Below are 216,564 nucleotides of genomic sequence, written 5' to 3'. Positions count from 1 at the left end.
TAAATGGCCACCACGTATCAAACAACTAAAACATTCACAAATATAAATACATAAACGCAAGAGAAACAGGGTAGATCTCTAAGAGATCTTTGATTTTACTTTAGAAGATGTTGAAACAAGAGAATACATCGTTCCTATGTACGGCATATTAAAGTTATGTTGTTTTATCTTCTTTAGTCTCGGGGCTACCGGGGTAAGTTAAAAGTTTATTCTCTCAAAATTTGCCTATTTTCTAGAGATGCGGTTGCATTAAGGATTAGCTTGTTAGATTCCGTACCGAGTGGCCCGGCCGGTTCAATTCCTGGCTGGAGTTTTTGGGCAAGATACTTTACTTTCACAGTACTTCTCTGTAAACTCAGACGTATTAATATAATTGGTGAATAGTTAAAGGCAATCTGGCGAAACTGCTAGGAATGGGGTCGTGGGGGGTCCGGCGATGCACTAGCATCCCATCCGGGGACATTAACAATACCCCATCGTTGCTTCATGTTATGGAAACCACGCCAGCCTGATAATTCAGACAACTGAATTTGAATAAAGACTTTAATGACAATTTTTATTAGGTCTCTACTTTCGACCGTTTGGGATCTTATAATATGTGCTCCCCTGATCAGAACTAAACTTTTAAGTTTAAAAAAGCATTAAAAAATAAAAATAAACATATATAATTATAACCTGACTGCGCGCAAACCATTTTCTACTTAACAGCTGTTTCAGAAGGCCAGTGCTCGTATGCTTATGACGTTCAGGTTTATTGTGCATTTTCCTTAAAAAATAAAGGTCAATTATTAGTGAATTCGAACATATCGAACATAATAGAAAAAACAAAAGAGAAAGAAAGAAAGAGTGTTAGAAATGTCCCCTTAATTAATCCCAAAAAAGTTGAAGCGGAAATTAGGCAGTCAATTCAAAAATATTCATTTCGCCTAAACTATCGCAAAGTTGGCGAGGATTTTTCAACAAAGCTTCTCATTATGAACAGGACTGATCTAAACTGTTCACCAGACATCACAAACAAATACTACACTTCGCCGCATTTAAGGCGCTTCTTTTTTCCTCTAGCAGTCCTCAATTGTATCATCGATGGTTGTTCGCCTATAACATCGGTTGGAGGAAGCGCTTTACTTCTCGTGGCCGTCATCAAATTTCCCCAACTTCGTGAGGTACCAAGCAACCTTCTCCTTGCATCGCAAGCAGTGTCCGACTTTCTAATCGGACTGTTAATACAGCCCTTGATAACCGCCAGACATATCAGTTTTGTCCTTGGAGACTGCTTATTAGCACAGAGCAACTTTTTGAAAGCCTTCGCAAGCTATTGGACTCATGCTTTACTGTTTTCTTCCTGTCTGAACATCTGTTTGATAACTGTGGATAGGTACATTTGTATCGCACATTCTCTGCGATATCAAACGCTCGTCACTGAAGAAAGAGTCATTCGAGCCATTATCGCTTCCTGGTCGTTTTCACTGGTATTCGCATCAGTCCAAGTGGTTCCATTTCTTCCAGGATCCACCGTTCTCAGATCCACCGTCAGGCCATTTTCCGTCATTCCTCCCACGCTGTTAGTGCTCATCACCTTCGTCTGTTATTTCAAGATGACGAAGATCGCTAGGCGTCATGAAAGGCAGATACGAGCTCAGATCAATCAGTTCCTGGCTCCAACTGAACAAGATTTCCAAAGCACCAAAACAACTCTACTTATGGTTGGCGTTACTCTCCTGTTTTGTTTGCCAATGGTTTGCGTGGTGATTGTTTTGTACGCCAGCAATAATTTCGAGTTGCTCGAAGCTGTAATACCGTTCGTAGCAACCTTCGCATGTTTGAATCCAAGTATAAATCCGTTAGTGTACTACGCGCGAAGCAGAAAAATTCGCCGCTACGTCTGGAAAGTTCTGAAATGCGAACTGAACTAGTTCAGCTGGGCTCATAAACTGAACGCTTCAGTAAGTCGTATATAGTCTTACTTAGTAGGTCGTATGTAGTCGTACTGAACGCTTCGTATGTTAATTTTATCGCTATGCATTGTATCAAAAGAAAAAAAGGACAGCCACGTTAAACTTTCACTGGCCCGGCTATTAAGTAATTGTAAGTAGAGAAATATGTATGTTCCCCTAATTAGGATGTAGATATATAAGAAAATCAGTCAGTGACCCAGCTACTGGGCAAGCTGCATGCCCCGAGTTCACTCAGATGAAATGATGGCATAGCTATATGAGTAAATGTGGGTCCGCAATGCGGACACGTGTAGACTTTTATTTGAATAAAAGTTGATAATGAATCAATGAATCAACGAGTTAATGTAGAAACTGGGTTAACGGTCACTCGAAACTCAAACAAATCGAATCGATCTTACCTAGTTCCGAGGACTCTATTTTCGTCGTGGTCAACCCCTTTCGGGTCAATTGATACGGACGAAAAGAAAGCGAAAAAGTCTCCGGCTGTTTGCCCCGGATATATCACCGAATCGAAAAAAGTGACGTCATGGGATACCGTGAAGGCCTGGGAAAAGGCCGCACAGACTCGCCGCACAGGAACTAATTAGGCAAGATTCGATCCTCAATCTTCGAAACACGAAAACTTCGCGTATTTAATCTCAAGTCGAGAGCTTTGAGTTTTAAGTCGAGTGATTCGAGTTTCGAGACACCAAAAGAAAAAAAAAACGTATCACTCGATGAACAAAAATAAAAATACCCTCACTCAGCCTCGTCGCCACTCCCCAGTCTCACCCGGCGAGTTTAGCTGAGACGTCAACGCAACCGCCAAGATTGTCGGGCTCGGTTCCAGGCCTTCTTCGCTTACTCGCATAGCGCGGATTGGCCTGGGGACGAGGCTGCCCTCCCTTTCAAGTTTATTGTAAAGATCACCGGACACGCTGTGATATAGTCAAACTGTAAATATAATCGCTTCACAGAAGCTGAAAAGCCGCGTCACGACATAAAAGATTTTTTCATGGTTCACACAATATTGGCCTTTACTGCAATTTTGTTGTTCTTATATATTTTTTTTGTTGCAACCATCCTTATTTCTGTTTGGTCCATCATGACTTCTTTGTTTTTCTATCAAAGAAAAAATTATTCTTAAGGTTCCTTTAATTTGAGAGTAACACTGCACACAGGCGGCCCAAGCTCACGATGCGAGGAGTTCAAATAATACTCTTTTGAAATACTCTTTTGAAATACGCTTTTGAAATATAACGGCCTGAGAACCGAGATAACAACAGATATAACAACAAGACATCGAGGGAAGTTGATTTTATTGTCAAAATATCATTATATTTCAGCTATGAATTCAAAAGCGTTTTCTCCCATACAATCCTTTATAAATACGAATCGTTGTCACACAACCCCTCCATATGCCACCAGGCGAGAGTCACGTTTCGCGTATTTCAAAAGAGTATTATTTCACTCCTCGCATCGTGAGCTTGGACCGCCTGTGCACTGCACATAAAAAATATATCAGCGTGACACCGCTGCTTTTCATTCTCGTCCCCATAGCCCTTTTCGCTTTTAGCTAAGAGAAGCGAAAGGGCCATGGGGACGAGAATGGGCTGCTTTTCAGTTAACTTTCTCCCCTCAGACATTCTCCAACAGAGCTACTGTTTTAAAATTGCTGAGCAAATAGAAACAACTCGCCTAGTGTACAAAAACAAACAATTATCGACAGACCTGAAATGCACTTAATGTTGAATGACGGAGATCACACAGCAGTGATTCTAAGAAACAAATTAAATTGAGCATTAAGATGTTTTCCTTTCCCCTTCAGAATCTAATTTGCGTGAAGTTTTCATCAGGTTACGTTATGAACAGAACTGATCCCAACTGTCCACTAGAGATCACAAACAAATTCTACACTTCACCGCATTTAAGGCGCTTCTTTTTTCCGCTGGCAGTCCTTAATTGTGTCATCGATGGTTGTTTGCCTGTAACATCGGTTGGAGGAAGCGCTTTACTTCTCGTGGCTGTCATCAAATTTCCCCAACTTCGTGAAGTACCAAGCAACCTGCTCCTTGCATCGCAAGCAGTGTCTGATTTGTTAACCGGGCTTTTAGTGCAGCCGTTCTTAGCAGTCAGACAAGTTAGTTTTCTCGTTGGAGACTGCTTACTTATAACACAGAGCAATAACTGGAAAGACTTCTTAAGCTATTGGATTCATGCTTTGCTGTTTTCTTCCTGTCTGAACATTTGTTTGATAACTCTGGATAGGTACATTTGTATCACACATTCTCTGCGATATCAAACCCTCGTCACCGAGAAAAGAGTCTTGAGAGCCATTTGTGCCTCCTGGTTGTTTTCACTGGCATTCGCCGTTCCCGTGTACCTTCCTGAAACCGCCATCCTCAAAACAACTACCAGAGTATTCTGGGCCATTCCTCCTGCGTTGCTAGTGTTTGTCACTGTGCTCTGTTATTTCAAGATGGCGAAGATCGCAGGGCGTCATCAGAAGCAAATCAAATCTATGATGAATGCGCTCCAGGCTCCGACTGAACAAGATTTCCAAAGCACCAAGACAACTCTGCTAATGGTGGGTGTTATTCTCCTGTGCTATGTGCCTGCGGTCATTGTAGCGCTTGTGCTGTACGCCAACAAGAATCGAGATGCCGCGTTCTTGGAAGCCATCATTCCATTTGTGTCTACCCTCGCCTTCTTGACTTCGAGTATAAATCCCTTGGTGTACTATGCGCGAAGCAGAAAAATTCGCCGCTATGTCTGGAAAGTTCTCAAATGCGAGTTTAATTAATGCACTGGTGCTCAACAATTAACTGACGGTTCGTTTTTTTTTTTTTTAATTAACCGTAAACGTTGTCTTGGTACACTGTTAGTTCAAAAAAGTGTTTTTCAACCCTGAGTGTAAGTTACATGTAAACTTCAACCCTTGAACTCTATGTCTGGAATTAAAATTTGGATGAGGAATTGAAGCAGAGTATACTTAGAATTAAACACAACGTGAAAAACCCATCTCATTAATTCCTTGTTGGTCCTTGTTGACTAGGCATAAATAGATTGCGCTCGGCAACTTTTGAGCAACTTTAAGCGTTTTGAGCAACATTTTGTAGTACCAGCAACCTAGGACAACTTTTGCCTTCCTTGGCAACTTTTGAGCAACAAATTGAAATAAAACTGATCCAAACCATAAAAGGTCGTTTCATTTCGAAGGATTTTTACTCTTTTTATCGTTTTTTTATTTTTTTATTTTTATTTTATTTTTTATCTATTATTGAAGTTATGTTGAGTTTAAACAGTATATTGATTACAACAAAGTATTTACAAACGAACAAACACGTTTTGAGTATTTATCTAAAACAAAACGACTCTAGAGAGCAAGCAACTTTCCTAAATTTTGGTGGCAACTTTTTGATATTTGAGCAACTTTAGAGCAACTTTTGGATACATTGTGAAGCAACTCCGTTTTCCTGAATTTACTAGCACAATCTATTCATGCCTATTGTTGACTGTTACCTGCTGCGTAAATGGTCAACTCGGCTCTCTGGCGTGTTAAACACTTTAATTAAATAAAAGGTTCTGCCATTGTATAACTGAGAAATGCATGATATTCCATGTTTAAAGAATTGATATGCAGACTGTGCACAGCTATTTATAGTAAACAGCTGTTTTGTTAAAACTTTTAGTTTGATCAGAAAAAATATAAAACATAAAGTCCTGTCTCTTCAACCTGATAGTTTCGTGTGCTTTCTTATAGTAATCAGTGTCGATTTTTTGTACATACAACTACAAATTCTTGTAGAAGAAAAACACATAATCATAAACAAAAACTGAAGCTATTCAAGTGGCATGGAAGGAAAAGGCAAAAACTAAAGTATTGACTGTTCAATGTAAAAGTTTCGCGTGCTTTCTTAGTTGTCAGTGTCGATTCTTTATGGTCTTATGTGCCTACTATAGCACAAACAGAAATGATGATGAAATGATGAGCCGTGTCAATTCTTTGTACATACAACTAGAAATTCTTGTAGAAAAAAAAAACACATATACATTAAGAAACACTGGAGCTTTTCTGGCATGGATGGAGGTAACCTGCGATCAGGTGTTCTTTTTTCGAAAGGGAAGTGATACGTAGGGAGGGAGGGCATGATCTCAGGTCAGGATGGAGGAGGCAGAGTTTCAGATCCGCAGCTCGGTTCAAAAGTTTCCAAAAAGCAAAGGACGCTTGCTTTCAGAAAAAACTTCCATTGCAAAGGCCTAGTGATATAGAGAACTTTTACCGAGCATTTATCGTTGTCTCTGCTGACCGAGCCAAAACCTGGCTCCAGGTTTCCCTGACGCCATTATTCGTGACTTCATCATATATCCAGAAATGTCTATATCCCGGACTGATAAAGAGAACAAAAGTAGATCGTATTATTTTTGCTTCACAACAACCACTTCTTCTTTCTTTTTCTCTACCCGTCTTATATTATATGGGAGGCGCGGTGGCCTAATGGTTAGAGCGCCGGACTCTGGATAGAGCGGTCCGGGTTCGAGGCCTGGCCGGCGTCACTTGTGTTGTGTTCTTGGGCAAGACACTTTACTCTCATAGTGCCTCTCTCCACCCAGGTGTATAAATGGGTACCGGAGACATAATGCTGGGGGGGGGGGGGAACCCTGCAATGGACTAGCATCCCATTCAGGGGGGAGTAGAAAAATTCCTAGCCGCTTAATGCTACGGAAACCGGGATAAGCTCCGGCAGTGTGGGCCGCTTGGCTCGTGGCTTCTCCTTTACCCGTCTTATATAAATGAACTCCAGGCTCGGGAGACTGTCGTTTTTGACAATAATGAATTAGTTATTCCATTTAATTAACATCTCTGGGTATTTTTTGAAGCATTTACTCTGCTTGCCGGTTATTTTATCCCTTAGTTGCTTGTTTTGCGGGCGATTGTGTTTCACTCCTCCCTCTCCTCTGCGCGAGAGGCTAGCTGTAAGTTAATATTAATCTAAATATTTCCGTCATTCTTATCCTCGGTTAAAGCTCTATCGTGTCCTCCAAAGTTTATGTTAAGCAAGCAATAACACGAACCTTACCGTGAGCCACCAACTTAATTAATCATTTGGGACAATTGGGGAAGAGAAGCGTGGAAAATAAATCAGACAGGCTTCAACTTACCTGCGTCCTTTTTTGTCCTTTTTCTTTTTTTTTCTCCCGCCGCGAAAAAAACTTCCGCGGCGCGATACCAGTAGCTATCAGCCAGACATAGGGAGCCAGGTCGCAGTTGTACAGTAGCCCGCGTCGCAGACGAACTAAATCTCGCGGGATTTAGTTCGTCTGCGACGCAGGCTACTGTACAGTAGCACATTACTTTGCACTATCGGTTGCCATGGCGATCCTTGTTTGTTTGATTCAGTGCCACTGGTAAACAAAAGTAGAGTGTAACAAAACAGCCTTCTATTCCAGAAAACAGCAGTGACCCTGTCGCTTAGTTAAGTTTCTTTTGGTCTTACAAACTGTCATTTAAGTTGACTTTTCCACTGTCGTCTTTTTATACAAATAAACAAAGCGATGTTGAAATGTAACTGCAGATTACTAATTTATTTATGACCATTCAGACCATACACACGCCCATTGAACTCGTTCCATTCATGGTTAATTAGGGAGTACGGAATTAGATAATCCTAAACTCAAAATGTCCTTTTTTGTTCCGGAAAATTATTAAAACTGCTTTACTTTAAGCACAAAAAGAACAATTATGGGAAAGCGTTTTCTTTTGTTCGCGCCATTTTGCCTTCTAATTGACTCCAACAATAGCGCCTCCTTATTTGGAGAAATAACAATAATAGGTTGTGACAATTCAACCAATCAATGCGCCAGCACGCGCGCGTCGTTTTCCCAAGCGTTCGGTTGTTGTGTTACAGTTTTGGATTGGCTTTTTGGAGTGATATTTGACATGAAAAGCACAAGGAATAGGAACAAGTAATCGTAAAGATCATTCGGGCTAGCTCACAGCTGGGTGTCGCTTGACTTGATCACCAGAAAGCAGCGATCGAAAATCACATCTGATGAGTACTAAAAAGAAAGATCTGGGAGAGAGTTTTCTACAAAGTGGAGAACTACTCGGCGACGAAGATAGCGACAGCGACAGTTTGCTAGCGGACGAATTGAGAGGGATGTACCGGAACAGATTAAAAGACATGGAAGAAGTAGAAGAGAAAAGGGAAGAAGCTCACCGGGTAGGAATTATACAAATTTATTCCCACCGACCACGCAAGATGTAAACATAAACGTATTAAATATTCGATCGTTTGCTGTTAAATTTAAAATGTTCGAACACGAAAATGTTACTCGCCAGCAGCTGATAGACAATGTTCGATCGAAAGTTAGTAAAATGTCAAGATTTTGGAATTGATAGCTAATTATCTATATTATTGTTAAACAGAGCTCTTTCATCCGATTTTTTGAAAATTTTAGTCTTGTTTATGCCGTTAGCCATTTTTCAGAGGCCACATGAACAAGGGGCCAGCGGTTCGAAATATAAGCCCGGTTGACTGCACAGGCGAGCAACGTGCCGCCAAAATTCGTTCAGTTGATACGGGATTTATTTCTTAGCTCGCCGGACAGTCTCTGCCACTGTAAAAGTGCTAAAAACCTTCGAGAAACAGAATAAGTTTTGTTGCTAGCTGCACTGTAGCCATAAGAGTTGAAAGCTCCGGCTTTGTTTACATTGGACGGCGTTTTGGTCACCGAGGCATGTAATGGCCATGCATTGAAATAATTATTTCAGACACGCTTGAAAATTTATGGCTTCAAATGTAGGTAGCATTTTGATATTGTTCTTTATGCTAAGCGTATACTCAGCGTTTCTTTGGTGTAATTGTTTTGATTATTTCTTTTATGTATTCGAAAATGGAAATTGTTTGCTCAAGCTAAATTCTTAACTGCAAATCTGCAAATGCTACGTTTGTTTGCAGAGAAGCATTGTCTGTATTTAAGCTTGCAAATGCTTGTAAAGATTAAGCTGTACAATGAATTTGTTACCGTGTATAGATTTATCACTTTGAAATTTCAAAACATTATAAATGATTGCAGAACTAGATAATTCAGCTGCTCCTAAACTATTTGCAATAGAGCAAATTTGCAATTGATTTCAATCGATTTGAATAAGGTAGCCTGTTCAAATTTTAAGCAAGATTATAAAGTCAGATCTCCTTTCTTAAAAAGCCATCTGGTTTTCACGGTTTCAATTTCACTGTAAGTCAAAAGATGTGTAACAAAAATAAAACAAAGTAAAAGAAAAGAAAACCCCACAGATTAATGTAATGGCAAACAAAACAAGTTAAAATTATTTTGTGTTTTTTAGCACCAGCTCCAGTCCCTTCAGTCTTATGTGAATGAGCTAAGTGATCAAAATGAGATCCTGGTACAGACTGTCGAGGAGCTCGAGCGAGAAGCTAATGACAGAGTGGCCCTGGTGGAGAGTAAACTACAAAAAACTACCATGTCTCTCAAGGTAAATCACAAAACTAAAGCATGAAATGTGCAGTAATTCATCCCTGTGAGAGGGGTGTGTGAGATTTGACCAGTAAATTTCCACACCAGTTGATGACAGCTCAGCTTTTCCTATGGTCAGCACTCTCGCCAAGTCCAATGTTTTGAGCATGTACAGAGTGCTCAGTATTGATTGTCGGCCAATCAGCTTTGATAGGAATAAACGATCAGTCCGCGCACAATGACCCGGCCAATTAAAGAGGCTCTATGGATCTCTGTAGGGCTAATTGTCATTAGGTTATTGAATTTTGGAGTTAAATCTCAGACATTTCTCATGCAGAGGATGACCACTGAACATGTGTGTTTATGTAAAGATGATGATCGTTGAGAAAAATACAAACGAACACCCTATAAACTTGAGGTGATTTTTATGGAGCCCTACCTCTCTTTACAAGAAAATTCTGTGCTATAGCCTAGTGGCCCCATCAGGATGGTGCTTAATGTATGTAGCATATGATAAAAAAGCTAGGAGTATTTCTACTCCCTTCTGGATGGAATGTTCGTCCACTGCAGGCTTCTCCCCCCAGTTAAAAATAGCTGATACCTATTTATACACCTGGGTGGGTGGAGAGATCGAAGCACTGTGCAACTTACATATTTTTCCCCAAAACACTACACATTGATTCTGGCCAGGGTTCAAACCATGACCGCTCAATCCAAAGTCCAGTGCACTAAGTGACTAACTATTAGCAGAAACCCATAAGGGTTGAAACGTGTTACTCCCTATGATTCACATTGTACAAAGCGTTTTCACATTCGTTTACACTAAGTACCATATTTGGAAAATCACGAGAAACATTTAACCAATCAAAATTACTATATTTGGATTAAATTCACAGCGCGCGCAACTCGCGCTCGATGGCGTAATCTTGTTTTTGAACAAGCTTGGTTGAATAAAGTTAAATTTGGTTAAATTCTCCTGTTTCATCTTCTTGAAGTAGTCTGGAGAACTTCGCTTCGATACCCTTAATGTATTTCTTTAGTTTCTGTAAGAAATTTACGGCGTTTAGGTCGAAATTCAAGCAACTTACCGCAAAACCAAAAATTATGTTGGGTGTGCCATTACGTGTATAAAGCATTCGCGTACAAATTCTTCGTGTTTCCAAATATGATACTTAGCAAAATGAATATTCAAACGCTGTGCGCGCGCGTAACACGTTTCAACCCTTATGGGTTTCTGCTATTAGGGTATTCCACCTCCCAAAACTCTTTACAAAGGCTAGGAGTTTTGTCCAAACTGCGCACCAATCCATATAGTGGACAGGTCTTTTTTGCTGGGATGCGCAACTGTATCTTTTGCCAGTTTTATTTAGTACTTTTTTTTATCAATTTTTTTCAGGACTACTCAGCAAGGGCTGCTGATTTGGATATTCAAGTTGAAAAGCTGACCACAGAAAGGAAAGATTATGTGGAAGAGATTAAGGTGAGCTACATGTAGTTTTGTACTTCATATAATTCAGGAAGGGGTGTCGTACACCTTTACACTGTAGTGTAAGATATATAAAATAGTGTTGTAAATTCCTAAAAATAATATTTGTAATACACAAGCTAGAGAAGATGCAGACTACAGGTTACAGACTACTTCAGTAGGTTCCCAGATAAGTTTTCAAGGCAGGGTGTCATAAAGGAATTCTGACTGGTCAAATTCCCACTGCTCCTACTAAATCATTAGAAATTATCTATCATTTTTGCAGGCCAGATAAAATTATTATATTTGAAGGACTCGGTGCAAAAAGGGCCGAAGTGATTTGGGCTTGAAATGAACATTGCCAAAACAATGCCAAAATTCGCGTGTGGGTTTGTTGACATAAGTGAAACATTGTCAGTAATGAATTTATTTTCGCCAGCTTTTGCTCTGTTTCCGAGAAATTACTTATATGCAAAAAACTAAGTTTTTCCAGTCGGCATCTTTTAATTAGTAGTTTCCTTGTTAAAATGGAACAAAGAAACTTAAAAAAACTGCAAACTTGGAAACAGAGTTTTCTGCATACATTATTCCTTTAAAACGAAGAAAAATCAAGGGAAAATAAATACAATGCAATGTTTCACATACGTAAACAAACCCACATGCGAAATTTGGAGTTGTTTTATCACTGCTCTTTTTAGTCGAAAATCACGTCTGCCTTTTTTGCATCGAACCCTTCAATTGCAGCTGGCCTTGTTGGGTTTTTGACCTGAGATCCCCTCTCTTACCTGGTACACTGCAGCAGTATCAGATTTTTATCTGGCCCATCCCATCAGGCCAGACAGAGCTTATACCAGTTTAGGTAGCATGAAGCGACTTGCGTTATTACTACTCATCCCTGGATGGGGTGCTAGTCCATCGCGAGGTTACCTCCACCATTTAATTTGACAGTACTTATTTATTCACCTGTGTGGAGAGATGCACTGTGAGAGTAAAGTCTCTTGCCCAAGAACACAACTCAATGACCACGGCCAGGGCTCAAACCTGGACTGCTTGATCCGAAGTCCAGCGTAGTCTAACCATTTGGCCACTGCGCCTCCCAGATTTTCTACTACCTTATTATCACTTATTTTCGCGGGAACTTAATTTCGCGATTTGGCCAAAAATACCTAATTAGCATAAAAAATACAATAGAAAACGTTTGAAATTAATTTTCGCGGGTCTTTAATTTTGTGATTTTTTGAAAATCGCAAAAAATTAAGTCCCGCGAAAATAAGTAACAATAAGGCAATTGTGATCATTAGCTGATCACTTGCTGTTCACTCTAAATATCACATGTAAATAACAAATCCACCCTAAATAATTTTCTTCTGTGTTAACAGGCCTTGAAAGAAGAGCTTAACATAACAACCCAACAGCTGGCACACCTTGAGACTCGCCAGGAAGACTTGGACTATGACATTGACAACCTGGTCAACCTGATTGGTACTGCTAGAGCCACTGGAAAATGGGAGGTGAGAAATGGGTGTTTTTTCCAGGGGCTCCAAGATTTGTACATGTAGGCAGCTCCTTTAAAATGTTTATTTTTATTAGGTGCAATAGATTATATTGTTTTCTAAGCTTAGCTAACAGTTGATTCCCAGTAACACTTACGATAGTAGAACCTCTCCTTATGGACACCTCTGTGATACGAACAACTTCATAGCGGAGCTCCCAGCGACCCGAAGGGCCGCAGAGCAGAGCCCCATACCAATAGAAAATTAACAGACCCATGCTTTTGGTTTTTCATGGTCATCATGGCTAGCAGCATGGTTCGCGGGCGCGTACGACGTACGTACGTCGCCCCAACATGGCGGCCATAATCCAGAAATAGGTTAAGGTCAGGTTAACGTCAGCTTACATCTTTGATATTGGACATCATGTTATGGTCAATGACAGCTGTCAAAACAAGGTATCTGCTGACCAGTAACACATGATCATATCGCGGGCTCAGATTTAGAACTCATAGAGGTCGAATGTTTTTTCGTATTGGTTTGCATTGGATCGCGGGCTCAAGTCCAATAATTTTATGTCAACGGTCAGTAAATTCGGATTTACAAAAAGGGCAAAGTAGATAACTGGGGAGCTCCGCTTTTAGGCTTGGCTAAATCTATTTAATATTATGGACTGTTCATTTGGTCCCAAAGAGACCAGAATTCATAAACTCTACCTCTGTTATACAGACAGTGACCTCCATAATACGGCCACGCTTTCCTGTCCCTTTGGTTTCCGTATTACAGAGGTTCAACATGTATTGCTCAGAACTGATCAGTCAGTGGCCATGACACTGACGATGTTGAGGATCCTGTAAGGTTTTCCTTACCAATATTTTTGATGGTCACCTTTTTTGGTCTGCACAAAAAGTACCCAAAAACGTACATATGACAGTATTACACTGCCATATTTCAGCGATTGCATCAACAAAATTTTCACTGCGATAAACAAAGTTTATATACAATTTAATTTACTCATTGTACATGTACATGTATTTTAAAAGTTGACATCTTGTTTCAATTCAGTTGGCTGGGTTAGGCCTGAGGACTGTTTCACTTGATGCCATTTTGGGAGCACATGCTGCAGCGTCAAAGGAGTTGTAAGTACATGTATTTTGTTTTTATAAAAGGAAACATTTAAAAATCGCAAAGTTGGAAGTACTTATCCTCAAAAATAATTTTATTTTAACTTTTTTCTACATTTTGCATGATTTGCCAGAATTTGGCTCCAAGTTAGCTGAGGGCTTTTTACTTGAGGATAATTAAATTTTTTTTGTACTTTTAACCATGTTCGTATGCCAATCTCTTGGGAGGTTAAAAGGTGGACACAGTTCCTTGTTGTGGATAAGATAAAGGATTGTTTAAATTACATTTATTTGACAGCAGTTTGTTGAACAGGGAATCTTTTAACAGTCTTTTTTTTTTCTTTCTTACAGGAGAGAGGGAGAGAAAAGACTGACAGACCACATTGCTGAGCTCAAGAAGCAATTAGCTGCCAGAGATCAAATGATCCAAAGATTGCAAAAAGATCTGAAAGGAAAGGATCAGGTACATTCTCTCTTCTACCCATAGGGAGATAAAGATTTGTAGCTATTGGGATGTAGCTAAGAGCCGGCTAACGGCTTTCACCAACTGAGAAAAAGGTTATCACCGGCTAAAATTTCACTAGAAAACAAAGACTTGGCAGGTATAAAGAGGCAAAAGACAAAGAGGATTTCTAGTACTCTTCTCGACAGGATGGTTGTTCCATCACAGGGTTTTTTCACCAGCATCAAATTTGCTGATACCCAGGAGCACTGCACTGAAAAATCGTATATGTCAAGGTTGAGAAGAGTGTAAGATACCACATTAGAGGGATTAGAAGATGCATGAGGCGGAGGGAAGGGATTTACTGGCAAGAGAATACTAACAGTAATACTAAGGAAGGAAAAATGCAGTTGTAAAGACTAGGAAAAAGCTGTGAGCATGTAGGTCATGTTAAATGCGTGCGATGCCATTGGAAATTTGATGATTCTTAAAACCAGCATGTTAGCCCTCTTTTGTTTTAATAAGAACACCAATTTTCCGTGGGGCAGCTATCAGCCGACAGTTCCTCGACAGAAACACTCTCAGCTGTTGTTTAAATAGTGACGCGCGCGAGTCCATACCAGTCGTATTTATAATGAATTGGTTACATGCTTATCGGAGTCCTCTGATCTAACTGAATATACTGACAAACATTAATCTTTTCTTATATTCCTTGCTTTAGAGCAATCATCAACTTGTGGACACAAATGCTCATGGCAACGAGAAGATCGGTTCTTTCGCCGGCGATTCCAAATCATTTGATACTCACACAGAAGAGTGTTCAGGTAGTATGACCCATAAGGATGTTCTTATTAGGAAGCTAAAAAACGACCTGGAGCATTTAAGAAAACAGCATCAGGACACGGCGAGGGAATTGCGAGAGAGCGAGCTTTCTGTAGTGCGTCTTCAGGGGCAGATTGGTAAACTACAGGACGAGCGGTCACTGAAACGGTCAGACGTGGCTTCTAAAGATCGTACAATGAAGGTCATGGAACAGCAGCACATGGACAGCAAAGTTAAGGTTAGTTTTCTGGAAAAAGGCAGGGCAACTTGTTGAAGTTAACTACATACATACATACATTAACTTTATTTTATCTCAGATTTACAGAGTAGCTGGTTAGCTAATATCTCCGAGAAAAAAAAATGTAAAAAATAACAACCTAGAAAATTATAAAAACAAAAAAATACTAAGCGAAAAAATAAAGCATTACAATTAAATTAAAGTTACCTTATATAATACTAATATATAATAAATAAGATCAGTTTATATACAAATTACATAAAATTATAGTTACGGACGAGGCGCTTGAAATCGTTGAAAGAATTGATTGTTCTGTAAGTATCAGGTAGAGAGTTCCATAGTTTGCAGGCAAGATAACTGAAAGAATTTAAACCAAAGGAAGAAGAAGACGGCTTAGGGAGGGTTAGAATGTTGCTACCTCTTAAGGAATACGAAACAGAGCGAAAGGAAAAAATTTGTTTCAGATATGCAGGAAAGTTATCAAGATACAGACATTAACTATTCTTTCTTTAACTGCTACTCGTTAATTTTGTGAAGAAGACTGAAATTAACCGCAGATACTTAGAAGCAATAATGGCAAATTTGTCGTAAAGAAATCCCAAATTACTTTTTAAGTAATCTCAATTTAGACTACGAGCAGTCCGCTTTTTTTCTTCGTCCATCAGGAATGGTGCGAAAAAAAAAACGCAAGTGGAATTTTTTTTTTTACATTTTTCAGTAGGATTAAAACACAAAAGCCATGTTTCATTGTTTCGCGCGACATTTGAAAGTTTCTTGTGTGGATTCACCTGCTTTTGTTACTCAAATCAGAAGCAATAACAACCGAAATAAATGGCTGGTGGTTCTAATGCTATGAAACAGAAAGTCTTATCTAGCATCATGCTCGTTGAAAAATATCAATCCTCCCTTGATAGCTTGCAAGACTCCAAGAAGAAAATCGCGAGCTGAAGACCACAGTCCAGGCGTTGAAAGACTCGAATGGAGGCGTACCACTGGATCTGTCACGAGAGTACGAACAGAGAGTGAAGCGATTGGAAGCTGAGCTGGAAGTAGCCGAGGATCAACGAAGGAAGGCCGCTCAAGAAGTGGTGAAACTACAGAGTCAACTGAGTGAGAGTCAACATGCTGCCAGAGGGCACAAAGAAGTACTCGTCAGCGAGGTAAGTTGAGCGCCTTCATTTTGTGCCACGGGTAAAGAGCTGCTATAAGTTCATGTCCATGTTTGTAGCTGGTAGAGTCTTCAGAATTTCACGTGCGCCACTTTCGTAGCAGTTGAGTAAGACGAAGTTAAATTTACTGCCTAAATTTGATCTTTGTTCCGCCATCTTGAATAATTCGGAGCCGGCCATGGATAATTTGTGAAGTCTGGGACCAAGCACTCTTCGGAAAAAGTTTGTTATTCATTCGGACGCGTCACAAAATTTATACTTTAGCGACGCTTTCCGAAACCTGTTGATACCAGATTTGTTTCCGTGTTAGTAAATTCAAAATCACTGACAAGAAGGAACCCTTGCAAAACCTTCTTACGCTCTTTCGACTTCTAATTATTTATTTTGACATATGGTACCCTGTATTAAGTTTGTGAAGATTTGCCAAGAAAAGTGTTTGCTCTTTCGTTTCCAAAGCGCCCTATTAAAGACTTTTATTTACCTTTTTTTCTTTGTTTCAGCTGACTTCCAGAGATTCTGAGCTTGATAATGTAAAGGACCGATATAATGCTGCTCTCAAAGAGGTCTGTTCTACTTATAGAAATTTTTACCAAAAAAAAAAAAAATCAGTATTGTGATGTGATTGGATGCGATTTCCTTGTTTCTTATGTCCGTGTTATTGTTGTTTTTTATTCAAACGATTTTGGTTTTTCCACTTCTACTTTGTAAGTTTCTAAATCGGTGATCCGATCGTTAAACATTTTCGTTAACAAAATGATGCTCTCTTTTCAGATTCATCAATATGAAAAGGAGATCCGTGAGCTTAAATCGGATCACAATGACTGCACCTATGAGGTAACGTTTGTTGTTGACCTCAGTTGACTGAACCTCTTTTGCGCCAAACTGTACAATCACTGAATAACCCTTCAGATTTAGAGCGCATAACATTCTGCGAGCTGAATATCGTTAATAGTTTTCTACTGCTGTTTTCTAATTTTGAAACTGGCGCAAAACTGAAAGCAAAGTTTTTACAGAGCCTATCAGTGAGCACACGAGTTGAACCAATCACAACCTTGTTATCGGTGCTATAAGCGCGGGAAAACTTGAAGTCGGTGCCAAGCGTATACCAAGCGCGGGAAAAGTGTGATGGATGCCAAGCGCGGGAAAACATGGAACCATGCGCGCGAAAAGTCGCGAATTCCAAATCACGACTCATTTTGGGTTTTAACTCTTCATAAGTGACCGAGAATACTGCACCCTCATTCAGAGATCGATTCGAGTACATAACTGCGTTTTATGAGCCAGGGCAGTTTAACAGCTCAGCAAGTAAACGCATTCGAGAACATTGGAAAGCACTCGAGATTGGAAGACTGCTTGACTTGTCGACATGCCATCGCCTTTGTGTGTGTGTAATTTGTTAAAAAAAATAAATAAGAAAAACAATGAAAAGAATCTCAGAGGGCAATTCTGCAACACCCATAACGACGGGACCTCTTGAATAAGCCATACGTGTAGAACTAGTGGCGGGAAATAGACCTAACGGCCAAATGATTGACTTGTTCATTTTCTTTTTCTGAAGCTGGAGAAAAATAAATTTCACATCCAGCAACTCGAAGGAGATGTTGTGAAGTGTCGTGAGCAGGTCGCTCACTCAGAAGAGGAATGTAGAGCGGCGCAGAGAGAGTTGAAACGACTACAGATGGCCTCTAACGATCAGAGAGATGCATTAGCTAACGAGGTATGTTTGTGTAAAAATACATAATAAACTTGACTACCAAAAGTGACTGGAGCTTCCGTTTTGAGTTAGCGTTTGTGCCCGCCGTTTGTCACGCTTTGTCGAAGGAATTTTCATTGGTTTGCTACGGAGAAATTGCCAATTAGACGGAACGATTCTCCCGATGAAACTAAAAAAAGTGTGGGCTAAAGTTTCTTTTGAAGTTGTATGGATTTACTGTGATTTCTTTGTTGGGGTTCTCCTTAAAGGCCCGGTAATACGAGCGACATTTTTGTTCAACTTGTCTCGCAACATTGTTGCATTGCAAGTTGAACGAGATGTTGCCCGTATTACTACCGCGCGCTCGACTTGTCTCGCAACAAATTTCGGTGTTGCAAGTTGAAAAAAATTGTTGCACAAAGTAGAACAGTTCTACTTTGTGCAACATCTTGCTGCAACTTGCAACATCGAAATTTGTTGCGAGACAAGTTGAGCGCGCGGTAGTAATACGGGCAACATCTCGTTCAACTTGCAATGCAACAATGTTGCGAGACAAGTTGAACAAAAATGTTGCTCGTATTACCGGGTCTTAAGAATGTTTTATAAGGTCTAGGTGGTGGCAAACGAGAACACAATGTTGCGGACAAAAATGTTCGACATTTGTCGCGGACTCAAAAATGTTTCTGATTTATCATTCAGAAATGTCAGTTTTTTAAACATCACTTAAACCCCATGCAATCGGGTACACTTTGCTACAACAGTTATAAAAAAATATTTTGATTATTCTTTTTGTGTGTTAAATTCCTTCATGTTACGTACAACTTCCAGCTTTGTAGATTATGGCGGCTGCTTCTGGAAATCATGTAAAGACCTAAAATAACGATGATTTAAGACTCATTCGATGTTATACTTTTTTTAGGTTGCAGAGCGTCATGATGTTATTTTAACGTTGAAGACGGAAATGTCTGCATTGGATGATAAACACAGGGAAGCTGTCGCTCAAGTAAGTAAACAAAAAAAATTGTGATTTGATTTTTTTGGGGAAGAAGAAAATAACAAAATTTTCTCTCAACTTAAGCCTCCTTTGTTGAATTAATTCCCGTGTTATTGTCTCATTTAATAAATCATTGGCGTTTCCCATTAAACGTGAAGTGAACTGTTGATTTCCCTTCAATACGACAAAAATTAAATAGCCAACGACAACGGAAGGTCCTTTTGGTGCAGAATAAATTTTTTTTGTTCTTGTACGCAAAGTAACCTCAACACGTTTTTCAAAGCCTTCATGGGCGTGTGATTTTAAACAATAACGCTATTGTTGAGCTAGCGTTTCATTGTAAGAGTTCATTGAAAATTGACATGCTTGAGAGCCATCTGTAAAGTCTGCATAATTCTATTGCGGTTATGCGCAAAGTTAGCGTCCCTTGCTACGGATCATAGTCGGACGAAGGCTTGCGGGATCTCGGCTCTTTCAAATCTCCACGACTTAGCTAGGCCTAATTTGAAAGTATCGTTTAGATTGCTCTGAATTGAGGGCCCAATACAGAGTAAGCGAGGTAATGCAGTTTTAAACTTAACGTATGTTTACTTGAATTGACAAAAACTTTCTCTTGACCGCGCGACTCCATGAAGTCCAAATGTAACTGTAAACAAACTTATCTTTGAAGAGATTTCTCGATCAAGAATACTTAATTTTATTTCTATAATTGTCCTTGATTAGTTTGGTTTTTAATCTTGGGCTTAATGTGTTTACTTTGCGTTAATTAAGCCGTCTTTGACGACGTTCTTCAATTCTTGATCCGCGGCGTACGAGTTGCAGGAAGCCATTGTAAAACAGATGGTTTTTGAGAGTATATCTTTGTATTTAGTATTGTGGTTTTACTATTTTCGATGCTGTTTTCTTATCCAGATTTTAATAAAAGAAGCTACAAGTAATGCACATCTCTTAACTACGGTTTTATTTTTATTTCTGTAGCTTTCTCATCGGAATAATGTGATTACGAAACTTCGAAATCAGAACAAAGATATGACAGACACGGTAGGTTTTCATGGCGTTATTTTTCTGTATGACGCTCTCTGTGCTTTGCGTGTCAATATCGCGCTTGATTTGGATTTTCTTATATACCAGCTTTACAAATATTGAAATCAGTTCGTTCTCAGTTAGTTGTTTTATTGTCGTTTATAACTTGTTAAAACAATTATATTTGCAAACATGAATTCATTCTAGCCCGATTGTGTCAATTGTATTAATTCTGTGTTTTGTGTCATTTTCGATATTGCCATGTCACTTCAAGAATCACACTCAATACATAGCAATTGTAAAATCAATGTAGTAGTAACAATATAAAGTTGGCTATTGGCGCGGTGCCACGTAGAAATTTTAAATCCTCGCTCATTTTGTAGACTCTGTCCTTTACATGGATGTATTTTTGCAGATCGAAGAATACAGCCGCAAACAAGCGGAGCTCGAAAGCAAATTGAACGTTGCTAACAAGAGGGTAAGTGTTTTGAAACGTAACGTGTTGAATGTTGTTGAGATACAGCTGTCTTGACTGTGAAAACTCTTTGTCTTGAGTGTGGCAGCCATATTGAATTACAGAAGCGGAAGAGGACTAGGGAGAAGGAAGCAGATTTCGGGCAAAGTAGGTTGGGGAGGGGTGGGTCCTTACTGAAATAGTCGGGAGTTGTGTTCTTTAACAGTGTTCCAAGCTGAGCTCGAAAACACCACTAAGTTCTGTTATTGTAGTTAAACAGTGTAAGTAATCAGTTCGTTAAAGAAAAAAAAAGGAATGCGCGTTGAGAGAATATTTTAGTGCCAGAAGTAATTTGTGCAAAAAGTAACATTTTTTTCAGATGTAAGTCGCTAAGTTGAATGAGTTGTGCTGAATGATGTCTTTCGTCCTCTATTCTTGTAGCTCTCTGACTTGGAAAGTCGCTGGGAGAGGAATCAAGTAAGCAGCCTGGGAAAATCAGACCATCTCGGCAAAATGGTAAATGGATATTTTAAGCAGTGAAATCTTTCCGGCGCATTGTTGTGGTGTTGTCGCTACAATATAACATGATTACTTTTTCTTTATCACAGGTTGAAGATAAAGATACAGAATTGCGGGAACTAAGGTTGTCGCTCTCAAACCTGAAAGATCAACATGAACAAGCTCAATCTAAGGTACGAACTACAATTTCATCCATCTTTGATTGATAGGCCGCGCGCCATGTTGAATCTCGCGGTGAGCGAAGTCTGGGGAGAGAACTGATCCTGTCCTCTTCCCAGTTTTCGCTCCTCTCAAAATTCAAGATGGCTGTAAGGACATCTACGATAATATTGACTGACGCCGTGGTTGCAAGGTAACACTTGATGACGGCAAGCTTACTTGACAACTTACGTGTTTGCACTATCCCTGATTGGACAAGATAAGAAGAATAATCATTGACGACTGCGTTTTTCTGGCTAATTTAGGTTACCTTGGTACACTTAAGCATTGCACGCTTCTCTATAGAGCGGAAAATATGAAGCCTTTTTTTTATTGTAATTTAAAGGTGTCCCATCGGGAAGAAGCTTTACAGAGACTTCAAGTTCAACAGAAAGATTTTGTGGAAGAGGTAAGTTATGCGACAGAAGCCCAACGACATGTGCTCTGCGTCTCAGTAGTTTTATAAATTGAGGTAAGAGGGGGTAGGGAGGGGATCAGGAGAGAAACTTCGGTAGGGAGGCGAGGGGAAGATGAAGAAGTTGGTATGCCGTGAGCAGTAATTCTTACTCAAGTTAGTTTATTTGTTCCTCCATATACTTTACCTCCCCCCTCTCTCTCATGCAGTTCTAGTTTAGCGCAATCCGCATACACAGAATATGCAATTTTATTTTGCCTTTATTTCACCCCAGGTGTCTCGACGCGAGAAAGCCATTCAAAAGCTTGAACTGGAGCTTCTCACCGCTCAAGAAAACCATCGAAGAGCACTTGATGACGTAAGAACCCTCAATATGATTTTGATGAAGCTCCACAGAGATCGTGTAGTGTCTCTAATTGGTTGTACTCGCGAAAATTCAAACACGAGCAACGACCAATCAGAGACACTACATGGAAATCTGTAGAGCTACGCCATCTACGTGTTTTTCTCTGTAAAATGATTAAGCACACGAAGAGAGACGAAAGTCTTTGTCAAATGTGTTGCGTGGTTCGCGACGCGTTGTTAATTCTCCTTGGTTTGTTCAGATCACGAGACGTGACGAGACTATTCAGCAGTTGGAGGGAGACCTGGACACTAGCAGAAAACAGCTCAAGGATGCGAATGAAGAGGTGAATAGAATTTCTCTGAAGCCATCTTGTTATGATCGGTGAGGAAACCTGCTCTTTGTTTAATAGAAGCATAATAATCTTTATCGTATTTTCTCTCGCAGAAAGGAAGACTCGAGGCTAAAATTCAAGCATACAAGATCTCCACTCAGAGCGAACAAGACGTCCTATCAGAAGAGGTTCTGTTATTTTTGAGCACGCTGTTTTTGTTTAATCGAGAAATTCTTTGTTCCTGTGACAATTTTATTCCAGTCTTGGCTCGTTTATTGACAAACGGTTATTTCCATTTTCAGGTCGGCAAACGAGAAGAAGCTATTCACAAACTGAAGATCGAAAAGTTAGCTCTTCAGGAACAACAGCAGAAGGCTGAGGACAATGTACGTGCATTAATTTCCTGATACATTCGTAATGTATCGCTAACTTCTCAGAACTGTTTTTCTTTTTTGAGTATTTGTTACCTTGGAGTGAAAAGCTAGCTTTTATTTTCTTTTGGAAAACATTGAAATGGCATACGCATCACTCAAGTAGTTCTGTAACTAACTAGTGTAACTTTGAAAAGTTGTGACTGGATTACGTCTTTTTTATTGATAAAAAGACACGAATGCTTCGTTGCTTCTCTTTGTCCTCTTCATTATCAACAAGCGGCCTCATGAGGAGCTTATCGCTTTCCTCGAGAAAGCAATATATTGTGACGGTAAACTTAAATATCATAAGAACATTTCATGCCAAAAGGGTTGACATAAGTGTTTTGAACATCTGTTTCAGGTCCGAGAACATGAACGAGCTGTAGAGAGACTTCGGCAGCAGTATGAAGACTGTCTTCAAGATGTAAGAATGAAATGTTTATTACTTAAAACACGAGACTGTTTTGTTTTTTGCTTATAGTGAAGCAGATTTAGGGCGTTCTCTCATTCTCTCAAACATTTACATTTTGTCCGTAGATGCAGCAAAGGAATTCTGCTGTGGTCGATATGGAGACAAAACTGAGCGACATGAAATCAAAGTCTGACGAATGCACCGATAAGGTTTTGTTTTGCTCTTGTTTTTTCTTGTTGGTATGTTTTGATTATTTTGCAATGCCTTTTAAGTTTTCCACTCAAAAAATTGAAAAAAAAAAAAAAAAAAAAAAAAAAAAAATGCGTTTTAAACTGAAAGGTCTATAGACAGAAACAAATCAAACGAACAAACAAAAACCCAAGGAGGGGCAGACCAGAAAAAAAAACGTGGTCGAGGATTTGAACTCGCAAGCAACATTCCTTCAAAAAAAGCCAAATCTCCCAGCAAACTGTTTGTTTCTCTGTTTGGCCGCGCCTGTTGTTTTGTTAGTTCGTTCTTGAAAAAAAAAATTAGTTTAAATTTAGTAAAGATACAAACAAATGATTTGGACTCTTCTGTTTTGTAGCTCGAGCATTATGAGGACACCATCCGGGAACTTAACTTGAAAATGACGTCACTTCAAGGTGATCGGGATCAAAAGGAACACGAGGTGAGTCTCTTTCCCAGGCTTTTCTAAAGGAAACTAAAAACATAATTACAAAAACGAAAAGAACATATGAAGTTATACTAGGTTTTTTAGTTTCAACATTAACAAAAAAATTGGCTTGTTATATAACATGTCAATCAGCCATAACTTAACAGTCTTTAACACTAAAACGCACAAGTTCCTGAACGTAAAGCAGAATTGCGAGCAGTTATTTGTGACTGCGGTTGAACGTATGTTTTGACTGATTACTTTTCATGTAGGCTAACATGAAGGAAGATACAATTCAGCACCTGGCATCGGAGATGGACGAGTTACAAGAACAGCACAGAGATGTGTTGTCCAAGGTGCGTCTTTTTCCAGAGATTCGTGAGCTCTCTATCTTTTCATATCGAGCTCTAGGCAATTTCGGCACTAACCAACTGGTCCTAAAATTAACTGGATGGGCAAAATTCGAGAAGATTAAAATGGATTGCCTTCGGGTAAAATTGAAAAACGTCGGTCCGAGTTTTTTTCAAGTTTATCTCAATTTGTATGAAAGTGTCATTTACAATGCTCGAAAATCATCATTGTTTGTTACGTGGCCGTGATTTTGCCAATAAACGACTTTTGCTCTGCCAATTTGAAGTTTAGAGCTCTTTATTAACGAAAATAAATAGAATGACCTAAAATACCGTGACCTAGCCCCTTTAATGAGGTGTAATCACCAAACTAATCCCTTTGTTTTCTTCTTTTCAATCAGATGTCCAAGAGAGATGAAATGATCGATCGCCTGAAAACAGAAACATCTTATTTGAAAGATCAGCAAAGGGATAAAGAACGAGAGGTATTACTAGATAACGTTTTTTGGCGTAGAATGCAGTTGTCAGAAGTATCCATTACTTTGTCAATCCATTAACCAATCACTATGCCAGTCAGTGGTTGAGTCACTCGGTTGATCGGTTTGTGTTTGGTCTGTCTGTCTGTCTGTCTGTTTGTCTGTCTTGTCTGTCTGTCTGTCTGTCTGTCTGTCTGTCTGTCTGTCTATTTATCTGTCTGTCAGTTACATATCCGTGGGATCAGTTATGTCAGTCGGTCAGTTGCCCTATCGGTCGGTGGGTCGGCCTAACAGTTGGCCGGTAAGTTGGACAATCTGTGCATTGGTCTGTCATTCAGTCTGTCGGACTGGGGTCAATTATGTCACTTCGGTAGTTGGCCTGTCAATCGGTTGGTCTGTCGACTTAACGGTCGATCGGTTGGACGTTGCATTGGTCTGTCTGTCAGTTAAACATCCGTGGAATCACCATATCAGTCGGTCAGTCAGCCTATTGATCGGTCTGTCAGTCGGCCTATCATTTGGCTAGTCGGTCGGTCAGTCGGTTGGTTAGTCGCTCAACTTGCTATTCAACTTCCTCTTCAAACCAATCAGTAAGTCATTCAGTCAGACAGACTGTCAATCCAGCAGCCAATTAAACAATGTAATTTGCCCTTTCTCTCTCTCAGATCTCCCAACAGCTGGATGTGATAAGCCGACTAGAGCGAGACCTTAACGAAAGTAGCCGAGGCCTGGAGAGCTTGAGACGAAAGGCAGCCGAGGATGTGAGTGCTGAAGGGGAGGCTTTTCTAAACAACAACGACAACAATAACAACACAAACGACAACAGTGACACTTAATTTATTTCAGGGCTAGAACGTTTTTTTCCTGCATACGCAAAATAAACTCACACGCAAACGTCCTTGAGTGACTCAAGGTGTAAGGACAAATTTACTTTGAATTCCTATCTAGGTTTACATTTCTTAATTCGTTTTGAATCTTTCAACATGCAATTCGCGTGAACAGTGTTTAGTTGTTCACACGTAAAGGTTGTTTATTCTTTTTACGGAAAACAACGTTTCTACCAATGTTTGGTATTTGGTATTTTTGTACTTTTTCAACGCTTTGACGCTCCAAACTTTGATAAAGGCTCCATTTTTATGCATTTCTATTTCAATATTATTGCTTAAGTGATTTCAAACAGAACATTAACCATATGTATTTTGCATGAGCTTTCCTTATTTTTGATCGAAATTTTGGCGCATTTTTAGCAGAAAAAGTTGCCGTTTTGCACATTCAAGACCATCTTTCACCATAAGCTTTAAACTTAGATCATAAGTCTCCTTGATTTAAGAACTTTCAACACAATTACTAAAAATCCATTAAAAGTTTTGATTTCGTCATTACCCAATATTTTTTTTATTATTTATTGTTTTCATTACCCAATAATGGATCTTGATCATATTTGACATAGTTATCAAAAACCCAAATTATAAGTCCGATCAGCGGTGATATATAGAAAAAAATATAATAATTATAATTAATATATGGTGATTTATATATTGTCAATTTGACAGTTTGAAAAAAAAAATCAATGTAAGATATTTTCTATCGGTTTTTTAATAAATATATATTTTTTGGCAGAAGGTCTCCAGATTAATTGTTGTCTTTAGAATGACAACATTTTTAGACCATTTTTTTCTGCTTTAGTCGAAACTGATTCTCGGAAAGTCTACTTTCGCTTTTGCTGAAAGATATGGTCTTGAATGTTGCCATGGTAATTAACTGCTTCTATTTTCTATCATTGTTTGCGCGGGAAAAATCACTTTGCTCTAAAAAAAAAAGACCGAAGCCGAAAAACTTGTAAAATCGAAAAGTTCTCGATTGTTCATTTTGTGCTTTTTCTTGCAATTGGTGCACAGTGCATTTGAACCAAAAAGAGGGAAATTGCAAAGTCTGACACTGTCCGGAATAATGGAAAACCCACGTAGCCCGAATTACGGCCCTCTCTTCTGTCTGATTAGCGAGCTGGCCCCGGCCCGGTTGTTTAAAGATTGGATAACGCTATCCACCAAATAAATGGGCCCTTTGCACGACCCGTTCACTTGGTACAAAGACAGCCATGCTGGAACTGCAAATTACGCGGTGGGACCTTCAGAACAAGCGACTCGCATAAGTCAAGCTCCACCTTCCTTTGTTTTGGATGTCCCACTGCATAACTTGTGGCCCAGCATGGCTGATTTTGTGTCATGTGACCGGGTCGGCCAAAGGGCCCTTTTACTATCCAGTCGATAGTGTTAACAAAACCAACTACGCTATCCACTGGATAGTGAATTATGCGATGGGTAGTGTTATCCGGCCCAGAGGAGAGGGCTAAAATTCAGTCTAAAGGTGGATTTCCACTGACGCGTAATTTTATACGTGCGTTTACGTGCGTAAAAATATTTGGAGACAATGAATGAACCACTTGCGTATACGTGTACGCAAGTCGTTTCATACATTGTCTCTAAATTTTTTCACGCACGTAAAAAATTACGCGTCAGTGGAAATCCGCCTTAAGATTCCCATTGTTGCGTTACTAAGTATCAACTCCTTCTCACGTCGCGGGTAGGGGCGAGTTGAATAAGCATATCGCATTAGCTGATCTTTTAAATATTGGATATCGGTGCAACGGCTTTGTATAATACTTTTCGTCCATGACATGAAAGTCCTTGATGACATTGCGAGTTTGCAAAACGTCAGCCATTCAATTTCATGCCATGTGATCAAAGTCGACCCTTTCGTTTACTGTGTATAAAAATTCTGCATGTGTGGAAGCTGAATGGGTCTGCTCTACAATTCAGAATAAAAAAGTTTTTGCGTTTTATTTACTATGAAGAAATTAGCTTCTTTCCTCCGGTTGGTACGAAGATGCTACCAAACAAACTATCTTCACTTGAAAACTCCTATGTTTCTTGTCAAGAAAATAAGGGATATTTATACGAGAGAAACAAGACGCGGCTAAAATAAGACGCAAATTACAGCCATTTATACACCGACCTTGTTTTTGTACCATTTATACGACAAGTTTGCATCCTCGTTAAGACGCGAACAAGTTCATGATCCGTTCGTACAAGCAATTTTAGTTCAAGTATAAAGTAAGACGCTTCGTAAAGACCAGCTCTAGAACCTGGTCCAGATTAAGCCGCATCCAGTTTTAGACGCGCCTTGTTTTAGTCGCGACGCAGGATTCTTTAGCATTTATACGCCCAGTTCGCGTCTTATTTTAGCCGTGTCTTATTTTTCTCGTATAAATAGCCTAAAGTTGTGGGGTTTGTTGATCCTGTTTATGTCAAGGGAGGTAATAAAACTCACTCCCTCCATGCCCACCATTACTGTTTCTGTAGGTGGCGATTAGAGATAAAAGAATTGAACAACTGGAAGAGGAGTTCACTGAAACACAACAGCAGTACACGGAATGTTACGATGAGGTATTGCCTTTCAGGCGGTCATTTATAGCCAGATTAAACATTTTACTACTAAACTTACTTCTGCAACTTAATATATGTTTCTTCAAACTGTATTGCTCGTTTTTATATTTATTTTTCAGATTTATTTTTTATTTTCAAATAAAATCGAGTTTGAAATGTGGAGTAAAAAAAAAAAAAACGTTAAGGAGCCGTTGGCTTGATTGAAAACTGTTTCGATGTATGGAGTAAAACCTGAAAGTGGTGGGTGGGGTGGGGGAAATTTTGAATCCCTGCCTTGTTGTGACAAAAAAATTCATTCCACGGGAAATTTAAAGTTACAGAAAAGCAGTCGAATCGTCAAGGTTCTTAAAGCATTTAGATGCGGAATTACTGAATACACTTATTGAGAGGACCTCGTGAAAATTGCTAAGAATCAGGGAGGGAGAAGCCTTTGCCCACCCTGTTAAGAATGCGATATTTTCTCGTCAGGGTTGACCTGCGCTCGCGAACCACGCGCGCGCAGTCCCTCGTGCGCGCAAAATTTGCATTTGACGTATAATAGCTTTGTGACGTCACGATGAGTTTGGAATCAAATGCAAGATTAAGTTTATTAGCGGTAAAGCAACGAAAAGAAAGCAATCTACACATGGCGGCAGGAAACAATCTTGCGAGGCATCACCTTACTTTGGTATAGTTACAAATTCATCTCTTTTCTAGATTACTTAATTTATCCAACCGCTTAAAAAAGTAAAATTATGCAAAATAGCAAATTTTCCTCTCACTGATACCTTAACTCCTTCCCGTCGATTAGTTTTTTGACGGGTTTTTAACTTTATGCAAAACGGCGTTGAATTTTTTCCAGAAAGTAAGTTTTGGTAGTTAACTGGATTTTATCGTTTTCATCTGTAGAAAGAAATGTTTTTTTTCGTTACCGATGGAGAATTATTTCTTCTTTCGTTCTGTTATCGTACTCAGTAAACTGATCGCGTACAGGGAAAATTCATATTCGGATGAAACAATAACGAAACATTGTCTGCCACATGTTGCCATTCAGCTTTCAACTGTCCGATTTCGTCTTAGCAAAAAAAAAAATATATTTTTTTCTTCATCGGTTTGTTTCAGTAAAAATTAAACTCGTTTTCAAGGAGAAATTATTACTGTAAGCAAAACCGATAACGGATTTTTTTAATTTTTTGTTATGATCTGTTAAATGCAAATTACCGCGCCGCAACTTTAGTGGGAAAATCGATTGGTTTCGAAGATAAACATCTTAAAGAACAGTTATCGATCACAATTCATATATATAATGTATTCTTTTGGTAACTGATTTAAATAGTATAAGCAGAGGACACTCTGTTTCGTCAAGAGAACGAAAATTTAATCGAAATGTTAATTTTTTTTTTGAAAATTTAAAGAAACATAGGGAATAATAAGTAGTTTCATTTTGACAACGTTAAATTTATCCTTTTTATTCTTTGTCATTGGTTTCCCACTTGTAATGAATATTAACATGATTTAATATGCATCAAAACATATCGACGAGCGCTTTGAGCTTGGTGTGAGATTTTTTCCTCATTTATATTTATTTTACAATGAGTTCTGATATAGCGAATATTTGGAGTTCGGCCGCTATGGCGTGTGTTACAACCAGTTGGCGAAAACGCTGTCTTCCACTTTTTAAAACGGTATGATAAAAGCATTGATCTAGTTGATGCTTTACAGCGAGATTTATTCCAAAACTTCGCCGAAGTAGTATTTAAGGAAGTTGCAGGGGTTAAGAATTTCAAATTGTTGGTGCATAGAAGCTTACAACAGATCTATTTATAAATAGTGAGAATTTCAACACTCGTTGACGCCGTAGTTTGTATCATCACTCCGTGTTTAAAACAATTTTTCTTAAAAGTTTTAAAATTTTGACCTACTCTTTTGTAGCTTTCGCATGCGAATTCTTGTTTCATATCGGCTCTGAAAGAAAAACAAGAAAACCTGCAAAGAAATTAATGATTTTCAAGAGATAATATTAATAAAAGTAAAAAGCGACTTAAATTCAGTAAATTATTTTCATTTTCGGTCGATGAAGTGTGCACACAAACAATCATCTTTCGACCGCCAATGTCTGTTTGGGCATCTTGAAACATAACATTATGATTGCTTATGATCAAAAAGCCCAAATAGTTTTTTAGCCAAACTGGCGGTATATTGGTTATTCGATAAGGAAAATTTTCTCTAATAAAGTCAATCATTCTTTTTATAAAAAAAATTATATTACCCAAATTAACGACTTTATTTTTGTTATTTTTTCTTAGCTTGTTCGCCAAGAGGAGCTCATGGCAAAGTTACGCGACGAAATAACTTCATTACAAGATGACGTGTCCAAGTCAACTGACCAGGTATTGCAGCAAAAGGCGATTTTCTTTCTTGTTGTCATAGTAATATGCAATTAGGTAACATCTGACCTCGTCCCCAGGGTCTTCTCGGCGACGAGTTTTCTGCGTCTAACCGCCATCTTGAAAGCGGGGTAGACCCTGGGACGAGATTGAGTTACATACTCTTTCCCATTCTCGTCCCCATAGCCCTTTCGTTTCTCTTAGCCGGATGGGCCTTGGCACGAGGAAACAAAGGGCTCTGGGGACACAGAATTTCCAGTCCTAGATTCTAGGACTTCCGGTCTTCATGTATGCAGTCACGACGTTTCAAAAGAATGTATGAGAGAGTCGTTAAGTTTTCGACTTCCGTTTAGGAATTCTTTGTTCCAAACAGCCAATCAAAAAAATTCGAATTAATTCAAAAATCCTATGTCCCCAGAGCCCTCCGTTTTCTCGTGCCAAGCCGGCTAAGAGAAACGAAAGGGCTATGGGGACGAGAATGACTCTTTCCCTGTGTGTGAGTCGCAAGGTGGCCTGATGCTTAGCGCCTTGGACTTTAGATCGATCCGGGAAAGAGTCTAGCAGTGTTCTTCTAGTAAGACCTGACTGAAACGGTTTTAATGCACTATGTTTTTATTCTTTCGGTAGGTGGCTGACTCCGAAGAAGCTATTCGTAGCCTGGAAATGGAGCTGGCCATGTCACAGGAGAAACATCGCACATGTACACACGAGGTACAACATGCTAAGTGGTGTTTTATTTCATCCACTTCAGTCTTGCATAAGCAAGTTAGGAGCAAATTTAGCCCGAGTATCAGGCTTTTCTAAAGGGGAAGGGAGAAAGGCCCTCCCCTTAGGAGGCCTGATACTCAGGTTAGAGCAAATTCTGCCATTTTGAACATTCGTGGGAGATTTGTAAGAAGGCGTGCAGTTGCGTCGGACACCGATCTTACATTAAAATATCTCTTCACCGGGAAATTTTCAACACACTTTTTTAGTGATTTACAAAGCGCAAGGAAAGATTTCCGCATTAAATTTTTTTACAATTTCATTTGGGCGATTTTTTAGCTGAGCGGAGCCTGCGGATCAGTTATCGGGGCTTGTTCATCATGATTCATGATGCATCGCAGTTTTGTAAATTGCGCATCGCTGAAATTCCTTCCCGAGCGGTATAGGAGTTTTTGCATTAGCTTTAGAATCCAGCACATTCTTGAATTCATTTTGTATCCTGCCGTTTTCAATGTTACGATTTCGTAACTTATAAGATTCATTTTTGACGTCATCGTCTCTAGGTTGCCAAACGGGACGAGACGATTCTGAGCCTGCAATCTGAACTGGACGCCACTCAGCAGGAGTACGAGACGTGTAGCAGTGAGCTGTCAGAGAGAGAACAAGAAGTGTCAGAAATGAAAGGAAAACTCAGTAAACTGGAAGTGGAACTAAAAGGACTGAAAGCACAGCGGGAAAGTGACGAAAATAAGGTACGCGTGCCTTAAAAAGCTTATGAACAGGAAACTCAACAATAAACTTGAAAGCGCGGTCTCTTACGGAACTTTGTTTTTACAACTGTAATAACCTTGGAATTGTTCTTTTAAAGATCGCGAATGATGATAATGAAATACAACAGCTCAAGACAGACAAAGCTCGACTTATGCATGAGGTTGGTTTTGTTTACTTGTTGTTTTCAGTTTTTTATACTGCGTTATTTCCGTTGCTATTTTTAAGGTCGCGGGGGACACGTTAGGCTCATCATTATGTATTTATTTAAAGCGTATGCACGAAGTACAACGACTGACATCGACAACTTTACGAGATATTTATGACTGGATAAACATATGGGCGCGTGCGCGTGATTTGTAAAAAATTCCTGTTTCTTTGATATTTTAACCAATTTAAACAACACTTAGCGATATACGTTCATATAGATTGTAGGAAGTCTTTGAGCTTGATTTCATTTAAATTTGAATATTTCTGTAACTCAGAGTAATCACAAAAATATTCGGCATAAACAATCGTGTCCTATTTAAAAACGCATTATTCTCGCCATAAAAGCGTGGAATATAATTACCATAATTACACCTCTCCTTGGCAAAATGATCGTATTTAGGTCGGGACACCTTCGGAAATCTCAAAGTTTTGACTTTTCCGACAATTTTGTGGCAGAGAATACAGCACGGATACAGAACTTCATGACTTGCCACTGCAGATAGGTAAACTATGAATACTGTAGTGTGTCCTAACAGAAGCGGAATTTTAAAAGAGCGCTTTTAGAAAGAGGTAGAAGACATTAAATTCAAATTTGCGCACTTAAACCGTCGTAGTTTGCTGGCAAACTTTAAATTAAAAAATCCGCTTCTGTTATGACACTCTAGAGGTATTGACTGATTAGTTTTTGACAAGATCCCAGTGTGCTGTCTCCTACTCGTTCCGCAAACTCTGCCACAAAATCATGTTTTTCCCAATTTGGCACTCACGAGGCTATAACATCGCCGTTAAATGCAATCTACCAAATAAAATACGACATTCACAATCTTTCATCATTTCTTTATGTCTCTGTAAAATTTGAGCTTAATCGCACCCATAACAGCTGAGAAATAAGCGTTTTAAAAGATGCAGGTCAAGCAAAATTTCCCTTCATGAATTTATTCATGCTGTAGGTATCCCCCGCGACCTTAAGGCACCACAACTTATGGTAACAGTTATACTCTTACTCTAAGCAGAATACTTCTCTTTTTTCTTCTAGTCAGTGGCCCTGCTGTCAGTGTTTTATTTGACTTGTTTTCATCAGGATGAGAAGAGTATTTAACTTGACAACCTTTTTGGCAATGATATGTATTCAACTGATCGTCCATTTCAGGTCCAGCGGCTGATGCAGACTGTTGAACATTTAGAAGGCACCATGACGGACTCTGAGCAGGGCCATTCATCAGAGGTAAATCTCTCTAATCTTCACTTTGCATTAGATTAAACAACACTCGTGTCCCAGGCTGATTCTTGTGTATCCAACACAGTGTAGGGATGTCAATATTGTGATTCCAACAATACTTTATTTAACCACGCGACACCTAGGAGCGCAAGCGCTCGTTAAAACGTGTGCGTGAACGCAAAATTGTATAAAAGAAAAAAAATTATCCTACACCAATAAAGTGAATGAAAAAGTAACAGAGATGACAATATAGCGGTTATAGGCGACTCTTTTAGCGACAGAACTTTAACTGGTATGCTCGCGATAAGCTTTTCACCCGTTTGCACGGAAACGCTTGCCGTCTGCCCTGTTTTACAGTGTAATACCGTCTCATACTTTTTGCGTTCTTTTGCCGTAATATGGTAAAATGGCGCGATAGTGGAATACACTAACAGTGGCTTTGAAATTGTTTCGCTTCCTCGATTTTGTTGACGTTAATGTTCACTTGCAGCTTAAACGGCTAAATGCAGAAATCGAGACCCTGGGCGCCAACCTTACTGAAGTGATGCAGAAGGAGAATGACACCGCTAACCAAGTAAGTCTCAGGTTCTCAGTTGTTCAACAGCTGTGTAATAATTGGTCAGAAATATACTCAAAGTAAAAATTAGATCAAAACACTGAAAAGCGCAGGAAGAGTCACGTGTTGTATACAAAGCGTAACTATTGGCCTACTACTGTGTCTCGCTTTCGCGACTTAGCCCCTCGTAGCTACTCTCAGATAAAAATCATTTGAAAGTTCAACAAACAATATTCCGAAGCAAACAAAATTACTTTCAAAGGACGTACTAACTGAGTAATGTAAGCACTAAATTGACCATAAAACGAATTTCTGTAGGTGTTTTTATGCTATCACACGCTCACTGGAAAAGTTGAAAATTTACATGCACATGTAAATTACAATTTACAAAATGTAAATCTTATTTACATTCTTTGTAAATTAAAATTTACATGTTGGAGTTTTGTAAAACAAAATTTACATGAAATTTACAGTCTTCAACGGATCATGTAAATGTATTGTAAAAAGTGATTTACATGGTCCTTTATTACAACGCTAATTGTAAGAACATGTAAAAAACATGTCAAATGTATTAACCACTTTTACAGTTTCTTTCTTTGTAAAAAACATGTAAATTTCTTTACTAAATCATGTAAAGAACATGGAAAATTGACAAAGGGGCGCCGTTCGGAAACATGTAAAAACCATGGAAATTGACAAAGGGGGCCTGTTTGGAAACATGTAAAAACCATGGAAATTGACAAAGGGGGCCTGGTTGGAAACATGTAAAAACCATGGAAATTGACAAAGGGTGCCTGTTTGGAAACATGTAAAAACCATGGAAATTAACAAAGGGGGCCTGTTTGGAAACATGTAAAAACCATGGAAATTGACAAAGGGGGCCTTTTTGGAAACATGTAAATACCCTGGAAATCGACAAAGGGGGCCTGTTTGGAAACATGTAAAAAACATGGAAATTGACAAAGGGGGCCTGTTTGGAAACATGTAAATACCCTGGAAATCGACAAAGGGGGCCTGTTTGGAAACATGTAAATACCCTGGAAATTGACAAAGGGGGCTGTTTGAAAACATGTAAACATGAGCTTTTAATTCATGTTGTAACCCACCAAATAACTTTCGCGTGCATTCATTAGTTAGACAGAACGCATCGCGTGGTACGAAATCAAACGACGAAGAAGAAATCGGAGGGATTTAAGAAAGTATAAAATAAATATTTCCCCTTCCGGCTTGCTGGAGGATAATACTCCTTGCCTGAAAGATTATCCTCAAACTTTCACAGTTGCCTTTGAAGCTTAGTCAACTGTTCATTTTTTCAGCCAAGGGCATTATCCTCCAATATGCAACCGCCTGAATGGGTTTTTATTATTTACTAATTATCTAGATGAACGCAAGACGAAAGTAAGCGACTGATATCAGTTTTAACATAACTCATTACAAAAGCTCTTAGTTACAAATCTTTTACTAATGTCAAAAAGTAAACAGATTATAAATAAAAACCTTTTGATGCAGAAAACGAAGGCGACTATGACTTCGTCTAACAATATTTTAAACAATCTGGAGCAGTGGGGGGAAAACGCTAGCGTCCAACAGTTTGGCTTATATATTTTTCGAGACATGCGTTTTGCTTTTCTTTATATTATAGACACGGAAATTTTGCACGCGAACGGCGGTAAAATTGGTCGTTTGCCGTGTTTGACCTGGTCGAGAGGTAAGGCCGAGAAGCACTGGCGCGAACGAAAATTAATCCCGGCGTCCTCTCTGGTACTTTTTGGCGCTCGGTTCAACGGTTCGAAGATCGATCATTTGAGAGGCCTTTTATCTCGCTAAAAAGGGCAATTTTCCTCTCTTTAAGACCTTATAACTTCCAAATTAGCTGCATGGAGCCTTCTTTCACCGGATCTCCAATCAATACGCCTGTTTTAGCCAAGTTTCTTTTTAAGGTAAGCTTATATATGACCGTTCAAATCATGTTTTGGTTGATTTCCTCTATGTATATGTAGCTTCTAGGTGAGATTGGTTTTAATATTTTAATAGAAGTTCAAAATGTAGAATTTCGTGTTTGTTCTTGCACTTCATACGTATAATTCAGCACTTCTTAAACATGGAGTTATTGTTAGAATAAATTGAATAATTGCGTGTACATATTAGAGATGTCAACACAGGACTGTTCAACATGTTTTATTTAAAATATAAGCTTATATAATTTAAGAGTGCAAGGCTTATTTATTCATGTTATTGTATGTATAGTAATTATTATTTTGCCGATTTGCAACAGTTTAAACTCAGTGAGGTTAATCAACTGGCAAATTATAAAGCAAACTAAAACAGCTTTAAAATTATCACCAAAAGTATTTAGCAGTATTTATCAATCTTATCTATATAGTACTCCTGGCATATCAAACTCATTCGATTGGTTTTGTTAGTCGAAAAAAATCGAACGTCTATTTTGCTGTGAGTTCGATTATTCCCAGGGTATCCAATCGAAGGTTCGGTAATCGAACTCAATCGAACACCAATTGTTCGATTGGGTTCGGTAATCGTACATAATCAAACTCACAATAAAATTTGGTTAATCAAACTCAATCGAAAGTTCGATTACCGAACTCCTGTTTGTTTATACAGCATATATATTGATTTATACTGTGTACATATCAATTGATTTCAAGAGCCACAGTTGGGGCAGTCGAACAACGTTCTCGTCCGAAACTGAAGTCAATTTTGCATGCAAGTTTTTTGCTTATTACGATGATTTTGATCTTAAGAAAAAAATTATTTTACTTGTTCACTTATTATTTTTGTCATCCATGTTGATAGTAAGCACTTCCTCCAATGTAATTGTTATGCTGGAAATTGCTCTTCTCCTGTCAACGTCGCTTTTGGCCGCCCTCGAGGGCTAAGACAGACTGATGGCGGCAGCGTTTTGGCTCCCTATAATGATTCTTCACATAATTATTGAACACACTGATTGCCTGTGTTGCAGTGAATGAAATGGTGCAACTTCTGTTTGAGTGTAACGGCAAAAACTGCAGGGCAGAAACCATATCCTTCCTTCTAATATAGAAATGTAAACAATAGTGCGTTTCAGTTATTTTACTGTCCTTCCAGGGCTCAAAATAATTTTTGGATACTGACCGGTCATGTTGACCGGCCAAATCAATTTTTGCTCGGTCATGTCTCGTTTTGACCGGTCAAAATATTGAGTATTTACTTTGAAGCAATAGCCTATTCTGCCAAAAATTTCGCCTCATAAGCTAAAACACTTGTTAAATTTTATTATGTTCGCTTTTTGAATTTCCATTTCTTCTGTGTTCTCTACATAAAACAAAATGATCAGTAGCCATAATGTTACGTTACTCTGCATAGTTTTACATTATTTAATGATCACTCATCTTCCCGATTCAATCCTAGCGATAATCTTTAGTTATCTCCCAAATGCTAAACGAATCTGCACCCTAGCCATAGTATGTGAAAAGTGGTATGAAATCATCCATTGTACCACCGTTTGGAAAAAGGTCGACTTTGACTTCCAAAGGAAAGTTACGCCAGATGTCCTGCGAAAATATGGTTATCCGGGGACACGAGAAATACTCCTAAGTGAATGCTGTTATCTGAAATGGGGAAACCTTTGCTCCATCTTAAGCCAATGCAAGAGAATTTTTTTTTTTTTTGCACCATGGATCGGTCATAAAAAAGAAGTCGTTCCAGACTTCACTCAAACTTTGAAGATTGGGTGCTTGCCGAGTGCGCTATTTGGATTTGAGTCACTGCAAAGTTACGGACTCGTTGTTTATCGAGCTTCCTATAAGATGCCCTCTTTTAAAAGTTCTCTTTCTTCAAGACTGCCAAGAGATTAGGGAGAAAGCCTACGCATTTCAAAAATCATGGATCTCTCCAAGTTTTCAACGTCGCCTACAACACAGAAGCCCGTCCACTAACGAGCGATGCGATGTTCATTGTTGTCTGTTTAGCGTATTATTTTACAGACGTGACTGTTTCCTGTTTACAAATCTGCAGAGCATGACCGTCTCATCTGTATTCTACAAATTTGTGACTGCAAGCTGCTATGATATTTTTAATAATTTTACTGTAAAATTTCATGAAATACTGCGAATAAATTTTTTTGTGTGTGTTATTTATTTGAAAGCCGTGTACGTGACCGGTCAAAATGACCGTCGAACCAAAATTTTGTCCGTACAAATCGTCATTTTGGCCGGACATTGTCCTTTGACCGGCCGTTATTTTGAGCCCTGCCTTCTGTTCTCTTCTACCAAATATATTTTACTAAACATTGACATTCAGTTCGATATTTGGACGTTTTTATATTTATTCCATTCAATAAAAGTTGATTTTGATTAGTCCTGCGTGTACTTATCAAAAGAAAGATTCAGAACTAGATCAAACCCGATTGAGTTTGACTGTGTTTGATTATGTTTGATTGGTTCGAAAATCGGACTCACAGCAAAATAGATGTTTGATTTTGTTCGATTACCAAACCCAATCGAACGATTGGTGTTCGATTGGGTTCGATTGATTTTTGGTTCGATTTTGTTCGATTGGATACCCCGGGGAACCAATCATACACAACCCAACACAACCAAACTCAATGTGATTCGACTTTGTTCGGAATCCATCTCTTGATAAGTAAAACATGCAGGACTAATTAAACTGAGTGTCAATGTTTGTTTATACATATTTTGTATAAGAGAGCGAAACAACAGTTAAATACTGATACCGTATTTACTCGAATAAGCGCCGCGGCGCTTATTAAATTTTTCGCGTCTCAAGTGCGGCGCTTATTCGAGGGCGGCGCTTATTTGAGGGCGGCGCTTATTTAAAATTTGGACGCCACAAAGAATCTTATCTTTTACAGTTATTGAAAAGAGCGTCTTTTGATTGTCAGTATTTGTCTCTTGCTGAGACAGAAGTGGTGCTAGCTGTCGTGGCAAAGTTTTCGGCCTTCGCAATATTTACAGAACTACGTAGAGTTACTTTGTAGTGCCGTTTTAAGTTAAACGAAATTCTTCAAATAAGCGCCGCATTGGGACTGCGGCGCTTATTCGGGGGCGGCGCTTATTAAATTTTTTGTCCTAAATGCGGCGCTTATTCGAGTAAATACGGTATACGCACTTTTGTTTACTTTTTTATAGTGGTGGGAAGGAAATGGTTTCTGCCTTGTAGTCACCATAAGACTCAAACAGAACATTTTTTTCTACTTAAACAGAACTTGCACCATTTCATTCACCGCAACATAGGCAGTAGTAAAAACAAAATAATAAAATAAAAAAACAACAACAACAAAACATAGGCAGTAGTGCACCATACAAAATGTCTGCATAATATACAAACAAGCAAGAGTTCATAATCAAACATTCCATTTTGTTGGATGGACCAAATTTTAATTTTAGTACGGTTATGTGCAATTACCGTACCCAATCAACCATTGGTGTTCAATGGGGTTTGAATATGGAATGTTCAATTGGTTACGGCGGGAGTACTGAAGTGACTTTCTAATTGAGTCAGCAAATGACATTGAATTGTTTGGATGTGTTATTATTTTCAGATGAAAGGGTTGATAGCAAGAGTGGCATGTAAGTACAAGCCTCAATTTATGTCTCAATGACTAGCAGCTAATCAAAGTTTTAAATCCAATGTAGACTTAATGACCTGCAGTCAAAGGTTTTTTTCTGTAAGTCGAATAGCACTGCAGTAAGCCCAAAAGACTGAGGTTAGCCGAAATAACAACCTGGTTAACCTCAATACAGTGGAACCCCGATATAACGATCTTCAATATTCCCGATATAACGATGAATATGTTATGTCCCGGCAAAAATAAAATGTATAGGACAGCACCCTGATATAACGATTCCTTGATATAACGATATAATTTCACTGCCCCCTTGGCATATCGTTATATCGGGGTTACACTGTACATGTAGCACTATTGTTAGCCTTAATAGCATTGCACTTACAATGTAGCCTAAATAGCACTCCAGTTGGCCTTAACAGCACTTTGTATGGCCCTAAATTTTAAAACTCTGGTTAAAGCATGTTTATGGTTAGCCTTAAAATGATTTATAGTGGTAATGGTAACATAAAGTGTACTTTAAACATTCTGACAGTTGGCAGCTGGCCACTGTGGTCCAGTGGTCATGAGTACATGTATACCTTACCATGCAATCAACTTTGTAGGAAATTTGCTACATGTACTGTACATTTACAGCTGGTCTAGTACAAATTCCTACATGTCCAAATGTACATTGTAGAGTGCTTAAAAAATACATGTTCAATTGTACATGTGCATATTTTTATGAATTTTGTGATACCATAAGGTCTTTTATTCTTGTGTAAAGTTTATATTTGAGTGCAACCAGTGGACTGCAAAACTCTACTTCTCGCGTCCTTGATAACAACTGGATGGCAATGTACATGGAGCAATGTCTGCATGTAAAAAATTACTTCCAGTCAGCTGTTCTCAAGGTCAGCCCTCCCAGTTATCTTGAAGTCCCTAATGTGCAGGTTCAGAAGTAGTGATGTTGTGGTTTCAACTCTTTGTTGGCTTTAATTTTTCAAACCGGTTTTGATTTTTATTTTCTTTTGTTTCAGATAATATTAAGAAATGAGACAGTGAAAAGTAAAAATTGGTTTAAAATTTTTTTTAACCACAACATTGATCTAACCAGAATGTCATTCCTAATGATTCTTTATAATTTGTTGTTAGGTTAAAGAAGGCTCTACCACTTTCACTGATGAAGTCTTGTACATACAAATACTAAAAAGGTGGCAATAACCAGAGGTGGTTAAGGTGTAAAATCGTTTCACCTCGGGGTCAGTATCAAGTCTGTACCATCACAATGAAGCATCTTGCTGAATGTTCAGTTGGTGTACATACATGTACATGTCGTGTGGTTTTCTGGTGGAAATTTATTCCATCAGTTTTGTTCTACTTTTGTACAAATTTTTTGAATTCATGGCAGTTTTTAAATAGGACCATGTTAACAAAGCCTGACAATTACAGTCTGTGATAAATGTGTTAAGTGAACCTAGGCTATGGTTATTTGATGCCATAGCTTTTTTTATCAATTGTAGTGCTATGATAGTAGTTGAAGGGTTGGAACCCAAACCATTTGCCAAATAACCACTGTTAAAGGTGAAGAATTATTCTACATCAGTGTCAGTCTTAGGTCTGTTCTTTCAGAATTAAGTGTTTATTCGATTAAGCGCCCAACCTCGAATAAGCGCCCACCTCGAATAAGTGCCCACTCTGTAGGTAGCAAAAGTTAAAAATAAGGTCTTGTAAATGTACAATGAGAGCGACCAAGCAAAGATGAAAATCAGCTTTTGTACAATTTAAATTCAAGGCATTTTTTTGGGACAATTTTAACATAGCTTAGCAATGAATGGTGTTTGAACTTACCCTGCGGGAAGGCTCACCTTGGGGCACAAAATATACTTTGGGGCACTCACGACTGGCGGACACAGCAATAATGGTGGGGAGGAGACTGGTGAAGAGGCACCAGTAAATTTCATATCTCAATGAATGTCATATCTTATCAACATTCCTGTCAAACTTCTACTTTCTTTGAAATTAAATTGGCTTGTCAGTATTCCTGCGGTTTTCGGGGTGGGAGTGAAAAATTAGCAGAGGTTGATGCAGGTTCACTCGCGGCTTTGCCACGTAAATGTCGTTCTCTTGCGTGCTCTAAGGTTAGCCTACTCGCAGGCTAGTGTGAATTTGGCTGTTCAGTGTTCAAAATCATTGTGCAAAAGGTTCTGCAATGTTTATTATTCGTTTGATTTCATAGTTTTATGATATGGAAGGGTTGTGGTAGTAACTGAAGGGCTGAAAGCAAAATCATGTGCCAAACATTACATGAATTGAAGCAGAAGAAAAACATTCAACAAAAATTTAATCCTGAAATACCATGGTTTCATTTTCAACCCTTCAGTTACTGTAAAGTATATTTTATGCGGTTATTCAAAAAGACCATTTACGCCTATTAATAAAAGTGATCAATATCTTACCCATAGTATAACTTTTAAAGGCTCATTTTCATCCTACAAATGTCTTTCATGATATGGTACATTTTCATACATATGCTAAGCTATTGCATAATTCACCTCATATTGAGTGCATGAAGACACTTCAGTAGAGGAACATAGGATAAATCGGGGCACATGCCAAGCAAAAGAGATTGGCTTTTTAAGAGAAAAGCAAACACCAGTGCAACATGCAGGATCAAAGTGGGCCTTTGCAATAGAGGAGTAGTATTATTACTATTTGGAAATGAAGTCACTGATATGTTACATGTATTAGACAGTTCTATCAATTAATCATGCATAAATTTATCTTAATCTTTATTGTTTTCCATAATGATTATGTGAAGTCGAAATAATTGGTATCAGCAATTTTTGACCTAGTAAAACTGCTTTATTTGAACTGAAAAAAACTATACAAAACTATACGATCTAAATCATTTTATTCTGAATGAAATGCTAATTTTTATTATAATAAAGAATATTCCAAGCTATATATACATGCTTTATTGTAAGATACATGCAGACGAACTTTATTACTTATGGGGTATAAAATCATTTGTATGTATTATTATTAACTGGAAAAATATATGCACTGACGTACTGAAAATGAATGTAGTTAGGATATTATCAAGAAAAGGTTCTAGACGAATAAAAGAAAACAGTGCCAGGCATTCTGTTCTTCATTTTAATTACAGGGGCTAGGCAGGTCCCCTTTGTCAATTTCCATGTTTTTTACATTTTTCAAACAGGCCCCCTTTGTCAATTTCTATGCTTTTTACATGTTTCCAAACAGGCATCCTTTGTCAATTTTCATGTTTTTTTATATGTTTCAAACAGGCCTCCTTTGTCAATTTCCATGTTTTTTACATGTTTCAAACAGGCCCCCTTTGTCGATTTCCAGGGTATTTACATGTTTCAATCAGGCCCCCTTTGTCGATTTCCATGGTATTTACATGTTTCAATCAGGCCCCCTTTGTCAATTTACATGTTTCCAAACAGGCCCCCTTTGTCAATTTACATGGTTTTTACATGTTTCCAAACAGGCCCCCTTTGTCGATTTCCAGGGTATTTACATGTTTCCAAACAGGCCCCCTTTGTCGATTTCCAGGGTATTTACATGTTTCAATCAGGCCCCCTTTGTCAATTTACATGGTTTTTACATGTTTCCAAACAGGCCCCCTTTGTCAATTTCCATGGTTTTTACATGTTTCCAAACAGGCCCCCTTTGTCAATTTCCATGGTTTTTACATGTTCAGTCTATTTATAAGCATCAGGTATAAATGTTTTTACATGCTTTTTACAGTGTTGATCGGATAAATTGACATGTTATTTACATGGTCCGTGGTCTTTCGTTCGGGAAATTTACATGATGTTCTGTGTTTTTACATGTTTTACTTCAAATATTTACATGTTTTTGACATGTTTTGAGAAGAACATGTAAAAGGGTAAAAACTATGTAAATCATCCTTTACAGTGTCTTTACATGTTATTTACATGTTATTTACATACTATGTAAATTTTCAACTTTTCCAGTGGCTAACGTAAGACTTTTTATTTTAGCTCCAAGATGAACGCGAGAAAAATAACAAATTGACGCGTGAATTACAACACAATCAAAAACTGAACGAAGAATCGCTTCAAGAGGTAAGACGTGTAAAAAATTATGCTTTCGTTTCTGATTTTGGGTATTAACTGGCACTCGTGAAGTTTGTCCGATTAGGGTTGTGTTTTTAATTTCTGTGAGAGGTGTGTTTGTGTAATAGTTAATGTATTGGAGAAGGAGGGGATTCCCCTAGATTCGCCACTCGGTACAATACAATACGACTCGACACGATACGATACGAGACGAGACGAGTCTTGGGCAACATTCTTTGTTCTCGCAGTTCTCTCATCCCTGGAATATAAACGCAGACATAAGTACCACCAGTGAACTGGTAGGGCAACCCCTAAAAATGTTGGGTGCGATCCTACGTTGGACTAGCATCGCGCATCCAGGGGGAAGTGGCAATACTTCCAGCCCGTTAGATAATGCAACCGAAGCCGTAGTAATCAGGGATTTCTCTTAACCACAATTCTTTTCTTTGCAATTTCCGTTTCCCTTCTGTTTGTTTGTTTTTCTAACTTTTTATGTTGTTTATAAAAGTACATACTGATGAAATCAACTTACCTGATCGTTTCTCATAAATTAAACATGGTTTTATTTCACAGCTCGAGCGTTGCGAGCAAACTATCCGAAAGCAAGAACAAGATTTGGCAGAAATAAGAAATCAGGTTAGTCGACGAAACATAAACGTACAACTTACAATAGCAATATTGAAATAGATAGTTTGATTTTCAGCCGTAAATATATTTGTTTCTTACTGTCATCACTCATGTTAATATTCTAGGCGTCAGGTTTAAAAGACAAGCTTAAAGAATTGGAGTCACACGGTCACCAACTACAGAAAAACATCAACTATTATAAAAGCCAGTTTAATCAAAGTGTCACGCAGGTAAGACACGCTATGGACTGTTTCTACATGATCGCGAGATGTTGGCCCTTTCACTTAGAGCGCGCTTCAAATCTTGTTCTCGTGAAAGCGTACAATTCTCAATCTGGGATTGGTTTTAAATGTCATTGTGTTTCCTCGCGATTCGCGTTTGTTAGCCATAATCTTCGTCATATACCCGTCGACTAAAGTACTCCTTTCTTTATTAACGTGATTGCATAATTTGCTTTAGGTCAATCGATGCGAAGCTACGATCAAGAATCTTGAGAAAACTTTGAAAGAAGCACAGGAACAGGTGAAATAAATAATACTTAATTTTTTCCTGTGGCTCAAAATATGAATTCTCCTTACTAAATTTTCATACATTTCTTTAAATGTAAGTTCTGAGAATTTGGTGGTAGATCAGGACAATCTTGCTGACGATTTCCTTATTCTCATCACCTGTTTGCTTTACAATGTATTGATGTTATAAAGAGAAATTAGATTTTGATCACTCTTGTCAAGGACAGAGCCACTTTCCTGTCCCACTTCTAGTCCAGTGGCGGATCCAGACCTTTAAGTAAGTGGGGGGTACCCGATCATCCAGACTCCAAGAATAAGAGGGGGGTCTCCCGCTCTCGAAAATAATTTTTCTCAACCCTCCAGGCCTTGGTTTGGCCTGAAAATAAGGTGGGGGCCCGGGACCCCCGAGCCCCTCTTCTAGATCCGCCACTGTAGTCCCACGACATTTCTCCTTCCTCAATCGATCACTGTTTCGCAAGTTAACGAGTTAGTGAAAGTTATTAAAAAACTTTCCTTATTTTTTTTATTTTTCCAGCGTCTAAAACTGTTCTTTTTATTCGTAGGCTGTAAAACGAGAAGAAGAAATTAACCAACAGTCTCAAGAATTAGCTAACTTGAGGCAAAACTATGCCAGTGAAAGTGAAAAGGTGAGCATAGATATGATTTCAAACATTTTTTAATTGACAATTTTGGGCGTGCAATGTCACTTTTGGGTGCGGAGGCTTTTGGAAAAGTAATAAAAGAAGAGGTTAACCAACAGTCTCAAGAAAAAATGAAAAAAATGGGTTACATTTTTTGTCTCTCTCCCTTTTATCAACTCCGGGGGTCCCGGAGAATGGTCTTCACAGTTTTAGAACAACCTATATAGATAATGAATATTTGTTTTTCTCGCCTAGACTGAGTGCTATTCAAATTTTCATTTTGTAGTTTACCAAATTCCTCGTTAACCCGGAAGTTCGGCTTTGAAAAAGGAACAAAATATGTTATGTAGTAACTACAAGCCACGTGCCGTACAGTATTTTTTAAAAACCTGTTAATTAATGCCTCTAGTCATGGAGAAATTAATGTTATAACGCATAATGGCCTAAAAGCAACGTTTTTGTTTAGATTTGAGCTTTCCTTTGTCAATAAAAGGGTTCAAGCTATTGTCTTGTCTAATTAATTACGTAGCGATGCAATTAACATGTTTTAGTTTGATTTGATAATGTCCATATTTATCACCTGTTGCTAGCCGGTGGGTTTAATTAACATGCACACATTCAGCAAAGACGGTTGTACAAATTGATTATACGCGAGCAAAATCCAAATAATAGACCGCATATATTCATCAACTTGCTCTTCTTGAGGCTAAATCTCGAGTTTCCGCAATATTTGCTCTATTCCGCGAGGCGAAAACGGTAACCTATTCAGGATTTGAAAAGTCACAGGTAAATATTCGATGTATACAAACGCCAGTGCCAATGGTTTACGCTTTATATTATTTTATTTATTCTAAGGCATTTTATATCTCGCGGGTTTTGTTGGAAACCCACTTAAATTTTTCACGCAACATTTTAGGCGATATTTTATAGCCGTTAAAATTATGGATATAGCCGATTTTTTATGTGTTTCTTTTTTCAGTGGTTTTCTGCTTTTTTGTAGACTCAAAAACAAAGCAACGCGATGGAGGAGCTTGACAGAGAACTACATCTGGCACAAGATGCCTGCCAAAGATTAAAAAGCCAGGTATCTAATCATTTTTTTTTCTTTCCCAAAAATAAGTAATTTAAAAGAACTGTACTCTAACCGTGGTCGTTTTAGGTGTATTGTAGCGATCATAACTGCACCGAGAGATCTATCCATGTTTGCTATTGTTAAAATTGCAAAGCGTTCTTATTCATGTTTTACTGTATTCTTTCCTTTGATTTTCTTTGTCCCGGCTCGCTTCCTTCCAAGATCAAAACACTTTTAATGGACTTATAATTAAACTTCTTGCTTTTGCTGTCCACATAAATTCGCGACATTGGTTGAAATTTTCAGTGGTCGAGAAGGTGTATGAATTTTTTTTTCACGCATTTAATGCAAAAATAAAAAGATTAGAAGTTATTCAAGCGAAGAAGTATTGAGTACAGCGGCTTGCTTTTGCGTGTAAAATATTTCGACAGAGCCGTAATGATCAGCTGTTGAACTTAGTACAGAAAGAAAAACGTCTATTTTTTTGTTGGAGGCTTTTGTTTGAAAATAATACTTGATGTTTTGAATTGCAGGTTTCCCATTGCGAAGACAGCATTCACAGCTTAAAGCAAAAACTCTCGGACAAGCAGAAAGAGGTGAGAGAGATTTCGCAATAGTGTAAGTGCGCTAAGCAAATCAAATGGAGCAAGTTATTAAATAAAATTGCAAAGGCCAAAGTCCTGAAATGTCAGTTTGCAAACCAAGATCTCACTTGCTACCTCTTGTTTCTCATGAATAGTTTAATTTTTGGAACAAATAAGAGGGTGAGATGAAAAGGACATACTTTCTACACCTAAATTGCGTACCTTTGTGCTTTACACAAATACGATAATTTGCGTGACTGGTGGTCTTGGACGCGTGCTGACAGTTTGCAACGAAAACATGCGCGCCGCGACATCTTTTTTCTCCCTTATTACTCCTTGTTAGACGTAATGTGCAAAAAAAAAAATTCTGTCTAAGCCACTGGAAACGTTATTGAAGGAAGGAATAGTGCTGAAATCAAAAAATATCAGATTTTAATTAAATACGGCAATGAACGTTAATTTGTTTTTTCAGGGATCTGTTCAAGAAGAGAGAGCTCGGCATCTGCAGGAAGATTTAAACGCTTCGCGAGAGAAGTACGAGAAATCTCAGGAAGAGGTACAGTGACTCATAAACATAGTTGTCTGGACTCGATTAAGATCAAAACTGCCGTCTACCATAATTGTTACTAAATTTTCATAATTTATAGATTGCAGAGAAGGAAGAAAAGATCCGAAGTCTACAAAACGCGATTTTGGCCGAGAAGGAACAACATGCTCAAAGAGTGCAACAGGTGTGAATTCTTCAGTTGTATGGATATTATTATCTCCTTAACACTTGAGGCCCAGTTAAGTAATTTTTCGTCCATCCACACTTCAACGAAAAACGCTTCGAAAAATTCTTTAATCAAACTTTACTCAGGAAGGCGAAATTCTCCTATGTTGATCAAGCGTTTATGAAATCGCCCTGCAAAGCTAAAATAATTTCGTTCAAACCCTCCTTTTTAATGCCTTTTCAAAGACCTCTTGAAATCTTTTAGTCACGCATTTTCTTTTTTTTCAGTCTAGACTGAAAGGCGAAAACCGCATCACCACCTAAAAAACTCGATTCAAATGGAAAGGTCTTACGTATATTTGCTTTTCTTTGTTATAAACGCTTTCCTATTTGAATCTGTTTGACATTTCAAGGTTACATATTATGAGGAACGAATGCTTGAAGTGGAAGATGAGTTGAGTAGAGTGAAAGAGGACAGACGGCAAGCGTCCATACAGGTAGATAATTATTTTATTACAACAACACCCCTTAAGGCCTAGCTCACAAAGTTGAATTACTTTTTATCTTACCTTTATGTCTGCCCCCGCAGCCTGCGTTATTACAAAATGTAGACTCCTCTTATTCAAATTGCGTCCTTGAGGGCTTTTCCCCGATCAGTCCTTGAAGAACGTGTTTACTTCATGTATGGCTTTGTTAACTGTTTGGAAACTGAATCATAGACTCGTGCAAGATAATATGGCCAATCAAAGCGGAGGTGTTTTCTTTCCAAAAGCAATCGTTAATTTTTCCGCGCTTGGCATTGGTAACATGCTCAGTTACGCCACTTGCAAGCGTCGTGAGTGTTTCGGATGATTACTTTTACAGCAATCTTCCAGATACTCATGACGCTTACAAATTGAACTAAATAAGACAAAAACTATAAGGCCGTTTCTCTAAACCCCAGGTTACACGAAGTGAACAACTTAGCCAACAACTGCAGAAAGAACTGACCAACGTGAAACAGAAGAACAAGAATGAGGTATGACCAACAGATGCCGCCATTTTTAACAATTTTTTTCTGCATATTTCAGTCGTACGACTATTCACTTGAAGAATTCTTTGTAGAAGTACTTGTAGAGTTTCAATCACAAAATGATACGTTACAATGACGTCAACAGGATACGCCATGTTGCCTAGCAACCTGCGACAAAAACTGCGGGCACAGTTATAGGCTCAATTTTGTAGGGCTGGACTTTTCCATGCATTTGAAACTAAAATGATCTACCTCAGAGGGGATCACATACCGTTTTTTTTTTCTCAGAACTTGGAAACAGTCTTTATTAATTTAGTATAGTAATTTAGATTTGCCAGTTGTTTGATATTTATTGTTACTTTTTGTTTTTTAGATGGCGAAAAAAGAAGAAATTGTGCGGCGATTGGAGGGTGATTTATCAAATTTACAAGAAACAGTCAAAAGTTACGCTGAAGAGGTTAGCCAGAAATTCTTGTACATGTATAAGTATACGTTAATTCCCGCATTTGGTTTTCATTTGGTTACTCACCCTATCCCACTTATGTTGGCGCTTGTTCAGCCCCCCCCCCCCCCCCCCCCCCCCACTGCGGTTTTATTTTGTTCGCACCCTCGATTATTGTAAGAGAAAATAGACGGTCTTATGCCAAGGAACTGAAATTATAATTTCTGTTTCCAGGTCGCCCAGTTGAATGGCAAGCTCACGGCGACACAAACGACGCTTACACAACGTGATCAGGAACTGCGAGAAAAAGATAACGAGGTAGGATATTTAAATTTTTTTAATGTTCTTGTTGGCAGGTTTCTACGAAAACTTATCTCTGCACTTTAGCTAGACTTTGGATTTTTCTCCTCCCTCTGTTTGCTTTTCCTTTCTTTCTTGAATGTTGTAAAAGTTGCCAGAATTGTTTTTCAGATCTACAGTTATGAACAGACAACAGCTGAAATGAACGACCAACTTACAACCATCAATACAAACTATAATCACTTGGAGGAAGAGGTACAGAGCAAACGAAACACTTGTGCAAATTGAAAACTCCCTTTTGAATGACTGGTCTTGAATTATAATTATTGTTGTTTTATTTCATTCCAGGGCTCTAAGCTGCGTGCCAGAGTTGTTCAACTAGAGGAAGATTTGTCAAATACACGACAACAACACAGAGACGCTGCACAAGAGGTAAATATGACTTTTATTTCCCTTGTTTTCCCATCTCTGAGAATTCCAATACGTCGCTAAGTAAAGTAACCTGTCCCCACAGAATGCAATGCAACGCTACATCTCACTTAATTCATTGTTATGTTTTTTTTGTTTCTTTAGCTCGCCCGCTGTGAGGAGAGACTGGGTCTAGTGGAGCAGAGCTTGTCTTCTACTCAAGACCAACTGAGTGCCAGAGTGTCAGAGGTAAGAAAAAATTGGATTGGCTCTTTGACAAGAAGTCCATTGACAGGCTTACCTATGTAAGCCTTCTGGAAACCAAATTGGCGGGAAATTTGTGTCGCACTGCTAATTGGTATTTTTGTAATAGAAAAAAGAGGTGATCAAAATTATTCAGAATTTAATATCCGAAAGGAATTTTAACTCTTGTTTTTGGTGGCGACTAAAAAAATAATTTTGATTATCGACTTTTTTTTAGGTTGTGAGACTGGAGAAGGCAAATCGCAGATTACAACTTGAAATGAAGAGCACAAATGAGCAACAAGAAGTACAAAATCGCCAGGTAAATACATTGTTTTGTCACACTGTTTTAGTTATGGACTGTTCGTGTAGGCGATACCAGCCTCCTTGACCAGACCTCCGCCGCTTATCAGCTAGTCAGAAAGAAAACGTTTGTCTCAAGTGTAATTCGGACCAATCACTGTTCCGCCCACTCGCAAAGTTTCCTCATTAGCGGTGGGCACAATCATCTGATATGAGACAACAGCTATACCATCTGGTAGAATCGACTTTTTGTAGGCCTGTGGAATCTTAAATTATACATCTTTATAATTGTGCTAACAGTGTCACCAGTTGCCAAACAAGACGTTTGAAATTTTGTTTACTGCATGTTTATTTTCACAGCAAAATGTACAAAGTTCGCCAAGTGTTTTACGATTTCAGGTGTTTTTGCCCAGTTGCCTTGCCAACGTAGCAAAACGTAGCAATTATGTTACTACTAAAGACCCGGCAAAACGAAACATGTTTCCGTAATTGTTTCCTCGTTTTGCGATGTTTCCATGCCGCGCGGAAACACGGAATGTTTCTGCGGTGTAGCAGAAGCAGATTATGCTTTCAGGAGACAAAAATTGACGCTGGAAAAAATGCTTCCCGTGTGGCAAAACTGGGAAACATTGGGAAAACATGCGCACTAGGAGTATTATTGGAAACATGTTCCCTCGTTTTGCCAGGCCTTAATTCCCTGCCGTGCTCACTTTAAGGCTCGGCTGTGTGTTGAGTTCTTCCCACTTCAGCCAAACCAATTTCTGGAGTGGTGTTACTATTGGTTTTACGATTATTAAAACCAATGAAGAAAATAAACGCGCACATCATTGATTCCAAAGCTCTTAGTGAAGATTGCACCGCGAACCAAGACCAGCTTTTGACGTAACCAATATCAGCAAAAACGCCATATTCCCCGATAGCGGTGTACAACGATAAAGAAAACTTGATCACACCAAACCAAGATGCTGCACACATTAGAACAAATAGTCTCTTGAGGCGTCTGTAGTCCCGGTCTAACTCTCGGTTGAAGAACGTTTCACCTAACGAGGATTTCAGATTTCGCCACATTCTAATTCCAGCCACTGAATACCCTATTGAAACCGCTAATCCCCAAATCGTGAATGTAACATGACAAATAAAGATCATTACCTTCGTTTGAGGATGGAACCACACCACTAAATCAGACGTTACTAAGTAGAAGATATTTGCTAGTGTTATGGCCCCCAAACATGGCAAGTTTTTAAGGCGGGCAGGGCCCAGTGAGGTCTTGGTAGTTTCCAGGAATATCAGAAGCATAATACTGAAGCTTGATGTGATGCAAGCTGTGGCTATTCCCCAAGAAATAATGCAAAGAAGAAACTGCAAGTCTGTGGTGTCGCCATTGGACGCATAAGGATCCCAAAACAGGATCAAGGCTCGAAAAAATGCCGCAGTAAACAAAGCGATGTTCATTACAGCCAAATGAACTCTATGCCTTGTGAAGGTGGTTTTGCGTGAAACGACGAGATAAAACATTGCAAAGAATGCAATTAGGACAAAGATTGTTCCAAATCCATAAACGTGAACTACCCACAACCATTTCCATTCTTTGATGGCTTCAAGCCAGTTCGGTGAAGGCTCGGCCCAGCTACGAAGTGATGAATCGCCGGTGTCGTTAGGAAAAATTGTTTCTTTCTTGATACTTGTATTCATCTTATAAAGCTTTTTTTCTAGTTCAGATGCAAAAATCCCACTATCTTTAGATGCTTTTAATACAAAATTTCCAATGTTTTTTCAGCTGTGTAACAAGTAAACACGGTTTTTCGGTTTAACTTTGAAAGATGAATTAATGTCAATTTATACGCGTGAGCTTAATTACAGTGTTTTCTTAACTTCCAAAGTTATTAAAATTTTATAAATTCTGCTTGGGTCGACGCAATGCTATTGGCTAAAACCAATTACAATTTCTATTCTACAGAAAATTTGTACAGGCGACTTATCGCAATTAAGGAGATCTATCCAAAGAGTAATTTTTACACCTTTTACAGTTTTCTTTAAGTTTGCTTTACTGTCCAATTATTATTAATATTCAAGATTAGTCCTTTTCCTTCGCCTGTTGTTGCGTTAATCCGTTCACAGGTAAAAAAATCGCTTCTCTAGCTAATACAATACTTGGCTTCAGTAAAAACACTCAATTATGGATTCGTCTTTTCTAAAAAAATTCTAATTGTAAATAATTATCTTTCGTAAAGTGTAGCAGCCATTTTGCAGAAAAATTGCCAAATACCACTCACGGTTTTGGATGAAAAATGCGAGATAAATTGTTTGAGTCAAGAAAATGTCAACAAAATAATACAGGACTGACATTAGAACGGGAGTTTCCGTTCCGTTTTCAAAAGCAAATAGATAGAAAACTCTTCATTACAATACATTGAAAAGCATACAAAAACATTGTCTGGCTAAAAAGTGTCAACTTCCCGGCGAGTTTCCGATAAACAGACTGCAAGAGATTTCATTTATCTTCGAAGAATGCATGGAGCAAGGCAATCGAAAGCTTTTTTAAATTTAAGGTGGCTGAACACAGTTTCCGCGCACTCTTTAGATTCAATGCTGACGCGAGTCCCAGCGCGCACTTAAGGCTTTGAGAGAGTGCGCAGTTGATCAAAAAGTTGCGATCGGCCGTTTTATTGAATTTTTCCGAGTTTGTTGTACACAAACGATGAAAAAATCTAATGCCTGAATTTTCTGAAATCGAGCGATTTTGCCATGGAAACGCAGCATGGTCTGAAGCGACACGCAAAAGTAGATTTAAGAAGGCATTGATTTTGCACGTATAAAACGTGCAAAGTACACAACTGTAATTAGTATGGAGGGGGATTTGGGACAAAATTCGGAACTGGATCGTACCAGGACAACAATGAATCGTGTCCGCTGTCAATTTGATCATACCTCAAGGAAAATAGGTCGTACCATAAGGGAAATGGATCGTACTTCAAGGGAAACGGGTCGTACTTTTAGGGAAATGGGTCTTACCTTAAGGGCAATTGATCGCTTCTACAGAGAAACGATCGTACTTAAGGGAAATGGGACGTACTACCAGGGAACTTTGGGTCGTACATGGAAATGTGTCGTACCTCCAGATAAATGAATCGTACTTCGGGGAACTGCAATGGGTCGTACAGAGAAATAGATCGTAACTCCGGGGAAGAATGGATCGTAACGAAGAGTTATTGGGTCAGCAATCTCAATCGCAGGCTCGTTTTCCCTTACAACACGTGATTTCTCACCTGAGAAGAATGCTCGGTCGATGGCGCCATGGTTTCCTGAGTTTCTGGAAGTTCGTTCTCCGATCTTACAGAAAAGTGTTCTGGACAATGTCTAAAGAGAATGATCTTGTGAGAAAAACTTCTGAGGTTTTAAGAAGGGCTCTAAGTGAGCTAGAAACAAGCGCCGAACAGAGTTGTGGAAGCGAGCAAAATGAATGCCAAAACCGCGGGCAAAGTAATCAGAGCAGTGCTACAGATGAATTTAGGTAAGTGCCCATTTATATTTCACTATTTAGACAAGCCGGCTATTTTAAGTTTGCGTAAATAAATTAAGGTAGCTCATAGCAAATCTTGCCATTCAGTAAATCTAGAGAGATGCTTATAGAGCACTATGATGTAAGCTTACAGGCAACTACAATATTCATGAATATTACAGCTTCATACTGCATTTGCAGGAGGGCTTTTCCAGGACTTTGTTCTCGAAATGTTTCACGGCCAAGCACGTCAAGACAAAGGTCCTTGACACCACCTGTTGGAAACCCAAAGAAGAAAAAGGTTACAGGCTACAATGCACTGCACTTCCAGCCAGCGGAGACTTGGACTCATGACATATGTATTCTGGGAAGAAGAGATGAGTCTACAACACCTGACAGAGCAAGAAGTGAGACTTTGTGCAGAGCTGGATTGGGCAGGTTACGTGTAGTTTTCCCCAATAAGAACGCTTCTCATGATGAACTCCAAAGGTTTCTTGAAGAGAAATTCCCAAAGCTCAAGGCTGGTGGAGGTTTTGAAGTTCTTAGGGCTGTAGGTGGAGGTGGAGGGCAGAGAAGTCTCATTCCAGTACTGCCGACACGAGAGGGTTACACAGTGCCTCGCCTAAAAGAAACCTTAAGCTCGGCTGTAGGATACTTTCGACCCCTGCAAGCAGATCTGGATGAATCCCCAATGGAAGTAACTGAAGTAAGAAGTAATTAATTTCTGGATTGTTAATCTTTTGGAAAATATTTTAGAATGGCAGTTAATATTTTTCTGAGCTACTAACCATGCATGAATTTTAACCCACGTGAATAATATTATGTTTGAAGCCCACCCCCTCATTCCCTGGAATTTTGAAGTCCATGGGCATGCAGTTACAGTACATGTGCAGTACTCTGTAGTTAATAAAATTTAAATTGTTAATTTTAAACTTGTGCAAAAACTCTTTAAATTTCTCATGTGCAAATGTATAATAATGATAACTGTACACATCACAGATCACAGCACCAAATCAGCTCTCATGCTTTTATACACAGTGAATTAAATACACAATGGACAAGCAAGACTAGTGTCTTGTAAATAAAAGGTAACTCATTGTTGATTAAATGTATTCTTTAACATAGGATAAGTGTGGTGGTCCTGCTGTCAAATGCATCCACTGTGGTGAGGATTTTCATTGGATGGAAGTAAAGGACCATGTTGATGTTTGTAGCTCTAAGCCAAACAGGTATAGTGTGAAGTGTTCATTGTTTTTGCTTTAGGAAACGTTTTTTTCTTTTGGTTCTGATTTGGAGAATCTTGTGTTAACAAGAAAGAACAGATTGAAATAATTCTCAAACTCAGAGTCTTGATGAATTGTGCAAAAATGTGGTTAGAGATTTTATTTGAATTGCATAAACAGGCACAAGCAGTTTACTTCCTGGCAAAGAAACAATTAAAAAATATATTTAAATACACTAGAAACATATTTTTGGTACTTTTTTTGCCATCCTCCAGGAGGAGGAGTAAACAAATATATTGAATTATAATTACTCTTCTTTTCAGCCAAAACAAAGGAGGCATGGCTGTGGAAATCAAAGGGGAAAAGATTGTAGAGGTAAGGTTTGCATTTTAGTTTATTTGTTCCAAAAATGTCCCCAAATCTTCAATGCTTAGGGACCGGTCATTATTTATGTAGGGGGGGGGGGAGGGGGAAGGTCAAGGCTGTTTTAGATTGGCTAGAGAGGGGCTCTTTTTTTCATAAAGAATTAATAGGGGTCACAATTTTTTAGGTTTTGCAAGGAACATGAAGGAATCGTTTGACAGGAATCTGACGGCCTACAAACTGAATTATTTGTTTCAATATGTTCATGTCTTATTTAGATCATGTCAGGGAACTCATATGCCGTGTACATAAGTTTATCTAAATGGATTTTTGATAGCTACAATGCTGTGTTGATAATCCATGAGTTGAACTGCTGCTATATCTTACCCAAAGTATAAGCAGGATATATCAAGTCATTGGAGCCACAAGCACTGAATCTCAAACACTGGTACAACTTCTATTCTGGTTTATATTATAATACATACAAAATACAACAAACAGCATCAGTTTCACCTCACCAAGTTTTATTGGGCTGTTTATATTCTGATTACAAAAATACTGTTCACCTGAAATTTTTTTCGTGGCTTCTTCAATCTCCTGGCATCATAATCATTCACATTATTTTTCTTGTCGACACAAAAGTGACACTCACATGGAAGGAAAACTTCCTTTTTTCTTACTGAATACTACAAATCTTAGTGATTTCTATGATTTTCAGTGGTCAGATAAAATATGACTTTCGTTGTCCTTTAAGATGTAACCTATTTCTCATTTTTTTATAGTCAGATGATTCATTCTTAGTTGAATGTTTAAAGTGTTGTAAACTCATTCCTTGCAATGAGTTCAGAGCTCACCAGAACAGCTGTGCACCTTGTACAGTAACAGGTCATCCCACCTCATCATCAACAACAACTCGTACAGGTGAGTGCAAAAAGCAGATTGAAATACACCAATCACAGCCCACTAGCATGACCTTCTGAACTTGGGGGCTTATTTGTGACAAACACTGGTATGCATCGTTTTTGATTGGCTCGTGCCAAACAGTACATCGCAAGGCGATGCTGAAAGATGGACATATAGTAGTAGGATAGCAGCTTTGCATGTGACACTGAAAGCAAGTGTGAATGACCTTCTTTCTGGTAAGAAGTACTTGACACTCATCAACTGAATTGGAAAAATGGCAATAATGTTGGATTAATAATATGAAATGTTTTACTTAGTCAGTGTAGCTCTTCAACTTTTATTTAAAATTAAAAAGCTTATGTACAAAAAAATAATACTTTTGTAAAATTATATCACATAGATTCTCAAGACACTGCAGTGGCAGAACAGATAAGACGTGACAGAGACCTTGCAGAACAACTGCAGAATGAGGAAGTCGAAGATGATCAAGTACCTTTTCACTGTGCAGAAAAATATACACCGGATACTCCTCCCACAACACTTCTGGAGGCTCTGCAAAACATCAAGAAGTCAGTGACTTCAAGTAATCCTGGTGACATTAACTTCTATGTCCAGCGGTCAAGAGTGTGGAAAAATGTGGTGGAAGAGTTGAAAACTAGTGAGCTTTCAACCTGCAAGATTTCTGTTGAGTTCATTGGAGAGTGTGCTGTGGATACAGGAGGGCCAACAAGAGAGTTGTTTTCTTTAGTGTACCAGCAGGTGATGGGTGGTAAGCTGACTAGAGGATCGCCACCAAATATAACATTGTCACACAACCAAGAAGCTCTAGATGCTGGTGAATATAAAGCTCTGGGACAGCTGATGGCCCTAGCATTACTAAATGAAGCCAGTGGCCCACATTTTTTCAGTCCTACCTTCGCACACTACATTCTGGGTACAAAGTGCAACACTGACCCTTCCAACCTGGTAAATGAAATACCTGACGATCAGTGGCAGTTAAAGGAGAAGTTGAAGGTCCTTTTAAACTGTGAAGATGCTGCCAATTGGGATGATGCCATTCTACAATTTGAGGAACGGTTTGACATGGGGATCACCAAAGCAAAGATAAATATGGAGGAGAGGAATGATGTCATTAAGGCCACCAATAAGCACATCATGATAAGCAGTGTTGCAGAGGAAATCTTCAGTTTCCAAGAGGGACTGGGAATGTTTGGAGTTTTGGATGCCTTGAGGCAATACCCAGACGAGAGTGTGAAGCTCTTTACTTACTCACCGGTGACCATCCAAGATATCAGGAAAACATTCATTCCAGAGTTTTCCATTGTTGGATCATCCAAACGGCAGTGTGAAGAGTCAATAGTCTTTAACTTCCACCAGTTCCTTAAGCAGTGTGACAAAGGAAGTGTCGAACGAAGTTTCATTGATGTTACCTCCTTGGAATCCCTAGTCACTGAGGAGGATATCAAGGAAATTCAACTGACCTTACCAGATGTCCTACAGTTTCTGACTGGTGCCAGAAACATACCTCTAGGAGGACTAGAGGGAAGCATAGTTTTTAAGCATGATGCTTTTAAAGGTGCCAGAGTTAGAGCCAACAATTGTGCACTACAACTGATCATTCCTGTAAATGAAAGATATTATTGTGAGGAGCCTGCAAAATTTGTTTCAAATTTTGCTGATGACATTTGCGATGGCCAAGGCTATGGCCAAGTTTAACACTGAACATGTACAACATGAAGTTTATCAGCAGCGTCAGTTGTGTTAAGTATTTTCTTTTGTGAGCAATCAGACAGCAGTTTCATGTAGACTGTAGCAACAGTTTGTTGTTCAGGTTTCAGTAACAGAGGATCGATGTACCTGTTTTGAGTTTTGCTATCAAGTATTTATGTTGAAGGTTAAATCAATTCTTAGGCTGAATCTGTTTTCAACGTAGGTTTATCTGTTTCGACATGAAGATAACAGTCTTTTTATCAGTTAAAAAATTTAAGTTTAACTATTGTGATTTCTTTTAATGAATTGTTTTAAGTGATTAAAAGAGTGTTATTGACATTTTCAGAATGAAACAGATAAACCTAGGCTGAGAACATTATTTCACCTGAAAACACCTGACCCACAACATGTATTTCTATTGATGTTTAATCTATTGTTGTTAAAAGAATTGATCAATTTAAAGGCTGTCAAGTTGTTGTTGCCAAGATAAAATACTTTTGATAGTTTTAGTGAAAATTGTTCCACAACATATATCTTTTATGATGTTTTTAATGTATTGTTGTTATAAGAATTGATAAGTTGTTGTTGTCAAGACAAAATACTTTTGATGAGCAAAAGAAAGCAGTTGTTAGTTCTATCACTTTTAGTATTGCCTAGAAATCACCAGTAGTACTTTAAAAAGTGCATTTAAAGATAATGAGTACTTGGATCTGGAATCTGTCTTCAGTTGGCTCTTATGGAATTGTTCATGTTTGCCATGGATAAAGTTATTCTGTTGTGCTCCCACCACCTACCCCACCTTGCATGCTTTTCTTTGGTTGGTATTCTTCAGGACTTGCCAGAAATATAAAAAGCCTTACTGTTACAGCATTCTGGTGTACACAAACACTGAACCCCTCAAACAGCCATGTGTAATTTTCCCCAGGTATAAAAAATATATTATTTGCAAACACAGCAGTTGAGAAGCTACTCTTCATCTATTATTTGCTACAAAGCAGCAAGCATCAATGTATAGTTCAATCCCAAATCCATCAGCCTCCTGAAGTGGGTCAATGTTTTCTTTGAGATCATCCAATTTCTCATCTGTGAGTGGGCATGAAACATCATCTATCCAAACATTACTTTCTGGCTGTGGCTCAGTGATTTCTTCAGACCAATCTATCCCATATTGACTCCAGTCCTGGTGAAAGACAATACCAGGGTTGATGTCATGCACTTGTTTTTGACTCCCATGGTGACTCCCATGCAACTTTTTGCAAAGTTTAAAAAAAATTCCTGGAGCTGTTTCAGAGCCACCTTAAATTTTCGAAAATTTTAGGCAGCTCCAAAACACCTCCACGGAATATTTTAAACTTTGCAAAAAGTTGTACCTTAACATGCTGATGATTATTCAATAATAAAACATGGGGGTCACTGTACTCATTTTTGAGTTATGCACACTTAAAGCTAAGATTAAGGGTGTTTTTAGCAGGTTATACTGTTGCTATGTTTACCAGTGACCCAAGAAAATAACTACTGTTTATCAATGATTGGGCACTGACCCATCAACGTATGAGAGCTGAAAAGTGCTGAAAACATTGTGATCCTCCTTATGTTAATACAACCAATTGAAAGAGGTTGTCATACCTGTGGTGGTTGTTGTTGAATTTCCCTTGCTGAAGAGTCGAGACTTTGTGAAATGTCATACAGACCTCTTAACCATAGTTGGTTTGGAGATTTGTTCCTCTCTGATCTTATGGGATGATTATCCCAGCCACTTACAAAGTGTTCGAGGTGTCTGTTGATCCGGGGCAAAAACACATACTGTAGGCAGAACATGTGGATATCATTTCCCAAATCCAAATAGCCGGCTTCTTCCAAATAGCAAAATAGAGAATAATAGATATACAGGCAGCCTACAAAGAGATCACGCCAAAGTCTTTCAATGCGTTGATTGTGTACACTAGGCCCAGTGATAAAACTCCCACGGTTTGGTCCTCGCAAAGGATGTGTCAACATGTACCAAGCACTGTCAACATTTTCTACTCCTTGATCAGCCCTGACCCTAGAAGGCAATCCATGAATTGAAACAGCTCTCTCAAACACCTTTAAGACTGTCCCTGATTTGTTGTTACAGTTGCAAGAAAGATACATTATTTTTCTTGAATAGCCATCAATGGCACCTTGTATAACAAATCCCCATCTGAAAAAGATGGAGAGAGAGATATTGAATAACCTGATTAAAAAAACACAATGTCTACACTTGGGTATCAAAATTCCTGGACTTAAGAGGATGATGCTTTTCCTTTTTAAAAAATAGAATTTTACAAGAAAAGCCATTGCTAACAAATTCTTTATACACCAGGGAGTTCATTAAGTTTTGAAGTAGGAAGGCACCAAAAAGAGAATAGGTGCGCAGAAAAGAGCACAAGGTAGCAAATTTCTTTATGTTCTATTTGAATTATGAAAGTAGGCGGGTGCTGACTCTTGTATATCCTATGCTGTTACCCAGGTCCCGCCTTCTAATGAGAACCCTAAATACACTACAGTAGAATCCTGTTTTCTCAGACCCTTAGTTTTGCGAAACACTGGACTTCTCAAGCCAATTTTCGCTTCTCTTGGATAGTACTTCTCTGTAACTTTACCCCGATTTCTCAAACCTTTCGATCTCTCCAACCAATTTCTACTGTATTAATACTACAAAAAAAAAATATGAGTTGGGGATTATACATCAACCCAAACTGAAATTTTAATTATCAATAAATTAGTATTATAATGTAGTTGTTCCAACCTAATAAGCTTATGGTTCCCATCCATATGCCACAATGCCAAGGGTCCTCTAACATTATAGACTCTTCTATGAGTGACTTTCAGTTGAAGGGCTCGAATTACAATACCATCTGGATCCACTCTCCTCATTGATTCTCTAACTCTGTATTCCTGTATTTTAATACCTTTGGAAAGCAGATGACCACGCATCATTTTGTAGCCACAGTTTGGAAATTGCTGACAAATGTCTCTTACAGTAATGTCAAGAGAAGTGTCACTTATATCAGAGTAGGTGCTCCTTACTGAAATACCAAACTCTTGGAGACGTCTGTGGATAGTTTTTTCACTGACACACAACATCTTTGCTATATCACTCGCTTTGAAACCATAGTCCAAAAATAACTCCAGCTGGTCTTGTGGTATGTAAAACCTTGGCCTCCCTCTTTGACATGATCTATCTAGGCCGGGTAATCTTAAATTGTTGGGCTCAACATTATTCTCAAATTGCATGAGAAGATGCCTAGCATCTTGCAGAAGTTCAAGTAACCTTTCTTCTCTGCTGAAGCTGCTTGCAAAACGTACTATCAAAGAAATTAACCACTCTATTTTGTAAGTTGCATAGTCAATGATGTTTCCACAGGTCTCATTATTCTCTATGTGTCGCAGAACATCTTGAATTACTTGTCTTGAGTTATTTGAAAGTAACTCCTGTGGGCTATTATTTTGACCTTCACCCTGAAAACTTGTGGAAGACATCACTCCTGTAGTATAGAGATTAAAAGTTTAGAAGTAATTTGTGGTTAAACTTTTTAAATCCTCAATTAACTGTTTCATCAATCAATCAATCAATCAATCATCAAAAAACCATTAACTCAAAACCTTTTCAAATTAACACAATGGATGATGGACTGTGTATAAATAGAGTGACTAAGGTAAAGAAATGCTAAACTAATCCCTAGATATTCTAAAAATACTAGTAGATATAATCTGTTCTTGGTAAAAAAAATCTTAAACCAATGTGTTAATTATTTCCTTTGTCCCAGATTGTAATGATCACATACAGATAAAATTGAAACTTCCAACATCCATCCCCAGGCAACCCTTGGGCATTTGAACTTTTGGTTGATCAAATTCCCATCCCTAGGGTAAAAAATTGTGTTCAAATGCCCAAGCTAATGGGCAAATTTGTCGATCAAATTCCCCTGCCCCGGCTTGGGACATACAGTATATGGGAAAAATAAGCAATAGGACAGAAGTGTATTTCTTTTCAGAGTTTGACTTACATGTACTTGCAAAATATTCATAACTAAACAATATATTTGACTTTAAATGCAGAACACACAGGCCATGATGTCACAAGAGAAAAATCCTCTACCTTCTCATTTCCACCATGATTTAATTTAGGAGCTGCCTCTAATGTAACAGTAAAAACCGCAAGAAATTATAGACACAAAGTCGAGGCAATTTGCTGAAATCCCCACCACCCCTTCACATATAATTTAAAATTCCCCACCCCAATAACAACTATTGAGGTCAAATTCCGACCCCCTGGGCACAATGATGAGTCAGTTACCCACAGTATGCCCTCCGGTAGGGGGATGTTGATTGAGAGAGGGTGGCATGTAACAGAAAATTTCTGATGAGCTTGTGGCCCTCTATAAAACAATTACAATGTGATTTGATCAGTACATGAAAGTATAAAGCAGTTAGAAAACAGAAATGCAGCAAAGAAATAAATTGTGCTATTCCAGAAAATATCCATACCCTACGGCCTATACTACCAAAGGTTTTTTGGTTTCAGTCTCCCACCCCTCTGGAAATTCCAGTTAAGCCCCAATGCTGGTTTGTGGCTGAGGTCACAGCAGCCATTGTGGTGAACTAGAACAAAGCACTTTCCTCCGCTGGGAACTTAACTCTTTTATCATGCAAATTCTGCAAAACAAATTGATCTTCCATGGGATGGGGATGGATATTTTCTGCATTTCCCTTCACGCACTGTAATTGACCCTTTTTGGGAAAACTGTGTCGATGTAAAAGCCTATATATCACGGGTTAACAAATCACACAGAATACAGAGTACAAGTATAATACAGTAAATACGCCAAAAAGTGGGCATATAATGTTTTACACAGCATATTAAAGTGAAATTATCAACGAGTTATTATTTTTATTACACGACTAAGGCGGTCCGAGGGCCAATAACTAAATCAGCCAATCAGATTACTTTATTTCCGCTCCCACGAGGGCCGATATTTTCCAAGTATCGGACCGGGCATCGAAAGCGGGCATCGAAAGCGACGACGACTATAAACAACATTTATTTTTTATTTTTTTATTTTTTTAATCCTGCTCAAACTTTCCAGTGCCAGCCACCGCGTGTTTTGAGTGACGCGTTTATGACAAATAATTTTTTTCAGCTCTGAAGTTTGACTAATTTTCCTTTAAGTTTCAAGTCTCGAAGTGATTTCGATTACAATACATTCAATGTTCAGTTTGTTAGATGTCATTTTTTCTTAGTTTACTGAGCACTTTTCATAGAACAGAGCTAAGTTTTTGACTTTGTGAAAATTGAAATTAGTTGAACTGGTTGAATGAAATGACAAGCTGGCCGCTTTTTGACAGTTGACAGTTTCTGCCACCGTTGACAGCGAAATTTATAAGAGCAAATCTTATTGGTTAAATAAAAGCAACTTAAATTGATTTCAGCATTGTGACGGCTTACTCGTGAAAACTACACGTCACCGTGAAATCGCTACATCGGAGTTTTTATTGCTTTGAAAATGAAATGACCTTAAACACAGACATAATTATAACTCCTTTAGCGCGCGTAAACGTTTTGCCACACATTGTTTCCCACGACATCTACCGGGAAGCAATTCAGTCTCACTACACAAAGTTTTCAGTCGTGTAATAAATCTCTTATTAACCAAGCTTGCTCGGGACCGTACTGGGCGAATATTGGCCCTCGGTCTTTTTTGTACGGACCTCGCTGCGCTCGATCCGTACTGTCAAGACCTCGGGCCAATATTCGCCCAGTACGGCCCTCGCGCTTGGTTAATAAGATATATGTATTCCTGAAACTTTCACCTCTCATCTTTGGAAAAATTAAAATTTTGAACTGTTTCAGGGATTTCCCGAGGTTAAAATTTTTCAAAACTCGACGTTTCGACCAGTTTTACTAGTCTTCCTCAGGTTGTTGTAAAATGTTTTCAATATGGCAGATCGTTTCAAATAATTGAAAACAGTTATTAAGCTTATTTGTTTACTGATATTGAAACATTGAATAATCCGCAATTTTCTACTTTTGTTTGTTTTTCAAATTAAAGACATGAAGAGTAAGCAAACACATATAAATGTTAATCTCAAACGGACTTACCTAGATTGTGCTTTCTTGAAGAGAACTTCGACTCGAAACGCACTCAAAACGACTCGAAACAATATGGCGACGAGAGGCAGAGAGCCTGCGGTTCTGACTGCTGATCCAATTCCTCTCCGGACGCTCCAACCTCGTCCCCAGGGCCTTCTCGGTAAATGGCAGTCGTTACGAGATGACCCTGGCCAAGGCTGATATAACGGCATCGCAGAGTGGTCTATTCTAACCTCAATCCTGATTGGTTCATGTAATCCAAAACAAATATGGCGTAATAGGGGTCGATTTTTCTTGGAATTTAAGCCATTTACAGCTGGAAAGGTAAGTCTTTTCCAATATATTTATAATTCTCAAGATTCAAATAATTCGGTAGAAGTAGAAGCGTTAAATTCACTTCATTGCGAACTTTTCGCTTTGCTGTTTTGACTGTTTTATAACTTAATATTCCTGCCGAAAGTAGAACCTAGTACTGTCGGAAAGTAACATTCAAGATGAAAGAGTCATTTCGACACCGGGCTGCAGCTATGTACCCCTATGTACGAGATGCAAATCTAAAACGTAAAGGAATTTCTGCCCGTCGTAGACATAGTTGGACCTAAAGTGCTCGTGTTCTTTTTCGGAGGAAATTCGATTTCAATTTGTCGCGTTCGAACACATATCATCACCCATTCACTGTCTGCATTCTTCCGAATATGATATTGGTGCTTTCTAAGGGTCTGTTCTCATTATGAATTTATTTATACCACTCCTTTTTTGTAGGTCCTTATACAAGTGGTGGACGTGTTTTAAATCATGCTCAAGTAGTGCTGGAGAAAATAGGTGACCAAAGGAGATAAATTAAGCGTGTTAATAAGAGATCTATTAAAATATTAATTAATTAATGTGAAGGATAAAAAAACTTTGGTCAATTTAATTTCTTTAAAAAATTAAAGTTGTATCGTGTACTGTTCTCAGAATATGTTGTCTCAGACTTGCTTGCTTTCCCTTTTACAGTTACCTCATGATCAGTAAAGGCTGATTGCAAACATGACAGACAGAGTATATTGAAATTTAAAAACAATTTGTAACAAAATATTTCTGATGAAACTTGAGGTATTTGAAAATGTGATCAAACACTTAAATGAGACTAAAAAAGAGAACAATCAGGAAAATAAAACTACAAAATATGTTCTTTGTGAGGTCATTTACCTATCTCACTGTCATAGTTTTGATTTGTCTTAAGGTTCCCTAAATGGATATTTTATAAGGAAAACCTTATCAGTGTACTGTTTTAACGTGGCTCATTGCACATCAAAACCTGAAAGCATTGTACTGTGGAAATGTTTGGGAAGTCATGTGTCACTTGGATGATGAAGCCCAGCCCTGTTTGCCCCAGCAGGGGTACTTAGGGTTTCAAGTGACGGGGATGATAGAAGGATTTTTTTGGGTTTGACAGTTTCGGTTCCGGGATTTTTTTGGGTAGGAAAATTTGTAAGTATTTTTTTTTAATAAAAATAAGGGAATTTTTGGGTATTAAATACGAACTAAAGATGTGTGGTAGTGCTTTGGCTGCATAGTTCTGCAAATAAAGTACAAACTAAAGTACTTTTCTGTTGATTTTTGGGGGTTAATTTTTGGTCCAGGGATTTTTTTGGGCTTCTGTGGGAAGCCCTAGGGATTTTTTTGGGTCTTGATTTTTGCGCTCATTCGATCATCCCCGTCACTTGAAATCCTGAGTACCCCCTGGGCTGTTTGCAGCCTTTAAAGCCTATGCTAGATAAGATGCAAAACATTTCTTCCTTTCACAAGATTTGCTATTTTCCAAAAACTTTGCTGTGGCAGTGCATTGCTTTAACAGTTCATGCTTTTTTTAATTTCAAGTATTATTTTCTAATCTTTTTCATGCCAGCAATAGCTACTTAAGGCCAAAATGGCTCTGATTTCTTTACCCTATCCCAGACAAAATTGGTTAAAACCCCTCCTCCACATACAGCAATACGCGCCTATGTAGAGCTTCAAATTAGATATTATGTACCACCTTCACTCTCTTGTGATAAAACAGGCAGCATTTTTTTGAAACTAACAGAACATGATCATCATAAAATTAATATTTACAAGGCTGAAAAGTGATTAAAGTCCACAGATGCCATCTACGCAAAAATCCATTTCACTCTCTTGAGTGATTAATTATTTGCACAGCACAATCTTTTTACAAGTATGGGATCACTGGAGGCCAAATGATCCAACAATGGCATTCAGAACTAACAAGTCTATTCTTATGTTTTAGAGCTCTTTTCATGGGGATAAACAGTGTCTGTGTGGACAGTCTCACAAATTTTAAAGATGACTGTTTTGAGTCAAAACAATTTTTTTGCTCCTGTTTAAAGAGTGTAGCTGGGGGTTGAGGCATGGGGCGCCCTTGACATCCCTCTGTGAGACAATTTAAGAAGCGAGCGTAAATTGTTTTTAGGTATTTTAAAACAGGAATTTTCTACACAATGCCATTTTGGAATTTATGACATCAATGTATTGCCCATTTGTTTCACGCAAAGAATGCATGCTTCCTAACAATACAGTGGAAACACACTGATGTCAAAAAGTCCAAAATGGCAACATGTGGGAAATGTAAAAGTGATCATCTTTTAGCATTTTGTATTCTGATAAAATGTTAAATCATCCTTCTCCTGTAAAATTTGTGATTTAGACATCATTTCAAGCAACACAACATTAACTAGCCTGCCATATGTGGTCACAGGTGTAATCCCAAGTTCTACACCCTGTTTAAGTCTATTATGTGCATAACTATGTGCATAACATCTTTGAAATGAAAGTGTCAATATTTTAAACTGCTGTGGTAAAAAAGTTAAAACTAATTCCAGAAGATTACAGTTATGTGGGTTCACCTGTTTTGATGTACAAAATAGCCACTCAAGTGGATGTAAATATCTCAAAATTTCAGTTAGAACTTCACCTCATGTAAAAGTTTGTAAAACAAAGTGAAATTGGCCTCAACTAAGGTAAGCTTCAAACATGTATAAATTTGAGTTTAAGCTTTCAGGGGGAGCGATTGCAGAATACCCGGTCACTTCATTTACATGTGTCCGAATGCTTTAAAGAATGAGGCATAACACAACAGGCACTTTGTTATTCAATGAGATGCAAAAGAGTGGCCGGGTATATGGCCATAATATGGATATGGATATTTCATAATTTCAGTTACAACTTCACCTTATGTAAAAGTTTGTAGAACAGAGTGAACTTGGTCATATAAAAGCGAAAATGTATGAGTTTAGTTAAAGCTTTTAGGGTCAAGGTTATGTGTATCACTGTAATAAGTTAGAATGAATTATAAAGCAGAAAAATTTGCCACCGAAATCGATTGATATGTTGATCATACATTTGTAGGGTATTAAGCACACATTTTGCCTCTTTACCTATAAGCAGCTAAGTTTTAGTTTCTCTTGCACTCAATCAAAATACAGAAAGTAAATATATTAAGACTTAAATAACAGTACATAGACTACATAAGCTTACAGACTGTGTAACATTTAATTTTTTTACTTTCCGTACCTTCCCGATTCTCATACCTCACGGTCTACATTCGAACACCTGGCGAAAATAACAGGGTTTTCAAAACAAGCGGGCAGCCGCCGGAGTTCCACCAGCTACTTGATTTTTGTCACCAGTTTAATGGTCGTAGCAATCAGCTTGTAAGAAACAAGCTTGGCTTGTCACAGTCGCCTACTCTTCCAGTTGCTGACGCCTACTTCAACATTTTGAAATCCCTGAAATAATATCTATGCTTTACGAAGTAATCACTGCCTCCTGCATGAAGTTTACGCCCTCAAACGCCGTCGAAGAGTCAATTCGAATTCAAACTGGACCGCCATTTTGTTTTGGCTTCTCTGAAAAGTCACGTGACAAAAATCTCCAAGATTTTTGGAGATTTTGTACCACGTGACCCAGCCTTTGCCAGGGTCTTCTCTCGACGAGCCGCCATTTTGAAAACTCGTCGCCGAGAAGGCCCTGGGGACGAGGTTGCGGACGCTCCATTCCCCTTGAGGTACGACCCATTTCTCTTCTAGGTCCGCTGTATTATGATCCATTTCCCTGGCGTTACGATCTATTAACCCGTACAACCCAGTTCCCCTGAAGTACGATACATTCTATTCGGCGGTACGACACATTTCCATGTACGTACCATTTCCTTATTTGATGATCGACCCATTTCCCTAAAAGTACGACCCGTTTCCCTTGAAGTACGATCCATTTCCCTTATGGTACGACCTATTTTCCTTGAGGTATGATCAAATTGACAGCGGACACGATTCATTGTTGTCCTGGTACGATCCAGTTCCGAATTTTGTCCCAAATCCCCCTCCATAATATGGTTTATTCCTTGTCTCTTGGTTTGTATTAGATTGAAGAACTGGAAGGATACCTGGAGCAGCTTAAGGCAGACCTACGAGTGGCTCAGCAGAGACACCAGGCAGCTGTAGAGGAGGTAAGCAAATCAGCAATTATTAAAAATCCACGAATTCGACGGACTATCTTGTGGAACTTGCTCCGATTCGTTATAAATGGAGGAAATGTTACCTTAGCCGTTTAAAAACTGAAAACCTTTGCTGCAAAATTTGACTGAGAGGGATCCGTGCAAAAGGGGGAGCATCGCGTTTTTAAGTTTGTGATCCATTTTCATCCTGTTATCGTTTAACAGTCATCCTCCCTTCCTATAGGTTTCTGTCATTTGTAGAGAACTTTTCTACAAAATCAAACCATTATTGTTGCCTCGCGTTTCAAGTTTGGCCATATTGTAAACCATTTTCATCCTCGCCATTGTTAGTCATTCTAACTTCCTAGTGGGTTCCTGTCATTTCTCGAGTGCTGTTCTACAAACCTAAACCCATTATTGTTGGGTTTCGTATGATCTGCGTCTATTTGTGGGTTTCTAGAAGGGCAGTTCTTTTACGCTGCCTGTCATTTGCCCTCAGCGGTGTTTTTTTTTTTCTATTACAAGTGTAGCATCAGTAGATATAATTGACACGATGTCACATTTTCAATCACCAGCGTTACTGTAGCGTTTTCTACCGTTTCTCTTCTTTCCAACCACTCGCCTTCAGCTAAGGCTTTGTAACTGTTTGATTATGTTTGGCTTTTTTCTAGGCGGCCGCGTACGAGGACAAAGCGAGAAGACTGGAAATAGATCTGGAGACTTCGCAGAAAGAAAACCAAGTTATTAGTGAACAGGTAAGTGAAACTTAACTCTTTAAAAGCTGAGATTGTAAAAGTAAAACTCAAGAGCATTTCTTTCTGTAGCTTAATTGGTACTAGTTTGACCTTAAGATTGGTTTGTTCGTTGTTTCAGTTCAACGAACAGCTTGAAAGTGCGCGGGAACTGGACACTCAACAAGCGCAGCTCAGAGGACAAATACAGGAAGCACAGAAACATGTGAGTGGCATGTGATCTGCACGTGCGCTACACACTCCTGTCTTTTTTCCCTTCGTCACTGTATCAATACAACAACAGATGTTTGTTAAACTAAATTGTTGATTGTCTAGATTCGTCATTGTCAAAACGTGATGGAGGAGCAAGAACACAAGATCTCTTCGTACATTGAACAACAAGAGGAATTTAAATCCACGGTCAGTAGTTTTATGTGTTGCTAATTTACACCTAACCTCCAGCCTGTTCCAGGCGTTCGGTTAGTTGGAAAGCAGCGCAAAAACAGCGAGCGAAAAATAGACCAGGTTTTTTCGAGAGACATGGCGAAAGAACGCCCTCGCCTCATACCCCTCGCCATTTTGTTCACTCGCCGTTCTTCGCGCTCATCTATCTTTCTCTTTTTTTGCGCGCTGCTTCCCAGCTTACCGAACGCCTGGAACAGACTACCTAGCTTCAAGCCATTAAGTTAAGTTAGTTAGCTACTCATTTAGTTGTAGAAACAGTGGCTTCGAGCAGTACTTTGAGATGGCTGTAGTAAAAGGGGTTTACATTCATATGTGGTCTTGTTTTAGATTCGGGACAAAGAAAAGTCAAATGGTCAGCTGCGAGAGGAGCTTGGCGGAGTACTGGAGAAGAACAAGAACATCATGGAAGAGGTAGACAATAATACACATATGCGTTATACTGTGTGTGTTTTTTTTTCAATGCTTTTATTCGGTCCTGTAGCTTTGCTTCATTTAAAAAAATGGCCGAGTACAGAATTTAAAGAAGAAAACGAGTACTTTTTGAAAAAACAATAATATATATTTATTTGTGTGTATTTTCAATCTTTATTTTATAAATATTTATTTGATACAGACCTATGACAATACGGATTCCTGGTGGTCTTCTTGTCAAAATTTACCGTTTTTACTTTTAGTATTTTTAAATTGACCATGTTTCTCTCATCTAGCTCATTCAAATCCGCCTTCATGTTGAGTTTGTGTATCTTAAATTACGCTTGTGTTTTATTTTTCAGATCGCAGCACGAGATGCCGACATTCGGGTCCTTAGGACTGACCTGAGCTCGGCACAGAAGAAAATAAAGAATCATTCCAACGAGGTAACTCGTTTTGTCGGTGCTGGATAATAAGTAACGTGTTCAATGCGAACACTTTCCTACTAGAACTGAGTGAGCCTGTGGGTTTCAAAAGGGGTGTGGTTGCTAAGAAACAAACTGACGTGATGCTTGTTCTCTCCACGGTGCATGTTAACAGAGCCAGCGAACTGACAACATTTTGTTCGAAACCGCTGCCTTTGCGATGTCGGTTCAAATGCTCCATCACTAAACCATGAATCCACTTCGAGCTTTTGTTTTTAAATAGTTGAATAGAGCGCTTTTCACTTGAGTGTCGAAAGTAAATTGCGTTTGCTTTGGTTTTGCATTACTACGCTTAGTGATTGGCTTAAAAATCTCGCGCCACTTTCTCAGCCAATCAGAAGTAAAACCAAAACCAATCGTGACTAGCTCGAGTACGTTTTCCCGCGCTTCATGCCAGCTACGTTGATTTGCTTTAAGTTTTGATTGGTTCACTGGATTGTCTGTGTCCGTTGTGATTGGCCAAAGTAACTGCCCAGCTCTATCATCGAGCCAATTTTCAGCTCAATCGGAGCACTTTGAAATTTTGGCAAAAATGGGCGTGGCACCAATTACTTTGGTTTTGGTTTTACGACACTCAATTGAAAACTGCTCTAGCTCTACGTTAGTGTTTGTCTTAAAGGAAATGTCGTTTTTCCATCATAACATCGACGCCCGATCTTCATACACTTCTGTATACGGACAACTGTTTTTAATGTTGTTTTTTTTTATGTTATCATTCAGGTGAAGCGCTACGAGGAAACACTGCATCAGTTTCAGAAAGACTTGGAACGAGCGCAAGATAATCACAGAAATTCGACACTGCAGGTAAATAACGTTTCAGCCAAAGATTTTTGTATGTCTTGATAAAGACTGTTTACAGCCTCTCTAGTTTTCAAGTAAAAACAGCGAGTGAAGCAGGCGCGAGCGCGAAGCACAACCGTGTGGATGCGGGAGCGAGAGCGCTGGCGTCCAGTTTTCTCGCGATTCGTTTCCTGCGTTCAACGATCAAAGAAAAATACGAGTAAATGCCCGATTCCCTCTATGGCGCGCGCCTGGAGGGAATCATGGTAAGTAATAGTAATTGGACTGAGTGGAGTACAATTCAGGGAATAATCGGGCGAGTCATTTCGATTTGAAATTACGAGCACGATTAATCTCTGAATTGTACGACACGAGGTTCAATTACTAATTAATCGTGTCAATAACAAAATTCGAGGTTAGGAAGTCTTTAGGAACCTTTTCTGTAAGAAAAAGTCGAAGGTAAATTCCATTCGTTGCACACAAAGTTAGTAAACAGCAAGAAAAAAACCCATTCAAATGTGCGCGATTGACGCGCGGATGGCGTAGGTGTCCAATTACAGGGTTCCAATTTGAAGTTGCTCAAATTGGATACCTGTAGTTGGACACCCACGTGATCGCGCGCCGATTACGCGACAAATAGGCGCGCGCAGAACCAATCAAAATCGAGAATTTTGTTATAGATACGATTATTGTATTTATCAAACCATGCGCGAGGTTGGGCGAGACTTAAATACAACTACCATGATTCCCTGCAGGCGCGCGCCTTAGAGGAAATCGGGCATTGAGGGCTAGGCTGTGAGCAGGCCAGTCTTAAAATAACTTGCATCAAGTCCTGGACGCTGCTTACGTCCCAGGGGCGATGGAGAGCAGGAAAAAATTGAAGTGACTGAGCTTATAACAAAGATGTTTTCTTTCCTTCACTAGCCAGACTTATCATTCACGTGTTTTACTTTACTTTTGCAGATTGGAAACCTCGAGAAAAATGTGCAGAACTTAAAAGTACAATTAGCCGGTGCCCATGGCAACCACAAGGAAGCAATGGATCAGGTAAATTGCTCAGTTGCCCTGGCGCCTGGTACAAATTTTGCTGTCTAACCCGACAACCTCGGTTACACGGGCTACTATCTCGTTCGACTAAATTTTATCTGTCTTTTTGTGTACTAATCATAGTTTGCTTTTTTTCCAGCTGGCTCAACGTTCAAAAAGCTTAGCAAATGCCAAGATGGAGTTAGCGACAACAAAACAACAAAACCAGGCCATGGAGGAGCAGGTATGTTTGCTTCAGAACTTTTGTTTGATAAAACGTAATAAAAAAGGAAGGAACGTGTTTTTCAGTGAATTATAAAACGATAAACCTAAATTATTCCATATGTTACTCAGTAAAGAACAAATAATAACGCGAATTAAGTAGAAATTGCACTTTAAGCTAGCGCCTCGTCAAACGTGGCACAGATGACTTGGAAAAGTTTCCAACGATATTGAACACTAAACTACCTCATAAGGATCATATGTGTTTAGCTACTAACTGTCATATTTCTTTTCACTACTTACATCATTTGTTCTTTGTTCTATTATCTAAGATCTTAGGACTGGAGGAGAAAGTCAGAAAGTTAAAGACAGACTTAAAAAGAGCACAGGACAAAAATAAATATTCTGATGGAGAAGTAAGTCTTACATAGCTAGGCCCGTTTAGTTGAATATGACTGACCGTACTGCCTACCTGTCTGCTTGTTTTCCTTGATTGATTGATTGATTGATTGATTGATTGATTGATTGATTGATTGACGACAATTTAATTTTTTTACTTGCAGATCCAACAATATTCCAGAAACTTAGAAGAACTAAAAAGTCAACTCGGCGTGTCTCAAGACAAACTTCACAAGCAAACTCAAGAAGCGGCAAGGAGAGACGAACAGCTAGTCGTTCTTAAAGTGGAACTGGCGACATTGCAGGAAAAACATCGGCTTATACAAGATGAGGTATAACAACGGTTTCCTGGCAAAATCAGTCAGAAATGTGTAGCCGTTGAAAAGCGCGGGAAAAGTCACGTGACCAACATAAGAATTTTTTTTGGTTTTGCACTTGATTGGCTGTTTGGACAATATCCTAGTTCTGATTGGTCATTTCTAAACGCATTGTTATGGAGCATACGCATAACCAAAGTAAATGCTTTATCTAAAACTGGTTATTTAAGAAGGAAAGCCTCAAAACTTAAGAACTCATGTTTTAAACCTCGGCAATCGTAAGCGTAGAATTGGTGTTTTTTTGTGTGTGTGTTTACAGTATCTTTTGCTTCGTGTAGTAATCTTTAACAACCAGGGCAAACTAAGTACACCAAAGCAAAGTTCCCCTTCTACATACATAATTATTAAATTCTGCTTTCGAAGGCCATGTATTTTTCCTTTCGCAGATCATGAAATCAGTCCACGGTAAAATGACCTGTCTTTTGCTTTCTAGAATGAGAAAATCAAGCAAGAATTTATCATTTCACGGCAACAACATCAAAGTTGCCTGGAAGAGGTACGTTTTAGGTTTAAAAGAATATAAACTTTCGAGCAGTGAAGTACATCATTATTAACATGTGAGTATCCATGGAGTCTGAAATTTATTGCCTAGCACCCCATTCCCACTAGCTAAATATGTTTTGTTTAACCAAGATAAAAAAAAGTAATGAAACTGTGGGAACTTCTACCTGTTGCTCATTATGTCTGTAAAACCGATAAAGTTTCTCTGAGTTTTTCAGTACAGCTGGTACGACTTATTGGTTGCGATTATGAAATTAATCCTAAGTTGTGCTTCACTCAGTCCTTTCATTACATCTCATTTTGTCTCATTACCGATGATAATTTTCAGGTCCAGACCCTTCGCGTATCACTTGAAGACGCGCGGGCAAATGGCGATCGATTACATCGAGAAAGTGAACTTGTGGTTGAAAATGTTAACAGCTGGGTGAAAGAACAGAAGTGAGTTTTAACAGATTAATTTTGTCGATTTGAATCATGATCAAGTTTTAGTCTTCTTGGTTATTTATGTTCTTTTTTTTCTCAGACAAGGAAACGAAAGGCTTGCCGGAAGACTACGGTAAGTTAATTTTAAAAAAGGTTGTAAGCATTTCAAGTTAAAGCGATGCATCAGCCCACAGACTGCCAAATAAGTAGCTACACCACCAACTAACAGACCGATTAATTGATCGATTGATTTACTAAGAGGCTGTTTTATAATCACAATAACCACCAAGCTTACTAGAGATAACCTTAAATATCGAACGATGTGTTTGTGTTGTTGGACTACTGACTGACTGACTGACCGACCGACTGACTGACTGAATGTCTGACTGTTTGACTGACTGTCTGACCGACCGACCGACCGACCGACCGACCGACCGACCGACCGACCGACCGACCGACCGACCGACAGACAGACAGACAGACTGAATGACTGATTGACTCAATGAATGACCGCAGAGCTGACTGACTGACAAATGGACAGACGGACTGACTGATGGACGGACGGAAGGAGGGACTGATCGATCGATCGATTGATTGATTGATGGATTGACTGTTGTGTTTTGATTTTTTCTGCAGAGAGCAAGATGGGCGTATTTCAGCTCTTCAGTCGGAAAAAGAGTATGTTTTTTTCCACTTTACCTACAAACGACATTATTCCAATGTCACGTTAACATTTGCAAGTTGAAGACAAATTTTATTTTCTCTTTAGACGCCTTGCTGAGTCAACAGAAACACTAAAGAAGGAGAATGCTATTATTAAAACTGAATTGGGTGAGTGAAAATTTTTTTTTAATGATAATGGACATATAATTCCCCTTTGAGAGAAGAATGGCCTAATGGTTAGTGCGCTTGACTCCGGATTGAGGGGTCCGGCCTCATGCACTGGCCGGGATGATGTGACTGTGTTGTGTTCTTTTGCAAGACACACTTTTGTCAGGACTATCTGGCAAAACGCTGGGGGGGGGGGGGGGGGAACCTGCCGTGGCTCTTTTCCCATCAACGGAGGGGAATACAAATACTAGATCAGAGTTGAGGAGTATGTCTGTATATATTTTTTTGGCGTCGTATAAATTTCTCTTCAAAGTTCAAGGCAAAGGGACCTCAAAATATTAGTTAACAATGGCAGACCAACACATACGGGGTGTTATTCTGATCAAGACAGGAGGCGCCGTTGCGAAACAGTTGAGCGTAAACACTGTCATAAACTAAATATTTTACTATAAATTTGATGGAGTTTTATTTTATTTTGTCTTATCTTTCAGAGGAAAGAAGAATGGATAGTGAACGACTTAAGGTCAGTTTTTCATCCCCTTTATAAAACACGTATCTTTCATTCATGGTTTGTCTGCGAATACTGTTTTTTGCTCGTTGTTTCACACCGCGTCAAGAAAATAACAGCCGTAAAAACCGGCGGCTTCCTCATTCGCTCATTCGCTCTTTAGTGCATTTCTGTAACTTATCTGTTGATGGATCGCAAGTAAGGTTTATCATTTCCTCTCAAACCTTCGTCGTAAAATATTGATAAGGATAGCGTATTATTGTAATTTGTGGTTCAAAGTTTTCGTAACTAATGTATGTAGTATGCCACAATTGATTTCGTTGAAAATTCTGCCAGTTTGTCTCGATTTTTATTTTCGAATTAAACGTTAAATTATTGGAGATCTAAGCGATCCCTACTTTTACAAAAAGCCCCACTTATATGTGTTTTTCTCCTGTAATTATCACCAAATTAAAGCTGATTTTCTCCATGTAACGGTGACAGTGAATTTTCGTCAATACAAAAGATGACACAATGCGAAATTCCACCTGCGTTTCTCAGAAAAACGCGCATTGATCAACGTCGGTCGTTAATCAAACAATGATACCCTTAAATAATAAATCAATTGGGCATAACTGAAATATCAATTCTTTTTGTATATGTACCTCTGTTTTTGTTAACTCATAACAAAGAAACCGTTTTAATGATCCTCATTAATAAAGAAACACACGGAAATCTAGAAACATAACGAAGATAGACTCTTATACAACAAAGATGCAAAAATACAGCTCTCTAAAATCCACATCAGAGACGGCCTAAAAGCAATTTCGTGAAAAGGCGAAGAAAAAGCACTTTATTTACATAGCTTTTTGCGTTTAACTGTTCCTGGAAAGTCGTCGTTAGCACAGGGAATGTTCTACAATTGCTCTGCCAAGAAAACTGCAAATTAATGAGCTCGAAAAATAGAAGACGTTCTTCAGCAAGTTCGAATCACAAGATGGCGGCTTGTGATGGCGACTCGGTTCATAGTGGAGACAGTTCGGTTCTTCTGTGTATTGGTGAACCATTTCTCGGTTCTTTAACAAACCTGGACGGCTTTGGGAAGATCCGAGGCGGATGCACAAATCCAAGTCACAATTGTTCGTGCTACGTTCGCTTTGAGCATCAACTTAGCTTTGCTTGTCTGAATTGTCAGGGGCTATGCCCTGCATTTTCTCACGTGAGTTAAATAAGTACTAGTAATTTTCCTTTCTTTTTGAAGACAAAAGTTCATACTTTCGAATCATTTTAAAAAATATGTATAGAAAATTTATTTTGCAACAGGGAAACAACCCTAATGGTTGGTTTGGTTTGTGTTTTACCGGTTTCTGGCAAACTTTAACTGTACATTTGTTTTTTTGTTTGCTTGCTTTCGCTATGTGTCGTGTAGAAGCACTTTTAGTCCTGTTTTTTAAATGAGAAATGAGGCTTGTGTACACAATAGAAAGTATCCTCGCAAATTTAAGGTTGTTTTATTGACAGTAATTTTAAACATTTACAGAATCTTTGTTTTCACCCAACAGGCCTTGCAGTCACACTCGGCTCAGCAACAGGTGCTTCTTCATCAACTTCGCAACCGTCTTCAAGATTACGAGTAAGTATTTACCACCAAGCAGTCAATACCGTATGATATCTACTGGCCCGTTTTTTATAACATACCATAAACATTCGATTAAGCGGCTTCTTCCAGGAAGCGTCGTGCCCTAAAATAACAACCGAACGCCCCCTTTTAATAACGAAGTCGTAAGAATTACTAATTGAGGAAAGCACGCCAAAGAATTAAGTGTAGTTAATCTTACATTTATTGGTTATTCATTGCCAAAGATGAAATGGTTTTTAGGGTCTCGGCCCGCTGATGTGTTCATGTGTTGCTGCATGCAGGCTTACCGCTTATATTTTATAAACAGAAACTCCGTTTTCGACCTTCATGATTACATTTTTCGATTAAGTTAACGAGGAGAAAAAGTGCTATTAACACATGCCAAGCGAGTTTATTAGCTGCTCCAAGATGTTTTTATTAAAATATAATTAGCGTGCGGTCCCCAAAAAGGAAACGTTCACAAAATGAAATTAACGCCTCGGGTGCTAAAGCGAATCATTACAGTCAACGAGGTGGGAAATTCGATTATTCTGTATCGTTTCAGAAGAGTCAGTATATATCTATTACTTTCCTCCGTCAAACAAACCACACGTTGAGTCCTTCATAAAGTTTTCCCGCATTTGGCGCCTATGTTTTACACCCAGTTCAGTCTCTTCAGTCTGCGCGCCGACTTCTCCTGTTTCCTTCGTCTACATGCGCGCAGGCGGATCACCTCGGCTTCCATCTGTCGAGATTCATTAATTATTTATAACCTTGACATCTTTGCCGTAAATTTAATTTATGTACTGTGATTAATGTTCTCATAGCTATGATAAAGGCTTCATAATAGGTCTTTTAATTTCATTGATTTATTTTGTAGTTTCCCTCTTTTACAGAGTCCGAGTTTGTAATTTTTATTATATGACTTACGTAAGGAATAGTACAGTATACTGTTTATGTGATTGTCAATGTGCGCCATGTTCTTCTCTTTGAAGGAACGACCAAAATACTGAGGCCATGAGTAAAGCTCATGCTATAGAAGATCTTCACGGCCGATTGAAGTCTAATGTAGAAAGTATTCAACAACTCAACCAGCAGGTTAGTGTTATAATGCATGTAGTAGACAAAATAGATCTTGCACAACAACAAAAAAAGATTTATTCATGTTCGGAGTGTTCCTAAATTGAGAGTTTTTCACTTCCGGGTCACACTTTCTTTTTCTTAGCTTGCCTGCTAAGCTGGTGTTTTCACTTCTCCAGTGGCGCACAAAATACTTTCAATTTTTTCTCCGCGCACTATGACCGTTTATATGTTTTTTTCTTTCCCGCGCTTGTCGCTGGTTGCAGGTTTTCCCTCGCGTTTCAATCCCATGTTGTTTTTCTCAATGTTTGCTTCTGTCTTAACAGCTCAACTCGTTAAACAAGGAAAATCTACGACAAAGACATATTATTGATACAGAAGCGGCAGCTAGAAAGGTAATTGTATTGACTACTATGTTCTCCGAAAAGACGATCTGTTTTATATTGTATTATTTTAATCGAAAAACAAACTACTGGTTTCCGTCCTTACGTCGCGAATGTCTGGGTGGAAGCCGTTTTAGGCCACGATCATATATTTAAATATTTTGAATCAATGGTTCTGGTGGGTTCTTTTGTAGTTTTCATTTAAGTAACTGAATTGCCTCTAATAAAACAATTCAATTTCTCTCCTTCCAGAGTCTACAACTCCAACTCGAATCCCGTGATCAGACCATCATGGCACTGAAGGCTCAAGTCGAGTCTTATAAATTCGCCGAGGTACCACACAGAGATACCGACAACATAGTAAGTTGCTAGTCACATGACTTTATTCGCACGTGCTACATACACGTGATCAAGAGCCATAGGTAGACACAGTTATTGCATTTTACGTCACCTGTGGTGGACTTACACTTAGAATGTAACACATATACATTTTAATTTCATTAAATTGAAAATTTTTTAGATGGATGCTTATGGCTTGAATGGATTGAACGATTCTGCTTACTCGTCGCTGGACAAAGGACTGTAAGTATACTTAAATATCTTTTTCAACCACACTACCTTTGATACTGTCTCGAGGATGCTTTGCCATCATACATACCTTTTTAATGAACTTACGTTTACATTTTTCTTCTTCTTTAGGCAAAAGTCTGCTCAAAAAGATAAGGTAAATATTATGAATTTACTGGGATTCATTTAATTAATTTTTGCACCCAAAAAGGGACTTCAGCTGCAAAGAGTTAAACTAAATCGGCCAGTTATTGACGAGATCTAAGGTGTTTACCATTTGTATGGAACCAAATGAATCGGTTTTTCTCGCAGAAGAAACTCATCGAAAAAGTATTACCTTTTTCCCGCTTCACCTGAATAGCCGATACATCTCTAATCTTTAAGTCACGTTAGAATGCACTCAGTCATCTTGTTAGAATGTTTCGTTAACAGGAACGTTCTTTTCTGTTGTTGCAGATGAGGACCATTATGAGAAAGGAAATGGATAAAGCAGGCGTGAAGGACCCTCAAACTCTGGACAAGTCTTACTGGATACAGAGAGTTGGTGAGGTAATAATGATAAATTATTCTTTATACAGGGTGACCATTTCATTTATAATAAGAACTGCTATCAACATGAATCCTGTTTAGGTCTGGGAGTAAGGGAATACTATCGTCTATTTTCATCCTTGCTTCCCACTTTTCATTTCTCGTTTTCCACTTCTCATTTCCCAAATTTAAAGGGGCTACTTCACGGAATACGTTTCTTGAAAAAATTGGCAAGCTTTTCCAAGTTTGTCATTCTTAGTCCGTCTTAATCATTGTCAGTAGAAACCATCCTTGTTTATTTTCGGGTTTTTATTACTCCTCTGTTGTTTTTCTATGTTAGAAAATTATTATTTTGAGGTTTCCTTCATTTTGAAAAAAATCTAAAGATCGCCACACTGTTCCTTCAATTTCCACTTCCCACTTTTCGTTTCCAATCTCTCACTCCCCGCTTCTCGCTTTCCACTTCCCACGTCTCACTTGCTACTTCTTAATTTGACTTCGCATTTACCTTATTTGCAGATACCTATAGCTGGAGCCCAGCGTTATGAATTGAGAAATCTTTTCAGTGAAATAATGGCGTGCGATTTTAACATGTCTCTTTTTTCTTCTCGTAGCTCTCAATTCAGCTACAACAAAGCAGCGAGTACTGGGCGCAAAAAGTGCGAGATTTAACAGCACAGATGGATGATCAAGAAACATGACTTTGATTCTACGCAAAGAAAACAACTTCAAAAGCCCTGAGAAAATATTATATAGTCTAGATTCTTTCTACGTAATGAAATTATGAGCATTAGCATTTTTTGGCAATTCTTCTGACAGAGTGCATTATGACATTTGCTTTGTGGACATAACACACCAAATAAGGGGCAAAAAAATTATACCTTTTAGTTAAAAAATTGATGATAATTTTTTAGGAATAAAATTGATTTTAGTCTTTTCTTCACTTAAACGCCCGCCCAGTCGGTAATTTAAGCATGATTTTTCCAGGCAAGTTTCTCATTATATTACACTACGTCTTATGTTCAGTATAAGAAACATAACTAATCCATTGTTTTATTTTTTTTTTTTTCGAAACGTTGACCCACTCAATAAGATTTTATTTTTGTCAAGAATATTTCTCAGTTCGTCTTTCCATGGCCATATTTTTATCATATATAAAATAATATATTTCATTGTTAACTTCTTGGTGAATATAAAGATCTCTCTTGTGAAGAGAACTTAAATCTGTATATGCTGTGAGATACATGAGCGTGACAAATATTATATATTATTATTTTTACTCTAATTTTAAGAAATTATGTTTTATTTATTGACAGAAACGTTTTATTTCATTCGTACAAAGAAGTGTAAAGTTTGTCAATAAATTAAGGTTTTACGTGCTTTACATCATCTCTTGCCTTGTTTTGATCACTTTCTTTCTTTTTTCTTCGTTTTAATTGCGTTTGTTAATCAGTGTGCCAGTTGATGTTTGAATTACGTGGAATATATCGAGGAAACATTGTTGGGGAAATATTGTTTTCTTAATGTTTACCTATCTGCGAGTACACGCAACATTTATTGCGGAAGCAGATTTTTGTTTCCGAGAAATAAAAAAAAATCTATTTTTTTAACATTTTACTTCCGCAGTAAGTGCTTCCTCATTTGCGCATCAAGGAAAGAATTTTGAGAAAAAGAAAAGATGTTATATGCATGGAGACTTTGAGCACCATTTGGATATTTTAGTTCATTTCGAAACAGTTACAGGGCGCCGTAGCAGTTGGCGTGACAACTTCCCAGCAATTATCTTTCAAAGGGGGAGCAGGGGTTCGCCCCCTACCCTCCCCAGAAATTTTAAAAATCTAAATTCTATGAGAGTTATTTCCTTTATTCTGTGAGCATTTGTGATAAAACAGTTAAGGCTCTGAATGAATGATATAAAATTTCTACTTCCTCTTTATCCATACTCCTTGAATCACGACACAGATTAGTAAACACTTAGGGCCTGATTACATGAGCCGGGCTGGCCCGGCTAGCCGGGCTGGCTCGGTTTGCCGAGATCTCGGCACGTCTGTTAAACGCAACAAAAATCAACTTCGCGATTACATGACAACCGGGCCAGCCCGGTTAGCCGAGATCTCGGTATCGCGATGCCGGGATCTCGGCTAGCCGGGCTGAAAATTTTCCATGTAATCGCGTTAACCGGGCCAGCATTAAATTTCTCTTCCGAGCACAATATCCGACGAATAAATAAATGCTACTCCTTCTAAATAGGATGTAAAGGTAACGTAATCCATCTAGCTGCATAAGTGCAAAAAATTAACCACCAAATTGCCGTAAAACGGTGATTAAGATCATTCGTGCTCTGATCATTCATACTGAAACCGGGCTGAAAGTCATCTCGGCAAACCGGGCCAGCCCGGCTAACCGGGCTCATGTAATACCGGGCTGAAAGTCATCTCGGCAAACCGAGCCAGCCCGGCTCATGTAATCAGGCCCTTAAAGGAGCTACGTTATGGACAACACAACTTGATAAAATTGGCAATTTTTTTCAAGTTTGTCATTCCGGCGTAATCCGTCTTAGGGCCTCTTCATATGATCCCGGTTGACCGGGCTGGCCCAGTTACCGAGATATCGGCTCACTCCTATTTTCTTTGTAAAATTTTTGATGTGTTCATATGAGAAGGCGGGCCAGCCCGGTTACCGATATCTCGGTTTCTGCAAACGAGATATCGGCAACCGGGAAGAAAATTTTCCCATATGAACACTCCAGCCCGGCCGCCGGGATGCAACTTTTTTTGAAAAAATAGCTTCCCTTTCGTAACTGGGCGGTCAAAATGGCATAATTTTGCCTTGTATCTATTTCCACTTTAGAAATATGCGAATTAGCTTTATAAGTAAAGTTACAAGGGTCGATAAAGCTACGATAGTCGCAAAAGATGCAACTTCATGTGTCGCAATTTTGGTTTCGTTTCTTGAATTTTATCCCCGTCAACCGGGCTAAAATTTTCCATATGAACAGACGTCAAAATCTGTCCTGGTAACCGAGACAGCCCGTTAACCGGGCTCATGTGAAGAGGCCCTTAATCTTTGTCACTTGAAACCATCCTTGTTTATTTTCGGGTGTCTTTCTATGTTAGAAAACTGTTATTTTGAGGCTTCCTTCAAGTTAAAACTAATCAGAAAAATGACTTAAAATACCATGACATAGTTAGCCACAAGTAAGGGAATATTCCCTTGCCGCAAGGGAATCAGTGAGGTGTGTTTCCGGCTTCGACCTTCTATTCAAAGTTCCCCTCGGTTCCGCTTCGATCGGGGAAAAATGAGAACCTCCTTAAAACAGAACTCGCTGTTTCCTGTGGGGTAAGCCATAATTTATGCTTACTATCAAAGCGGATGTTAAAAAGTCGGGGAATAAGTGTCACTTTTAGCATGAGTCATTAAAGCACTCAAAGACCTTTACTGTAAGACTTCCAGTTTTTTTGTTAATCAAAAGGTTGTTATCTGAATGACGCAATGCGGATACCCTGATACAGAGAGCAACATAAGGGGAAGAAGACTATTTTCGGAAAATTGTTTAGTTCCAATATTCAAATCTGTGCCAAAATGCTTTTTTTATCTTTGTGTCCGAAAATAGACAGTTGTTTTTAGAATTATTATTTTTTGGAATGGTAACTCTCTATTCTGTATTGTCAAATAACCCTTGTTCCAGCGTCGATCAGCGTTTAAATGATTGAAATGCTGCAATGCCTGTGAAAAAAACCATCATTACACACTGCAGTCAAAGAAAGTTAGGAAGAATGATTTAAAGTTGTTTTCCCTCTTAGAAATCCGTGTATGCGAGTAAGGCCAGCACACGATCAACTTGTGATCTCGATCGAGAAAAATCGTAATCCTGTAAAACTTGTGCAATATGAAGTAGAGTATACGTAGACAGTAAACACTGAGTTTTTGTGATATTCTCAAGTACTTTAATTTCATATTCAGTCTATTATTTTGCTTGACATCCTTTTTCGGGTGAGCTTATATACGGGGAGTAGGTGGGGGTTATTTTTCATTGGAAATGTGCGCTAAAAAATCTTTGGATTTTTTTTGGATAGGATCATGTGTGGCTGTCTGAAACTTTTTTGGTGTACACAAGAATAGGAAACAAACATTACAGGACTCTGTGCATTCTCTAACAACTTAATATACCAGACATACAAAACTTACTCTACCATAGAGGCTTATAAGCGTAAAAGGTATACGTATTTCTAACTTCAAGGGCTATTTTAACTTTAGTTGAAATTACTGCATTACAGTAAGCAGTAAGCCCGTGGGCTTTTATTCAGTGTATGTTCGGAAGGTTTTTTTTGCGTTATTTGGGCCGGCGGTCTTACTTACGTCGGTTATTTTTTGGAAAATAACTGGTTGATTAGGTAGTACCTTCATTCAATTCAATCAGCTATCTATTCATAAATTAGTTTATTTGTTTTCATCTATTACCTGTTACCTGTTACTTATAGAGATGACCTTCCTTGGCTTACCCAGAGCACGTTTTTCTTATGGTCAGAACGTGCACACCGAGCCGTACCTCGACCTTCTGGATCTGCCTCGAGTTTACCCTTATTATAGGAATATAACGAAGCATTTTAACAACGTGAACACAATATACGCGTAATAAAATTAACGCGAATTTAAGAAAAGTTCTGGTTAAATGCTTATAGTAAACGTGTTTATATTAATTTACATCAATAAAATTAACGCGAATTTTTGAAATTCGCGTTAATTACATGTATCGTTAATTTCCTATAATAAGGTATACCTTCGAGCGGACCCTGAAGCCTTCCAACCTTCGCACCTGCTTCGCTCTAAACGCGCAAGCTTGATGCTGATTTCCCGAACGCTGGTCGAGGGAGACGAAGGCACTGTTTACGAGAATGGTCGGTCAGAGTCCTCGTACCAATCCGGATTATCCCAAAACAATCATGACGTCACCGAGCTAGCTATTGTTATCGATCAAGATGGCGGCCATTCGTCGAACAAAAGAAATCTTTTGTTTCCAGTCTCAAGAGGGTGTTCATCCGGGACTTTTGTGGCGCAACAGAGAAACGAAGATTCAGCGCGGCGGCCATTTTTTGTTCGTTCGTTCGTTTCGTTTGTCCTCGTGTACTTGATCGAGCTGACCTTGACTAACAGACACGTGACAGGGAAAACGGGGACTCCCCCTATCCCATGAGGCAGTTGTGCTTCAGCTTTCTGGAAACAGCTCATGACGCCATGAATTTGCGGGTTAGAAACTATGCAAGTTTTCACTTTCGTTTTCCAGCTACCGCTTAGAAAACTGTATCCCAAGTTTTCTCTCAATGTCTTCGAAGTCAGATGGCTCAATCACTTATAAATTTGCCTACTGCTGAAACGGTGTTTGTGGACTGCCGGGCGTTTGTGTTTGTTTTCGATAATACTTTAAATCGGTGGTCAGAAGTTGGTGAACAAAATGTCTACTCGAGAATTACTCTGCTTTGCAGGCGACCACCAGGAAGTACTGGGTTATACAGAATATTGGGAAGGCTTGAAACGACAGGAATGGTAAGATCTTCAGCGAAGAGATTCATTATTTTCGGTGGTTTAATTAGTTTTAGCTATTCTACATTAGACGCGTGGAATATAATTATAAGACAAAGAATTTTAAAACATCAAATACGAGCTACATGTAATACGAGCTGAAATGCAATTTTCAAGCGTACACCCCTTTAACAGTTGTAATGTTGCCTTTCTTTCTGTCGTTGCTTCTATGATGTGAAGGGAGGTGTTTCAACTTGCTTACTCCTAAACGGTTAAATTGTTATGTACACGTTCTAAAAGGCGTCAGTACTCTTAAATGTTGTTGACAACAACGACCGCTTGTGAGTGCTAGAAAAAGCTGCTAGTTAACCGCATGGCCGGCGTCCATCTTGCGACGAATTTATGCTTAGTAAGCCCTTTTATTCCCTAAATGTTTAAAAAGAATAGTTTAAAATATTGAGTTGGACTGGTTGCTCTCTGGGCCTGGTTGTACATGTAGTCCATGTAGCTACCAGATGAATCACCTTATACTCGGCGTATCCAATCGACGAACGTTCGGTGATCGAACCCAATCGAACACCAATCGTTTGATTGGGTTCGGTAATCGAACATAATCGAACTCACAATAAAACTTGGTCAATCGAACAAAATCGAATGTTCGATTACCGAACAGTCGACAATCGTACTCAATTGAGCTTTCGATTACCAAACTCCTGTTTATTAATATTGCGGACATTTTGTACCGTGCACCATCCCCCTGATTAGTCCTGCATGTTTTACTTATCAAGAGACGGATTCTGAACAAAATCGAATCGGATTGAGTTTGATTGTGGTCGATTGTGTTCAATTGGTTCTATTGGTTCGAAAATCGAACTCACAGCAAAATAGATGTTCGATTTTGTTTGATTACCGAACCCAATCGAATGATTGGTGTTTGATTGGGTTCGATTGATTTTTGGTTCGATTTTGTTCGATTGGATATGCCGGGCCTTATAACAATAAGCAGAATAATAAGCATGAGCGGTGCTTATGCTTTAGTGGGGACCGACATCATAAGCATAAGCATAAGAAGAATGCAAGGTCTGATATTCTCATCCTTATCCTTATGCCCATGCTTGCGTCGCTAGTTATCGTTCACTACCAAGTTATTGTGCATGCGATAGATTTGGAGAGCATGAAAGAAGTGTTAAATTTTCTGGTGAAGCAATTTGCTCACCCTATCATTGTGCGTTAATGGAGTATGGTGCACACTTATGTATACTGAATTTGATTGCGCAGCTCTGCTAGCTATGTTGTAATAGGTATTAAAAAACCCAGCCACCCTAATTGCACTGGATATTGATTTATCCGGTGGATATTAAATTTCTGTTACTGTTAACACAAAATGCATCACTATATAGAAATACACTACTAGTTGCAGAGGGACACTGTGAGAGTAAGTGTCTTGCTGAAGTCTGTACCTGTTATTACACTGAATTCAGCACAAGTGTAGCTTATTGTGTAGCGTGACTGTGTTTCTTGTGCAACACAAGTCTGATGGAATTCATCAGACACTGAGCTACAGTCGTGTCAACTGAGTTCAACATGATGATACCACTATAATAGTGCACTATTTCAACAGAACCTCATTTTATTTGATAAAATTGTGTTGTGTGAAATCAACCTTTTACAAGTGAAGCAGTTATTGCACTTTTTGTCAGCTGAGATCTGCCATATAGAGTGGTTTTACTTAGCCCGTTGAATAGGTACATGTAGTGGGATAATACACACTACTATTTCGTACTAGCTCTTATTATTTCCGCATTTGTTAGTTATTCTTTTGTTTTTTTATTCTTTGTTTTTGTGTACTTATTATTAAGCACAGCACTATGACAAACTACTAACAATTTTTTGTTTCACGAGTTAAGTAAAACCACTAGGGAGTTTTCAGATGTATACAACAGGCAAGGATGACATTTATCATGTGAAAGTTCTGAATTTACATATTTACTGACAAAGCCCCTGAAGCGTTACACTTTCTAATGACAAGCTGCATGTTTCTACCTTCCATGATAAGACCACTTTTTACAGAAAATTATATATTATAATAGTGTTGAGTAAAAATGTTAAAGCAAGTTGACAAAAATGTTGATCATTCAATATGCTTAACTTTGATTTATCTAGAGAAGTGTCAATGCTTTGGTCTAGGTTTAATAATTAAGTGAATCATTGACCCGTAACATCCAGCCATAACAGCCAGTTCATGGAAAACAAAATTATGCAAACTGGGAAGTCACAATCAATGCACAATATTATTGTTTTGTAAAATGTTGTTTTTCTGTTTCTTTACCATGTCAGAAGCTTTTCTTTGCAAATTAAGATAGTATGAGAAAACATGAAGTAAAAGTAACTTAAATGAATGATGTTTTTAAGAGTAATTTAAACAAACAGGTGACTGAATTTTTTAAAGAAAAATATTTTGATATTGAACATTATTTTTAGCCCTTAATCAGTTTAACTTTTGACATTTTAAACAAAGAGCTCCATATTGATTTCAAAAAATTCTTAAGAGAGAAATGTCAGCAAGGTAACATGTAGCGGAAACTTGTGTGTATTGTAACGTCATTAGTGATATTGTTTTACTTACAGATAACGATAAACATTCAGTTAAGTGCTGCTGAAACGTACGTGGTGGCTGCCCAAGACTGGCACCAAATCCGTGTTCAAAATGGCTGGATCTATGGCCTGCGTCTAAGCCCTGAATCTGATGGCCAGAAATTTGCTCTTATCGTTCAGAATGCCGTACGATCTCTACAAGGTAATCACTGTAAATCTAAGTATTATATTGTGAGGATCATGTCAGTGATGTTGTAAAAACTTCAATGCAACTTTCATGCACAAGTTACCAAACAGTAAACATATGATAGCTTTGGAATGTTGTGGAGCTTTATAGCACCTTTGGATAACATGCAAACTCTGAAATTCAAACCCTAGCTAACGATTGCAATTTTTCGCTTCCATCAATCAGAATTATGGCGACAGCCAACAAACCTTGAAAAGCAAAAACAAACAAAATGGATTGAAATAACCAATCACAAACATCAAACATTTTGACTTGGTTGAAGTGATGTTTGTTTCCTGAGAGGTGTGCTTAGATTATTGAGGGCAGCAAAAAGAAACCTATATCATTGGTTGAGCAGAGCTGCCTGTTATTCAAGGGGCAATAATGGTGTAAACAACATGCTTGTTTTCACCACTTTTCATAGACGAGTGGCTAACCCTTTCAGTCATTTTTCAGGTACGAGGGTCCTACCACTAAACCATATGGGAAATTGGGGTATGCCCCCTGAAGCTCCACCAACAGGCCAAACTATACCATTTGCAGCCCCTGTTGGAATGCCGAGAGCATCAGATCCTCCATCTCAAGATGGACCAAGTGTGCAGAGAAGACGAGAGTATGACTCGCAGATTGGTAAGTGCATGCATAAAGAGAATAAGTGATGTGACCCACTTTAAAGTGCCCATACTCGACATACTGCAGGTTTTCTGGCTTCCTTTAAAGGGTGTATAGTATTGCTGGTTTGCCATTTTCTTCAGCTTATGAGAGGATAATAGTTTTTGTTATTATTTAATGCAACTTTGTCTTTCTTTTCATTGGCCAAGAGCCCACAACATGATCTGCAAATAACTGCCTTCAACTAAATTATAATTGTCTGCTCATGTGCATTACCTGACATTATAAAATGTCCGAGTAATTGCGCACGCTGTGATTGGTCAGTTCGACTTCATTATAGCTCCATAAAGCACGCTGCATACGTCACGCGCGTGCTTTATTGAGTTATAATGCATGCTGCTTACATCACAAGTTTTAGCGTGCGCTATTTCTTTAACATTTCATAAAAGAAATAAAAAACTTTCTCCTCGTGCATTGTTGAGTTATATAAGCACTTGGCAATTTTTAAGAACACTCGAGAAGTGCGAGAAGCACTCGGCTGTGCCCCATGCTTCTCTATGCACTTCTCTCATGTTCTTAAAAATTCCCGCGTGCTTATATAACTCAACAATGCACTCGGGTGCGTTTTTTATTCCTTTAGTAATATTTCTGTGGATACAATACTATTCTGTTTGTGCATACAATGTAGTTGTGTCCACTTGTAACAAATGGCTGTCTGTTTTGTAGAGTTGTCAGTAATGGGTCTGAAAGCAATTTAAAATTTCTGCTACATCAAAACCAAACTCAGTGATCGAACAATAAAACTATTATTCAACTCAATTATCACAAAATATCATGATTTGTCGGTATCTCACGGGTCAATTATTTTCCTCAGCCTTCAGCTTTGGCAAATAATTGACCCGCTTTCCAATGACAAATCATGATATTTTGCTCAACCTTGTGTGACTTTTAAATGAAAGTTATTGAGCAGCAGCTTTCCTGTAGGAGTTGTTGAAAATTTATCAACTTAATTTTATACTTTGAAACTTGTAAGAAATAAAAGCCTAAATTGAAGAGGCTAAATCAATGTTCCAACAAATGTCTTGCAATGCTGACAGCATTTCAACAGAATTGACAAATACTTGTACAAACCTTTCTTATAGATGCACTTTGCTTAACCCTGAGTGAGGCAATTTTGACTGGTAAGCAAGACAGGGCTACAGAGCTTGTGAAACAAATGACGGTTCAGAAACTCCCTCTCAGTATAAAACTCAAGAATCCCGTTTTTGTGACAATGGACACTGGAGCAGATACAATAAAGTAAGAAAATGTCTCAAAGTTTTCATAACAAATGCAGCATTTCAATCTTCATGGTTAAGGGTGGATAAAGCTATTCACCTAATAAATCACTATCCAGCGTAGTTGGTGTGGTTATACGTATCTATTGGATAGTAATTTATCCGTTTGATAGTGTTATCGTCTTTTCAACATGTCACGCAATCGTTCTTTTGAGGAAAGATTGCGTGACGATCCCAAAGGACGCTTTCACCAAGCTCGTTAGTTTCAACTTACCTGCACTATAGAACGGCAATTACGTGTCGTTTCAGCATCAAGTAATCATTGCTAAAGACTTCAGAGATTCACAAGATCAAGCATTCGATCTTGCAGTTTATATTTGCCTCTCGCGTGACGACGAGCCCGCCTCGAGCGAGAGACAAAAGTCGCGTCTCTCAAGAGAGAGAGACGAGAAACGCGTCTTGCAAGGTGTCGCCTTACTTATGACCAGTCCTGTACGGACATTGGCACTTGACAAAGTTTTTGGTTATGGGTTCTGTTTGAGTTGGCGTACCACATGTAAATAAAAGCATTAAAGACGGAAACTGTATCTGTATTTCGTAGCATACGAGTGGTAGTTGAAGATAAAGAGTCTACTGGAGGAGCATTCAGCATGAAGGTCTCACCGACAGCAACAGTAGAGAGACTTCAACAAGAGGTAACGACTCAGTAAATCTCTTTATTTTTGCAGTTTGCTCAAGGACAACATAAGAAATGATAAGTACTGGTGTTGGTCGAGTGTGATCGTCCGGTTGAGCGTATTTCTTAAAAGAGCTGTTCTTGGTGACTGACGTTTCAATATCCTGACTGGAAGTCATCTACAGAGTCAAGTGAATAGCGAAGCGTGCGAGGTGTAAAAATAGAATGCAAATGAATATAACCCCCACGAGGCTCAGAAAACATCGGCGTCTTCTTAGAGAAATAGAAAAAATCTTGGCGAAGTTTTTGTTTAATGAAAGTGTTTTAGGAAAATCGTCCGCCATTTCGGTTTGTTTGTCTGAGTCGTGACGTCACTCAAGAGCTTCGCTATTAAATTGTTTGTTGATCCGTTGTGTTATACGTCTGGCAAGAGTTTTTTTATTATTTGCTGAAAGAATTGTGCGAAGTTCGACAAACAGTGATTGGTCAGTTTTGATCCTTCTATTGTTAGTCAAACTAAGTCGTTCTGTTTGAGATGTGTACGTCGGTTTTGTTTATGTCGTGAATGAGTAGGCTCTTACCGAAAGTGCTCCTAAAAAAAGCATTAAATGCTAAAAGAAGTGCTCGTTTTTTGCCAAAAAAGTGCTAAAATAATGCTAATTTTTTTAAAAAGTGCTCGTGGGTAACATAAAAATGCTCACTTTTTTCCGATTTTTTTAAACATAGAATATTACATTTTTCAGATTTTCAGTTACATTTTTCAACAATAAAATGTAACGATTAATGTTTGGTGTCAGAGTACGCTCTCGAGCTATCTCTGCCTTGGCTGGCTGACTTCCATTGTTCCTCGATGACAACGTGGATGACGTCATCTTGAAACGAGTGTGATGGACTGGGTTTCTAGAAGGCAACCACTGACGTATCAAACCTATTCCCCAGGCCTCCACGGCTCCTTTGACTAAAATGAGGGCTAATGCATCTTTGGACGCCATAAATAAAGTCAGATTGTGCTTTTTAACACAAAATTAGACAAATAGTCAGTCGAAAATCCAAAATAATGCTAGCAGTGCTTTTTGGGATAAAATGTAACAAAAAATGCTCGCAAAGCCAAAAAATGCCAAAAAAAGTGCTAGCACTTTCGGTAAGAGCCTATGAATGAGGCGTCTGTTCTAAGTTAGTGTACGAGTTTTTTTTAAGAGTCAGTTGTTGACAATAGTTTGTTCTGTAGGTTATTGCGCTTTTCAATAACATGGGAACTCTGCTCAATCAACTGGTAAACCGGTTTACGATGTCGTCAATCATCTATGCGGACCTCTCAAGAAACAGCTCAGGCAGACCACCCTATGTGTTCGCAGTTAAATCTCTGTTGACATACGAGATCGACGAACTATAGAAATTTAAAGAAATCTATGGCGGTTATGAGTAAAGCACTGAACAATACATATTAAGGCTCATCTCGATCCGAATACTTAAGTTAAATGAAATTTTAGTCGACTCGTGTGGCGTTTTATCCGCCTTTTGCGCCTTTTAAAGCGTTATTTCACTTAATTGCTTTCTACCGTTGGCTTTAAAGCCACTGTCTCTATGCGTGATCATTAAAATAGTTTGCAAAAGTTTTAAAAAAATTGGTTTCTCTTATGAGTCCGTTTTCATAGAGGTCTTAATAAAAAGAAGACAGTGCGATTTTCTTGTTGATCCAGGTAGCAAGTTCTTAAGGCAAGGAGCAGTAAAAAGCGAGAACCTAGCGGTAATCAAGGGGTTTTCTTGATCGTACAAGTTGGTTTCCAACAGTTGAAATTGACATATCAATAAGTTCCAAAACAAACTAATTTCATGTCTTGTTTAGGTATTTGACAGGTATGGTTTCCCTGTGCAAGTTCAGAAGTGGATTGTAGGCAAAAAAATACCCAAGCCACAGGACACCCTACAAGACTTAAATGTGAGACAGTCTGGGCATACTGTGTTCTTGTATCTTTTATCCGGTAAAACAGTTGGATTGCGAAAATCTGATGCAGAACGGTTTGGACGCGGGAATGCAGGACCAACGAGTTCATCAGCGAGCGCTGCTAGTAGCAGTAGTGTTGGAGTAAGTACCACATCTGTAACAACACCCACGGTTCAAACGCACATGAGGCGCGCCGTGAGCGAGTCATGCCTATCAGGCCAAAGCGAGCGTCAAGCGCCGTCTGCGGCTAGCAGGACCGAGCCATTACCAACAGTGAACCACAGTCCACCAGCGTCACTTCCAAATCAGGAAAACCTCAGTGGTCCTGCTACATTGCCGGCCACGTTTCGACCGGGAATGACTATAGACGAGTTACGCAATCTGTTAACCCAACAATATGGCAGCCAGGGGGATGTGACCAATCCTCCCGAACCTCCCCCTCAAGAGGCGTTTGTGAACAATTTAGTAGCGGCGGAACAGCCTGCGGAGGAGGATGGGTACCCTGTGGGATGGACCTGTTCTGCATGTACTTACATTAATCAGCCAACAAGACCCGGATGTGAAATGTGTAGTGCGGACAGGCCGGCTAATTATGTTGTACCTGATGGCTCAAGTTTAGACGAGAGAGAAAGGAATAGAATTGCCGCCGAGGAAAGAGAAGAGGCACTCTTTCAGCAGGTATGTGTTGCATAAATGCGAATTTCTCTTTGCCGTCGAGCGTGAACACACGTTTGTGGATGTAATGATTCGTAAGGTATTTAATTTTATTTAACTTAAAAAAAAATATCTGTCCTTTCTTCGCAAGCTTTAAACTACCTTATTGTTACTTATTTTCGCAGGAACTCAATATCGCGAAAATGGAACGGGCATATTTCGCGGCACTTATTTTTTGCGATTTGGTAAAAAATACGCAATTAACATAAAAAAAGTACAATAAAAAACGTTTAAAATAAATTTTCGCGGGTCTTTAATGTCCCGATTTTTTGAATATCGCGAAAATTAAGTCCCGCGAAAATAAGTAACAATAAGGTATAGACTATTGGAAACACGAATCAAAACTTAGGTTTATTTTGTTACTAAGTGACAATAAGTTTTAAGTATTTAACGATAAACTCGACTTAAACGCGGGTTTTTATAAAGTTGTTCAAATAATGAACTAACTTGGTAGCTATTCTCCTGTCTTGCCCCAATCCTTCCCTCGTGCCTCTTTCGCTCCATGAGATTATTTCGGCTACAAGCAGTCTACTAGTTTTCTGTTTGATTTTACCAAAGATAAGTGACGATCCTTTCAGTGTGGTGTTTACATACGCTACACAATCATGCAAGATAACGAGTATTACGTTTCATCGAACTAGTGAGCGGTGTGAGTGTGCAAGATTTAATTTGATATTTTTGTAAGTTAGTGAAGACGGACTGTTGATGGGGAGGTAAAATGTGTGAAATAAGTTAGTGTGTTACGTTTAGTTTTATGTTCTTGTGAGATAGTAAAATAGGAATTGGTTCCGGTTGGTGAGGTAGGGAGGTCGATGTAAATTATTACCCTCTTCTGTGGTTTAAAAAACGAACAGCCTCCGTAATGAGAGATTCACCTGCGTCAGAAAGATCTTTCTTGTGTGACTCCATCCTTCGGCCTTTTTTTTTCAAAACACTAGGATACGGTGAAAGTGCCGCGGAATGCTTATAAAGATCTGAAATAAGCTCTGAAAATTCGATGGTTAGAAGGCAAGAACTGGATATATTTTGTTGTTAGAAGCATGGAAAAGCGTCCTTCGAACTGAGAAAAACGAACCGTTTGCCTCAAAATCGCATGACTTAATGCACGTAGTTTGAAAGATAAATTACGCGATCTTAGCGCTTCTCTTCACCCAAATCTTCTCCAATCCAAATCTATACCTTGAAAAATGTAGAAAACAACCTTTTGAGAGGTAAATGATCAGTATGATATGAGATTTTAAAACAAAACTGCGGCGAAATTTAAAGGAATTGAACTTTTCACGGACCATCGTGCGTGGTAATTTTTAGTTCTGTGAAATGTTCATTGCGTCTCTTTCAGCTAATTGCTAAATGCCAGTCCCTTTACACATAATGTTTGCCCAATTTTTTGTTTAAGTTTTTTTTTATTTTGGCCTCAGATAGTTTTGTTTGGGAATGTTTCTAATCTTGTTTTCCGCCTTTTCCTTAGGGTGAGGAAAGGCAACTTCAACGAATTCTGACGGAAAGTGGTGATGTGTGATGACGATTCAACAAGTTACCAACAATTTAACAACAATACGGTCCAGTTCTTGCCTTGACGAGACCACTCAGTGGTTTAAAAAGGACTTTGCCTTAGTCGCTTATTTTAATCAAGCTGGGAAGATATTTAGGTTTCGTTTGGTTTAACTTGACCGCCATCTTGTACATTGTAGCGTGGTCAGTTATTAAGGATGAGATTTAGAACCTAGCCGCGGGTTTAGAGAGTAGCCGCGAGTTGTTTTGTCGCTTTAGCGAGGCATTGGATTAAGTAAATAACTGTTTTCGTCTTAATGGTGAAACCGAAACTCATAGTACAGTTTTTTAGCTGACGCTATTAAAGCATTGATGCATTCTCCAAGAGTCTTTGAAAGGTGCTTTATGTAAGCCATTACTGATTGGTCCGTTTTAGCCTGCAGTTTAGCGTACCCGACAGTAGGTGCGGTCCTTAAAAAAATAAAAATAAAACTACTTATCTTAAAAATAATTTGAAATTTTTACCTCTTTATGGAGAAAGTTTGACAACTTTAAAGATCTGTTAATAAAGCATGTAGACTTTGTAGAATAATCGTTTAGTTTTGCACCTTTATACCACAGTGTTATTTCTAGAAATAATTTGTAATTGTTTTCGACTGAGTACATCATAGTGATGTAACTTCATAACTTCCTTCAGAAATTTTTTTCCTACAAATAAACACTTAAGTTACCACGTTACAAATGTAAATACATTATATAATTTACAGGGTTTTTTAGAAAAATAAATATTGAAAAGATTATTTCAGTCGTTTCTTATGATGGATTTGAAATGTCTTGACATAAGACAACTTTAGTTAATCTACGAAGTGGCATCTTAGCAAGAGATGACGACCGAGAGAGACTGGTGAACATGTGCAACGACTGTGTGGAAGGTCTGTTAGAGCCCCATCAAACCAACTCTGTAACAAGAGTATGTTCCAGTTGAGAAAAGGCCTTTGCATAAGTCGCTTATAAATTATGTAAATTAAGCTGGAAAGGTTCAAAACCTATGGGGCAATGTTAAAGGTGCTTTCCGAGAGCAGAAACAATCGGAGTTACGTTGGCCGGAGAGAATTCAGAAATAATTCTGACTGCAAATACTTAGGTCGTTACAACTGTAGATTTGCTATTTCCTTTTTAATGCCGCTTCTATTAGCAGCAGCAGCAAGACAATGCCGGAGAAGGATCGGGCACATCTATAAGAGGAGTACTGTATCAGTAGTTGGTTATTTTAGTTATAAATGTTATCTGGAATGAATAGAGATGTCTGAGAAGTTATTTCACTAAGTGTGAAACCGTGCAATGTCCAGAGACTTTTATTTAAAGAAAAGCTAATAATTGTCGCGATCGTTTGTGCAGTGATTTATCGACACTGTCTGAGAAATTTTACGAGCTGTTTAATACAATAATGCCGTGAAACATGAATGTATTTGGAATCTAAAATTACGCACGCTCTCACCAGTACCTCCGCCTATTGCCTACATCATAAACACAAGGCACTAGTCCCGCACTTTCTAACCTGTGGTTACCACTAGTTGTACATCATGAGTACTTAATCTAGTGCCGATACATGCAAGTTTCCATGGAAAGCAACTTGAACTCCGTGCTTGTAATGGGATGTAAATCATCACATTTAAACCAAATACCGAAAACACTGGAGCAACAAAATGCTTCCGTTCAATGTATATTATAGCAGGGTAATGGTTCACATGTAAAAGATCTACTGCTACCTGATGTAAGATAATACCGAAAAGATCTTGGCGAAAGTAACGACCTCAAGTATAAGATGCCCTAATATTAACAGCTTCTATTCAAGTGGAAAATTAACTTTGGCTGAATCTTATAGAGACACATGAGTAAAACAAATACTCTATTTTGGGGGACCTAATTTTATAATTTTCTACCCTTAAAGTTCGTTGTTCTTTTCTGATTATTTTCAATATATAATTTTTCTTTTAGTATTTTTGCAAGCAAACTTATTCAATGTTTTAAAGATGAATTCCAGTCCGTACTGCGCAATCTCGGCTGCAATGTTTATGTGAGCCCACACGAAGGGAATGTTTACAAGCAAAACTAAAAATTCCGCGACAAACTTACCTTTTTCTTCATTATTAACGCCAGATATCCTTGCAGAACAAATAATAACGAGTAGAAGAACCTTGACGCTATTTCAAACCGACGTTTTAGCTCATCGGAACTTCTTGAACGAAACGAACTGTAATGGCGGACTAAAAAACGTCATGTATGCTGTCACCGAAGTGTAACGTTTCAACGAATTCAAAACAAAAACGTAAACAAACCCCGAGTCTGCGCAGTACGGACTGGAAATCATCTTTAAAAGAGACAAAGACTAATTCCCAATTTTTATTGAGCAAAATAAAAACACGTAATGTGCCATATAGGTACACGTTTAGCTTTCAGAAATGAGCGACCTTCCCGAACTGTATCTATACGAAAAGATGCCGAATTATTATTACAGTAATTCTGCACAGTTGAACGCTATCACTGTAATCAGATTTTAAACGGTTTTCTTTGATTATCTCCGCAGGCCGAGCGGATGCGGCAACAAGAAGAACAGGTTGCCAGGGAACGAAACTTCGTCACTCTTCTCCAGACCGCTCAACAAAGCATCATTCCCAATCAGGAGGAATTTGACTGCGGCATCTGTTTTACGCCCGTGGAGCCTGGGGAGGGAGTGGTACTCAGGGAGTGTCTGCACAGATTCTGCAGGTAAGCGGTGAACACGTTAGGTCACGTGATGTTTCACGTGATTTTGTAGTGTACTGAGATATTTCTGTATTGTAAAAAGACTGCCAGTAGTAGCTGTTTGGAGAACACGCTTTTCTGCCAGAACGCGGAATTTAAGTCTCGCGAAATTTGACTCATCCATTTTAGCGAAATTAATAATAAGTTCCCGCGAAACAGAGTGAAAGTAAGGTAATTTAGGGGTGTCGAATGGTAAATTCGAGACTTGACGAGTCGGCTAGACTGACATCTTTTCTGCAAGTCCGAGACTTACTTAGCGTCGCAAAAGAAATCGAGGATCCGAGAAGGCGTCCCAGAAAAATTCTTGAAGACGAGCCCCATAAAATTTGGCTGAAATTCTACGAGACGCGTGCATTTTTGGAAGGACCACCCTTATTTTATCCACTTTTAAGCCTAGTTAAGAAACTTACTTAGGTTTACTTAGTGTTGTTGTTAAAGCAAAGAAAGTTTGCGTATTTTCGTTTGTTTCTCTCCTGTAGGGATTGTCTCACTGAACACATTCGTCTGGCAACAGATCCTGAGGTACAGTGTCCTCATCAAGACGATGACTACGCATGTCACGCGACCATCACCGGGCAAGAAATCCAAGCAGTAAGTATTAAATGGTCTTGACATATCGTCGAAAGGCGGAAAATGATAGCGAACGTTTATCGTAGTCACTGTTCTGATGCTGGAAAAAAGAAATTTATGGTAAAGGTGGATAACTCTAAAGCAAAAACATTACATGTAGTTAGAGAGGGCGGATATACACAGAGAGTGCTCGAAGGTTCTACAGCCAGACCTTACCTGTGCATCGTGTTGTGAAAACGAACGAAAGAACGACGAAAGAGCGAACAAAAAAGCGAACGAAAGAACGACGAAAGATCGAACGAAAGAGCGAACGAACGAACGAACGAACGAACGAACGAACGAACGAACGACGAAAGAGCGAACGAACGAACGAACGAACGACAAAAGAGCAAACGAACGAACGACGAAAGAGCGAACGACAAAAGAGCGAACGAAAAAGCGAACGAACGAACGACGAAAAAGCGAACGAACGAACGACAAAAGAGCGAACGAAAGAATGGACGAACGAACGACGAAAGAGCGAACGAAAGAATGAACGAACGAACGAATTAACGAACGAACACACGAACGAACGAACGAACGAACGAACGAACGAACGAACGAAAGAGCGATCGAACGAACGAACGGACGGACGGACAAGCACTTGAAGATTTCAATATAACAAACCCGTCATTGTATAAATTACAAGCATTTTCTGCGGCTATAATGAATTTATTGTTTTTGAATTCTTGTATGGCAGAGAAAGATACTCCTTCAAAGAGTTTCAAGTCTCTTTCTTTTTCTAGCTACTGTCACCACAAGATTTCAATAAGTTCTTGAATCGCAGCCTCGCCACAGCAGAGAGTCAAGCTCCCAACAGCTTCCATTGCAAGACGCCAAACTGTCCGGGGTGGTGTGTGTACGAGGACAATGTAAACACCTTCTATTGTCCGGTGTGTAAACAACCGAACTGTCTTACGTGCAAAGCTATCCATGCCGACATGAACTGTAGAGAATATCAAGATGATCTCAAAAGAAGAGCACAGAACGATGAAGCGGCGAAGCAAACACAACAGTTTCTTGAGGTAAACTGTAAGGGGCTGTAGCGGAGCGGGATATATGCTTCTTTGAGGCCGGATATTTCTTCAACAAGTTGTTTGTATAACTGTGCATTTTTATGTTGAAAGTTTATTGAACTTTCCCTGTATCTGTTTAAAAAATGTTCAAAAATGTGCTATAAATGTTACAAAAAAATTACATGTACTTAAATAGTTATAAGCAACACTGGATGCTTAGCTTTCAGGCCCCAGTTGTTCAAAGAGTGGATAACACTATCATCCGGATAAATCACTATCCAGCGGATAAGCGTTGACAAAACGTATCCACTCTTCGAACAACCGGGACCAGGACAATATCATGACATGGAGGAATACGCGTATCAGAAGTCGAATCTTGAAACAGAATGGCCTTGTTTATTTTTGGTTTGTTATTTCAGTACCTCCTGTTGTTTTTTCTATCTTAGTTAACAACTATTTTGACGCTTTCGTCAAGTAAAAGGAGTTTTTCATTGGCTCCCGTGGCGGCCAAAACCGGCCGTGACAAACGTTGCTCTTTGTTCCACTTGTGACGTCATCATCTTTGATAAAAAATGGCACCACTTACACTCCATCTCTGCAGGAGGAAAAGGTCTTTCCAATGATGCCCAATTAGGGTGATTGGGTCATTACCCACAAAAATGCTTAGAGATTTAAGTGAAAAACCCGTAGGAGAATTTGTCTCAACCATCCCTGGCTTCTCAATGGCGAGTATTTCCGGTTAAAATGGCGCTTTCTCGGAAATTTTCTGAACTGCAAGCAAGCCCAGTGGAAGGCCAAAAACGGCAGCAAAAGAAAGAAAAGAAGAAAACGGAAAAGCGAGAACAAACGAAAAGCCTAAAGTGGTAGGGCACTTTCTTACCTCAAAACTCTAAACTTTGCCTTTTGCGCATGCCCGAGCCAAAATGTCATAAAATGTGATGCTAGTGGAAAGAAAGGCATGCCTTCATCTTGCAAGTGGTGTTTTGAATAGGTTGGCGCTTAATTAGCTCATAACTGATCCCAAAATGTTAAACATGTCCAAAAAATACGCTTTTTTCAAAAAATCTTCAGGAATCACTGGGTTAAGAAAATTGGATTCAAAATGACACGAAAGCCAAATGATTGCGTGATACTGTTACGTGACGGTTCATCAGGGAGGGAGTGTAAGAATTACGCAATTCGCGCACGTCTTTTACTTTGCGACTAGAAACAAAAGCAGATTCAAGTCTCAGACTATGTAAACTGACCAGTGGCAGCGATTGTTACCATTGATATATTTCTCACACATTGTGTTTTGCAGGGCATGGTTGCAGGTGGAGAGGCAATGCATTGTCCTATGTGTGATATTATTTTAATGAAAAAAGAAGGCTGTGACTGGATGAGATGCAGTATGTGCAGAACGGAGATATGTTGGGCCACTAGAGGCCCAAGATGGGGGCCTGCGGTAAGTTGACTAGAACACTGTGATATCCCTCTTTGCCCCGATAACCAGTAAATTCTGCATGCATGGTATCCTAAGTTTTGTACCCAATCAGAGCTCACGACGCAATGCTCTCAGCCAACTGTTAATTTCAACCTCGTTAAGTGCCCGTAGGTCGAGGATGTTGACTTTTCACCCACCAGTACTGCCTTAAAATAGTGACCTATTGGAACGTGGAAGAACCTCATCTTTGCCAAGTAGTCCAACCCCATTTCATTAACCCTTTATGGAGATCAAACGCCTCGTTAACTTCTTAACTTATTGAAATCTCTCTCTTGATGTAGCGTCACCGCTTTAAAACACTTTCATCGTCTATTTTTTACACCCGCTTTCAGTCTTACGTGCATAGCTCTCTCTCTACATCCATCTTTCGACGTGCTGTTAGAAATGAGCCAATCAAAACCGATGCATACCGCTGTTGGTTTCATGCAAATGAGCCCACAAGTTCGGAAGGTCGTGCTAGTGGGCTGTGATTGGTGGATTTCGATCCGTGTTGTTTGTTAAGCACGTCGAAAGATGGATGTCGATAGAAAGCCACAATGCACGTAAAACTGCAAGAGGGGGGGGGCGCTTTTTTTTATACGGGCCCAATCATATTCTCAAAAAAAATTAACGAAAACAAACCAACTAATCTCAAAACTAAATTTCGTAATCTCTTTTGCTGTTTACAGGGTACTGGAGACATCTCAGGAGGCTGCAAGTGTCGTGTAGGAGGCAAAAAATGTCATCCAAAATGTAAAAACTGCCACTAGAGATAGGCACTTGAGAAATACAGGATCATGGAAGTCACTCATGCCAAACGTAGGCAATGTAATTGGGGACGAAGTCGCTTATTTTGCTATCGCGCGCCCGCCAACGAAACAACTAGCTACCAGAGCTATGGCAAAGAAAGAAACTGAGTTACAGAGGCTGGGACGGGCTATAACAAGAGTATACGGACTATAATTGGACTATAACAAGAGTATACGGACTATAATTGGACTATAACAAGAGAATACGGACTATAATTGGACTATAACAAGAGTATACGCGATTACGGACTATAATTGAGGCTAGTTTAGTCAAGTAAAATCAATCTTATCTAAATGTTTGATGCATTAAAGGTGTTACGGCTTTCAGTGAGATGTATATGGTTTATACCATTTTTCCCAGAAATCTATTTTTTGGCTCAATTGTATTGATTTTAAAACGCCGTTCCGACGGTGTTCATTCGTTAGTTGAAGTTCTTTATTGGTAGATTAGCTAGTTGCAGTGCTTAGTTTTTAGCTTATAACAGCACTTAGTTGGATTTATTGAGGAATGTAGTCTTATACCAAAGTTTGTTATTGTTAAGCGACTAATACTGTAGACAAAAAAGAAAAAAAAATCCAATCCTCATTCTGCTATCAAAGAAAATAAATTTATGCCACCTTTATCATCACTGGACTTCGCCAATTATATGATTATGTAGTGTATTGTTGGTTGCTGCTGTAGGCCTAACGGGCTCCAACTTTTTTACAATAGACAACTATTCTAACCGTAACAGGTAGTTATACAGGGGGGGGGGGGGGGGGGGGATAGATACGAGGTCTGGGACCGAGTAGCGATGCTCTCACAACTTGCAACGCGATCAATTCACGACGTAGTCAGCGGTTTTTGGACGTTGATGCAACAGTCACTTTTTTTTCCCGCGAAATGGACGCTATGGCAATCACGACTACCAAGCCGTGGAATCACTTATTATAAAGGGATTCAATTCTCTTAGCTAAAAATCTTATTAAAGCAGTGTGTCCGAAAATTTCGTCATCTTCATGTAGTTATAAGAACGCCGCATAATTTTGTGATGCCGTGCTACTTTTTAGTGCTGAAATGCAAATGATTGTACCACGATTTTAAACTGGCCCAAATGGGGATTGTAAATGTAGTAAAACAAAGAACGACCAAGTCAACAAACAACATTGAAACAATTGAGCAAGAACAATAGCTCCGACCGGCGCGGGAATGTTCGATCGCTACGTTTTCATTACCATTTCCGTGATGGTTTTATTTCATAACAAACACCACATATTGACAAAAAGAACCTTTCCGGAGAATTTTCGCTGCTTTAAAGACAAAACTTAGAAAGACTTTTTATACTACTACAAAAATAAATAATAATTGAACTCTCCCACTGGTCCCATGTTGTTATTGCTTTGGCACGTACGTTAACAAAGAAAGGAGCTGCTCATGCGCCTTACAGACATCCGCTGACTACCGCCCTTTAAATATCGTGAGAGCATCGCTCAGATTTAATATAAGAGAATGTATGGAAGTTTAAATTGCCCCCCCCCCCCCTCCCCCCTGCAGTAATATGTAACGAAAAATTGAAACAGAAAAAATAAAAATTATATAAATTATAAAATAAAAGAAGAACTTTTAAAAGGCATTTATTTGTGTTGAGAGTATGGTTTAATACATCTATTTACATCTGGGAATTTACACATAATCAACTGAACAGATTTTTTTACGAAATAAAGTTTTTGAGTGTCAATAAATATTTTTTGTCACAAAATTGTACCTTACTGCGACAAAGTAAATCTGACTTAATCCTGATTCGGTTCATAACTTGATCACTCGGGCGTATGTACACATTCAGTAAAATACCAACCGTTCAAACTAAAACCTTCATAAAGGATATTTGTGTTAAAAGATATCTTTGTTCTGCTCATCGCGGCACTCGAATTGTGCATCCTGCATTTTCTTTATTTAATTATCACTATTGCGAGAACTCATTTGACTGCTTGATGGTTCTTTATCGAGGTCAAAATAAAAAGATTGCAGAATGACAATGTTACAAAAAAAATAAATCCTATTTAAAATCAACCAATCAGCGTCGGCCTATTTTGGTTTAGTGCCCAGTCTTCTAACGCTTCCACTCTGCAGTCTCTTGATTAAAAGCGTTGTTTCTATCTTGGTCCCAGTCTCCAGCTGGTCAACTGCGGTGTTAAACGCTCGCCCCAGGTACTTATCAACCACCTCGGCCGGAGCTTCTGGATCAACTGACTGAATAGCTTGGCGAACATCATCAACAGACACTTCACTGTAAATACGTAAGAACACAATACGTTAGCGTTACGTTAAAACCTGCAATCATTTTGACATCAACCGTAGATGACCGCGTGTGGCGCGGACATGAGTTCAGTTTTAAAGCGGTTTTCATTTAAGTGTCGTAAAACGAAAGCCAAAGTAATCACTCTGGCCAATCGCAAATGATACAGACAATCCAGTGAGCCAATCAAAACTCGAAGCAAATACATGTAGCCGGTACGAAGCGCGGGAAAACGTGTTAGCGAGTCACGATTGGTTTTGGTTTTACTTTTGATTGGTCGAGAAAGTGGAGCGAGTTTTTTAAGGCCAATCACTAAGCGTTGTAATTAAAAACCAAAGCAAATGCGAACTACTTTCGGCACTCAAGTGAAAACCGCTCTAATGTGGCAATTGTGCCTACGCGAGCTCAAAGATGAAAATAGGGGAAGATGACCTTGAACAAGAATTTAAATCTTGTCGTACTGAGCGCCGTGGAAGAAAAGGCATGTGCTTCCCTTGTAATAGCTTGTAATAGTTTATTCAACGAGCAAGTTTCCCGAAAGAGTCGCATTTTGTTTGCCAACTTTGGTTACTTCTTACCTGCTGCCGCCCAGAGCACTCTCGATATCTTTTATGTACATTGTCTTTTCTAACTTTTCTTGTTCTCGAATCTTGTCCACAAATGGACCAGACCGTCCTTCTTCGTCCTTGAACAGCAAATAAATGAATAAAAGAATTAGATACATGTACATCTTTATAGTGAGAAAGTTAACTGGTGAAAGCAAGAAAACCGCGATACACAGATCAACAGTCTGGGGTGAGTTTAAACTTTGCCCATTTGAAATGGACAAAGTTAGAGCTCATATCTATCAATCAATCAATCAATAGTATAGGACGGAAAAGGATGGTGTGTGGTGTATATACTAGTTATGCAACGCTTTCGAGTGGTATACTATGGAATATCCCACGAGTCACTTGTATTTTCTCGGTATACACACGAGCCTTTAGGCGAGTGTGTATACGAAGAAAATACAAGTGACAAGTGGGATATTCCATAGTATACCACGAGAAAGTGTTGTGTAACTTTTTTATACCATGCCATAGAAAATACGCTTACTAAATTTCATCGAGAATAAGATCGCAGCGCACAATGGGAAGGTTGGGTTGAATACCGTCGAATATACAACGGCTTTCCTGTATTCTGATTGGCTGTATTTTCTATGGCATGGTATAAGGTATGGTATGGTATGGTATGGTATGGTATGGTATGGTATGGTATGGTATGGTATGGTATGGTATGGTATGGTATAGTTTTTGTCAAGAAAATACACTCAAGTTCGAAGAATTTTCTGATAAAAATCAGTGTTTGACGAAGAAAATGAGATACTACAGTGTATGAAGCAAAAGCTGTAATTCTGTGCCAGGTGATTCTTTGTGATGGTGATAACATCTCACCAGGCAGCGAGGACGAGTAGAATCAAAAAAGGCGAGGGTACGTCGGGAAATTCTTCTTTTAGCAAGTCAGAACCTTTCAAACGTCGCGTAGCAAAACAGTGAGGGCTTGTGCTTATTTGTCATTAAATAAAAAAGATCCCATAATCTTAAACGTCACCTGGAATTTACTCTCTCATATTTTGTCAAACTGACAAGCAGTGGCTCAAATCAACCCAAATCAACACTTAATTAACAAGGGGTACGAAGCAACCTACCCAATTTAAAAGAAACCTTTTCCATATTTTTCTCACCTCCGTAAATAAGTTCTTGTACTGAACACTTTCCCCTGGCGCTTCTTGTTCGCAGGCTTTCATTAAAGCTTCAATCGACTCGTCGTCTTTCAATGGGAAGAAGGTTCGTAAGGATTGTTCCAAGTCTGCTCGGGACAGCGTACCCTGAAAGTTAAGTAAGCAGATGGTGAGAATAAATGTAACGCCATATACGCCCTATCAGAACTTTACAATATATGCAAGACGTAACGAGCATCTTGATCAACCCCGTTCCCCGCAGGGAAGAGAGAGTCCCTGGGAACGAGGTTGCATCTTGATGTTGGGCAAAGTTGAAATACATGAATGTCTGCCTTCACGGACTGGCCCGATTCTAACTCCCATCGACTACAGATCTCAAACAATGAGCGTGCGAGATAATTGTTTTCAAATTTGATGAAGGAACGGGCTGACAAAGTGTTTTCCACGGCCATCAGATGAAAAGTTAGTGTCAATGGAATTTCCCCAAATAGGAGTGTACTGGACATCCCCCTGGACAAAATTTTGAGAAGAGAAGATTTATACGATTCATAAATACCCTGAGATGGAGAAAATGGTGTTGCCAACGGGGAATCGCTTATTCTCCACAGGATATGAGGAAACTTTGCTAATGTTCTCATCTTAGCTAAGGGATTCTCAGACTTATTAATAATTCATCAAGTTTAAACAAAGAAAAATCATAACCGTGAAGGAGGTTTGGATACCCGGCCTTAATTAGCATAAATATTTCCGATTTTATTTCTTCGTTTTTGTTTCGATTGAGAAGATATACCAAACATTCGAGACAGTGTTTCATCGGCTATTAAAACACCTCAAATTTCGTCAATAAAACTCCGCTACGTGTCGTATTTTCAACTCTCTTCTCGGTGTTTGGATATCCCGAAGAAACATTGTCGTTCGTGTTTGATATAGAGCAGTTTTCAATTGAGTGTCGTAAAACCAAAACCAAAGTAATTACTCTGGCCAATCACAAAGGACACAGACAATCCAGTGAACCAATCAAAACTCGAAGCAAATACATGTAGCCGGCACGAAGCGCGGGAAAACGTGCGCGGGCGAGTCACGATTGGTTTTGGTTTTAGTTCTGATTGGCTGAGAAAGTGGCGCGAGATTTTTAAGCCAATCACTAAGCGTAGAAATGCAAAACCAAAGCAAACGCAATTAACTTTCGACACTCAAGTGACCGCTCACACCGCTCTATTACTGAAAGAGGTGGTGGTAAATAGAAATGTACAGCAATAATTACCTGATTTCCCGCTGCCAGATCAACTTTAATAAAAGCGTTATACAGTTTCTCCAACATTACTAACTGATCATGATGAACGGCTTCGTCAATCTGCAAAATGAAGAGACTCCAATCAGCTATTTATTGTTCTTCTCAAAATCATCTATCACCTATCCTTGCGTCTCGTGGCTTATAGGGCCTTTTCTGGTTTCCGTAATAACTCTTTTTTTACGAGAGAGGGTTATCAACCCTCTGCCCAACCCCCTTCCTGGAGGCCCAGTAGGATCACTCTTCGTCTGGCCCATACCCTTCGACCTGTTTGGCATGGGTGTCCCTACCAGGAGTACAAGACTCCAGCCAACTTAGCTCTAGGGGTCACTGGAGCACGCAAGCTACCCCACCACGAACAAGGTCGTGATCCCAATCAAGGTGGTCTTCTCGAAGTCAGTTTTCAAAAATTTAGACGTCGGAACATACCTCTTTCTGTAATATGCCAAAGAAGAGTCCTATCCTGGGATCATGTGAGTATCGGCCGCACGCATCGTACAGATTGTATCCCCACTCTATGATCATGTTATCAACGCCAAAGCGCCGCTGAAGATATTGGTATAGAAACTCGCCCAAATCATCGCGCTCTCCGTCTGGTTTCTGGGAATGAAGAAAACGTCAAGTGTTTAATACAAAACAATCACAGAGTATTAAGCCACTGGTTCGCAATCATGTTTTTTACGACACTCTACTAACATCTTAGTTAGTGTCTAATCCAGTTCTGGGTTCGAATTCCACCAGGGTCAAAGAATTTTTCAGTTGCCTCGTGTGGACGTCCCCGACTTCCTTTCTAGGGCTTAAGCTCAGAAGAAAATTTCTGGGCTATTTTTGAAATATTTCGACGGTTTGCAAAAACACGAAAAATTCAACTTGGTTCTTTTTCCATATTTGCAGTTTATCCATTGAAGATAACATTCAGATTGTCGAAAACTCGTAGTTTTGAATATTTAACCTGAAAACGTTTTACTATAGCTTCACTACATTGGTTATGTGACTGAAATTTAATCATTGAACAAATCTTTCATTAACACTTGAGTATGGGGTTTGTAAATGAAGAAGATTAAGCCGAGTTAATCTGTTTATCCTTTTCTTGTGAATTTTCTTTAACTGGTTCTAAAAAATCGCCCCCTATTGCTTAGATACATCATCCCAAAAATTAATCACTATGCATACATGTACGTACCTCGGCGTCATGAGCAGCTTTCTCTTGCCATATATCCTTGATAAGCAGCGAAGTATCTCTTTTCCCGAGCCGTCTGTTACGAACTTGTCCTTCGTAGCGTAAGAACTTGGGCACTTCTGGGCCTGTTCCCTGTTGGAAAAAATAACATTTGCAAAGACTATGATTGAAACAACGAATACCGCTTACAGCACCTTCAAAGCGATTGAAAACGATATCAGAACAAAACAAAATTGGCTATTGTGCCCAGTAGGTTTTAATTTACGTTATTTTCGTAGGCGATAAGTGAGAAGAATTTCGAAAAAAAATGATGGTATAAAATACTAACAATACCCTTAGAAATGTCTACTTTTTATTTTTAAGTCTGATTGAAATCTGTCTGTACCCTGCGACAGGCACAAGCTTAAGTGGCCTTCACGCGACAAACAAATGGCCAACTCGTGTTGGCAAACTAAAGTTGGTGCGTGAACGACGCAAAAACGGTCAAATAAGTTGGCCAACTGTTTGCGACAAAATAGAACTTGTCTCTATTCTCGCCAACAGTTTGCCAACTTGTTTGCCAACTGTTGTTATGTCTTTCACACACACCAACTTGAGTTTGCCAACACGAGTACGCTAACTTTATTAAAGAGAACGCAAAAGAGAACGCGCGTTTTCGGACAACACAATACTGTAATCGTATTGGTTAAAATAACAAAATAGTGCGAAAGTTTTTAAAACACTGCTTGCACTGACTCGTGCAAAAGTAATAGTATCTTCCCCACATGTAATTCATTTATTAAATAATGCTCTTTGCCATTATATTGAAAGTTTATTCAATTTACCTGTCCCGTGAAGTACTCAGCGCCAGTATTCACTCCAGCTTGTATGATAGCTATGTCTTGACCCGTCATCTCCGCTAATAAAATATCAACAAGCTCATCGCTGCTTCTGTCTTGTGACAACTCGTTCCATCGATCTGTTCCACCTTCAACATATTGACCGCACTTCTCCCAATGAGGTCTGAAAACACCAACAAAGACAGAATAATTAACGCTGGAAAACAATTGCTGGGCTTTGTTCCTACCGAACGAAACTGACATCTAATTATAGACTGACTGAATATGAAATAGAAAGACTGAAACAGCAGGTCCAGTTCTGGGTCCGTTCCGGACCGATTCCAGAACCGTCCAAAACCGCCCTATCTGGTCCGATTTTCGGACCGGATCCGTTTGAAACGGTCTCGTGTAAACATAGGCTAAGTGGACCCTTTGTAAAATACAGAAAGCCTTGTATTCTAAATAATCTCGAAATGTGCCTGTGCATATACAATTTGCAATAGGATAAATGGTCTACAGTGGGAATAGAAGGCTTCTGAGGAAAGGGTGCATAATTTTCAAGCTTTTAATGACACTACGAAGAAAAAACATTTGAAAACTGAATGTGCACACAGGGTAAAGAAAGCAAGTACGAAATTGTCTGACCTAGGCGTGGCGCTTCTCCTCATCTGTTCACAGTCCTGAGCGTACTGGTCTCTTTGATCTACAACTTTCTTGTGTACTTCCAGAATGGCGCTGTGAAGATGAAAATATAAATCAACTAGGGAAAATGGGCATTCCTATACGACGTGTAAAGGGTTTATTCCGCTTAGAAGCGTGGGATTATTCCTAAACAACAAACACAATTTTATGCTAGCCTCTATATTAGTACTTACTTGTGTTCCTGCATGAGTTTTTGATTATCCACCGTGAAAGTCTCCATATCTTTTTGCAATTTCTGTAAAAAGAAAATTAATGTTTGAATTACTATTTTGAATAAATAGGTAGATAATTAAATACAATAATGTATTAACTCAGACAGTTACTCTCCTTGTCACAACTAAACGAAATGCATGCAAGCAAGTTTTTCTTGAACTGAAAAAAAAATCGTATGGTACCTTATTACATGAAATTTTCGCGACACGTTAATTTCGCGAATTTCGCGATTCCAAAAAAATCGCGAAATTAAAGTGACGCGAACAATAAGTGTCGCGAACATAACATGACGTGAAAATTAAGTGACTCACATTATGTCAATAATCAAGAAAGAATAAGTTTAGTACCACTGAAGGAAGGAATCTTCAATGTAAAATGGATGTTGTCCTCAATTGACTCAAGAACAATATTTCATGCACGTACAAGCATGACCTACTTGTAGACATAGTGTTGTTGCTAATGCCGAGATTTAGACCCGACCTTACGTTTTTGTTAATTTTGACGTTATTGTTCCTTTGATAAAGCCGTTTTAATTTAATTCAAGGGCATGTTTAATAATACTGCCACGGAAATGTATATTGTGTCTTACTCAAAAACGCGAAATTAAAGTGATTCAAAATACAAAATTTCCGCAAAATCGCGAAATTTAAGTGTCGCGAAATATGCGCTCCTCAAAATCGCGAAATTAACGTGTCGCGAAAATTTCATGTAATAAGGTATGGTAAAACTTAACAACATTTTCCCCTTACAAGCCTCTTGGTGAAAAGCTGGCATGCCAGATTTTGAACAAGGACTTTTCAATACGCGGAAAATGCGCGTGTGCATGGCTTTTCAAGAAGTCACTGCCTCCACCGGAAAGGAGTAGAGAGTTGCTTACATTAAACTGAGCTTCGAGTCTTTCAAAGTCTCTTCTTGGTACAACGTCACCATAATCAGCCTCCATTTCTGCGAGCTTTTGATTCTTGGCATCCAGGTCTTCACGCGCTTTCCTGACACAAGAAAACACATCGTAATGTCAATCACTTTGTCCGATACAACAAGAAAACTAGCCTGCAATGCATTAGCGTCGTAGGTACAGTGTATTAACCCTGGACTGGACTGGAGTCACTAGCGCATCGGATCGTCATTCGCACGCGCTTTTTCACTTCCCGATTATTATGCCCGTCAAATAGGGCCTTTACACTGGTTGCTATATGTTTTGTTACTCACTTTAGTGCCAGTTTTAGGAACGTGACATCTTCTTTCCCTTCTCCTTCTTCTTCTGCATTTGGTTTTTTCGCGTCCTCTTGTTGATATTTCAGTTCATTTATGTCCGCTATTAACATTTTTCTACAAGGAGTAAAAACATACTTTTAATTTGGATACGTAAACTGAATAAGCCGAAAATGAAAATGAATAATCCGTCTGACGTAATGCAAAGAGTAAGAACACAAACGTTTATCCATTATTATATCACACAATAACGCTTTTAGCAATGTTCCAAGTGAAAAAAAAATAACGTTATATACACAGTATACTATATAAATTATATGTTTAGAAAACAAGCGTTAAAAGATCTTATTACACGACTAAGGCGGTTCGAGGGCCAATAACTAAATCAGCCAATCAGATAACTTTATTTCCGGTCCCGCTAGGGCCGATATTTTCCAAGTATCGGACTGGGTTTGTGTCCCGGATGATCCCGGGCGATTTAGCGCGAGATTTTTGCAAGATTTCTTTTGCAATATTTTTTCGGAGTTTTTATTGCTTTGAAAATGAAATGACCTTAAACACAGAAATAATTATAACTCCTTTAGCGCGCACATTGTTTTCCACGACATCGACCGGGTAGCAATTTTCACTACACAAAGTTTCCAGTCGTGTAATAAATCTCTTATTAACCAAGCTTGCTCGGGACCGTACTGGGCGAATATTTGCCCTCGGTCTTTTTTGTACGGACCTCGCTGCGCTCGATCCGTACTGTCAAGACCTCGGGCCAATATTCGCCCAGTACGGCCCTCGCGCGTGGTTAATAAGATATATACATGTATATTAGCAATAAAAAGCACTTTTAGAGAAAAGAAATTAAATCGGCCTTCGAACATACCGTCCAAGAATTGTATTTACTTACCTCGCGTCGCACTCGTTCCTATATCTCAAGTATTCGGCAGCTAGTTCTTCTTGGAGCTGCAATGTAAACATTAAAATAGAGGAGTGTGAGTTATATGTTACAGGTGTGCTTCTCTGATATACATGTAAGTAATTTAAAAATAGCCTGAGTTTTAGACGTCTTTCTCTGGTCGCACGTCATTACTCGGGAGCGCACGACCAGAGGAAGACGTCTAAAGGCTTACGCGGGCTTAGGCCGGTAATACGTTCGCAGGCTAGGATCTCTCGCACGCTCTCTCGGATTTGAACCAACTCAAATTTTTCTTTCAGAATCGTTGACAACTTTATCTTGTTTGGCCCACGCTAGCTGCCAAAAAAACTGAAAGCAATAGGTATTCTACTGTAATTAACAGTCTCCAAGTAAAAAAAAAACAACAAAAACACATTCTAGATTACCTTTTCTACTTGGACTTGAAGGGAAACTTGTTCCTCTCTAAAAATACCAATCATTCAGAATTAATTTACTTTATTTTGAGGCTGTTGACAAATCTACTGCTACATTACAAGCAACAAGTCGAGTGTATCAATTTTTTCAATTTTGTTGCAATTAACTTTAAAAAGTCAAAAAGTAAAAAAAGTCAAAACTTTAAAAGGTCAAAGATTGCAGACTGGCAGTCGAAAGCTCATTTATCTTTTAATTTTTAACCAGAATACGTTTTAAAAAATCTTATTATGACTTACATGTACTCTGGTTACTCATCCATTTTTTAACTTTAAAAGGATTGCATGGGTTCAGGAAAGTTAGATTGAAAAGAGGTACATGTAGTCCATCTGTTCTTTGTCCCTCGTTATCACCTGTAGGTAAGTGTATATATAAGTGGTAGATTACCTTAGTTTTGATATTATGTTTTGTAGTCTTTGATTCTCTTTCCTCATCTCTAGCATGTCTGAAAGTTAAAAGACAAACTGTTCATCAGTTCCTCAGTGGGAGGAAAATACGACACAGCAAAAACAAGCAGCTCACCAATTGCAAAATAATAATGAAATCATTCTGTGTATTGTGAAAAATTGCATAACTGTTTCAGTAGTAAACCTGCTCACAGATAAATCTGTTTACCTTATTCTCACTTAATTTCGCGAGTACTAAATTTCGCGATTTTCGCGATTTAGAAAGAATCGCGAAATTTAATACTCGCGAAATAAAGGACACGCGAAGTTTATAATCGCGAAATTTAATATCGTACGGATAATATAAAAAAAAATAATGAAACTCGATGTGTTTTATCATAGTTATTCTAACATGTCTGAGCTTCATGTTTAGGAGTTTTTTGTTTAATTTTGTCCAATATTTTCTGCTGCCAAGTTCTTCAAAATCTCGCTCTTGCAGTCGTAGATGACTGTTGAATACCTTGTTTTTTTATGTGTATATTGTTTTGTTTGCTGTTTTTATGATGACTTTCATATTAATTATGTTGTTACAGTTTCCAGGTCAAAGCTTCATATTGAAGAATAGATAAAAATCGCGAAATTTAATACACTCCAATTGTACCTTCCTCTCCAAATCGCGAAATTAAGTACTCGCGAAATATGGCTCTTGATTTTTCGTGAAATTAAGTACTCGCGAAATTTAGTGAGAATAAGGTACATACCTGATTTTTCTTCCTGTTTAACAGCTAAGAGTTTCTTCTCACACTGTTCAGATACTGTGACTAACATGCTCTGAAAAGAAGAACACCCATCAATATACATTGTAAGAACCCATTTCTTTGTTTACTGCAAACATTTTCTACTGACCTTACTCTTGTGATGTGTGGATGAACATCTAAATGCATGGTTTGTGTACACCACAAAATCAATTTATGACCATTTATGTCTTTTTACATGAAAAAGGGCACTTCCCTCTGAGTGGATGAATTTTTTGACTTCTGTGTAGCTTTACAATAATCAGCTCATGCACAAAATGTGACCGTTTTGTTCTAGTAGCCAGCTATATATACATGCATAGTTCTTTTAATTTTTTGCCGCGGTGTACCTATTTTTTATATTTCTTATATACATTACCTTCAAAGGCTCCAATTCTCGGATCTTTTCTCTTTGATGAACCAGCATCATCTCATATTCATGCTTTATTGCTGACAGCAGAGGCTTGTAAGTTTTGAAGTCCTCTATCAGATACTCAAATACTTCCCTAAAAGCCTGAGAAGAAAGCAAAGATAAATATTTTTTTGTGCCAGGCTATATCCACTCTTGGATTAACCTACCGGTAGTTCATAAATCTGGTCTGGCGTTGGAAGATGTAGGGAAGTTTATCTATCTAGTAGCCACAGTATGTAAACAAGGGGGCGGAGAAGAAGACATCAAGGCTAGGCTAGGGAAAGCGAGGGGAGCATTTGTGAAGCTAAATCGAGTATGGAATTCCAGCAGTGTGTCGAGGAAGACGAACATCAGGCTATACAAAACATTGGTCAAACCAGTTCTCATGTATGGTTGCGAAACATGGAAAATGAACGAAGGTGATGCTAAGAAAATCGATGTGTTTCAGAACCGATGCCTGAGGAGGATAATGAAGATTAAATGGCAAGATAAGATTAGTAATAGAGAGCTACTGGAAAGGGCTAACGTGGAGAGGTTGAGTGAAGAGGTAAGAAGAAGGAGATGGCGATTCATTGGACACATCCTCAGACAACAACCTGACAATGACTGTGTTACAGCCCTGACATGGACCCCAGAGGGAAAGAGAAAGAGAGGCAGGCCAAAAACAACCTGGCGGCGCACAGTAGAAAAGGAGAGGTCCAATGCAGGGTGGCAGTCCTGGAGAGAGGTGCGCACTGCAGCACAAGACAGGAATCGATGGAGAGCACATGTGGAGGCCCTATGCGCCAACTTGGCGCCAGGGGACAAGTGAAGTGAAGTTCATAAATCTGTCTGCTGTCCAGACAACAAATTCTGCACATTACCTTCTATCAAAGTTGACTCATTATATGAAACGGAGGCAGGGGAGAAACAGAGAGTTAGAATCTCCTGCTTCATGTACCTTATTCTCCCAATTCCTGCCCCATTCCTTAGTGGTTTCCACCTCTTTACAAGTGCTATTCCTATTGTAAATATTAATATTACGAAATGTTGCAAACTTTTCTCTATTTCTCCGGATTCCCAACATCTTGAGAATCCCGCTCCACGCCCTCTCTTGCCCCACCTCCTGTACCCCGTCCGCCCCCTAATCTCCCAGGCTGCCACCCTATGACCCCCTTCACTAAGAAGTTAATTTACTATAATTATAATAACCACTGGCTTTAAAAATGAGTTCACTGCAAAACTAACCTGCAATCTCTTTTCACTTGGAACCATCTCAGCACAATCTAAGGAGCGCAGCTCTTTTTGTAAGAAAGCTTCCAGTTGCTCCAGAAACTTTGGCTTATGGACTCCCTTTGGCATGAACTCATTTGTTTGTTTGGCTGCTCCTGGGTTGAGATCTGGGGCACTGGGACCAAGGGCATGTGCTGGCCATGTGTCCAAGGTGCCTGCTCTTGTGTCTATATAAGGCTACAAGACAAGGAAAAAAAATAATAAAAATCCAGATAGCTCTTTTGCCTTTCAAATGGATATTTCAAAACCAGCGCTGGAGGTGGGGTGTACTCCCTATAGTGGACTATACAGGGAGGCTCTACCTGGAAGGGAGGGGGGATGGGATGTACTCCTTATAGTGGACTATACAGGGAGGCTCTACCTGGAAGGGAGGGGGATGGGATGTCTCCTTTGTGGACTATCAGGGAGGCTCTACCTGGAAGGGAGGGGGGATGGGGTGTACTCCTTTGTGGACTATCAGGGAGGCTCTACCTGGAAGGGAGGGGGATGGGATGTACTCCTTTGTGGACTATCAGGGAGGCTCTCCTGGAGGGGGGGGATGGGGTGTACTCCTTATAGTGGACTATCGGGGGCTCTACCTGGAGGGGGGGGTGGGATGTACTCCTTTAGTGGACTATCAGGGAGGCTCTCCTGGAGGGAGGGGGATGGGATGTACTCCTGTGGACTATACGGGAGGCTCTACCTGGAGGGAGGGGGATGGGGTGTACTCCTTGTGGACTATCAGGGAGGCTCTACCTGGAGGGAGGGGGATGGGATGTACTCCTTATAGTGGACTATACAGGGAGGCTCTACCTGGAAGGGAGGGGGGATGGGATGTACTCCTTATAGTGGACTATACAGGGAGGCTCTACCTGTAAGGGGTACCTTTTTCAGGCTGCTGGTAAGTGAATAAGAGGGTAGAGTTTTCATAGGCCATAGTAGACAAAAGGGAAGAAAAAAACTGTCATTTAGATATTTAATTTAAGAAACTTTCAAAATATCAAACGTAAGATTCATTTATTAAAGTGAAAAATTCAGAAAAGAGATGCAGTTTCCCTAAGTACTGTAGGTTAAATATGCAAGGGGTACCATTTTCCTATCGAAGGTATATGAAAGGGTTACATTAATTTTAAATTCTGTCAAAAGAGTTATATGGAAGGGGAAGGGTTTAGACCTCGAGGCAGAGCGTGGCATATAAAAACATTCCAAGTACCCCCTCCCCAGGGGGAAGGGAGGGGCACTTGGGAGTAGCTTCAAAAGCCAGAGAAAGAGAAATCTGAGTACCTGCAGTACAGCAGCTGATGGAAGCGCATACTTTTGTGTTCCTGATGGACCACTGAGGCTGTAACTTGGGCCACTTAGTCCAGTGTATTGTTTTACAGCTTTGGTGTTAGTTTGAGGATATGTTGTTAGGGAACTACAAGAAAATAAAGGAACAATTACCGGTAATTAATAAGCTACAGGTGGCAAATTACAAAACTGATCTAATTATGTAAATAAACTAGTCTAAAACTTTTTTTAAAATATTTAATAAACAAATATTATGTCTCAATATGATTTTTGCAAATGATGTGTATAAAACCTTCCAATCAGAGCAAATCTCAAACTAATAGGTACTGATAGTTGATAAAAGGACAAATTTGAATATCTAGGCTCAACTTTTCAACATCTTACTGTAGCTCCTTTTATAAAATGGACGATCAATACAATGCATAAGTATCAGTTACGATTCAAACAGAATTCTTGGAAGTTTCATTGCTGTTGTTGTTTGTGAACTCACAAGTTTGAAGACCAAAGGGCTTTCCTTACTTTTAAGGGACTTGCGCTATATAGAAAAAACAACCGTCTAAATGCACGCGCAAAATGGCGTAAACAAAAGTAGTACTACGCTAGTGATACAGTTATCAATTTAAAAAAAGTGCCGCCCTTACTAACAAATGAAAGCTAACCGCAAGCAAACTGGAGTGGTACTAACCGCGAGCAAACCGGAGTGGAACTAACCGCAAGCAAACTGAAGAACATGGTGCGTTTTTTCAATAAATTTGTCATTTGCGCGTACATCGCTTAACAGTTAATTTGCCATTTTGCGCGTGAATTTAGACAGTTGTTTTCCCTATATAGCACGAGTCCCTTAAAAGTAAGGAAAGCCGACCAAAGAACCTGGGAAAAAGCTAAGAACACGCAAAGAACAACTAGATTCTGTTTAAGAAAGGTGCAATACAATGCAATGAATTTATAGGTCCATCCTAATTGTAAATTTTACAAAATTATTACAATATTTTGATATAAAAAACAACTACATGTAGGGTCGGAATTCTACGACACAATACAGGTAATAGTGTCTTTAAGTTAAGCCGTAGAAACCTTTAAGGGACTACATTTGTAATAAAACTACAAGCAATAACAAGATAGATTGTCAACTATGCCATCGCATATTGTACATGTAATTTCGTTATTTGTAGTCTTGTTCAAGACAGGCAATTTAGTAGGTAAAAGTAAAAGGCTAACTCGAATGTGTACATGTATCTAGTTTCTTCAGGGGTTTCAAAGTATTTTTTACGATAACTGTAGACCTGATCAAGGACCCAAATATCAGCAAGCAATCATGCCTAATCGCTGTTGCTTTTCTTTTCGGGCGGACTCTCGCCTGTCGGACCGTACCAATGCAATCACGATTTTAAACCTTTTAGCATCTTGCGAAACGAAAGCTAGGGCTTAATCGCAGGATACAGCTAGAGCAGATATCAGTTAAATATACTTACGGTGGAAGTGGGGGAAGCTTTGTGTGAGACATGGGTCTGTTTGGTATAAAATTCGATTCACTATTTTGTCTGGGTCAACTTGCAATCTCTTCGGCCATTTTGTTTTGTTGACTTGGTAACCGTTGCGACAATGAAAACTAGTACCCAGACTTTGCGCGTCATCACTTGTGATTCGTTTCCAGTCTCTCTGCAAGCGGACTGCGCGAAAGCCCTAACCAGTGGGGTATCGTGGGGTATTTGACCGTATAAACTCCGAACAAAGGGGAGAATTTCACCAAAAATTCTCAAAAAAGTCAAATGATTTGGGGGGCGAAGGGGGGGGGGGGGGGGGAATTTGGATTTGACTGATATATTTCAATGTATTAAAACAAAGGTACCTCTGGAATAATGCAATTAAGGACCACTTGTACAAACAGCAGTGAAGTGAAGCCGGATCTTGGCGTAGATCAGGATCAGCAATATTAAATAAAACCAAATGCAAGGCTGATCGGACAGCTAAAAACGCTAAATCAATTTCAAAAAATAAAATAACATTTATTTAGCCTTTTTAGCTGTCTAATCAACCTTGCATTTGGTTTAACATTTAATTAAAACAAAACACATCTAAAAATAAACTAGAATGTTTTCGTTCCTTTAAAAAAATAGACATGAATTTATATTCCATTCTTATGTAATTTTATCCATGTTTGCTTTAAATATGCCAGGTGAATGGAATTATTCAATTACTGGCAATAAGAATGACTCAACAAATATGTACCTGAAAATTTAGAAAGTAGATTGTTTTTCAGTATAACCGCGAAATGGTATTTATTTTTTGAATTAACAAGACTTCCAAATAGAATCCATCTCCTAAAAAGTGCTTAAAAGTAAATATTTGGTAGTATGCGGAATGAATGAAACTTCAAAATTGACCAAACCGACAGTTCGCGCCGTTTAAATTATTCAAATGGCGCGAGTAATGGTGCATGGATATGACGTGTATTTAAAATGCGTTCTTAACAACTTCCGTTTTCGGTCGCCGCTTACCATCTGCACGGAAATAGAACTATACGATGTGAAATTCTCAGTTTGAAATACCTCCCCGACTAGCTGGCTGTTACAATGTCGGGGAAAACGGACTCCAAAACACCACTGCAACTTTATATTGTGCGAGTTTCGCCGTGTTGTCGCATTGTTTGGTTATACGCACTACAGGTAAGGGATCCCATATTCAATATTGCTCGACTTTATGTAGCTTTCGCTTTGTAAATCATAGGGCAATTGTTAAGATATTATTTACGACGAAAAGAAAACAAGCTAAATTTTACCATCAATGATTATTACCCGCGCGCACTGATGAGATTTTATCAAAATTTCGTTTTGGTTTGTGTAACTAGGAAACATGCGAGGTGTTTTGGAAGAATCTAAGAAATCCATAACAATACTCACGGGCTTTGCCTTATTTTTTCTGTTTTTCAACTGCTAGACACAGAACCGAACTCTGTCCCTAGTTAATAACATTAACTTGAAAGAAACTTGCAAATGGAGCCAGTTTCAGTATAATCTTTTGCATCTTTATAAACTTATCGATACCGGCTTTCGCCGCTAATGCGCTTTATTCATTTCATGTTTTCAAGCTGCTAAAACAATTACACAGTACATGTAGTGGCTCTCAATTTTTCCAAAGAACGGTCTTACAGCCGCGAACGGAATTTGAACAGCATGGGATCAGTGGAAACACTGCATGGCTTTTCGTGTGCCACTATAGTTACTTTCAAGGTTTTCTGAATGAATTATTTCAGTTTTCAAGTAGTATTCAATATGAATTTCACAGTACTCAGTTCACGGTTCATTTACGAGTGGCCTGGAGGGAATTACAAAAAGAGCCAAATTCTTTTTGCCAAGTAACAATAATTACCACAAAATCTTCACCTAGATAAAGCGTTAACCACGCTATCGAAAGTGATTACCAGCAAAATTTTAATACAGTTCACACTTTTTTCTGACACATCTCTTTACAGAACCTCGTCATTTTCAATTCTTTGTTTTCATTGTCTGTGTGCTGCAAACAGCGCACATATTAATCCTATTTGTATTCATGTTTATTCAGCACAATATACCTTGCGAATTAACGGACGTCAAAGTTTTCAACGGGGAGCACCGTGAGCCGAAGTTCGTGGCGATGAATCCGCACGAAGAGGTTCCGATACTGGCCGACGGGAGCACGACAGTTTTTGGAGGGTTTGTTTCCGATCATTCTTATTTTTTTTCGAGCTACGCCTTCAAGCAACTAATTTACATACTTGTTTTTTCCAGTAATTAATTTCTCAGTTGTTTTACCAAAATATGTCCCTTTGATTAGTCGGCTGTAACAGACAAAGCGGAAAATGATAATTGAGGCTAAAAATAGGTTTGTTTAACCCAAATGGAATCACTTTAAAAATGTTTCTTGCTGAGAGGTTATTCACTTTTTTACAATAACTGCGCTACTCTTTATTTTACAATTCTATAGCAACATTTTTTTTATTGTACAAGTAAAAGGGAAATAAAACTTTAAACTGATAGCAGATATTATCAATGAAATTTCCTGATGCAATAAGAGACCTATTGACGATTTTCTATATTCTAATTACGCGTCAATTTGCCTCTGATCAAGTAGTAATCTCTTTTTTTATAAAAATAGTTTTCATGCATAAGGTTAAGTAACTTTGTACTTATTTTTCTCGTTAGGTTAGCGATATTACGTTACATATCTCAGAAGTACACGAACTTTGCCGGCTGGGGAAAGGCGCCCGAGGATCGGTACAGAGTTCATTCTGTTTTAGACTGGGCGAGTTCCAAGTTATTGAAGTAAGAATCATACCCTCTCAAAAGTAAAAACGGTAGATTTGCAATCAGCGTATTTGCGCAAAGGGTTGGCCAGCGAGAAGTTTGTAAAAGAACGCTCTTCGCTGGAGAGAATAGCTGGCCATTGAAGGTTACAGTAGGGGCGTTATTCCACACGAAGCCCTTATTTGTCCTGCTTGTAGTTGTGGAGAACGGACGAAAATGCGCGAAAACAGGGCGGAGGAGACTGGGAATAGTAGAGGTTTGAAAATATGCTCGCTTTGGACAGGTGACGTCAAAAGCTATCAAAGCGCTCAGTGAGCACAATATTCTAAGTGAGTGGAGTAACCATGAATCTTACACAGTGTAAATATGATTAACTGTTGTTGGCTCTCTGGTGCCTTGAGATAGCGAATGCACTGAGTCAGTCCTCATACTTTGACCACTTATTTGAGAGAGCTGAGTTGTTCTGAATTTACCCATTTTCGTTTTCTCAGGCCCTGGCAGAATAACTTTTTGTAATGCATAGTACATATATAGACCCAGTCTCAAATGGTGTGCAGTTGGAAAATGTTTTTATCTTTTAAGACTGATTGGCTTACCATACATGCAAAAAAGTGGCAATTAACGTGCAGAGGGAAGTCAGTTTTAGACAAAATTAACTTTGGATTTGGTCTATAAATTTCTGACTGTTTCCCAGTTGGGTGAAAAGAAATGATGATGATGATGACGATGATGTGACCAATAGTTGTTCTGCATACTGACCATACTTTGTCTTAATTTACAGTGTGCTGGGCTACAAATTCGTGTATCCTCAGTTGCTGGAAAGATACCACCTTTCGTGCGAGGTCGGCACGGAAGAACTAGTAGAGAAAGGACTCGCACAGGCGAGTGAACTTTTAGAGACCATAGAGAACTTCTATCTTGGAGAGAAACCTTTCTTGTGTGGATCTGAACTAACAGTAGCTGACAGTTATGTGGCGACCATCTTGTGCCAAGCTGAGTGTGTCGAATTTGACTTTACACTATGGCCCAGGCTCTCGGAGTGGCTCGTCAGGGTCAAAGGTCAAGAACATTGGAGCGAGGTCCATTCGATGCTTACCGACTTTGCTCAGAAGATTAAAAAAGTTTCGTCCATCGATAACGAATGAATCGTCGTGACAAACATGAAAGACAGGAGATAATTCAATAAATACAGTGAGCGGAATCCCCTTTCCTCGAGCCTCCCAGCATAGTTAATAGAGTGTTTTCATGGCAACCATGTTGGAGGAGTGAAACATTAAAAGATATTTGCATAAAAATGATTTTTTTTCCAAAGGAAAATCATTCCATTGTTTAACTCCTCCAATATGGCCGCCATGGACACACTCTATAGAGGGAAATGGTTAGGAGGAAGCCCGGTAAAGGTCTTTGCTGTATATGCTTTTGTTCTCTATTTTGGGGGTAGACCCTACACAAAACCTGACAAAATACAATAGCTGGTTACGTGGTTCATGCAACCAGCCAATAAAAACACTGCGATAACGTAATTCATGCATAGTGTATGAGCGCAAATCAAAAGATGTGCAGGGTCGTGGACCTTCCAACATAAATCGTGGCCTCTTTGTTTGTTCCTTCGATGTTTGCCGGGTTTCCTAAACAATTTACCTTACAATAGCCCTTATGCATGTTTACGTCAGACTGGCTAGTTTCACCACCAAGCCTCGCTTTCGAAGCGCAAACTTGTAAATTTTATCATGAACGAATTCCCAAAGCAGCAAAGTTGAAAAGAATACCCACGTGAAAACTGCATGAAGGTGGCAGAGGGTTGAGAATAATACGCGTAAACGAGGCTTGGTGGTGAATTTTGAGCATATGACGTTATCATGCATAAGGCCTATTGTTTCACAAAGTCAAACACTGTTATTTTACCCCACCCCCCCCCCCCCCCGATTTCTCAAACCAATTTTCGTTTCCCTTGGAGATTCGAGATATCGGGATCCCACTGTATCACGTGTACATCGGAAACATGTTAGGTAATTGCAGAAAGAAAGGTCACAAAATAAAAGTATGTATGCATCAAACAGGTGAAAAAGTTTATTTCATGGATATATGGTGGTAAATGAATACGTTACAATTTCTAGTCATACTTTTTAAAATTGCTCTTACAGGTTGTGTTATTTACTTATAATACAACAACAGATAAAAGCTAAATATGTTATTTCTATCTACAAGTCTTATACTACATTTATACTATGTGCATTAGTCTGGAGAGAACAATTAACAATATACGTTTGTACATCATTCTAAACGGTTAAGTCGTTTTAAAAGTTTTAGATAGAAGCAAATTAAACTGTTCTCAGTTATAGATCTGTCTAATAAGGAGTTACAGACATGAGCAAACTGTCCTTACAGAATTTTCTAATAAAACCACCCTACGATCGACCGTTGCCTAGTTGTTTAAAAAATCAGCGCGGGGAACTGAACACGTAACCAATGCCAAGCGCAGGAAAACATGTAACCGGTGTCAAGCGCGTGAAACTCCATGTAAGCCACTGCTAAGCGCGGGAAAAAATGCAACCATTGCCCAGCACGGAAACCGGGCGGCAGCAAGCACCGAAAAAAAATTGCACTTGACTGGCCAAATAGAAAGCTTTGCTCTGATAAGGCAGGAGTTTCTTGAAGAGCGGCTTCCTAAAAAACGTTATTCGAAAGTCATTCGTAAAAACGAAAAACTTTCAGCTAATAAAACTGGATTTAAAATTAAAATCTTATCCTACTACAAACAACTGTGATCAGCGAGACATTACTAAATGTTCTCTTATAGTCGTTCAATATTACATTCTACGACTCTATGACCAAGCACAGCTTTAAGCTTGATTTCAATACATAATGTGAAATTCTTGAAATGGGGTTTCACTTTCGTGATTTTCGGTCCAAGACCTTGCTTAATTTAATACAACCTTTAGAAAGATTTATCGTCACACTTAAATGGGTGACAAACTACACTAAGGATAAAAAGTAAAGTCATTTCTTTTCCAAAAGTAGTTGTTTCAGTCTTTGACAACTGCTTTCTGTAGAAATGATTTGGCCCGTGCCACGGATAATGTGCAAAGCTGTACATAAAATACTGAGTAATATGGATCGGCGTACTAGAAAAGTACTACAAATTATGCATGTTCAGTCAAACGCTCGAACGCCAGAACTGCCTCTGAGATTTTCGAGAATAAACCAACTATCTTGTCATTCGATAAAAGGTCACATATACACATTAAAGTCAATACAATGGTGCTTAAAGCACAGCCTTCTAAAAGGAGCCTTGTTTCTATTTAGTAAACTGTTATGAATTCACTGATATGAATTCACTGAATTCATGGAATACTGCATTAAGAAATTCCAAAATTCACAAATTCCATGTTGCAGCAATATTTTCTTCAAAGTCTGGAACTCGCGTCAAATCTGAGGCAGTCAAACTTGTCATACTTTTCCATTCTCGCCGCTAATGCAAATGACGAGTGAAAATGTACAGCGACACTTCACAATAAATGTCTAATAAAACATTTCCTCCAAATTTAGAATTTGAGTCATGCTTTGTGCTGTACGCAGTCTAAACCTAGATACTTGTACACTACTAGGCGGTGTTGGACATAAGTACAAAAACAAAAGATTCGTTTTCTTGTTTGGTCTGTTGGCTTTGAAACCTCTCACTTCAATGCAACCAACAACATCAGCGACAGTAGCGCCATTCCCCCGCTGCCAATCGCAGCCATCAATCCTGGTGCCGAGCTCTTTTTTGGTTGCCCTGTGGGCTCGTCCCTTACTTCGCAGTTGACGCAATCGGGGCAGACACGACAAACGCCTTGATCTGCAAGTGAGTCCACGGCATACAGGGCAGCGGCACGGTTTCCTACAGCAAAGGAACGAACGATCAGTTAAACGAGACGGGTGGTGCACTTTTTAAAATTTAGTTTGTCATTCATAATCTCTGTCTTCCCAAATTTTAATCATGCCTGCTCCTTTTTGGTTTATAATTAGCTCTTTGTTGCTTTTCTACCTTTAAGGTTAAGGTAAAGTCTGCGTTTGAGCCTAGTCGCCGATCAGGCCGGTTTCCGCAGCATGAAGCGACTAGGAATATTTCTACTTCTACATGGATTGGATACTAGTCTATCGTGCCCCCCAGCAGTAAATTTGCCAGTACCCATTTATACACCTGGGTGGAGAGAAGCACTATGAGAGTAAAGTGTCTTGCCCAAAAACACGACACAGTGAACCCTGCCAGGGCCCGAACCAGGACCGTTCGATCCGGAGTCCTGCGCACAAACTATTAGGCTACCGCGTCTCTTGCGCTCTGTCGTATTGCACTACTATGTTAAGGTTTCTTATGACTTTTACGACTGGCTTGGATTAAGCAGTGACTTTATTGCACAAATCCTCGTTGAAATAACCGAAGGTTCGGTTCTTTTAAAATGCGCAATCAGAAAAGCAGAGCCCTCTGAAAATTACTAGTGACTTTAGCAAAATCCTCGTTAGTTTGTTTCGAGACGGGCAGTTTTTCTGAGTCACTTCAGTTTTCCACTCGATTTTACCGTCTCCAGAACTTTCTTGGGCAAGCAAATAAATCACGCATTTTCCAGATCTTCCCAATCCTAGAGAATACTGGAGTGCCGGAATGCAAGACTTACCAGCGTTTCCAGGGCCGATACAAACCCTGTCTCAAACAAACTCTTAATCGTAAGAAAATGAAGTGTCAGCTTATTTTACCTGGTTCGTAGTAACTGTACACGGATGCCGAGGAAGGTTGAGGTTTGCCTACGTCATAAGCACGTTGAAACGTCACTGTGACGCATACCATCCGACTTGATGGGATCTGAAAACCACATTTAACATTTGTTAATGACACCCCCCCCCCCCCCCGCGACAAATTTAGACATAATAAGAAACTAACTCATTTTCAAATGTATAGTTCTTGGCTCCAAGGCCTGTTTTTTTTTTTTTGCCTGTCTCGTCCCCAAGCTGCCTCACAGTTTTCTCGTAAGAAACGACGGCACGTCTGGCCTGGCCTTTACAAACGGGGTGTTTAGAATAGTTTGAGTGCAACCCTCTGGATTTATTCAGCCCGCTCCCTAGATATTTCATTTTACCCCCCTGAATAGGAAGAGAGTCTAACGCAGGATTCAAGCCAGCCCTCCTACCTCCATCCCACACGTCTCCACGGGGAATTTTGCGGCGTTTCCCGACAGCAGTTAGCTGGTACCCAGTCGTTGAAATGATGTATAACGCTATCCAGCGGACACCGTTGTTGATTTCGCCAACTATTAATCCATTGGATAGTGATTTATTAGGTGGATAGTGTTATCCAACCATTACAACAAGCAGGGCCTGAGTAAGGATTACTGGATTCTTGACTGAAATTAAAACACGGATGCAAATGATTACCTCGTCAAAGTAGAAAAGCACTTTGCGATCTGGAGACTCCACGCGCTTGAGTTTCAGAGATGGATCTGACATGATCTGGATGAGATAAAGAAAAACAACAACTATACGCAATTGATTAACTCGACTTTCACATGAGGAGATTCTTTTGTCATCTCGCAATCTATTGGACAGAAATTGCGTTACTTGTCACACACAAAAGAACTTCTGCGACATATTTTCTCTTAGCAATAAAAGAAGCCACAGAGCTATTAATTTTGTGTCCATCGTTACCTTTTCGACACTGTTCCAGTCCAGTTCGAATCCCGAGGGTATCCCGACATCCATGACGGCCATACCCGAATCCTGGTCGTTCTCACTCCACATCGAGCACGCTTTGACCTCGATTTCATACTTAGTTTCCCGGATGACTTCCAACAAGAAATCGAAAGAACTCTCGTCAGGAGCTTTGTCCACATTGTAAGTGACACCGACCTGAAGTGAAATAACGACAGCCATTTATCATGCGACTAAGTCAACAGTGGAGAGTGCTCCCATAACTATGCGCGCGAGGACAGCGTGCCAAGGAGAGCGCGACGAGTGTTCGCGAGGAAAGCTATGGCGAGGTTCAAGCAAATCGCTGGATTATGTGGCCTTGGATGGGTCTTGGAGGTACAACTCACACTGAAAATTCACTTATTTACTGTTCAGAAAAGTTTTGAAAACGAGAAATTCCCGTGCCCTTGTGTTTGCACCAGGCAAACCTGAGAGATTTCGTATCTCTTCGATTGCACGAGGTGGTGGTATATAGTACCCCTTTTTTTTCCCCTAATTTTTTAAAACCGCTTCCAAGGCTGGTTTTCTAAGAGGTATAAAAAGAATATCGACTGTATACACGTGTTTTAAGCTTTTTATATCTTACCTGTAGCATTCCTATTCCGCGCCCATTTGCCGACACAGAAAGGGAACCAGCCACATTTGGAATCTGTTAAAGAAAAACAATAAACTGTTGCTACTCGCTGATTACTCAAACCGTCTTTATTGAAACTGTTACATTACACTTTCATTTCGTGTTTTCTTGTAATCGTAAAAATCACGAACAACTCCACGCGCAAAAGTTCAAAAATTCGCATGGTAATTTATCCACAGATTTTTTTATTGAATCCATTACGCTTGGATGTTCACACCTAAGGGTTTTCATCCACAAATTAAATAGTTTCAAGCACCTCGTACGGCATTATATATAGTGGCACATTAATTTATTACTCACTAGCTTTCATTTGAATGGTTAATTAATAAGATTTCGTTCACAGACTTTTACAAATTTACAAGTTTTCAGAACACTAGTTAATTCGAGGCTGTAGGACTACAATAAATGGATTACAGTCAACTCTCTCTAAGACGGACACCGTCGGGACCGGCCCCAACTGTCCGTCTTATAGAGGTGTCCGCCTTATAGAGAGTCGAGGTAACGTGACACCAGAAATTTTGAGACGATAAAGCTAAACGGCTATGCACAACGAATACACGTCTGTTTTAGTCGCTTACGTTAAATAATATCAGAGATTCGACTTGTTTGTTAATAACAAACTGTGATACTGTAAGTAGAAAACTAAATCTACAAGTTTAAGCAGAGAAGTAATGCGTTTTAGCGGATTGTTTTTTGGTAAATTTGGTATTCTAAAGGCGCTGACCTGCTTTGCTATATGTCGATAACAAGTTTTGAAGTATTATTCACGAAAAAATAACTTTTAATGCCTGTCCGTTGGCGGTTTCAAAGTGTCCGTTGTCCGTCTTAGAGAGGTGTCCGTCTTACAGAGAGTTTTCTTACGGTAAAATGACTGAAAAACGGCAGGGACCATAACCAGGTGTCCGTCTTATGGAGGTGTCCGTCTTATAGAGGTGTCCGTTAAGAGAGAGTTGACTGTATAATAATAACTCATGAAATTAAGTAAGAATAATGTATTACCTCCACTAACTGCAGTACCATGGAGTTCTGTTGATTGACAGTCATTATTTTCCTGAAGTTAGAATCTGCACTCGAAGACAGCTGAACAGTAAAGTCAATATCCGGGGTATAAATCAGCTCGGCGAACTCCGAGAGGGCCTGGAGGCCAACCACGGTATCCTACGAAATTGAAAAATGCATTCATTGATTACTTTTCTTATGACTGTCGCAAAACTGCAACCAGTTTTTACAAAGCAAATAACCACGACCCCAAGCAACAAACAAAATGGAAGGCCGGGAAGATTTATCTCGGAGGGGGGGGCTGTAATCGGTGGCAAACCCTCCCACCCATTATCACAAGGCTAGAACGGGAAAACATGCCACCAGTGACAAAAAAAAAAAAAACTAACAGGGGAAACCATGTAATCGACTGTATGTAACCTGTGAAAAGGGCAGGAAACTTGTAACAATTAGCAAGAGCGGGAAAACACGTAAACGGCGAGAAGCACGGGAAAATATGTAACCACTGGCAAGTGCGGGGAAACATGTCAGCAAAGGAAAGCGCGGGAAGCTTGCATCCGCTAAGAAGCGCGGGAAAACGCGTCACGGGTGGCAAGCGCGGAAAACACTAAACAAGCGACAACCAAAGGAAATATGTAACTGGTAGCAAATGGTGAAATAACAGCACAACTTGGAAAAGATATTTTACAAAAGCTGTAAATGAGATATAGTATACCTGAGTTGAAGAGTAACCTCCCATTGAGTTCCTCTGCTGGGATAACCAGCGTGATATTGGCAGGCCGACACTGATGTCCTTGTTTACCGAGTAAGCCAACAGAGCGTAGGCAGTGATTTCGATATCAGCCGAGCGAGGCCGGTAATATGGTCGAAACCACGGATTGTCGCTCGGTTTGCTAACATCTTGCTTTTCTTCCCAGTAAATCAGACCATCTGAAACGTTGAGCAGAATAATATGTAATGCGACTCGCATAAAGGCACGCAGGCATAACATGTACAGGATATAGAAACAAAAAATTTCAAAGGTCTTTAAGGGTAAGGTAAAGTCTACATACGAGCCTAGTGGGCCGCCCACCAGGAGTGAGCTAATGCCGGTTACTGTAGCATAAAGCGACTGGGAGTATTTCTACTTCCTCTGGATGAGATGCTAGTCCATCGCAGAGCTACCCGCCAGCATTAAAATCGCAAGTACACATTTATACACCTAAGTGAAGGGAGGCACTATAAGAGTAAAGTGTCTTGCCCAAGAACACATCACAGTGACCGGCTAAGGCTTGAACCCAGACCGCTCAATCCGGGATCAAGTGCACTAACTAAACACTTTAGGTCACCACGCTTCCCTGACTCAGAGGTCTATACAACGCCTTTAACACTCCCCTCTTCAGAAACGAGAAATCTGGGGTGCATCTCCCCTTGTTTGTGGGTCCGATACTGATGTAGCCAAATTGTCCCCAGCAACGGTCCCACAAGCCACTACGAGATAAGACTCGCCCCAGCTTTCTTCTCGTTGCAAAGGTGCGAATACTTGATGAGCACAAGCACAATTCTAGCTAAAGCAAGAATACAGAGCCATACCAATATCTGTTGCTTAAACGAGAATTTTCCCGCGAATGCTTTAAAGCAAAGCAAGGTTACAACAACGAAAACGTCATCATTAACCATTGCTATTCTGTAGTAACATCCCCTCATATTTTAGCCTAACCTTTTTCAATAGCCATTTTACGCAGTTCTGTAAGGGCTTTTGTCTTCTTAGCACTTCCAACCAAAGACAATACGTACGCAGTGATAGCTAAGGTGTAGGAGTCTTTTATATCACTCGACATCGCGTTAACCTTGTTTTCCAGGAAAGTTATTGCGTTATTCTTGGCATTAATGACAGCCTGCAATGCAAACAAATGTAACCGTGTAAAAAATAACGAATCGATAGCTTTCTTGTATATGGCTTGCACAGCAAAGCTTCTGATATACATTTTGTGCCCCAACAAGCTTCTGACATAAGATATACAGAGTTTTAGATAACCTTTAGATTGTCACTAGCTTTTATACACACAGCCATTTCTACATGACCCTACTCAAACATTTCCAAGGTTTCTTTTCAGATTTATAGCACTTAACAGCCACGTCTGTCGCACTTTAATTTTAAATGCAGACTTAGTAATTCGGTTGAAAATAAAAAGGAACATCTGTTTTGTGCCTTATACAACGAACTTCTTGAATAAGTGGATATTTATGCATTATTCTATAACAAGATATCATAACTTTGTTGATTGCTGGTGACACGTTCGCGTATTCTTCTTCCTCTTTTTGTTTCTGCCCCTACACCCACCAATTCCACCACATCTTACCCGAGACTTGGAGTTCGCTTCAGCCAAAGCAATGAGCACATATGCGGTAAGAGAAATAACACCCGTCTGACCGCCCTAAAACACAAAGAAACAGACGTTTACTACACTGGCAAGATGTCTTGAAATTTGAAATTGAAATACTTTATTAAAGTGTCTGAAAACTGTGGACACTATTTACATTATTATATATCTAAGCTATTTAAAGTTAAAATATTTACACTTAAATTCTAAGAAGAAGAAAAAAGAACCGTACTACATACTTTATAGCCTGCTTGGAATAAGTATTACTATTTTAATTATACTGTTTTAAATTATTTTAGATTAACTTGAATAAATTAATTTTAGACGCACAGCTCTGCTGCATTGTAAATAAGTGCAACCTTTATGAATTCTGTATAAAGTGTCTGTCTGTCTGTCTGTCTCCCCGCGCCCGCCCCCTCTTCTTCTTCTTCTGTCTGTCTGTCTGTCGTCTGTCTGTCTGTCTGTAAGATGTTAAAGTCTTGCAACAGGAATGGAAGACAACTTCCGTATATCGACCAACCTGGATAATGTATTCTTTAAATCGAAGAAAACAAATTAGCGGTAGTAAGTAGCGTACCTTCAGCACACTGCTGTGAACCTGGCCAACTTTTTTGATGGATCCATCTCTGTTAGTTTGACGAGCCATCCATGCAAGGCTTTCCTCTAGCAACTTGTCGTCTATGTATTCGGGAATGAATGCTCGTGCTTGTGCGAACGATTTCGCAACAAACGCAGTCAGCCTACGAAGAGACAAGAAACCGCTCCAAGTAAATGGAAAGTTCCAAACTAGCCACTGAACGCAAACAAATTTCCATAAAAGTTATTCTGTTGTAGGTGTTAAAGCGTCTGACTGCAGTCTGCAGTTCCTTATCCCTTCAAGTCTTAAAAGTGACCAACATCACATTTCTCCTCACAATAACAGTTCTTAATCAAGACCGAGAAAGGCTTAAGAGAATTTATAAAATGATCACCAAAGGGAAATTGCTTGGCTCTCGCTTTCCAACATTGTGCACATTTTCCCGCACTTCGTGCCAGCTACATGTATTTCCTATGAGTTTTGATTGGTTTACTGGACTGTCTATGTTGTTTGTGATTGACTAGAGTGATTACTTTGGTTTTGGTTTTACGACATTAACAAAAATCTCCCAACTAATACTACAAGAAAATGTATGGCGATCAGTCAGGAAAATTTTTGTGTGGATATTGGGGCGCAGGGTTAACACTACGGTCCAGTTCTTACCACATGCTTCCAGTCCCATCACGTTCACCAAAAGCGCTGTAAGAACCTTCCTTGTGGCGATAGGTCTGTTCACGTTGATAACCTGTAAAGGAATTGAGATATTATCAAAGGAAAAACTTAACCTAAGGTTACTCAAACACAACCCCGAACTGCACAGAATTCTGACGCATACAGAATGCATCATGTAACCAAGAATTGAATACACTTGAATCCCGATAACTCGAACCCTCAGTAACTCAAACCTCCCGCTAACTCGAACCTATTTCGATTCCCCTTCAGGTCATAACCCCACCACTTCACCCCAACAGTACGGGATCGACTTATTTCCCCTCCATCTCACACTACTAAAATTAGTTTTTTTAATCCACTGTTCTTTACTTAAACTTCACATGCTAGATTTAATTAGGCTCGGTACCAAGCCATGCAAGAGAAAATAAGTTCGTGGAGGGAAACAAAACAAGAACAGGGAACATTCTACAATCCCAGTCAAAAATAGTTGGGATGGTTCTCAAAACATGCCCTATTAAAGACAGTTTCGAATTCAATGTAGCCACCCCCCATTACTGTACTTCTCTAATATCGCCCCGTTCCCTCTTATCAATGTTGGTTTCTTACTTTACAATCATGTGTGTGCTTTTCGCTCAACATTGAATGGAGGAGGGTAGGGGAGGAACAGAAGTGCAAAAGTTCCCAACACTTTTGTCAGGGGTTGTAGATTTGTGTTGACTCAAATATCCCTGGGGAGGGGGGAGGGCACACGGATGAAAAAGTGAATAGTTCAAGAACAGTTCAACCTGGTCTGAAAACCGTAAGGCCCTGTTCACAATATCACGGCCGGATCAATACAGGTCTAATAGGCACTGACAAACTCAATATCACTGACCTGCGATCATGAAGTTTTTGGCTTTGTTTTGGATACTCTGAGTCAGCTGGTTAACAGTCTTCAAGTATTTCATGACGTAGATGTTCGGAGCGAAGTTCACCATGTTCTGCTCTCCACAGCCATAGGGCATGCGCACTAACTGATCCAGGTTGTTTATGGAAGAACCAAGAATGTCACCTAACAATCAAGACAAATGGGTCATACAAATCACAGAGGCAGCTCGCGTTGAAAGCGTTACGCGTTGAGCGATGGCTTTATTTGTTAATGAGATTGTATCAAACACAGAGCTGGTACCAGGGGCGATTGAAAACGTACGAGTCAAAAATGTTATAAAATCTACAACAGTTCAACTCGTATAGGCATCCCTCAATCGAGGATAACTACGCCTCCGCATAAAGAGAAAGAGTTATTAATTCAGTTAGAGAAATGAGACGCTATCGATATCCAGGGTGGTCTTACATGTAATGACTCAATGACGAAACAGAATACGTTTTTTGGTGTCCAGTTCCCAGCCGTCGCGTGCTTTAACAACCAAGCTACTCCACCTACTCCCAAGCAAGTTGAGATCACGAAAAATCACCCGTAGAGAATAATTAACCAAAAAAATCGTTTGCCAGTAATATAAGAGCAAGTCATCAAACTGTATAGCCTACGTGTAGCCGTACCACGCCCCCCCCACCTGTCCGTTTTACCTCGGGGTGGGGGGGGGGGTGGGTACAGCTACACATAAGCTACAATTTGTACTGAACATTGAGAAAGAGCTGGCATTTTCAAACTGCTAAATTGAAAACTGTTTGCTAGCAATGATTGTGAACAAAATAATTACTCATGTTGAACACTTCGTCTTCTGAAATGAAACATACCCATCACTGACACTGTCGCTCGCGCAGATCCCTTGACAGTGTTTGGTGGCACACTAAGAGCCACTGTGTGTGACAGGCTTGAGGCTGCAACAAGGTCACACAACGGTTAGTCACGGTGAGATTGAAGACTAACCAAGGTTGTGAGAACAAAGGCAAACATTCTGATAGAAATTTACCAGTTAAATTGTTGGAATTTTTTTTTCATCTCTCACTAATTATTTTCTAGGTTTTACTCTTGCACACTAAGCGCCTAATCTTAATAGAAAAATTTTTTTTTTTATAAAAAATTGCTTTTAATACACGATAAAAAGAAATAAAAATTCAAAAAAGTATTTGAATAACACGGTCAAAATAAAATTCTCTGTAAAGCATGTTAAGTGAACAATTTCGTGAAAAATTTGAACTTATACCGGCTGAGTTCTGGATCTATGCAGCAGAAGTGATAAAGACCATTTCTAGTCTGATGTCTCTGAGAAATGACTGAGCTCGCGATTTTTGTTAGAAAGTTAGAGGTTGCTAAGCAATAATTTACTAAAATCGACACTAGAACTAAAATGGTAACAGTTTTTGCTTACTTGAATTAAGATCCAACAACATACTGATGGAGTATTCCTGTGGAACTCCTTCGGGCTAAGAAAAAAATACAATAAATATATTTAAGTCAAAGCTGTGTGAGTAAAGTGTCTCTACATAAAGAACGTTCTCTCACCACTTTCCTCTTGAAAGTGATAAGACAAGAACCAACGTTGTTACCTTTCAGTGTAACAGCAAGAGTGTAATAAACCAATCAGATAATGAAGCAAAAGAAATATATCTGGTGGGAAGGGTAACAGTCTCTTAAAAACCAGCGCCCCCTCCCATCTCTTTTTTTTTCTGTGTCACCAATTTTTTCACACGCTTTCTCCCGCATTGGCTTTGTGTTTACGCCAAATCCTTCCAACAGTCAACTTTAAAGTGGTGAGTTTCACGGTGTTTACTACATTTATAGCCTATCACACAGATGTTTTTTTTCGGCTCGTCACGCAATCCTTTCTTCCCTCATCGCTGGATTGCGTGACAAGCCAAAAGAACTTCAGTGTAGGAGGCTACTACACTTATGACAAAAATGTTCATTCTAATTAATCAATATTTACCTCCACCAGCAAGTTTCTCTTGACAGCATCAGCGCTCCTCGAGGACTGAGCTCGCACTTCAATTGGCACGAGGCCTAAAGTTCTAGGGACCACAGGGAAAGACACGGCTTTTCCTTGACCAGCTCCCACAGTTATCTCGACTTTAAGGTCCATTTCTTTGTCCACATAATCTTTGTTTACGGAATTCTCGCCTCTTAGCCCAAGTTTGTTGACCTCATCAATGATGGCCCAGTCTTTGGATCCTTTCAGTGTAATGGTTACCTTGACAACAAGCAACAATAGTTTGCTCATTGACAGAATGCTCATGCAGGGAACCTGTGTTTCAGAGAAATTCAACCGCCTACCCATAGTTGGCTTTTTAAATGCCATTTTCCCTGGTTACCTATTAAGCAACCAAACATTCGATCTGTTTACAGAGTTTTGAAATACGTCCGAACTTAAAGATGAATTCCAGTCCGTACTGCGCAATCTCGGCTGCAATGTTTATGTGAGCCCACTCGAAGGGAATGTTTACAAGCAAAACTAAAAATTCCGCGACAAACTTACCTTTTTCTTCATTATTAACGCCAGATATCCTTGCAGAACAAATAATAAAGAGTAGAAGAACCTTGACGCTATTTCAAACCGACGTTTCAGCTCATCGGAAACTCTTGAACGAAACGAACCGTAATGGCGGACTAAAAAACGTCATGTATGCTGTCACCGAAGTGTAACGTTTCAACGAATTCAAAACAAAAACGAAAACAAACCCCGAGTCTGCGCAGTACGGACTGGAAATCAGCTTTAAAGTTTTGCAATACGCACGGACTGAGAAATTCAACCGCCTACTAATAGCTGGCTTTTAAATGCCGATTTTCCTGGTTACCTAAGCAACCAAATATTACAGAATGGCGTCACAAGGGTAACACCTCCAATCAGTTTTTAGAAAATTGACGTCGCAAGTATGATTGACTGTAGCCAAAAAAAAGCCCACTGTAGGCCGTTTGGTGGACGTTTCAGCTGCACTGCAATGACTTCTTGCTATATCCTAAAAGTTGAAATAATGAGTGAGCACTCCAACCTCAAATTAAGGGTTGAGCAGTCCTTTTTTGTACTGCCTATCAAGAAATTAGCGATTTTGATAGCTTTATCATCGGGTAATATTCACATTCAAAACACCAGAAAGAACGGGCAAGAACGAAAGTATCTGGGAAAACACACCTTGGCTTGAATAAGCCTACACATTACTAAAGAAATCAAACCCTCTTTTTATAGGGATTCAATAGGCCGGGAGTATTGCAAGTAACTTCCTAGTATTTCGTCAGGTTGCGCCAACAGATCGCGCTACTAAGTTCACGGAGACGTTTGTTGGGTACCGGTATATATTTGGCTGTCAACAACGCATACTCACTAGCTGCGCCTCAGACTCGTAATTGAAGACCGTGACTTGCAGAGCGACCTCTTCACCACGAACAACAGAGTATGGAAGGTTGAGTGACACAAAGAAGGACTGGAACACTTGAACCTGAAGGCCACAAAATTAAAGACTTAATTGTAATTAACAAATGGTCCTCGTAGTTGTCCTTGCAAGCAATGAAGCCTGAAAACAATTTCGAGGCTGTAATGGGATTTGAAGCCAGGACCTTTGTGGGATACTCTATCAACTGAGCCATAAAGCTCCTCGTCGCTGTGTTAGTTGTACGCGAAAATATTTGGGTCAGGTCATGGCGTACGAGACAGCCAAATAATTATGATCCCGTCCGCCTTGAGCTAACCCAGTCAAGAAGTATATTTTCAAACCACCTCTTTGACTTTTTTTGTGAACGTTTCTTGCTTTCCTGTATACTGTGCTATGCATACGAGACCTACCTGAGGTTTAAGTTCTCCAACACCCAGCCCTGTAGAGTTTGACACAGCAAAAGCACTGGCTACCCAAGTAGTCAGTGTGTCAGGGACAGCCCTCTGGAATTCAACCTCCCCTGCAGAACTGACAACATCAGAAACACTGACTGTTTGCTGGAATTTTAAGCAAGTTTTAAATTTTCAACCTGTTTATCCCTAGCAGTGACTACTCACTTCTGTATTTTTTTAAATAAAAGTATTGAGAGCACGTCTTTGTGAAGATTGAGTGTAGGAAAATCATTTTTCCTGTGCAGCCCAGAGTTGAGCCCAGGATAGGATTGCCCAACTTTTTCCAGGAGGTTAAGCCCTTGACTGCCAGGCCGGCGCATAATTTAAGACTTAGAATCATAAAGTGACCAGGAGTATTGTTTCTCCCCTGGATGGGATGCTAGCCCATCGCAGCACCCCCACCATTTTTTAGGCTTCCTCTAACACACCAGTAATCATTTAATCAACTGGGTGGTGAGAGGCACTGAGAGAGGAATGTGTCTTGTCCAAAAGCACATTACAATGATCCCGGCCGGGGCTTGAACTCGGACTGCTTGATCCAAAGGGTGATGCACGTATCACTGGGTCAGCATACCTGACACACCTTCAGTACCAAGTAACAAATTCTTACTGCAGAGTGTAGAATTTTTCTTCTGGTGCAACCCATGATTGAACCTCCAATGGGATTGTCCGAGAGGGGTAAGTTTGTGTCCCTACCCCGTTTCTTCCATTTGGACCCTCTTTACTGAATGTACCCTACCTGGCATCATATTCCAACCAGATCCATGTTTCGGGGAATAAACTTCTGACACGCTTTACTTCAGCCAGTTTAGGCTTTGCACCACCACCATCAGCACTGGCTATTCTTACATCTGAATCAGCAGCTCCTGCTATCATACAATAACGACAAAATAACCCATCAATGTCACGCTGGTCAGCCCAGGTAAGGAAGCCAAGTAAGAATGGTAAAATGAACATGCTCCCAATTGCATCCATATCCTTTTGTTTGATTTTTTGTTTCAGCGACTTTTCATGTTCACCTACTAATTGAAGGACCTTTTTTGCATTGCATATCATTTTGTCAGAAAGTTAGACATTGATGGTTTATTTTGTTGTTATTGTATGATAGCGCAGCTGTACCCTCTTCAGCAGGCAACTCCCTTTGTTACGGAAGAAAGACTGGGACCACCTGCCCTTGCCACTAGCTGGATTTGTTTCTCGGTTGTCCCGAGCTCAAATCCTCGATCACGCTTTGTACATAGCCAACTGGTCTGCCTCCTGCCAGTTGGGATTTTTAACCTTGTTATTTTCATTTAAAATATTTGTTTCCTCTGTTTCAGTGGCATGCCTGTAAACTAGCTATCTCGTTGAGATATGAAGCTAAGTGCATGACCACTATAAACAACATTTACATTTACATTTTTACATTTTACATCCCCAGTCTTCCTCTCTACAAGTCCCAGTTTTCTCTCTTCCCCTCTGCTACACAGGATACCCAATATTAAGGCTTAAATGGAGTAGCCTGCAGAGGAGAAAGAGCAGCTGATTCAGAGATCCAGTTGAGTAATGCCGGCGCTGAGTGGAAAGCCACAACTGGCCAAGGTAAAGCGCGTCAAAAGTTTATTCCCTGAAACGTGGATCTGGTTGGAAAAAGATGATTATTCCTTTGAAGCAACCCATGTTTTTTTCCGACAGGGGTACGTTAGTGTCCCTAATGCGTTAACGTACGTTCCCTACCTGGCATCATACTCCAACCAGATCCATGTTTCAGGGAATAAACTTCTGACACGCTTTACTTCAGCCAGTTTTGGCTTTCCACCGCCGGCCCTATTTCGGAGGCCTGGAACAGCTGCTGCTTGCCATGCAATAGCAACAAAATAAATCATCTTTGTCGTGCCGGTTAGGTAACGCAAGAGACACAAAAGAGGTCCAGTAAGTATGGAAAACTGAACATGCTCCCAATCGCATCCACATCCTTTCTTTTTGTTTTAGCGACTTTTCATGTTCATCTGACGATTGTAGAACTTTTTTGCATAGCATATCATTATATCAGAAAGTTTGACATTGATGGATTATTTTGTTGTTATTGTATGATAGCGTAGCTGATTCAGAAATCCAGTGAGCAATGCCAGCGGTGGAAAGCCAGAAGTGGCTGAGGTAAAGCGTGTCAGAAGTTTATTCCCTGAAACGTTGATCTGGTTGGAATATGATGATTATTTCTTTGGAGCAACCCATGTTTTTTGTCCGAGAGGGGTAAGTTTCTATTCCTTATCCGCTAAAGTAAGTTTCCTACCTGGCATCGTATTCCAACCAAATCCATGTTTCAGGGAATAAACTTCTGACACGCTTTACCTCAGCCAGTTTTGGTTTTCCACCGCCGGCACTCTTAAATTGGATCTCTGAATCAGCTCTTTCTGCTATCATACAAAAACGACAATGTCATGGTGGTCATGTAACGCAAGAGACACAAAGGAAGCCCCAGTAAGTATGGAAAACTGAACATGCTCCCAATCGCATCCACATCCTTTCTTTTTGTTTCAGCGACTTTTCATGTTCATCTGACGATTGTAGAACTTTTTTGCATAGCATATCATTATATCAGAAAGTTTGACATTGATGGATTATATTGTTGTTATTGTATGATAGCAGGAGCTCAGCCAGATTCAGAAGTTCATTCCCTGAAACGTGGATCTGGTTGAAATGTGATGATTATTCGTTTGGTGCAGCCCATGATTAAACCTGCAATTGGGTTGTCCCAGAGGGGAATGTTTCACCTACCACATTTCCCCCATTTCCCTCTTTCAGTACTCTACCTGGCATCATATTCCAACCAGATCCATGTTTCAGGGAACAAACTTCTGACACGCTTTACTTCAGCCAGTTCAGGCTTTCCACCGCCGCTAGATTTTTCTCTCATATCTACACCACCACCTGCTCCTGCTATCATGCAATAACAACAAAATAAATCATTGTCACGCTGGTCAGGTCAGCCAATAACACAAAGGAGGCTCACATAAGTATGGAAAACTGAAAACGCTTCCCATCACATCCATATCCTTTCTTTTTGTTTCAGCGCATTTTCATGTTAATCTTATGATTGCAAAACTTTTTTTGTGTTGCGTATCACTATGTCAGAAAGTATGGCATATAATAATGGTTTATTTCGTTATTGTATGATAGCGCAGCTGATTCATTGATCCAGTTAAAAAAATGCCGGCGCCGGGTGGAAAGCCACATCGGGCTGAGGTAAAGCGTGTCAGAAGTTTATTCCCTGAAACGTAAAACTGGTTGGAATATGATGATTATTCCTTTGGAGCAACCCACTTTTTTGTCCGAGAGGGGTACGTTTGTGTCCCTAACCCGTTACAGAGTTGCCACTCATTAGAACCAAAAAAATCCCCTGACTTTTCCCCCCTGACCTTAAAATAAGCAAAGCCAAAGCCACTTTTACATTTGCTTCAGCTTCTTCTCCAGACCATCGATAGTCTTCTCTTCATTTTCGATCTCTTTACGTTTTTTACAAGGTTTTGAACGCATCAGTGGCATTTGAATTCCCTGACTTTTCACTGACTTCGACAAGAGCTTAGATTTTCCCTAACTTTTTGCAAAATTCCCTAACGTTAAAAATTTTTTGTTATTCCCTGACCGTGGCAACCCTGAAGTATAAAGTTCCCTACCTTGCATCATATTCCAACCAAATCCATGTTTCAGGGAATAAACTTCTGACACGCTTTACTTCAGCCAGTTCTGGCTTTCCACCGCCAACACTGCCTCCCAACGTGTCTGAATCATCTGCTTCTGCTATCATACAGTAGCAACAAAATAAATCATCATTGGACATCACACTGCTCAGGTTAAGCCCTGGCCAAACGGTAACGCAAGTGAACGCAAGTAATCACAAGGTGAACTTGCATACAGACTTGCATTGGCTGGCCAAACAAACAGGCAAGTTTAGTCGCAAGTGCAAGCAAGTTTGCAAAAAGCCATTTAAAATGCTGCGAGGTGCAATTTAGTATTTGAAGTAAACTGGAAAAAATGCCTTGACTTGCATTGGGTGGCCAAACGGTGAAAAACTTAAGTGCAAATTTGATCTCGACTAAAGTGAACGCAATTCAGTTTAAGTGCACGCAAGTCCTGGCCAAACGGAGACGCAAGTAGACGCAAGTTTTCATCTTGCGTCTACTTGCGTTGCTCCTTGGTCAGGGCTTAAGGCAAGAGACACAAAGGAGGTTTAGTAAGTATGTAAACTGAAAACGCTCCCATCACATTTATATACTTTCTTTTTGTTTCAGAGACTTTTCACGTTCATCTGAAGATTGTAGAACTTTCATAAATCGCAGCATTCCTTACGTCCTCCGGCCCTATCCCCCACCCTGGGGCAAGGAACTAAGCAATCCTTACGTCCATCAACAATGTCTGTCCTAATATGATTTTTATTTTTTATAATCTTTCTTATAATAAACAACTTTTTTACTTATATGATTGGCTGTGATCCTGAGATGAACTTTATAAACTGTTCTATCATTTTTTTCTTTACTGCATTTTAACCTCTATAAATGTAGACCTTGCTTTCTTGTTTTGTCGCCACAGCCCATGGTAATAGCCCGTTTCTGAGTTGCCTTTTGCCTCTGAGGCAGAACGAGTCTTCCTGTGAAACAGTTTGAAACAGAGGCCAAAGGCAACTTGGAAACTACCCAAATGGAAATGAATTTGACGCTGCGGATTTAAACAATCTGTCAATTTATGTGCCTACATTTCTTTTTAAAAATACATTATTTACAAAAGATGTCTTAGTAATGAAGCATTTTATTCAACTGCACCAACCTTCCATGACTGGACGTCTACCATACATGATCATATAGTCATCATAGCCTCCTGGCAAGTTGTAGTTAGTTATCACAATAACACCAGAGTTCTATGAAGTAAAAATATGAAATGGGTCAAAATTAAAGTGGTAAATCAAAGTGGCTATAAGCCACTAAACTTGGAAAATGTGTATGAAACAAGAATCAAAAACAACAAACTGGCAATAAAGATTTGCCAAAACAAATTATGTTAAACTTGCCACACTTCAGATAATACTTCACTTAGTTTGATTGCCGTCTAGCTGCTAATTGAGAGCTGGCCGAAAGGCCAAGAGATAGAAGCCTATGTCTTGGATTTCTTTTTATAGGCACGCAATGCATATTAAGGGCACAGATGGTCCAGCAATGAACAGCATGCAATTCAGATGGTCATATATACCTTATTATAGGAATATAACGAGGCATTTTAACAACGCGAACAAAATTGACGCATGATAGAATTACCACGAATTTAAGAAAAGTTCTGGTTAAATGCTTATGGTAAACGTGTTTATATTAATTAACATCAATAAAATTAACGCGAATTTTTGAAATTTGCGTTAATAACATGTATCATTAATTTCCTATAATAAGGTATGCCAGATTATTATTCTATCAGAAAATTGAGGACCATTAACATGGAATTTTAAGGTTCATCTCCAGTTTCCAAGACAGATCAATATTAATGAGGAACATTTGCTTTCTCCTTCCATTTGATATCAAGAAATCAAACTTAGTTTAAATATGTTTTTAGAGCAATGAATTAACTTCTAATTAGATGCACATACCTCAAAGATTCTAGCTGCACTGCGTCCCGAAGTTGGAAAAGGCATAATCATTCGACGGCTCCGCCTGATGCCCCACTCCCAAAATGGATACCATGTTTGGGCAGAATCATAACTTTGAAGATCTTCAAGAACCTAAACAAAAACATTGCAAACTTAAATTTGAAAAAGAAAGTTAACAACAATTTGCCAGGTTCATCTTGGCAAAATGGAAGGACTGGATCCTTTAACTGAAGAAATTAGAGCATGAAAAAAGTGAATTCCGAACCACCAAACAAATCCTTTTCCATCTAATGACAGTGAGAAGGATTTGAACACAGCCCAGTGTATAGGATCTAATCAGCTAGAACTGCTAATGATCAAAGATGAAAAAAACTAAAAGGAGAGGTTCACTCCGGTCCAGAAGGGCCATTTATTTTCTTTACGCCAATAAAACGTTTAAACAAAGACATGTTATTCACCAAAATTTTAGCCTCCAACATGCGCTATAACCCTACAAAATCTTTCTCAAAACTCGATAACTGAACACCACCATCTTGGAGCTGGTAATGTATGCATGACCTCAAAGAGCTCAGCCTGAAGTTTGGCGGGAAAATTTAAATACTCGAAACTCCTTTATTTCTTCGTAGTGGCTTTTGTTTGTCAAAATGCCTGTTTGTGCATCTCTATTTTGCTCAAACAGAGCTCCAAGAAATACAAAAAAACAAGGAGTTTCGAGTACTTCTCCTTTAATGCAAGTCTGAAAATAAATGCTTAACGGTGTGAGAAAAAATTATTCTTCTAAACCATTTGACAAGCCTTGACGGTGCTATTTTCAAACTTAAATTTCGCTGCTCAGTATTATAGAAAACACATCTACAGCCTCTTGCAGTTATTGGCTCCATATAAATTAAATTAATTACCTTTCTAACAGAGAGATCAGTATCTTCTTTCATAAGAAGCACACTCTTGTCCACTGCTCGGAAGGCCATAAAAGATCCTGGTGTCGCTTTGCCTTTGATGGTCACTGTATCACCGGGAGAGACACTATCTTTGTTATTTGTGTCAATGGTCACTGAAACCTGAAGTAGAATTTACAAAGTCAAGGCTGTGTATAATGTACAGCCCCACTGAAAATCCTATACAAGACAGAACTGCAAGCAACACAGTATGTATAGTGCCAAATGGAGTTCATTGGTCTGTACTATTAATTATAATTATTATTAAACAACGATGTTGGTCTGGTCATAATACCGTAGGTTCAACATGTAAATTGTATTTCTCCATTTACATCTACTCCTTAGTTTGAATTGAGGCAATAATTAATATTAAACACACACGAGAGTGTGTCATAATGCACTTTCTCAAACTCATTAACAATTCATCAAGTTAAAACAAAGGAAATCGTAACCATGAAGGAGGTTTGGATACCTGGTCTTAATTAGCATAGATTTTTTTGAGAATAAAAACCAACAGACATTGATTTCCAAATACCCCGAATTTCGTCAAAAATACTCTGCTGCATGTGGTATTTTCAACTTTCTTCTTGGTGTTTGGATATCCCAATGAAAGACTGTCTCTCATGTTTGATATATTACTTCAAACACCTAGTAGTATATCAAAACTAATCCACAGTGCATCATAAACTTTCAACTCTCTTCTTGGTGTTTCAAAATGGGATGAAATTATGTCAAATAAATACAAAAGACATATACACTTAGATCCTTACTTGATTTTGAAAAGGGTCTTCTATTTTAACATTCAGAGAGTCCACCACAATCTCACCACCTTGCAACATGCTGTAGACCAACAAGCGAGCAGTGGGAGCCATGCCTGGCTTTGACGGGATAGTGAATGAAGTTTTGGTGGAGCCAGGAGATACAACATGTGTGCCTGTTTCTGCTGACATTCCACGTGCCACCACCTAATCACAAAACAAAAACAAAAATAGAATAAATTTATTAACTTGCCACTTTTCATTAATTTTTGCCAAATTTCAGATAGCTTTAATAGTTTTGCCATAGCTTTGCATTATAAATTGATTCACTCATTAAATTACTTCTAATCAACTACTGTTAATAGAACAGTGAGCATACCATGTATTTTAACTCTGAGAGTGTGAAGGTGGCTTCCACATCCAAAGCAATATTATCACCAGCCTGAACAGAAAGATACAACACGTTCTAAAACAATGTGCTAAGTACAAAAATATATTTACTTAACAATCAACTGCATTGTAAAAATAAATGACACGCAATGCATGCAGAAGCGATGACGTTTCACAAGTGATTTTGAGAAAATTTGTCATTAACGTAAATAAAAGTAGCTGACACCTTGTGTGTGAAAAGACTGTTATCCAACTGCAGCTTACATTTTTTAAACATAAGAAAATGTTAGTGATTGTATAAATAGCATAGTTAGAATCTGATTATTAGTTATGAATTCACAGACCAAGGATACAAATAATACATTTTCTTTGTAGATTCGCTCAATTGAATAGCAGTAATATTTTAGTTAACATTTACGAGATGCTATTTATAAAGAAACTGCGACCAAATTTGAATATGCAGGCGGACTCCATACGTGCTAAACTCTTTGTTTGACATTGAACATTTTTACTTCACAACTTTTATTAATTTTAATCTCCATTGTCTATTTTTAGTATTTATACATTTTATCACATATTCTCTTTGCTTGATAATGACGTTAAGTCAACGTCGAAATGTCGCGTCTTTTTTAAAAAAAAATTAAACAGAGTTTATAATGTTTTTAGCGAATGTCTTATCGTAAATTTTTATTGTAAATTTTACCTTGGTTGAAAAAAATAACCTAGGCTAAAAAAATTTAACCTGCATTTAAATTTGACCTGTAACATAAACATATAATTTTACAAATCAACTTCGCCAATCTTACAAGGTTGACTTGCCTGACTTTGTACATTATTGTACATTATACATACCGGTAAATGTATTACTCAGTACAATGAAGTCAAGGATTTATTAATCAATGATAAATTATTACCTTAACTGAAGATGTGGTAGTGGATAGCTGCAAGAACGAATTGCTTGGCGATTCTGATTTAGAAGCAGAAAAATAGGCCATTACTTGTCTCAGACCCTCTGAATACTCTGCCTGCAAACAACAACAACAAAATTACAACAATTTAAAAATGCTAATTAAAAATATGCAGCATTGAAATCTACAGTTCTTGGGTTTTTCACCTTGTTACATTTCTTAGAAAGACCAAATTGGGAAAATCAGGCACAGCGCTAGCATACTTAGTCATTTACCGTATTTATTCGTTTAAGCGCCCTGGGCGCTTATTAAATTTTTGGACCTTGAGAGTGGGCGCTTATTCGAGGTGGGCGCTAATTCGAGGCTGGGCGCTTATTAAATTTTCACCATTTTTAGCAAGTAGTCGCTTATTTTGCAGGAAAAAAGTAAATAATAACAGAACGTGAAGATGTCCAAAAGCCGAATTTTTTACTGATCCTTGAAAGGTTCTGTAAATTCTTGAGAAAGCTTGCTCTTCTGGGTAGTCTCTTGGTAGTTCTAAGTCAATTTCACTCCTCTCATTTTACTCCTCTTGTTCATGTCAATTTTCTAAGGGGTGGGGGTGGGCGCTTATTCGAGGCTGGGCGCTTATTAACTTTTCCTACCTACAGGATGGGCGCTTATTCGAGGTGGGCGCTTATTCGAGGTTGGGCGCTTAATCGAATAAATATGGTATTTAAGATGATGGAAAAGGAAAAAAAAGCCATCATAGAAAGGAAACAGGATGTCAATCCTACATGTATATACGTTTACCCATGAAAAGCATTTAAATAAAACCACAACACTTTTGAGGAGGGTTGACAAATTCAACTGTTGGTTATGTGTCCACACTGCCTTAAAAAATTAGTTATATTTAATCAAATGGACATCACAAACTTGTACGCACATAATATTATATATTACTAGTGTGCATTTGTAGATCCTTGTTATAAGTTAATAAATACAAAGTTTACCAAACGAACCTGTAGACTTAAGTATTGCGCAGATGAAGGGATGTCCTTGGTGATAATGAAGCTTCCGTCATCAGAATGAGGTAAAAATTCATCAGTGCCGTCACCCTTCCAGTCGTACTTTGTTGTAATTTTGACATTACCCTGCAGTTTTTTCAGTCTATCTGGACTGACTGGTTCACCATTTGGTTGGACAACTTGAAGCTAGAAGAAAGAAGTACAGTAACTATGCCTTTCAATAACAACACTCAATTTAGTGTCCATGCAGCATAAAAATGTGCCCTCCTTGCAATTTGACTTCCCAGGCTAAAAATTAAATAAGTGTCTCCCCCCCCCCCCTTCTAAAACCTGTATTAAGTGCTCCCACCTGTCCTGTCTCTCAACAAAGAATGAATTACATGCACTGAATACACAGTACAATGAACATTTGGTACAAATACTTCTTTGTGAAATAAAGATTGAGGGCATGTGCTTCTACTGAAAAATGTGTTTTGCTATCTTATGTTAAAGCAGTATGAGATATTTGAAACATAGACTGTTATATTGAGGTTGAAATATGAAAAAAATGAAATAAGTGCCCCCATTCAAATACATGTGCACCCACCTTCAAAATAGCCAACCCCTCTACTCCCCCCTCTTTCTTTCTTGACTCAGAAAATTAAATATTAAGAGCCCTATGTGCCAAACATCTGAGCATGAATAAAATGCTCTACTGCATTCTTAACATCCAATGACAGTTTTAATCACTCGCCTGTGAATGGCTAAAATAGCAATATAACCAAACTCACTCACCAAAACCTTGAAAGGTAATCCTGGTTTGAAGTTTTTAGGATTAAATTCTGCAAATTGCAACTTGACATCCATCTGGTAAAATGAAACACTTCCTTGGCCACTAGCTACTTTGCCTGTAAGGTCCTCGTGAAACGTGGCATTAACCTCCAGTTTAATGTGAGCATAGCTATAAAGGACTGTTGCATCTTTTTCATACTGAAAAGAGTCTTGAAATAACTGAAGAATGACTTTCTTGTCAAACGAAAATGTACCACGGCCATCATTAACCTGATAATGTAAAGGTAAAATGTTAACAGTGATCTCTTTCACACCACCTAGCTAACTGAACAGATTTATGCTAGCTATCCCCGAGTGAGAATTGTACCTAGCTAATTTTGTGGCAAATTGACAAAAAAAATATTTGTTATGTAGTGTCATTAATGAAATATTCCAATATAATAGAATCTGCTGGTTTTCTTAAAAAAAAAATACAATAATGATGAGTGCGGAACCACCAGTGTTTTTATGCTGCACTTAATAACTATTTTTTTTCATTGGACACCTGAAGGAAAAAGACAGCGTGGACGACCAAAAACAACTTGGAGACGGATGGTAGAAAGCGAACTTAAAACCCTAAACTACACCTGGGGAGACATCGAGAAGAAAGCTCGTGACAGGCATGTGTGGAGAAACTTTGTCGCTGCCCTTAGTGCCAATGGCGTATAGGGCAGTAAGTTAAGTTAATAACTATTTACATTGGGTTTACAAAATGTAGCTGGATATGAAGCTTGAGAAATTCTGGCCAGATTTGACTTAAAAAATAAATCATTGTAGTAAGATCATGATAACCGTGTCTAAAAAAAATTCTTGTACACTTAAGTTCAGATGATTGCATCCTTGTATGCTGTATAATTTTATCAAGTACGGTGTCCTCTTAAGGTGTGTTTAGGGAAAATTAAATTTAATTCTATCATTAGAACTTACAGGAATGTCTTTAGCTAGTGAGATTTTCTTTGGTCCATATGAGTTAAAATAAATTTGAACATTTGCCCTTCCTTTAGCTCCCTTGCCATATGTGTACCTTTAAGAAAAATAAGAAAAAAAAGTCCATAACAGAATTTATTAATTTGGTAAAATGGTCAAAGGCAAAAAAAATAAAAGTTCTGAAAAAATTGATTTCAACTTAAAACATGAACATCAAGGTTGATGGCCATCTGTAATTTAAAATGATGGATCTACCTAAGATCACCTTTTATAGCATTTTATTTTTTTTACGAAGAATTACAGTAAGTGTTATAAGTTATGATTTATTTAACAGGCAAACTAAAAGGGGGAGGGGGTCTGCAACTGATAACCAATAACTGCCCTTGTTACTTTCAGGTATAGCCGACTTGTTATTGTATCTTTTGGAGGGTCACAACTTTCGGGTAGCTTTTAAAAACAAGTAACTTTTCTACATGTAACTTAAAAACACTTTGGCCAATTTAAGAACAAGGACACAACTTCTACTTAAATACAATTGAGTATTTCATATTAGGTGTTTTGGTAGGGTGGGGGGTTTAATAAAAATTGGTCAGAAGTAATCAGTTTTTTAATGTTCTTGTTAGTGGTATAAGAGGCAGCTGTGTTCTCTTACAGCTGCGTTTGGATGGTACTGTGAGCTTACAACAACAACAACAACAACAACGCTTTATTTGCACCCTAAATTAAACTAAATTTACAATACAAAGAAGAATAAAAATTATAAAAGGAAGTGCATGACAGCCCAAAATAATCACCATTGGCTAATGAGATTGGGCAGCCATCCTTAGTGTTTAATACAATAATTTCTAAAATGGGTCAGGTACTTAGGATAATATATACAGTGCTCGCACAAACATACAGACAAAAACTACATGTAATTAAGTTTACTTAATAAATAATTTAGTGAAAATAAGCTGGAAAATAAAGTATAGTATGTGGACAGATTAACTAACAGAAGAAAGGAATTAAAAAATGAGTGAGATTATTTAAGGTTCTTCTTCAGATATCACAAAAACAGAAAGTTCTTACTTTCAGAAAGACACCGACTACCGGTACTTGAGGGATTTACTAACAACCATAAAATTTATCGCTATTTATCAAGGGGCGTTTCTTTTAGGGGGTTGTGACTTCCAGAACTCTTATGGTATTAAGACACTAAGTTACAAGATTTAAATTAAAAAAAAAAAATGAAAACAACTTACTTGACATCAACAGCACCAGTGAGTTTACTCTCTTTCTCAATTACATATGCTGGAAGGTTTACTTTCACTTCAAACTTAGGAAGCACTGTGAACATACAGAAATGAACACAATTTCACTTACGAGTCGAAATAATTGTTAAATATAATATAGGCCACTTTTTCAAATCAGGATGTGGTTACATGTACAATACCAAAAAGTGCATTTTGTACATGTGCATAAGCAGCTAGGCAAAACGTTTTTTGAATTGAAACAACTATGGTATCACTTCTTAAACGAAAAAAAAATTAAAAATGGGCATCTTTTGGCGGGGGGGCTCATCATGGCCGGACGCAAATAATTGAGCTCCGCAGTATCACCTGCCCAAGAAGTGGTTTCAAGCAATATTTCGACTAAAATTCGTGCCGTTCGCTCTTTCTATCGTGTAAACTTCTTATGGCAAGTAAGAATGAAACGGAGTGCCGTCTCCGGATCAGGAGTATCGCCTGATTCCAAACAAGCACGTGGCGACATTTTAAATATGGCGGCTTCTTCTCCGCTTAACGAGGAAGCTATTCAGGAGGAAATAGAAGAGCCAGACATGGAACCAAATCTCAAAGACATCCACAATCTTCTAAAAAACATCCAAGGCGCTATTACTGCGATTCAAGGCAATATTGCAAAGTTAGCCAAGGACAACAACAAACTGTCAAGTGAAGTGGCTGAACTTCGAAAGGACATCGCGAAGAATAACGGCGAAGTCGAAAAGCTAAAGAAAGAATTGATAAGCCAAAACAAATATGTCGCTTCTTTGGAACTGGAACTTGAACGTGTAAAAAAAGCTTCAAAGAAACAAAAGAGTGACATTGATGACCTGCAAGCGAACCTTGACGAGTTGGAGCAGTACTCCCGTAAAAACTCTCTCGAATTCCATGGCATTCCCGAGGATGTAGGTGTTACAACCGATGAAGTAGTTTGCAAGGTGGCTCAGGCGGTAGGCGTGGAGATGGAACCGGAAAAAATCGAGATTTCCCATCGCTTAAACAGAAAAAAAGGAATCAAGCCAATAATCGCCAAATTTGCTAATCACAAGGACAAGGCAAAGTGTTACAAGGCGAGAATTCGTCTAAAAGATGTAACTCTCTCCACCATCTTCCCGAGCTACTCGGGAACAAGCCTGGCCGATCAGCGTATTTTCATTAACGAAAATCTAACGGGGTACCGAAGCGAGATGATGAAACTGGCTATTGAGAAAAGAAGAGACGGGAAGATTCTAAGCACTTGGTCGCTCGACGGGAAGCTATTCGTCAAAACTTCTCCCACTGGAAGACCAAGACAAATGTTTTCGATCGACGACGTCAAGGAACTTTGACAATTCAACCATCCTGTCATTATTGGCCTCACTTTTACCGTAGGGGGAAATGTAAGTTACTAATCAGTATAGATTAATTTTGTCTTCGTTGGGTAGGTGATACAGAGTTGAGTAGTTCAGATTATCGCCCCCTGAGTTGTAAATTAATTGTTCCCCGTTACGTTACGGTTCTAATGTTATTGTGTTTTCTACTTGGAACTTTGTTTAATGTATATAGTTATTGTACACAATTTCACTCCTCTGTGATCTGTCTTAGGCAGATTCGGTGGGATTTGTTTCGGTTTAATTCCAGCGATCGATTTGATTCTGACCGCATGAAACAAAAAAGAAAATTATCGGAAACCGGTAGTTCTTGTAATGTGTCGCGCGTTCTATTTTATTGTTTTGCTATGTTTTGTTTTGTGCTACCAAAGATGCATCGAGTTGCAAATGAGCAATATTTTTTTTGTAATACATTCTATATTCCTTTCCTTAAACGATTATGGTAGCTCCAAAATGTAATTTTATAACTTTAAATGTTAGAGGTATAAGAAACCGTGTCAAAAGAAGATCCATCTTTAGTTATTTGAAAGATCAAAATTGCCATTTTTATCTCTTGCAAGAAACTTTCTCAGAACCAAAAGATGAACTTGCATGGAAAAATGAATGGGGAGGTGACGTTTTCTTCTCGCACGGATCAAATCACAGCAAAGGTGTTTGTATTCTTGTGAACCCTTCTGTTGTCGTAAACGTAGAAAACAGTTACAAAGACATTGACGGTCGAATTATTGCAATAGATGTAATTTGCAGGGGTGTAAATCTATCTATCTGTAATGTGTATGCTCCTACCAACCGTCAGTCGCAAGGAAAATTCTTGCAGATTCTTAACGAATTTATGACTTCAAATTTAAACATCACACAGTTAATTGTAGGTGGAGACTGGAATGCTACGTTAGATAGCATTGACAAGAAAGGTGGCATAAGTTGGAAACCAACGGCTTATCGGAATGGTATTATCTCAATGATGGAAGAACTGGATCTAATTGACATTTTTCGAAAGCAAAAACCCCATACAAAAAGTTTTTCATATGAGTCTAAATTTTTGAAAGTCAAATCGCGAATCGATTATTTTCTTATAGCAAAACACCTCACTCAATACGCCCACAACGTTGAAACAAAGACTGCAATCACTCCAGATCACAAAGCAATCAAACTCAGTTTAAAGTTATCCCAGGTGTCAAGGGGCCCAGGATTATGGAAATTTAACAACTCACTTTTAAAAGACAACAATTACTTGACTCTAATTACAGACAGCTATCCAATCATCAGTGAGAAATATGCCAACATAGTTGACAAAAGACTAAGATGGGAACTGATTAAAATGGAAATTAGAAGCATCACTATTTCTTTCGCCGCTCGCAAAGCAAAAGAATTTCGCAAACAAGAATCCGACCTTCAAAAGCGCTTAGACGAAATCGACAAAAGTATAAGCAACAGTAGTGATAATCAAAATACCGAAGACAAACTGAAAGAATATGACAGGTTAAAAAATGAATTAAATCGCCTCTATGAAATCAAGGGCAAAGGCGCAATTTTTCGCTCCAAAGTGAGATGGGTTGAACTAGGTGAAAAGCCAACCAAATACTTTTTCAACATGGAGAAAAAAAATTACAATAAAAAAGTTATATCGGAACTCAAAAGGTCTGACGGAAAAATTATTGTCCATGATCAGGATATAATGTCTGATATCCAAACCTTTTATGAGAATTTGTACAGCTCGAATATTGACCACAGTAGTAATGTTTTTACTGACTTTGGTAGCGATTTACAATTCGCGAAATTATCTGATGAGGAGAAGACAAATCTTGATGGCGAAATAACGTTAGAAGAGTGTGAGAAAATCTTAAACACCTTTCAAAATGGGAAATCGCCAGGGGACGATGGTTTTACAGCCGAGTTCTATAAGCAATATTTCAGCCTCCTAGGTCAGGATTTGGTAAATAGTCTAAATGCAGCTTTTGATTTCGGCGAAATGTCTGTGTCCCAGCGAAGAGGAGTTATCACGCTTCTACCCAAAGAAGATGCAAATTTGTTGTTTTTGTCAAATTGGCGTCCAATAACGCTATTAAACGTAGACTATAAGATAGCGTCAAAAGTTATCGCTAAGAGGATAGAACGCGTTTTACCATCTCTTATCCATCCAGATCAGACCGGTTTTATGAAAGGGAGATACATAGGACAAAACATTAGGCTTATAAATGACATAATCCAGCAAACTGAGCTACAAAAGATCCCTGGGATACTGCTACTTCTAGACTTTCAAAAAGCATACTGCTCTCCCTGGGATCTGCTCTTCAGACTTTCAAAAAGCATTCGATACCCTAGAATGGTCTTTTATTCAAAATACCCTCAACCTGTTCAACTTTGGTAACGGCATTAAAAAATGGATCTCTACGTTCTATACGAACTCTGAGAGCAGCGTCTTGAACAATGGTTTTTGTACAAACTATTTTAAATTGTCGAGAGGGGTGAGGCAGGGTTGCCCCTTATCACCGTATCTCTTCATCTTAGCTGCAGAAGTTCTTGCCACAAAGATCCGACAAGACAAAACTGTCAGAGGTATCACAATCTTTGGAACAGAGTCGAAAATAAGTCAATTCGCGGATGACACATCAGCCTTTTGTGATAATTTATTATCTGTCCAAAACTTGATTGCAATAGTTAACGATTTCGGGACATATTCAGGTCTGAAACTAAACACTTCAAAAACCAAAGCGATATGGTTAGGCCCATGGCGCAATAGGGAAGATCAGCCCTTCAATCTAAAATGGACAAAAGAACCTGTTAGAACTCTTGGGATCTTTGTTTCCTACGATGAAAATGGGAATGAGAAAAGAAACTTTACGCTTAAGGTTCGAAAGCTTAATACTAATCTTGATATTTGGAGATCAAGGAATCTCAGTTTATTTGGAAGGTGTTTGATAACAAAAAGTCTCGGCATTCCACATTTAGTATACTCCACTTCAATGTTAGTCATCCCCTCGGAAACTGTCTCTTCAGTTACAACCTCTCTATTTGACTTTATCTGGTGTAAAAAACCGGACAAAGTTAAAAGGCAAGTCATGTATCAAGACTATGTTGACGGAGGATTACGTGTGCCAAATATGGAGGTAATAGCTAAATCATTAAAACTTGCTTGGATTTCTAGATTTTTGATAACCGACGCGCTGTCAAGGAAGGAGAACTGGAAGGCAATTCCCTATCATTTTTTCAGAGAATACGGTGGTTTAAACTTTCTATTACGTTGTAATTACGATAAAAAATTTCTCAACCAGACTGATATACCTCCTTTTTACAAACAGGTATTGTGGTACTTTTTAGAACTTAAAACCCTGTATGAAAGTGACAATGGACAAGAAATGATACTGTTCAATAACAAAGAAATTCTCATTGGGAATAGGCCGATTTTTCTGAAAAGCTGGTTTGAAGAAGGAATTGTCTCTATCCAAGATATTCTCAGCGAGAACGGAAAGTTTTTATCATTTCAAGAATTCAAACAAACATACACAATTAAGTGCAACTTCTTAAATTATTACCAAATCATATCTGCAATTCCGAAACATCTAGTAGAAAGAGCAAAACATGCTCAATTAAATAAGTCACTCTTTCTTGATAGTGTGAATTTTCAATTGTCACCTACAATATCGATCGATCTTACGAAAACAAAAAACAAAGACTATTACTGGCTTTTTATAAAGAAAAGTATTCCCAAAATAACTGCACTTAGTAAATGGGAACGAGATCTATCATCAAATGATATTCATTGGAAAAACTACTTTAAGCAAATTAAATTTATGTGCAAAGAGAACAAACTTAAAGAATTTTACTTCAAACTTGCTCATAGGATACTTGTCTCCAAAAAGGAACTTCACCTCTTTGGAGTATCGAACAACTCGGACTGCACCTACTGCGGCCATCCAGATTCGATAAGTCATACTTTCATCGACTGCCACCTTTCTAAACAATTCTTTCATAAAGTTTTACAACACTTCAATGAAGAAAACGGCACCTCCTTTACGCAAAGTGATGAAGAACTACTCTTTGGTAAATCACTAAATTCTGCTCAACTGCAACGACACTCTCTAAAAAAGAAATTAAATTACTGCATGTTATTAGCTAAGTATTACCTTTACAATCAGAAACTTAATCAAATAGAGCCTGGGGTAATTGAATTCGTTAGGAAACTTAATTTTAAATACCGTGTAGAGAAATTTATATAAAAATTTAGACTAGTTAAAAGTATTTGTTAGTAAGTTAGGCTTTATCGGTTAAATTGTGTAACTTGATGTATTTTTATCTTCTTTTTTTTTTTTTTGTAACTGTGTTTTTTTTTTTCACTTTCTCAGTGTAACGTGTGATATTAAATAAATGCATTAAAAAAAAAAATCTTTTGGCAGGGGAAGGAGGGAGGAAAGTTGTTGTAAGAGGCATTTGAGGGATCTAAATCAGTTTGAAATTAATATCTTTTGTGAAGTTTGACATATGGGGTATCTCAAATTGAGAAAATTGAGACAATTTGGGATGGCTTTTTTGGCACTCCTGTCTGTTAATTTTGAGACACTACTTTTTTAGCAATTTCTTATGAAGCCTCCTACTAATTTATAATATTATTAGTTAATTGTAATTCAAGTCAAGTTCATGATCTAAATGAAAGCTTCAATACAAATCGGAATAATTCCAAGGTTCTAGCATTTTACTGCTAGGAAATAGGAGTTGTGTTACAATGCCCTAGTATTTTCATGCAGCATAGCCAATAAAAAGATGATGCGCAACAACTGTTGGTCAAAAGTTACACTACAATTGAGATACGAACCATAGGGCTTCACTTCAATGACTTGTTCTGCTTTCTGATCCTAAAAAAAAAAAAAAAATGAATGCCACAGGATCAGTTCAGGTTCAAGCGATCAATTAACAGCTGACCATGGTGTAAATTCTCATTAATTACCTCTGCTGCTGTGACAGAGATTTTCCATTCTCCCTCAACTGGCTGTGTGGAAAGGAGAAATTCCCTCTTGATCACACCTTGAAATTCAAAAGAATTGTATGTAACACATTAAACATAATGCAACAAAACAATTTTCACCGACATAGACATTTAGACAGCGAATCGCATCCACTACAATCACGTACATTGTAACGTAATTTATGTGTGTACTGATCGGGAAATAAGAAGACCATGTCACCTTCTACGTGTATGACAAACAAGTACATGTACAAACCTGATTGGCTGTTAAGATTGACCCAGTGTGCCATTTTGTTACCATTGGGATCCTGAAATCATAATACAGCAAAAAAAATGCAACTTAGAAAGAGTATTGAGAAAAACAATCAGTGACTGAAGAATTACTATAAAAACAACCTCAGTGATGAAAAATCTTAAATATTTGTATTCTTCAAGAATTCACAGAAACTAAATATTATGAATTAATTATTCACAAAGTCAACCATCAATCTTCATCACTTACCAAGATGTCCACTGTCAACTGATTGAGAAAAGCAAACGTCAAATTAAAAAATAATAATTAATAATGATACATTGGCCATCTATATAATACGTAGCCTACAATACGTGTACATATCTCTAATCACAGTTTATTTTACGCTACATGTATGTGAAATGTAACACTGTTACAATTATTGTAATAAGTAACTATTATTTATTGTCTTTACTCATAATGATGTATTAAAATAATCTTGCATGCATTGGTCGACAAAACGTCAACATTTTTCCATGGTCTACACTCTAAACTACTTATAGACCATAGAAATGATGCCATGAAATATCCAACACTTTACAGTGAAACCACTTGCCTGACAGCTCATGGTTCCTCTTGAGTTTTGAACATTTTATGATGTTATTTCTATGGTCTAAAAGACTGTACAACATGAAAAATGCGCTCAATTTGTTAAATAGCTTGCATCAACTGACCTAAAGTCAGGTCTACTATCGTTTTGACATATAATTTTAATAAGCAAACATTTAAGGCACATCGAAATACAATGATACAAATTAAATTATTCTGACTTATTATAACATACAACACTCACATTGCCAGTGTAAACTTTCAGGTTTGGATGCACTCCAAAGATTCGCATCAGAACTAATAAAAAGAAAAAGAATAGATTCAAATGCCATACAGTGTATGACACAATGTAAACCTGGTCCAGGTATTTAAAAAACCTCACAGCTTACACGAGGCTATGTCATGGTAAATTCCGACAAGCGACACGGCTCAGAAAAGTAGCGACAGCAAATAAAATAAAAACCCGACAAACAACAACCCTTTTGGGAAAACTTAAATTCCAGCAAGGACGAGCAATTTTCCTTTGATTCAACTACCAACAGCGTCGGGAAGTGCGATAAAACAGCGATAAGGGAAATTTTTAAATTTAGACAAGCGACACGGGATCCCCCTGGCAGGGCCTCTTACACTGTACAAGTGATGATCAAGCCACTGAAAAATCTTGTGCCATCCCAAATTTGTTCATAAGCTTATGTTGAATGTTACTGTTACAAAATAATTTTAATTTTTAGTTTATCAGATACAGTCCAGCACAATTTTTATTATACAACAATTTTTATCTTTTTACCATTTTGCCCTGGTTTGTATATGGCTTTGTCAGTCTGTATGTAGATAGTGAAGCCCTTTTCCATGAAACGGATATATCTCAGTTCAGAGAATTTGACTCCTCCTGTCCCATTTACAGACAACTGATACTGAACAGATGTAAAAGCCACACCATGGGGGATCTGAATAAAAGAAAAACAAAAGTCATTTTGATGACAAACGTGTACCCTAAATCAATAAATATGGATGTCCATGTATGATACACCATTTGAAATGTTTCGATCACAATTAGTCATAAAACATGTCAACAAATAATAAAAAAGTAATGGCCTTGAAAGATATTGCTTTAAAACGTAAAAAGAAAAAGGTTTAAAAATGTGTGAATCTCCGTATATAGTAGGTATACCCCTAAACTATAGCTTTTTGTGCAGCTCTCAGTGTTGTGGTTAATTTCAGTTATGTTGCATCTCACATACGTATCAGGGAAAAAAGTTTCAAAAATTATAGGGGTGGTCAATTAAGTCACAAACAGGGGGGAAGAGCATGTTTTCAAAATCTCTCCAAGGGAATCTTGGTGGCAAAAATTCAAATTGGTCAGAAAAATATTGACCAAGTTATGACCTCATGTGCCAAATGGCACTATCGTGGCTTAAAGGGTTAATTTTTATTGTAAAATTCATTAATTATTCATGAGTGTGCAAACCAATCCCAGCACAGTATTCAGATCCCATGTACACAACTGTAAACCCCAATACAAATCAAACAGTAGATAATTTTAACTTTTGATACAAACTCCTGCTCAGCTAATTAGTATTCATTAACTTTCGATACAGATCTGTACTGATTCGCATAACAATACTTTGCATTCAATTTATTGTTTTCATTTCATTTCCTTCTGCATGGGCGTTTACAATGGCACCACTGTAAACGCTCCCGCTCATATTTTTACTTAAAAATAAAATTTTATAATACTGATGAAACACTGAACATTTCGTCATCTGAGTTTCTTTTTAATTCCACCTTCTATGAACACAACATTTTGGGTGCTGAGACTGTTGTATCAGCATGGAATTTTATTTTGGAAGTTGTCTTTTTGACTTAAATTTTCTATTGCTTTGAGGCTGGAGTGGTTAACCTTGGCATGGCTCCCTCCCCTGCCGCATGTGCTCAAGGGGGGTACTCGTCATTTCAAGTGACGGGGATGATCGAATGTCGGCAAAAGTCAAGACCCAAAAAAAAACCTAGGGCTTCTAACATAACCCAAAAAAATCCCTTGATCAAAAATTGCCCTCTCAAAAATCAACAACAAAACACCTTTGTTTGTACTTTATTCGCAGAACTACAAAGCCAAGGCACTACCACGAATCTTCAGATTGTTTTTAATACCCAAAAACATCCCTAATTAAATAAAAAAAATACTTGTCAAATTTTCCTACCCAAAAAATCACGGAATCGAAAATTTCGAACCCAGAAAATCCTTTGATCATCCCCATCACCTGAAATCCCGAGTACCCCCCTGGGCGCATGTGAGAGTTAAATATACATCATGTTTTTGCATAAAACACTGTAGCTACATTGCTACCTACATCCCTATACCTGTAATGTCATTTCTTTTGAGGGACCTGCAAAAAGACCAAAAGCAGTTTATTATGAACAAACATGTAAAAATACACCGGTATATTGCAGCATAACAATTAGACTACAAGTCCAAGTTTCTACAAGTGAACAGTTGAACAAGGTGCAGCTAAGTTGACTATTGTTCATAGAAAACGAGGGTGGGTAGTCTAATTATTGTTCAGTAGAGTTGCTGTCACACTGTGTCACTGTCGCATTTCAGTGTCATAATGATGTCGCTTGTCGCTGTTAAAATGTTCACTGTGTTGCCCTTGGAAGGCCTAGCAGTAGAAACTCTTAAGGATTGCAGTCAGATAACACCTATTTAATATGTACTTTTAAGCCAAAAATCAAGAACAATATTGTTCCTTTAAAGATGAGAGCAACAAGCACATTTATCATGCCCTATCAGTGAAAAGAAGCCAATTGGAGGACCAGTTAGATTAGGGATATCCAAAAGAACATGACTGAGTTCCTACTTATCACGTTTTTAAAATAACAGCTACAGTGCAGATGTTACATCACCATACTACACTGTCTTGTAACAGTTTTGATGGAAATTTATAGGTTTAAATTACATTGTATACATAATTTATTCTAGAGCTTACCTTTGCCAAATGTGTCACTCTGACTAACAATCAATCTTTTCTGCTTCTGATCCATAATGCCAGCTGTTATATCCACTGGAAGAGTGACAGCATTACTCAGTGCCACTCGAAGTCTGAAAGGCTGCCCTGGTCTGAAGACGCTGGGGGCCGTAATGAAGTAGGTGCTGCAAATGAAACATTAAATACAGTTAAAGCTCTCTAAACAGACACTCATGTAAGCGAACAGCTCTACTTACGGCCACTGGCACCTTGTTTGAAACCCCATTTGAACTCCCATACAAACTATGTATTTTTACATTCTCGTAAGCAGACATTCCCCGGGGGGGGCACCCGGTATATTTTTGGGTGGGTGTGTGCCGCTGGGAATTTGAAGCCCTTACCCTATACCAGACCATGTTCAGCTGATTTTTGCAACCCTATACTAGACTAGACACTGAAAATCCCTACCCTATCACATTCCCTTAATTAAGCAGCAGACATTTTCAGAGATTACATTTATTTGTACGACTAAGACTTTTTTTGTTTTTAAGCTCCCATAAGTGGACACCCCAAAGAAAATCCCATTAACAACCTTTGTATCTTGCTTTTATCAATCAACTTCACATCGCCGTTCGTCACAATGATTTTGCATGATGTCAAGATTGTGGCAGGCAAAAAGCAAGGAACATGAACCAAAATACAAACATGTACACAGTACAAATACAGTGCAGGGAAAAATTACAGTGCTTGACTGATCGTGAGTAAAGCAAATCCAATAGAAATGCGTTTGGTCTGAGTGGTTTGAGAAATCAGGATTACTCAGTAAAAAAACATTTATATGCCTAGTCACATTTTATCATATTTTTTTAGAATTGCGAAATTCGCGAAATTAAAGTGTCACGAAAATTTCATGTAATAAGGTAGCTATGCATGTAACACTGAAAGTGGTTGTATTGGTTGTGTGGTTGACAAGACTGATGAAGTTTGAGTGCTTTGAAAGCCTCCCCTAAAGACCTCATCATCTCTCATATGCTCTCGCCAACTTTTTACGTGCTCGAATCAATTTTTCATAAGAGTTGAAGAGAGTGTGACGAAATCTCATTCATATTTGGCCCAAGTTGATGATACCGTATTTACTTGAATATGCGCCGCGGCGCTTATTAAATTTTTCGCGCCTCAAGTGCGGCGCTTATTTAAAATTTGGACGCCACAACGAATCCAATCTTTTTACAGTAATTGAAAATAGCGTCTTTTGATTGTCAGTATTCTTCATTGCTAAAGAGAGCTGTGGCACTAGCTGTCCTGGCAAAGTTTGCGGTCTTCATAACATTTAGAGCACTACGTATTGTAAGAATGTTGAATAGAAAACTAATGGACGACAACCACTTTTAACTGCAAAACCTCGTTTTTGATAGAAAGAGTGTCCAAGTTTGTTTTAGAGTTGCTTTGTAGTGCTGTTTTTAGTTAAATGAAATTCCTCGAATAAGCGCCGCATCGCGACTGCGGCGCTTATTCGGGGGCGGCACTTATTAAGTTTTTGGTCTTAAATGTGGCGCTTATTCGAGGGCGGTGCTTATTTGGGGGCGGCGCTTATTCAAGTAAATACGGTAGTCAATGAGAGTTGACGATAACATCCTTGTTTGGCCTGGGCTTTTAAGCATCAGATCATTTGCCTGGTCTAAGCTTCTTTAAGCTTCTTTTAGCAGTTGCAAAATTATAAAGACAATACATACACAATACAGTATTGGTATTGGTAGCATTATCAGTGATGCTATTATCAGTCCATCAAGCTCTACATAATTAAGTTTACAGTTATACATTAATTAATTTCACGCCTCAGAAAGGAAAATACATGTATTAAACTATCAGCTTCAACTGAGGTTAGACAAGTACAGGGCTACAAATATCCAAACTTGTGTAATATAAGCCGTGTACGGCAGATAACAGATAAGAGGCCCTGTTAGGGTAGGTATATATACATGTCTCATGATGATGTCAGAAACAGAGCAGAAGTTTCTCAAAATTTTAATTTCCAAACCAATTAAAAAGACGTGAGTAAGCTCCGTACACAGAGCAGGTATTTCTCTGGTATTTTCAAAAGCAGTTAATTTTTTTAATGTCGCGACCAATTAAAAACGAGCAGGAGTTTTAAATTTTTCGACCTATTCTGATTATAAAACGACGTGACACAGAACTAGTACACGGAGCAGGAGTTTCTTGTGCATTTTGAAAAAGCGTTTAGATTAATTTAATTATTTGACAGATTAAAACAAGACGTGCCTAACTGAATTGCGGAGACGTGAGTAACCTACATGTAGGTACACAGAGCAGAACTTTCTGACTCTGAACTAAGAACACAAAGCAGTTTTTCATGCATTTTAAGAGAGCCGTTAAAATTAATTTAATTTAGTTCCCTGAGGAACTTAGTGCATGCCCTGAATGCTGTTGACGCAAGGAATTTGTAACTACATCAGTTCGCCGTCGAACATTTTTAAAACCGATAAATTCGCCTAATGGTCGTTCCTCGCCATATTATTAGTTTTACTTCTTCCATTTAAACGCAGTGTCGCTTGTCGAAATTTATCCTAACAGGGCCTCAGATAAAGGAAGCACGAAAAGCAGAATTCCAACTCCGATCTCAATATAAGATTTAGTTCTAAAACAAGCCTTAAGTGCTAACTACTCACGGTAATTAGCACTTAAGGAGTCACGGTCAGTTTTGACAAACTATATCGGAGATAAGCTTATTCGTGCAAAAATTTCGAACCTTCCTGAAAAAACGTGCTCTTTTTACTTCCCATCCAAATGACCCAAATAAAAATCCTATTAATGTTATGTTATAGTTAATGTTTAAAATGTATAGTAAGCTTTTTTAAAAATACACTTTCGTTCAAGAATGCATTTTGATTATTAAATCTTACTTGTTTACTTCGCCCGCGGCCAGAGATAATGCAGTGCAAATCGCGACGAGGAAAAACATTGTTGCAGCTTCGTATCTCGGCGACGATTTAGACCTATGTGGAAAGAAAAAAACGTTTAAAATGAGAATTATAATAGTCTACCACTTGCAAATTAATATTTCACACCGAAATGAGCTGTCTCGTATAAGAGAGTTCGATTTTAATCCTGCATGCATGCATGACACAAAAATCAGCAGCTGCGCTGCGAAGAAATGGTCAAGAATCGATCGAACAGAGAAAAAATATCTGTGAACGAATCCAGGGGAACGAATAAACTGACAATGTGTAAAATCAAACTGAATCTCACCAATTCTCGGTCAGTGCATTGGAAAGTAGGCAAAACGAATGTGTCGAAACCTCAAATTCAGCTGCACAAATTATAATTAACTGCAGGATCACAATTTCACACAACTTGTTATGCAGTTCAATGAGTTCATCCGCTTGCTGCGTTCGATTTTTATGCAAATGGCGCCAAGTTATGACGTCACTACAGAGGTCTCCGCGGGGGAGAGGGAAAAACCCGGATTACATAGGATTACGTTTGTTTTTGTGCAGGGGCACTAAAAATTTCTTTTTGTTAGAAAATTCGCACCAGTAATATAAATGCTTTGTAATGTAACAACAAGACAGCTTGAAGTCTATGAAAAGCCTTTAACGCTTTCAAAAACATCTGCGTAGCAAGAGAGTTAGATACCGTAGTAAATTCATTTTTGCGAGGTATTCCAATTTAACATACAAAGGCTTTAAAGAATGTGCCAAATAAGCACATATTCGTTCATTTATCATCCATGAAATATTATTGGTTGTGTACGTGGGTGTGTAAGCAGCACTTTCATAGACCAACTGATAGTTTTTGTTATACTTTACTGACACTTAACAAAATTTTTCAAGTGGTTATTAGTTCCGTTCACGATCTATTTTTCACCAAATCTGCCGGCAAGCACGGCACGCACTTTTTTCTGAACATTTAGCTGCTCTTGATTTAGTTCCTACTTGTGATTAGATCATTTTCAAATAGAGGTGATTTCTTGTGTTAAAACAGACTTGCAAAACAAAACTTCGTGACGTTTAGCCTGCGTTAGCTGGAGCCTGTGTAGTTTTTGAGCGCAGGCTAGCTTCGTGACGGGAAAGTAAAAAAAAAACCTTGAATGGTTCATAACACCCGGCCTATCGTAGATTGACATCCGTTACAATCAGGTCCATTAATCAAGCCATTTTTTTTTTTTTACTTTCCGGCATTTGTGAATCTCGTTAACCGCGCAAAACGAAAACAAAGGCTGGCTGTTGCTTTCATTTTTCTGCGGAAATTAATCCGTACGTATTTCCTTCATTTACCTATTTACAGCTATCTTCTGCAATGATCACAATTATGTTCCAGCCAGCTGTAGCTAGCTGTCAGCTGAGCACGAATAAAACCAGTGGGAATTAGTCCAAGAAGTCCATTTGTCTTTATAAATTTAGCGTATTTTTGTATTTGTTTTTTGTGTTTTGGCGTATTTTTGTATATCTAGTTTTCTGTGTCGTCAATCTCTGGCCTCACAGGCAGGACAATCCGGCACCTGGCGGCGCGGGCGGCGCGAGTATGGTGTCGTGGGCGGATTTTTAGCCAATCACTGCGTAGTATGCACCACGCAAACTTCGACTCAAGTGAAACGCTCTAAACTGAAAATCGTTATTTTAGCTATCATTATCACCATGTAGGAAATTCAGTCTGATCTCCAAACGTTCTAGCTGAACAGCTGTGGTTTTGTAAACAAAAGAGTGGTATCTAGCTCAGGAAGCTCATTTATTTTCCAGCTTTTCACCTATGTTTATCTTGGCTACTTATGCAAACCTCAGTAAAACTGAGAACGAACGAAATAAAAATTCTCTCCAACTATGGGGGGGGGAAAAAAAAGGGGGGGGGGGGGAATTTTTTTCCAGAAGGGCCAAAAACCGGGAGGGGGGCATAACCGAATTTACGTACTCTCCCAACGGCGTCTGCCCGGCATAATTCTTCTTTTTTTATAATATGATCGATTTGGCACCTTATTTGTTTGTCGCCCAATGATTTATGTTGTTTTTAAAAGATTTAGCAAGTTCTGTAATTAGAGACAAATTTTTTCGTTTTTTTTTTTTTGATTTTTTAAAGGAACCGTGAGCCGGCGGATTGGCGATCTCAAACAATACTAGGGTAGCGATTTTTTTTTTTAGCTTTTTTCCCTACTGAACTGTGCATGTCAGTTTGATAAATACGGCCATGGATGGCCATCAATTAATGAGGCCCTGCTAGGGTAAATTCTGCCTGTTCCAGGCGTTCGGTTGTTGGGGCGGCGCGGGCGGCGGCGAAAAAATGGGGGGGACCCCGCCCCCCCCCCCTCCCCCTCATTTTTTTTTTTTCGCTCGCCGTTTTTCGCGCTCCCCAACTAACCGAACGCCTGGAACAGGCTAGAGTAAATTCCGACAAGCGACACGCTTGTGTCGCGTTCAAGCAGCGAGGAACGAAAAGAAGGCCTTACTGAAAATAGCGACAGCCAAGGAAAAAGTTAAATAAGACAACTACGGCAAATCTCTTGGATTCTTAAACGTTCGACGGCGAACTGATGTTGTCACAAATCCCTGGTTCGTCAGCATAAAGGGCTTGTTTTTAGGTCCCGCAGCTTTCAGGCAGAAAGCTATCAAGTCGAAAAGTGGTTAAATACGGCAATCAACAAAAACGTTCGTTGATTCGTTGCTTGTCCTACCCACTAGTGTGACTAGTATTTCTCTACAAAGGGTACAATCTGGTAGATCCTTATTCGTTATGGCTGTGGCTGATCAAGACGTCATAAAAACCCAGAGCGGGAATATTGCTGCTCTTATCTGGCAACCAACTAACAAAGTGTTAGCAAATAAGACAAAAAAGCCCGGATGTCCAGCCGAGCGAGATGCAAAACGACCCTTTAGCGTTGAAAAAAAATCACATATATGTAGAAGAAGAGATTTGTTGAACAATTTGACTATAAAACGTTGCGATAAAATAGGTTTAAAACATTTTAAACCAAGATGGTTTTAACATTTTCTATTTTATCGCATTGATTTATAGTCTTTTATATATTCACTTTGTCAGTCCAAAAATAATGACCCGTCCGAGAAGATCCAGAAGTTGATGGAGAAATAGTTTTAGTTTTCGAAATTTCATTTCGGATCAGCTGAGAACTAATTTTGTTAGTCGAGAAAGTTTCATCGGTGAAGAATAAAAACAGTTATAAAAATTCCTTGATGAAATGCCCAAGAAACTCCTGCTCTTGTGTACTCAAGCTAGTCATGTCGTTTTTTAATCTGTCAAAAGATTAAATTAATTTTAACGGATCTTTCAAAATGCACGGGAAACTTCTGTTCTGTGTACTGGGTTCAGAGTCACGTCGTTTTCTTAAAAAAAAAACGCGTCTTAACCGCAAAATAAAGTGCCCGAGAAAACTCCTGCTCTGTGTACCTAAGTTAGTCACGTCGTTTTTATTTTTTTTGGTTGAGGAATTAAAATACCTGAGAAACTCCTGCCTTGTGTATTAGTTACCCACGTCCGTCTTAAGACGAAATGACGGAATTCCGACAGCGACATGCAAACCATTCTTAGTAGCGACATAACAAGCTTTGAAATTCAGAGAGACGGGAGACATTCATACCTACCCTATCAGGGCCTGATTAATATTAATTTCTACACTACGAGTGGTCCACTTGGCTCCCTTGGTTCAAAATGCGAATAGATTATTAAAGATGTAAAAATTCGCCCTGCGAGTACTCCTTATTTTGCTTTATTTAACTGGCGGCCAGCTGTCAAAAGTTCCGGATCCGGCTTAGCCTACGGCCAGTTTACCCTCGGCTCCCTAGACTGCTAAACTTCGCCGCGGTCAAACGTCTCAGGCAGGTTTTCTTTCCATTTCGCCGTTTTTTGTTCAAATTGAAGTGTTATTACGAGCAAGGATAGATAAAAATAGTTGCCGAATGAAATCATAATCCCATTCCCTCAGGTAAACCAGTGTTTTACTTTTTAACGGTTTCGCATCCGAACCAAAGGTGCTTTGACAAATGGCGCCGACAAGTCCGCATATCGCTATTTTCAAACACGTAGAACTTTTTTAGTAAAGCTCCAAAAAACTTAGTAAACCCTTAGGATACCGGTTATGTATCGAACTTTGAACTGTGAAAATTAAAACCTTATCTTTGCAGTACTTTTATTATTTTTTGCATATTTCTGTCGTTTGACCGCGGGGGGGGGGGGGGGGGGGGGGGACTGCTCAACAGTCGTTCTAACTTAGCGTCTAACTTAGCGTCTCTCCCCAGTCTCACTCACAGTATGACATTGGCTCCAGACCTCTCACTCTCGTTCGAAGACCGAGCGCGTTCGCAAAAGATACGACTGATTTGCAGTCTATCGGCTCCCATGCTTGCTTCGCAGTTTCAACCTCGTTCTCAGGGCTTTTCCCTTGTTAATTTGCCCGTTCCAAATTACCAAGGGAAAGCCCTGGGAACGAGGTTGTCGCAATTTTTAAAACCCGTTTAATTTCCTCTTGTCTCTGAGTCTCTGTCCTAAAATATTGGCTCGATTTCCGCCGCCTTCTCGGGTCCGGTCATTGGGATGACCGCAGGCTCATATTCCCGAAAAAATACACCCTCCCGAATATTAGCCTGTGTCAGGAGCCCATGACTGCCTGTGTACAGCCGTCCCGCTCCCCGATTTTTTTGAGGGAGCTGGACGGCTGTACACAGGCTACCGAATATTAGCCCATGAGTATTTAGTTATACTTTAGCTCTTACAGGAATGTATAACTATTCCGATTATAAGCCCCCTATTGTTTGAATTTAACGTTGTTAGATGAAAACTCAGAGTGACTGTACTGTAAACTACTGAATAGGACTTTTTTTTTGGGGGGGGGGGGGGTTCATATCTTTATGTTTAGAGAGTTTTACTTTGTGGTATTCTTGTATGCACCAATAAACTTGAGTCACAGTAACCGGGTCTATCCCGTCCAAACTGAACCGTCTGAACCCAAACATTTTTTAAACGCAAATATTCGTCCGAAAATCAGCCCGGAATAAGACCCCTTATATATAGCTTCCCCGAAAATAAGCGCACCTGATTTTAATTTTGAAACGCAAACAGTTCCATCCAAATAATCCCCCCCCCCACCCCTCACTCCCCGTTTTTAAACTCTCCCTGAAAATATGAACCCGCCTGAAAGGGACGTAAGTCGAGCGCATATTTTCGGAGTTTTACGGTATAATTATTTTTCGCTGTGTATAACTGTTTAACAATTGAGTTCAATACAGTATGCGCTAGCCTGCCTACGTGCGTTAGCTCACAGGCAGATTGCACCCGAATCGGTAATAGGTGATGTCATGTAAGGTATCATTTGGTGTCATCATATTTCATGACGTTCATATACCCCCACTGTCTGTCACGATCGCCGCAAAATGATCTTTTTATAAAGCGCGTATCCTCTTCAGTTGGGGTCTTGCGCAAAGCCCTCCTCCTTTATGCGGAGAGAAACTTAACTGCTGAGCAAATCCTACGCTTAAACTTGTGTACGAAACGCAAGAAGCTGTTGTGAGAAATTTTTTGCACCTTTGGAACCGAGCGACGTAACTTTCCAGGAAATCAAGGTAAGTGACTTAGAGTAGCTTTGTACGGAGAGGAGCGTTTTAGACCCGGAGTTTAGACTAGCTTCGACTTGACTAGCTAACATGCAAGTATTATTAACGACTTTTAGAATAATCCTCATAGGAAATTCCTCTATAAGAGTACTCAATTCATGCGTGGCTGATTCTCGCTCGCGGCATTGGGCACTTCGCAATAGGTTCTTTACAATTTTGAGCTTCAGACTTCAAAGGCCGAAGGAGAAATAATCAAAATACAGCCGATTTGGAAACACAAGGAAAAAACATTTGTCAATTCCATTTTGCAGGGAATGGTGTTTCGTTCTGGGTCATGAACCCAGAAGATATTTGATTTGTCATGTTATCATTTTGACGCAAGCCGAGCGCCGCACCACGCTGCGAAGAGAGCATAATGTGGCACTGATATTGGATATCAGGCCGGTTTAATACTTCCCGGGAAATCAGTGCGCCTGAAATAACAGATTTAGTGCACAATGAAAACACGACCTATAAAATGCTAAGCACATACACAATCACCAATAAAAAAATGTATTGGAATCTAAAGAAGCGATCATGCAGTGGTGATGAAAGCTCTGAAAAAATAATCACATCTAGGTGTGATTTGTGCCCTGTTTGAAAGCCTTTCGACAGTCCTTCCATGTTATACTCAAAATATGAGATTTTGACCACTCTTAAAAATTTCGAGTGCATATATGCAATTAAGGTAATTATATCTCTTTTAGCCTGTCTGTGTAATTTCTGTTAATTTGCGCTGTGAACGATCCGCTTCCAAAAAAGTCAAGAATCAATGCCTGAGATACTGCCAATACTTAACTCTCAGCGTTTGCGCGAGAGTGATCGATAATCGGGCGATGCAGTGCTCGAACTAACGAAAGAAGGGCTGCCTGCAGTCTAAGCGGGTATTTTACGTGCAGTACGGACAAACTCGGGGACAAAACATTGAGTACCATGCAAGCTTCAGAAGCTTGGACGCTACCCTTATGGTGGATTTCCACTGACGCGTAAATTTTTACGTGCGTGAAAAAAATTAGAGACAATGTATGAACGGCCTGCGTAAACGTGTATGCAAGCCGTTCATACATTGTCTCTAATTTTTTTACGCACCTAAAAAATTACGCGTCAGTGGAAATCCACCATAAGTTCCGACAACTTGAAAATGACGACCCAGAATTTAGCAGTGAACGGGCTGGTCAGGTTGTTGTCGTTAATACATAACGCGCAATCATCTTTAAAAATGAATTTTATTCCCTTTACTCTTCTATTCAGCAAGCGCTTCCGTCGTTTCGTCTGTGTCGCAATCAAAATATCAAGTCTGGACTTTACGGGGGCGCTCCATTTCGGCTGCGACGCACAAAACGTGACGTAAAAGTTGAAATCGGCACCCGCCCTCCCACCCCTCCCACGTCCCCCAAAACTCTATGGAAACCTTGACAAATTGAGATTGTTACAGATGTCACATTTGCTTTGATTTCACCTGGAAAATTTCTGTGAGGAACAATTTAAACTGGATTTTGTCTGATTCAAACTCGTGGCAAAATTTGTTCAGAAATAAAATGTCGGCAGAATGAAGATTTGAGAGTGACGCATCGCAGGGCGTACGTTTCCCACTCATGTCACAAAACTAAGGCAAACGGAAACAATGTTTTGCAGTCATTCAAGGTCATCACTTTTCCCGGCTTAATTTCTTCTTCCCTTGTTACCAATTTTGGAAAAAAGAATTATCTTTAGCGAAGCAATAAATGTGGATATTTTCCCGCAAGGTTCTTTATGTTAAAATACAACGTTTAGTTTTATCTTTGTTATCTTTTAGCAGAAGAAAATACAAAGATAAGTGCGAGCCGCCTTTTACAGAACAGGTATGGAAACCTTTATGTATACGTACTAATTGTATTTTATTCAGTTATAATTTAAATTTTCGTTCTTCAAACAGAGTTTTCTTAGCACAATTTACTCGCTAAATCGTAATTAAGTTTATTGACTGACGATCAAGGAAAAAGAAAAGACAAAAATTGTAGGGGAATTAAATTTATTGTTGCTCATAGCGCAAGATATTCGGTAGGGTGTATAAATAATATTTGATCATAGGCGATATGGAAGACCAGATCTTCATAGAAGCTACGTATACACTTCTTCGAGTAGCAACGGCGCCGTTCGTTGTTGCGTTCGACGAAAGAAAACGAATCCCTTTTTTCGTGTGGTGTCCTCGGCACATACTGGTTGTCCTGCCTGTACAAGGGGAGATTTTGGAGTTAGCAAAAATGCCTCGCTTTCAGGTTATCGACCTTGATTTAATGCGCGTACACACCTTGACTCACCGCACACGACACCCGGGACACGACATCGCACATATCAACGTGGACCTTCACTGGAGCTTCGATTTGTATGGTTTACCCTACTGTTGGTAAATTAAATTTTACTAACTGTCCTTTCCATTTAGTCGTTATGTTTAGTCGTTGTCTCTAATTTTTTCACGCCGTAAAAATTACGCGTCGTGGAATCCACCTATGGTGGATTTCCACTGACGCGTAATTTACGTGCGTAAAAGGAAAGGACGGCGTAAACATTTACGCAGTCGTTCATACATTTTCTCTAATTTTTTACGCACGTAAAAATTACGCGTCAGTGGAAATCCACCTTTATGGTGGATTTCCACTGACGCGTAATTTTTTACGTGCGTAAAAATATAAACAATGTATGAACGGCTTGGGTACACGTTTACACAGGCCATTCATACATTGTCTCTAATTTTTTCACGCACGTAAAAATTTACGCGTCAGTGGAAATCTACCATTAGGGAGGTGTGTGCGACGTCTAAGTGAATACATTAAACGGGAAATTATCGCTTTTTTGACGGTGAATCACGTCAAAGAAAGCGCGTTCTGATCTAGCCATTGCGAGCAGACTCTCTATTCGGGGGCACGAACTCTTTCTTCGGGCGCCGAAGGCGCGCTCGCGCCTTCGGCGCTCTCGAAGAAAGACATTTACCGAATAGAGAGCTTGCTCACAACGCGTTACGGCCTGTGGTCACAAAATAAATCTATCGAGTTATTTGCGGAAAGTTTGCCTCAAAACAAATCTACCGGACTGTTTATATATGCGGCAAGTGTGCCACAAAAGATATCTACCGAATTGTTTAACTCGGCGGCAATTGTGCCACAAAAAGAAATCTACTGAGATGCTTAGTTCGGCGGCAAGCGTGCCACACTGTAAATCTATCGAATTTTTTTCAGTCTCGGCGGCTATTGCGCTATTCCATCATGTGTGATTTTGACACATGCCAAGCGAATTGTGTAGGTTATCTATCGCGTAAAGCGCCCGGATTTAAGGCGCACAAAATTGACTCGAACGCGCTCCGCTCATCTATAAGTTATATAAAGTAAGTTCCAGTAGCGGAGTTGATTGTGATTGTACCCATACATTATTTTCAGGAATGCCTTTCCGACTGTTGGTCGCCCTGTTCTTGTGCTTTGTACCCAGTCCTTGGGTGATCACCTCTGGATTACCCAGCATTCCTAATCCCAATGACAAGGCTGCGTTTAATCAGATTCTTCAAGCTAACATGGAGCTAGAGCGTGACGGTAAGACAAGTATTTGGTATTTGTTTATGTATAAACATTTCCAAACAAATAACAAGCCACTTCCGCAGGAGACATTTATTTAATTCACTCTTCTCTTCCGTTTCTGCACTCACCACGCAAGGTACAAATTAATCTGAAATCATGCCCTCCCTCCCTACTACTAAGCGTCAAAACGCCTGATCGCAAGTTAGGTACAAATTGCCTAAAAGCGGCGCCATATTCTGGGCGCGTTATGCATGTGATGACCCAAAGAAAAACAAAAAACAAAAAATCGCCTGCAATGGAGGATAGCTGGATGCTGGCACCTCTACTAAGTCTTTTCGCTGCTCCATTTCTCTTGACTCGGTTTTATTGCTTGCGTCTCACCGTGAGTAAGGAGACAATGATTGGCGATAAGTGCTTGGGATATACTCTGGAGGTCAACGCGACCCATGCAGGGTTGTAACTGGTCCCTATATCAGTATTGCATGAATAAATAAGCCCTGTATTCTGTCATGCATAGGATATTTTTTGAAGTAGTGTTGAGCAGCTGCAGTGTTTTGTTTTTCCTTGCTGTTTTTCTTGTTTTTGCCTTTTGGTTGTAACGCCCTCAATTTTTAGGAATTTCTTCGTGTTTGTGTGACTTGGACAGATTAATTTCTACGCATAAAACAAATCAGGCCGAAATAACAATAGTTACCCAATTAGCGTGAGACTATTTCACATGGTCCATCTTTCCAGGGCGGAAGCCCAAAGGATCGAATTAACGTGCACTTATCGACACTCCACCAGCTTTGAGGAAAGTGTGATACGGTGTAAGAAATGCACAAGCACAGTTTCTTTTCAACCGGTACGAACAGAAGTCTCGAAGAAGTCGACTATTTTTTCCCTTTAAATTTGCGTTCAACCGCCCAGATCCAATTTCGTCTGCGCGCGCTTTCTGGTGGCGGGAAAACGTGAAACAGAATTTCACCGATCTGCGGCCAGAACAACTGACCTAGGCTTCATTAATTTTAATAAGCATGTTTGTATTCAGTGAGGAACAGCTGTACGCAGGCTAGAATTAAAAGTAATTTGTGGACTCGGAAACGACTATTTGCAGAATAAGTCGGAAAACATGACAACAATAAGCTACTTGTTCCACCTTTTTAACGTCACAGAGTCTTATTCTTCTTCATCTGATCACGTGCAACTCTATGACGCACATATGAGAGCGCGCACTTAAAATCAACGAGGCAGCATGTGAGATGCCCTGTCAACGAAAAGTCTCATCCCTTGAATGGTGTTGCTAAACGTTTTAAGACTGCAATGTTTGATTGATTCTTTAGCCATACAGTTCGAATAAACCTTAATTTCACCGTAGTACTGACTGAAAATAGTTTTGAGTAAATTGCGCCATGATGTGTTGCTTATTCTGATGTGGCGGGTTTAATTGTCGTATAGTTTTTGAAAAAATTAGGCAATTTAAAGTTACATCTGGTTTCAGTTTTTCTTGTTCCAACACCACTCATATATAAAACTCCATTTTTATACGATTTCGAATTAAAAAAATGCGCTGCGATTTTACAACTATTTGGGTACAACTCTTTTCTAATACCTAGGCATCCTAGCACTTCACATCGTGATACTTTGTTTTTTTCCTTCCCTATTTCAAAAAAATTTTTTTTTTTTTTTCCCTAAAAAAAAAAACCGCTATAACAGGCGATCCTTGATTGTCTAAGCCGAGTACACGAGTACAATAGAAGAGCGCGACCCACAAATATGGAGCAAAACGACCGCAGCCACTTTGGTCCATTTTGTCTCTCGCTTCGACTTACAATTCAGTGTTAGCGCGCATCAGTATATTTTTACCCCAAGACCATTGTGAAACACTTTTGCGACTTCAAGAATCCCTACAAAACCCAACAGAGCTTCAACTGAAATAACATAACAGGTTGCAATTCTCTAAGAGTTTTTATTTATTGTACATATTCATAAAGACGGGTCGAGATAAGGAATGAATGTATCGCGTCTTGATGATAAAATTCAATCAGTTTAATTTCTCACAAAGATCTTTCACTACAAATCAATACAATGTTTATGCTATAATAAACTAGTTAATTCCGACACAAGTGTTCTTATGCATTTCCCAGTCTAAAGCCTGACAATTTTCGTCACAATATCGGGTAACTTTACAAGCTGCGCAGAAACACAACCATTCGCTTTCTTTGCCACAAGTAGCGCACTTTGGCGTACCTGCTGAAACAGAGTCTAGATTTCCATAAAGCTGCATGAGTTGAAATTCACTGCAAGAGTTGAGTTCGGCAATGGTATCATTCCTTGTTTCTGTCATGACTCTTTCAAGTTCTTGACTATTCTTTAGCTTTTCTTCACGAGTAACAGCTTTCAAATTATCGTCCTTCTCTCTTCTGACTTCAACAAGACATTGTCGTACATGCGTGCCAATGTCAATTAAAAGTCCTTCAGTTTCACTTTTCTCCCTTTTATATTCGTGAAGCAATTCCTCTTGTTCAGTCTTAAATTTCTTTCGCAGTTGTCTTCTCTCGCTGCTTGCTAATTTTTCAGCTTGTTTCGCGACAGTTTCTTCAAATGAAGACTGGAGCTCTGCAATGTTTTCCTTGAGTCGAGCTAGCATTCCTTGAACTTCGTTTACACCTTGTTCCATCATTTTGTCAAATTTAACAGTAGTTTTTGCCTAATCCAAAGAGAGTATTTCTTTGCTCGCTTGACAGCTTTAAAGCGTGTTTGTATTCAGCCTTTTTTCAGCGCGTGCAATAGGCCCAATAGTTATGTCACAAACGCTTGACTTTGTTGTCAACGATGATAGCACGAGCACGCACACGCTTCGGTATACCCCACCCTGACTTACGGAGTTGTCAAAAATGTATTGTTATAAGAAATTGAATATAGCATCGATCACACCAGAGAAAACAAATTAGATAAACAAATCTTGAAAGAAAATCATATCTGGTCACGACCACACTTCATAAAATTTTAATCCTGTTAAGTGATTGGTTGTGCAGTCGCTTAGTAACCACAGTGGTGAGAGCGCTCGCCTCCACAAAATAAACCACATTGGGCCACATTGGTGGGAGGCTCCCACCAATGTGGCCCAATCGTGGTTTCATATTCATAGCGTCGCTTCGCATGATCACGAGTCTGAATAAAACTCAATAAGGAAAGGTTCCTTACCACGAAACTAGTGCGTATGGAAGAATGATAACCTTAATTGTAGTATTGGCTAGTATTCAATAGTTTACTAAGTTTGTTTTATTCAATCTTACTGGAGACTAATCGACTTTGGGTTGAGGGACTAATCGACTTCGGGTTGGGGGCTAATCGACTGAGGGCTAATGATCTTGGGGGCTAATGATCTTGGGGGCTAAATGACTGGATACCCCGGGTTCGATTCCCGAATATGGCGTCATGTGGGTTGAGTTTGTTGTTCGTTCTCGTCCTTGCTCCGAGGGTTTTTCTCTGGGTTCTCCGGTTTTCCTCCCTCCACAAAAACAAACACTTCCAAATTCCAATTCAATCGGGAATACACGGCCCCACAAGTTTATAGCTTTAATCCTCACCGTGTCTAAATAGAGGAGGCGATTTAGCTTGGGTTTACATAAACCTTCCAATTCCATCAAAAACATTCTGTCATGTTTGCCAGTACGCGCCGACACTTATATTTCTCTAAATTTTAACATTCCCTTTTCATATTGATTACAGCCTTCTCCAGCCCACCCCTACCAGATAATGTGTTCGAAGGAGATATCGAGTTAACACAAGAACAACTGATGAATATCGATATATATGGTGACGCTAGAGGCAACGTCAGCAGGGCGGCAGGCAGTAACAGCCGCATCCGGTGGCCTAACGCTATCATACCTTTCGAGATTGACTGCAGCTTACGTAAGTATTCTTTACTCTGGTAAATTTAAGATTGAGTAAGATTGGTAGAAACTCGACATTAAAAAAAGAGGAAAAGGAAAAATAAAACAAAAGTGCAAATCGTCCCAAAAGTTTTGTCTATGGTCAGCGCAGTTCGTGACTTTTTGTATGTATTAGCTGACAGCTCGGCGCCGGGCGCGGTACATGTTAGCGCGAAATCATATCACTCTAAATTGTGACGAAAGCTGTCCATTTTGGCGGGAAACGACTGGAAACAGTGTGGCAGATGCGGCATATTTGAAGAACGCGGCATGGACAGTGCGAAAAAAAGAACAAATTATAACTCGCTGACATTGTGTTTATAATAAAGAACTGTCAGGGTTGAGATTTTTGTTGTCATTTTTTAGTACCCTATGGGCGCTAAAATATGGAATTTGTCTCTATTCCATTTGAACAGAAAACATGCCTGAGGCTTTGAATGCCATACAGTCGGCCATGAAGGAATGGGAAAGCAAAACGTGCATTAGATTCGTTAAGAAGACATCTCAACGAGATTACCTGTGGTTCTTTCGACAAAAAGGGTGAGCAACGCAAATAATTTTAGAGCAACAGGTTTCACATATACAGTCAAACCTTGTCCCAGCCGCTAACCAGCACTACCGAACTTAACCTCCCATACGCGGGCACCTGTCCTAAGTGGCACTTTTTCTGGACCCAGAAGTGTCAGATTACGAAAGATTCGACTGTGTAGAAAACCTCAAAAAAGTTTTGTACGGGGAGGCTCCGCCTCGAGGTCCAACCCCTTACCCTTTTATATACCATTTTGACAGAAAAGGCACCCTTTTTCGTATACCTTTTACTGAAAAGTCATATACCGAAAAAACATGACATATGCCTAGAACAGCAAGTCTTTATGCAATTTTATGCAGCGCTAAAAAAATGTAAATGATTCATCCATTAGGTGCCTCTGAAATATTTTAATGGATGGCCCTTTTAAATACCTAAATGATCGATATCCCTACCCTTTCATATACCTAAACTTGTGAAATCCCTACCCTTTTATATACCATAAGAATGAAAAAGGTACCCTTTTCGGGCGGGGCCTCCACGTATAGGCCATTATAGGGAGTAACACCCCCCTTCCCCCAACGCCGGATAGAAAATGACCTCTTAACTAACTCAACAGCGTGCAGTCAGCCCTGAGCTAAAGAACTGGACGCCATATACTCTCTTGTATATCCTGGTCCCATAAAAGGGTGTATGTAAATAACTTACCGCTAATTTCTTCCTTTAGATGCTGGTGCAATGTTGGTCGCATTGGCGGGAAGACTTCCTTGTCCGTAGGATTCGGCTGTGAATACAAACACGTGATGGTACATGAGATCGGTCACGCGGTTGGCTTCTGGCATGAGCAAAGTCGACCTGACAGAGATAGTTACGTCCAGGTACTGAAGCAGAATATACTGCCAGGTACGTGGGCATAGTCGATTACTGTTATATGAAGTATATTGTATAACTTATTAGCCAAGCGCAAGGGGCCAAAAAGGAGAATATCGGTCCCGTAGAATATCAATCGAAAGGTCCGTATTAGAGGGGCCTGAGAGGTAAAATGGGAACTGGGAGAGTGGGATTTGTGTCACTGGAACAGGGAGTCACAAACAAAAATAGGACTGGCACTGGGAATTTAGCAAACTTTGGGCAAACGATAGGCTGGGAAATGGGATTTGGGCAAAATTTGGGATGGGGAATGGGATTTAGACCCTCACCCACCCACCCCCCTCTTCAAGAACCTCGCTCTGATTAGCAGAGAATTTCCGTTACTGGTCTGTTAACTCTGGTTATGAATAGCACATCATTTTGCTCCCTTATCCGGAGCGAAACAGCGTGTCTATGATCTCCATCAGAATATAAACACAGAAACAGAGGTTTTAGCTTATAATTACATACTAAAGTCGATAGACACTGATCTCTGCTTGTTGTAATTTTAACTCTTGTTTTCTTGTTCAAGGTTTTGACAGTGCTTTCGCGAAGTATGGAAGAGATCAAATCGACTCACTTGGTTTACCATATGACTATGCCTCCATTATGCACTATCCGTTTAACGCCTTCTCCAAAAACGGTCAGCCAACATTGCGAGCCCTTCGTCCATTGGATGGGAAAACGCCTTACAAAGCCTTAAGTGACCTGGACGCACAACAAACGAATAAAATGTACGGCTGTGCTGTAAAGAAAAGAAAAAGGAGACAAGCTGGTAAATATACAGATATAGTTATTTCGTTTGTTATCTTCTGCTTCGGGAAAAATAAGTAATTTTTGGTGTTCTTTTATCAACGCCGTGTCGGTTTATTTCCAAACTACTCGGCTAGTCTCTTTTAAGTCTATTATAAAAGCGCCAACAAGCTGACCTACCTGCGATTTATTAGCCTGCGGTCTTTCTCCGAGAAAGAACCTCTCGTGCCAGTCGTCAACTTTTAATGTTCGTAATGTTTTGGTCGAGGAGAAATTGGATAGAGTCAACTCTCTCTTAACGGACACCTCTATAAGACGGACACCTCTCTATAAGACGGACACCTGGTGTTGATCCCGTCCCTGCCGTTTTTTCTTAATTATTTTACTGTAACTAAACTCCTATAAGATGGACACCCCTCTACACAGTAGAGCCGGCCCGACGTGTCCGTGTTAGAGAGAGTTTGGGGTGGGGGGGGGGGGGGGGGGCCCCCCCCCCCCTTTTTGTCCAACCCCCCCAAAGAACCAAGATTTGGGACCCGGGGCCCCCCCCCCCCAGGGCCCCTTACCCCCCTTCAACCCCTTTAGAGAGAGTTGACTGTACATTTAGTTAGGCACACGGGATTTATAGGAATAGACGAAAGGAAGGACTGGGTACAAGTTTTTCGACGGACTAGATTGGAACAGCGTCAGAACTGCAGTCTATTGACAATTTTTTGTACGTTACACCATATGGTTAAACGTAGATATCTAATACTGTCTTTTTATCTCCAACAGGATGCAGGGATAATCACGCCTATTGTTCCTCTTGGGCTCGAAATGGACAATGCAGCACTAATGCAGCCTACATGCGAACTTGGTGCAAAAAAAGTTGTGGAATATGTAGTAAGTACTATAATAATATACATCAAAAAATTTCTCGAATCTGATTGGCTTAGAGAAATGCATTTTTTTAATAATTGATACAACCGGAACACGAGTGACGTCGCAGAGGGGAGGGTGGGATGAAGTTTAATTTTAGGGGAGAGAGGAAGGGGTTCTGGGCTCTGCTTGTATTCAACCCTTACCCCAAAAGGACTCGAACCAGGGCCGTTAAATTCATGATCGGGAAATCAGTCCATAACTTTTTTCCCTTTTTTTGCAGGTAGTAGCCAGGTATGCAGGGATTTTAACCGCTACTGTTACTCTTGGGCTCGAAATGGCCAATGCAGAAGTAACCCAGCCTACATGAATAGATATTGCAAAAGAAGTTGTGGATTATGTAAGTACTCTAAAATCGAAACTGAACACGCGTGACCTCGAAGAGGGTAGGGTGGGATGCATTTTTAGGAGGATGGGGAGGGTGTGGTAATTTCTGCCAATAGCAGTTTGTCCAAGTCTTTGTAATCAAAAAAGGGAGCAGGGATGGCGCAGTGGTGAGAGCGCTCGCCTCCCACCAATGTGGCCCGGGTTCGATTCCGGCCCGGTGCCATATGTGGGTTGAGTTTGTTGTTGGTTCTCGCCTTGCTCCGAGGGTTTTTCTCCGGGTTCTCCGGTTTTCCTCCCTCCTGAAAAACCAACGTACATTTCCAAATTCCAATTCGACCTGGACAGAGGACCTGCATGAAAACCAGCTAGCGCTGATGTGGCTTCCTCTCTAAATATAGCAATTTATTATTTATTATTAACGGCCCAGGAAATCAGATCATAACAGTTTTTCCTTGCTATTTCAGGTGGTAGCCAGTCATGCGTTGACAGGGACTATAGATGTGGCACGTGGGTCAGATACGGCTATTGTCGCACCAATGCGTACACGAGGACCAATTGCAAGAAAAGTTGCAGACTCTGTCCCAAGCCCCCCACCGTCAGGCCGCCGAAGCCACCGACTGTTAAACCCAAGCCCCCCACTGTCAAACCAAAGCCACCAACAGCCACCCCTCCCCCTCCCCAGACTCCACCTCCGCCTAACACACCCCATCCACCCCAAACTCCACCACCACCTCAGACCCCACCTCCACCGAACACACCACCTCCTCCCCAGACTCCTCCACCGCCCAACACACCACCTCCACCCCAGACTCCTCCTCCGCCCAACACACCACCTCCTCCCCAGACTCCTCCCCCACCCAACACTCCACCCCCACCCCAGACTCCTCCTCCGCCAAACACACCACCCCCACCCCAGACTCCTCCTCCGCCCAACACACCACCTCCTCCCCAGACTCCTCCTCCGCCCAACACACCACCTCCTCCCCAGACTCCGCCTCCACCGAACACACCTTCTCCGCCCCAGACTCCATCTCCAGGATGCTTGGCACCAAAGGCTCTTGGGATGGAAGATTTTACCATCAAAAACAGCCAAATAACAGCGTCTAATTTCTGGAATAGGTACGTCTCCGGTGGTCATTCGGTGTTTGACCTCAGTGACAATCAATACAGTTCTTACTTTTTCATGTTCGCTTTTTTCACCAGGTTTCATGGTCCTCACCAGGCCCGTCTCAACCTCCCCGTTGGCAAAGACGGCGTCGGAGCCTGGTGCGTTGGGCGACCGAGTTATGAAGAACACTTACAAGTAGACTTTTTGAAGAAAACCATCATAACGGGAATTGCAACACAGGGTGAGAACCGATAAAATAAGACGTTTTAATTTTGTGCAAAGGCCATAGAACCGAGTACAGTTGAACCTCTCTAAAATGGACACCGAAGGGACAGAGCAAAGAGTCCGTATTAAGGGCCTCTTCATATGATCCCGGTTAACCGGGCTGGCCCAGTTACCGAGATCTCGGCTCACTCCTATTTTCTTGTAAAATTTTGGATGTGTTCATATGAGAAGGTGGGCCAGCCCGGTTACCGATATCTCGGTTTCTGCAACCGAGATCTCGACAAGCGGGAAGAATATTTTCCCATATGAACGCTCCAGCCCGGTCGCCGGGACGCAACTTTTTTTGAGAAAATAGCTTCCCTTTCGTAATTGGGTGGTCCAAATGGTTTAATTTTGCCTTGTATCTATTTCCACTTCAGAAATATACGAATTAGCTTTATTAATAAAGTTACATGGGTCAATAAAGCTACGATAGTCGCGAAAGATGCAATTTTGTGTGTCGCCATTTTGCCTTCGTTTCTTGAATTTTGTCCCCGTCAACCGGGCTAAAATTTTCCATATGAACAGAGGTAAAAATCCGTCCTGGTAACTGAGACAGCCCGTAAACCGGGCACATGTGAAGAGGCCCTTAGAGAGGTGTCCGTATTTTAGACGGCACTTTTGACTTAATTGACAGGTGAGATTATATAGTAACTCGAAATGTTCTGCAACGCAATGCTGCAGGTAAAAAATTAACACTAAGCAAAAATCCGAAAACGTCTAAGATGAATAAAGCGTTACATAGTTGTTTTTGTAACCACATTACGAGCACAAAATATCATCGCCTGAATACCAGAGTATAAAGAAGTTAAGTTTTTATGAATTTGTTCTCTTGGGCCGAGATTTAGCGTCTGTTATCCGTATTAGAGAGGGTCCGTATTATAGAGGTTTTTTTTTTGAGAAAATATATGAGAATTTTGTTGGGACATTCGTAATTATAATAGAGAGGTGCCCGTATCAGAGAGGTGTCTGTATGGAGAGGTTCGAGTGTACTTTGACAGTTCTAGTAGGTAGCGTTAATAAAATTTTAGAGCAAGTGCGTAAAGGACAATTGCGACTACTGAGAAACGTAAATAACTTCAAACTTCCACTTTTGTTTTTTTAAGTATAGAGTTTGCCAAGGTTCTTTATCTCACTACTAGTTACGAAACTAATAAGTCATGATTGTGTAATATTTTGCATTGTATTGTTAGGCCGGAAAAGTGTGTATCCAAAGTTTGTGAAGGAATACGTGTTGTCGTACAGTGATGATGGAAAGTCCTGGACAATGTATTCTGAGGTAACACGTGATTTGTGCGTAGTTAATAATAAAATAATAATAATAAAACTTTTATATAGTTAATTTGCCCTTTCCTTTTTCCTTCACATGGAAAACAACTCAATGGATAGATCGTAATTTTGGCGTGAGTGAACACATGACATTAATGTTCCTTTAGCCAACATCACAGTAGTATTCCAGACAAGAAAAGGGAGACACTTGAACTGCAAGAATTACTGACGTCCAATTTTCTCTCTTTTCTTGCCTTATTTTTTGTGCGGATCTGTGAGCGGCCTGGAAATCGAACAAACTGGTAGCCCTTAAAAGTATTTATTTTTCATTGTTGATCTAACCCTAACGATGCTGTTTTTCATGTTCCGGCATTTTCCTGAGAGCTGCAGCTATTCTTTTTTGCAAAATTTCGAATCAAGAATGATACTTCTCTAGATTAATTTACAGTTACGGTCCATCCATCCATTCATTCACAAAAACATACGTACATATATATTTGTTTAGATTTGAAATCAGTTTGTCCTAATCTGGAAACTGCATTCCACTTTCAACGACAATACCTAACTCAGCGAGTTCTTGAAGGTGTAGTGTTCCTCGAGCTAAGACGTATCAGTTGAATAAAACGTAAAATCAATAGCAACCGTTGGCTTTGCAGCTAGAATTCCTTCAAATTTTTCTTAGAAAAATCACTCAACAACTGTCTCTATATCTCTGATTCCTTTGATAGATTTTTGTTGGAAACAGTGACATGACCACGGTGAAGACGAACCAGCTGCCTAACCCAGTGGTCGCCAGATATGTCCGTATCCACCCGACTGCCTGGAAATCAGACATATGTCTAAGGGCCGAGTTTTATGGCTGTCCAGGTAAAGCTAAGTCTTACAACGTCATATAACAGCAGACTCTCCACTGACAAACTTGTAGCTCTTGGTTCCCAGATCTTGATTGAAATTTAAACGTGTTTGTTTTTTTGAGGAGGTAGGAAACCTAGAGAACCCGGAGAAACCCAACCTTTTTATTGAGCAAGGGGAGACAGCCATCGACAAAGCCCACATGTACCTCCCCCCCCCCCCCCAGAGTTCAAAAACATGACCAAACATACCTGAAGCGATTTGCCGATTCATACTGGAATACTTGCTCGAATTTCATGTAATGTATAAAACACGAGAGACAGTGTTTTGAAGGGGCATCCAAACACCAAGAAGTTGACGAAATTCGAGTTATTTGAATATTAGACACTGTCTCGGGTGTTTGATATATCTTCTCAATCGAAACCAAAGCTACGGAGTAAACGGAGAAATAAAATCGTAAAAATCAAGGACTTGCTCATTTAGACTGGGTATCAAACCTCCTTCACGGTTATGATTTCCTTTGTTTTAATTTGATGAGTTATTTATGAGTTTGGGAAACATGTTTTTCCTTAGACCACACAAATTTTTCTCCGGGTTTCAGATGTGTGAAAGTTGCTCTTATGAAAAAAAGCGACCCTCTTCCTCCATTATCACAAACGTATCGTTGTTAATGTGTAGCGATTTCACTGTTATCTTTTAGTTGAACCGACGACTCCTCCAACAACATCACCGGAAGCCACAACGACGGAAGCACCAACAACACTTCCGGAATCCACAACAACGGAAACACCAACAACACTTCCGGAATCCACAACGACGGAAACACCAACAACACTTCCGGAATCCACAACGACGGAAGCAGTAACAACACCACCGGAACCCACGACGACGGAAGTACCATCAACTCGTCCCCAGGCGTCTACAACAGCAAGCCCAGCCACGGTTAAACCGCCAGTGATTGCCAAGCCCCGCCCACCCATTACAGTGCCAGCGAAACCAACAGGTGAAATAAATCATCGTGTTTGGATAATACATCTATAGCTATTAAGTTCAGACGTTCGCCCGACTCATATACTTACTGGTGACATGGTAAGGAGAAGGAGACTAAATCAACAGACGTTAAGCCGTACAATGTCAGATGAGATCTTTAATGGAATCCCGGTTTATCGAAACGTCAAAGAATTAACGAAAATTGATTTCGAGAAATCGAGGAGGGGCCGGGGGGGGGGGGGTAATTGCAGTGTTCAAATGAGCAGGGAAACCTTTTTGTAGCGACGAGTTTAAGGAGTCGTTAAGTCTTGAGAACCAAAAGAGGTATACCAAGTAAATTGGTTTACAATTTATTGTACCTATCTCGTTGATGACGGCCTTATGTGCCCAAGGGCACGAAGAGGATTGAGTGATCTCGTTGATGTTCCTATTCAGTTTTTATATCCGTAATACATTAAAGTTTGCCGGAAGCATATTGTGATTTTTTTTGGGCACTGTTAGACGCGGCGGCCTATGCTAATGGTGGGTTTCAGCGATAGCTAGGGTCACTGTGTTGACTTCTCTGACAACCGTCAACCTCTCACAGTCCCCCTCTCCACTCTGCACTTACAATGTTGGAAAACGTCGGATAAAATGCTTGGTAGTAGACTGGCATCTGATCTAGCGCGAGTAGTAACACTGCTAGTCGCTTCAGGCTACGGAAACTGGCAGTATGGGACAGCTAGTCGGAGTGCCCCATAAGCTTTATATAGGCTTTTATTAAAAACTAGCAATGGTATATTGCAATTCCTGAGTTTTTATTGGTTAACAGGCAATGGCATATGAGCTCATTTACCATTGACCACAAATGTGGTAGCCAATACGCGTCAACGGAAACAGCTGGGGAGCTCAAATGTTGTAATTCTTTGGGCGTTTTTATAAAACAATTATTCCACTCGGGCTTGTTGAATATGAGATAGTTATAGCCAACTCGGCGCTACGCGCCTCGTTGACTATCTACCATCTCATATCCAACGCGCGCTCGTGGAATAATTAAACAACATTACTCTGTAAAATGGCCTCTTTAATGTCATAATTTTATCACACTTTTTCTTTTTTACAGGCTTCAAGTGCGAAGACCGTCATCCAAGCTGCCCTGACTTTGCAGCGGCAGGCCAGTGTTCAGCCAATCCAGGCTGGATGGAAGAAAACTGCAAGAAGAGCTGCGGATCCAAACGATGCGACAAGGAACCTGTCAGACCTCTTGGTTAGTTGAGCTAGGAGACGTTTATATTTCAGAATGCTTCCTACATGTGCTGAAATCTCCAACTTAAAAATTTGACGAAAAGTTGTTAAGTTATATTCTAAAACAATTTGCGACTTTTTTGTATCTAAATGCGCCATGTAGTCTTTCTTTAGCGGCAATAAGCTCGTGCCTCCAGAAATATGGGCCCATGAGTGCTTTCTGAATTGACTTTTGGCCATTTGTTGCATAGACTTTTTTGTAAACAGGTAATATTTTAGCCTGTATTGACAATTTCTTTGCCAATGGTTAACCAGAAAAAATTTGGCATTAGACCATGCAGAACTAATGTTCAATCGATCAATAGCATGTGCAGTTTTTGGGTTCTTTGATTGCCTGAGATTGAGAAGTTTTAAAAAACTAACAGAATTGAAAGATGCGGAAAGAATGTCAAAATTACATGCTTTAGTTGCTGTTTTACCATTACAATTGTGTCATTATCGTTCGCTAACTGTCTTTTTCCTTGTACAGCTCCTTGCTCCATTCCACTTGGAATAGGCTGGGATTTCAAACTACCTGACAGCGCCTTTTCGGCTTCCTCAACACTTGACGTTGGTGAGAAATTTGTTTCTATAATCACTGTTTTCATTTTGTCCACCTTTTCATTTCAAATATAACTTCCATTCACTAATTTCTTCAATTGTTAGGTGGCGGATGGGACTGCGGGGCTCGCAATGCACGAATGTACTTTACGGACGAATTTAAGGCCAAACGGATAGGGGGCTGGTGCGCAGCAACTCCGAAGAACCAGTGGCTGCAAGTGGACTTGGGACAAAATAAATACATCACAGCTGTCGGAACTCAAGGTAATACTTAATTATTTTTATTTTCGACCAGGCATTAAACTAAAGCTCGCGTTTCTAAACATTGTTTAAAACTAAACCATGTCAGAGCTGTTGGCATGGCAGAATCGACAAGATTCCAAATTACAGTGGAACATCGATATAACGAAGGGCCAAGGGACTGGCAAAATATGTGCGCTGAGGTTTCGTTATATCGGAGTTCTTTTCCATATATTGTACTATTACTGGGGCTAACAATATCGTTTGTTAAACCGAGGACTTCGTTATATAGAGGTTCGTTAAATCGAGGTCCCACTTTAGCGTGTCTTAACGTGGAGGGTAGGCTGGAATGCCCTTGCTACCCCATGTGATATACGGCGGGAGCTTAATGTTCAGTCTTGGCAGGTTTTACTAACCCTAATTGAGCTGTGGAAGGGGAGCCTAACAAAACCGCACCATGATCTTCAGTGCGCGCCCTGAAAAAGAAATTAATGCTACTGAAATCTCACTTGAGACGATATGTGCCACGCAGACGATATCAAACCTATCAGTGTTGGTAATTAAATTTTCCGTTTTAAATCATAGGTCGGCACAAGTATTACGAGCATGTGAAATCGTACAAACTTGCTTTCAGTCAGGACGGAATCACATGGAGTTTCTTCAAAACTAAGGGAGAAGACAAGGTGAGAAATGAAGCTCCTTTTATGTCTCTCCTGTTTTAGAACATGTATGTATCGGAAAGGCTACTGATATTCGTACATTGTGGCTTTAGCATTTGACCATAGCTCACAAAGGACTGATTTCTATAGAGAGGATTGCCCGAAAATTTAGTGGATTTACCTCACCCTACACGATAAATGTTCTCCAGTCGTTTCAGGGTCTCACATCGTAAAAAGAAGCAAATTTAATGCCCGATTGAAAACAGGACACAAGATTTGTGAAAAAGACGAGAGGGAGCTGGAGAGCAACTTCCTTTCACGCTTCTGATTGGTCAATAAACATCAGACATGTTTCCTGTTGCTTCAATGAAGTCACTTGTTTCGTCAAATTAAACGTTTATCACTTATCAACCTAGTAAATGGCCCATCTCACAGCGAGTCTCTCGTAGCTCATTTTGTTAGAGCGCCCAACCGGTATCTGGGAGGCCATGGGTTCGATTCCCGTCGGGGACTCAGATTTTTTCTTTGTCCCACGCTCGTGTCATGTAGAATAATATCTCCACTAAAACGTTTATCGTTTGTCAAAAATGAGCTTTTCAGGGCTTGTTCTATAGAATAAGTAAATTCACTATCTTTATTATTTTTCTGCTTTTTCCGTTTGCAGGTATTTGGCGGCAATTGTGACCACTTTACACCAGTGGTGAACACCTTGGATCATGGCGTTACTGCAAGATACGTCAGATTTTACCCTGTGACGTATAATTACGTCTGTATGCGAGTAGAGGTGTATGGTTGTGACGCATGATTGCCTGATTTGGCTTTTATCAGCAAAAGACGTAAAAACACAGTTACCATGAAATACTTTCATCTTTTTTTTTTACATTTTAATATTTTGGGTCTTATTTTTTTAACGCGAAAATAAACGTATGACTAGTTTTACACTTTTTGTCATTTCTTTTTCCTTTTCCCCTTTAGTTTCAGTTATAGACCAGTTTGTGGTAACCTCTTTTCCATTTTGAAAAGGGTGCAAGGGGTGGGGGATCTCATATGGGCGTACTTAGCCGTCGGATATTTTAAAAGAAGCCCCCACCCCCACCCGAAGCGTACCAAGGCCCAAATCTCACCCCCCCCCTCCCAAGGTACGACGAACATCCCCGTCACCTTTATATGAGAGTTCCCCTTTACTCCTCCCCCTTCCCGTGGCGCTGGGAAGCATGCAGTCGCGTTTAAATAAACACCTTTCAACAAAAGAAGACTCGGTGAACGACAGAATTCCTTGCAGAACAACGGAAACGTCCCCACGCTCCTCTCCTCCCCAACTTTCCGAGCTTTATTTTCTCTTCTTTCAGTACGAATATGAGTCAAAACTAGAGATAAAAGTTTATTTTGCTCACCTTACAAGGTAGGTAACTCGTTACTTAATTGAAAATCTACATAATAAGTTACATTTCCCATCATATTTACACATTTTTTTCCAACCCTTTGTACACCCTACATTACAACTATTTCACGGTCTCTGACTGATCAAATGTCTGAATTGTATTTTAATTTCTAATCTGAACCACACAAAGTGAAAAATAATACCTTCTTCGCTGAAAAATACCTCCTCAAAATAGCAGTTATAACTATAAGCCTGCAATTGGCGATTCTTGGTCAGTTCAGTTGCAAGGCAACATGTCATCTGTACCTGAGCAATCAAAATCTGACTACGGTATGATTAATTCTCTTTGCTTAACTTCTAATGAGTGTATTGTGGGAAAGTTTTTCAAAAGAAAACCATTCAACAATTTTCATTAGTTTCTCTTCCAGGGGGTAAGCCTTACCTCCTTTAAAACTATTGGAGAAAAAGTATATCTGTATCTCCCCCCCCCCGTTCCTAAACTTTCCAAGGAGGCAAGTAGTAGTATAAGGAGTCTGATTGCTTTAGTGTTAATTTTCCGATTTCAGGGACTTTAAATTCTCCAAGGTAAAAAAAAAGAAAAATAATTACAAGAATTTTGAGTACCAAATTGCAAGTAAAAACACTGATCAACTTTGCAGAAAAAAAGGTGGAGTTAAATACAACGGTTTGGTAGGGCATATGGGACGTTTGTTGAGGTGAAGACACCTTATTTTAATCTCGAAACGTGGCCTAAAAGTTATGGGAATATCCCAAATTTATAATGCAACAATTTCCAGAATATGTATACATGTAGATACTGGTAGCTGTAAGTCAGTTTTTGTTCCAGCGACTACTATCATTCTGTGACCTAAAAAGTACCCCGCTATCCTCTTGTCACAATTCACTCTACACTAAAAAGGGAGAAGTCATACCAGCAATAGAATTTTGTGAAAGAGATTGTACACAGCAACCTGTAAGTTGGACCTAAACACCTATATTTAAGAATTGAACAATTAGAAATTTTCTCATGTACATTTTAACATAGCTACATTTTTTGTACTTATGCTAGAAGTGTATAAAAATATCTCTGACTTTTTTGTTTGTTCTCCATACAACTTAGATACCTAACCATACACTTAATATAAACTTCAAGAACTGCCATTCATCTTCTTGGTCTTAGCTGAAGGCGTCCTTACTTCTTCAACCTTATCATCCACATAGAAATATTTCATAAATAATCTGAGTGGGCTGCCATGCGAATAACAGTAGAATTGTTCAATAATTCTGACGCAAAGTTCCTTGATGTATTAGTTCTGAACGGCAGGTCCATTCGGGAACAGTGATGTGAAAAATGAAGTGACAAAGTTGTAGGCTACAGTTGTGGCTGATGGTCCAGGGGGAGGGGGAGGTGGGGCTGGTGGTTCTAAAGTGTCATTGGCATCATTATTCTCGCTGTCTTCAGTGTTGTGTCCTACATTATCAGTTGTATCTCCTTGGGGTCTGTTTACAGCCTGAATAAGAAGCAGGGGAAATCCAATGTTAATAGAATACATAACGTAGCACAATAAGTAGCCCATCCAGTGCACTCAGGGTTTTCAAAACAAGCCGGAAACTGCCTGAGTATTGCCAGCTACTTTATTATAATTATGTTGCCAGGTACTCTGTTTCATAGCAATCAGCTCACGACAAACAAGCTTGGCATCACAGCTGCCTACTCTTCCAGTTGCTGACGCCTATTTCAAAACATTCTGAAACCACTGTGCACTAGCCATTAGGCTACTGTGCCTCCCACCTGCAATTCCTAAAGGCTTGGAAAATACAATTTCTCACACACAACTGGTAGGTATGCCAAGCCGAAGCATGCAAATTTACATTTACTACTAGCTAGTAGCTATGCCAAGCCGAAGCACGCCTGACCTTTATTAATAACAAGATTGTAACTTGGGTAAAGAGATCAAAAAACAATTGTGACCTGAATACAACCTGAACCAATGTAGCTATAAAAACTAAGCTCACAACAAGAGCATCGCAAGCACGAACATGAGGAAAAAACGCGTGACACCTAAAACTACAAAACCTACAGGGCCTAAAAAGGGGGTGGGTGGGCGGGGGTCAGGCAAGGCGTACGGCAACAAGAAAACTGAACACTTCCGAAAATCATGTGACCTAGACCCCCTGCACACTAGCACCCAGACTCCCAGCCGTGTGTGAGAAAAACGTTTTCCGCTTAATTCGTGCCTCAGCCAGCGGAAAACAACACGTATGGTATGACCAGGGTAAATAAATTACCATACATAATAAAAATGTGTGTCAAAGAATAACAGACCAACAAAACATAAACATCATTTAAATAATACATACCTCCTGTTCTTGTCTCTGGTCCTGTTGTGGTTCTGGCGCTGGTGCTGGAGGTGGAACTTGTTGACGATTGTTTTCTGGAGAAGCAAGAAGCCAAGGTTGATGACAATAATTCTCTTAAATGTACATCACAACCGGTAATTTTAACTTGCAGACAGGCACATATAAACAACCTTAAACACTATGTTTAGTGACAACAAACGCTGTCATGATCGCAAAGTCATACAAGTCACCTAAAGACAAGTACCGGTAAGTCGCCTGTGGCAACCGGGCTCTGCTAGAGCACAGCTCTGTACATACTGTACTTTGATGTAAACACGGCAAAATTAATATCCATTGATTGCATATATTTTCTTTCAAGATGGTTTTGGTTTTAACATATTTTTTGCAAGTACAACTGACATTTTGCTACTGATAACTGTACATGTACGATAATTATGTAGACCTCCCTAGGATGTTTCAGAAGATTATTAATAATAAGTTATATTATTACTGTAGACCTTGGAACACTTAAAAACAAGGTTTAACAAGGTTGAGAACAACAGAAACTACACAGAGCAAATATACTTAAATTGCAGGATGTAAAAATGTAGGTTCAAAGATTAATATCACATTAAATTCTGCCAGAACCTACCTCCATTTCTTCTGAAGATCTGGAAAATCCCAGATTGGTACAAGTAGATTAAAACAAATGTAACAACCAACACCAGGAAACGACTCGTTGACGAGTAAAACCAAAATATGCTCAACAAGATTCCTATCCGACAAAGAGTGTAAATCTTATCCAGCCAGTCACGATTTGGATTCTCTTCGTCTTCATCTTCGTCAAACAGAGGTCCTGCATTGGCATTTGCTTGAACATTTTCATTTGCTTGTGGTTGGGGTGCCTGTGGTTGCTGGGCAGCCTGTGGGGGAGGTGTCTGTGGGACATGTTGAGGTGGTTGGGTCATAAATGGTGCTTGAGGTGCAGGAAAATTTCCTCCCTGTGGGAACCATGGGTAGGGCATTTGTGGATATCCACTGTGGACGGAAAGGCATAAACACTTCACATTTACCATTTACTCGATATGAAAAGCATCTATAGAACACAAACTGAATGTACATGTACAAAGTCGCCTATTATTGTGCTAAACAATAGAAACAAGTAATATGGCATTAATTGTTTCTTTATTTTGCCAAACTACCGGTACTATTCTCTCTTTACAATGTATGGAGAGAATAGAGCTTGCATGGTGATATACATGTACCGGTATTACAGAAATTATTTTTATGCCACTGACTGCCCCTTCATACATGTGCACAGATAAATTTATTTCTGCAGAACAACAATGTAGTCAGGGCTGTCATAAACTAGGGTATCCGAGATACAGGTTATCTTGAATCTGGTTGGCTATCTCGGGATATTTTTTTATTGTTTGATTCAAATTTTACAGCAAAGTACTTTGTTATTAGACAGCTTCCTGGGCCCATATCAGTTTAGGACTCAGAGTTCCAGCATGTGCCACCTTGAATTCCTTTCTACATGAAATGACAGGGTTAAAAGCCTTGCAAGTCTATTACATCTACATTATCATATGTAAGTCACTTACTAGTTGGGTGGCATGTACATGTTAGGTTGAGGTATTCTACCCGCTGCCATTTGCTGAGCAAACATTTGCTGCATCCAGTAGGGTGGTGGCATGAATGGTGGCACAACATAGCCCTGTCCTTGGGCAGGAAGATTGTAAGCAGCATTTGCCATCTGTTGGCTGCGACAGAAGACAAAAGAATTTTAAAAAAAAGTTCTGATACCACACATAGAGGTATGTACATGTTTGTACTTTCAAACTTCTACATCTACTAAAAATTGCAGATATAATGATTATATCTACACCAGACGTTACACTGCGTAAAAGTAATGCACATAGCTTTATAGCTCCATTGGAAGAACACTGCACTGGTAATGAAAAGGTTTTACTGTACATTCAAATCCCACTAAAGCCAGAAGTTTCATCAACACAACTGTGATCATAACTTCCACATTTCATTTCAAGCTTAAATTTAATTGCTGTGTTTATTAAAACACAAACAAGTTTAAATTGAAGTTATGATAATATACTTACTGGTACATATTAAACTGAGGATATGTGGGTGTATTCGCTCCTCTGTATCGCAGTCCATCAGTGGCTGTTTGTGGTGTAACAGGGGTTGTGGAAGCCGTCTCTGTAGTTGAGGTGTTATTGCTCGTTGAAGGAGTACTGGGCCCCTTCTGAAATAAAATTTGTCATGGTTGAATAGTGGTACATTGTTAAGGCAAAATCAGAATAGTAGTAACCAAGAGTTCAAACTGTTGTCTTGTTTGGCCGTCAACTCACACAGGCTCTCATTCACCCTCATTATTGACATACAATCTTTCAGCAACATGTGCTCAGCCTACTGCATTACTTCTCTTAACTCTCTGCATCAGTCATGATTATCATTTGGACTGCAAGGTAGTCTCCTTGGCAGCCAATTGGGTGATTCCCCCTTGACAGGAGCTTAAACCCAAACCACATACTTCATTTACAAGGTTTACAGCTTTGAACACATGCATGTAATCCCGAGCAAGTCATGCCAAAATTTGCTGACTACAGTAATCAAAAGTTGCGTCTCTAGTGTCGGAAACCTAGAATGGACACCAGTATGCCACCTTCTGAGTTTGATGCATGCTGGACATTAAAATAATACAATTAAGTTTACTTTAATATTTTGAAAAAAAAAAATCATCATAAGGCATTTAAGTTCAAAACAAGAATGTTCAGCAGTTTACAAAACTCACCGTTGCTTGAGAATTGGTTACTGATTTGGTTTCTGTTTTCATTGGACATACAAGATGTACAGTGTGATGTTTTCCATCTTCATGCTGTTGACAATACAATCAAGGATTTAGTACATTGTCAACCTGTAACGTAATGTCATTGTAAAGTAACATTTAGAAGATTTACAGTAAATGTGTTATAATATGGTTTGTGAAAAGAAAGGTGAGTCCTTTCCTTGCTCACTCCTTGGAGTTGCTCAATGCTCAAATTCAAATGCTGGGCTGAAAGCTTGCTTAGGCTGTGTACAGTTTGTAATCTCACAGAGCATGAAGAATGAGGAAAGGATAACGAATGGAAATTAATATTATTCCTCTCTTTATAATGTGTTCATGTTACTAAGACATCCTCAAACAGAAGAATCCTGATTTCTCAAACCCTTGGTTTGAGATATCTGGAGTTTTGAGAAACCAAGTTTTGTTTCCCTTAGATAGTACTTCTCTGTAATTTTACCCCAATTTCTCAAAGCAATTTTCGTTTCCACTGGAAATTAGGATTTAACTGCAGTTTGAAATATACCATACAACTGCCACAATTTTGTTGCAACATAAGTTACAGTGTAGGCCCAATGCTGCATCTACTTGTAATACATTTTTTGTGCACAATAAACAGCTTTTTGGTTCACCTTGTCCCACACTTTCAGGTAGTGCAAAGCATCAACTATGTGCTTCACAGATATCTTACAAATCTTGTAAGCTGTTATCATAATTCTTTATGTGCAAGGCATGTACATGTATGCACTTTATCATGAAATGGTCATGAACTGCAGTGGCTGATTTTGTTTTTGTCATGAGTTATAGTAGTTGGTCTAAAAATTTGATAAGATATTGATAATTTAAATATTTTTAAAACAATTTAATAGTCCCTCTCAAAATACTGAATGTGAGCTCCATAATATACTTGTTCGACTTGAATACAAATCAGTGCACTTCAGTTCAGCTGTAATTCCATTCAAGGCTAGACCACCTACGATTTCAAGGTTTTTTTGACGTACATCTTTATGCGAACCAAACTAACCGTAAAGGTTGATATGAAACAAACAAATCGTACCGTAGGACAACTTAAAATAAAATTGCAAAATAAGCTGCTGAAAAAAGATTGCCAAAGAAAGGAAAAAATGTTCATCAAGTAAATACGTAGACAAGCAAATACCTGAGATATTTACATGCAAACATGTTCCTATATATGTGCGGTAAAAAATTACACTATTTATTTATGTGCGTCGTGGGAAGACCCTGTTGGCGGTTTAAAATGATACGAAACCCACCCTTGAATAAGTATTCCAACATGATAAAAGGAATTAAATTAAAATGATACAGTCAAGTTTTTAACTATGTCCTTTTCAGCTGAAACTGAAAGCAATTTACTGACCAGTGAAGAATAATCGAAGTTCTCGAGTACAATTTTTAAGCTGCTCACCTCTCGAAACACATCTTTAAGGATCAAATTATCGTTGAGTAGCTGCCCTGAATAAATGATTCTCTGATGCTGGCTTTCCTTTATAAAACAGAAGCAAGACGACAATCAGTATAAAGTTCACCTGTTTAAATATAGAAAAAGGTTTGCGAACGCTGTAAACGGAAGTCAAATCCCTACCGGTTGGGTTGGATAAACGCTCGAAAGATGCCGTTTCAATTGTTCTACGGACCACTCTAAAGCACAATCTATCCTCAAATCGTCCACCTTTTGGTTGGGAGTCTTTACAACTAAAGTGACAGGCGAATCGAAGACCAAACTAGCCATAACGTAACTTCAAATCTTCCTTCTGTGCTTTGCTGTCCTTCTTCACAACAATTTCGTCACGTGATGTCGTGGCACCGACTGGTTGGCCATCTATTCCCATGATTCATCACGAGTCTCGTTTGTGACGTAATCTTTGCGTATGAGGCAAGAAAAATTAACCAAAATCTGAGCACCTGAGTCTACAAAATCGTTCTTAAGACGTGTAAGTTTTCACGCAAATACTTTTATTTGTGAGATAATAAATATACCTGAAATACGTATTTCGCAGTACCTCGCGAAGGAAGATTTGTTGTGCAATATTTTGGTGGGAAGGCATTGTTATGACTTGAACTGACAGTTTGCGTGAAAATTATCTGACTATGCCCTCCCCAGGCAGTACGTAGTTTTTCACGCGGGTGCTCAATTAGAGAACGCGTGACGAGCTCAAAAGTCTGCATAGGGGGCTAAATTATTTCTAGAAACTGCAAAAATTGTAGGTCGTGCTGAGAATGCAAATCTACATCGCATTTCTTTTTCGATTTGAGCAAGACCAGATTGTGCCCTCCCCAGGCAGTAGTTTTTCACGCGCGTGCTCAATTATGAAATGTGTACCGAGCTCACTGAGAACATCTGCATAAAGGGCTAAATTATTTCTAGAAACTGCAAAAATTGTAGGTCGTGCTGAGAATGCGAATCTACAATCGCATTTCTTTTTCGATTTGAGCAAGACCAGATTGTTGCTCAAGGACTGCCCTGAGCTCCGACCACAGCAAATCGATAAAATATATATATATTTTTATTTGAGGTAAAATGTAACTGAAAGAGACAGTCTGTTCGCTTCTAGTCTAGTCTGTGGGCCTTAGTAACAAAACAAATTTCTATTTCTTAAATTTACATAACGGCTTAAGTAACGAATTTATTTAACAAAAATGAATTTTTAGTCGTTGTGCAGTAGTTACGCCAGATTAGCTCATTTCATCACCAAGCCTCGTGTTCAAATTGCAAACTTGTAAATTTTTTCATGAGTGATATTCCAAAGCAGCAACGATGAAAAAAAAATACCCACGTGAAAACTGCGGGGGAGGGAAATAATACACGTAAACGAGGCTTGGCGGTGGATTTTTGAGCACATGACATCATCATGCAGACGACCTATTGTTCTGCTGGTTTATAAATATGTATATACAAGAAAGAAACACGAAGTCCACGTGACACGCCTGGTTTTAAATTCAGCAATGTTTGGTTGGGTTTCTAAACTCACCCACCTCTGACTAGAATATTGTAGGAAGGTCAGAAAGCTCTGTGTGGTTTACATGTCACATAACGCCCATTTTGTGGCTAAAGCTACGAAACACAGTTATAAAGTTACCCTCGCTCTTGAGCTCCTCCGCAAGCGTTGCAAACGGTGTTAAAAGCCGTGAGTTGGAACAAACTTTCAGTAGTTAAAAAGCATTTAAAATCGCTTTTCTGAAGAGTTCGTGTCAAGAATGGTTGGAAGTACTCTTGTGGAAGTTTGCGGTGGACTTATTTTCAGTTTCACACGCAGTGTGGCAGAACACGTTAACGCCAATGAGACCGAGTTTAATTCAGAATTGTTTGGATACGATCTTCTAGAATGCACTGGCGTGGAGTGGTACTGCCAACCGGTTGACGAGCTTATTTGCCAAGAATACAGCGAGCAGGAAGTCACAAGCACTGCGTACTTAGCTTCTACCAGTATTGGCTATGGTCAAGCAAGGCTTATAAACGCCTGCTCCACAGAGAACAGCGAAGATTATGCAGACGATGTCCCACATGAAAGAGCTATGGCTTGGAAAAGCCTCAGACCATCTCTAGCTCGATCAGTTTGGAATTCTATGTACTTTGGATTTTTAATTTCTGTTTTGAGTTCCGCCGTCGTTGGCATTTTTTCTATCGTTTGTTATTACGTTTACTATCAAACTGTGCTTATTTGTCGCGCTCGTCCTAAAGAAAAGGTTCCAATCAAGATGCAATGGTATAGAACTATCTCCGAGATCACAGCATGCACGTTTCTTTATTTTTGGTATTTTCTTATTACACTGTTTTGTTTTAGGCCTTATCAAATCATGGGATTGAAACGAAAACTTTTCTTAATATCTTTCGTTTTCTACGTTCTGGATTCACTAAACCGTGGAATTCTTCAAGGACTCGGTATTTCCCACTCTGAGATGACGTTTTCACAAAAAATTCCTGGAAACGTTTTTTTCGTGTTAATGATCTGTTTACAAACTTGGATCCTCGCTAAACATTTCTATGCAAGATCTGGAACCGCCAAGAAATTCAAGACGATGGTACTGCTGATGGTACCATGCGGATTTGGTGTCGTTGCATGCCTTGTCGTAGCATATTTCATTTATCCAGAGTACAACAAGCAAAACAAAGCCGGCAGAATCAACATTGCAGTGTTCACCCCTCTCATCACAGTTGTGGTAAAGAGTGTCTCGCGCCTTTGTGTACAGCGGTTATGGAGAATTACTCATCCGGGGTCTTCATTTGTGCTACTAGCTCCGCAGTATTATGGATGGGCCGTGATGCTAAGGCTCTTACAAGTGGACCTCGGCAGTTTAAAATCAATCGCTTTGATCGGAATAATCCATGGCTTTGCAGAGGTCATAGAACGTAGCGTGGCGATTTTGATAGACTACATTCATCATCAAATCTATGAAAGAAGACGGGTTCCCTGGGGAAGTTTTCGTACTCCTCGTCGCGAGAGACTTGCAGCGGACATCGCTATACTGAGCATGCTACTTGAATCAAGTGCTGTTATCTCCGTGAACGGTTTCTTGCACCTACATGAATATTTCTACACGGACAACAAAACACCACTGCATTTGCTTCAGTCATTTGCCATCACTACGTCCGTTCCACTGGCTATTGAGTGGTTTTTTACCAGTGTGTCTATAGCCATCGAGACTCGCTATCAGAACAGGCCTGTTATAGCAGTGTGGCGAAGGCAATGGAAGAGGCACCTAAAAATGGCGCTAATCAACGCACTGCCGATAGTTGCTTGGACGAGCACCAACCTGCTGATTGCTGTACAATACCGCTTTCCCAATATCAAAGACTACTGTGAAAATCCGTTCAGTCATCCGTAAGAAGATTATAGGACAATATACTTTTAGATTCACTGTGGAAAGAAATCTATTTTTGTTTTCTTCTTGCTAGTGCATGCTGAGCGTATGGAGCGTAAGGTCTGTTGTTGTTTAAAACTGCTGGTGCCCGCGCGGCCGTGTGCATGTTCTGATCTAACCAGTTGAAACAAAACTATTGTTCTCTCAACTAATCAGATGGAAATAGGGCTTTCCGCAAGTTGCTCGAAATAATTCAAACAGTTGCCCGAAATTTCTTAAAAAGGTGCTCGAAAGTTGCTCCAAAAATCCGAAAAAGTTGCTTTTGTTTAAGAAAGTTGCACGAAAGCTACCCCACAATATCGAAAACGCTGCATTTTATTAAAAAATTCCTCCAAATATATGTTAATTTCCCTTTGAAGGTAAAATTTCTAAGCAGTTTCATGCAATTGCACTGCAACAGGAAGTATCTAAATAAGATTTAAAAACAAAAATTTGTTGAATTACAAGTATTTTTTTTTTCACTGAAATCGTTAAGATATCGATGACGTCATGTTAGCTAACTAATTTTGTAAAGTCTTCAGGTGTCCCACGAAAATCTTCGGCAAACTTCGTTATTCTTCGAAAACGTTCGTATGGCCTTCAGAAAACACTCGGGCAATCTTCGAAGATCTTCGGTCTTGAAATTGTCAAAATGCAACAAGTTGCTCGAAAGGAAGAAGTTGCTTAAAGGAGAAAATGTTGCTCGAAATATGAAAAGTTGCCAAAAAGATGCCGAGCAACTTGTGGAAAGCCCTAGGTGGAAAACGTAACCCAACCGTGAATTAGGCTCAAAAATGTCCCACGCTTGCTTCCGCGTTGAAAACTTATTTTTTACTGCGAGCTGTAATAGTTTCACTACTACAATACAATACAATAACAAGCTTTATTTGCATGACTATAAGTAAATACATTATTGCAAAAGCGTACAACTAAACTAAAGCGAAACTTATAACAATAATAATCATGTAATAGGAATGAAAAAAGAAATTATTAGTCGAGTTGGAAGAGGGGGTTCCCATGCACCCACATGATACACCTCTCCAACTCACGCTTCTGCAATCCTCAAGAAGTCTAGTAAACGAATTTGCATGTTCCCACCTCCAAATATTGTCCCAAGGCCCCGCCTTGGTGGCCCACATGTTATATGGCGGCCATCTTGGCGGCCATCTTGGATTTTTGACAAAAATCTGAGGGCCTTGTTCTATTGTTTTTCTGTCTTTGATTTACATTCCAGTTACCAAATCCTTGTCCTTGTGACCCGAATCCTATTTTCCCAATGAAGATTTGCCCAAGTTCCAGTTTCCCCGAGATTTTACCCCTTCAGGCCCGTCAATTCTAGCTTCATCAATGCAAGTTTCATGAATGTTCACGCTAAAGCGTAGTCGACACTAACTTCACCGAAACCCTTGAATTCCCATTGGAACGTAAGTCGTCCACCAGAGAACTCTATCTTTCTCTGTCCTTGGCAGCTCTTTCTAGTTGATCCCAGTTGAGGAGGATATTGTGGGGTACTGAACACCACAATACCGCAAAAAGTCGGCGATTGCAGTAATAACGCGAATTAATAAGGAAAATACCCCAATGTCAAGCAAGCATGCATTGCTGCCCGGGGGGGGGGGGGTACTCCTTGGAATTTTTGGTGGGGGTGTGCCGCCCGCACCTCCAAATCCAGATCCAATTTCAGGCCAAAAAATGTCATTTTCCACACCCGTTTTCAGACCTGGACTCAAAAATCCATACCCCTTTTCAGACCTGACCTTGAAATGAACGCTGAACGGAAGTCAACGTAACAAGGATGAATAGGTAAAATTTAGCTGAAATGATATATTTTATCTATTTGTCTTGTCTCTCACCAGTTACTCGCTCCGGTTGCTGGGAAGAATAATAAGTTTATAAGCTTGCGTAAACGTTCCCCAGATAACCATACCCAATTTCAGACCAAAATTTTCAAAATCTATACCCGTTTTCAGACCAAAACGGCTCAAAAACCATACCCTTTGGGGCGGCACATACCTATATACCTTATATAGGGGAGTACCCCCCCCCCCCCACGAGCATTGCTGGCGCTTTTGTTGTCGCGAGGGAAAAAGAGAGAGAGAAACAAGCGGCGGGAACGTTTGATTAACTAGAACTACTTACAATCATTTTCTATCACGTTTAATATTAACTCGTGTAACAGAATAAAGATTTTTCAACTTGTTTCCCAGAATTTCTGCTTTATGTAGCTTCAGTTCCATGACAATCTGTTAGCGGTCCAGGCTAACGGATTGGGAGAAGGGATGGGGAAATTAACTGAGCGCGCAAACAAAAAAGGAAAGTTTCGAACCCTTACCGAGAAGCTACAATCCCGGACAAAACGGTTGAGACACTGCTAATTTTCACTAATTTTGGTACTACAGCTAATTGTTGTCAACCCCCCCCCCCCCCTTCCCCTATTTCAATGTTGTCAATGTTGTCGTTTTATGGAAACAAAGCCTGGTGAATTGCAAACCCCATAAAACAACATTGAGTGGGCGGGGGGGGGGGAGGGGGGGATAACATGTTTTTAACAAGCTTGCCAGTCAAGACATTCGCGAAAAATCTGTGAAATGCGTTTGTCTCAACTGGTTTTGTCCGGGATTGTAGCTATTCTTCACAGTGCCTTTTTCGCTCACCTATTCACCCTTATTCGTTCTCCTTTCGTTTTCGTTTGCTCGTCTCCCACATTTGGAGTGCCTGGAAGAGACTTTCAGTGACATAAAAGAACCACACAAGACAGGAAGTGTAATTTAAATTTTTATTACCTACAAACATGCCTATTTATTACACGACTATGCTGAGAATTCCATTAACTACAATAATCAGCCAATCAGAATGTTTTATTGCTGGACCAATACTTTCGTAGTGTTAAACCAGTAAGTTTTTGTAACTGCTATCCTCGATCATTTAAGCCTGGCACTAGCGATGCAAGCACAAGGGCAAACACAGACGCAAGCGAAACAGCTCTTATTTCATCGTGAAAACAGCCTCGACGCAAGCATACGCACAAGCACAAGGATCAAAATTTTTCCTTTCCTTGTGCTTGTTCTTGCGTTCGCGTTATGCCATGTGAAAACGAAACACCACATAAGCACAAGGAAATTTATGACGTCTGGCCGTGTCTACCCGGCCCAATTAAAACACTCGTACCAGATTCCCCCGCGGAGCCTTTAAGCCTTTTAAAAAGTAAACATCGTGTTCTTATGCTTGTGCTTATGCTTCAGGGCCGTAACTAGCAAGAGGCTGGTCTTGATTTTAATTTAAAATTAAAGACAAAATATGTTTAGTTGGGAAAATAATCCCCAGTTAAACAAAATGATTTTTTTTATCAAGAAATACCTATGAACAATGTTAAAGAGAAAGGCTTCAGAGCTTTTAATTCTCCAAATTTTTCTGGGTGCATGCCCTAGAACCTCCTAGCAAGATCTTGCCTCGTCTATGCCAAATGTTTGATTACGGCCCTGTGCTTACGTACAAATCTCCACTCACCAGAGCAATGTCTCAAGTTATTTAACCATATCTTTGTAAAGATTACGAGACAGGTGTTCATCTACTGTTTTTTCTTTTAATTTTCTTATTAATTTGCCATTGTCGGTGCCATGTCTGACATGTCTATTCACGTCGGTTTACTGTCTTTTTTAATCTAGAATTTCCTTATGGGACTATATATTCGGCGCCATGTCCAAATTAAAAAAAGAAAAAAAAAATTAACCTTCCATTTCAAAATTATGTGAAACCATGTTCATCATAAAATCTCTTATTCCAAAAAATACAGTACGACTTACAAAATTATCGAAATCAAAAATTTGAAATTCGTGATTAAAACAATGTTAGCCCAACGTATGCAATGTCATTATATTAGTTGGAATAAAAATGCATTATTTCTTAAAAATTATTATTTTTTCTTTCAATTAATTATATTATATAATTTATTATCATTATCCAGATTTAATTTGAGCTTAATTCTTAAATAGTTTTATACTTAAATCTTTTTAACTTTTATTTTAAGTGTACCTTTTTAGTTTAGTTTTTTTACTAACGTAACTAAATAATCTTATTTTATAATTATATCATATAAATCATTATATCGTATAATTCGTTTTATTATAATTCGTTTATGCAATTGATTATATGATCATTACAATTAATTATATGATGTATAATTCGATGTATCATACATAATGATATGATATATCGATTAATATCATATAATTCATTAAATAATGTAATGAATTGTATGAAACAAATATTATCATAAAATTCATTAGCTCATATAATGAATTGCGGGGTAAACGAATTATTATATTACGATTATACGATGTAATTAATCATATAATTTATTGTGCGAAAGTAATATATAATGACATACCATAGTATAAGGAGAAAATTGTTTAAATCACGAATCTTCATTAAGAATTATACGTTTCAAAAAAATTTGCAAGCCTTACTGCATTATTTGACATGAAAGGTTTTCTCGGAACATGGTTTCACATAATTTGAAATAGTTGTTATTCGATTTCTTTCAAATACCGAGTAGCTTATCACCGAGCTTATGATTATATAAAATTGTATATCAGACACAAAGTTTCAGGAACGGATTTTCCTAGTCCGTGAACCAAAATTTAAATTAAATGGAAGAGTCAACTATTTCACCCAAAAAGAACGCGTAAAAAAGGAGTCGAGGATCTGTTTGTTACAGTGAGAACACAAAACCGTGAACACTTTCATTATACTTTGAAAAAGAAAGTAGAAATATAGTTGACAAATTATTCAGGAAAAATAACCTGTTGGCTTCATCTCTGTCCATTTGTTTATATTCCCTAGAGTTTGAGCTATCATTCGATGGTTTTCTGCAGAAATTTTCATATGCAAAATAGATTGAAGTGTTCACGGTTTTCTGGTTCACACTGTAAGTAAAACCAATCTTGATTAACTTGTCCAATGGAGCAGCGAATGGGCCTGTTAGAACGGGATCCTGCCCTGAAACTTTACTAGAGTGATCAAGAGATCATTTTTTTTTAAACAACGAGTAACTATATTCTCTCAAATAGCAGTGTTTTCGTGATGTAGTACCAAATTCCCAGAACATGCCTTGATGATTCACTATCCCTATTTCTATAAAGATGTTCATCAACTGAGCCAAAAGAGTGTTTTTACGGTGGCTATACTGGTGTCTCCAAAATCAGGATTCAAAATGTTTCCGTTGAATAGCCAGTCAATACCCATTAATCAAAGACTGAAAATACCGCGTTTAGCGTCGATATAGCCGCCGCGACGTCACAGGAAACGCCTCTTTTTAAACGATCTTTACACATGAGTTGTCCATTGACAAAAGCAAACGGTTTATAACTAGAATCATTGGTCGAGCAACTTCGACAGTTTACCTGACGTCTTTGTGCATCAGTTCTGTTTCCGTTGGATAAACATCAGTCTTAAGTGAATCTGGTCTTCAAAGGTAGACTGCAACTAGCCAAGAGAGACCTGCTAACTGCTTTTCTATGTCGTTGCTATGTGCAGACATAGAGTAACTAGCTGTGTGACTCAATGGAGATCAATGGAACTGCATTACTCTTGAGAATGTAGTTGTAGGCTGCATAGGTCCATGGCAGATTCGCTGTTCTGGGATAGCTCTCAGAAGATGACGACTGACTGACCAACTGGATTGATGTTGTAAGTCAGGATCACTGCGCCGCCCGTGCACTGGTGATGAAGCTAGTGGTCACAACGAACACTCTTAAGCGGCAAGTACATCATTGTTGGCTTGGCATGCTTTTTTTATTGCTGAAAATAAAGGTGAGAGAGATAGTTATTTTAGAGAGACGCTGCTAACATATTTTAAAAGACAGTTATTGTTTCAAAATACTAGCAGATACAGACGTACCTTTCTTAACCATAAGGTATACAGATCCTAAAAAGCGGAAGCAGCAGGAAGCATCAGCTGGCCTCTCAGGTGGCGGGGAAGATGATCATCAGAGCCCGTAGTCTGAACGATGTAGGATTGCTCAAGTAGTAGAATCGGCAGGCCCGTCTCGTGGAAGGGAAATGATACTCAGATTCCGAGGTAGCAGGAAGAATAGGCACTGTCTGGTGGCGGAGACAATCATCCGCAGAGCCTGAAATTAGCAGGATACAGCTTGCTGAAGCAACATGAAGAATCGGCATGGTTTTGTGGTGACGGGGAGGATGATCTGCAGAGCCCAAGGCCGTAGTTTGTCGGATATTGGATGCTAAAACAAAAGGAATTCGAAGAATCGGCATGCCTGCCCTGTGGTGGGGAAGATGATCCGCATGGCACGAAGTCTGCAGGACGCTATTACAGCTGAATAGCTGAGCTGATGGTTGTCTGATCAAAGATTGGTCAGTATCATGACATTGAGGTGTAATTCTGCAGGATTTCTTAGCTAAATGTCAAAAGCGTATCCGTTGAGATGTCATAAACTGCATTGGAGATAAGTTGGAATGACGCTGATTACGTACGAAGCTGCAAGATATAAAGTGTACTACCCAACTGCACAAGTTAAGAGATATAACTGTAAAGACATATTCCACATATAGTCAGGGCACATATGATGATATGCAGCCAGGGAGAAGAGATAGAACGAGTTCTAAGGCTGAAATAGGGGGAAAGATTATTAAAACTGGGGCTTTTGGAAACTATAGATTGCTTAAAAACTTGAATATTTCGGGACTCAAAGACTCGACCACTAGAAGTTTCTGCGAAGTAAGATTAATGTACTTGGAGAAACTGTAGACTGATCAAAGAATGTTCTTCTTCTTCTTACATTTCAAAAGCTTCAAGGGACCTGCACAAGAACCCTCAGGATCTCCCCTAAAAGATAATGGATCTACGTCCCATAATGATTCTTGGAATGATTCAGTGTCACCTTTAGGGCCACTCCATAAACACATATGGGGGGGCCCCCGCCCCAAATTGCCCCTATCCGAGAAGGGGCCCCCACACCAAAGTATGGATCCACCACTGCATATTTGATCCTCTGAATCTGACATGTAGATTTGAACAAAAGGTCAAACCTGATATTGTTTCTATGACGGTTTTCTGACGAGACCAAGGTACATTTTCCATGCACGAGGGCTCCACGTCCAACTCTCTCGGTGTATATCTGATGTGGCTATGGACACATATAAGGTCGTCACAGATTCCAAGACGGACGGACTGCTCGATTTGGTCATCACCAATCAAAACACTGGTAGCGTACACGTGACTGGGTTAACAGATGCATGATTGTCCAAGAGCTCTTTTTGTACGGCAATGGGCAGGATGTCAGATGTGGTAACCTGGGTTTGTAGAAAACTTTATGGATGCATTAGTAGACATAACAAATATACCTTGCAAGAATGTTACTACAATTTCGCCGAAACTGTTATAAAAACAAATCATGAAAAAAAGCCACAATTAGGAATTCAATTACCTCAGTCTCTCCTATAAGCAATCAATCTTCAATCTTATACATTCCTTGTGATGTTAGTTCTAGAGATATAGTGGTACATCAAGACAAATGCAGGTTCACGAGTGTTTTAATAATCTTTTCGTTACATACATACATACATACATACATACATACATACATACATACATACATACATACATACATACATACATACATACATACATACATACATACATACATAATACATACATACATACATACATACATTATTCGCTCCCTAGGGCTTTTCAGCAGCAATGTTAAAAAAAATAAATTAAAATCATTCGAACTCTGTATTTCTTTTAAACAAATCTCTCTGTGGAGAATTTGGTAGTTCATCAAGAAAGTAGTATCCCATAGTTCATGTGTTTTCTTTACTCTCCTGGCTTGTTCAGAAAAGTGTTAATAACTAGATTCAACCTGTACAGTAGCCGGCGAAAATTGCACATAGTACTCACAGTCGAGCATCATTGGGGAAAGCTCCATCCTTTGTACCTGTCAATGGCCCAACTGCGCGTGCGTGAACTTCCTGGCTTCATTGAGGCAAAACCAAGGAGACCTGTTAAGACTTAACTTCGAGATGAGTTAATAAAAATAAAAGAATGGCTCACGTCGCTCACTTCCGCTTGCCTCGAGGCTTGTTTGCTGTCGGTTAGGGCATCTGACTACTTTCCTGTTGTACATCAAAGCATGCACTGACATGCGAATATGTGAAAACGTTTCCGACAAAGACAAAAATCTCGAATGATTTGAAATGGAAAATATTTAAGCAAAGAGTAAATCTACAGTGCAATACTTACCAAGTCTCCTTTACTTGCAGAAAAGGAAAGGTGCGTGGAGTGCTGAACGGTCAGTAACAGGTGGTCGCTTTTTTATCTGTACTTCAAAACGAAAAAGGAATAAAATATCTGAGTAACCTTGTATAAATAATAAACATAACGATGTGCAGCTGGCAACTTACCTCAGTCATTAATGCGTGAGTCGTTCAGATCTAATCTGGTGATCGAGAAAGCTCTTGGTGTAACTGACGGTAAAAATGTCTTTTCGTTTTTAGCTAAACGGCAATGCCAAACGAAAACCTAGGTTGCGAGAATTCGTTTGTCCCCGAAAATGGACATATATTGTAAGGTAACACGTTTTACGCCGACGAAAATGGGCGTAGCTAAACTACAACAAAACGCGCGCGAGTTTACAAACTCGTCCGAGTCATCCCCGAAAATGGATGTCATTCAGATCCAATCTGAAGAATGTCGACCTCGTGTTAACTGACGGTCAACGGCCTTTTCTTTGTTTCGTTACTTAAAACAACGCCAAACGAAACACCAGGGCGAGAATTCCTTTGTCCCCGAAAATGGACATATATTGTACGGTCGTTTTACGCCGACGAAAATGGGCGTAGGTAGAATTCACAAGGACGCGTAAGTTTACAAACTCATCCGTATCGTTCCCGAAACTGGACGACCTAGACACTGGAAAAAATTCTTCGGGTACTGTTTGGGTTAAAATTACAAAGCAATACTTATCAAGTCTCCTTTATTACTTATAACAAAAGGAATGGTGTGCTGGGTGCTAAACAGTCAGTTACAGGTGGTCGCACGTGGTTTACCTCTATACTTTAAAACGTAAAAGGAATAATTATCTGAGTTAACGTTTTATAAACATAACGATGTGCAGCTAGCAACTTACCTCATTTATTAATGGCGTGACGTCTAGTCCAGATCCAATCTGGAGAAAGCCCCTGGTGTTTACTGACGGTAAACTTTGAATTTCTTTTGTTTTTCTTCAGATAAACTGCAATGCCAAACGAAAAACCAAGTTGCGAGAATTCGTTTGTTTATAAAAATGGACATATATTGTGCGGTACTCCGTTTTACGCCGACGAAAAATGGGCGTGGCTAGAATCCACCGAACGCGCGAGTTAACAAACTCGTCCGAGTAATCCCCGAAAATGGATGTCATTCAGATCCAATCTGAAGAAAGTCGACCTCGTGTTAACTGACGGTCAATATTGCCGGCCTTTTCTTTGTTTCGTTACCTAAAGCAACGCCAAACGAAAAACCAGGTGGCGAGAATTCGTTTGTCCCCGAAAATGGACGGATATTGTACGGTACCGCGTTTTACGCCGACGAAAATGGGCGTAGCTGGCCCAGAACGCGCGAGTTGACAAACTCGTCCGAGTCATCCCCGAAAATGGACGACCTAAACAATGGAAAAAAAAATGAGACCAGCAACCTTTCACCGTTACGATATATTTTGCAGTCCTTACTACCATCATAAAATGACAAAGAGCCATCCCGATAAGAGAAGGATTAAAACGAGAATGTGAGTCGGTTGTGTGCATATAAAATAGTTATTATTAATTAATTAAATTAATTAATTAATTACAGCATTTAGAACAACGTGATACAAAAGTAAAAAGTTTTTTCATTTATTTTTAAGCTGAACATATCACTAACTACACACAGTACAGATATTCAGTTGATACAAAATGCCATTGAACCTGATATGATAGATGGAGTTGAAGTACGCTAAACCGACATTTACCTTGGGTTAACCGTAAACGTCGTTTCTTTGTTGTCTCTTGAATAGAAAGAAGCACCACAAGAAGAACTTTTCCTGTAGGTTGATAGACCGGTATTCGTTGTACACGCAAATGAAACACGCGTTTTACGCCACCGAAAAAACTGAACATGCAGGCGAACTTAGGACTCGGCCTGAGAGAACGCGATGTTGACCAATTTAAAACTCGGTCAAGCCATGCCCGAAAATGCATGGACTACCATAGTTGCAAGCTAAGGTGTTGAAAAAAAATTCTTTTAAAATATCACGCTCTGCGTCCCCGAAAATGGACGCTTAGAGGAGGAATCAAACAAAGAGAGATGAAAAAAAAATTGACAGGACTGCGTGCGAATTCCTGAAAATAAAAAGCGCCGACAAGTTATTTAAAATTCAAAAAAAGTCAACAATAAATACAACCAAACAAGCTTCTTTGTGCAACATTTATTTTTTTTTTAATTTCAAGTTGAGCGCACCAGGAATTACATATTGATATTTAGTTCTTACATGCTTTTAAACCGGAGAAGGAACGAAATCTGCCAAAAATGGACGATTTAGCACTTCGCATGTGCCTGTTACCCAGCGCAGTTTTCGGATGTATTTTTAGACTAAAAGTATTGTGCAAGCTATAAAGCAGTACTGTTTTTAATATTGGAAAGCGTTTATTAGATACGATTTTACAGCAACGAAGACGTCGTCCCCGAAAGTGGACAAGTTAAAGTTTGAAACATAAACATAATCCCTTCCCACCCCCATAGCTTTGAAGCGGCGGTGAGCGTTCATCCCATAGAATCAAAATGCTTTAGAGTTTATTCATCCAGATAAAAGAAACTCACAAAGTAACGACAAAACACACAGTTAACTGAAACGTAATTTTTATTGTCAAATTCTCGTTTCCTGCCGGTCGTTTTTGCTCCCGAAAATGAGCCCCGACGTTAAACAAGATATAATCTTAAGTATAAACCTTCTACATGAGAACAAAAAAGAAAAACAGTTGGTTAAAAATGCCAACAACACTAGTCATAAACGTTAGTCCCTACGTATACTATGCTCAAATTTTGAAAAGAATATTACAATACTTCTATGTACATTACATAAATTAATCCACAGGACCTAAAGTAATCCATGAGGGGGTGCGCTCCTATTTGAAAAAAAAGTGCCCAGAGAAACCAAGAATGTTCCTGTGTCTGTAAAACTTGACACTGCTCGTGGAACACGCAGGGCTGCTCGGACATTTATATAGGGTTCGCATTGGCCTGCTATCGAGGAAAACGCGATACCAGGCTTCTTGTCGTAGATTCTCGGTTAAAGCCGAAAACCGAAAGCCGAACATAGTTCGAAGCATTCCGAAAGCAACCGAACCGAAACGTTCACCGAGCCGGAGCCGAAGCGAGGCTGTGCTGTATGACGCTGGAATGCAACCCGCACTACAGTCCACAATTTCTGTTTCGCCTTTTTTATACGTTCTGGAGTAAATATAGTGGTTTTTTTTTAAATAACAGACAATAGAGGTTTGAGTCTCAAAGGAAACAAACATTGTGGTGAGCAGCGCGTGTTGCAATTCCAAAGTCTTGCAGCATTCATCCACGCGAGCTTTCCACGCGTGTCAAGCGCGTGGCAAAGACAACAACTACAAATGACACAAACCAACAACCTTCCAGTTATCATTAATTTTCATAAATATGATTTTAAATTACCTTAAGAACGTCTTTAACAAATGAACAATTATTCACCGACCTCAGAATGAATAATTGTTGTAGCATGTACCACAAAAGTGAATGAAGGTGAACACGGTGAATTAGACATGTTTTGCGAAATCTTGGTAATTAACTGAAAATCTTCCAACTCGCTTTTTATGCTAGTTTGGCTATGTGGAAAAATTCAAGTGCCCGAAATCAAACCAACATTCACCATTGTGGTTCATACTGGTTTTATAGTTAATTTTTTATGCTATCTATACTTTCTTGTCTATCAATTCAGATGCAATGAAAGAGATGCTGTTTTCCATGTGTTCTCGTTTTTCCTGCGTGGTTCCAATGTTATCTCCTTGTTTCATTTGTCCTCTTTGTCTTGGTCGACGATGTCGCGTCTACCTAACTAATTTACTCTATTACTGTCTTGCTGCTGTGCGAGGTCGATCTTGGCTCTCCTTTCTCCAGGTCTTAGTATCATATAACTTATAGAGGTCTTAACAATAATTTTATCGAGTAAGCTTGTGTCGATCCATTGCAGTCTCCAAATGACGCTCCAGTTGCTCCGCCGAAAGTGAAGTCTACCAACGCCTACAATTTGTAGACGGTCTAAGCTTCCTGCGCCTGCGAGGTGCAATGCAAGCGGATTCCTTGAGGAGACTCGTCCCACTAGGCAACGCTAACAAAGAGACACGTATATGTCCGGTTGCTAACACCGCCTGTAAGCGAGAAAAGCCTCTCAAGTAACTAAAAGTAACTCCTGTGCTATTCTCTCAGTCTCTTCACTGTCTAGATGGATGATAAGATCTTCTCATAGGAAGCATCTTGTTGGTGAATTGTCCAGTAGATCGCTTTTGGACACTGTCTATGCTGAAATTTGTTAGTGATATTTACTAGGATGTGTGCTTTGTCCCAGATTCCCAGCTAACTACTTAAAACCTTAGCGCTGAACTACACTCGCAAGTGCGAGCCTACACTAATTAGCTACCTGCAACTAGAAAACTGACAACTTAACGCGAAAGAAGAAAACAAAACCGTCTTCGTTCCCGTGTTAAGCGGTCATTCTCTAGTTTCCTATCTTTTATCATTAAATTAATTAATTAATCAATCGATTAATTAGTTGTTTAATTAACTGGATGAACCTTGAACCGAAAACGACCCAGCTAATAACAGCGATGATACTGCTATTAAAGGGGGTAAAGTTCCAGTCAATAACAGTGATATTGCTGTCATTGAAAGGAACTTAGATAAGAAAAGACATTAACAGAAAAACACTACGCGGGAGATTGCGCAGAAGCCGAAGTGAAGCCGAAGTGTTGACGAAATAAAGCCAAAGTGTGCCGGAACTTGAACCTTGTGCCGAATAATTGACCGAAAGAAATATTCGAAGCCGAATTGTGAAACCCATGAAAGGAAAAGGGGAGGCCCAAACCCATCCCACCCAGCACTAACTAAACCGTCTAACTAAGCCGGAACTGTCGTATAAGCCGAATGTAGGCCAAATGTAAGCCGAACGGTAGCCGATCGAGTGTAAGGTTCATCCAGAGCTCTAAGTGTTAACCCACCCTTCCCTACCCACAAAGAATCACACTAACCACTACCAAATAGACCTTGTGTCTTTCGTTGCCACGACGACGCTGAGAACATTGGGCGAGAACATTGCACTGGCATGGACTGCTAACTTTGGAGGGCGAGAACATTGCACTGGCATGGACTGCTAACTTTGGACAATGGACTGACTGCTTGACGAGGTCGGGAGTAGCCAAACTGAAAAGGACACAGCAAAGAAATACAAGGAGTCAATTTTTACTCCTAAATAAAATATTTGTATATAATCCTATACTTAATTACACCTGCATTTTTTTTTAAAACTACTATTCAGTTACATACCTATTTGGAAATATGGCCCAGATCCACACCATTTCGTTGGGTTATTTAACCTATTCAGATCTTAAATACGATTGTACGAACATTTCTCTCAAATAAACTTACAAAAAAAGAAATATATAAGGTGACATTTGATTTTAGACCAGTCATTTCAATTTATAAACTCTCACGTCTTTCTTCCACCTAAATTATCAGTTTACGCTTTTTAATAGTTGTTTATCAAAAGGTTGCCAGCATATTATAAAAAGCTGGACAAAGTTCACTTCAAGTATTGAAACTACAGGTGAAAATTAAACTAACAAAGAAGATAAGTAAACAGACAAACGTACCTTGTATGAATATTAGCGTTTAAACCAGAACGGCCACATTTCAGCGCCTTGATTTCTTCGCGAAGTTTGCTTGGAACACGTTTTGTTTTGTTTTTCCTTCAGTGATCGATCCAGTAAGTAAATTCTTCGGTCGCTAGCCTCTGGAGTAAAAAGAGCAAGAAACCGACTTGACTAATTAGCCAAGTATCCGCAAATACATTGAAATTTTTTGGTTTGAAGTCGAGTTCAGTGCTCTCAAAATAAAACAGTTCGTTGCCGCGAATCGAAACTGAAACATCTTATTAAACACTTACCATTTTTCCGGCCAATATCGTTTCAGTCTTGTGGTTCTGTAGTAAGAACAGCTACAGCTTTAGAGTAATTTATCCTTGGGTCTGCTAAGTCGTGAAAGGCTTCGGCGATTTAGTGTTCAAAATGTTAACTATTTTCTTCATTCACCCTGGATTCGCAAGAAGGCGAATATTTAATTTAAATTGAGCGCCAACTGTATTAAAGCACGCCCTCGGCAAAAGACGGTATCTGATTGGTTCGCGTCATCAAACACCGCACGGGATTTAACTGTTTTACTGTTCGTTGGTTCAGTATGCTAATTTAATTGTTTTTTGTTTACGGCAAATTAAACGGCTGTTCCGAAAACACGGAGTGCGGAGTGCGGAGTGCGGAGTGCGGAGTGCGGAGTGCGGAGTGCGGAGTCCGAAAATGCGGAGTCTGTAAAAAAATTAAAAAAAAAATAAAATAAAAATAAAATAAAAAAAGTGTGATAAAAAAATTAAAATAAAATGAAAAATATATAAATATTAAACTAAATATTAAAAAAATAATACACATTTTTGCACAGCTTCGCCCGAAGCAGTGAAGCGGATCGTTCAGACCGCGGCCATTTCTTTCTTCAAAAATGACTGCAGTTCACGTTTCACGAAATATTAACAAACACTATTTCCAATTTTTTGGAATCACTACTCGTAAACTTCAAATAATTTTAGTTTCTTTTTTACCAAAGAGCCTAAAGCCATGTTGCTTCGCCTGGCTTTCCACGAATACACAGTAAACTCTCTAAAAGAACCATCAGCAACGTGGCACTTTTCAACTCCGCCTTTTATGCTAGACGAAGTTCAAATTAAAGAAAAATGTACAACAACGATACGCTACTCCGCAGCACTTAATAAAAAAGCAAAAAATAAATAAATAAAAATTTCCCCAAAAGTCATTTAACCGCCTTTGTGCCGTGGATATCTACATCCATCTGTGGACATGTCATTTTTGGTTGAAATCATGTTTTCAGTGCAAGAATACTAATTCTTTTGATTGTAAGTTCTTTTCGCTGGGAACTCGGAACCTGGGAACCGTTTATTTCAGGTGTCATGGAAACACGCCTGTGTCAAGGACAATCGTGATAACTGGTAATGGTTATGTCAAGCTTGCAATAGCTTTTGCTTTGTTTTGACAAGCAGAGCAGTGCGGTTGAATGGCTTTTTGGCACTCTTTGAAAAGTTTTTTTTTTTGCTTTTTTATTGGCCAATCTCTTTTTTTTTACTTCACTATAACTATAAGTCTGCGTAACGTATCGTTGTCACACATTTTTTTTTTTTTAAAAAAATGAACTTCGTCAATTAGAATGCGAAAAGTTTAGAAGGCGGAGTTGACAAGTGCCACGTAGCTGATGGATCTTCAGTTTAGAGGGTTTCCTGTGTATCATGATCTTGGAAAGCCAGGCGTATTTTATTTTTTACGAAGCAACATGGCTTTAGGCTCTTTGGTAAAAAAGAAACTAAAGTTATTTGAAGTTTACGAGTAGTGATTCCAAAAAATTGGAAATAGTGTTTGTTAATATTTCGTGAAACGTGAACTGCAGTCATTTTTGAAGAAAGAAATGGCCGCGGTCTGAACGATCCGCTTCACTGCTTCGGGCGAAGCTGTGCAAAAATGTGTATTATTTTTTTAATACCTTATTGTTACTTATTTTCGCGGGCACTTAATTTCGCGAAAATGGAACAGGAATATTTCGCGAGTCTTAATTTTCGCGATATGGCCAAAAATACGTAATTAGCATAAAAAATACAATAGAAATCGGTTAGAATTAATTTTCGCGGGTCTTTAATTTCGCGATTTTTTGAAAATCGCGAAAATCGCGAAAATTAAGTCCCGCGAAAATAAGTAACAATAAGGTATTTAGTTTAATATTTATATATTTTTCATTTTATTTTAATTTTTTTATCACACTTTTTTTTTTTTTATTTTTATTTTATTTTTTTTTTTATTTTTTTACAGACTCCGCATTTTCGGACTCCGCACTCCGCACTCCGCACTCCGCACTTCGCATTCCGCACTCCGCGTTTTCGGAACAGCCCAAATTAAACACCAACTTGTGCTCGCTGTGGGCATATATTTACAACCGATAGACACGGTTTTCACGGGCCGCCATGAAAGCTTTAACTGAAACGAAATGCTGAAACGAAATTGCACTCAGAGTCGATGAAGTTTATTGAAGTTTAAAAGGACAAGATCAAGATTGAAAGGTAACAAACTTAACTGAAGTGCTGAGTCTTATTTTACGTCTAACACTGAATGAAACTGTGTCAGTTTTCTGGTCGATCTTCCTGTAAGACCTGTAAATTATTTGCAGCATGGTCCGAGTTCGAGCCCTGACTGGGGCGCTGCGTTGTGTTCTTGGACAAGACACTTTACTCTCACAGTGCCTCTCTCCACCTCGGTGTATAATTGGGTACCGGAAAATTTACTGCTGGGGGGGGGGGGGGGGGCTGCGATGGACTAGCATCCCATCCAGGGGGAGTAGAAATACTCCTAGTCGCTTCATGCTAATGAAACCGAGATAAGCTTCGGCCTGATGGGCCACTAGACTCGAACGCAGACTTTCGAATCGAGCTTCCAAAAACCTCACAATAAATAAAATTCATTTCAATATTTAGAGCGATATTAGGAAGTATTTTTGTCTACAGGTAGATGGGCCTATAACCGGGGAGGGGGATTATAGCCGGGATTTTATGGTATGTCATATTTGTATTCTCGGTGTTGGACTGCAACTAGCTTGCAATGAGCCGGGGGCTAATTCGAGGGATCTTTTCAAATGCTAATGACGTGAAGCTCTTTATAAAAAACCAACATGGCAGCGAAAAAAAAAAGAAGAATAAAGACGTGATTAGAGAGTTCGTGATAGAAGCAAGCTAAGGGGGTAAAATGCCAAGGGGCTAAGGGACCGGTCATTATTTATCGCCTGGAGGGAGCGGAGGTTTTTTTGGGGGGATCACTTGATATTTAGATGAACAGAAGGGGGGATCAGTCGTAACTGAAGAGCCAAAGTGGGGATCACTAAAAAGTTTGGAAGGATTCAGATGCGGGACCATTCAAATCTGTTTCGATAATGCCAGTTTGAGAGCATACAAAATAAATGCGCCCATTCTACTGGGAGTTGATAGCATTTGCGGTCTTCAATTGCAATTTGTTCTAACTGAACTTTACGGATGCTGTCATACTGGGGAATGTGCACATTTCAATTTATATCGAGCTAGGACGTTTTTTGTTAACAATGTTATCATGATTTTTCCTTTTATGAAGTGCTTAGCTAATATTCATCTATGAACGTGGCAGATGAATTCCAAATTGTGAACTATAACTCCTGATAACTGCTGAAACATTGTGAAATAGAATGTTTGTTTAAACATAAAGCATTTATCGCCTTTCCGGGAATGGGCTCCTGTCAACTGCTTCATCTGCCTCACCTTGAGCCTCGTCATCCGATTCAACAACTTCATTTGCCTCTTGAGCCTCATCAACCAATTTATCAATTTTTTTTGCTCATGAACCTTATCATCCACATTTACATTTTTGTGAGGCAAGAGTGCATTAAAGATTGTATTGTATTCGATTCTATGACTTCATTTGCCTCTTGAGCTTCATCATCCAATTCATCAACATTTAGTCCTCTACAGCAGGTTGTCCTTGAGTTTTATTCCCTTAAAATGCCGCTACTTGTTCAAAATTTTTGTTAAGATCATGCTAAAAATACCCTTTCCTAGTAGCCACCACAGCATAGGGTTTGATCCAAACACCTTGTTATTTTCTAAAGAAAGTTAGCATCGATGCTACTCTATCGTTCCCTTCGATTGAACCCGTAAACTCAATTGAGGTCAAGTTTCCAAAGAAATGGTGTGCCCTCTACTCGAGTCGCTTCTCCTTGGTTTTTCGGCCTTCCTTTTCTTTTTTTCTTTTCTTTTTGACACTGTTGAGTTCTTGGCATAAGGAAACTTCTTTGACAGGTTGAAACGCGCTGTTGTTTACCTGTCTGGAGCTGACTGACGTTCCGTGTCCTTCTTATAAATAGGCGAGCTCTTCGCCTTCGAATACAGCTCTTTATGCCTGAAATGAACTTTTATGTTTTGGCGCGCTCCGTATTTCTCACTCTTTAGTAAATTATTCGCTTTGTTCAGTTTGACAGCTCCTCTATCTTATTTAGCGCCCATCGCATTTGCTTTTATTCAAACAGGTAGTTCCTTAACCCAGATTACCTGTGACGAAACACAGACTCATAAATCCGTTGGGCAATGCTGTTTAAAAAACTCCACTTTCGTGGAGTGTGGGTTTTGCAGTAAATAATTTTGCCAGGGCTCAATACTGATAACTGAATATGTGTGCAAAGACATTGAGGAAAGGGGGAGTGTGTGTGTGTGTGTGTGGGGGGGGGGGGGTCACGAAAGTTATCGATGATAAGGAGGGGGGATCACTTCAATGAAATAGCATTAAAGGGGGGATCACCTAAATTTCACTATGTTTAGGCCAAAAACCTCCGCTCCCCCCCCCCCCCAGGCGATAAATAATGACCGGTCCCTAATATATTTGTGTTTTATTGTTCAAGAAAATCGACCCGATTCTCACAGACAAAGAGGAACACTATAGTTCAACATTTTATTTTTAATTTATTTTTGAGAAAATATAAATTTATTTATTTTTAAGCCTAACTGTGGTTAACATGAACACGTAAATTCTTTGCAAACGAATCATGAATATTGAATTGAAACGAAAGTGCGTAAAAGACGTTATTACAGTAGACGAGAATATACCGCGTTTATAATAACAGCCCTTCAAAATGTGTACAGTCAACTCTCTCTTAACGGACACCTCTATAAGACGGACACCCAGTGTTGGTCCCCGGGGGGGGGCACTTCCTATAAATGGGCTAATGGGGATGTGCCGCTGGATGGGG

The 216,564-nt window shown here is 39.2% G+C and overlaps 14 protein-coding genes and 2 long non-coding RNA genes across 29 annotated transcripts; 10 read left to right on the top strand and 6 right to left on the bottom strand.

Annotated features, from left to right (window-relative positions):
* Positions 1-974: 974 nt before the first annotated feature.
* On the top strand, positions 975-1,913 carry LOC144648119 (trace amine-associated receptor 5-like). Its single transcript, XM_078507751.1, has one exon. It carries the CDS (start codon positions 975-977, stop codon positions 1,911-1,913), a length of 939 nt encoding a protein of 312 aa, XP_078363877.1.
* Positions 1,914-3,798: 1,885 nt separating this feature from the next.
* LOC144648116 (histamine H2 receptor-like) lies at positions 3,799-4,737 on the top strand. The gene has a single exon (XM_078507750.1). The coding sequence runs from the start codon at positions 3,799-3,801 to the stop codon at positions 4,735-4,737; it is 939 nt and encodes a 312-aa protein (XP_078363876.1).
* Positions 4,738-7,801: 3,064 nt separating this feature from the next.
* LOC144649325 (uncharacterized) lies at positions 7,802-81,221 on the top strand. Of its 4 annotated transcripts, none has more exons than XM_078508801.1 (76): positions 7,802-8,158; positions 9,286-9,435; positions 10,813-10,896; positions 12,261-12,392; positions 13,437-13,510; positions 13,847-13,958; positions 14,659-14,997; positions 15,912-16,157; positions 16,667-16,729; positions 16,938-17,000; positions 17,725-17,883; positions 18,779-18,862; positions 19,832-19,894; positions 20,292-20,354; positions 20,772-20,846; positions 20,939-21,022; positions 21,394-21,456; positions 21,737-21,820; positions 22,068-22,151; positions 22,253-22,327; positions 22,442-22,525; positions 22,914-22,976; positions 23,090-23,173; positions 23,551-23,634; positions 23,892-23,975; positions 24,371-24,454; positions 25,111-25,206; positions 27,808-27,891; positions 30,177-30,260; positions 30,885-30,968; positions 31,526-31,714; positions 31,831-31,893; positions 33,091-33,165; positions 33,650-33,733; positions 43,313-43,396; positions 43,961-44,023; positions 44,140-44,244; positions 44,474-44,536; positions 45,087-45,170; positions 46,165-46,248; positions 46,770-46,832; positions 47,293-47,376; positions 47,468-47,551; positions 47,946-48,029; positions 48,476-48,550; positions 48,918-49,001; positions 49,221-49,304; positions 49,458-49,541; positions 49,635-49,718; positions 49,860-49,943; positions 50,176-50,259; positions 68,456-68,539; positions 69,199-69,282; positions 69,401-69,484; positions 69,595-69,678; positions 70,051-70,134; positions 70,497-70,580; positions 71,340-71,423; positions 72,363-72,446; positions 72,586-72,669; positions 72,980-73,063; positions 73,211-73,378; positions 73,857-73,919; positions 74,253-74,362; positions 74,448-74,480; positions 74,984-75,025; positions 75,117-75,178; positions 75,670-75,701; positions 77,228-77,298; positions 78,279-78,381; positions 78,690-78,758; positions 78,999-79,106; positions 79,267-79,328; positions 79,446-79,470; positions 79,770-79,857; positions 80,456-81,221. In XM_078508801.1, the coding sequence occupies exons 1-76, from the start codon at positions 7,988-7,990 to the stop codon at positions 80,527-80,529; spliced, it is 6,837 nt and encodes a 2,278-aa protein (XP_078364927.1). In that variant the 5' UTR covers positions 7,802-7,987; the 3' UTR covers positions 80,530-81,221. The 4 variants fall into 4 exon arrangements, with proteins under 4 accessions (XP_078364927.1, XP_078364926.1, XP_078364928.1 ...); XM_078508800.1 differs by having other exon boundaries at positions 79,770-79,862; XM_078508803.1 differs by lacking the exon at positions 7,802-8,158 and adding an exon at positions 8,483-8,737 and having other exon boundaries at positions 79,770-79,862.
* Positions 35,265-40,665, top strand: LOC144649363 (uncharacterized). Its single transcript, XR_013569887.1, has 3 exons — positions 35,265-35,655; positions 39,276-39,303; positions 40,434-40,665. It is a non-coding gene; the product is annotated as an uncharacterized LOC144649363 (long non-coding RNA).
* Positions 49,829-52,637, bottom strand: LOC144649352 (uncharacterized). Its single transcript, XM_078508843.1, has one exon. It carries the CDS (start codon positions 51,930-51,932, stop codon positions 50,952-50,954), a length of 981 nt encoding a protein of 326 aa, XP_078364969.1. The 5' UTR covers positions 51,933-52,637; the 3' UTR covers positions 49,829-50,951.
* LOC144649319 (uncharacterized) lies at positions 53,091-58,478 on the top strand. Its single transcript, XM_078508796.1, has 6 exons — positions 53,091-53,751; positions 53,941-54,445; positions 54,865-54,968; positions 55,286-55,337; positions 56,108-56,246; positions 56,629-58,478. Exons 1-6 carry the CDS (start codon positions 53,429-53,431, stop codon positions 57,942-57,944), a joined length of 2,439 nt encoding a protein of 812 aa, XP_078364922.1. The 5' UTR covers positions 53,091-53,428; the 3' UTR covers positions 57,945-58,478.
* Positions 58,618-64,149, bottom strand: LOC144649320 (uncharacterized). The gene is made up of 4 exons (XM_078508797.1): positions 64,063-64,149; positions 60,709-61,447; positions 59,565-60,120; positions 58,618-59,118 (listed from the first exon to the last, which is right to left on the bottom strand). Exons 2-4 carry the CDS (start codon positions 61,440-61,442, stop codon positions 58,912-58,914), a joined length of 1,497 nt encoding a protein of 498 aa, XP_078364923.1. The 5' UTR covers positions 61,443-61,447; positions 64,063-64,149; the 3' UTR covers positions 58,618-58,911.
* LOC144649318 (uncharacterized) lies at positions 64,332-65,224 on the top strand. Its single transcript, XR_013569885.1, has 2 exons — positions 64,332-64,377; positions 64,816-65,224. It is a non-coding gene; the product is annotated as an uncharacterized LOC144649318 (long non-coding RNA).
* A 3,942-nt stretch (positions 81,222-85,163) lies between the features above and the next one.
* Positions 85,164-102,396, top strand: LOC144649333 (ranBP-type and C3HC4-type zinc finger-containing protein 1-like). Its single transcript, XM_078508821.1, has 11 exons — positions 85,164-85,385; positions 87,990-88,158; positions 88,639-88,812; positions 89,937-90,093; positions 90,673-90,766; positions 92,594-93,370; positions 97,485-97,666; positions 98,182-98,293; positions 99,058-99,336; positions 100,628-100,771; positions 101,479-102,396. Exons 1-11 carry the CDS (start codon positions 85,179-85,181, stop codon positions 101,557-101,559), a joined length of 2,376 nt encoding a protein of 791 aa, XP_078364947.1. The 5' UTR covers positions 85,164-85,178; the 3' UTR covers positions 101,560-102,396.
* An 801-nt stretch (positions 102,397-103,197) lies between these two features.
* LOC144649335 (translin-associated factor X-interacting protein 1-like) lies at positions 103,198-118,100 on the bottom strand. The gene is made up of 19 exons (XM_078508823.1): positions 117,994-118,100; positions 116,516-116,648; positions 115,208-115,429; positions 113,948-114,082; positions 113,536-113,605; positions 112,776-112,833; positions 112,343-112,379; positions 111,909-111,964; positions 111,008-111,127; positions 110,676-110,787; positions 109,759-109,820; positions 109,529-109,618; positions 108,890-109,067; positions 108,069-108,197; positions 107,315-107,485; positions 106,859-106,948; positions 105,598-105,741; positions 104,453-104,559; positions 103,198-103,865 (listed from the first exon to the last, which is right to left on the bottom strand). The coding sequence occupies exons 1-19, from the start codon at positions 118,023-118,025 to the stop codon at positions 103,664-103,666; spliced, it is 2,148 nt and encodes a 715-aa protein (XP_078364949.1). The 5' UTR covers positions 118,026-118,100; the 3' UTR covers positions 103,198-103,663.
* Positions 118,101-118,965: 865 nt separating this feature from the next.
* Positions 118,966-122,870, top strand: LOC144649354 (glutathione S-transferase theta-2B-like). The gene is made up of 4 exons (XM_078508845.1): positions 118,966-119,187; positions 120,083-120,213; positions 120,703-120,822; positions 121,586-122,870. Exons 1-4 carry the CDS (start codon positions 119,095-119,097, stop codon positions 121,947-121,949), a joined length of 708 nt encoding a protein of 235 aa, XP_078364971.1. The 5' UTR covers positions 118,966-119,094; the 3' UTR covers positions 121,950-122,870.
* On the bottom strand, positions 122,847-162,675 carry LOC144649326 (CD109 antigen-like). 10 transcript variants are annotated; one of them, XM_078508809.1, is made up of 38 exons: positions 162,543-162,675; positions 162,197-162,289; positions 159,297-159,460; positions 158,671-158,696; positions 157,097-157,256; positions 156,554-156,606; positions 155,971-155,988; positions 155,725-155,776; positions 155,451-155,527; positions 155,319-155,358; positions 149,118-149,202; positions 147,877-147,973; positions 146,914-147,180; positions 146,134-146,325; positions 145,139-145,249; positions 144,214-144,276; positions 143,847-144,041; positions 143,041-143,199; positions 142,142-142,273; positions 141,334-141,424; positions 140,187-140,310; positions 136,489-136,606; positions 136,031-136,144; positions 134,641-134,901; positions 134,083-134,137; positions 133,508-133,591; positions 132,645-132,821; positions 131,762-131,843; positions 131,099-131,261; positions 130,501-130,575; positions 129,858-130,035; positions 128,874-129,088; positions 128,159-128,317; positions 127,112-127,174; positions 126,484-126,684; positions 126,214-126,288; positions 125,539-125,644; positions 122,847-124,684 (listed from the first exon to the last, which is right to left on the bottom strand). In XM_078508809.1, the coding sequence occupies exons 2-38, from the start codon at positions 162,253-162,255 to the stop codon at positions 124,482-124,484; spliced, it is 4,494 nt and encodes a 1,497-aa protein (XP_078364935.1). In that variant the 5' UTR covers positions 162,256-162,289; positions 162,543-162,675; the 3' UTR covers positions 122,847-124,481. The 10 variants fall into 10 exon arrangements, with proteins under 10 accessions (XP_078364935.1, XP_078364937.1, XP_078364932.1 ...); XM_078508811.1 differs by having other exon boundaries at positions 140,187-140,307; XM_078508806.1 differs by lacking the exon at positions 140,187-140,310 and adding an exon at positions 139,323-139,449.
* Positions 162,676-167,700: 5,025 nt separating this feature from the next.
* Positions 167,701-186,932, top strand: LOC144649317 (uncharacterized). Of its 2 annotated transcripts, none has more exons than XM_078508795.1 (19): positions 167,701-167,856; positions 169,680-169,728; positions 171,301-171,450; positions 175,150-175,332; positions 175,769-175,892; positions 176,606-176,781; positions 177,320-177,562; positions 178,315-178,422; positions 178,682-178,798; positions 179,250-179,904; positions 179,989-180,134; positions 181,351-181,436; positions 182,155-182,293; positions 182,979-183,281; positions 184,371-184,514; positions 185,022-185,105; positions 185,198-185,356; positions 185,918-186,015; positions 186,656-186,932. In XM_078508795.1, exons 3-19 carry the CDS (start codon positions 171,303-171,305, stop codon positions 186,794-186,796), a joined length of 3,054 nt encoding a protein of 1,017 aa, XP_078364921.1. In that variant the 5' UTR covers positions 167,701-167,856; positions 169,680-169,728; positions 171,301-171,302; the 3' UTR covers positions 186,797-186,932. The 2 variants fall into 2 exon arrangements, with proteins under 2 accessions (XP_078364921.1, XP_078364920.1); XM_078508794.1 differs by having other exon boundaries at positions 167,701-167,857; positions 169,683-169,728.
* LOC144652170 (uncharacterized) lies at positions 173,451-174,225 on the bottom strand. The gene has a single exon (XM_078512184.1). It carries the CDS (start codon positions 174,095-174,097, stop codon positions 173,522-173,524), a length of 576 nt encoding a protein of 191 aa, XP_078368310.1. The 5' UTR covers positions 174,098-174,225; the 3' UTR covers positions 173,451-173,521.
* A 956-nt stretch (positions 186,933-187,888) lies between the features above and the next one.
* LOC144649316 (homocysteine-responsive endoplasmic reticulum-resident ubiquitin-like domain member 2 protein) lies at positions 187,889-194,395 on the bottom strand. The gene is made up of 8 exons (XM_078508793.1): positions 194,161-194,395; positions 193,984-194,061; positions 192,528-192,611; positions 191,833-191,978; positions 191,320-191,478; positions 190,365-190,750; positions 189,734-189,807; positions 187,889-188,883 (listed from the first exon to the last, which is right to left on the bottom strand). Exons 1-8 carry the CDS (start codon positions 194,305-194,307, stop codon positions 188,680-188,682), a joined length of 1,278 nt encoding a protein of 425 aa, XP_078364919.1. The 5' UTR covers positions 194,308-194,395; the 3' UTR covers positions 187,889-188,679.
* A 1,378-nt stretch (positions 194,396-195,773) lies between these two features.
* Positions 195,774-198,394, top strand: LOC144652169 (uncharacterized). The gene has a single exon (XM_078512182.1). It carries the CDS (start codon positions 195,774-195,776, stop codon positions 197,400-197,402), a length of 1,629 nt encoding a protein of 542 aa, XP_078368308.1. The 3' UTR covers positions 197,403-198,394.
* Positions 198,395-216,564: the final 18,170 nt, after the last annotated feature.

This window comes from Oculina patagonica, chromosome 4, assembly GCF_052425735.1.
Source record: "Oculina patagonica isolate OP01 chromosome 4, crgOcupat, whole genome shotgun sequence".
In the NCBI taxonomy this organism is placed as follows: domain Eukaryota; kingdom Metazoa; phylum Cnidaria; class Anthozoa; order Scleractinia; family Oculinidae; genus Oculina; species Oculina patagonica.
The sequence above is the reverse complement of the archived record's forward strand: the minus strand, read 5'-3'. Positions and strand labels throughout refer to the sequence as shown.

What these genes read in the sequence shown, in the direction of transcription:
- LOC144648119 (XM_078507751.1), top strand. Translation starts at nt 975, where the DNA reads ATGAACAGGACTGATCTAAACTGTTCACCAGACATCACAAACAAATAC.
- LOC144648116 (XM_078507750.1), top strand. Translation starts at nt 3,799, where the DNA reads ATGAACAGAACTGATCCCAACTGTCCACTAGAGATCACAAACAAATTC.
- LOC144649325 (XM_078508800.1), top strand. Translation starts at nt 7,988, where the DNA reads ATGAGTACTAAAAAGAAAGATCTGGGAGAGAGTTTTCTACAAAGTGGA. An exon ending in AAAGGGAAGAAGCTCACCGG is followed by an intron (nt 8,159 to 9,285) that starts GTAGGAATTATA and finishes TGTGTTTTTTAG; the next exon opens with CACCAGCTCCAGTCCCTTCA. An exon ending in TGAAAGAAGCACAGGAACAG is followed by an intron (nt 44,537 to 45,086) that starts GTGAAATAAATA and finishes TTTTATTCGTAG; the next exon opens with GCTGTAAAACGAGAAGAAGA.
- LOC144649352 (XM_078508843.1), bottom strand. Translation starts at nt 51,932, where the DNA reads ATGAATACAAGTATCAAGAAAGAAACAATTTTTCCTAACGACACCGGC.
- LOC144649319 (XM_078508796.1), top strand. Translation starts at nt 53,429, where the DNA reads ATGGATCGTAACGAAGAGTTATTGGGTCAGCAATCTCAATCGCAGGCT. An exon ending in AGTGCTACAGATGAATTTAG is followed by an intron (nt 53,752 to 53,940) that starts GTAAGTGCCCAT and finishes CTGCATTTGCAG; the next exon opens with GAGGGCTTTTCCAGGACTTT. An exon ending in ATCAACAACAACTCGTACAG is followed by an intron (nt 56,247 to 56,628) that starts GTGAGTGCAAAA and finishes TATATCACATAG; the next exon opens with ATTCTCAAGACACTGCAGTG.
- LOC144649320 (XM_078508797.1), bottom strand. Translation starts at nt 61,442, where the DNA reads ATGTCTTCCACAAGTTTTCAGGGTGAAGGTCAAAATAATAGCCCACAG. An exon ending in GGGAACCATAAGCTTATTAG is followed by an intron (nt 60,121 to 60,708) that starts GTTGGAACAACT and finishes CATCTTTTTCAG; the next exon opens with ATGGGGATTTGTTATACAAG. An exon ending in TTCAACAACAACCACCACAG is followed by an intron (nt 59,119 to 59,564) that starts GTATGACAACCT and finishes GTCTTTCACCAG; the next exon opens with GACTGGAGTCAATATGGGAT.
- LOC144649333 (XM_078508821.1), top strand. Translation starts at nt 85,179, where the DNA reads ATGGCTCAATCACTTATAAATTTGCCTACTGCTGAAACGGTGTTTGTG. An exon ending in AAACACAACAGTTTCTTGAG is followed by an intron (nt 99,337 to 100,627) that starts GTAAACTGTAAG and finishes TGTGTTTTGCAG; the next exon opens with GGCATGGTTGCAGGTGGAGA. An exon ending in GCCCAAGATGGGGGCCTGCG is followed by an intron (nt 100,772 to 101,478) that starts GTAAGTTGACTA and finishes TGCTGTTTACAG; the next exon opens with GGTACTGGAGACATCTCAGG.
- LOC144649335 (XM_078508823.1), bottom strand. Translation starts at nt 118,025, where the DNA reads ATGTCTCACACAAAGCTTCCCCCACTTCCACC. An exon ending in CAAGTGAAAAGAGATTGCAG is followed by an intron (nt 114,083 to 115,207) that starts GTTAGTTTTGCA and finishes CTTTCTTCTCAG; the next exon opens with GCTTTTAGGGAAGTATTTGA. An exon ending in TTGGCATATTACAGAAAGAG is followed by an intron (nt 106,949 to 107,314) that starts GTATGTTCCGAC and finishes TTCATTTTGCAG; the next exon opens with ATTGACGAAGCCGTTCATCA.
- LOC144649354 (XM_078508845.1), top strand. Translation starts at nt 119,095, where the DNA reads ATGTCGGGGAAAACGGACTCCAAAACACCACTGCAACTTTATATTGTG. An exon ending in TTTGGTTATACGCACTACAG is followed by an intron (nt 119,188 to 120,082) that starts GTAAGGGATCCC and finishes ATGTTTATTCAG; the next exon opens with CACAATATACCTTGCGAATT. An exon ending in AGCACGACAGTTTTTGGAGG is followed by an intron (nt 120,214 to 120,702) that starts GTTTGTTTCCGA and finishes TTTTCTCGTTAG; the next exon opens with GTTAGCGATATTACGTTACA.
- LOC144649326 (XM_078508804.1), bottom strand. Translation starts at nt 162,255, where the DNA reads ATGTTTTTCCTCGTCGCGATTTGCACTGCATTATCTCTGGCCGCGGGC. An exon ending in TCTCTGTCACAGCAGCAGAG is followed by an intron (nt 155,359 to 155,450) that starts GTAATTAATGAG and finishes TTTTTTTTTTAG; the next exon opens with GATCAGAAAGCAGAACAAGT. An exon ending in GTACAGTTACTACGAACCAG is followed by an intron (nt 124,685 to 125,538) that starts GTAAAATAAGCT and finishes CCTTTGCTGTAG; the next exon opens with GAAACCGTGCCGCTGCCCTG.
- LOC144649317 (XM_078508795.1), top strand. Translation starts at nt 171,303, where the DNA reads ATGCCTTTCCGACTGTTGGTCGCCCTGTTCTTGTGCTTTGTACCCAGT. An exon ending in GAAGCAGAATATACTGCCAG is followed by an intron (nt 176,782 to 177,319) that starts GTACGTGGGCAT and finishes TTCTTGTTCAAG; the next exon opens with GTTTTGACAGTGCTTTCGCG. An exon ending in CGAGTTTTATGGCTGTCCAG is followed by an intron (nt 182,294 to 182,978) that starts GTAAAGCTAAGT and finishes GTTATCTTTTAG; the next exon opens with TTGAACCGACGACTCCTCCA.
- LOC144652170 (XM_078512184.1), bottom strand. Translation starts at nt 174,097, where the DNA reads ATGATGGAACAAGGTGTAAACGAAGTTCAAGGAATGCTAGCTCGACTC.
- LOC144649316 (XM_078508793.1), bottom strand. Translation starts at nt 194,307, where the DNA reads ATGGCTAGTTTGGTCTTCGATTCGCCTGTCACTTTAGTTGTAAAGACT. An exon ending in CCTCAGTTTAATATGTACCA is followed by an intron (nt 191,479 to 191,832) that starts GTAAGTATATTA and finishes CTTCTGTCGCAG; the next exon opens with CCAACAGATGGCAAATGCTG. An exon ending in GATCTTCAGAAGAAATGGAG is followed by an intron (nt 189,808 to 190,364) that starts GTAGGTTCTGGC and finishes TTGCTTCTCCAG; the next exon opens with AAAACAATCGTCAACAAGTT.
- LOC144652169 (XM_078512182.1), top strand. Translation starts at nt 195,774, where the DNA reads ATGGTTGGAAGTACTCTTGTGGAAGTTTGCGGTGGACTTATTTTCAGT.